The sequence below is a fragment of the Bacillus rossius genome, chromosome 1, assembly GCF_032445375.1.
Source record: "Bacillus rossius redtenbacheri isolate Brsri chromosome 1, Brsri_v3, whole genome shotgun sequence".
Taxonomy (NCBI): Eukaryota; Metazoa; Arthropoda; class Insecta; order Phasmatodea; family Bacillidae; genus Bacillus; species Bacillus rossius.
In genome coordinates this window covers 31,220,608-31,508,965 of record NC_086330.1, presented here as the reverse complement: position 1 = coordinate 31,508,965, position 288,358 = coordinate 31,220,608, and the positions used below count along the sequence as shown (strand labels likewise).

The 288,358-nt window shown below is 38.6% G+C and overlaps 5 protein-coding genes and 1 long non-coding RNA gene across 18 annotated transcripts; 3 read left to right on the top strand and 3 right to left on the bottom strand.

Annotated features, from left to right (window-relative positions):
* The first annotated feature begins 24,105 nt into the window (after positions 1 to 24,105).
* LOC134533906 (proteasome subunit beta type-2-like) lies at positions 24,106 to 56,821 on the top strand. Its single transcript, XM_063371698.1, has 4 exons — positions 24,106 to 24,275; positions 26,800 to 26,993; positions 32,875 to 33,037; positions 56,537 to 56,821. The coding sequence occupies exons 1-4, from the start codon at positions 24,185 to 24,187 to the stop codon at positions 56,710 to 56,712; spliced, it is 624 nt and encodes a 207-aa protein (XP_063227768.1). The 5' UTR covers positions 24,106 to 24,184; the 3' UTR covers positions 56,713 to 56,821.
* A 1,193-nt stretch (positions 56,822 to 58,014) lies between these two features.
* LOC134533916 (uncharacterized) lies at positions 58,015 to 60,929 on the bottom strand. The gene is made up of 2 exons (XR_010075407.1): positions 60,075 to 60,929; positions 58,015 to 59,352 (listed from the first exon to the last, which is right to left on the bottom strand). It is a non-coding gene; the product is annotated as an uncharacterized LOC134533916 (long non-coding RNA).
* A 20,742-nt stretch (positions 60,930 to 81,671) lies between these two features.
* LOC134533899 (E3 ubiquitin-protein ligase AMFR-like) lies at positions 81,672 to 126,162 on the bottom strand. Its single transcript, XM_063371686.1, has 9 exons — positions 125,703 to 126,162; positions 104,535 to 104,792; positions 101,917 to 102,069; positions 98,785 to 99,107; positions 97,768 to 97,878; positions 92,184 to 92,362; positions 90,225 to 90,343; positions 86,036 to 86,259; positions 81,672 to 82,710 (listed from the first exon to the last, which is right to left on the bottom strand). Exons 1-9 carry the CDS (start codon positions 125,997 to 125,999, stop codon positions 82,506 to 82,508), a joined length of 1,869 nt encoding a protein of 622 aa, XP_063227756.1. The 5' UTR covers positions 126,000 to 126,162; the 3' UTR covers positions 81,672 to 82,505.
* A 12,190-nt stretch (positions 126,163 to 138,352) lies between these two features.
* On the top strand, positions 138,353 to 241,763 carry LOC134533857 (hepatocyte nuclear factor 4-gamma). 13 transcript variants are annotated; one of them, XM_063371604.1, is made up of 9 exons: positions 138,353 to 138,486; positions 224,617 to 224,806; positions 226,797 to 226,891; positions 229,083 to 229,198; positions 231,898 to 232,047; positions 233,219 to 233,342; positions 235,489 to 235,626; positions 237,909 to 238,145; positions 239,600 to 241,763. In XM_063371604.1, the coding sequence occupies exons 1-9, from the start codon at positions 138,381 to 138,383 to the stop codon at positions 239,884 to 239,886; spliced, it is 1,443 nt and encodes a 480-aa protein (XP_063227674.1). In that variant the 5' UTR covers positions 138,353 to 138,380; the 3' UTR covers positions 239,887 to 241,763. The 13 variants fall into 13 exon arrangements, with proteins under 13 accessions (XP_063227674.1, XP_063227656.1, XP_063227665.1 ...); XM_063371586.1 differs by having other exon boundaries at positions 231,895 to 232,047; XM_063371595.1 differs by having other exon boundaries at positions 229,083 to 229,216; positions 235,507 to 235,626.
* A 16,072-nt stretch (positions 241,764 to 257,835) lies between these two features.
* Positions 257,836 to 268,748, bottom strand: LOC134533849 (DNA replication complex GINS protein PSF3). The gene is made up of 4 exons (XM_063371547.1): positions 268,502 to 268,748; positions 268,276 to 268,429; positions 260,859 to 260,988; positions 257,836 to 258,431 (listed from the first exon to the last, which is right to left on the bottom strand). The coding sequence occupies exons 1-4, from the start codon at positions 268,605 to 268,607 to the stop codon at positions 258,204 to 258,206; spliced, it is 618 nt and encodes a 205-aa protein (XP_063227617.1). The 5' UTR covers positions 268,608 to 268,748; the 3' UTR covers positions 257,836 to 258,203.
* Positions 268,749 to 268,983: 235 nt separating this feature from the next.
* On the top strand, positions 268,984 to 286,431 carry LOC134533839 (uncharacterized). Its single transcript, XM_063371536.1, has 6 exons — positions 268,984 to 269,267; positions 276,170 to 276,306; positions 276,875 to 276,996; positions 281,162 to 281,286; positions 284,044 to 284,120; positions 285,099 to 286,431. Coding segments are annotated over exons 1-6 (606 nt in total). The 5' UTR covers positions 268,984 to 269,265; the 3' UTR covers positions 285,242 to 286,431.
* The last annotated feature ends 1,927 nt before the right edge of the window (positions 286,432 to 288,358 follow it).

Below are 288,358 nucleotides of genomic sequence, written 5' to 3'. Positions count from 1 at the left end.
AGTCACACGCCTGGCAGGCGTGGCTATTTGCCGGCAATCCAGCTGACACGGAGAGCAAGGTCAGGTGTGTGAGGACGCGCATTGTGATTTGATTTCAGTGTGCAAGAGGATCTTCACCTGCCGTTGTGTAAAGCCCGTGTGGACTTCCCGCTTCACTTGTCTGCACTAAGAGTATCCGCACTTCTTGGCACGTGTTTCGCCTACTCACTCCAGCAAACAGAGAGAATGGCTGCTGTTGCTTTTGTTTTCTAGACTGTCTTTAGAATATGTTGCCGCAGTTGCTTTGTGTCTACGAATGGTCCGCCATCAAGCTGATAATGAGGAACTCAAGATTGCTGTTGTCAACTGGTTTAATTTGCACACAACAAACTTCTACACAGAGGGGTTAAATAAACTGGTAAAATGTTACAAAAAGTGCTTAGAACTGAATGGCAATTATAAGAAAAAAATAAAGTACTTACATATGTAGTAAACTATCACTGTCAAAAAAAAAATTTTTTAGTTTATTTTCTTTAATGACCAAACAGACTTTACTTTTTCAATATTCCTCGTATATGTACTATGAAATCTAACCTAACCAATAGTTATAATAGTAAACTACTTTAAGTATCACAACCCTCTCTTAGAAAATGATTGTAAAATATGCCAGGATATAAAAAAAATAACTTTGGAAATTAAAATGTTTCATTTTAAAGACAAGGGCTCTTCTTCAGAATTAACACAGTTGCAATCACAAAAACACCTATTTGATAAAGTACAATACTATGTTCATTATTAATAAAATACCTACTTACTTTCCTGTCCCCAAATAACTACAAAATACAGTCAACTAAAATTAAAATGATTTGAAAATTATTTTATTTTGAAAGTTACTAAAGTAAACTTTTCCAGAATTCCAAGTAAAATAAATAGCTTTCTCAAAAATTCCAACATTCCTCAACACCCTATTAAAATACGACTATTAGAAACCCATATATTTATGGAATATTTAACTAAAATTATAAATACTCTCAAATGATTTTCCTAAAATGTGTATATATATTCAGCATATTCACGTATTCTAAAATTACCGGTCTTTAGAATTGATTCTTATGTTTATATTTGAAATAATATTATTAAACTGACATCAAAAATTAGCCTACAAATTATTTTAATAGAACTATCTATAAAAACATTTGCATGAGGAATATCTACATGCAATTAAAATATTATTGTTTGAACTAACTTAAATTGTTAAAAATGTGCACATCAAAAATTATCTAAATGACATGAAACACATGGAAACCATAACTGTGCAATGCATACCTATATTCATATTTGTCATCGAAATATTTATCCGAATAGTAAATATTCTTCGCCGACATGTTGATTGTTAAACAACTACTAGTAAACACAAATCCCACGTAGAAATCTTTAAGTAAACTTTTATTATAACCACTTATTCACGTTTCATATAATGCCACAACAAAACCTTCCTCACTTCAAACATCAACAAAGAAAATACCGGTTGGCGCTAAAATTTCCATTAGTAACAACTGTAGATTAATATTCTCTCAAATGCTACCAATACTCTACAACAAAAGTACGTGAACTTTTCTAAATTAATATCTATATAAGTACAAATCAAGGTACGAATGAAAATTTTTGTTCGTTTAAATATTTAATATCCGAAAGTTCTTCACAGATTGATTTAAAATTTTCACAAATTCGAATTCGCGCGTGTTTTTATATACCTATGTAACACCTGTGAAAAGTAAAAAGGTAGATAAAATATAGATATGTAAAAAAATTGATTCATAATATTTTCATTGCCGTTGAGACATTTATAGAGATAAATATATATTGGTATATAGAGGAGAGAGAGACATTTATAGAGGGAGATAGAGATTAGTGATGGGTCGTTCGTTAACGATTCGTTCAAAAAGAACGAATCTTTGAGAGAACGAAATCTTGCGATTCGTTCGCGATGTAAAGAACCGGCTCTTTGAGAGCCGGTACCTTGAAAGATTCGGTAGAACGAAAATGCGGAGAGAACGAGAGAACCAACCGGCTCTTTGAGAGCCGGTACCTTGAAAGATTCGGAAGAACGAAAACGCGGAGAGAACGAGAGAACGAGATGAGAGAACCGGCCACGCGCCCGGTCTGATCGTTCGTGAAATGATTCATGACGTCAGGAGTCTGAAGAATTAGTAATCACAGCGTGAGCATGTTCATAAGAGCAAACGATAACTGATCAAATAAAATAGGGTAACATGAAAAGTATCTATACCTGAAAATGTCAACTGTTAAGTAGTGGTTTAAAATTGCGTTTTCACATTCACATACACAAATTTGGGGGAAAAAAAACATGAATTAAAAATAACAGGGAAAGTAACTACAAATGTTCACACTTACCATTTAGGTGTTAATTAATGTACCTACTTCATTTTTCTCTCTTCATACTGAATCGCAGTAGTAGTATTCAATTTTTGTCTTTTTTTCTCTAAATGTGTTGGTCTACATGTAAACACTTTACTCTCTCTAGAGTGTAAATAGCCTGTATATTAATATTTGTAACTTAAAAAGTAATACAATATAAATAATCTTGTTTCATATACGCAACTGTGATTCACTGGCTACGAAAAGCAATGTTCAAGTACTAGCTATAATAGTGCGATTACAAATTAAAGTTAAGAAAGATCACTTTCGTACCTAACATTCTTAGATTTAATGCTCCCGTATTATATAGAATCACTGCATGAAGCATTTGCAGCGATCAACAGTCAATAATTTTATAACAGTCAGTATACAACTAGACGTTTGAAATTTCATTTACCCATGCAGAGTAGATAAAGATAACCACCCACGCGATCCAGCCTCCTCTCGTTATCGGGTCACGCGATAACGAGGGGAGGCTGGAAGCAAACACGTAGCCAATACTCTAAAGGATGAACGAGTTACGACACCTGATAAAAGAGCCAGATCCTATTCACAGAAAAGAACGAAATGACCGAGATGAACGAATCGTTCTGAACGAATCTTTCACGGAACTGATCCGAAAGTACCGGTTCGGTCAAAAGAACCGTTCTGCCCATCACTAATAGAGATACATTGATATACAGAGATGTATATAGGGATATAGAAGATACTGATAGGGGGTGAATGTATGGTGAAGGGGGTTGCGATGCATGCTGGACATTAGATAATAGATAATAAATGAATAATATCTTGTTTTAAACAATATATATTGGAAGTAAAACCAAACAAAGAAAAAAATGGTTCCTTATAAAATGGTGACCCTAAAATCTTCTCAAAGATTTCTTATAGACAACAGCTAAATCTGTCTCTCTCTATCACACTCTCTCTCTCTCTTTCTCTCTCTCTCTCTCTCTCTCTCTCTCTCTCTCGCTTTATTTATCCGGTTAGCCAAAAAGAAATTTCTATTCTCGTTGCTACCAAAACACTATTTCATATTTTTTTTTTTTTTAATTTTATAAGACCATGATTTTAATTACGGTTTTATGTACGGGTTTATCTGTGTTGTGATGGCTGTGTTTATTGCCTATGTAATTTCGTTCCCTGCACTGAAGCCTAAGACTAGCAGAGAGATTTTTCAAAATTATTTGTTTTGTCGTCACTTCCCACATTGCACACAGAACTAGCATCCCTGGAGCACTTGATCCAGTCCAGCTTGGGCTATTGTCGGGACTAACCTAGTCCTGGAAAGCTCCAACATTTATTTTGTATTCAATGATCGTTAGTCTCAATAGTTGATTATTCTTTGTGAAACAGTTTATTTTCGATCTCCACGAGTTACCTGACCTATTATAGCTGGGGTGTTAGTTCCCCATCTTGTGCTAAAGCTTTGTGCTACATGGCACATGGCTTTGTGGGTAATGTAGAGTACCGGCTGACTTTTGACATTCTTTTTGTATTATAACAATTTTGTGCATTACCAAGTGTTTTTTTTTTACGATTTAAGTAAAATGCCAGTTAAAGATTTCCATAATTATCACTGTCTTTGTGGGCAGTCATGTAGCACACGCATTACACTATGACAGTAAAAAAAAATCAATAATTCTACCATCAGAAATGCGAGTAGTCCTTTACATTGAATCATTTCCTGGTACTGGGTTGGAGGGAAAAAACACAGTGTTCTACAGATGTAGTGCTCACGGTTCCGAACACATGAGAAAAATCGAGACAAGCTTTTCGTTTTGTCACCTACTTAATGGCAAGGAGTTAGAAAGGGAGGAGACATATGAGGGTATGGTAGATGGAAAGGAGGAGGATGAAGTAAACACAGGAACAGTGAGATACTTGAAGGTATGAAGAGGATCATGCAAAGGCATGAGATAGTACGTAACATTAGGGGAAAGTGGTAAAAACCAGCTGGAGGGAAGTGCAGGAATGCCTCAAGAAAATCTGAAACGGGAAAATAGTGGAGGGAGGAGAGGAAATATGCCTGGAGTAGAGCAGATGGAAAGGAGCAGTTAAAAGGGAACTAGCTGGGAGAGAGAAAAATCTGGAAGGACTAATAAACGGCAACAGAAGGGAAGTGGGCTCTTTAATGGAGGGGAGGCAAAAGAAGGAGGAGAAAAAAGATGAAGAAATAAGGAAGATAGACAAATGGTAAAATCTTTGGAGGGAAATGTGGCTGACATCCAGAAACAAGTGTGGGGTGACATCAAAGTAGAGAAACCAGATAAACAGAGGGAGGAGTGTAACAGAGCACTAGCTGCAGTGATGGGTGAGCTTGCCATCACCCGGCCTCTAGGAAAGGCACGGGAAGTACCGGACGGGCGCTGCGGCCGTCGCGGTGCTGCAGTTGTTCGGGGGGTGCCAGACTAGTGAGACACTAGGCCGTTGATGGTGGGTCGTGGGTACTCTGCCCCCGCATGCCCCGCCAGGTACGCAGCTTGAGGTCTACCCTCCTGAGGCCTCTCGGCCTTGTGGAAGACGGGGTGGCGCGAAATAATTGTACGCGGCACCAGTTATGTTGATTTACGTTTATGCTAATGCGCTATGCGGTGTCTGAGCCGTTGTACAGTTACATGAACATACGTTACTTACAGAACAACACACGACACTAATCTCATACAATGAACTCGCCGCGGCAGTCTCGCGGGACGCGGTTAGGAGACGGCCAGTACCGAAAGTCATAGGGTGGCTCAGTGAGCATGACCTTAAATTTCACTTACTTGTGGTTGCAGCCAGCAGGCGTATGCACGGCGGTTTATGAAAAGTGTGTTGGCTGGAGTCGGCCATTGCCGTATGTAGCGTGGTCCGCGACGCGGTGCGGAACCACTAACGAAGGCGGTCGGGATAAGCCCAGGCCCGCAAAATACACGCCGAGTCGACGTGAGCAGCGATGAAATAAAAGAAAAGGTTTAGATATTAAAAATTACTGCAGAATGACCGGTCGGTGAAATAAAGAGAAAGGCTGCTCACGGACACACGTCTTGACCCGGCGTGGAGTGGTTGGAGACTGCCGAACATGGCCGCCTCGCAAGGGAGAGAAACATTTCCTTCTTCGTGAGTCGGCGCCAAAAAACTTATATTAACTTAATTTACTCTATTATAAGTTAAAACACGTTCCAGGTGCCCAATTAAAAGGTGTAGCACCTGGTATTTGGGTGCTTAAGGCTTAACAATGGTTTTAATGTGTTTAATTATTTAAATTGTGACATCAAGTTGGCAACTGTAAATTTACTAACATCTTGTCCCACTGTGAATTGTTTTAGAGGGATTTCTCCTAGTCTGACTCGATCATAGTCAAGGGCACTTTAATTAAAACCTGTGGCCACAGTGAATGTTAATAAGGTTTATTGTCTGCTCCGTGCGTGCGGTACTCGCACGGAGTGGCTACGATACACTTGTTTCATGTCGGGTAATTAATTAGTAATGTTGTCCTTATAGCCCGATAAAAATTCTCTTATGGTTTTATTTCAATTTTTGCATTTTTTAACCGACTCCAGCTTCTTGACTGTTTGAAGTAAGAAACTAATATAACTCAGAAATTTAAGGGAAGCCTAAGATTTGACATCGTACGGCCGAAGGCCACCCCAAAGCCCGACCTGCACCCGCCAGTACTCGGCTCCGCTAACGGAAAGCACCCCTAGCCATGGCCCACCCGAGTCAAGTGAGCGGACTGCAGCCCAAGGTAGAGAATAGCGAACCATTTTAATTATGCATGCAATGCACTCCCCGTGCCTACAAAATTCCCCACACAATAATAACGTAATCAAAAACAAGCAAAAGCCCCTAATTAATAAAGTGCGACGTAGGAGTGCCCGGGTCACTCACGTGTAGTTTTCTACTAAAACAGCTGTGAGTGCAACCCTTGCGGCCTTCAGCCTAAATTCAGTAGTGAAACGGGTGACGTAATTCAAACCACCCCAAAATTAGCATTATCGTTCGCCACTGGAGTAGTTTTCAAGAAACAGACAGTCTCCAGCTTGACTCTAATATTCAAACTTATTTTAGACAAACTTATTAAATGTCAATTCTAAAACATATATAGAGATTAAGTTAATCATTAAGTTTTATTATGTGAATTTAGAGCCACTTAAAATAAGTTAATTATGTAGATTTTTACGAATAACGGAACTTTAGAAACTCTGGCGCGACCGGGAGCTCACCCCTCCCCTCGCGCCAGGGCTGCACGCCAGTACAGCGCGACTCGCGGACCGGGACGGACGCACGTCCCACGGGGAGCCAGCATCTCTTTGTTTCACCGAACGTCCATCTGGTAATTATAGTCACAACCAAAACCTTTTTTTAATACTCCCCATGTGCGCCCGGTCCTTTTCCGGTGTAAGGCCTAACCCAGCCGCATCAATTTAACACGCCCCACACAAAGCATTACGTGGGGCCGTGCAGTATACGGTATGGGCCGTCTCCCGCCACCCCAGAACTTTATTTAATCGCCCAGTGCACAGGCACAGGCTACATTCAAGCTCAAACGTGTTTTTAATTTAGTAGCGAGCCGCGGTCCGCACTGATGGGCCCGCGCATCGCAAGTTACAGATCACGAGATTAGCCGATGCTAATCGAACGCTCTCCCTCGACTGCAACTGGCGTGAGGATTTAAGTAAACGCACGTAGAGGCACGCAGGTGTCCCTCTCAGATAACGTGTGCAGTGTAATCGTGTACGTAAAAGCACCACAGAGTGCCGTTTTATCAAGTGTAATTGTAATAATAGTGTAATCAAAACTTCTACGTGTTCCGACGCCTCATTGGCAGTCATGTACCGCCGAGTAAACCTCGCGCCCAATGTAATGAACCAGTGTCAATCGTGAACAATAAAAAGTCCACCCCGCACCCCCCGTGCGCGACGTGCGACCCGTAGAACAACCAGAACAGTGTATGTAAATTAACCTAAACAACCCAACCTAATCAGGAAACAAATTCCATCACCGCCGACGGTTCTAGCGGACCACGCTGGGGCAACGAACCTACGACCATCACACGGTTAGACACCGAGCTAGCCTGGCGCCCTCCCGGAACAGAAATCTCTAAGAAGAAAGCCAGCCACCCCGCTAGGACCTGCGCCCGATCTCGAACACGAGACCGCGGCGGACGGCAGATTTACATCAAGTTTGTCCCTGCACGAACACACCTGAATATTCACCTTCGGCCAACCTCAGGTGTATTATATATTTTTATATTTCTCTGTTTATTTTAATTTAGCTATACCAACCTAACTAACCGACCACTTTTTATATTTGAATCCATTTTTCCTGCGCAAAATTAAAACAAATCCCGAGGTTGGTCGAAGGTGAATATTCGGGCGTGTTAGGGCAGGGACAGACCTTGATGTTAATCTTAGGCTTCTCGAAATTTAGTGTACATATCGTAGAATAAAGAATCAACACGAACAGCCCACACTTTTTATACAATATCTTAGCTTGAAATTAAGAAATTTCCAAAAATCCAGTTTTCAAGTTATAAAATGAACGTGTTAACGGCGAGATAATAATATGAAATTGATAGGATTAGGTTTTAATTTTTTGACGTGACATCTAATAAACCTATGAACGCCGGCTGCACGCACGAAAAAGTGTCCCACTACGGATGTCCCACTACGGATGTGTCCTGTTTGCTCATTGTACGCATGCGTGGCATCTCTCTTCATGGTCATTGTACGCATCCACTTGATTGGAACAACCATCGATTTGACTTTTCAATCATATTTTCGACGTTTGAATTATTAATAATATGTAATTTAACGATCGTCCACCGATTTTCAGCACAATCGGTACGGTTATTTAAAAGTAATATTGAATTTTCATATACATTTTTAACCAACAATGGTGTTTTACAGTTACACATAATAATTCAAATTACATCCGGGATCTTTTGCACAATATTTTAAAAAATATTGTAACACATTATAAATAAGTTTGGTGTATTTGGGATGCGTATTTGTTATTAAATCGTGTTAATATTATACCCCTACCGTGAACAAAATTTATATAAACTTATATATAACATCTGAAACTAGATTATTTTAGTATGGCCTTGTGGGCGTGTGGTTAGCGTACCTAACGCTTGAACTAAAGGTTGTCTGTTCGAAACCCGGCTGCTGCGTAATGTTTTTTGTACTTGTAAAAATAAATACGGCGCACGCAACATTTCAAAAGTAATAAATATATTTGAATTAATGAATGCAAATAAAAGTAAATTTATTAATTCAATTGCACATTTCATTTCACTCCTTCTTTGTATCCATACAAAATGGCGATAATTAAAAAAAATGATTCAGTTTTATTCATAAAAGTATGCAGAGGTAGGGTTTATCATAAAAAAGATAGAAAAATTTAAAAAAAAAAATTATTCCTCAAAGAATATAATATTTTTAGTCCCTAAATGGTTTGGTTGCAAAAACCTATTACGGCTCAGTCTAAGGCCGAATATGATATCTCCTTTTCTTCTGGATCAATCATTTAATCAAAAAAATTTTATGACGTCACGTTAAACTATCGTCCGTAAACCAACTTTACAGACAACCAATTTTTTTGAATATTTTTTGGTAGTTTCAAATGTTGTAAATATTAATGTATGCAAGTTGAATACTACTATAAGGATCGTTACCACAACAACGAAATACCATAATGCCGAATGTCTAAATTGACCACAAAATCGAAAGCTAGAAAACTGCTGTGTACTACAACACCGAATTACCACAACGCCGATATAACAACTGCATGTATTTGTGTGTGCTTCTTAAATGTACTGACGTCGTCCGACCGACGACCATCCCTAAGCCCGACCTGCAACCGCCAGTATACTCTCCCGCTAACGGAACGCACCCCTGGCCGTGGCCCACCCGAGTCGAGCGAGCCACCGAGCCGAACGGCCAAACCAGACATTATTATTATAAAGCACACTAAATCCGAGTGGACTAGAGACGAACCACACCCATTCCCCCTCAAACAATTAATTACGAATTTTGCGAACTTAAAGTCTCTTCCAGACGCAGTCATTTAGTTTTTAACGTAATGAGGTCAAGCTTGGCGCGGCAGCGGCCGACGCGCCACCGGACGCCATGCCAGTTCCGCAGTTCAACTCGACTCGCGGACCGGGACGGACCTACGTCCCACGGAGAGAACACACCCATTGTCTTCATCGCAAGTAACGTCCGGTAAATATAGTCATTTAGCATAAACCAAACCTTTTTCTATTCACCTCTCCGTGCGTGCCCAGTCCATTTTTTACGGTTCAGGACCTAATCCGACCGCGTAAACGTAAAGACGTCCCGCACCACACCTGGTGCGCAAGGTCGCTCTTCAGCATACGGCACGGGCCGTCTCCCGCAAACCACAGAACTTTTCTTAAGGCCACGCGCCTTCGCGCTGACCACAAACCCGCAAGGAAAACTTCGCCAAGTTTAGTGGCGGTGCGTGTACCACCCCAGTGGGCACGGCACCAGCGTAGAAACAATCGCTTACGGGACTGGCCGACTCCAGTCACCCACAAACTCTGTGTGCCACGTCAATTGTGCGCGCCTAATTTTCATTAAGTGTACTTTGTTAACGTAACTTTGCGCCACGTCATTTGTGCGCGCCTAATTTTCATTAAGTGTACTTTGTTAACGTAACTTTGCGCCACGTCATTTGTACGCGCCTAATTTTCATTAAGTGTACTTTGTTAATGTAACTTTGCGCCACGTCATCTGTGCGCGCCTCTCTTGCATCAAGTGTACTTGGCCTGCATACTGTTACCCGAGAAACCAGTGCCACGAAACATTGAACATATACCGGCCTGCACCCCGCAACGGACAAGTAGCCCTCAGGGGCATGTCTGTACTCAGTAATTGTATGGTGTGACGTCAACCCCTTGAATAAAGGCACGTCGCTACTACGGCAATCCCACGCATTCTTCTTTAACGTAAATTCCCAGGCAAGACCGCCGACGGTTCTAGCGGACCACGCTGGGGCAACGAACCACGAACCCTCATTGGTTAGACACCGAGCTAGCCTGGTGCCCTCCCGGAACATAAAACGTTAATCAGACCAGCCACCCCGCTAGAACTCGCGCCCGGACTCGAACACGAGACCGCGGACGACGGCAGTACCTTAATGCCGAAATACCACAATCAAACTTAACCTAACATAACCTAACCTAATCTAGCGTAATATAACCTAACCTGAAGCCGATTGGACTACAACTGACATAGACAAAAGCAGGGGGGAGGGGGGTTTACATTAAAACCTAACGACAGTGGGAAGTTGGTGAAAAGCAAAACTATAAAGCTTTAGAAAATACCATTACAATTTTATTCATAATAAAATGCCTCTGGAGCGAAAATGGAACATGATAAATAATTGCAGTTTATAAATCAGTTTATAATTATCATTGTGGCAAATCCAAATGCGCTCCCGTGGGAAGCGAAATAAATACAATCATTCACACAAATAATACAAGGTAAGCAAGAGTAAAGCGGACATGGTGGTGAAGCACTGTAAAGTAGCAGAACAAGTAATATGGGCCGCTAGGCGAAAAAACTGAAGGCAAAATCAAAAGGGAACTTATAATGCGGCTTGACAAGAAGTGTCCAATGCCATCATGGCATGCCCATATACAGCAGCAGAAATATTACAACATACTACGGGCAGTACTCGGCGTGAGCAAAAGAAACTCAAATCAAAATGACCTGAAGGGTCCAAACATTGGTGGCAATTACATTTAACAAAGCAGTAATAAAGAATGAAGGCGCGGCCACAACGTGCAAGCAAGAACAAAACTAAATACAGACAATAAGTTTCACAGCCGAGTACATACTGGAACGCAGAGCCACCGCCGCAGTGACAGCCTTCGAGTCCAAGACCGAACGACTGCAAGGAATATGCTAGGGGCCGGGCAATATATAGGCCGGGAAGTTGGAGAGGGAGGGGAAAGGTGGAGAAGGGAGGGGAAAGGAAGGGAGGGAATGCTGTACAGTGCCGAAAAACGGAGCAACTACTTCAACCCCCCTCCCTAAAGTGTCCCTGCCCTGAGAGCCAGAAGATCCACACAATGAAGAAAGCTCATCACGTTGAATTCGGAGACTGGTGACAGCATCGATCAGCAAGCTTCAGGATCGCCACGGCCATCAACAAGATGGCTTCGAACGTAGTCAGAAGCTACACAGGTCGAAGGACGCTAAAGAACAAGTCTTCAGTACAGCGGTAGATGACAGCCAGCTGCTGATACTAAGTAAGAGGTCCAGAGATGAATTCGGTGATCAGCCCAGAACAAGGGCTCGGAGCAGGATGGCCCCGCGAGTCCCAACCACCCAGGCATGGGAGGGGACTCCAGCAGGGAGCACCAAGTTGCAGTGCCTTAGCAGGCTAACGAAGGGGTCAGCTACGATGTCCAAGACCCGCCAAGCAAGGGGTAGGGGCAGCCATGGACTCACGGCGGTGCGAGAGGCACTCAGCCGGAGTCAACATGGTCGCTCTCCAAGACCCAGAAGCGGCGAAACAGCATCGAGCCTCCACACAAGCAGAAAGACGCCAGGCAAGCTCATTATAGCACGATGGGCTCTCATAGGCAGGTACCACCAGTAGGGAGGAGGCGACGAACGGAAAGCCCCACAGAGATGTCTCTCGGCGAGGTGAAGCTGAAGATCGCTGGCAGAAGTCGGGCACAGCATGCAAGGGTAACAGGGAAGAAGGATGGTGCGCCAAACTAAAAAAAGGGGAGGGGGGGCCGCAACACCGCGCAGAAACCCAACAAAACACAGGCTTCAAACACAACTTCCTAGGAACACAAACACTTAACAACAGGCCAATAGGCTAATCTCATATGAAAGGTACAATAACAAAGATATACTGAAAAAAGCTAACAACAAACCCATAAAAATCTATTTAACGAAAGGTTTCACCTGGGTTACGTGAGCCTTTCGGAATTTAAACTTGCGCCTACAGCACCTTAACAAAAGGGTGTTGACACCCAATAACTTGTCGACACAATAAGGTCCCTCATAAGGATGAAGTAATTTCACATTTAACTGATCAGCCAACTTAGGCAATTTAAACGCCCTGCATAGGACTAAATCCCCAATCTTAAAACCATGAGGAGCTGTAGCTTTATTATAATTGTCATAAACGGCCTTACGGGCCTTATGAATATTACAGGAAACCGTGTCGAGTACACGTTCCAATGCCTGGGCGTCCAGGCTGGTGTCGAGGGACGGCAAACTCCACTTGGATCAGTAAAGGAACATTAAGCTCACGGCCTAGGAACGGGATCGAGGGTGGAAAACCGGTAGCAGAATGAAGAGCAGAATTAAGTCCGACATTGATATACTCAATTTCTGAATCCCAAAGAGTCTGATCAAACTGGTAGAAAGAAATCAGAATGGCTTTGAGAACCTTAATCTGCCGCTCTACCATGTTGCCCTGCGGAAAATAAGCTGAACTATAGATAGGCTTAACGGCCTATTCAAATAGAAATTTTTTATAGATAGTAGACTGAAAAAGCGGGGCATTGTCAGAAACAATCATACATGGAGGACCAAACAACTTGAAAACCTGTTCCTTAAGCACCTTAACGATAGTAGCAGCCTCCATGTTTCTAAGAGGTAATAAAATGACAAATTTGTAAAAATATCCAAAACAACATGAAACATACATTACCCTTCTTAGAACGTGTAAGAGGTCCAAAAATATCAATATGTAAGACATGCCAGGGGGCTACAGGAGGATCAGCAGCATACAGACACGCCTTAGAATTATGAGGCGGCTTAGAAATCTGGCAATCGAGACAAGATCGAACAAACCTCCGAACATCAGCACGAAGCTCGGGCCTAAACAGGTGCGCTGAAATTATGAGAAAATTTTTATCTATTCCTAGATGACCACCTAAGAGAGATGCAAGAAAATAGGTTAACACCATAGGCCTCAAGATAGCTGGAACAACAGCCTTTCGGGCTCTGCCAGAAGTTCCTGTAAATCACAGCATACCACTCTCCTCAACATAGGGAACAGCCTTCTTATCATGAAGATTTCTAAGTACCTGTTAGCAGAGGGGATCCTGAGTCTGACATTCCTTGATATTAAAGTATGATTCAGGAAAAAATTTAAAAGCAGTAATAAATTTAGTAGCATCAGATGAGCGGGGTTCCAAGGGATCAAATTCATCGGTGCAAAACATGCGCGAATGAGAGTCAGCAATAACATTATCTTTACCTGGAATATGATGGATGAAAAACTGAAATCGTGATAACCTCAAAATCCAACGACCCAGCTTACCCAGCTGATGAGGATGATTAAAGAGCCAACTAAGGGCTTGGTTATCGGTAAATAAGTCAAACTCCCGAGCATCGAGATAATTTTCGAATTTTTATAGGCTGAATAGGCAAGCCAAGGCCTCCTTCTCGTAGACACCTAATCGCTGCTCAGTTTCTGATAGCGAGTGACTAGCATAGGCAATGGGCCTAATCCGGCCTTCCTCTAGGTGTCCTAGGATGGCTCCAAGTGCAATGTGCGAGGCATCAACCTGAACGGCAAACCATTTACTAAAATCGGGTAGAATGAGAACTGGGGGTGAAGTAATACAAGACTTCAGCGCCTTAAAAGATTTCTCTTTTTCGGGGCCCCACTCAAAAACGTAATCCTTCTTACGTAAAACATTTAAGGACACAGATAAAGCGGCAAAATTATTAATGAACCTGTAGAAATAACCTAACATACCCAAAACAACGCTGGACTCCCTTAAAATTTACAGCCCTAAGAAACTGGTTAATAGGGGCAATCTTGTCAGGATCCATAAGAAGGGTACCCTGTGAAATAACATAACCCAAGAATTTAACAGACGGTTTTCCTAATGTAACCTTCTTGGGGTTAACAGTGAGTTTAGCCCCTCGTAAACGAGAAAGGAGTTCAGTCAGGTGAATAATGTGATCCACAAAGGTTTTGCTATAAACAATGATGTCATCGATATAATTAAACACATAATCATACTTGAGATCAGATAAGACATGATCGAGGATCTGGCTCATTGCTTGACTGCCAAAACTAACACCAATAGGCACGCGATTAAATTCAAAATGGTCAAAAGGAGTTGAAAATGTGGTATATTTCCGGCAACTAGTATCTAAAAGGCACTGGTGAAAACTTTGATTTAAGTCAATAACCGAAAAATTTCTGGCCTTACCTAGATATTGAAGGGCACACTCAACAGTGGGGAGCGGATAAACATCGTCCTTAGTAATTTTATGGTTCAAAGGAATGTAGTAATGTACCATGCCGTCGTCCGGGGTCTCGGGCTCGAGTCCCGGTGCGGCTCCTAGCGGGAATGGCTGTTGTCGATGTAGTGTTTCCGGGTGGGCGCCAGACTAGCTCTGTTTCTAGTCGATAGGTGGATCGTGGGGTCGGTTGCCCTGCGTGGCCTACTAGGACCGTCGGCGGTGTTGCGTGGGATATGAGGAATTCCCTACTTGGCGGTGGTTAGGAGTCGTATGGTTAATTGATAAGGCGCTGAAGTAGTGCAACAAATGACGTGCGTCGTTTATTCATGCGACTGTGAGTTTGGTGTAATACCGTTGATTACACACCACGTCGTACAGAGGGTGACGTCACACAATACAGAAGTTACACAATTACACAAAGTTAGTCTGAAAAGTTACGGAATAAGACGTGGAACAAGTTTACAAAAAATGTTACGTGATGGTGCGTTGCACTAGTTTACTGAATGTTACGTGGTGACGCGTCGCACAAGTTTACTAAAAAACGTTCCAGATTCAAGGTGTCGCACAAAATTACTAAATATTACGTATTAGCGTGGCACTAGGCGGTTCTGAGCCTGGTTACTCAAAAGAGGGGTGAGGGCGATTGGAGGCGGCCAATCCCGTATATCAATGTCTCGAGGCGGTGTTCGCGTCCACTGTAGTGGAGCGCGGACCGCAGCTAAATTCGTCCAAGTTCCCTTACGGGGTGGTGTCAGCGCCGGGGCGACTAATTTTAGTTCAAGGTCTGTGGTTCGGGAGGCGGCCCGTGCCGTATACTGAAACTACCTCGCAGACCAAGTGTGGTGCAGGGGTTTTTAAAAGTTATGCGGCTGGATTAAGTCCTGGACCGAAAATGGGACTGGGTATGCACGGAGAGATTAGTAAAAAGAGGTTTCGAGGAAGTGACTATAATTACCAGAAGTGAGTTCAATGCAGACAATGGATGATGTCTCTCCATGGGACGTGCGTCCGCCCCGGTCCACGAGTCACGCTGTACTGGCGTGATGTCATGGCGTCCGGCCGAGGCTCGGTGTCCCTCGCGCCAGGGTTGACCTCATTACGTTATTTTCTAATGTGACACGTTAATAAGAGATTTTAAGGGCGCTAAATTCCTACATTAATTATTAAGGCTAAATTAACATCACTCGTCCCTTCTACCATTTAGAGTTAGTATGTTTACGAATTATGTCCTTTAAATTATACGTCACACCAGCGACTGTTCGTCTCTTGCCGGACTGCTCTGGTGGGGATAATAACGAAACACAAGGGGTTAATAATTATATCACATGGTTTAATTAACTAATCTAGGCAGAAGGCCGCCAGGGGGACACTCACACACGTATCGACGTATTTACACACGTGAGTACCCGGGCACTCCTACGTCGCACTTTCGTTAATCAACTTTTAATTTATACGTAATATTGTTTAATATTCTGTGTTTGTTTTTGCAACGTGGTCGGCTGTAATGTCGGTCTGTTTATTAGGGGGCCGGGTTCTACCTTGGTTGCTGGTGGCTCGCCTGACTCGGGTGGGCCATGGCTAGGGGCGCGTTCCGTTAGCGGGGTTGAATACTGGCGGTTGCAGGTCGGGCTTTAGGTGGCCTTCGGTCGGACGACGTCAACCATACGCTAGCTCGCAAGCAAGAACAATACTAAATACAGACGTTAAGTTTCACAGCCGAGTACATACCGGAACGCAGAGCCACCGCCGCAGTGACAGCCTTCGAGTCCAGAGACCGAACGACTGCAAGGAATATGCTAGAGGCCGAGCAATATATAGGCCGGGTAAACACTCGACAGAGAGCGCTGGTGAGGCGGTGGGAAAGAAAGGAAGAGGGAGTTAGGAAGGGGAAGTTGGAGAGGGAGGGGAAAGGTGGAGTGGGGAGGGGAAAGGAGGGGAAGGAATGCTGTGCAGTGCCGAAAAATGGAACAAATGCTTCAAACCTAACCTAACCTAGCCTATCCTAGTCTTGCCTAACCTAACCTAGTCTACCTAACCTAGCCTAACCTAACCTAGTCTAACCTAACCTAGTCTAACCTAACCTTTGTGGCAGTCCTGCAATGACATTTTTCGGTGTTAGTGTATTTCGGTGCTGTGGTAATTCGGCGTTGTGGTACAAAGCAGTTTTCTAGCTGTCGGCGCTGTGGTCAATTTGGCATTTCGGCGTTGTGTTATTTTGGCATTGTGGTCAATTTGGCATTTAGGCATTGTGGTATTTCGGTGTTGTGGTGCGCCCCCCTACTATAATACTCGTGTTCGGCGGTATCTTCTTTTGTATGCCTAGGCGAACAAAATGTAAAAGCACCAATTAATTATACTTTTACATTTTTATTTGTCTTATTTCAGCTATTACTATTGCTAGGTACTTCTTAAATTTGCTACTGCTGTTGTTTAAGGCTCACAATCTTTAAATATGGGTAGTGGTCCAGGTATTTGCGGTGTTCAGTTGAAAATATTCTTTAATGTATTTTTTTTACGATGCTGAGCATCCACTGATAAATAAGACTATTCCTGGTAGGACTTGGGGACTGTAACTATCTGTTGTCTCACCAGGGGACAAGGACAAAAGTTCTCAAGGGATATATGACCTGGGAAAGACAGTGTGTGCAGGGAGGGAGGAGTAGTAGGGGACCAGAAGCGGAGTAGACAGTTAGTGAGACGGAAGTGGGGGTTAGGGATTCTGGAGAGGCAGAATGGTGGTGGAGTGAGAGCAGGAGGTCAGAAGTAGATGAGAGAAGTAGTGGTGGATTGGAAGCAGTGAGAAAGGGAAACAGAGGAACATACAGATAGGCGAGAGTTGATCGTTGGGCAGAGGTGGTGGGAGGTGTAATGTATTAGTAGATGAAGAGAGGAGGAGTAGTGGAAATTCTAATAAAGGGAGCAGGGAGGAGGGAAAAGCAGTTGGATAAAGGGAAACTACAGTAGGGAAGATAAAATAAATAAGAGGAAAAATTCATCATTATAGGAAACCCTATGATGAGGGAAATCGTGATGAAGGGAGCAGGGGATCAAGTGTACTGCATCCACAAAAGTTGCAGGAGGATGGGGGACTTGACCGATGACATAAGAACCATGAGGAAGGAGGAACGAGTGAGAGCTGTAATCATCCAGGGGGACAAATTATTTAATGTACAGGGAGGGGTTAAAATTAATGGAAGAAGAAATGGGAAAACTATTAAAAAAAAAATGGAAATACATGGTGAGCAGGGGAAAGACATTATAATAAATGAATTTGTTACAAGGGAAGGAGTCTCCATGAGGTGAGTAGAAGAAACTAACAGGGTGATGTGGATAGGATGTGGTAATAAGGTTGTTAGATACGTCCACATCAGGAGGTTGTGGATTATGATGTCAGTAAAAATGGGATACACTTAAACCTTACAGGGCATGAGAAGATGTCAAGGTTTCTAAAGAAGGAAGTCGTCTAAGGATGTAGGGTGGAAGAAGGTAGAGAATACAATTCGGGAAATGGAGGCGTGGGGTACAGGAAGTGGACAGATAGATGGAGGGGAGGATGTGGTGGAGTTGGACAAGGAAATAGGGGACAAAGGGAGAAGTAGAAATGGAAGATCGAAAGTGCGTAGAGGCAGTGAAAATATGAGAGTGGTAGTTAAAAACTGTAGAAGTGTGGAGTATAGTTGAGGTATATGGAGCAGATATTGTTATAGCAGTTGAGACATGTTGGATGAGGAAGTTAGGACTAGAAAACTAAGAATGGCTAACTATGAGGTATTTATAAGGGACAAGAATAGAAAGGGAGAAGGGGGGCGTGGTTGTATGCTTGCGAGAGGGACTTAATGGTAGAGTTTGACGCCGTCCCTGCTGCCTGTTTTAAAATTAATGAATTTAAGTTGTGAAAACTAGGATTTTGACTCGAGGGCAGGGTTCTTTGCCTCGTGGCTGCCGGCAGGGACGCGTCGACAAGGACTCCCCGGGCTGTTTAGGCCTCCCAGGATGCCGTAACGATTAAAATAGCATGTAAATATAACTTGATTTATTAACAAGTCACACGGTACATTACATCATCTGATACAGAACGCTGTCACGTAACTGGCCGTATCATCATCTACCTTCTCATGTCCGCAGACACAGCACTCGAATGGCGGTACTAATTCACGGTTTGCGGAATTCCCTAGAAATACCCCATCGAGGGTTGCAGGCTACCCTGAGTGTAGTAGTAGAGTCGATGAAGGCGCGTGACGCGTCTGGAGATTGAGGATAATGAAACTCCGGACGGTGAGACAAAGAAATACTCCAATTAATTAATTATTAAATGACCTAGGTGAAACACTGGAATAGCACCACTATACGTAGTTGATGGCTGAAACCAATGCTAACATTGATAACGGGGGATAGAGTCTGACATGGAAACGTCCCGTAGGTCGGGATGAATCTGATACAGGTACTGCTCAGATTAAATTGACATAGTTACCGAGAGTACATCCTCATGGTGGCGTGGGGCCACGTAATGCTGGGCGCGGACGCGGCGATACTGGGGCACGGAAACTCAATCGCGACCGCGGCACGTCCCAGGAACTGAAACGTTAGCAAATCACTGTTCGCGTTCACCACCCCACGTGGGCAAAGTTCAATTCTCCTGATGGAGGGATTATAGCGTGAAGCGTGGGCACATCGGCGTGCTGCCCAAAACAAACCCCGCTTAGACGTACGTTCTTATGTGCGGCTCTTCGCATAATCATTTAAATCCCAACAGGGATATTTCGGCATTTTACGTAAATTTCACGTTCTAGGCACTCGGACAGCGGACTCGAGCCTTACGCATTTTTCCAGGCTTCAATGCCAGTTAATCGTTATTTGATTAGGGTTTTTTGGCAAGCTCTGAGTGTCATGGTGTACTAACATGTCTTCGATTTAGCTAGACGTGTCTTCGATTTAACTAATTTTGACTGTGTAATATATGTATTTGCAATCTAAACACGTAACAACATTGTCAACCTTTAAGAAGCTACTGTGACTCTCGTATGTTTTTCATCTAGCCGGGCTTACGCACAATACGAAACATTCGCATGGTAGTGGGGTTAGATTGCAATCACCTTTAAGAACGTTTGATTATATACTGCTGTCATTGTATCGTATGTTTTTCATTTACCATACAAACAGTTGCAATTTATCAGCTCTACCATAATTTGCCACCGCCTTCGTGTTGTTAGTAACGGTCACAGGATATAACATTATTAACAAGTTTGCAGCCTATCCTGTTCGCGCGCAACATCAATGTGTTGAACCAATCGTGAAGCGACAGTCTGACAACAGACTCGGCCAGGCGTTGGACAAGCAAGTGTATCAGTCTTAATAAAGTGCAGTATCTTTTCAGTCGTTTTCCCTTTTATTTCAAGGTGTCCTGGGTGGCATGAACAGACCAGGTAGTTTAAAATCAGGACGCGCTCCTGCCTGCAGCCACGAGGTCGAACCCCCCTTTTTTCCTCCTGAGATCATTTTCAATTTAATATTTATTCAAAACTTAATCAGGCAGCAGGAGTGATGTCAATAATTCTGTAGCCAGTTGTGAGGCTTCGAGGCCCAAGAAATTCTGTAGTTTCTTGCATGTTCCAAAGTGTTCCATTTTCCGCAAATTTTGCCGGGTGAATTGGGTGCAGGCGACTACCCTCCAAATAGAGCATATGAGTAGCCCATTTCCAAACACCACTATGTCCAAAAAAAATTTAAAAAAATGGGATAACGCTGCGATCTACTCGTGCAGGTTCAAATCCTCATTCTGACAAGAAAATACTGCGTCGAAATACACATATTCTCCATGTGTAATAAATGACATAAATATGACACTATTTCCAAAAACCTCTTTGTCCTCTCGAGTCCATTTCCAAACACCATTTTGTTCAACATAAAATGTCTTTCCAAACAACACTTTGTCCAATACAACACCATAGACAATCAACACAGAGTATTCCAAAACTAGCTTTGTCCATTCTCGTGCACGAGAATGCAGAGTTATAGCAGTAATTTGTGTTGCAGCGGGATATTTATTTCGAAACGTATTTGTTTCCATGTTGTTGTCATTTATAAATATTTTCAAACATTGGTATGAGGACATCGACATCGAAACAAGATAAAAGTAACACTTTCATATACACCTGGCTCGAAAATGAGGCTGCAAAGGGGTCAAATCAGATTGCATCAGCTGTCTATCATAGATTACAAAACACTGCCATGTAAGGGATCACCACAGTTCGCCTCTTTGCTGACGGCTGTGGTGGTCATAATAAGAACTCCTTCCTTGTTGGAATGGTTTGTAAGTGGCTTACATTGGCTGTACCTCACGTTAAAAAGGTTATCATAACCTTCCCAGTTCCTGGTCATTCGTATATACCTCCAGACAGGATTTTTGGTCGTATCGAGAAATATGTAAGAAAGATTGAGACTATTGTTGGGGCTGAAGAGTATGTAGAGATATTCTAAAAGCATGGTACAGTGATCAAACCTGGGAATTCATACGGATTCTCTTTCTACAACTGGAAAGAATCTGTGTGGCATGGCATTTTTAGTTTGCCAAATGCAAAAGATTTATAGTCACACGTTCATGTATGCATCGTTGTAACATATCAGTGAGAGGTGAACCATTCTATAAGACAGTCGTTGGAAATGCCCGTGGGATATGTAAAAGAGGTATGAGAGCAGAAAATATAGTACCTGAACTTCTGGTTGATTATGTCAAAATTAAGTCTTGCAAATTAAGTGACATTGACAAACTCCTCCCAAAACACCATTGAAAAGGCTGGAAAAACAATGCTGAGCTGGATTTTTTTGCACGCTTGTTTGACAATGGTGCTGTTGTGGACAGCGACACAATTGAAGGTAATAGCGATGATAACACAGATAATGAAACAATGGATTTTGATGAAAGACTGAGAATATAAAATGCATTTTTGTGTCTATAAATCAGTGTACATATATTTTTTTCAGTGTGAAATGGTGAAATTGTGTATGTTTTTGCAGTATTTGAACTTATCTGCATGTAATTTTAATTGCCACATTTTGTTTACTTATTATTTACAATTTAAAAAAAAATTATATCACTATATCATAGTTCATTTCTAAACAGAGCTTTGTCCAAGTACTATAGTTCCATAACTCATTTTGTCCTACAATGATTTCCAAAAGTAGCATTGTCCAAACTTTGGCCCTTAATAACTTATAAACTATTGGGTTTCAACTTATATTCTTTCATTTGATCCACCTGAAGGGCGACATGAACATCTGAGATAATTTATGGCATTCACAAACCATTAGTTTTGTGTGACAGTGTTTTTGCTCTTTATCTCAAAATGTGTTCTGATGGACATAGTGGTGTTTGGTAATGGGCTACTCATATGCCCTAAGAACTCCAATTGTATCTCTGTCCAATGTGGCACTATTGGGTGGTGCAGGTCAGTTGGTGCATTTAAAGCCTCTCTGGGACCAGAGAGAGGTAAGGTAAATAGTCCTTCCAGATCTCAGAGTACACTATCACATCATCGAGGTAAGCTGTCATGAACTGTCCGATGTACTCTTCCAGTACATGGCCCATTATGGTTTGAATTGTGGCCAGCACACACTGACGTCGTACCTCCTCTTTATTAAATAAAAAACCCGGGTCACAGTCCTGTCCGCGGCGCAACACTGCAGCCATGGCCCTGGTAGTGCCACCACTCGCCACCAGATGGCAGTGTAAATATAAAGAGACAATGTATCATAGTTAATTTATAGATGTTATTATTGTAAATATTTAGGTAGATTATTAAGTGTATGCTGGAAGTATGTTTTGTAGATGTGGAAATAATATTGTAAAATGCAAAAGATCATCATCAGGCAAAAGAGATAGAAATATGTAAAACTTTAACACAGATGGTTCTAGAAGAAACTTGTATAAATTGTGCGGGCTAACAATCCCAGCCAATCTAGGATAATAAATATTACCTCAGTCAACTGGGTAACATTGACTTGACTTCTTCATCTTCCTTTCGTCAGCTAGCGACTCTTCGTGAGACCGCGGGCATTCCTCTGCTAGCGACTCTTAGTGAGACCGCGGGCATCCCTCTCTCCAACTTCCATCCTTTCCGCTAGCGACTCTTCGTGAGACCGCGGGCATCCTCTCTTCTACACCCAATCTTCCTGCTAGCTACTCCTTGTCCGCACGTCCTCGGTCAGCTGCACTGGGCCGAACGGTCCACTCCCGCCTCAGAGTGTGAGGCTGCTCTACCCAAGAGCTGGCGCCGGGCAAACAACACAACAACTGAACGACCGAGCGACGTCCACCCCGTCTCCACATCATCACCAGAGACGAGGCCGCGACACACATGAGCTAAAATGGCATGGCACAGAACTGAAAGCATCTACCATAGGGCTCCATGAACACTTTTTTCTCTCTGTCACCTGAGTGGATTGGCACCTGCCAGTTTCCAGAATGTAAGTCGAGGTTTGTAAACACCTGGACTTTGCCTAGGCCCACCAAGGCCTCATCGACACTGATCTACAGTAGTGAACTATCTATGATACTATTCAGTGCGCAGAGGTTCGCACAGTAATGCAGGTTCAATATTTCTTGGCAACTAGAATTATGCACGAGTTATATGTGCTGTTGGAGGGCTCGATGACACTATCTCACAAATTTTCGTGTACCTGGTCACATATCACTCATTTCTTTCGGAAACCATTTCCTTCTGTGCTTTATACACCCGTAAGTCATGTTTGGTAGGTATGAGGTGTTCTGTGATTGTGCGCCTGAGTGGGTCGGCTGTGGCAAAGACACTGTGAATTAACCTCAACATCAAAGCAAACTGTTTCACTAAGAATAATTATTAACCGTTGAGACTAACGATCAGTGAATACAAAATAAATGTCATAGCTCCCCGGATATGGTTAATCCCAACAGTGGCCCGAGCTCGACTTAAGCAGGTGTTCCAGTGTATTACTTCCGTGTGCAAGGTGGGAAGTGACGACACACGCAACAACAAATTTAAATATCTATCTGCCAGTTTGTCTTGAATAACAGAACATCTTTACTTATGTCATCAATATTCCTACACCAAATAAACCAAACAAAGAAACACCTATTTACATCATAAAAATTTAACGAGTGACGGCGGTGTTGCGGGAAGGCACCTTCCGCTAGCATGGAACGTGGTGGATAATACTGGGACCAGGCTTTGTTACTGCTTAGGGCAGAACGACGTCAGTTTTAAAACGAATTGTTTGGAAATTTAATTAATGATTTTTTATTTAACATATTTAATGAAATAATTATATTCTTAAATAGTTATAATTAATTTTAGAATTTGTTTAGGGTATTTTATAATTTAATTGAATCACTGAGAATAGAAAATTAATTTTAAGATTTATATTCTCTTTAAACTAAAACAAAGTAACATTTTCAGCTTTAAGGGTTGGTAGTAGTAATAATTGTTTTCCGATCGGCCAAATGAATGAATTGACAAATTTGTTTTTATTGTATGTTGTTGAACTAGTTTGAAATGGAGTGCTTATTAGGGATATCTTTTAAAGATTTTGTGATTGTTGCTGCAGACAGGACGATAGCACAAAGTGTTTTGGTAATGAAGAGTGGTATGTATTTTTATTAGGCTGTTTTTTATGTCTGGTGTCAATTGCAAACGGGTAATTGTTTTGTATCATGTATTTGGAATTTCTTATCTCCGCCGCTTTTAATGAAAAGAGGAAGTTGAAGAGCATATAATAAAGGCATTTTCGGATTTTTAACATTTTTTTTTCGCAAATACCGCTCAACTACATATGATGAAATTTTAAAATTCGATATCTCCTAAAGTATTTGGAATTTCTTACCTCCGCCGCTTTTAATGAAAAGAGGAAGTTGAAGAGCATACAATTAAGGTATTTTCGGATTTTTAACATTTTTTTTTCTCAAATACCGCCCAACTACATATTTACCCGCAATCGTCGATCTCTTTGTTTTGCACAAATGTAGTCAACCATGGAGAATTAAAAATAATCTAATCCTTGCGTTTCATATATTTAAGTTTATCCCAGGATCCTGAAGACTTGATTCTGATGGCATGATCCTATTTGCTTGATCCTGTGGTACATGATGCTTGCTGTTTTAATTCAATACCTCGGAAGATCATGTACATAAAAAAATATTGTCAAATAATAATAAATTATGATTGTAAGTCGAATAAAAATGATTTTTTTTTTCAACCTACAATCATAATACTTTCTTATTTCACAATTTATTTTATGTACAGGATCTTTCGACATACTGAACTAAAACAGCAAGCATCATGTACCACAGGATCATGCCAACAGGATCATGTCATCAGGATCTTTCAACTACTGAATTAAAACAGCAAGCATCAAGTACCACAGAATCAAGGCGACAGTATCATGCCATCAGGATCAAGCCTTCAGGATCAAGGGTTAAACTGGGATACATGAAACACCAGTCATATCAAACACAGAATATATGATGGCTGTAATCAAAGAATTCCTTGGAAAGACAGCTAAATTCATGTGTCAGCTAGTTCAGCGCACAGCACGTATTTCTCACAGAAAATGAACTATGTTAATGATTCAGTTCAAACTTTAGTTCGTTACAAGGTGACTCAAAATAGTATGTACTTTAAATGCATTGTAGCAAAACAAACATTTCGTAATACAATTACTTATTCTAATAAAACAACAAACATGAAATACAAGCATTAAAAATTTCTTACAACTGTAATACAGTCATTATTTAAACATATTTTTTTTTTACAGCAACACCTTCATTTACTTAAGTTCTCCAAAAAAAATTTTAAAAAGAAACCCATACAGTAAACGTAATCAATGAATCTCAGCGTTTGCTTGAATACATTAGTAATGTAAACTGTAAACTGTTATTTTTTCACAAACCAGTAGGAATTTACTTGCCTGGTTAATTCAGGAATGTCTCTAGTACATGGAAAACATATACATATTCCTATTTATTGCGGGTAAATAATGAATGGCGGCGGCAGCATTAAATTACAGGAATTGTAATTTAAGATATAAAATTTTAATGTTTTTTCAAACTAGTAGGAATTACGAAACCATCCCTTGGGACGTGCATAGTGTGTGAAAATCATGTTTTCCGATTTTTTCTTTCCGTTCTAAAAAGCCGCGACGTCCAATAATTACTGTTACATCACAATTTTTGTTGTATCCAGGATCTATTGATGTATTAAATTAAATTCATAAGCATCATGTACCGCATGATCAATGTATTTAGGACCATGCCATCAGGATCGGGTGAAAGAATAATTTGAATAATTTGGATGAGATACCTATGTTTGAGCGACGAATTCAGAAGACAGTTCTGGAGGCTGATGAAGGAAAAGTACAGATAATTGCTCGCACCAGGTGTCTCCCCAACAGCAGCAGCTTCCGAGGGTCTTCTTTTATGAACTGCAGAGGTGGACATGACTGCGAACCCCAGGGACTTGCCGCTTTATTCAACTGATCACATAATTCTGCCAACTATAAATTGTTTTGTAAATCTTTCATCGTTTTGTCAGCTTGTCAAGCCAGCAAGCTATGACCGTAATTCAAGATTTTATTTAATCACCAACCATGAAGTACTGCTTTACCTGAGAGTGTGATATGATTCAAACATCACCTCGGCTGGTTACGTGGAAGGAGGCAGTTTTTAACAGTGTTAGATGACAAGGCAATATAATAACCTAGCTACCTTTAAGCACAGGCTGAAGAAGAAACTCTGGAACATCAACTTGGCATGATCACTCTGTAGCTTCTCATGAACATTACCTACATTTTGCAGTAAATTGAATAATAGCACCTCTGCAGCTAAAAAAAATGAGATTTGGTTTAAGGTTTTGAAAAATAACTGGAATTTTCTCATCTGGCACTTGCGTGAAGTCCTGTAATGGAGTAGGAATCAAGCAGTGTTTCTGTGCCCATTAAATCATCGCATAGAGTTGGCCGCCCTAATGTATTTTACTTTAACTCTCTTGGCAAGGACCGTATCACTATAATCATATTATTATTAATATATTTCATATCATGATAAGTTGCTGTGTTAGAAGGCTGTAATTTTGAATATGGTGCTCACATCTAGACGTGCGACATGTGTTTGCAGATGAAGACAAACTGTACAAGATCTCAAAAAAACTGGTGATGGCAATATCGGGCGAGTCTGGGGACACAACGCAGTTTGCGGAGTACATTGCCAAGAACATCCAGCTGTACAAGATGAGGAATGGGTATGAGCTCTCTCCGAGCGCAGCTGCAAACTTCACCCGTCGCAATCTGGCCGACTACCTCAGGAGCCGGGTATGCCACACCATTTGCACCAATGTCTGTTTTTAATCAAGGCTTACATGTCACCCTTCAGTTTTACAAGTCACCAACAATGCCAAAGTTTCACACTTGCATTGGTACTCTTTTTTAATTTTTATGAATATACTAGCTGAAGTACCTGGCTATGCCCAGGCTGAACCGCCCTTGGGAACCGATTTTTCGGAAAACCTCACTCTCAGTTGAAGGCTATGTAATATAAAGAACATCACTGCAGAGTTTCAACTCAGTAGGAAATTAATATACTTAAAAAACCGGAAATTTAGATTTTTAAAGCCCATAAAAACATTTGTAGAACTTATTGTAAAAAAAAAGAAGTGAAATTTCTATTTTTAATGCCCCTATAACTTGCCTTGGAAGCTAATTTTCAGAAATCACATCCTTTGTTAATGCCTATTGTTACATTCCAATTTAATGTGGCAAAAAAAAAACTTAATTGTTGTAGGTAGTTACTTAAAGATTGTTTTTAAGTTATGTATTTTAACCAAAGTGAGTTATTTGGTAAAGTTTTTTATTTTGAAAAATAAAAGCTTTTTCAAACTTACTTTGTTTATTAACTTCTTAAAAAAAAAAAAATACAACTTGAACTTACACACAGTACCATCCACAGTTCAGTCCTCTGACAAAAATTTGTTATTTGGAATAGTTTTTACACTAGTCGAATTACTTTCTGTTAAAAAAATAATTTACCATACATATCAACACAGTTCCAGTTGGACTTAACAGCTTCCTATCACTCAATATTTTAAAAAAAATTAAAGTCCCTGGGTTAAGTTCACTCAACCAGGTATGAGACTTAGTACATTCTCTTAATGATTTCATGAGTTCCTGACGACGCTACCACATGCGATGACCATCGAGCGACAACTGCCTTGCACCATGCAGTTACCTTCCTGTACAAAGTTAGAAACAAAGGGAGGCAACCCAGTGGGCCAACTGTCAGTACCTGATCGTATAGGGAAATTGTGCTTACAAATTTTATTCCATGGAAATCTGGAAAGGCACATCACACTACCGCATGGCTCGCCCTGATTGGCTGGTGAGGCAGCGCCCAGAGAATGTTCCAGTCTATTGATGCGCAGTCATGTGTCCACGTGCTGAGTTTTTCCAACAACGCACCAACTTGAGGCGTGAAAAATAGCTTGATGGTGACAGTGTCAAATGCCAAATTTCAAGTCTTTAGGTCTGATAGCAAATATTGTAAGAAAAATAATATGGGCAACTCTGGCCAGTTAGCATTGGCGAAGTGCGAAACAATTTACTGCATTGCTCTTCTAGCTATTTTCTACTCCACGTCACTAGATGCCACTACTGTAACTAGTCTCACGCACTTTAAACACATATCAAACCAAATCATAGGTCACTCCACACCGCCAGGTTCGCAGATTTCACTTGTCTCGCGTATTTCTTATGAGTTTCCCATATTGTGCCTAATACAAAATTTGCTTATAGTTTTGGAGTATTTGTGATGAATCGAATGAGTCATTGCAGAAAATTAACCAATGAAATCATGAAGATTAACTTCCATAACCTGAATATGTATTAGGTTTATAGTTATAACTAGAAACAACCTTCTATGGATATTGGTTCATATTTTTACTGCATGACAATAGGCATATTCTACTTAAATGAATATAGGCACAAACATAAAAAATGTGTGCAATAAGTTCGTGCGCAACGAAAGTGAAACTTTTTGCTTATATTATTAGGTTAAGGAAACCTAATTCTCTTTGGCTGAGGTCGCAGATCAAAGAGAAATATTTGCAAGTATGTGAGCACTGAGCACTAAATTACGATATTGCACAATTATGCAAGAGTGAAAGTATACAACCGTTCACTTTAGCGTGAGTAATGTGTATTACTTTTTTTTTTTTAACGTAGATTATTTTTGTATAGAGTACATTTTGCGCTAAACCGAATAGGTTTCGAAATACACTAAAACCTCGATAATCCGAGCTGAATGGGACCGGGGCCAACTAGGATTATCAGAACCTCGGATTATTGGAAATACAAATAAAAACACGCAAAATCGATTTCTAATACATATGTCGATGTTTTAATAAAAAGAAAATACAAACATATTAAAAGGCAGAATAGAAATGTATACATAATTATTATTTTTTAAAATAATCTATTATTGTTATTTTGTTTTTTAATGCTCCTTGCTTCTCAGCTCCTCGTGTGCTCCACTTCTTAAAAAAACATTACGTCATTTGGCGTGACGTCATCTTGCTGCTCCACGTATTTGAGTGCCTTTTCTAAGCGTAGAAACCCATCTGCATGGCTAATTTTTTTGTTGGTTTCTTCTTCCTCTTGTTCGTCTTTTTCGGTTGCCTCATCCAGGTTGTTGACCATTTCAATAATTTTCTCATCTGTCAATTCTTCAATTTCATTACTGTCTAACCACTTCTTAACCTCTTCAGCACTGGATTCCATTTCGCAGCCAAGGATTGCCACCATTAAACTCAATAGAGTCATATTATCACAGTCATCTTCAACTGTTTCTTCTTCTTCACTTTGTGTCAGAAGCATGCGTCTGTACTTTTTCTTTATTGTCGCAATGACGCCTTGGTCAATAGGTTGAATGAGGCTAGTCACATTTGGGGGCAGGAAAACAGTTTTAATTTCATCACTTGACAGCTCTTCTACGTTTGGATGGGATGGAGCATTGTCAATAACCAACAGTGCTTTTCTCTGTAATTGTCGTTCTTTTAAAAAAGTTTCTACTGAAGGAACAAATTCCTCGAAAAACCAATTTTTAAAATTGGTCGTATTCATCCACGAGTTCTTTTGATTTTTTTATGCGATGGGTAGTGCATTCATATCTACATTTTTAAAAGCTCTAGGTTTTTTTGACTTTCCTATCACCAAGGGACGAAGCTTAAGTGTCCCAGAGGCATTGGAACATGGCAGAACAGTAATTCGTTCCTTGCTCTTTTTATGCCCAGGAGCGGAAATTTCGTCTTTGGATGCTAGACTCTTGTCAGGTAGCATTTTAAAATTTAACCCAGTCTCGTCACAGTTATATAATTGATCATGTGTGTAGCCCCCTTCTTCGATCATGCCTTGAAATTTTAGAACGTAACCTAGTTTTCAGCACCAGCAGCATCAGCTGAAAGCTTTTCTTACGTGATATGCAATTGCCGCACACCGTATCTTTTTTTCCATTTATCCAGCCATCCTTTACTGGCATTAAAATTGCTTTCACCTTGTAATTTATTACGAAAATACTGCGCTTTTTCTTGTAATATAGGCCCAGAAAGAGGGACACCTTTTTGCCGCTGTGCTAAAAACCATGAAAACAAAGCTTCACTTGTTTTTTCGTACTCACTTTTTTTCATACGAGTTCTGGATGTTGTAGCCTGAGAAAAATTTTTTTGAATATGCCATAACTCCAATTTCTGTCTGTTGCGCCTCCAGTCACCCACGGTAACAGCGCTCACTCCTAACTCACGCGCAATTGTTTTTAGCGGCTCACCTTTATCAACCTGTGTCAGCGCTTCTAATGTATCACTTAATGATATTTCAGTATGTTTTCTTTTACTCATACTGGTTCGTAATAGAACTGGGACGTAACTACATAGATGTTCTCACGGCGAAGAACTTATTAGGAACTAAAAATTGCCCTCTGGAGGGAACGCGGGGAAGTGACGAGGGGGCGGAGGGTCTAGGCAGACGGAGGAAAGGGTTTCCCCCCAATGTTCTAAAAATAGATTCTTGTGACTTCTGACAGGGGTGGGCCGCTACCTGCTATGTACAGTCACTTACCCAACTCACCCCATTGGGCTTTCCTCCTCAACGTAGCCCTGGCCGTCCCTACGTGTATGTGTGCTTGCAAAATTCATATTTTTTTCTTTCTCATAACCCCCGAAACTGACTCGGATTATTGGGAACTCGGATTATCGGAGCTCGGATTATCAAGACCCTACTGTATTTGCGAAAAACTGTGAAAAACTACAATTTCACCCTCTTCCCTCCCCCCTCCTTCCGTAACCCGACGCTCAAATTAGTGTAACTTTTTATTACATACTAAGGGGAGTCGATAGAACAATTTGACTTTGGAGGGAAACTTTTTTTTGGATGTTGAGGTTTACATCTAATTGCACCGTACTAAAATGTGCAGTTATGCAATTGTGTATTAAAATTTGATTATCGTTTGGCTGGGAATTAAGATAAATAACCAATGAAGACACTGATTTTTTGGGTTCAACTTTTTCTACATGTTTAACAAGCCCTTCGCATTGCCTCAATTTTCAAGCCAAAAAGTGATCAGTTTTAATTAGTTCCAAAATGACAAATAAGAGCAATCATCTACACAGTTTTTACTGTCAGCAGCTGAAATCACGGACAAATGTTTCTTTATATTATTATAAAAGGGTGGAATAACAATTTAATTCAATTTAAAATTGATGTTAATAATAATTAATGTAATTTAAATTTTCTGTAGTAATTACATAAGTTTTGTTTGATTTAATGTTCCTAACTTTATAAAGCTTTATATGTAATTTTTACTGTATAACTAAATTTTATAACAACATGCACCTAGAGTTAAAGGTTTTTGTTCTCAAAATCATATGTCAAACCTCATTTTGTATATTAATGTGGCTTTCATACTATAAAGTAGGGCCCTGCCCAGACTACTCGAAGGTCTGTGCGCTCATGATTTTTGTCTGCGTATTTCACAGTAGCAACCATTGTGCTTCCATAATTGGTATGTAGGTATTTTTAATAAATCACACACATACCTTGTTATGACAATTTGTTATGTGTTTTTTGTTTACTTTAGCATAAAATTCTCTTTTTATATATAGAAATTAAGCTATGAGGCACATTATTAAAAGCTGCACTCACATTTGAGAGAGTGCGGATTTGGATCCCAGATAATCCTGATTTTCGTTGTTCATGGTTTCCGGAATCTTCCCAGGAAAATGCCGGAGTGGTTCCATTCAATAGACCAGTCACGGGGTAGCCTGCACCTTCGTTTTTCACGGCCCGCTTGACCTTTTCAGTCACACGTCATTTCCTAGGATATCAGATTAGTTTTATTATTTTAACTAAACTGGTTTTTAAATTTTTTATTTTATCTAGTAATAATCTTAAGCTCTAATTATAATACATAATAATATATCAGTTTTATATTATAACATAACTTGATATCACATTTATTTTTATAGCCCTTAAGAATGATGTTGATTAGAATATAGGCTACACCATGACCCACACATGCATCAATAAAATATAAATTGTCCACTTCATTCAATGAATAGACTGAAAGGATTAAACAATGTTAACAAAAAAAATATATTAACTGTCTTGTCTTAGTTATATGTGTTTGCATGTGTGTAGAATTCATTGACAGCATAGACAGTTACAAAGCCATAATATTTTCACAGAAATATTGAAAAATATATTATTTATATCATTGCAATCCACACACTGTTTAATGGCATGTATTTTAAGATTTTACATTTTATTTTTTGTAAATGCTTTTTCTTAAAAGAATTATTTTTATCTCTTATTGAGATGTCACTTATTGGATTTATTGATTGTCATACAGAATAATGCACCATTCATGTTAACTCATATTGTCTGGCCCTCGTATTACCTAGTTACAAAAACGATATCTGGGCCTTGGAAAGAGTGCCAATTACTTCCTTAAGTTTCCATTGCATGCATCGGACTCCACTGGCCACATTGTCTGTGAAATGTTAAACAGATAATTAAGATAATAAAAATGTATTTATAAACGTTTTCTATATTTTTTAAACAGAAAGAAAAAACCTTCCAATTTCGTATTAATTTATAAATGGTCTCAATGCAAACACTGTTGCAATGAACTGTACCGATGCTGACGCAGAGTCCGTACTTCGTCAACCTGCTACTGGCTGGCTATGATGATGAGACGGGGCCAGAGCTGTACTTCATGGACTACCTGGCGTCCATGGTGAAGGTGCCATTCGGAGTGCATGGCTACGGAGGTTTCTTCTCGCTCGGCATTATGGACAGATACCACAACGCAGGTAATTTACTCCTAATTACAGTGAAAGGTCTGTGATCTGGCTGTTCCAGGACCACTGCCATGTCGGATCAGCGATTTTGCTGGATTATCATACAGGTTAAGCCACGTGAAGTGGTCAAACTATAAACTTGTTAGTTGCTAGATTATTTTTAAATAGTTAATATTTTTACTGTAAATAGCTCAAAACAGTTGATTTTTTTTTTATTTTTTTTTTTTTTAGTTAACCATTATCATATAGTGGGGCCTTTTTTGTTATGTGGTGGATTCTATTTCTCCATTTGCAGACATTTATGATTTACGGTAAACATAATAGGTACCTTGAGAACATTTTGACATGGGAATTTCAAACAATAACAATTATTTTCTTTGATTCCACTTTATAAAGGAATCCAATAATAGGAAGTGTGATATTTCATCTAACATGTGAAAAATCCATGAACTTTAGTATCCTGATCACATAAAATCCACTTATCACCTTTTTGTAATTCATTACAAAACATACCAATAGAAAAATACTCTATTTTAGACAAAATAATATAACTGAACACAAATTGTGTTAAGTTGTTAGTTTTCTATCACAGAAAGGTGTCAAACACACTAAACTAGTAGAGGAAAATCAGAATTGCTTGTTTAAATGTCTACAGTCCTGTGGAAACCGGGAAGTTCACGGGGATGAGAGCTACACCTGAAAATTTCTGAAGTTAGTTGAGCACTTTTGAAAAAAACACCATATTGTTAGGATTTATATATTTTATGGTCATGGAGTATTTTAAATAATGCTAATCTAACCAACCCTTCATTTTAGTTATGATACCCTAACCTTAAGCCCTCATCCCTCTGGGAAAAAAATAATGATCTATTTTTACACTGACCACACCTAACCTAACCTTTTACTTCGGTAAAATTCGGAACTGTTCGATTTGTGGTTTTTCTGTCATCCCAGTGAACTGTAGGCTATCAGTGGAAACTGGCAAGAAAGTCACAGATGCACTAATCGTTAAAACTTGTTAAGAAACACAGAACCATATACAGTAAACTCTCGCCAGTCCGTGGCTCGAGAATCCGAAGTTCTCAGAAATCCGGGGTATTTCCGAAGTGACATGATCGTTACTGTTTAGATGTATGTATCACTATTCTCAGTGCTGCATGGCCGCGCATAGCTGCTGCTTGGCCGCGCATAGCTGCTGCTTCTGTATTTGTGCTGCGCTGCACTGCGCTGCCAGAGTGGCAGCTATCTAACGGTACTAGCCCAGCACTTTCAAGGTCAACGTGACTAAACAATCGGTGCGGCGCCCAGCCTCTTCCTTTCAGTGTAGCAAGAATGGCGCCTGTGAAAAGGAAGCACGTGACGTTAACATTAAAACAAAAGGTGGAAATTTGCAAAAAGTTGGAACGTGGTGTAAAGGTGGCTGTAATCAGGGATGAATATGGCATCGGCGAGACTACGGTTTACGATATTAAAAAAAGTAGTGCTAAGCTTAAAATGTTTATGTTAAACAGCGAGTCGGAAAAAGGTTTTGATAATCGCAAAACACTCCACACAGCTAAACTGCAGGACTTGGACAGTGCATTGTACAAGTGGTTTTCTTTAAAACGATCGGAAGGTGCTGCCTTATCAGGACCTATGTTGATAGAAAAAGGGAAAGAGTTCTACGAAAAAATGAAGCTCACCGAACCGTGTACATTTTCAGAGGGCTGGCTAACTAGATTCAAGGATCGGCACGGAATTAGGAAGTTGGATGTGTCTGGCGAGCAGAAGTCGGCTGATGAAGATGCTGCGAAAGAATTTCGTACCAGTTTTGCGAAGCTAGTAAGTGAAAACTGCCTAACCTCCGAGCAAGTGTACAATGCGGACGAAAGTGGTCTGCTGTGGAAATGTCTGCCAAAAACAACATTAGCTGGCGGTAACGAAACTTCCGCGCCTGGATTCTAGCAAAATAAAGAACGTGTGACAGTACTCGTATGCGCAAATGCGGCAGGTACACACAGAGTAAAACTCACAGTCATCGGAAAGTATGCAAAGCCAAGGTGTTTAAAAAACGTCACTCACTTGCCTGTTGATTACAGAGCTCAAAGTAATGCTTGGATGACTGCTGAAATTTTTCTTGCTTGGTTCAATAATGTTTTCGTGCCGAGTGTAAAGGAAAACTTGAGAGAGAAAGGACTGCCAGAAGATAGCAAGGTCGTGTTATTGTTGGACAATTGCCGTGCTCATCCACTTGCACAAGAACTTAAGAAAGGCAACATATTGGCAATGTTCCTGCCCCCAAATGTGACAAGCTTGATTCAGCCTATGGATCAGGGTGTCATTCAAAATCTGAAAATGCTCTACAGACGTAATTTCATGAGGCAGTTGACAAACTATGATGGCAAAATAATTGAATTTCAAAAGAAATACAACTTAAAAGATACTATTTTTAATGTATCTTGTGCATGGAGTACTGTGAAAAATGAAACACTACACAAAGCTTGGCGGAAAATATGGCCTACAACAACAGTCTTAGATGTGACAGACGAAGAGGACAACGAGGAAGACTTCCTAGGGTTCGGAGGTGGAGACGTGTCAGGGCACACAGACAACACATACACGGAAATTGTACAAATGGTTGAATGTGCTGGCAAGGCAAATCCCTTAAACACACTGTCCATGACAGACCTAAATGGGTGGCTACAGGTGGACAAAGACATTCCTGTTGCCATGTCACAACAGAAGAGATAATAGATGCGATGAAAAACCCCTCCAACGAACCTGAAAGTAGTGGGGATGAAAGTGATGAATGTAGTGATAACACAGACGTCACTTGGAATGAGGCTGCAGCTGCATGGGACACTGTTATAAAGTTTTCTGAGAGCAAGAAAAACTGTTTTTCAATATCAGAAGTAATGCAGTGCCATATCCTTGAAGTGTTTTCAGAATTTTCCCTTTTTTTCTGTTATTTTTCAGACAGCTCCAAAGATGAGCGACCAAAATTTCAAAAGGGTGTACCACCGTTGGGTGATCAAAATTTCTATAAGTATTTTCAGAATTACTCTATAGAGTATATTTCCTAAAATGCCAATATCTATAATGTAAAATGTGGTCTAGTTGGGCGCCGTGAAAACTCTATAAAGTACTAGTGCCGTGATTGTGTATGTAGCACAACTACTAACCTCTACAGAATATTAACTAAAATATGTCTTGTTATGTTGATAGTGAAAATAAATTATTCTCAAGTTGTATGTACTGGTGTAGTTTGACTCAGTGTGAATACCAAACAATAAAATGTCGTATAATTCCTTAGCAGTATGTCTCCTTCTCTTTGGTGTAAGTATTCTGACCTTAAAATCAACAAATATAAGTAGTGTGTTTAAAAGCATTAACTTCTCTATGACTGCTGATCTCAGTGTAATAAAAACTAATTATTCTTTCAAGACAATCCAAGCTAAATATTTCTGTCTATCTGGTTTAACATACACATGATATGTAAGTATGGTTATCAATCGGAAAAATAAAATATAATGAAAATTTAACTTTTTACTAGGGTCAAAATCATGGTTGTATGGGTGACAATACTCTTTTGCAACATATCCAACTGTAACATGAAAAGTGACAGAGTCAATGATTAGCAAGCAACATACAAATACCTTTGAGACAATTATTCATGTTTAAAAAGGTTTTTCATTAAACAAAATTTCAATATACGTTATACTTAAATGTCTTTCAGAACTAATTACGTTTTACGTAATTGTATCACTGAATAATAGTTTGGTTATCAGTCAATATTTTAAATATTATTGAAACACATTTTAACTGGCAAATTAGTCTTTTCTTTGTTTTTACTAGCTCAGTCTCTTTCGGTAGATCAAACTGTCTCAAGACTTCTGGACCTGGGACTATTCTTTAAACATTCAAGACAATTAATGACTTTAACAGATTTTAACTTTGATATCGTACATATTACTGATCAATGTCAGTTAACCAGGTCCAGTATGTACAAGCTACAAGTCTTTACGTAGTTAAGTAGTATTAAGTTGTTTTAGCGAGTTTCAAATTAGGTCTTGATCGTAAACATCATAGTTTAAGATATCTTGCCATTAAAATAGGACAGGTAACTTCTCGCTGTTCTTGTTAATTCGGGGATGGGGCAAACAAACCTCGTCGCGTCGTTACAATACCAAGAGGCTGTGGAAAACCTCTCCGAACCCCTGTCTCTCCTCCGATGTTGCTGGTTAGATATCACTCTCCTCCGATGTCGCTGGTTGGGTCTCCGTCTCGATGCACCTCCTCTCGTGCTGCTGGTACTCCAGCAGGACTGGCGTCGGTCACCTGGAGTCGTCTAGAAGGATGATGTCCTCCGGTACACCGTCTACGATGCCGTCTACCGCTGTCGAACTCCTTCCATCTCGAAGATTGATAGTCCTTTTCTTCTTTTCTTCTTAATTCGTCGTTGATCCAGTTATATTTATGCTGTTAGTCAAAACTTATCGTCGTCGTAGATTCTTTAGTAGAGCTTCGAAACATCGGTAACTACCTCTTCTTCATTGTGTAGTTCCGGTATTTATTATAAAATCATCAATTTCACGTAGATTCTAGCTATTCAGTCGTCGTACCAATGTTTTACGTGATATTCTTACATTCATTTATGACTAAATCACGGAGCTCTTTCTCTCTAATCCTTCTCCCATGATAGTAGAACAGAAACTCCCGTTCCAATTTGTTTCAAACAGTCAAAGCTTTCTCTATTGAACACTCTCCGAAATCACACTGGAAATACTAAATTCTTTAAATAAAATATATGCGCAGTCGAGCGTCCAATCACATATACTCTTTCCTCAGTAATGACCCAAAAACAATATTAAAAGGTGTAAGCTCATTTCCTATTCGTCGCCGTTTAACAAATGTTTGCAAAGACATTTCATAAAATTATTACTTAGATAAAACATGAAAATACTTAAAGAGTAAAACCAAATTGACCTGACCATAGAGATACAATACTGGTAAATATAATTCATAACAGGACTAAGACAAAGTCATAGAGGTAAGAAGTAAAATAATAAACATAAAATTCATTTCTATTGAGGGCTTCTCAAATACCTCTATAGAATAGTCCCCTTCAGAAATGTGACTAACGAACTATACTCTGATATAGGTCTTAGGACCATTTCTCATCATACAAACATCTCATCTATATTCTAATTATTTGCAGAAAATTTACATTTCATATTATTGACCTTATTTACATACTTACTTGCAAACATAGAGTATTGTCACCGATATATGTCTTCAAACGGACATATGTGTAACAGTGTATACTATTCTACAGGAGTGTAATATTTCCTCAACTGCGTTATATTATATTGTCCTATTACTTGTTTCGTTTTAATGTCAGACAGTTCGTAACAGTTACTTCTAATAATCTTCGTGATCATATATGGTCCATCGAAGAGTAGAAATAGCTTCTTAGTAACGTACTTCCAAAATTGGCTTACTGGATTCGTTCTCTTGAGTACTAAATCTCCACAATTAAAACTCATCTTGCTGGAATCTTTCTGGTATTTTCTCCGAAGATCCGCCGTGGATGTCAACTTGGCTGCGACCAACTCTTCAGTTTCCTTCTGTATCTCGACTAATTCTTTATCTTCTGCGGCCAGAGCTTCATCGTGATGTCTCGGTAGTAACGATGACGGTATTATCAATGATCTTTTTCCTGTTAACGCTTCATATGGAGTAACACTGGTAGAACTGTGTACAGTATTATTCAAAATGCATTTTTCCGAAACTTCCCAATTTTCAGTAGTTTTCGTATTTTCTGTGTCATCCATAGCAGTTACCATCCAACTTGCAAAATTCAAAATTATTTTATGGCTAGTTAGAAAGTCTACCCCGAAAATTACTGGTTTAGCCAATCCTTTTACGATTAATACATTAATGTACTTGGTGCTACCTAAACCTTCTACTTCCAATAAGGTCTGACGATTAATGATGGGACTAGCCCTTGATGTAACTCCTAGAATCTTTAAACTCGGTACTGGCATTCTCGGTAATGATATTCCGGTGCTCTCTATCATGGCTACGCAGTCTTCGCTGATGCAGGATATCTCTGCGCCGCTGTCTAATAGTACAGGCACTTTAACTCCGTTTAAAGTTAACGATATCTCCGGACATAGTGCTTGTTTCGCTTGAACTTCGGTTGCTGTGGGCTCGCTGAGTAAAAATTCACGCTCGTTTTCTTTGAACATAATGGTGTGTATGCTTCGACAATTATTCTTGTCATTTGCGTCGGGATCCAATTTTATACTAGCCCCGTCTAACTTACAATTAGGGACTGACGTGCGGAGCGGGTTTTCGCCATCCCTAATTAGTTTACCGCACTGTCCTTAAATCCTCTAATTTGCTCTTGTGACAAATTAGCAAATCCATTATTTGCATTCGGTGAAATCAAAAATGTGTTATTACCTCCTTGGTTTGTATCTGAGCTTCTGCTAGATTGCATGCGCGGCCATTCCGTGTTGCTTTGCTCGTGACTTGGCGCTATAGAATATGAATTTCTTTCTCCTTGTCGCGCGTCGTGAATGGTGGTGCTAAAGCTGTTCCCTTTTTCAGACGGTACAAACGTTTGTGCATTTATGCTGTACTGACCTCCGGAATGATTATTGTAATTTGCCGATCGTTCTTTCGTTGTTCGATTTTCGCCTGAATTCTCTCTGAAATTAACTGTCCCCTCCTGACGTTTATTCTCCCACTGTGATTCATTTTCGCGTCTGTCTTGTCGCTTCTCGTTTCTACGACGATAGTACTGTGGTTTATAAAATCCGTTACCATATCGCTGACCTCGATATCTATTGTGATACCAATTACTTCCGCAGTTTTCAACGTTCAGTGTGTGAATTTGAGGTTGTTTGTGTCCGCTGTTCTGCCCTTCATTTCGATTGCGCCAGTTATTGTATAACGGTGTCTGTTGGTTCGTGTTCTTGCGCTCGTTAGTTTCTTTGTGCGTTACCGTTTTATCGAGCTTAACGAGTCGTTCATACGTTAACAGTTGTTCCTTGAAATCTACAATATTACTGTATTGCCGTCCACTAAGTTGTAATTGATAATTGAGTGGTAATTGCGAAATTATCATGGCAATAAACTCTTCGTCTTCCATACGGCAATCAAGATAACGAGTTCTCTCGTACATATCGCTGATATGCGCCTCTAAATTTTGAAATTTACGATTTTCGAATTTTTCAGAATGCAACTGTATTCGCAAATTGCTTTGGATACGAGTATTCCAAAATTGGGATATGAAAGCTTTCTGAAACGATTCGTATGCATGTACCGAATCTTTCGCCAACTCCCACCAATAATATGCCGTGTTTTTCAAGCAGTGGCTAACGCATTTCAATTTTTCTGCGTCTGTTAACTTAAATGTGTGGCAATATTCTCCAAACTGATTTAAGAATCTTCGAGGGTTTTCATTACTTTTCCCTGAATATGTTGGAACGTCATCCAACCATTTCTTAGAAGGGTGGTGTAGTGTAAGTACCGGATCTGCTGACATAATTGCAGTACTAATATTCGCGGGATTTCGCTCGGATTCTATCATTATCGATTTGTTTACCGGCGTGTCTTCCTTGTCGGTATTACATTCGCTAGTGTGGTGAGTCGTTAGTTGGGGCGAGAATGTTGCGATGTGTCTGGATTCTCTTTCTATTTCCCCTATTTTCGCCTCTACCATATCTAACCTTCCTGTTAGACGCTCGCTTAAGTGTACTACTTTATCGTCAGTGCGTTTACTGAATATTTCTACACCTTCAATACGAGTGTGTACACTGGAAAACTTCTGTTGCATCTCGTGCTGTGTTTCAGTTAAGTCATGCCTGATTTCTGCTGTTTCATCTGCAATCCTGCCTAAAGTGTTATTTAAGACTTGCACTAAATTGTCTAGTCTTTCGGCGTTTTCTCGCTCCTTTTGTTCCCTTTCTAACTTCTCCTCCTGTTCTATACGCTCCCGTTCTTGTTTCTCCCGTTCCCGTTCTAGTTTCTCCTCCTGTTCTTTACGCTCCCGTTCTTGTTTCTCCCGTTCCCGTTCTAGTTTCTCCTCCTGTTCTTTACGCTCCCGTTCTTGTTTCTCCCGTTCCCGTTCTAGTTTCTCCTCCTGTTCTTTACGCTCCCGTTCTAATTTCTCCTTATTCATGAACTGGAACAGTGCATCTAGGGTAACAGTTGGTGTCGGCGGCGAATGACCCAACTCCATTTCCTGCTGTGACTCCATACCAGTAGTCTCGATGTGCTGTTCTGGTACTACTTCTCTAGGTTCTCGTTCAGGACTAGAGTCAGAAGTGTCATTGCTACCTCTCAAAAAATATGACTTCCTACCTGTGTCTGTCATCTTGACAAAATAAAATTATTGTCTGTATTTTTCAAAGTGTCTTGAGTTGTTCAAAAAAAAATCATAAAATAGTCCCTAACGTTGGCTTACACGTTGTGCGCCAAAAATTCTGAAGTGTTTTCAGAATTTTCCCTTTTTTTCTGTTATTTTTCAGACAGCTCCAAAGATGAGCGACCAAAATTTCAAAAGGGTGTACCACCGTTGGGTGATCAAAATTTCTATAAGTATTTTCAGAATTACTCTATAGAGTATATTTCCTAAAATGCCAATATCTATAATGTAAAATGTGGTCTAGTTGGGCGCTGTGAAAACTCTATAAAGTACTAGTGCCGTGATTGTGTATGTAGCACAACTACTAACCTCTACAGAATATTAACTAAAATATGTCTTGTTATGTTGATAGTGAAAATAAATTATTCTCAAGTTGTATGTACTGGTGTAGTTTGACTCAGTGTGAATACCAAACAATAAAATGTCGTATAATTCCTTAGCAGTATGTCTCCTTCTCTTTGGTGTAAGTATTCTGACCTTAAAATCAACAAATATAAGTAGTGTGTTTAAAAGCATTAACTTCTCTATGACTGCTGATCTCAGTGTAATAAAAACTAATTATTCTTTCAAGACAATCCAAGCTAAATATTTCTGTCTATCTGGTTTAACATACACATGATATGTAAGTATGGTTATCAATCGGAAAAATAAAATATAATGAAAATTTAACTTTTTACTAGGGTCAAAATCATGGTTGTATGGGTGACAATACTCTTTTGCAACATATCCAACTGTAACATGAAAAGTGACAGAGTCAATGATTAGCAAGCAACATACAAATACCTTTGAGACAATTATTCATGTTTAAAAAGGTTTTTCATTAAACAAAATTTCAATATACGTTATACTTAAATGTCTTTCAGAACTAATTACGTTTTACGTAATTGTATCACTGAATAATAGTTTGGTTATCAGTCAATATTTTAAATATTATTGAAACACATTTTAACTGGCAAATTAGTCTTTTCTTTGTTTTTACTAGCTCAGTCTCTTTCGGTAGATCAAACTGTCTCAAGACTTCTGGACCTGGGACTATTCTTTAAACATTCAAGACAATTAATGACTTTAACAGATTTTAACTTTGATATCGTACATATTACTGATCAATGTCAGTTAACCAGGTCCAGTATGTACAAGCTACAAGTCTTTACGTAGTTAAGTAGTATTAAGTTGTTTTAGCGAGTTTCAAATTAGGTCTTGATCGTAAACATCATAGTTTAAGATATCTTGCCATTAAAATAGGACAGGTAACTTCTCGCTGTTCTTGTTAATTCGGGGATGGGGCAAACAAACCTCGTCGCGTCGTTACAATACTAAGAGGCTGTGGAAAACCTCTCCGAACCCCTGTCTCTCCTCCGATGTTGCTGGTTAGATATCACTCTCCTCCGATGTCGCTGGTTGGGTCTCCGTCTCGATGCACCTCCTCTCGTGCTGCTGGTACTCCAGCAGGACTGGCGTCGGTCACCTGGAGTCGTCTAGAAGGATGATGTCCTCCGGTACACCGTCTACGATGCCGTCTACCGCTGTCGAACTCCTTCCATCTCGAAGATTGATAGTCCTTTTCTTCTTTTCTTCTTAATTCGTCGTTGATCCAGTTATATTTATGCTGTTAGTCAAAACTTATCGTCGTCGTAGATTCTTTAGTAGAGCTTCGAAACATCGGTAACTACCTCTTCTTCATTGTGTAGTTCCGGTATTTATTATAAAATCATCAATTTCACGTAGATTCTAGCTATTCAGTCGTCGTACCAATGTTTTACGTGATATTCTTACATTCATTTATGACTAAATCACGGAGCTCTTTCTCTCTAATCCTTCTCCCATGATAGTAGAACAGAAACTCCCGTTCCAATTTGTTTCAAATAGTCAAAGCTTTCTCTATTGAACACTCTCCGAAATCACACTGGAAATACTAAATTCTTTAAATAAAATATATGCGCAGTCGAGCGTCCAATCACATATACTCTTTCCTCAGTAATGACCCAAAAACAATATTAAAAGGTGTAAGCTCATTTCCTATTCGTCGCCGTTTAACAAATGTTTGCAAAGACATTTCATAAAATTATTACTTAGATAAAACATGAAAATACTTAAAGAGTAAAACCAAATTGACCTGACCATAGAGATACAATACTGGTAAATATAATTCATAACAGGACTAAGACAAAGTCATAGAGGTAAGAAGTAAAATAATAAACATAAAATTCATTTCTATTGAGGGCTTCTCAAATACCTCTATATCCTGCATTCCACTTTTCTTCACAAAAGAAGACAGGCCATTAGACAGTCCGACATTCGAGCGCACATGGTGATGCAAGAAACACAGAATCAGAGTCAGTCATCTGCTTCAACTTCTGGGACTGTTCATGTGTGTGCGAAAATCAATAATTAAAATAACGCTTTGGGTGCAGTTATACATATGTACATTGTTTATGAAAAAAAGAGATTTGACAATTTGTATGTTTTGAATCCAAAACTTGTATGTGTGTGCGGTTTATACTACTTAAGGGCTTCAGAAAATCGGGGGTTGGCCATTTTGACCCCCCGTCCCCCAACAAAAGAAAAAAGATTGGTTAACTCTTTGTATTAAATGTTTATAGTATTGTTCGTGTGTATTTGGCCATAAAAATAAAATACCATTAAATATTATTACTATTAACTTAACAAAAAGAAAACCTCCGACAACAGCGTGTAAACATGGAATGTACGCTGACCCGCCTCGCCATCCGGCCGCCGGCGCCACGCAGACGGGTGATAGACAGCTCACTCACTCGCCTGCCCGCAGCATGTCTTCCCCCTCCCTTCGTAGCGCTCGTCTACCGTCTGTCGCAAAGCAAACATTAAAGATTATCTAATGTACCTACGTTACAGGATACCACGTTATTTAAACCTGCCCGCCTTATACAAACTGTTATTTGTACGATTGCGTGAATAGTCACATCTTCCAGTTGTGAACTGTGAATAGCAACAGAAGCTTGATAGTCAAGACATGCCAGGGGCCTGGTTGATAAGCTAGAAGAATTTCTTGACTTGCATTTCTACGTGCCTTCTCTTATCAGTTTTAAAGTTTAAGGGCGCCGTCAGGTCAGCATGTGTGTTAGTGAAGCGGGATGATAAGAGCGACGCTCACTGATATTTATAGCGCGGTAAAAGGCTCTGAACTGGCGCGCAGTCATCTCGTTCCCGTCAGATAACTGTGAAATTTGAGCGGTGACCGTAACATTATATGGCGGGAAAATAAAGATAAAGGTGTAATGCCTTTTCCTCTGGTGCTTTCAAGAAATGTTTTAACGGTTTTTTACACCTAAAACTTCAAAACCATGCCTTTTAGCCATTTTAATTCCTCTTAATCCGATATAAAAAAAACAGTTGGGCATTAGCAAATTCTTAAATGCTTTTCGAAAAAAGACTCCAGTCGGATATTTAGAGTAGGTTGGAAATCGCGTAGGTTTTCCTGAAGCTCTGGGCACCGTGTGTCAGTGTGTGAAACATGTTGCCAGTGACAAGTTTCCTAGCTGTGCGCGGCACACGACTGTAGTTGTCATGCGTCACACGCCGGGAATGCTGGCCGGAGGGAAGGTGAGTATAGTTCATTTGCGGTAAAAATAAATACTCTAACCGCCCTGCTAAATTTTTCCATTAAAGAAATTTTGAAGTTTCAGAGATTTTCCAGCAGAAATAATGTTCTGTAACTAACAAACAAATTGTATCAAAAAATTAACGGTAAATGGCTGCCGTGGGGGGCCTTAAAAAAATGTTCATTTTACCGGGAATGGACTATACAACCTGGCTTTCGTCGCATGCAGTGTGGAGTAGGGGAGGAAGGATGTTGACAGTTTCACACGCAGAAAATGGCTAGAGGGCTGGAGAGAGGGAGAGAGATGGTTTGTTGTCTGGGAGGGAGAGGTAAGCCGTATGACGTCATGCATCCGCTGCCTTTGCAGCCGCCAGCCTGTCTAGACGAGATTCTCGCACTCCCACTTACGTCGCACAAGCTACTGCTGCCGTGTTTTTAAACGGACTGTCCAATTTTTTTTCTCTTCTTATACGAACATTATTAGTAAGTGCACTATAAACCAACACAAAATATATGCTGCATGTTAAATACATAATAGCTTTGTATAAGCTTTTATTGTGAGTTTTACCATTTTTTCCCCGATTATTTTTGTTTTGTGCCAAAATTTCAGATTTTTTGATGGTTCTAGTGTACAATTAACTAATGATTTTTTTTTATTTCTCCCGTTTCTCTTTAGTTTAACTGGACTGGCCGTGTGTCTGTGAGGGAGTGGCCTTGAGTCTCTTGCCAGCTACGTATCGCTTCTCTCTCCCGCCCCTCCTAAATTCACTTCCCCTTATCAAGGGGCTTCCCGTTTCAGCGCACGCCACATTGCTACGCCTAGCTCTTTCACATCAAAGTGCGACTTCGGGTGCCATTAATTTAATTTAAGATGACTTTAAATTACTTTTTACACAATTTACTACCAACTTGAACAAATGGGTGTGTTAAATTTAATCAGGCCAGGCTGTAAATTTTCAGAAAAAAAAATTTCTCGGGTGCTTCATTTACTATGAATGGACTATACTGGTATTGCTTACGTACCATTCTGTTAACTTCTCAAGTGTCTTGTTTATTATGACGTCCTGTGGTAGTATTACATGTTCATTGACTACCATCTTATCTTTTAGAATTTTTTTTTGTATTTTAATGAAAATTTTTCAAAAATCCGAAGTTTTCAAAAATCCGAAGGTCATAAATCCCCGACACCCACGGATTTGCGAGAGTTTACTGTATCAAGGAAGTAACGGATAGTGCTTAAGGGGCCCGCCTACATGCAGTGCAAAGTGAGCTGCAGAGGTTTAACAATTAGTTGTTTTTATCGAAACTATTTGACATGCGATTACCGATTTCGGATATAAAAGAGATTAAGGTACCGGGCATGATCCTAAAGTTGTTTAAGATGTCTCAGACATATAGTCGATTAGTAAATGCATGCTAAATAAGCCTAATTAGCGTATTTTCAGAGGCACGCCAAGCTCACAGTTTTCATTACTATTGCGTAAAACCACTTTTGGATCGTGCACCAATCCTTTCTCTTTCGCTGCGTATATAATTTGCACTAGGTCACAACGGAAAATTTTGAGAAAAACCGTGATTTCTACGACGTGTGCTGCGCGAATGTTCTTCCCGGTATGTGGCGCCGCCACGGCCGCTTGACCTTGGATGACGAGGCAGGATGAAGGGGGGTCTCCGCGCTGCCTTTCTTCCTGTCCTCTTTCAGTTGTGCTTCGCTTGCCCGGACTGAATACTCACCCCGGCTAGGGCGGGCCTGTGGACACCAGACCGGGCTGAGTACACGCGTATTCCACAGTTAGTTGTGTTGAGGCCGAACGACATTAGAATTCAGCGTGACTGCAGGCGGGGTCATAAGGCAAGGTTACGACAGAATGCACCTCGGAAGAAGAACAAAACCATTAAAGGAAGTAAACGCCAAATCGTTGGGCATAAGTAATATTTCATTATACAAGTGATATATTCAAATCGATTTTATATGGCTTTGTTAGTTACGTATTTATTAATTTTATTTTATATGTGGCCATTAATATTTTTAATGGTATAAATTTATATGCAATCAACACTTTTAACCAAAATATGCATTTAACCATTTTAAAAACGCCAAGTTGAAATAAAGAATTTCACGTAACATTTAAAAAAGTATTTTTTTTTAACTTCAATTGTGAATGAACGTAAGAATAAGAAGAGCCTTTTTTTTTGGAGGGGGGGGGTTCTTATTTGGTAAGCAGAATTTGGTGCCCAAAGCAATTAGCTACAAACTGTTCGGTGTGTGCAAACATGCATAAATATTGCAGTATTTCAGACAGTGTAAGTTTAATTTGGACATAGAAGCTTGTCATTATAGTCACAATTAAAACAAATAGTATTTTGCCGGCTGTCCATGGCTGACTGTGATAGTTTGTAGTGGGAACACCTCTACACATTTGAAAATTTTTATACAGAAAACAAGAATAATAAGTCATAAATAGCATTTGTTGCATGTTATTAATGGCCGTACGATTAGTACACACTTCTATGTTTTTTTCCGGTGATTCAAACCATAAACGTCGGAGTCTAGCAACATACGTGCGGTTCTGGAAGTTGGAAGTGTATGCGTTCGGAGACGTACATGTGTCAATCTCGCTAAGCTCAGACTCACAGTTGACAAACGGAACTCCGTGAGAGCGGTTCAAAAAAAGTATCATATTGCATTATCGCCGCTGCTAATTGTAAAACCTTGACGAATTCCACAGGTTACTAAGAGACGTGTAATGTGTAGCCGCCGCTAAAATAAGAAAAAAACGACGCTGTGTTTATACTAATATCTCGTGTCACTTAAACCTCTCTGTGCGCTGGCGTGTTACGCATTGCGGAAAAAAGTTATCGTCTGTGCACATACCGTTCCACTCGTCTCACGTCACATTCTCATCAAGCACCCGAGCCCGGCAGTCGGACTGCATGCCTGACATTATAGCCCGCAGAATAAAACCATTTGGATATAAATGTTCAATTTTTAGTTTCTTTTGCTTACGAAGAGGCGACGCCGGACGTTTCGGCATCTAGGACCTTATTCACAATGCGCAGTCCGCAGTTTGACAACTTGCAACCGGCAGGCGGCAGTCGGAGATAAACTGTTCCACAGACAGCAGTCCAGCAGTCGCCAGTCGAGCAGTGGGATATCATCTAACTTCATTTCGGACTGCCAGACCGTCCCGGAGCAGTGGCATACAAGAGATCCCACGCGGAATGACTGAAGAGTTTTAACATCAGCCGTCGTGTTTAAAATCTGCATGGATGCAACTGACAAAGTATTTTATAAAATTGACAAAGCTATATTCTGGCTGCAGGCACGGCGGCTCAAACAGAATGGATAAGTTGTTTCTGGTTGAGGCAAACGAATGGTGTTTAACCATTCAAAAACATGGCATATGAACATCCGAGGCCAAACATCCTGATGCCATTAAGACCAGGTGACATCAGGATGAAAGAAGAAAAGTTAGTGCTCCTGGAATACCCTAACGGGTTCAGTCCTAGGAGGTGGAGGTGGTGAGGCTAGGCCGGGCTTCGGCCCGAAACAACTTGCCAGACCGCCAGCTGCCAAAATATTTTCACCTATCAGAAAATCTTTCGCGATGATGTGGTTTAATCAAATACTCCCTTGGTCATGTTATGTAATTTTGACTGGCGACTCCGGACTGCTGACTATGAACTACGTGTTGCCTACCGATGCTACGCTAACTGCAATCCTAAATTTTGCTTTGGAATTATACAAAAAAACATTTACCACCTAAAACCCTGCAATGAAAATATTTAGCAAATATCTCAAATTTTAAAATTGATTTTTTTATGTTACCTTCTTTAATATCGATATTAATGATAATACCAATTTTAAAGCTTTAATAAAACCGGCCCGTTGTCGTATATCAGGTTTTTTCTATTTACGATATTCATGAACACTGTCGTTTTTACATGTTTTATGTATAACGTATTCTATATAACTAATATTAAACAATCGAATGATTATCAGCATTTGTTGTGAAACTTTCCTATAATGTAATAATAACACGTGTAGGGCCTATTGACGAAACAATCGTTCGTTAATTTTTTGTAATACGTATATATGTAAATTTGAGGCAACATTCCTTTTAAACTTGCTGTGCTTATTCAAAGGAAACGTGCAATTAAAAATAATGCATCACTAGAAATGAAATTATTTTAGGAATGTGTATCTGATGAAAGACGATCCAAGGATGAATCTTTCGCACATACTGTATGCTGATGTAGAATGTAACGCCGACCCTAGTTGTTTCATGGTACGGAAAACTTAAAATTTTGTAATGAAAATTTTTGAACTGTAAATGGACCTTTCTTTTCCATCTACAACGACGCGTCTTCACACAAAAAAAAAATATTTTTGTCAAAAATATTTAGTTAATATTTTTTCCTTAAAATATTCTCATCAATACTAATATTATAAATGCGAAAGTAACTCTGTCTGTCTGTCTGTCTGTTTGTTAGTTACCTTTTCCCGGCTGAACGGCTGAACGGATCGTAATGAAATTTGGCAAGGAGATAGATTATATCCTGGGGATGGACATAGGCTTCACATTTATTTCCTTTATTTTTTTATTTTGATTTGATACAATATGATTTCACTAAAAATCTATTTCTACCCCTTCCTATTTTCATTTCCACATTACGAAGTTTCACTTCTTCCGCGCGGAGGGACTCCACGCAATATTTTTGCATGCAATTAAAAACTATTTTTTAATGATGCCAAAGAAGTATAACTTCTCATGCGCGTACCTAAGTACACGCACCCATTTATTAAATTTAATTTCTTCTATATTTTTTCTCCCTACCTAGGGCACTCATAATTCTTTTAAATTTCACGTGTATGTTTTCAATGTCATTCGAGTTGTACAATTTTTTTTGTCAAATTGGTCATTATTTATACTTTGTTTTATTTTGGAAACATACGTATTTTAGGTATTATGACAAATAAAAAAAATTAATTACACTAATATTCTTAGGTTTTTATTGTGTGGATAGGTTGAAGTTTAATATTAAGTAGGTATATAAATTCGTAAACTTATAAATTTCTTCGAAATTTATTCATAGGTTGGTAGGGCCTACTAATATTTATATTTGTATAGTTTGAAGTTTAATATTATGTATGTACGTAAATTCTTAAACATAGAGTTATTTATTAATTTATTTAGAAAATTATTAATAGGTAGGTAATAAGTTTTTCTATTTGTCAATATTGTTATTATGGTAGATAGGAGTACAGTAAATGCCTACATTCTTATATTCCTTTATATCTCTTTCGTTTTGGAGTGTTCCCGAGCCATTCGGGGTCCTCAACATCACCCCCTTCCCCCCCCCAGGTGGCTAAAGCCCCAAAATTTCGAAAGTTTAAATTTTTTAAAAAATCTTTTTTTTTTTAGATTTTAAGTGTTTTCGAGTCATTCAGGGTCCTCGAACACCCCGCCCCCCCTCTAGGAAAAAGCCCCAAAATTTCGATAATTTTAGGAATTTCAAATATCTATTCTTTCGAGATGGAGTGCTTCGAAACATTCGAGGTCTTGAACCTCCACCCCCCCCCCCCCCCCCCCCCCCCTCTCCCTTCCACAAAAGTGAAAGCCACAAAATTTCGAAAAATTGGAGGAAATTGTATTAAAATTAAGTCATTACGAACTAAAGTGTCCGGGGCATGGTGGAACTTTTACCCAAAGTCGACTTCCCACCCAATTTTGAGGGAGGGGGGGGGGATGCAAAACCCCAAAATTTCGAAATATTTCTTAAATTTAAGAATACTTTTTTACTATTTGGAGTGTTTCCAAGCCATTCGGGGTCCTCAAACTACCCTCCCCCCACAAGGAGTCAAAGACCCAATAATTAAAAAATTTCGGAAAATTTCCAAAAGCCTATTCTCTTTCGATTTGGAGTGTTTACGAGCCATTCGTGGTCCTCAACAACACACCCACCCCCCTCAGGGGTCAAAACCCCAAAATTTAAAAAAATTCAAATATCATTCTCTTTCGATTTTTATTGTTACTCAGCCATTCAGGGTCCTCAAAATCACCACTCCCCCTCTGGGGACAAAGCCACAAAATTTCGAAAATTTCAGGAATGTCAAATATCATTTCTTTCGAGATGGAGTGTTCCAAACCATTCGAGGTCCTGAACATCCACTTTCCGCAAAAGTGAAAGCCCTAAAATTTCGAAATATAAGAATATATATAATTGGATGTTGGCATGTATGACGTCGATAAACTCTTACACCGTTTGACCGATCGCCATGAAATTTGGCACATCGAAGTGTTTTTATCATGAAGAAGGTTTTTATGCTATCCATTTTTTTTGTAACTCGCCGCTAGATGGCGCTGTAGCGCATCAACTTCTAAACCTTTCAACCGATCGCCATGGGTAAACAGAAAATCATAGGTCACAGATACACAAACAGTAATTATGTATCATTTCTTAATGTCCAACACACTGGACATATCGCTATCCATTTTGCTGTAACTCGCGGACAATATATCACCCGGTGTTCAGCGCGGGCAAAGCCGGGTACTGCAGCTAGTAAATATATAACCCTTATAATATCGTCGAATTGCATTCTTATTTCCATTATTTTTTTCACTTATTGTGACATAGTAGGCTATTCAAAAAATATGACGAAGTTGCATACAAATATATCGGGGCTCCTTGCGCTGCCTAATGTTTCAAAATGCTCTCGCTGAAAATAATATAATGACTTCATCTAACTTAAGAGCATTTATTCAACTTCTAAAAATCGTAAAAATCGTACTTTATTCATAAGAAAATAAACATTAATGTTTATATTTAAAAAAATGTATTTCACTGGGTGCTTCATTCTGTATATTATTTTTGTTTTTATCTTCTGCCAGCCATTTTACAAAACAGATAATGCGCGTTAGATATTTTGACCTTGAGTGCTTTGCCCTGTGTCGTGCATCTCTGCGCCCGGCGAGCCGAGCCAGTCGCTCGGGGAGAGTGTTTATTAGGCTAACGCTATGTCACGTAAGTTAATACTGTGAAATGTTTTGTAATTTAGATTCTGAATTATTATTTTATTGTTTCCAAGTAAATCTGTCTGTATGCCAAGTTTGATGTGCTCTTAATAATTAGGTACAGGCTGAGAATCTCGAACTATGCTATCTTACACCTCTGTCGTGAGGCACCTCTATCAAGAAGTGTGTGACTGAGTGGTATGTTTTGTGATCGAGTTGTAATTTTTGATGTTTAACATCTTGGCTCTCTGTATAAATGGATTGTCCGCAACCGAAATTGCTTTACATATTGTTACAGTAAAAAACTATGCCTGTAAGTACCATGAAGAAATTCAGTCAGTGTATGTTGGAGGATTGCGTAAGCAAGTAACTTTGCATACAGCAATATTGAACTACTTTAATTCTGAATAGGAAAAGCTTGAGTAAGTTTTAATATGACAGTGACACACAAGTTCCTTTCCTTTTGATTCGGGCTAAAGCATACGAAATAATTACAATTTATCTAGCGTAACCACATATTATATTTGTCGTTGTAGCAGTTAGAACCATACAGAAATGGGACCTGTAGAGTGTCAAATATGTAGTAAACAACAAAACAATACTGCCACATACATTATGAAACATAAATTTGGGCAAAGCATGAATCATAAAAATGAGATATGCCATGACTGATTTCCTACTGTTTATGACGTAAATTAGAGGTGTAGTAAATCTAAGTGAGTGATACTTTGGTCTAAATTTGGTAGATTTAAATTTAATTTGAATTATTGTACTGTAAGGTCCCTTGTTTAAAATCACTGGTTTTTAACCAACTCCACAGTTGTACAATACATGTGAAAAAAAAATTAACAATAAGAAATCTAGTTTTATATGCACACACATATATGTATATATGTATATGTATATATGTAAATGCATACACATATTTACATATCAAATGTATATATATACATTTATGATTGCGACCACTACGATGCCCATTCCCTTAGCAGTTTCCATAAAAATTTTCTGTTAGCGCGCCTGCTCCCGTGTGGGTAGCATTTCAGCAACCTTTCAAGGGGTTTGTAACTGGGAATAAAGGTTTTCATACCAAAAATATTAGCTAAAACCGTACTAGAACGTGTTCGATTTTTTCTGCTTTACCCACGAGCCAATGTTGCCAAGATGATTGACCCGCGTGTAAGAACATAAACCTGTATATATTAACTTATGCAAACATTAGGAAACGTATTAGTTTCCCAAATTAAATTTTATGGTATTGGAGTATTCTGAAATATATTTGGTAAACTAAAATAGTTACAGCATTGCTCTACTGATAATACATAATCTCCTACAAAAGTTCCCATTGACTTTGTTGTGCGTCTATAAAGCGCGCTATTTTTCAACTTAGGTAATGGAATATAATTTTTTTTCGATAAAATATTACTGATTCAAAAAATATGCTTACAGCAAATACCTACTAAAACATTTTATTTGTTTATCCTATTGTTATAATAACATTAAATTTATAGCTTAGTCATTTGGTTTGATTGTTTAATACAAGTAGTTTTAACAAATAATTAATTATCTAAATTTATTAGGAAATTATTCTCCATATATTATTACTGAATAAACTTAGCAAATCATAGAAACCCCACACCTGTTAGTCTAAACGAAAATGCGATGGTTTTCCTTCACTTCAGATTTCAGTTTACTATGCGAACTACTACATTAAACTGAGCGTGTTTATTTGTCTCACTTGTTAACGAAAATTGTTAATTACAATTTCTTTTAAGTAGTAGAATAAGTTAGTAACCCATCAGTATGTACGTACGTATAAAATATGTGAATCGGGACCATTTGGAATTAGTACAATACAAATAGCACATTTAATATTGTGAATTAGTTGAATGAGCTGTCTTATTTATGTTATCTTATGAATATATAATAAATAAACTACATTTGAGCAAACTTCATTAATTTTACAATTGCTCGGTTTTTTTTAATACCGCACAAATTTGTTTTATTTTTTGCAAGTGAAGTCAGGAAGATTAAATACCAAGTTCATCCACCAGGTTACATTATTTTTAAATACACCGTGAGATTTTTTATATATTTTCAGTAATTGGTTGAATGGACAATAACATGTCTATCCTAGCCCAAAAAGCATGATTTGTCGGCAAATGCGTTGTTAGGTTTTCTGTTAGTATTCTAGGTATCGTGTGAATGGAGTAACTAATTATTTCTTCTCTTCTGCTAGATAAACTTTTGCTCATTTTTATCCCCATGGGTATAATTGAAGGTATAGCATAAATTTGGCAGCTGTGTAATGGGCTTAATTTAAATGAAGAATATGCGGTCCTAACCTTCACAAACAATAACTGGAGGATTAAATTCTGAAGTGTAAGAAGTTGAAACGCCAACGTACGAAACATATGTTCCAGATTAGGTTATCAACTAAATTTAAAAAAAAAAATGCTTTCTTCAAAGTCATTTAAAAACCAATTCCAAAAATTCTTTTTCATCAGAAATTATGTTTACCTTTTTTACTTGCACATACTCCCCTTTAGAACAAGGTTTTTTTTTAAACCGATATAAGTTAAATCTACGCTAAAGTTTAATGACAGGAAAATGTATTAAACTGGGCATGTTTATTGGTTCAAGCAGAGCTAGAAAATTTTATCATTCAGTTACCAGTAATTTAATAGGTCTGTACTTTTAGGTAATATTATATCGATCTTAAAAATTGCAAGACTTGTGTTTCTATAATAAGCAGATAGAGCATTATAATTTGGGAAACTGTTGGCGTAATATAGGCTTATACTGTGCGTCTTGTACGGGATAGCCTAGCGTGTGGATTATTCAGGACACAAATATGCATTGCTGTGGACAGGGACGCGAGCGGTCGCCAGCTACACGTTCCTTATCACCACGGCCTGCTATCATTCTCTCATTCTCTGCGTCTGTCTTTTCCCCTCCTCCCGCGTTGCGTTCAAGGTCGCGTCAAGGAAGAAGGGAAGAGGAAGGTGGCCGGAGCTGTGTCCCCCCCACTCCCCAGCTGCCCTCCTCCCTGCTCAGTGTTTCTTCGACTCGCCACCCTGCTTGGAGGAAAAACTACAACTCTTGAGCCCGAGCGGTGAAAAAATCGGCCACGAGGCGGGCCCCTTAAGGTCCTAAAAGGGAGGTAAGAAATCAGTCAACTTGGTTAGTTGCTAGAAAACAGGAAACACTGGACTGAATTGAAAACCTACGGTAACGGTAAACTCCAAGCAAACTAAAAAAAAATTGTGAGTGCAGTAATGCGCCTCGGCGCCCAGGTGAACAGCCGGAATACATCCGAAAAATCTGTACGTATATGAATGGCTCAATTGATGCCGGCTTACAGAATGTGCTGAATCATAGAATATCCAATTAAAGACCTTTACTTTATATTCTTACTGTGAGAGAAACATTTTTTTTATTTTCTAAAGTATTAACTAAAAATTATTTGTCATTGTGATGTGATTATTGGGCCAAATTGTTTATCAAGAAATAATAATGGAGAAAGAATGGTTCAATATATATGTATTAAAAAAAATTTTACTTCTTAATATTCTGAGATTATTTTGAGGTATTGTTACAAACTGTGGGGAGCAGGGTTCGAAAAGATAGCTCTATTATCTGATGAAAATTTATAAGTTATACTAAAATTTACACAAATTATAACATATAACTAAAACATATCTTTTCATTTGTGTCTGCTCACCGTTCCCACTAGTTACTTGCAAGCATACATGGCTAACTCCGCCTTACCTATGTCACCTCAGGTCTTTCTTTTTTTGCGCAGGAGAATTAACCTGCTCATCATTGCCAACCAAAACTTGTGGTATCACTACCAACAACTCTCAGTTTTGATATTGCTCTAAGGACTCGCTGGTATCACTACCAAACTCTACTCTCCCCTCCCCTCTCCATACTCTACTCTCCCCTCCCCTCTCCATACTCTACTCTCCCCTCCCCTCTCCATACTCTACTCTCCCCTCACTTGGATTCTCTCTCATCACATGGACTCATCAGCCAGGACCTTATATACTTACCCTGGGAGTTTCTCACAGCCCTCCGATTGTTTTGCGTAACCATGGCCCCATTTCTATTCCTGGAGTACTGCTAGGAGTTCTGGAAGAGTTGCAGCATATTCAGTGACCAAAGAGGCATCCTTACATAGTGATGCCTGGTGGGGAAAGGGAGAGGGTTGACAGGTAGCGGCCAGATTATGTGCACCTACATTCCAAGGCCAAGCACTTGCATTGTGTGGTGTCGCTCTGTACGCATGTTTTGGGGGGAGGGGATCCACACCAACAGGCCAGGCATATCCAGGCAGACTGTCCTCAACAAAACCTATGTAGTGATTTCAGAGATGTAATATAATTTACTATTTAATATTTATCATTAAAAAACCATTACATAAATAGCTTTGCCTACTCTGTAAAGTGTTAATCCGACAAGTCACTGTGCTGATACAGAATATTGTTTTGTGCTTACAGATATCAATGAGGAGGAGGCCTATGAGGTGGTGAAGAAGTGTGTGGCAGAGGTTCACAAGAGATTAATTGTCAACCTCCCAAACTTCAAGGTGCAGATTGTTGACAAGAATGGTGTCCGTGATCTACCAGACATCACCATCAAATCCCTGAATGCCGAGACCACACAGTCACTTTGATATTAATGATTTTATAAAAAAAAAAAAAGTTTTGACAGCTCATTTTCTTTTTATAGTTTATCTTTCAATGTCCATATTCTGATGAAAATAAAAATGGTAATGTACCCTACTTTTTTTTGAATATTTCAATGTGTTGGCAGAGTATGACAGGAGTTTTGGTGAACTCACTGGTTATAAATTTCATAGTGAGTTTTGCTTCTTTGACCACATTTTAAATTAGCTTGCACATTCACTTAAACAAGGAAGCCACAATTCTTCCATAATAGTTTGTCATTAAAATTTTTTGAATTTCAGCTTTGTCATTGCTATTTTATCTCTAAAAACTAAACAAATTGTATAAATAATGGCATCTCCAAGCAAGGTTGAAATTGAATATAGGTAATCAATCATTGCATGACTGGTTAATCACTAAGTTACAAATCCGTGGTCATCTACATTTTAAATACTATGTTTTCTTTAATCTAAAATTGATTCTGTCTACATATAATGCATCCCTCTATTGATCAAATAAATATAAGATGTGGAATTGTCTTACAATAATGTCCCAAAACCCGCCATTTTATGATAAGGCCAAAACTTTTGCTATTTATTTTTGCCCCGAAGTGGAGTTCCTGCCAAACTAACAGACCTATTGCCTTATAGCAAGAGTGAGACTTGACTTCAAAACGTCCTGAAGTGCCTCCGTCTGTAAAATCTGATTAAATTTGATCAGCCAAAATTTCTGTCAAGTCAGATTTCCTCCTGAAAAAAGCCTATTTCGGCCAAACAAAGTGACACATCAGGTTTGTGCCAAGGCTGTACTGGTTGATGTATAATTTATTTGGCTCCTTCAGCTGTAAATGAGAAGTTGTTCTTTGATAAGCATTTTAAGTGTTAGGTTTCTTTCTGAAATAAACCAGAGTCTTGCTTATGTAGTGGTGTGCCTGAGATCGTGATTATTTTATCTTAATGTGAAATGTGACACATCATTCCTGTGTATTGTGTCACATCCTAAATTAATGTGTTACTAAATAACATTATGATACGGGGCCTTTGATCTTTAATAAAGCGGGGTTTTCGGTGAATGCTCGGAATGTAAGGGCGCCACCGTGCAACGGGCACGGACCGATGAGAGCCTCTTTACCAGGGTCGTGACGTCGCCCATGTGAGACGTGATTTTAATTTCCTCCTGAAGCCAGCCTAGTATTAATACCTGCCCGCTCTCAGCGTCGGGCATGCTATTCCCTACGCCGTGGGCTCTTAGGCGTCCCACACGCCGTCACACTCGAGATGGTCACAAATATTTAAAAAAAATAATAGACATTTAAATTTATACTCCCTTATTTATTTGGCCAACTTCGATTACACACGCACACAATTTAGACTGTAACAAACGCCCGTGGCACAAATCGGTTTAAGTGCAGTGACCAACCACGTGGTCACACATCGACTTACGTATAATGCTTAGGAAAAAGACAGATAATGGTCACAATGTAATTATTAAAACAGTCCCCCGACCGAGAAAAGCTCCGAGGACTAAGCGAAAAAGATTTAATGAGAATTAAAGACGAACAGAATTACTATGCAGAGTTGAACAAGCGGTGAGGTCCCCGGAGTGCTGAAGCGTCTGCTCTTGGTCATTGATGGCAGAAGACTGGGAGGAGCTCTCAGCTACAAGGACCCACAATGGCGTCCTCCCGCCGAAACAATTGCCATTAAAGGTATTTTCGATTCCGTGCCACGGGGAACTAAAGTAACATAAAAAAGGTTCTTAAAAATTTACGTGACATTTCCTGAATATTAAAAAATGATAATAAAAATTACAAGTATTAAGGAATATATTTAAATAGTGTCTGGCTTCGGTTTGCTTCGTGAATGTCCGGAAAGTCCTTATATTTAAATACATCAATTCTAAATAAAAGTACATAAAACCCTCCCGGCCGATCTGCCGTCACGTCACACTCGGGGAAAAAATGAAAACAATTTACAAAGATGCATATAATAATTTAATTATATTTAGGGGTGCGGCGCACTGGCTCTACAGTGCCCTCTTGCCGGGCGACCAACACACGCACACACACACACACGCACGTGTAAGCGGGAGGTTTGAATGGAGGATGGTGTTTGGTCGGTGGCATATCGGACTCAAGAGGGGCCGCAGGCCCGGACGATGTCAATTTCAATTTATATATTTTGTTTTTTACAAATGTACGAGTTTGTCAGCAAGGATAGGAAGTTGTTTTAAAAGCAGTTCATTTTAAAATCTCTACAATAAATAAATGAGTCTTATAATCAAATAAATTAAGTTATTGTGTGATGTACGCACCGTATTTTCTTAGCAATAATGTCACATGAAAGCATCTTAGAATCAAATGTAGCTAATGTTATGTATAATTTCCTTAGAAATATAAGTATTACTTTTAATATAATTAGAACACCACCAGTTGCTGCTGATGACACTGCACTTGCTAAAGTCTCCTCTAGTGCTGTCAGTGACGATGGTACACCTTCAGTTGAGATCTCTGGAGACGTCAGCCTCTTTTCAGTCTGCAGCTGTTAGCATCATTGTCATCAGGACAGTCGCTGCCATCAGGATCTCCAATGACGATAAAGTTGACATTACTGTTGTTTTAGGTGATAGGTCAGGCTGGGCCAAAGAACCTTCAATTGAATTGGTTATTTTAGAAACAACAAAGTTACTATTTTGGCTGTTTTGAGTTAAGCATGAATTCAATTTCTGTTCATCATGTTTGTAACATAAGACACATCAGTGAATGGAGTTTTAAATGGTCATGAAAACAATAATTTTTTGCAGATGCAACATAAGTAAAAGAGTTATTTTAGTTTTCTCTAAACTGTTTAAAATTACCTGCACATATCATGGTAATTTTTGAGTGACATTAACTATGCTAAAGAAACTCTGTAAAGATTTAAAAAAAATATATATATATTTTAAGTTTTTTCAATTATCTTTAAGTTATTTATCATGCAATCATTCATACTTATCCAACATACATAGAATTAAGGTTATTGATTTCAATGTATTGTATGTTTTAATTTCATTGCAAATAAATATAGTTGAAGTAGTTTGTTAGGAAAATGTGTACACTTCAGAAACCACATACCTAAGTAAATAGCTTTTATCAATTAAAAATGTAAACCTAAAATTGTTATTTGTGTCTAACACAAACACAGTTAAAATTCAATGTTACTGAAGAATACATAAAAATTTATAAAACTTTTCATGCAACCATTATGGGTGGAATTTGGTAGTATAATAATGTTTTATTATCTATTGCTGACAAGTACTGTTTGAACATACCCAGTGGTCTATGCTCTACAGGACTGATTTTAGTTAAGAATTGATAACTTACTAATTTTACCTTTCATTTTAATGTGTGACTTTAATTGTACGAAATACTTTAAATTACACTCAAATATTTAACATTTGATAGTGAAAACAGCTCACTCAAGTGTTAATAGAAGTGTTTGATGCTTGAAGTTGATAGTCATATTAATATCACCACCAACGACCTAGATATATATAGACTGCTAGTGGGAGGCCATCTTTGATTCCATTTGAATTTGACAGAATGGTGGGCAAACAGTGCCTTGTTAGCAGACGACGTATGTTGACAGCAGAAAAGTGGCAGTATACTAGTTAATTATGTAATTGCATTGAAAATGAAATAATAACAGTAAAGACACAACTAAAACTCGTAATGAACGAATACGACTACAATAATAACAAACCCACACAAATCATTTAAAAGTGGTCATTATTCCATTGCAGTCGATTATTTTTAATTAATAGTACTTAGTGATGAGATAAATTCCATGTAGTACTGTATCAAATTACATACACGAAAACATATATAATAGGTTCAATAACTGATCACAAACATTGGGTCGAAGAAGGGTTAGCTATTTTCTAGCGCATTTAATGTCGTACCTACACATCACATTACAATGAAACTGTATTTAAAATTATATTTCACTCGTTCCATCTTTACGTATTACCCGCAAAAACTGTAAAATTGCGAAAAACCTACATTTTTTGGGAATTTACTAGCAACTTGCATCTTTCTCCCATAAGAACCAATGCTTTTACAGCTATGTTTGGCCCACCATTCTGTCTAATCAGCTCTCTGTCTCTCTCGCTCGGATTGTAGTTCCCCAGTATGCCGTCGAAAGCAGCAATTGGCGCTGAAAGCAGTGTGATAAGCAGTCTATATATCTCTAGGTCGTTGATCACCACTAAAATTTCTAGGAAAAAGTACAAAAATCCCAGAGTACAGCAAACAAGAAGGGAACAAATTAAAAAAAAAGACCCGAAATAACTGAAACATGGAGGGTCGGAAAGAAAAATTAAAAATCAGGTCGCCATCTTGCTTTCAGATGGGAAAAGTAAGTGGTCACTGAGTGAGCCAAATTAGTGGCACGAAAAGGTAACGAAATATAACAAGAAAAACAAGAAGAATAATTAAAACCAAGGACCAGGAAGCCCACAACAACAGGTAAGTAATACCATAAAGGTAAGGAAAAAAAGGTAAGTAGAAGGTAAATATACAATAGATAAGAATTAGTCCGAAGTTACTTACATGCTAGAGAGTACATAATAACAATAAACACAAAGTAAAAGAAAACACAAAGAGGGAGAGGCACCCAATTTGAGGCCGCTAGTGGGAGGAACAAGAAACAAGGCATTTTATGCAAAACATATACAACAAGGCACTTAATAAGCACAAGGCAAGAACAAAAACACACTGTAGCAGTACGTAGACAAAAGCAATGCACGGGCATGATACATAGCACAAACCATGCACGAGCATGGAACACTGCACAAACAATGCACGGGCATGGAACACAGCACAAGAAGGTCCACTACACTAAGGGGGATCTCGAAGCGCAAAGGATGGACTCAAGAGATTGCTCCAGACACGACTATTAATACAAGCCTATAACTATATTCCTTGTACTACTAGAGCCTTTAGTTCGCAGGCCACCGTAAGTTTCAATAAGTTTGACGTCGACCCAGAGGCCACCCTAGCTCCTACAGGCCGTTATGGCGCGTCACCGCCTTCTTCTGTGCGCGGGCGTGTGCGGGAGCCAGTGGTGCCACCTTCAATAAATCAGTGTCCCTCCGACGTAGTTTTTTTTATGTATATTTTCTTTTCTTTCAGCAGGACATAATTTTTATTGTAAAAACTATAATATCATCCATCATGTATAATTTAAATTAGAAGGGTAAATAACATGTATTTTAATATGCACGGGGTGAACAAGTCGCGGGTTCCCGTCCACGAGGACGTCAGATGCTGCACGAGACGCGCGCGGGGAGGGGGTCGGCGCGAGCAGAGGAGGCAGTCGCGTCTGGAGAACCGCGGAGGAGTGACGTGTCGGCCGCGAGCTCTCGCCAAGACGAGTGAAACGGGTGAGCATAGAGGCCTCCGGGCTTAACGTCAGTGACGCGGGGAATAGATCAGCAACAGTCTTCGAGTCGTGTCAGGCAGTTCGAAACTTTGGAGATTAGTATGTAAACTATTGCCAAGGGGTCGCCTTATTGTAAATAGTTTAGTTTTCTTTTTATTAGTGTTTCATAATTTTTTCCTTTCCTCTCGTATGTATGTATATATATATATCTTTATTCGCTTGTATAGTCATGCATTGCCTAGGATAAAATAGTACCATTGTGTCATGGACGAGACCTCGCCATTTTAATGGGACATTTCAGAAACTGTGTCCGCAGGTAGTGCTTGCCTGAATTCGCTATAGGACAGGAAATCAAAGCCCTGCCGGTTTGGGACAAACGCCATCGGTTAGCGCCGCGACGCCGGCGCCTACTACTTCCCATAGGCGGCCGTGTAAGGGGAAATTCTCGTGTAGTCAGGCCTCACCTAAGAACGGTCGTAGGCGGGAACTGCGATAGCCCCGTGCCAGTGCAAATAGTGGCCAATAAAAAGAGTGAGTGCCACGAAACCCTATGTAGTTTCATTATTAGCAGGCTAGATCCTCTTAACTGCCACGCGGCCCGAAACCCACCCCCAACTGAGCTAGCCCAAGAACCTACACAACCAATAAGGGGATCAGCCCGCTCGACGACAAGTGGCCCCCAACTAGGTGGCAACGCATTCTCAAACTTTCAAATTTTCAAAACTTTCAATTTTTTTTAAAAACTTTCAAACTTTCGAAATTTTGTCTCAAAGGGCGTAATTTGGCAAAGTGCGGGTTGCCAAGAACACGGACAAAGTGGGCGGAAAGGACATCACGGACATTATATGGACTGGAGTAGCGTGCGACGTAGCGCGAGTTGCGTCACGCGAACGGCGCGGGAGCTGCCTGGCGCGGCGGAGCGGCGGAAGCAGGCGGAAGGAGCGGCGCGGGAAAGAGATAAGGAGACGCATCCACGCCGGGATCAGGTTCACGCGGGAGAGAGATAAGGCGGCGCGACCCACGCCGGGCTCGAATTCGCGCGGTATCGCGCTGCGGCTTATCGCGCGCCGAGAGGCGAGTTCGCCGACCGAGCCGAGAAGGATCGGATAACCAAGTGAAGCCGGGTGACGACCGGAAAAATGGAGGGACCGGATGAGACAAAGGCGAGGGTGATGGACACGTGTGTGGGGTGTGGACTTCCGTTCAGGGGGAGACACGGACAGGACCTTTCGTGCGAATGCCCATGGGGACTAGCGGACGTGAAGAGTAGCGGGGAGAGTAATGACAGACAATCGGGGAGTCATTTACCGGGTCACCGCGACGAGGGCGTTAGAGAGCCCATAGGTCATGGTCATCCGAGTATAGTGATGCGAGTGGTCGAGGTGGCTAGCCCATTACCGGAGTTTGCGGGAGAACCGCACGAAGATCCGAGTGCGTTTGTAGCCGCGTGTGTGGACAGGCTTAGGGGAGTGCCACGAAGGGACTGGGTGACGAGAGTGTGTGGCCAGTTACGGGGCCGGGCGGCGAAATGGTGGACGGACACGGGGGACTATCTATCCGAGTGGGGAGAATTCGAGCGAGCACTAGAGAGGCGGTTCAACGGACCACTGGCACGAGCCGAGTGTCAGCGACAACTTTACAGTGTACCACAGGCCGCAGGGGAGAGCGCCGAATCATTTATCTATAGGAAGGTGCGGTTGCACCGGCGAGTGGGGCCGGAGAGAACAGTGAGCGAGGTCATGCCCGTAATATGCGAACAGTTGTTGCCGTCGCTACGCCCTTTTCTGCGACGGGCCGTGGACCTAGAGGTATCCGAGTTCGTGGAGCTGGCCCGGGAGACTGAAATGGACTTGGCAGCAAGTAGGAGGGAACTCTGGGCAAGAGAGTCACGACGGGAGCCTAGGATGACACCAGTGATGTCACAAGAGACTGTGACACCCGAGGACGCAATGACATTGGTCCGATACAGGGGCGGGGCCACACCACAAGGGCAGAGGACGACAGGGGGACCCACACGGGAGACCAGAACACGGTCAGAGGAGCGGAGTACGAATCAGCGGACGAGTGACAACCGTCCACCCAGGTGTCAGTATTGCCGCAGCCCGGAGTATCACTGGCACGCGGAGTGTCCAACCAAGGCGGAGTTGTGGAGGAAGATGGAAAGGGAAGGACGCCATCCGGGAAACGGACAATAGGGGGCAGGGACAGAGTCGGCCACTGCCTCCTAGATACGAACCCGGACAACATGACAGAAAAGACCTCACCGAGCCCGAGAACGAGTCAGCCCAACGACGCCCGCCATGACACCAGCCACAGGGACGAGAGGAACACAGGGACGTCGCCCGCCAAAAGTGACAGCCCCACTGGGCAGCTCGGAAGAGACACGAGGGACCACGGGAACCGCAGCATGGACGCCACAGCAGACGGGGGAGCCAGTAGCAGTCCAACAGCAGGGGACAGGTCACCACCAGAGGAGCAGGGGGCTCCTCCAGCACAGCTGGGACAGCTGGGCACGGACCAGGCGGCGCTGCTCCGGGTGCCAGTGCTCCTGAACGGCCGTCCCGTCCACGCGTTGGTGGACACGGCGGCGACCCACTCTTTTGTCTCCGCCCACCTGGTGCCGGACGAGGACTTGGAGCCACACGAGGACGAGGTGCAACTGGCAACGGAGGGGACAAGCGCGTCCACGTCTGGACGCGCACAGGTAACCATCGGTGTTCGTGACTTATTCAGTCGGACTAGCGCCCTGGTGATGCGTGGACTGCGGGAGGAGTTGATCCTGGGCCTGCCTTGGCTGGTCCAGGAGGACGCCGCCATTGACATCAAGGACAGTAAGTTGCACGTGGGCCGTCAGGGGCGCCGAACGCTGTACGGCGTGGGCCGGGCGGGCCCTGTTCCTCCCTCACCACAGATCCAGCTGGCAGACCTCACTCATGACGTGCCACCAAATTACACAGGGTTGTTCGAGGGCGTGTTGTCGCAGCAACCGTTAGTGTTCGCGGCCACAGACATGCTGCGGCGGACAACGGTGACGGAACATGCCATCCCTACAAAGCCACACAGTCCCATATACGTAAAGCCGCGGGAGTTTGGACTCAAAGACCGTCAGGTAGTGCAGGAACAGATAACCGAAATGCTCCAGAACGGAGTAATAGAAGCTAGTGAATCTCCGTACAATAGCCAAATCGTCATGGCTAAGAAGAAGGACGGGACCTTGAGGTTCTGTGTGAACTTCAAACCCGTGAACTCTGTCACCATACCCGCCCCACCACCACTGATAAACATTGCAGACGCGTTGGCAGGCTTGGGGGACGCCCGTATATTTACGTCACTTGATCTAAGGTCCGGGTATTGGCAAGTCCCCGTCAGGCAGGAAGACCGTCCTAAGACCGCGTTTACGGCCCCGGACGGACGCAGGTTTCAGTTCCGAGCCATGCCGTTCGGGCTGATGGACGCCCCCTCGACATTCCAGGCCATGATGGTCCGCGTCCTGGATGGGTTCGTGGGCGACTTCGTCACGGCCTATCTGGACGACGTGATCGTCTGGTCACGGACGTGGGAGGACCATGCGCATCACCTGGCATTGGTCCTCGAACGGCTGGCCAGACACGGGCTGACCTGCGCCCCGCACAAGTGCCATATCGGGGCAACGGAGATCAGATTCCTGGGGCATGTCGTCAGTGAGAAGGGGTGCCGCCCTCTCCCGGAGCACCTGGACCTGATCGCGTCCAAGGCGGCTCCACAGACGAGAAAACAGCTGCAAAGACTCATGGGGCTCCTGAACTGGCTGCGGTCCTTCATACCGGACTTCGCAGCGGTGACGGCCCCCATGACGGACTTGCTATCCCCCAAAACAAAATACAGGTGGACCGCGGAGGCCGACCGCGCCCTGGCTACTGTCAAGCGCTTGTTCAAGGACAGTCACACCCTCGCACGGCTGGTGCCGGGCGAACCCCTGTACCTACAAACGGACGCGAGTCAAGTAGGTATGGGGGCCGTGTTGTACCAGGTCGGACCCAATGGCGAGCGACGCGTGATGGAGTATTCCAGTGCCAAATTCGGGCCGGCCGCCCGGAACTACGATGTGAATGAACAGGAGTGCTTGGCAGTGGTGTGGGCTGTCAAGCGGTACCAACACCATCTGGAAGGGCGGGAGTTTACTCTTAGGACGGACAATCAGTGTTTAAAATGGTTGAACTCGATGCAAGGGAGGAAGAGTAAATTTACCCGGTGGGCTGTGACCCTCCAAAACTTTGCATTCACAGTGGAACACGTGCCAGGGAGGACTAACCAACTTGCCGATGAATTGTCACGACATCCTAACCCAGAGGACATCTTTGAGGACGAGGGCACGTGGGACGATCTGCTTCCTCCGTCAGGGCGCGCACCCGTCACGGGAGACCAGATGGGGCCCGCGGCATTGTACGCGGTAACACAGGAGGAACCAGTCACTGAACCCGAGGCAGTGGACACTCTCTCCCAGCTGATTAGCGCCGTGCAGCGGGTTCAGCGGGGGGACGACGTCTCGAAGGCCGCCGTGGAGGCGTGCGGGAACCAGGTGGTACCGGATCAGCGCTGCGTGGACGGGGTCCTGCAGACGCGGGTGCCGGGAGGTGGGGATGCTTGGCGAACTCACGCCCCGAAGGGGGCCCGCGCGGCCATACTGGGTTATTTCCATGACCACCAGCTAGCAGGCCACCCCGGGGCCGAACAAACCGCGGAGGCAATCAGGGTCTCCTTCCACTGGCCCGGCATGGGACACGATGTCCGGGAATACGTCCGACGCTGCCACACTTGCCAGCAGCGCAAGGCCCGGAGGACAGACGGCGAGGAGCAACAGCGACCTCGCCGCCCGCAACACCCATTCCACACACTAGCTCTAGATATCATGGGGCCCTATCCCCGCAGCAGCAAAGGCAAGCGCTTCCTTGTAGTACTAACAGACCTGTTTACCAGATGGGTCGAGGCCTATCCGGTCTCCAACGTCCGGTCGGGAACGTTGATAGCGCTGATCGACGGAGAGGTAGCCCCTCGCTTCGGGTACCCAGCGGTGCTCCTATCGGACAACGGATGTCAGTTCACGGGAGCCCGCTGGAAACAGGCCTGCAGAAGGTGGGGGGTGAGCCACCACACGACGCCGACGTATCACCCGAGGGCCAACCCAACCGAGAGACGGAACCAAGAGATAAAGGCTCAGCTCCGTCTCCGGTTGGGAGAGGACCATTCAAAATGGGATACCCATTTGCCGAACCTCTTATACTGTCTGAGGCGTCGTACGAGTGCCGCCACGGGTTACTCGCCGGCAGAGCTGGTCATGGGGCGGAACCTGGCGCTGCCAGGAGAATGCCGGGTAGAGGCGGCAGCCACAGAAGCCGGATGGGGCGAATGTCTCAATACCGAGCTGACCAGAATGCAGGAGAGGGCTAGGCGGAGACAGGAGGCCTATCTACAGCAGACGACACCACAGTCCACTAGACCCCCCCCTACTCTGAACCCCGGGGACCAAGTGTACGTCCGACAGCATCCTCTGTCGTCAAGGGCAAAGAACTTTTGTGCAGGTCTAGCCCCGAAATGGGCGGGCCCCAGGACCGTTCTGCGACAGGCGGGGGCCACATCGTACTTAATACGTACACCAAGCGGGAGGCCCGCAAAAATTCACAGAGACCAACTGCGCCTAGCCGCGGGGGAGAGACAAGCTCCAAGGGACACGGACAGGGGAGAGGGGTCTGCCTCTACACCAGTCACCGACGCAAACCAAGCCAGCCGTGACATGGACGGAAGGTGGGACGAGGACATGGCGGGACAGAAAGAACAAGGAGACGTGACAGAGACGCGACCGGCAGCCGACACAGGGGCAGCCATGAAAGGAACGGAGACAGGAGGGGCAGAAGAGAGCGTAATGGAACCAGCCAGGACATTTGGGGAACCAGACGAAACGACCGCCGACACAAACGTGATCCAGTTCATCACGGAACCGGACACGGACGGGGAGGACGAGGAGGGGAAAGACCCAGACACCCCTCTCTGGCCCCTCAATACGAGTCTGGCGGACTCGTCGTTCATTATGACCGTCACCGAACCAGACTCAGATACAGAACGGGGGGACACAGAGGGGATGGAGGAAGAACTGATGGGGGTCCTGACAGGTGAACCAGGATCTTCGGGGTGGTCTGCCATCCCAACCACGAGGATGGGGGGAAAGGGCAGGACATTAGACCCCAACTGTTCGCTCAGCCCCTCAATTTCCAGAAGCGAATCTGGGGAAAACTCCCGACCTAGGAGGATACGGCGGGTACCCACCTACTTACGGGAATTTCAGTGCAATAACCTACCAAAGGCAAGCCACCACACTAACACAGGATCCCGACTCAGTGTCATGAGTTTACTGCCACCCTTCGCGAGACACCCGCACACGATACACACCAGAGGCCAAGACACTTCCTACCCTCTCGTTTCTACGATCAACGAGTGCAACGGCAGATGCGATTAAGAGACGTTGACGCGCATAATGGCCTTGTGGGAGGGGGGGGCATTTGACGTCGACCCAGAGGCCACCCTAGCTCCTACAGGCCGTTATGGCGCGTCACCGCCTTCTTCTGTGCGCGGGCGTGTGCGGGAGCCAGTGGTGCCACCTTCAATAAATCAGTGTCCCTCCGACGTAGTTTTTTTTATGTATATTTTCTTTTCTTTCAGCAGGACATAATTTTTATTGTAAAAACTATAATATCATCCATCATGTATAATTTAAATTAGAAGGGTAAATAACATGTATTTTAATATGCACGGGGTGAACAAGTCGCGGGTTCCCGTCCACGAGGACGTCAGATGCTGCACGAGACGCGCGCGGGGAGGGGGTCGGCGCGAGCAGAGGAGGCAGTCGCGTCTGGAGAACCGCGGAGGAGTGACGTGTCGGCCGCGAGCTCTCGCCAAGACGAGTGAAACGGGTGAGCATAGAGGCCTCCGGGCTTAACGTCAGTGACGCGGGGAATAGATCAGCAACAGTCTTCGAGTCGTGTCAGGCAGTTCGAAACTTTGGAGATTAGTATGTAAACTATTGCCAAGGGGTCGCCTTATTGTAAATAGTTTAGTTTTCTTTTTATTAGTGTTTCATAATTTTTTCCTTTCCTCTCGTATGTATGTATATATATATATATCTTTATTCGCTTGTATAGTCATGCATTGCCTAGGATAAAATAGTACCATTGTGTCATGGACGAGACCTCGCCATTTTAATGGGACATTTCAGAAACTGTGTCCGCAGGTAGTGCTTGCCTGAATTCGCTATAGGACAGGAAATCAAAGCCCTGCCGGTTTGGGACAAACGCCATCGGTTAGCGCCGCGACGCCGGCGCCTACTACTTCCCATAGGCGGCCGTGTAAGGGGAAATTCTCGTGTAGTCAGGCCTCACCTAAGAACGGTCGTAGGCGGGAACTGCGATAGCCCCGTGCCAGTGCAAATAGTGGCCAATAAAAAGAGTGAGTGCCACGAAACCCTATGTAGTTTCATTATTAGCAGGCTAGATCCTCTTAACTGCCACGCGGCCCGAAACCCACCCCCAACTGAGCTAGCCCAAGAACCTACACAACCAATAAGGGGATCAGCCCGCTCGACGACAAGTTGACTGAGAATAAAGGTAAGTTGCGTATCTCTATGACCATGGATTAGATTCACTTATATGCCCCTTAAATAGTTTCTCAACTGTTTTTGTAAACAAACTAGGTGAAGTTTAGACGATAAGGTAAACGCGTTGTGTTGTGCCACGTGTCGTGTTATTATTTTTAGTTATTTCGTTGAAAATGGCGAGCCTTGTTTCAGTTATTAGTAAATTTTACGGGGAGTATGTCAAAACTACCCCCAAAAAACTCAAAATTATTGACGCATATCTTTTGTACATTTTGTTGACCGGTGTCGTTCAATTTGTGTATTGCTGTCTTGTAGGAACATTTCCTTTTAATTCCTTTCTGAGTGGTTTCATATCATGTGTCAGCTGCTTTGTACTGACTGGTAAGTAGGTATTTGGTATACTTAAATTAATTGATTAATTATGTGTAGTATTTTACTGTCGCGGCTTCTGCCTAAGGCTCGTTTTATAATGTTACGGAAACTGAGACAGGGATAACGTAAACGGAGACTGATTTTGCGGAATATTTCACTATTGCTTCTACGTCCACAATGCACATAAACGTAACAAACGGCAACGAATGAGAGTGCATTTTACGAAATATTAATTTGGCTATTTTCGGCCGGAGCTGTTTTTTAGAACGGAAAAAAAAACTCGAGAAGCATGGTTTTAACACTACACACGTCCCTAAATTTACTCTAGAAGGATGGTTTCTTAATTCCTACCAGTTAGTGAAAAAATTAAAATTTTATGTCTTACATTACAATACCAATGCTTTTACATAGCCGCCGAAAATAATTGTTTTACCCGCGATAAATAAGAATAAATGTTTTACACATTCTAGAGACGTACCTGAATTAACCTTGAAATGAAGGTTTATTAATTCCTACTGGTTTGTGAAAAAATAACAGTTTACAGACATGAAAATTGAAAATGACATCTATCTGCTTCCCCCCATCTACTACTTCCACCGGATCCTCCAGCATCATTGCCATCTGTGTTTCACTTGAGAAACCTCTCCTGAATCCATGCTGACTATTGTCCATTCAACCTAGGTCAGGGGTCGGCAACCTTTTGAGTCGGAAGAGCCAAAAATTAAAATTTACAAAATTTCAATGTTTTTAAAGAGCCACAAAATTTTTTCTTGCCAACAATAAATAGTACCTACTTGCATAAATAAAGTTTTTTGATAAAAAAAACTAATCTATTTATTCATAAGAAAAATTTATTCATATATAAGCCTATCTGTTGGGTGGGCCCGTAAGTACTCGGGCGGATGGATAGCTTTAAATGGATAATTTAACTGCTTGATGACATTTTGTTTAGTAAAATATAACAAGCGTGGAAAAAAAACCAGACTTACTACTTGTTTGTAATAAAAAAAGTATTTTCTGTATAAATTACTTGGTGATGCATTATTTCTGGTACGGAACTAAAGAGCCGCAGCTTCACATCCAAAGAGCCGCATGTGGCTCGCGAGCCGCAGGTTGCCGACCCCTGACCTAGGTAATTCATTACTCCCATCATATAACTGCCTCTCCATTACTTTAACTACAAAGGACGTCAGGCTAACTGGTCTGTAGTTCGCCACATTAGTTTTATCCTTACCTCCTTGTAAATTGGTACCACGACGACTTTTGTCCATTTATTTGGCAACTTCCCCTCCTCAAGGAATTGTTTGAACATCACTGTAAATATCTACGTACCTTCTCACCCCCCAACTTACGGTGACTGTTCCCTATCCTGTCCGACACAGATGCCTTCCTCCCCTTCCAACTCCTGACCCCTTTTTGTACCTCTTCCATCCGTATCTTTAAACCTTTCTGTTCCACCGTGTTTACTAATTTCCGATACTCCCATACAAACACAGATAGGTACTGCTCCTTTAGCAAATTTGCTTTCTCCCTGTTCTCCGTACATTCCTACCCCTATCTTTCCCTGAGCACTGCTATTCCTTCCTCTCTCTTCACCCTTCTCACCTAGGTGTAAATGTTCACCCCATTTCCTTTCCCTCTTTCTCCCAAAAGCCTTTCCATGTACACATCCCTTGCCTCCCTTGCTTTCCTCCTCAGCTCCTTGCCCAACTCCTTCATCTCTGCCTTTATTTCTCCCCCTCCTTTCCTCCTGGTCCTTGTATGTAGCCTCCTATACTTTCTCTTTAAGGCCATTATCTCCTTCCCATAGTAGGTAGGATCACCCCCTTTCCCTACCCTCCTTCCAGGCACAAAACACTCCACCATCTGCTCTAGTAAGTCTCTCAACACGGCACATTTTTCATAGAGTCCCCTAATCTTTACCCATCTACAATATTTCCTCTTCAGAAATGCTTCTGCCACCACTTTATCTGCCCTACCCCATATTTTACGCACTTTCTCCCTCTTTTCCTTTATTTCTCGCTGCCCCATTTCAACCTGCACAACTCTGTGGTCACTGATCCCCTCATCACCATACTGCTTACAACCGCGACCTGTGATAACACAGGTTTGTAATGTGAGCTTTAAACCAGTAGGAATTAAGAAACCCATGTTTTCAGGGTAAATTTAGGGACGTCTCTAGTAGCTAGCCTACTTGTAAATTATATTTTCTTTCTTTATTTACTTTTCATTCCCAGAAGCTGCAACTTCCGATGCTGTTATAGTAATGTAAGCTATAAACTATTATTTTTCACAAACTAGTTGGAATTAAGAAACCATTCCTTCAGGGTAAATTTAGGGACGTGTGTAGTGTGCGAAAACCATGTTTCCTGATTTTTTTTCTTTCCGTTCTAAACAGCAGCGATGCCCGATAATTGCCTAAATGACAAAGAAAGTACTATAACTGCACTACATATTTTTAGTTTTCCCATGTGGGTCTCTGTGTGTATATGATTTGGAGAACTTAAATCATTCAAAATTTGTGGATGGTTGATGGGTTAGTATAGCCACATTAAAAATACTGTGAAATAATTTTAACGGTTGCTTAGGAATTACCAATTTAAGATGTAGCTAGCTATCCTGACATAACTAACTGTTCACATGATTTCACAGTATTTTTTATGTAGCTAACCTAACATAATCAACCATTTTCACAATTTAACTAAAGTTCTACTAATCATACACACACATAGACCCACATGGGAAAATAAAAAATAATTGTGTCAGTGCACAGGTATTGTAGTGTAATCTAAATAACATTGATTTCTCAGAAACCAGTAGGAATATAGAAACACTGTTTTCAAGGTAAATATAGTAACGTTTCTAGTGTCCAAAGAAAGTGTTCAGTTATTAGTATTTTATTATAACTTCATGGTAAAGCCGCTCTGTAAGAATATTACTCAGTCTCTGTCTGCGTGCTATTGTAGAAACTCTTGTTAGGTGAGATCCGTCTCCGTTTAGATGTCATTGTAGAACGGGCCTTGAAGTAATAAATTCCTTTAAATGGTATTTTTGAGTTCATCTAATTAACCTCTATGATAAGTAAAGCCTTCTGTTTTGTCAGTTACTGCATTTACTACATTTATAATTTTAGTGAATTGGAGTAAGTTCTGCTGATCCCTTAAAGTAAAATCTGAAAATGGTGTTTGGAGTACCTACTACTGATGTTCTTTGATTTTCCCTCAAAAGTACGTATTGAAATTCATCCTGCAATCCGAAATACTTGTTAGTGCAAATGGTGATGAAATCCCTCAAAATTGTGCTGTAAAATCCATTAAACACCATTTTCAAATATTGTATTGAAAATTATAATAATCATTGTAACAAATTACAGTGAATTAAGTGGTTGTCCATCAATATTTACTTACCAACCCACCAGTTCCTGCAAACTTTATAACACTGTTCTCAAGTACATACAAAAATTTTGGAATCCAGTCAAAATATAAACAACATCATTTTCGAAAAAAATTTTGTTTCTTTCAATTTGTTGTATTGCCTCAACAAGTGCAATACTAACCTTGGAAAATTTAATTTGTTACCCAAAGTCTTAAAGTTAAATAAACACAAGAAACCTACACAAGAAACCTACAAAATAACCTCAGAATTGAAATTGAAATTCGGGAAGTATGAAATGGTAACTAAACTTGATGAAAATTTAACACAGCCTATGCTATGACAATAAAAAAAATTACATAGGCTAGTAAGCTAAAAAAAAATTTCCGTGCCACTGTTAAATCAATTGTAGTATTTGATAAAATAATTTTTCTTTTAACCATTCAAGGTGCAGAAAATTTTTTGAATGACTCCCCGCACAGCAGATTATCAGTGTTCACAAACCTACTAACAAACATTTAAAGAAGTATACCTAAATAATAATAAAACAATATTTTTTAAACATGTAAACATATTAAAAATGCATAATAATAAGGAAACACACTTTTTTTTTAAATTTAAATAAACTGTAACCAACTAAACTATTACAGCTGGTATACTTTCACTGGTAACTTACTCGCACCTGAATATGTTCATTGTACCAGAAAATAACATCTGTGTCAGCTAATAGAGTACTGCAAATATTGAGACAACCTTATTTGAATCATGTGAGATAATAAATTATAGATTATAATTATAATTTCATTTTTTTTTTTAGCAATTTTTAGCGAAAAACCAGACTTTTACTACCATATTTTTTTATATATATTATATTTTTTGAAGTAATACCAATCAAAATGATGGAACGAGTTTATGTGCTGCTTCAAATTCTGAAATTTCATTGGTCCATGTCATCACTCCATGTTGTACCACTACTATTAATATAGCCAACTTTTATTTGGGGCCAGCACACAAAATAAACTTCACTACGTTCTCACTTATCTATTGGTACTAATCATAAATACCTAAATATTTTTTACGTTTTCACCCTGACAAATCACGATTTTTGGGAAGAAATGGGACAACATTTTTTCAGTGTTGCGAAAACTAAACAGACTAGTTATACTTATTTGCAGTAAACATTTTGTGTGTTAAAATATGTGCCTTGGTGGGATCGGCATACTAGCACCAGTTCAACTGCATGCGTTTTTCAAGTTGATTACTTGTCAAGTAGTTCAGATTTAGCATTTGACACTTACGTTGGGCTACGCATTTTGCAAAAAGAGTGTACCTTTTTTTTGAGAACTTTAAACATTTTGAAAGTCTTTGTAAAAGTAAACAAATTTTTTCAGAAAGAAATTCAAACCATAATACGCAGTAGCCATTACATTTAACTCTTCTTATTGGTGGCTGCACACAATCATTAAAACTGAACTTTGGTAGCTAATCATGCAGTGTATGATATTTAAGACAGTCAAAAAGTCTTAAACAGTGTTTAAGGGGCCCGCCTACCTGGGCACACATACGGTGTGCAGAGCTTCAGGAAAAACAACGCGATTTCAAAACTAGGTACTCAAGATATCCGAGTGGGGCCTATTTACGAATAGCATTTAAGAGTTCGTTGAGGGCAGAAAAGTACTTTTAATTTTGGATTAAGTTTTTAAACTGTATTTTGAGAAGCGTTAAAATGCCTAAAACGCGTGTTTCCAGAGTAATTTTTAGGCACAAAACAACCAGTACAGATTCTTGAAAGCACTTAAGGGGCTTGCATAACACCTTTATCTTCATTTCTCCGCCATATAATGTTACGGTCACCGCTCAAATTTCACAGTTATCCTGTGACGTCGAGAAGACTGCGCTCCAGTTCAGAGCCTTGCGCTTAGAGGCTATACCGCGCTGGAAGCACCAGCGAGCGTCGCGGTCATCATCCCGCCTCACTAACACACATACACCCCTGACGAGGCGGGCCCCTTAACGTAAATTTTAAAATAATGACAGTGTAATAGTTATTGTGACAATAAATAAATTAGAGTATGTATGTGGTACATAGTAGTACTTGTAGAAGTGAGTGTTGGTAGAAATGAAAGCTCACTTTATATTGGTTGTATTGTTATATCGCCGGCTCCCATCACCGTAGCGAGATAAAATATGTAACAGCTTTTTAATTATAATTATAAACATTTCAACACATAAAGTTTAATCAAAATCGGTCCAGTAGTTTTGGCGTGATGTTCAAACAAACAAACAAATATTCTATTCAATAATAAATTTTTAATTCAACCTATTTTTCAACTCAATAATAAAAAATTATCTATGTAATTAAATGTTTTAATTGTGTGCGTGGTTTTTTCTATACAGGGATAAAAACATTTGAGTTCTTATTGTATTAACATATATGATGATTGTGTTATTTATATATTTTATTGTTGTATAGGACATTATACATAACTTATAAGCATTGCAATTTTAGATGGTAGGCTGTCGTGGCCAGGATCTTGTCCTACTCCTTGGCCTCTGAGTTGAAGCCTTGTTCTTGTGAATGATGTGTCGGACGTTTCGGCTTGTCTTGTGCAGCCATTATAAGGGCGACCAACCACAATCGCCCTTGATAATGGCTGTAATAAAGTACGCAGAAACCTCGGGTACGTCATCATTTACAAGAACCTGACCTCAACTCAGAAGGTATTGGGTATTGCAAATTTTTATCCCCTGTGGAGCTTACCTGCTGTTTGTAGAAGGTCACATAAATAGTCACAGAAAACATCTGGATGTTTGGATTGATTCCGTCGTGGTCTCGTACTGGAATTTCATTTTCGTGTTTTCACAGCTGATTAATGAATATAATTGAACTTCTGTAGTTGTATTTTGAAAACATTTCTTTAGCAAAAAGAATCAAAACATCCCAAAATTCTCTTTATGTGGTTCTAGTGCATCTTGGGAAGTCACAAGCTGATTAATAAAGGGATTTTTTTGTTTACCAATTTCTCACTAATTCAAAGGGAAGATTTTATATACAAGGCTTGATTAAAAAAAATAATGCCTCCATGACCATAATTTTTTTTGTTTGTTATCCGATTTCCCAAACTTTCAAACTGTAGAGAAGCTTTCAGGTACCTACTACAAGAATTGTGAAAATTGGTTAACAAATAAAAATGTAATGGCCAGAAAGGCATTACTTTTCAGTCAACCCTTATGTATAAAGAACATCTATGTGGTGCTACTTAGGGATGTGAGTGGGAAAAGTTTCTGGAAAAATTTATAACCACATTTTTTTTCTGGAAATTTTTTTTTTCTTTTTCTTTTTCCATTAGAAACATAGTTACATAATTTAAGATAGGTTAATATTCATACAATTTTCTGTAGATTGGTAGGTACTGTTTAAACCATTATTTTTTGTTTCTCTCAGTTGTTAAAAGGTAACATGGGTCCTACCTACCCTCCAGTTAACTGAATCGTTACATTGTGAAGAAAGACCAAATGTATGTTTTACTTGGTTCTATTTGTATAAAAAAAAGTTTATAAAATAAAATTGTTTGTCTCTGTGAAAGTATATTTTGTAGGAACATTTTCTAGTAAATTACCAGAAAAGTTTCTTAAAAATGCTTTTTCGGAAAACTAACAATTCTAGTGCTACTACTTAGTTTCATTTCATCGATCACCCATCATAATATTTTTTTTTTTTTATAGTGTGCCTACGACTGCAAGTGAACCCCCAAAACCGCAGCCAATTCTACGGAATCAGCCCTGAGAGAGGTTTTGCAGATTTCATCTTCGCCCACATCATTCTTCACATTGTGGTTATCAACTTCATAGGCTAAATGAAGGCTTTGTATTTCTGTGTACCACAAGCAAGAGAGTGTTCTTTGTGTGAATGGTAATGCATTTATGAAATATTAAAAAAATAAAAATTAAAAAAAACCTGTTCTAATGTGTAACTTAATGGAGGGAGTAACTGGGTGGGTAAAATCTTTATTCCTTTTACAGTGTGTGGAAAGAATGAACATTTCTTTAGCTGTAAAAAATTAAAATAGTGTTGTGATATGTCTTTTTGTGCAGTAAAATTTTTTATTTAAAATTTGACTTTGTATTGTGCAGCAATTGTCAGAAGTGGGCAAAAAATAAAGGAAATAAAAAAATTGCACAGAAAGTTATGAGAATGTTCTTTTTTAATTATTATTATTCTGTATATCACTGGCATAGATTTATTTATTTAAATTATTCTTGAGCTAGTTGGTGATGATCTTTGATACTGCAAGCTATTCTATTAAGAATTAGATCAGTATAATTGGAATTTTAAATTGCAAATTTCTATTCCTAAATGTTATGTACAATATTCACTTCGAAATGAAATGGTATGATGGATAATTTAAAATAAACGGTAATCCACTTAGTTTATGACTACAGGCCACAAGTCTTACAAGATGTTAGCATTAGCACAAGGGTAAAGAGCATGAAGGGTATTACTATAAGTATAAGGGTAGGGAAATGCAGTTGGAAGCTGAACTCTTCTTGTACTTTACCCGTTTAAAATATGTTGATTGTTAGTGTGTTGTGGGAATGAAGATGAGCCAGGTTAGGAAAAAGTACTGAAATAAACAGTAACTGTGCTAAAAGCCACAAAAGTTCAATTTCTGGCAAACTTTTGCTAACTCAACTAACTATGAACTCACTTCAGTTCATAGTTGCAGGTAAATTACTGGCTGTCTACTTAAAACATGTGAAAATTAGATATCTCTGAAACAGGTTTAGCTTCCCAACATAAAAAATTGCATGTTCCTGTGAATGGTGATTTAGTATCATGTTTAATTTTTATTAAAAATAAAAAAATTATCTCAGGTATGATAAAAAAAATTGTAAGAAATTTAGTTAAAAGGTCATGAAAAATTCCTGAAATTGGTTCATTTGTAAAAACCCACTGACCACAAACATAAGAAAAGCAAAAATATGAAGTTTTTTAAAAATAAAAAGAAGATAACATTCTGACCATGCAGAACAGACTGTATGTACAGTAAAACCCAGTTACGACCCTTCGCGGTTCCTGGGAATAAGGTTGTAATAGAGGGGGGAAGGCAGGCAATTAACATTTTGGACCCATCGACCTCCCTGACCCCTTTATGTCAAAATATGCCATTTTCTTGTATCAAGTAAGTGTTTGGTCAACTGGCACAAAATAGATGAGTTTTCAAAATTTAATATAAGTTATTTTTAAACAGCAAACTTCTTCAGAAAAACAAATTGGACCACCTATTACTGCCACCTTGTGGGAATGGGTGTGTGGTCGCAGGCTAGGCTGATTGGATATGAGAGCTTTTTGGAATGCTTTTGAATGAAGGAGGGGGGGGGGGGGGGAGTTAGTTTGTCACTGGGTTTCTTACACCTTACACTTCCTTCTGCTTATTTTCACTGTGACTGGTAGCGAATGCCTCCTTCTTTCTTCCTCCTAGGACACACTGTACATCACAGCATTCTTTGCTTTCTGATCTATGGCTTTTGAAATACAGCTATAAAACTCAATATTTCCTCTAATTGCCCACTTGCAGTTTAAAAAAAGGACTACTGTATATAAATCACTCTACTGATGAAAGTTGCACCACAGAAGCTCTAGTAAATGTAGTATAAATTTACTAACTAAAATAATTTTAACTTTTTTGTGTTTGACTTATTTTGATTCCCATTCTAAGTTTTTATTTCATAAACTCATAATCAAAATGTTTAGGGACACATTACTGTCAGTCACATTTTCTGGTAAATACAGTTTATATATATATATATATATATAAAAATTACAAAACTATATATATAAACTGAAATACATAGAGTAGTAATGTACAGAACGATATCTTTGTTAAATACTTACACATTTGTTTAGATAATGATGGATGATGGACAACAGAAACAGATAGTTAAATGAGTGACTGGTAAGTTTTATCTACTGTACTGTTACCAGAATTATTCTAAATCACCTTCAACAGCAATTTTCTATACACATTTGTTATTGTTTTATTACATATTGTTCTTAAACATAATGTGTTTTAATAAAGTTCTTGAAATTAATACATTGTAAATAAATATATCACCAACACAGTAAAGTTAGTTAGGAAACAAAACTTTATTTATTTTGAGCATGGCTGCCACTACAAACGGAAAATACCAACTGCTTGAACTACAAATAAATGTTCATAATAACGCGATGCAAACTTATTTAAAAAATTAACTTGTGAACTTTTTAAAATTGAATTTAAAAAAAAATGCAATATCAGGCTTTACATAATGTAATTTTACTGTTTCACGTGCAAGTGACCACATTAAATTCATTTACATTCAAATGTTTGGTATTGTAAATTTTGGCCGCTGCATGCATTAATTTGATATTAGAATTTCCATTCTTGAGTTGTAAACATGTTCAAAGTCTCGCAATCATGAATCAATTTATTTCATAGTTATCTATTATTTAATTATTTCATATAATTAGGATAATTACATATTGTTACGAGTATCTTATGGGAAGAGAGAGAACTGGATTTGTAAGGTACAGCCCAATTAATTGGTTCAGTTTTATTAGTAATGTCTACACCTTAAATTTAATTATTGCACTCAAGATCTCTGTCCACAACAATTAGTCTTACAGTGATCATTGAAACATTAACACACTTCACTGGAGCTTGGCTCGATAGAGGCTCGCTCTTCTGTTCGCTTCCTTCGCACACTCACCTACACCACGCCACAGTACAGTCCCCAACTATCGCTCGTCACACCCGACTGGCTCGCCTCCCGGTAGGTCTGGTTTGCTCACCAAGGGCCACTTGCCCTCTTCACCTCTCGCTGATCGCACGGGTATCGCCGGTATCACTCCCCGAAGAGAGTGTCTCCTCTGCTCCGCTCTTTGATCGGAACTGTCGCGGAGGCTAGTGTCGCTGATGTTATACTCTTGGCAGACTTTCTGGAACCGACTGGGGGGGTTGGAAGTGACCTGACACCCGGAAAGTCCAGAAAGGTGGTGTTTATTCGCACATCTACGCGCTTCGGCCTTGGGAAAACCGCAGAATTCCCAGGCCGCTAAAAGGATCATTGAAAATGGCCTGAGGCGGGACAGTACGATGGGAGTGGGAAAAGGAAAGGCGGGTAGCGAGGACCCTTGTAATCCGGCCAGGCACACGTGGCCGCCAGCCAGCTCCGAACCTGGCGCGAATCGCAGTCGACTGCGTTCGTAACAGCATTAATAATTAAATTTTCCAGCCTCTATTTGAAAATTCATTTTTCACCAAGCAACTAACAGGTTAGCAAGAAACAAATAAAAGCAAGCTAAAAATATTGAGTTAAAAAAAAGAGATATTATTTTACGTTTATAAACTGAAAACGAAGAATGGTTGTTTTGTGACTAGACTAAATACTACAATTATGCAGTTGCTGATATCAGTTTTACTTAAATCAATGCAAATAAGTAATTTATACTGCAAATATCCTGTGTACCTGCTACTAGTGTTACATCTGAGAGACTTTTCAGCACATGTGGAATTTTTTATGGTATAAGACATACTTTGAACTGTTAAAATTGTTTTCTTAATAAAAATGTATGAATTATGTAATTGGTGCTAGTTTAGTTAAATGTATTCTATATAATGGCTGTGTAAATTATGTTGAATTGTTTACTGTATGTACATTGCTGCTGGTTTAAAAAAAGAAATCCCATTCATTTAATCTTAGGTTATCTTTCTTTTTAATTAACATTTGCTTAAAGAAACTAAAATAAATGTGCATTTGTATTGCAAGCTTTTCTAAGAATAAGATATTTAGGATAATTCAGTAAATTTTTAAAAATGTTTTAACCCAAATTTATTTTCCTCTATATCGGTTTGGAATCTGTGAATTGGCGAATCAGCAACAGTTCAATCAGTGTATCAGCACAATATTGTGAATCCGTACAGCTCGATTGTGCCGTACCAATTATAGAAAGCAAAAATATCACTTAGACATAAAAAAATTTAGTAAATTTATTTCTTTTAAAATGTTATGTAAAATGATAACTATGGCACATATTATAATACACTTTCTGTTTTCATATTCTAACTGCAATTTCAACTTATGCTTTTCTCCACTAATAGCTTCATTAACATAAAATAAATAAATAAAAAGCAAAAAATAAAACTATCTATAAAGCTTTATTTGTCCAATTAATTCCAAATAATTTTAAAATACAGTTCACAAACACAGAGTTAAAAAAAAGTTTATGACTTTTAAAGTAAAATTAACAATTTAAAATAAAACAACAAAATGTGGAACAATAAACTTAAGTTATTTATATACAAATATGCTAAGCATGTAAATACGCTATCAAACAGGTGAACAATGGATGGAATATGAGTAGCTCACTACGGCAGGCATGCAGTACTCAAAATGTTCATGAGCTTCTCATTGGGAACAGCATGGTAACAAATGTTAAGTACTTTCCCAACAACATCACTTGGAAACTATTTTATTTTATATGGAACATTTGTTTCTGCTATCACAATATTTAATTTTACTGATTAAGAATTATTTTAAAAGTGCCAGAGAACCAATTGAGTTTTACAATCATATTATTTACGACCAACGTTTACAACGCTGCAGCAGTTCAAATTATTAGAATTTTCTCTCTTAAGTGAAAGCTTCAACAATAGCAATATGAAATTTCAGTCTTCAAAAATCCTACTTTTCAAGCTAAGAATCATAAATATATTTACACATGAACATTGGGGGCACTGAAAATAAAGGCAATCTATCATCACGCACACACATACGCATACACATTTGAACTACCACACATTCCCCTAAAACAATTTATCGGCAAGCTACTTGAAATTCACACAAAATTTACAGGCTTAAAACAACAAATTTACATTTCTTCTTAGTGTTGACAGTGTGGAGATCAGAATATGAATGGTGTTCACGCATCATCTTCCACAGTTGGCAGATTTGTGGGAGGAGGACAGAGCACCTAGCTCGCCGGGTGTCTGTGTCGCGCGGACTGCGAGACATCATCCTCGCTGCTGGTGCTGCTCTCTGTGTCCGACCGCCGGTGGCGCTCCAAGTACCGGCGCCGGGCCGACATCAGCAGCTGTTCCTTGCGAAGCTGGAGGATTCGCTCCCGCTCACTCGAACTCTTGGAGAAGCGGCCACCAAGGTTCACAAGAGGTTCCACACTGTACAAAAACAAATCATCTAATTTATTTCAGAGAATTATAACACAATATAAGAGATCTTCTAAACAAACACCATAATTACTTGTTTCTAATTATTTCTCTATATGTTCAGGCATATCATAGTTTTATACGCTTATGATAAAATTACCAAATTTATTTTCCAGTGTATAAGATAATAATCATATGCCAGTTGCAATAGCTTAAAGCTATGCTCGTCTTATGTAGTGATACTTATGTTATTGCATAGTCTGCACAGCAAATGGTTTGGGACAAGATTTTAAGGTGAATTGTGAATAAAACCGAAATAACACTGAAATACCAGTTGATACACACTGTAACTCCAAAATGCTAGTAAGTCAGGAATTAAACAGATTTACTCAAATAATTGAAATTTTATTATTTACATACAAAATTCAATAAATGACATTGTTTTAGTATGTATGGTTTGTAACATAATATACAAACCAAGTGGATTGTGACAATTGTGTTTCCATATTGATATCTGCTACTGGTATCACGTTATTTTTCACATGTTTTTATTAGCTTCACTTGTAACTGTGATGTTAAATTTTGGAAGTCAATTTTAACCCACTTCAAAATATAGTACTGATTTGAAACTTTGCAAGTGTATGTAATCTGGATGACGAATCAATAATTCCATTACTATGATCCGAAGAAAGAAGGGGGGAGGGTCATAGGGGCAAATAAGCACTACTTTCGAGCTATATTCAATAACCATGCTCTTTGTGTATCCATGAGGCCGGGGCAAGGTGTAACATGTGCCCAGGGTTCGACTGCCCCTTCCCCTCGAGGGGAAATCATTTGCTCCCGATTTTTCAAATATAATTTGTTCTCCATTTCAGAGAGCACTACGAAGTCAGACTTCGATGGGTCAACTCACCCCCACCTGAGGAGGGATAGCTACAAGTTCTTTTCAATTAAATATTTTCTCCAAAATAGTGTATACTGGGTCACTAAGTCGAACATGTGCTTTCGTTCACCGGAGCACACAAAAATGTTTTCAGCTACTGTGTTGTATTGTCACACAAGGGCTTTACAAATGTCAGAGGAAAATACAGGGGGGACGGGGTCACTGGGTCATCAGCCAACATTATAATACTGACTATGGCAATAAATAAAAAAAAAAACACGGGTTAGGGCCGAGAACTAGGCATCTGTGAATATTTTTTTCCCTTTAAATTAAATATAAAATTATTCACTAATGCCAAATTTTTTAAAATCAAATTTAAAAAAAAAGTTACCTTTTATTTTTTAATCAGTGTCGAAAAAAATAATGCCAAATACATCAAAATTTAATTAAACTATAATAGTACGGAGTAAAATGCAAGGGAAAAAAAATGTGGCAAAGCATTTTTCTTTAACAAGCAAATATTAAGTTTAAAAATTGTATTGTTGATCCAAATAATTGCATAGATATGAAAAGTTTGTACCTATGTACTATTTGCAGAGAGTAGAAATCCAAATTTCTCAATGGGTCTTCTTAGGGCCGGTATTATGACCTCCGGCTAAATCTTAAGGTTAGCTAGCCCTCAGGTTAGGCTAGCCTCCGGTTAACAAACGAGAAGTGTATTATGACCCATACTTAGCCTGCGGTTGGCTAACCGGAACCTGACGAAGCGTGTGGTGTAATAATGGGTGTGTTGGTAATGAAATAAACCAGAATTTGGTAACTTTTGTTGCAAGACAGTTTTTTTTTCTGGTAGAATGTTAGTCAGCTGTTTGTTTGTATTGTGATTCAGAATGTTTACAGCTGCAGTAAATAAATATGCCGAAAACTTTATCTTGCAACAGATATAATTAAATTAACCAAAAACTACTTCAACGTCAAACCTGCTTTGTATTAAACCATAAAATTACAATTTACGATTCAAAACCGTGTGTTTTCAACTTTACTCTTGTATTGAAACTCATGATTTTGTTAGGTTATATATTAAGCCAAAACTAACGAAGTAATTCTATACAAACAAATAAATACGGATGATATTTTTGCTAGAGAACACTTATTTCTTTCATAAATTTATTTCATAATCAAATAATATAGACCCTGTTTCGGGAAAATACTTGTCGATTTTCATTTCACTGGTGTAGGTTTCATTTTTGTACTAATAGTTTCGTATCACGTATCCAAATTAATCCGATCCTGATGGAATTAGTTTGTGGTATAGGATGCTTGCTGTTTTAATTTAGTAGGTCGAGAGATCCTAGACATATTCACTGGGGAAATAATTATGATTGTAAAATGTATACGAAAGAAATACATTTTTTACAAGACCTGACATAATTTGTTTGTATCGTGATATGTTAGGTATTTTGAGTTATGTACAGGATTTTTCAACATTCTAAATTAAAACAGCAAATCTAATGTAAAACAAGACCAACATATAAAGGGTCATGTCGATAGGATCAACGGATAAACTTGGATACGGGAAACAGAATAATTCCAGTGCTGTTTTCGTTTTGCACTTGCGTGGCAGGTAGATAATAAGTAGCTAAAAGTTTGTAAGATAGGGAAGGGATAATTGGGTAACATTTATTTTCACATTCAATTGTATTCATTGAATTATAACCACGTCTGAAGTCGTATGAAGTGCATTTCATTCCCGGCATATGTCCACTGTATTAGGAATAAAAATTCACAGATACAACTTCCACGAAAACATTTAATATAACCCTCATTTTGCAATTTTAAAATGCACTAATTTACACATATTCTTAAGCAGGAACATTTAAGTTTATATACATTGCATACGTTTATGTACTTCGTGATCAATTAAAGTCAAATAATAATACACGACTCGATGAGAATAGAAAAGCGTGACTACACATTCATGTCATGTAATTTTTAATAAAACTTTGACGAATACGGCGAAGCATTTTATATTTAGTAATAAATTATTCCATCGCATCCTGCAAAAATCAAATAGAATTCCTCAAATAGTCATCATCACTATCAACAACTAACCTCGCCTGATACATCGCCATTTTATTTTCTGTTGCTTAGCCTCCGGTTAAGCAGCTAGCGGCCGGTTCATCCACTCGCTAGGTTAGCCGGGACTTAACTGGAAGGTAGACGTTAACAGGGAGTCATAAAACCGAAATAAGAGCTAGCCTGCGGTTAAATTTTAGCCGGAACTTTAGCCGGGGGTCATAAAACCGGCCCTTAGGTCCACAAACTTTACACTCTTTTTAATTAATTTTTTTTTTGTGAAAGATCCCACATTGGTACATTTATTAGTAACGAAAAATAAAAAAGAAATTGATTTGAAAGGTTGAATATGAAACAAGTTTGTAACACTGGCCAGACCTGTCGCCCACGGAGGAGGAGGTGGGCGCCGCGCAGAGCTCGCCCCAGTGCGCGGAGGGCGCCGGGGCGAGGGGTGGCCCTGGGTCCGGGCCGTGCTGGAACACGGGCGGGGGGGCCGTCACGTGGCCGTCCAGCACGTTCTCCACAGTCAGCTCCACGCTGCGGGTCGCCTGCAGGTCCTCCACTATGGTGGGCACGGGCAGGTGCGGGAACAGCTGCTGTACCTGCACCCATGCGCGGCTTCACAAGACTCTCTCTCTCCCGGGTCAACCGCCGCCACACACCGGGGAGGTCTACGCTTCCGCACATCCTGCAATGTTGCCACCCATCAAGATTTCTGCCTCTTCTTCTTGGTCCCCAGGTTGCATTACTGCGCTGCAAAGATTTTTTTAGTTTGCTCAGAGTTTGTCATCTTTTTTTCTAGCGTCTAGCTGGTTAAATTTCACATTTGGCAATCGCGATTACGAACTATCAGTAACATGAATGAATTAGCATTTGATATCTCGTCGACACTGACCATTGTTTTTTATTTATTTAATAGGAATAGGATTTAAGCCACTAGGAAGGTTATGTACAGAGTTTAAAAGTTTCAGGACCTCCAAGTTTATGGAGGATCCTGAACCACTCGGATAACAGGTCAATCTGTGTTCACAAATTTGAATCGTGTTCAGTGTAGGGATCACGCATAAAGAGTGACGACCACCGCGGACCACTTCAAAGTGAGGGACGAAGAGAAGTGAATAGAGCAGTAATGCTAGATCTGACACTGACAGCAATCAAAACCTGAATTACCTTAGTGTATGGTGAGCGATCTGATTACTGAATCACCATGTCCTCCTGATGAAGATTTGTTATAAAATAGTATGAATGCTAGGTAGATTAAGCTACCTTGGTAAATTTCAAGTTGGTACTTCATAATTCTACAGCATTTTAAATGTAGCTAACCAAACCTAACCAATCATTTTACAATATAACAACAGTATTTGTGATATATATCTCACACACACACACACACACAATCAGAGAGAAAGAGAGAGAGAGCGCCTATAAGCCTCTATCCAGACATACATCTTTAACAATTTACTGTTTATAACACTGAAAATATCATTTGTTTGTATTGTCCTGTCCTCAATGTCTTTATTGTATGCTTACAAAGAAATGCATTGGCATAGTGTTTCAGTCTTTAAAGAAGCTATCAAAGAAGCAAATTAAAATAGTTTTCAAGCTACAGCAAACACACCAACCTATTACAAATGTAATATGTATTAGTGAAAAATAATTCTAAATAATATAGAGAACACTTAATAAAACTTAAATTTACTATATTAATCTAGCAATCACCTCAAGAAATCTACATACACCCTCCTTTAAAACATATGAATAAAAAGAAAATTTTACAATAATGGAAATAAATTAAATGCTGGTGAACTTTCAAAGAAAAAAAAAAAAAAAAAAAAAATTAATCATGCGTACGTGGGATCTTCCTCAACGCTATTAACACTAAAAACAAAGACGTGCCACTTTGAAAGAAATCCCGTTTGCCTAAAAGAGAAAGTTTCTAGCCATTCCGCTAGATGGCTGCAGATGCAGTGAACTTACACTCCACAGCACTGCACAAAAAGCATAAAATTTTAGAATGCCGAAAATTTTTACAGAAATATTTAAATTCAATAATCAATTCTATTAAACAAATATAATATGGAATTTGCACTTCTAATTGTTCTTTATTTATACACCAGTCACCCATACTTACGTGTCAACGACTCAATTAGCTGCCTAATTACGCAAAATGTAAACACAGAAGAGAGGTTATTTCCGAATTATTTTTCACACTTTTATGGTCCAGGAAACTAAGTTTTTCTCCACTTGAAAAAAAGACTGCATATTTTTGTCTCATGTCAAATAATTGAAAGAAATAAAGAAGAAATAAAGTCATGTAAACACAGGTAGAAAATATAAAATTCTAAATCTCTTCTCTTTTACTCAAAGTCACCCCACTTTTAAAATAAATAACCAAAAATATAAAGATTCAAGATGTATAACTTAGTGTTGCGCACATAGCTCAAAGAGAATGAACAAAAATTGAAGTATTTTGGTTGAGACGTTCATAAATAATATTGATTGGTGCTGTAGTAGAAAAAAATTCTACGTTTGAGATACCAAAATACATTGCAATTCAAATTTGTTTTGCATGTTATAAATCTCTGACCTTTTTTTAGAAATAACATCGATCAACTCATGGAAACAGCTGTATTTTTGCACCATACTTCGTGATTCCACGAAAATATTATATATTTTTGCGAAAAAAACTTTTAAAACAGCCCAATTTCATAGTTTTTTCGCAAATTTCACGCTCAAGCCATTTTGGTGGTCCCTACCTATAGCCTTTGAATATATATACTGTATAGAAGTCACCAGCCCAGGTTAAAATTTCTAATACGGTTTTGAGGTAGTTGGTTAATTCACCGCCGCAATCGCCACCATCTCTAAGGCATCGACTTGTGGTGGTCCCTAGCGGACAAGTGTACAACTCTTCAAACACCCCTTCCCCCTCCCTTCGAATGACCTTTGAGCTGCAGTGAATGATAGGAGGGGGGGGGGGGGGGGGGAGAATGACAGCGGGCGACAGTGCTGCGCTCTAACGTGTAAATAACAACCTGAGACGATACAGGGCGTTACGGCAGCGCACTGCAGCGGTAAAGTTCCCAAGCTCCTCATCGTACGCTCCTGAAAAACGTAGAGTAAATCCTATCCGCTCGTGACTTCTATACAGTATATACAGTAGAATCTCGTTATAGCGAGCACGGTAATAGCGAGAACACGGCTATAACGAGGTATTTTTGAGGAATTTACGGCGTGATCGCTTGAAGCGCGCTTTTGTTATTTGTCTGCTTTATCTCCACCCCTCTCGCTCGCCACTAGACATCTTGCCGTTGACGCCTGTCACATTCTTCAGCCTTGCAGTCGCCACCTAAGTGCATGGCTTTAAAAATAGAATCCCATCCTTTCTTTCTTTTATCAAACTTCCGTTAGTTATCTGTGCCGTGTGTAGACAAAGTTTGAGATTGGAACAGAAACAACGTAAGAAAGTATTTTTTACAAATTAGAAATATGTATGTTTATGTTTTTATAATCGCGTATTTTCACATTTTTTTTGGTTATCTTAAAAGAGATAATATTAAAAAGCTGTTCTAATGAGATTTAATTGTTTTTTGGTTAACAAAAACTATTAACTATCAAATATTGTTAATTGTTTATATTCTATTTATTATTATTTACGCGACGTCATACTGTACGCGAACGCAATACGACTGGATTCGTTGCTGCAACATAACATAGCAGATTATGCGGTATCAGAAGTAACGTAACGATAGTAACGAGTACTAATTGTTATAGTAACGAATACATACGGGTACACATTTTTTCGTTACTTTTACACCTCTAGTAGGCACTACTGTATTTATTTCCGAATCGCTAGGACAGTTTTCTTGTAACTTTTGTTTCGGTCAGTTGTTGGGGTATCTGTCCGGGAAAGGGGTGGTGATGGTTTGAGTTTAATCCCAAAATTATTTTCTAAAAAAGCTTACAGGTTTCTTTAAATGAAAAAGGTATAGTTTTCCAGCGACTATTTCGTTTGAAGCGTAAGTGCGTTGCCGCAGCCGCACTCCTGCATTTTTGTAAGGAATTAAATCGTCGCGCTACACTAGCACCACCTGTTAGCTACATCCCGAACCAACATGGCCGCCAGCAGACAGCCTGCGTCGACAATAGATAGCAGGACAATGCTGCGTCGGCCGCAGGCTGAGATGCTATACTTATGTGGCGTGGTAGGGTATTCTGGTTATTTTGACGCAATCGGTGATCGCATCCGTACTTATGGGGTACCATTTTAAAGAGAATTTACACATCTGCTCACAGAAATTAAGATTTCGTTAATATAGCCTGTTATTTTCCAATTATACAGGTTTAAACACAATTGATATGCTATTTTCGGTTAATTTTTATTTTTTTGGGGCCAAAATTTGTCCAATTCGGTTATAGTGAGGACACGGTTATAGCGAGGATAAAACCCGGAACCGTGACACTTCGCTATAACGGGACTCTAGTGTATATTCAAAGCTACAGCTGTACTATAGCTGTAAAAAATGTCCATGGTTCTCGATGGGGAGCTGGGCGAGCTAGAACAGACCTGGCGGGCCATGGCGTCCAGCTGCGACGTCTGGGCGGGCTGCGGCTGGTCCGAGCGCAGCAGCTGCGTGTGGGTCACCTCCACAGAGAAGCTGGGCAGCCACGACACGTACCGCGACCCTGCACAGCCGGCCCCATCACCATCACCACACCAGATCCCAGCCACGGTTCACACACTCCAAGTACCGAAAAACCATCAAACCCCAACAACATAAACCTGAAGGAACCCATACTTTTGTCACTTTGTAAAGACGAGATTTTGCGTTAAATATACCATTACAAAATTCAATAACAATTTTTTTTTTATATTTTCTAAATCAAAATAAATCAATAATATATTTTCTCATTCTTTCAGTACGTGCTTAACACAATAATAATAATAATAATAATAAATTAACAGCACCAATGTTTTTTTTAGGGGTTGTCAAATAAGTACAATTTTTGGATGACTACTACATTTTTGGCTCAAAAAAAATAGTTTGTACTGTACTAATTTTTAAAGTATCCAAGCCAGAAGAACAAAGCAAAAAAAAAAAAAAATTAACTACTGCCTACAAAAATACACACATACCATCATTTTGGAAGATTATGTAATTTCAAATTTATTTAACCCATCTTACACTAAACCAAACCATGATAGACGTATTAAATTAGTTGAAACCTCATATCGTTTATTCACCTTATTATGGGATATTTGTATTAACTATCCTTTACTTGTATATGTAATATGTTTACCTTTGGAACAATAAAAACCTTGTATTACATAATAACCATATTTTTGTATTAAACAAATTATTTAGCACTATAATGCTTACATAATTTCTAGGGACCATGAAAATACTTTGTTTTAAAGAGTTTTGTATTAACAGGGTTTTTGTTTTTATTAATAAGATTTCACTGTCCCATATTTACTCAAATCCAAGAAATATTCCTCTCCTAGTTCTTAGTTGCATTTGTATGTTTTAGAATTGATTTAATTTAGAAAAATTGAGGATATCATTGATTGCAAAGATGCATTCTATCTCCATGAACCATGTGGCACAAAGATAAGTGTGTTTAAAAATGCAATGATTTAGCACATTTACATTTCAGTAGCTGATCTATGCAGAAAACTTATGTAGCAGAAGTAAAAATATTTTAACTGAAATTTGGCCAACTGCTTGCCATGTTGCTTATGCTTACTATTAGTACTATTACCAATTATTATTATGGGTCTGCCCAGGTTCTTGGTTTTGCCAGTTCTCAGCAAATTAACCGGCACCGAGAACCATAAATATAATGCCGCACTAGTATCGGTACCATGGAAAGCATAAGAAGTTAAACCTTTCCCGGTAAAAATACAATAGACTCCTGGTAAAACACTGCAGTATATCGCTGGCCACCAACACGTCATTTTTACTTCTCTTTAAACCCTATGTGACAAGTAAATGGTTGGTTAAATGGACTGGACAAAGGGGCAGTCTTTCCTTTCCTTCCATCACCGCTTCATGCTAGCCGCTAGTCTGCCCAGATGTAAATATGACGCCCGCAAGAAGTGTCCTAACATAAACAGAGTTCTTTATGCCAAGATACTGAACCTCTTTTGTCCCTATTTTCACTAGAAGACAGGGATGATCATTTCAACTAACAGTAGACACGTAGAAAAAAAAACACAAGCTAAACTTTCTTTAAAAATTGTAAAAAATAGAAAAATAAATAAACTACCATGATTTTAAGCTGTCTAATACTATCAACTGTAGGTATTACCTACGACGTTTGCAGCTTTACATCACTTATAACCAGAGACCGGGAAATATCGAGACTCATGAATTTGCAAAAAAAATCAAAAAACTGTATTAAACAGAAGGGAATGTTTTTTTAATGAAAGTTAAATATGATTTAAAAGGCATTTTGACAGATATCGTGCATTATAAAGAATGAGACACGCTATAGCAGGAGGCGAGTGACCGAGGAAACCCACCGTCGAAGTGGAAGAAGTGGTTGGGCTGGCGGCGCTGTGGCGGCTGGTTGTCCGCCTGAGCGTCCAGGGCGTGATCCGTGCGGCTGGCAGCGTCCATGCCGGCCGGACTCTGGATGTTCAGCATCATGCGGCACGTGGGGCAGGAGGAGTCCTGCTCCAGCCACGACTGGAGGCACGAGCTGCGACCAACAAAACAAACACAGTTAACACAGCTAGGATTTGTGGCATGGGACTGGACCTTCTCTGGATCACCGAAAGTCGTGATTAAACAGAACTCGCTTTAAAATGCACACAATACAAATATATAAATAGATGGGTTTTTTCCCCTTCATAAATACTATTTTTTATACAGCTTAATTTAATTTTTAATAATATTGTTACGATTTACCGCGGGTTCGTAAAGGATAGCCCAATTAAAGATTTTATTACACTACACAGTTTTATTTATTACCACTACTTGTCACTTACAAATAATCTTCTAAACTGGCAGATAATTAATTACACGTAAAAAAGGTCAATTCCCCAGTCACTCGTTTCACACACCTCGCTGGACCGCACTTCCGGCGCAACTCTCGCCGCAGCACCCCTCGTGGGTATCCGCCGCGGGACTTCGTAGCCGCCATCACACCCTTCGCAGAGATCCCACACGACGACTCACTCGCAACTTCGCCCGGGACTCCGCCGCGCCCGCGACTCTATCGCCCGGAACCTCCCAACTCCACTGAACTCACTCACTCCCTGCCCTGGAACCTTCGTCCAAGGACTTCGCCACTCTGCCGCACCCGCGGCACTATCGCCCGGAAACTCCGCTGCGGGAGAACTCCCCACTGAACTCCTGACTGACTCGAAGGTCGGCCCAACCTCCTTATATAGCCCTTGGGTTCCCGTCCAGAACAATCGGGCATGTCTCCGAGATATCGCGCGACCTTCGCCGTCGAAATGCCCAGAAACGCGTCGTGAGTCCTCGAAGGACGCGGCGGCTGCTCAAAGAACGCCGATAAACGCAACAAGCACCGGGTTCCCACAAAACGCGCCGATAAACATGTCTGAGTCCTTTTATTCCGCAGTGCGCCCTCTTTTAAGTAACTCGATCTGAGGCAGGTGCGCGCTGCGACGGTCAGGATGTCGCGCGATAGAACACGAGATACCAGGGAGAGGATGCAGGTGGAAGGGGGCGCAGACAGGCCGAACGAGCGCGGCGATGCCAAGCACTGCAGCCAAGCGCGATCGTAACATTATTGTATACTTAGACCTAAATTTTTAACCTAGGGAAAATTAGTATCTTGCTTCTTATTTAAATCCAGTCCGGATAAACAGGATGTTCGGACAAGCGAGGTCCCTATAAACTCCTGGAACAATTTAAGAACTTAATGTAGCCAACAAAACATCCTATATGTTCACCAATATTAAAAAAAAGATTTATCTAACATTTTCTCACATTCCATGCAAATATAGTTTAAATATTTTTAATATAATGCATTTAGCATTGAATATCTTTGATTTGATGCAGTTTTTTTTTGACATACACCACTGCAATTTTGCACTTTTTGTCATGAAAAAAAATTCTCAAATCAAAAAAATAAATAAAAAATATTAAGATAAAAAATTCACAGAATACAAGACTGAATCAGTTGATGTCGGACAAACAGAACAAATGATTAAACTAAACAAGTATTATGGACAACACAATGATGACAGCATGGACAAAAATGTTCAACCTCTAAATATCATACAGCACAAGAATTCTGTTGAAAGAACTTAGTCATTGAAAAAATAATATAACAACACTGATGAACACAGTGGGCTAACAATGACGAGACAGATTAAATGCAGGCAATGAAGCAAACATAGGGTATAACCACAACGATGAAAATAAACAAGTACTATGGACAACACAACAACGATAGAACTGACGAACACAGAAGGTTTCAAGTGACAACAGTTGCGATGTTTCAGGAACTGATATATGTTCCCGTCATCAGGCACAAACAGACTGATATTGGACACTGGAAAACCATGGGTTTATACATGTTAAGAGCTCCTCTCCTTGCACAGCCAATGACAGGCGAGGGCTATCCAGATTGGCAGCGCACAAAAGGGGGTGATATTATTGGCTGATGTTTTGCAGTGAGGGTTGTTGGTTTGCAACTGAGTTATGTAGTAAATTGGTTTCTGCTATTTTGAGTTGGCCAAAGCCATTAACACTGTTAACCACTCTTTAATACTCAAAAAGTTATCTTATTTTGGTTTATGTGATAACTTTATAATTTGGTTTTCCAGTTATTAGATAAATAGAAGTTGTTTTTTGTATCTCTAAATGATGATGATGATGATAATAATAATAATAATAATAATAATAATAATAATACCTCTCTCTTCAATGCTAGTTCTGCAGTTCCTCAGGGTGGCACTTTAATATCTTTTTAATATCTTTATTAATGATATCACGAGTATCTTAAGTTACTCCACTGGAGTCCCTTTTGCAGATGATTTGAAAATTTAAAGGAAAATTAGTACTCCTTAAATGACTGCTTATTATTACAACATGATATTAATAAAATCAATAATTGGTGCATAAACAATTTAGTTAGACTTAACAAGGATAAAATTAAGGTAATTTCTTTACGAGGAAATATTACCCAGTTAAGTAAGACTATAACTTGTTGGACTCTCAAATCATCAGAACTACATTAATAAAAGATCTTGGAATCTTCCTAGACACCCAAGTTATTTTTTCATAAGAATTTTAAATATCTGTATTCAAATACCCAAAGAACTTTGGCCCTTACAAAATTCATCACTTTTTATGCTACTAATTTTTCTTTAATTAGATCTAAACTAGAATGTTGCTCTGTCATTTGGAACAACATCAAGTTGACTGATAGCAATAAAACTGAAAGCATTCAAAATAAAATCATTAATTAATCTAAAGAGATTTCCTTATTCTATTCTTACACCTGTCTCAGTTCGTAGACAGTACAATGACACACTCTTTATTCAAAATTGCTAGAATTCTACAATTCAATGTAAGTTTATCCTTAAAAATTCTGATTTGAGAGTACCACAATTCAAGTCTTTAAAGATTTACTTTATGCACAATTAATAACAAAACAAAAGCTTATCTATAGACCGATTTTACAATAAATTAGATTCATAATTCTATCGGATGAATAAATTGAAATTTGTAATTTTGCATCTAGTTAATGTCTTTGTTAATAAATTAGTAAATAGTTATAACAGAGATTTTTCCTTCTCTTTTTTGTTTATTATTTTGTGTTGTATGTACTTAATAATGTTTACGGTGTTATTGTATTTGTAGTGGTGGTTGTGTTTGTTGTATGTGTTGTCATCGCTAATATACGGTACTCTTCCCTTTGTGTGTTGGCCATGTGCTGTTCTCACATGCTATGGTGCCGACGGGGGCGGGAGTCCATATAATTGCGGTGATAACCTTGTGTTTGTCTTGTATATTTGTTGTGCCCACCATCAAAGTCTAATGACTGTTGATGGGCACGTCACAATTTTAAATAATAAATAAAATATACAATTAATCTATTCAAATTCGAAAATTTTGAATACTCGCAGACCCCTACTTAGCATGCTTGTTAAAACAAAGTATGTGGCACATAATGTTTAGGCTTATTTTGGCAACACTGGGTAATCATATATGCACTTACAGGTTAAATAGTAGTATCTTTTTTTCGCAAGACAAAACCCTGCAAAATAAGAGTGATATTTATATTAAAAAAAGTATAATTTTTCATGCTATAGAACGTTAAATAAAGACTTTATACAAAAAATTAAATTTTTGAATTTAAGGGCCAGGGAAGGGTAAAAACAGATCCAAAATCCAATAATAACATCTTTACAATAACAACACTTTGGTCATGCGTAGAGCCCATGAAAAACGGTAAATAAAACTGCCTGATTTCGGTAAATAAATTATAGGATTTCGGTGGTATATTTCGGTAAAAAAAAAAATTTTTTTTTTGTTAAATGAGTGCATTTGTTCTACTAATTATTTAATTTCATGATACACACACAAAGCTGTACATGATACTTGATACCGCAATCACGAGATTCCTGCGTAAGCCTTAGAGAAGTGGAAATGTTATCTAGTACATAGATTATATACACATTACTTAAATATTACATCACAAATAGTGTCTAGAATTTTACAGTCTGTGTTTATGTATTTAAACATTTTGAGTATTAAATAGGCCTATGCTATGTTCCTGCACAAAACTTTATAGAATTAATTTTTTCCTGTCAGGAGAATTGGCCACTTTGGCCAAATAGTTTGGTAAACATGTAAGAAAGGGTTCCCTAAAAAATTAGTTAATTACAATGATTATAGTTCATGTAAAATTTCAGGCTCAAAGGTTTTTTTTTTTAATTTACTATAATTTTGTTTTACTACACATTTTCCGGCCTCTTTCCCATCAAATTGTGTTTATTAGGACGTTACAACCATAACTAACCTTTCAGGTATTCATTTAACCATTCCCTCATAGCTGGGTGATCTAGCTTCTCTAGGGGAATATTTGCAGAAACAAATGCACGCACTGTAGCGCTTGCAAATTTGAATCTAATTTCCTTTGCTCGTTTATGGAGAAAAATATTATCCTCGAGTGTCACTTACCTATTGACTCCACTACCTGATGGTGATGTTAGACCTTTTTTCTTCCCTAAATGAGATGCTTGCTGTTTGCAGTGTTTTTCACAAGTATCTTTCCTTTTCCATTTCCTTTCCCTACTTCATGCTCGTATTCTTTAGCTCCTTCAAACACTGATACGACCATAGGCATTGTGAAGTATCAAGTAAACCAAGTAAACTTCAAACAAAACAAACTGCAACTACCTGTTTTCGTTCACATTTAACTATTTACATGGAACGTAGGATCTTTTCAAACCTCATTTGGTCATTTCACATGACCGGCGTATTGCGACGTTAAAATCCCATAACCTCCGTTATTATTTACAAACAATACAACAACGGAACAGAGATAAGTATCTCTGCAACGGAAACAAATATGGCCAAACGGCTAACTTCATCCACATCCCACTAGGAACGCTGATAAATGGTTGCCGCTTTCAGGCTGAGTGTTTGGTATTTATTTTGCTTCAACTTATCTACGGCGCGTCTCATAATAAAGATGGCTTACGATGTTTTTGTTTACTAAACGAATACGTTTTGCGGCAAAAGTATTATTGTGAATCTTAATATTCATGTCATGTTAAAATTCTGACATTTCGCGGATATTTTGTGAAACAACAAGAAAATCGCGAATAGTAATGAATTTCTCGGCATCATCAGGTATTTTGTGAAAACGAAATGCTGTAAAATCAAAATAGGCGTTTGGAAACACATTTGTAAGTGCTTAGAATGAAGTTTCAAAATTGTTTGTAAAATTTCGCAATTTCGTCATTAACGAAATTCGAGTACCTCTAGTCATGCGAACTGTGTCGGGTTGATGAAGAATCGAGAGTTGACTGTATTTGTAAATAACTTTAGCTCACTGACTACATCAACATGTTGTGATCATGAGTTGTTGTCAATGAGAGGTACCAACAACTTTCTTACTTGTGAAACAGGTGGGAACAGGGCAGCTTGCGGGCAGACTCCATCTTCTCCCAGCAGATGGCACAGTTGTCCGATACCTCTGCAAGCTCCTCTGCAGAAGCCATGGGATAGCTGCAGCACACCACCCACAACCATGGCACTGCTTCACGAGTTTTCAACCCAGCAAAAACAAGTGAACACGGGGAACAGAAGGGTGAACTGTGGCCAGGAAATAATTAACAAAATGACACACATGAACCATGTGCACAAAAAGTCATAGTGAAGATGCCATTATGATAAAAACTGCAGTTTTCTATCACTCGTTAAAAATTCCAATGAAAATTTTAGACATGTAAAGCAAAAATAAAGTAAATGCATCTACTAGCAAATATTTATTTTACTAAATAATCATTGTTAATTAGATACTTAATTTTTGACAGTTATTAATAGGGATGAGGCAATCAAACCCTCAATACCATAAAATCCTTAGTATATGAAGGATTTAATATTCGAGGAAAAAGATTCAAAGAAAAATGTAAGGGGGGAATAAAGTAAATTAAAAAATTTCAACACTGATAACCTTTTGAGTTTACTAGTTCCGTTTTTTCTTCTTCATACCTATCTCGTTACCATTCCCCAAAATAGAGTAACATGCAATTATAAAAGTAAAATTACAACATGCATTGATTCTGGAAACGTAAGTTTGTGAAACAAACATATAAAAAAGAGTTTAATGTTTCAACACTACAATTAATATTTTTCAATTCCTTGAACATTATTTAATTTTCGACCCCTTGAGCCCTAGATTTGGATTTGAGGGGTTTATTCGAGATACGAATTCGAGATTCGGATTCAGAAAAATTGGGATTTGACTCATCACTAGCTATTACTTATTAGAAAAAATAAGACAATTCGAATGTCACCCAACATTAAGATGTATTGATTTACTATTTGCAATCGTTCAAAGACCACGTATGTTCCAAACGCACGGTAGGACAGAAAAGGCCTGAATGCAACAGGTTGGGTTTCGGCACGCACTTCTGCTCCATGTGGTTGAGCACCCACAGGTAGTTGCGGTGGTGCTTGACGCGGCGCTGCAGCTCATGGCAGAGGTAGCGCAGCTGCATGCAGATGACGAGGGACGCCATGGACAGGAAGATGTTGCTCCACAGCAGCATGTGCAGGTGGTGCACCAGGTCGATGGCGAGCGCCGCCAGCTCGAACACCAGCTCGGCGTAGTAGGCGGCGGGCCCGCGCTTCTCCCACAGGCGGCCCGCGCCCCCCCCGCCCTGCCGCACGTCGTACAGGTGGAGCGCGTAGCGGAACATCACCTGCAGCGTCTGCACGCTCAGCTGCACGCACTGCGCAAACCCCCGCGTCTCTCAGCTCAAGCGTTCACCGTGACAGACAGACAGAGACAGACAGAGACAGACAGACAGCCACACACACACACACACACACACACCCCTACACAGTGGACAGCAGTTTTAAATGAAACACACACAAAATAAATAAATATACAGTACCAGGTACTATATTTATAAGCATTTTGTAAATAAGCTGCTCTGCAGAAATAATAAAAAAAAACAGACAAATGTGTCAATGTTTAAAATATAAATAATATCCTCTGATTATCACGTTCTGCTGTGATACAGATCTCTTCCCTGAAAAATCATTATGGGAATGTAGCCTGCTGGAAAACAACAGGAAACAAAGTACTGAAATAAAAACATACAGTAACAATAAACTCTTGAATAAACTAGACATGCCAGCAGCGAAGTAATATGACCTAGTGACCAAGATCAACAGCCAGAATCCATCTAAAAAAGTGAGCGAGTCTTTTCAGTACTCGCCAGTGACGTCTATCCAACCTATTGTATCAAAAATTATTTATTAACACAACACTTATAAAATTATTGAATTTAAATTCTATATTATAAATTATTATTTCACAATGTATGTATAACACATTAGAAAAGCCACATGGCAATGCATTGCACTGTTCAAGACTGCAGTTAGCGGAATGAACGGTAAACAGCTGTGTCTCTTCTTCCTCCCTTTTCTCTCTCTTTGCAAACGCCATGGAAATGTTTGCGCTCGCTGACAGCACAAGCTCCAACTGTAGGGTGCACCAACAAATGGAATGGCGTGCGCTTCTCCCACCTTGCTGTTACACATTCCAATCGCATTCACCAAATTACCCTGTGCACAGAGAGCTAAGATGTTATTCATTAAATAAAAACCCCTAACACTACTATTAAAACACCAAGGACGCTTTAATAATCTAAACATACAAAGTCGAGCTCCTTACTTGGGCACAGGCTAAAAATGGTCCTTATTTTGGGGTGTTAAATCCTTAAGTTGATAAATATACATATATAATATATATACTATTCACACATAGTTTTCTATACAAAAACATCTACATTTATATAACACTATTAATGTGCCTAGCTGTATATATAACTCAAACATATGCCAAACCCCACCAAAACCTTCAAGTGCTCTAATCTTCTAAAGTACTTGTTTTATGGAAAACTCTATATTTCTTTTTAACGTGATGGGACTATTGGTTATTAAAAATAAGTACTTACTAGTTCACCCATCCAAATATTTCACACAGTATCACAATCAAACACCAAATAGTAATAGATTAATGTGTAAATAAATAAATGCTAGTATTTATTAATGAAAAAATTTGATTTTGATGAGAAATAATAAATATCAATCTTTTTGTAAAAAGTCATTATCTATGTATAAAATATGGTCAGCCACAATGTTATTTAAGTTAGAAGTACTTAACCGGATTTAATAAGTTAATTTAATTCAGTTAATTACATTTATTTATGTTGGATAATAAATAACAGTTAATAAATATTTATACTTTATGTTCATTTAATTTGATTGATTTGCATGACAGATTACACTTGCATATAGAATGTAAACAATCTAAGAGTTGTATGTTAGTTAAACAGATTGTTAATAGATTGGCGCCTCCTAGATGTTAGTTGAAAATATGTTCATTAGGAATGTCCCCAACAGATGGCATTCCTAATGAAAATTCCTTTTTAGAACAAGTTTCTAAATTTGTTTTTTAAGAAAAACATTAATTTAAAACCATTTGTCTATTTTTTGTCAATAGCAAGGAACATAAATTTTAAAATGATGTTTAAATAATTAATTTTGATGAATAATTAAGGGAGATATGGCATTGACACAAAAAACACCTATGAGAAATAATACATATGACATCAATTTTGCATTAGTGATTCCTGGGTACATCGATATTCTTGAATGTACCAATACCATTTATGCTTTATCAGTCTTATCGTTAAAAAATATGGTAATGGGTATGGGTGGAGTAACCAGTATTGACAAAATATGGACCATCAATAAAAGCTGAGTGAACCAACTACATTTGACATTGTACAATTTGGAAATATAATGTGTAAATAATTGTAAGGTTTTAATATATTTAAAAAAAATAATATTTTAAATATTTTATAGTTTAAGGATTGGTTTCATGATGTTCATTTAAAGTAGTGGTTAATTAAAACAAATGATAAATTTAACCACTACTTGTACCTCTTTGGGAGTTTCTCATCTTGTTTCTATCGTTTTACTAGCCAATGGTTAGTTAACCAAAAATAATGGTAAACATGGTAACAGTGCAGTGACTTTTCATGTTGTGATTGGCTATTGGCTGTGTTATTATTACGTTTCGGTTAATTGTAGTAAACAATTCGGGCACGGTGTACTGACTAGCAATCTGGAAAACACATGGACGTAAACAATAAGAGGTCGCACTCAGGGTATTTTATTAATTCAGAAACAGAATTGTTAGTTAGGCTAACTAGTCTGCAAGTATAGATGGTTCTCTGGAAAGTTTTGTAGAGTGCTGATCATTTTCATTTCATGGAAGTTTTGGTAATCTGTAGAGTTCAAATTTCTGTGGAAGATTTCCAAGTCTTCTTAAGTTATCAACTGTGATGAAAATTGTAAATGCTCACCCAGTTTTGATTGAAATGTATTTTACATTTTATTGTTATTTTGGCTTTATCGCAATTTAACATTAAATCAATTGCCATTTAACATTAAGTTTTGTCATTAGACAGTCGCAATGTACTCAATAATAATATGCCAAAGTGTTTTCGATCTTGTCAAGCTCACCTCCGCTACCATGAAGGCAAACGTGTTGAGTCCACCAAAGAAGCCTACAGCGACACATATCAGGAACATGAAGCCAGATAAAAGCAATATGGATGCTAATAAACCAAGCAACCGAACATGGCTCCATCCAGGGGTTGTAGGTGAAAAAGAAAGCTAAAACAAACACAACTCAATTAATACTTCACACTTTAAAATAATAAAGTATTATCCTACAATATTTATGCATTCTCTAATATTTTTTAATCCACGATTCTAAAGAACAAATACATGTTTTGTTTACTTATATTATTGTTAACAGATTTCTCACACAAGAGCATACTTTAATATTATCTTTGAAATACATTAGTAAAAGTGTGCAAGTAGAATGAAAAGCAAGATATGAAAAACATCTACACGTACAACTGGGTTCTGGCATTCTGAAGGTAAACAACATGGAAGTTATAACATACGAGTGGATGTCTGTTTTTAAGCTATAAGTATGATAACTTGTATTGTGAGAACATATGTTGTAAAATATTAATTAAGTAGAATATCAAAAAAGATATTACAGTTTGAAAGAGAAATTATGCCTAATTTCAAGCTAGAGACTAATATAATTTTTATACTGTGCAGTATATCTGAAAGCTTGGCAGCCAATGAAATTATCATATAAGAAGGGCAAGATGATATCTTTTCCTTAAACCTTAAGGCTTGGTCCACACACATTATGTTAATTATTTCATTATTATTACTTTCATTGGGTGTTATTTCTGAACATTGTATAGTCTCACCCATTAAAGTATCGTTGAATCCCTAAAAGTGAGAAGTAGCTGTGTAAGTAAACTATGTTTCCGATTAAGATATGGTGATATCAGCTAAACACACAGAAAAATGTTAATCTCGTCAGTGATTGAAAGCAATAGTCACGTTAACGGAAATTGGGTGAAATTGCAGACCCTTGAAAAAATTTAATATTAACAAAATTACTTTATGATTTTCTATCTCAATCTGTACAGAACTTGACATTATTGAATGCAAAAGAAAATTTAGTTATAAATTACTTATTTAAAATATGGCATTATGTACTAGTTAAATATAGCTAACATTCAAATACCATACTGTTGTAGTAGTGCAATTGATGAGACAGTTACCAATACAAGAGTGATGAAATATTTACGTTAAATATCAGTTAGTTCATTTCCCCACTTATATTCTTGCACATACACAAAATATATCTTCCAGCAACACAATGCTTAATTATAATTACTGTCATTTCATAGACAGCTTTTTAATAGTTCCACTGAATATATTGTAGTAGTGAAGCTCATTCAAGATAAAATGCTTCCGCTTATGTCAAACGCTAAAGCAAGACCCTCTGTTCCAAACAAAATTTTTGTCCATTTTTTTTATAATGCTAATAATTCCTAACATAACAATGCTCATAGAGCAATACATTACACTACCAAAAATTATCATTTTGCAAAGACTTAATGCCTTACGAGAAAAGTATTTACATCCTATGGTTGTAGTTAAATAAAACATCTAAATTTATAATTTTTCTGTGTAGGTATTTCTCCACAATATTTATCACCACAGCTCTCTTTCATTTTATGTTTAGTCTTAAATTTTCTCACAGATGTTTCCAAAATACTATCTTAAAGCAGTGTTCATAATAATGATCGTTTACGTGACCTTTTACAATTCCAAAACTTGAAAAAATATGTGACCCAGCAATGAATGCAAGAAAGCTATTGGAATAAATTCATATGAAAACCTGTTAACTAATACTAACTATAAAAACTTAGTAGTTAAAAGTTAAAAAATGTCAGCTATCCTGCACAGAATGTAAGCTGGTCACTAATTTACCTGTTTTGCAATTTTAGAAAAATAAAATTAAGAAAACCCAGCCTCCACTATCCCCATAGCTGGCCTGGTTCTCTATCCACTTTCATTTCAAACATAACCTGACATACAACATTAAATTGTGTGTGTATAACTATGCGCTTAAATGCTATCTGAAAAATAAAAAAAATGCCTTCATAGCATAGGCGACGGCAGACTGGAGCACAAAATTTTCCTCCTCAAATTACAATCACTGAGGAACTTTCATTAATTTTCCCGGATCCCGAGAAGATTTCCTCACATTCTCTGACCAATTCCAACTTTCCTGACTTTTTTTCCCCCCTGATTTTCCAGAGTGTTGACACCCTGCCTACACGCAGTTTGGTTTCAGCCTCGAAGGCAAGGTGCTGCTAACGTGACATTACATCGAAGGAGATCTTTGAGAACACGGCTGTGGACATAGTACGTTATCTAAATTCAACACAGTTATCGCACCCTGAGCACAAGACCATCGTAACTCAAAAATCAGTTCAATACTATCAAAACCCAGATGCCATAGTCTTGCACATATTCTTATATAATGTTATCCAGAGTGCAACACTACATTATTTGCCACAAGTCCCGTAAAAGTAAATATAATATTGCGATAGTCTTGCAGTGCCTAGATAATGATATTTTCCTACTTATGGAAAAAATATCTGAAAAAATTATTTTTTGAGTTACGATAATCTTGTACTCAGGGTGCATTACGTGAAGCTCCACATTTCTTGGATGCACATCCAGAGCGAGGGACTCACGTATTCGAAGCGGTCCTTGCAGAGCTGGGCCAGCAGGTGCAGGAAGCCCAGCACGGAGAACCACGAGCACCACAGCACCACCTCGTCCATGTACTGCACGTTCACCACGCCGAACACGAAGATGAACTTGTAGAACACAAAGTTCCAGAACTTGTCCTTGATGTGCTGCTGCTCCGACACGCGCAGCTCCCCAAAAACCAGCTGCTGCACCGACTTGCCCAGCAGGATCAGGCAGCAGTACGCCATGTTGATAAGCGTCTGCGGCACACCACCACCCTCTGTTCTCCTCAGTAACACAGACCTTAAGGGGCCCGCCTCGACAGGGGTGTATATGTGTTAGTGAGGCGGGATGATGACCGCGACGCTCGCTGGTGCTTCTAGCGCGGTATAGCCTCTAAGCGCAAGGCTCTGAACTGGCGCGCAGTCTTCTCGTCGTCACAGGATAACTGTGAAATTTGAGGGGTGACCGTAACATTATATGGCGGAGAAATAAAGATACAGGTGTAATGCAAGTCCCTTAAATGCTTTCGAGAATCTGTACCGGTAGTTTTAAGCATAAAAATTACTCTGAAAACATGCGTTTTAGCCATTTTGACTGTTCTAAAAATACCGTTAAAAACTTAATCCAAAATCAAAAGTACTTTACGGCCCTCAGATAACTCTTAAATGCTTTTCATAAGTAGATCCCACTCGGATATCTTGAGAAGTCTTGAAATCGAGTTGTTTTCCCTGAAGCTCTGCACACCGTGTGTGTGCCCGGGTAGGCGGAGCTCTTAAGGGATCAGAATCTGAAACTCTGTAATAATGAAACTTAGGTAATCACATAATTTAGAGTACAGTCTCGATTACCAGAGTGAACGTGAACCACGGAAACCTCAGGTAAGAAAAATCCAAGATAAAACGAATATATAATTGAAAACTGTCATGGTTTTCAGTTGGCCCAGTGGTCTCATTTTTCGGGGTAACATTTTCCCATCTTCTTCTTCAATGTAAATTTCTTTCACGTCATTTCATGATTTGTTTCTCCAGTAAACTGCATCATTATTGAGACTAATGGTTAGATCATTTTCTAGGTCCTCAAGAAAATTTTTGAACAGTCTTTGCCGGGAATGACACTTTAGATCAGCTGTGATAAAATGGAACCTTCAGTTAATCAAAAGCTTGGTTTATCAAGATACTACTATATTTGCTTAAGTTACGAATATTTTATTATTATTACATGCTCAACACTCCTAAAAAATAATATGTTCTCTATGAAAACTAAAACTTAGTTTTATAAAGTACAAAAAGTTTTTCTAAGGGATAGTAAAATACTATGTCAGACTAGGTATACCCGTGGTTCAAGAATTTTTTTACAACAGCAGAATGCACAAAAGCCTCACAAATTACCTACAAGGAGACATACTATAAATTTTTATGAATATCCACAAAGTTATAAGCTATTTTCCCCAGACCACACAGAACCTAGGAGATGGCAAAAGTGATATTTTAGTTGAAACTTCATAATTTTATGACGTTTATATTAATCATACTTCAATTTATATGTTTCACTAATGGAAAAATATGACTGTTTTACATAATTAAAATATTTTGAACTAAACAAACCTCTTAGCAAAATAACTCCTATATAATTTCCAGGGAATGTGAAAACACTTTACATTACATTAACAAGTGAGTTTCGAATTAACTACGTTTTAAATAATATTTAATAATCACTATACTATCATCACTGAGCAAAAGTGAAACACTAGACTCACATTCAGGATTCCAGTAGAGCCATCTTGATTTCAACTTTACAAAAATTACTCCAAGTAAATATTAGGCTGGTTCCTTACTACTGGCATGGCTAATCCATTCCTCCATTTCTCTGTGTTAATTTTGTTGCATGTAAGGTTAGTGAATATTGATTTAGTCTAAATTAATTTATTGAATTTGTTGGTAGTCTTTAAACAAAAAAAAAAATTCAACTATTGATTTCAATTCTCCAACAATAAGCATCATATCCATCCAGCAATATACTATGACCTCAAATATAAAATTATGTTTATGTTTCATTCCTGTCTCATGAATTCTTAATTATTTAATTTTGGATGTAAGAGAATTATAAATGTCAATCCTATTTAACTTGTAATTTCAAAATTAAGTATTTAAAGGTTTACTAAGTAGCAAATATTGTGTATATTTTATTTGTGTTATATTAATTTTTTTTTTTTAACATTTAAATACATTTTGTTTAAGAATACCAGTATTTCTCACCCTACTGTCTATGTTTCTGTGTCTCTTAAAGTTTGCTGTTGACAAATAAATATAACAAAGTTGTAAGAATAATTTTTGCTGGAAATATTTTAATCTTTACCAATTATTATACTAAAAAAAAATGTTAGCAGGGTACAAAAATATATTAAATTTGCTATAAAAAAAATTAAATTTTTGTATAAACAATTTTATTCTTACAAACAGAGAATTTATAGGATCATTTTTCATAAGGTGACGGATGAGAGATTTGTTTTTCCAACTTGAGAAAATACCAAAACCTGAAGAAAAGAAGCAGTATAAAACATTGGATGGTAAATTTTGGAGATTTTTTTTAAATAACTGATTTATACATGCCATTCACTGTAACATCTACAGCACACATATATTTACTGGGGATTATGTGGCTGGTTTCCGTAACACTTGTAAAAATTCAGTCAGTGTATTGAAGCAAGGTTAAAAAATCAGTCTTTTACCATGTAGTTTTTAATTAAAGAAATTTATCAAACAACAGAAAGACTTCCCAATAGAAGTGCTTATCATGTATATTAAATATCTAAAGTGGAAGTCTAAGTTGTCTGATAAATTCATTTAGTTAAAAACTGCAAGATAAAAGATTGAGCTGCTAACTCTGCCTCAATACACTTTATCTTTTACACATGAATATGCCAAAATTTGCTTCAAAACATCAAATGCAATGCTTAAAAAGTGGAACATCAGTACAAATTGTCCTGGATAAACTATAGTGACACGGAGACGCAATTATCTCAACACGGTGGTTTCGCAGAATCTTAATTACCTGGTTACACAGCTATTACGCCTTGTCTGCTAATACTCGTCTCTCCTGCTTACAACAGAGACCTCCCCAAGTAAGGATGGATCCAGCTTAGAATTTTGGGTGGGGCAATTTGGGTTGAGAAGTGGAAGGGAGGAAGCAGATAGATGACCAGAGGGTTTTGGGTGGTTGGTTTATAAATACTGCCCAGTAAAATGAGGGGTCAGTAGTTTTTGCAATTGAAGGCTATGTTACGCTTTTCTGAGATATTTAAAGGTCTTTTTTTATTATCTCTACATGATTTTAGCTATGGTGGTATTGAGAAAAACGTAGGGGATCGCCGCCATAGCCCTCCCATAGGACCGACAATCCTCTACGTATCTCAGAAAACACAAGACATGATTTTGGCCACTGCCAGTGCAAGCCCATTGTGAAGAGCACAGAAAAACAAAATCTTGGGTCCTACATATCATCCCATAGAGCACCAATCGGTTTGTTAAAGAGACGTATTTAGCATAGTTCAAAACACAAGGGCTTTTAACCAAAAATTAAAATGGTGGCTGACCACTTCAGTGGGTTAGCTTTTCTTATAAACGTGTTGGCAGCATTAAAACATAATATTTCAGACTTCAATTCTTGTAATTTTCTGCAACATCACTATTTAATTTTATACTTTTTTTTTTTTTTAATTTACTTTGGTATTACATCTCGTCTGGGCAGCTGTTTAGTGAAGGTATATACTAACCCCAACTAGCGGGAGAACTTTCAACTACGTCTATGAACTGCAGCACACTCTCAATCTGGTTTTTTTTTGGGTCCCCTCTTGTACAAATTAAAATTACATATGTGCTTTGAAATTTTTTATTTCAGTGACTGATATGAATACTGGTCCAAATCATTAAAATTATTTATTTATTTTGCATATTAGAGATATAAATTATTTTTATAAACCTTTTTAAGTGTATTTATATAAGTGAGGTTATGTTCCCATATTTACAATTTATGTGCATTATAAATTAATACATTATTATTTAAAAATAATTAAATTTAATTAGAATAAAAAATAATATTTATTTTATTTTATTATAAATTCTATATTGATTTTTTATCAAATTAAATAATTTATTTTATACACATGTTTATATTAATATTGAATACTGAGTATTTATTTAATTTTTTGAATTTTATTGATTTTATACTTTATCAACTATACTTATAATATAACTTTAGTCCTTTCATTTTTTAATTTATATTAATTATTTGCATGCAAAATTAAAGTTGGATTTTTAATGCCAAGTAAGTATAACTTCAAACGCATGTAGGTACATAAGTACACACACCCTTTTTTTTTAAAAGTTTTTTTTAGCTAGTGTTCATACATGTCATGTGTTGTGTGCAAGGCCATCGAGAGTGATGGTTAGAGAGGGGGGAAGATTCCCGGGGTTCGGGCACCAGAGGCAGCCCCACTGAGTTTCGAGATATATTTTTATCCTGACAGAATCAGAATTACAAGTCTTTATAAATACTCGTGGAAAACCTTACAACTAATGCAATATGCATAGATTGTAATTAAAGTTAGGGCCACAGTAATGATAACAGTGTCTAGATTTATTTCTTAGACCCCCTGGCCCTTGGTTCCTCTCCACGCTGGTTGTGTGCAGTGACATTGAGATGCACTTTGAGGGCGGCCAACAAACTGAATGGAAATAGTTTGTTTGTTAGCCGTCGGGCAGTCAGCTGCAACGTCTAAAGATAGCTTAGCAGAGTACCAGCAATGCCAAGCCACACTCCTATAAATACTATGTATAATGTATACAGTGCACGAATTCAGGATGGCATTGATTCGCATCCATGCCACAAAATATTTTTGCAGTCATTTGGAAAAACATTGGGCCTACACAAAAAAATAAATAGCCTTCCTAACTTTTTCGAACCTATTTTAACTTATTTTGGATCTGATAAATATTATTGCACTAAGTAACAGTTAACATTTACAGCCTGGAGGAATGAATGCTATAAGCTTCACTTAACTTAAAAAAGTGTTTTGTTCTTAAAAATAATTTTCTTGCATTTCATATGTCTTTACTTATTTGATACACTCAATCCATCAGCAGTGAGACTGGTTTAACTTGCATGTAAGCTGGGACTGTTGTTTTAACACATTAGTTTGAATGAGATTATATTCTTTCATTTAAAACTTTGCTAATATCTCAGTGGGCTGAAGCAAGAGGTAAGGGCAGGTAACATGCAGTAACTGACTACTCCAGCCATGCTAAAAAAAGGCTGCCTGCCAAACCACAAAATATATAATAGCATTGGGGTGACCAGAGCAACACTGCCCCATGCATCACATGCCTCTGCACGCTAAGCACCAAACTGACTTGCTGTCTTCGATACGGTAACACGTCTCTATGGAACTTTAAGTGGTCATTCTAAGAATTTTTAGAGAATATTAAGATAAAGGTTTCCTGCATATCCTGGGCTCTACTAATTCTGCACACCAAGTGGTCATGATGCCTAACATATCCTTGATGGTGACTAACTTCTGCCAAGATACCAAGATATAACTACAGTAGTTTTGAAAACATCAGAAAATTTTGTTGTTACACAATCTTGTTGAACAGGAATTACTGTGGTCAGGAAAAGGGACGGTACTTAAACAAGAATGCATTTATTTTATCTGTGGTATGCAACACAACATGAACTCCATGATGGACTCACCGCGCATACAGCACTCACACACCCCCAATGCAGCACCAATGCTTGGCAATATGTTATATTTATAACTAGACAACAGTGCAACTTAAAAAAAAGTATTTTTTTTTTATTACTGGTTCTTAGATTTTGTCTCCCAACTATTAAACTTTCCAAGATTTTGTAGAGGCTTGTTCATATCCTATACTACTTAACAATATTAAGTATAAAAAAGTTTTCATGCTTGAAATGTCTGTAAAAATGATCATTCTCTGCCTTTTTTGCTGTCCAATAAATACATTTAAACATGAAACCATGAAACAAAACTTGAATGGGCAGTTGTCATGGCTCTTGAATGCTATTTGTAATTGGAAATCATTAACAATGTTTAACAAATATTCAGTTATTTGTAAATGGCTCATCAACACCTAAAATTCCACAGCTATTTGATGGCCCTGCCAACCTTAAAGGAAAAAATTATATAGTTTTTTCCTAAATTTGTTATGTGACTTTTTTTTAATGCAGCTAATTACTTAATCTACAATGGAAATAAAAATACTTTATGTGTAACCTGGATAAAATTTGAATAAAATGCCATCTTCCCACACTTTACATGTACAAAAGTTATAGTATATTTTGGGAAGCAAATCTAAAATTTATAGCATTGTATCTATTATTTGCATATATTCACATATATGTGTCATTTTTATGTTACATGTGGATCTGTAATTTGTGGCATATGGGATTTTAAATTTTTTGCATATCACAATTTATTAGAGTGCTTTAGCAACTCATCTTAAATGAATCAACACTAGTTCTGATAAAACCCATACAATGACTAGTTTTGTGCTGACTAACACAATCCTCATTTGCTCACCAACTAAGTGTTCTGTAATCTTCTTTACAATCTTCTTTTATCTGCACCATAATTATTCACTTAATGAGATTTGTGTATATTCCTAAACTAACAAGTTCATATTCTTGATGCATTATAAGTATTTTACTCATAAAGAGCCATAAAAAAAATTACAGCCAAATATAATTCAAATTTTAGCAATTTCAGAAATACTGAGCGGCAGACTAGATTAAGCATGTATGTATCATTATCTTTTGTTCAGTCAGAATTTTTCCGAATATTTTTTGAGGCACATGTCAAAATATATATATATATTTTTTTTATCTTGAACGGTGTGTTCTAAAGTATTCACCGGATAGTACATATCTATTTCCTATAGCCTATAGCAAAAACAATTCATGCTAATTGTAGTTTAGTATTTTTTCTTCACAGTTCCAAGAATTGCTGCTCAAATCTCACACAAAAGACAAGAAGATACAATGAATTGATAAATGATTTAAAGATGCTATATAAAATTAAAGTAGAAATTTTTGGAATATATATAAGCCCAAATATTATTTTGTTTCAAATTCTTTTCCCATTTTTTTATGTCTTACTTTTAATCATCTTTTTTAAGCTACCTATGTAATTTTCTTTTCTGTATTTTGTTAATGATTGTACACAAAACTGACTTGTTTCATGGCCTTATTAGTTTCTACCATTTTAAAGGATCAACAGAATGTATAAAATAAGACATTAAAAAATAAAACGAATAACCCAGCATGTAAAAAGTGTGCTAATAAGAGAGACACATCAAAATTATTAATTAACTTTGTGGTAACGAAGCATGGACAGTATATATTTTTTATATTGCATTAGAATGAATATGAAATGCTATCACGAAGGATGTGTCGGTGGAGAAGGAGAGAGAGCAACGGTTGCTACAGCACCTTGCAGCTCAGTGGGTCAAGGCTGACCAGCCGCCCATTCCAGTTCCCGCTAGCAGTGAGGCAGTGCGGTGCGGCGGACCTTGAAGCCATTACGTCACGGTGGACTGGCACGGTTGGCAAGCCGTCTACCGCAAACCAGCACTGCCTCAACTGTGCCTGCTTTACCACTTACAGCGCAATACGTGCATTAGCAAAAATGTGCACAGTTGTCGAGAAAAATAAATCAAAACCCATGACAAAATTACTAAGCAACCAATTGAAATTTTTTATGTATTTTTATACAAAGTCTTACAAGAAGCATGTGCTAGTGACTTACAGTATTACAGTCGAATGTTAATAAACTTACTACATATTATATTATCTATGTTAATACATATCAAAATCCAATCAAACTATAATGAAAATCAATCTCCAAACCAATTGTAAAAGTTATAAATTAAGAAAAACCTAAAAGAATATGAAAACCATTTCATATTAAAGTACTGAATGCATACTCTTACCACCCCCATAATTTATAATATTTACATCAACTAAAATAATTCAAGGAAAACATTTACAAGATAATAAGCTATTAAAAACCATGATTTTATAATGTGAAAACATTTCAAAGCATATATTACCCAGGTAATACAAACTTTGTTAACAGTATTATGAAGCATTTTTACTATCTAAAAAAAAACCTTAGGTTTAAAGTAGCATTAGATACAGAGTAGGTAGCTAATCATCCAAGACTTAGCAGTGAAGTAGCACAGAGACTGGGCCAAACCGAACTCAAGTCAAGCATTCCATCTGCTTTGTTGATTAGCGAACCTGCCTTCAGGACTTGTGGGTTTGAGTCCCACCAGGGTCTTCGGTGAGTTCAGAAATAATAGTTGCTCATTTGTTCCCCAATAAACTCCCGCACCGAAGTGGAAGAAGTGTTGCAGGATGCATATCAAAATCCACAAACAATTTCCCCCGACTTTTGTCAGGATTCACCATGTCCTCAAAAAGTTTCAATGACCTGTTATATTGCCCACGAAAACAACCACTTTAAAATTTATATGCTATTTATTAATACTGCCCTAGTCACAATGTAAGTACTTCCAAACACTTCAATGTTATGACAAAAACGTTTACACTGGGAAAAAATCCTGGAAACTATTAACAAAGTGATGTTTCTTAAATTTCACTCCAAGGCACTGTCCAAGATGGAATTCAACTCTATCACCTGTCCATCTGTCAGTCCATGAACACCCAGAGCGATTCACAACTATCCTCACATCCATCATAATATTTTTCCATATGAATACTGCCAACTGACTAGAAGGCTCAATTTTTCGAGAAATAATATTTGGACTTACATATAGGCCTATAACAAAAAATAAACCAGTTCGAAATATTTTTAATTTTATTTTATGTAGCACCTTTCAATCATTTATCTTTTCATGATAGATATCATATAGCATTTTTTTTCAATGAAAAACTAATTTTATAGTCATGTTTCATTGTATTTTGTATTTAGTGTGAGCTTTGAGCAGCAATTCTGGGAACTGTGAAGCAAAACTACTAAATTACATAAAACATGTACTATTATGCCTTATAGAAAATAAATATGTATACTATCTCATGAATACTTTAGAAAACACTGTTCCAAAAACATTGTTGACATATGCCTCAAAAAAAAAATTCAGACTTAAAACGACGTAAATTCCTATAAAATTAACAGAAGATAATGATACATATATGTTAAAACTAGTCTGCCATTCAATAATTTTGTCATTGCTAAACTTTAAATCAGACTTTGCTCTAAGCTTTTTTTAAAATGACTTTTATTGTACTTTACGTGTAAAATATTTAAAATGCATCAAGAATATGAACTTGTAAGTTTAGGAATATATGTCAATCTCATTAAGTGAATAATTATGGTGCAGATAAAAGAATACTGTAAAGAAGATAACAGAACACTTAGTTGTTGAACAAATGAGGAGTGTATTAGTCAGCACAAAACTAATCATTGTGTGGGTTTTATCAGAACTAGTGTTGATTCATTTAAGATGAGTTGCTAAAGCACTAATAAATTGTGATATGAAAAAAAATTTAAAATCCCATATTTAGATATCCTTCCCAAAATATACTATAATATTATTGTACATGTAAAGTGTGGGAAGATGGCATGTTACTCAAAATTTATCCAGGTTACACATAAAGAATTTTTATTTCCATTGTAGATTAAGTAATTAGCTGCATTAAAAAAGTCACACAACAAATTTTGGAAAAAACTAATTTTTTCCTAGGTTGGCAGGGCCATCAAATAACTGTGGAATTTTAGGTGTTTATGAGCCATTTACAAATAGCTGAAAATTTGTTAAACATACATTGTTAATGATTTCCAATTACAAATAGCATTCAAGAGCCATGACAACTACCTATTCAAGTTTCATTTTAAAATGTATTTATTGGACAGCAAAAAAAAAAGGCAGAGAATGATCATTTTTACAGACATTTTAAGCATGAAAACTCTTTAATACTTAATATTGTTAAGTAGTATAGGATATGAACAAGCCTCTAGATAATCTTGGAAAGTTTAATAGTTGGAAACAAAATCTAAGAACCAGTAATTAAAGAAATGCTTTTTTTTTTTTTTTAAGTTGCACTGTTGTCTAGTTATAAATATACAATATTGCCAAGCATTGGTGAGTCCGTCATGGGGGATACGGTTGATTGATCTATACAAAGTACTTTTTTTTCTAAGATTTCATGTTGTGCTGCATACCACAGATAAAATAATCACACTCTTGTTTAAGTACCATCCCATTTCATGACCACAGTAATTCCTGTTCAACAAGATTGTGTAACAACAAAATTTGCTGATGTTTTCAAAACTACTGTAGTTATATCTTAGTATCTAGGCATCTTGGCAGAAGTTAGTCGCCATCAAGGATACGTTAGGCATCATGACCACCTGGAGTACAGAATTAGTAGAGCCCTGGATATGTAGAATACCTTTATCTTAATATTCCATCTAAAAAAATTTAGAATGACCAAGTTTCATAGACGTGTTGCCGACTCAAAGACGGTAAGTCAGTTTGGTGCTTAGCATGTGGAGGCAAGTGATGCATGAGGCAGTGTTGCTCTACTCTGGTCACCCCGATGCTATTATTTCTCGTGTGGTTTGCCAGGCAGCTCTTTTTTTTACATAAAAAGTATTAAAATATGAAAATTCATATATTACTTGCTTACTTTTTCTAATAATTATCTAAATAATCATCATGTTATTTTACTATCTGAAAGAATTATTTTCTAGTAACATGGTCATAGAGGATACGATTGACACCATGTGGAATATTTAAAAAAGATTATATTTTGTTGTAAGCAGTTTTAGGTCATTGTGATGGAGAGTTAGTGTTACTTTGTATGTAATAGTATTTTATTGTTTTATTTAATACATGTTTTTAAAGTAAATTTATCAGGGTAATGTTGCAGTTTTTAGGTTTTTGAATGAGAATACTATTCCCAAAATGCCCTTTTTTCTCTCTTCCTGACATGTTTTCGAATACACCTATCCCTCACTTAGCACGACTAATGAGTTCCTAAAAATGCTCGTTTTATTCGAAATTGCGTATTCTGAAGCATTAGTTTCCATAAATAGCAAGGCTAATTTATTTAATCTGTTTTAAAATTGTGTAGGAAAATATACTTTACGTAATATAAATGCGTAGAATAACACTCAATGATAAATATGTCACACCATTAATCTTTATGTACCTCCCATTGCACTTAGTATGACAAATATGACACCGCGTAACGGGTGATACGTGGTTATATAATTTGTCGGCTGGCTGACTTGTCCGCCCGGGCATGACCTTGAACTCACATCACGTACCTTTCTAAACCATTCTTTACTGACAGTGAAACCCATATTACTGTCCAGATAATTACATTTCAATTTTTCAAAAATTAAAGTGCTTATCCGCATATCACCACCTGGTTTACATCTATCCTGTCAGGCCAATGATTATTTTTTTCATTGCAACACTCATTTAACAACCTTTTACATGTGACTTATCTGTTCATTTCTGTTCCGGTATCTAATTAAAAATATATTCCCACTATTACAACCAAGAACATCAGACATATAAACTTTTGATAGAGTCCTTATTTCGTACGATTGTGCGCACAGTAGACTTGCTTAAAACTAAAGTGTGACCAACATTAGTGTGGCCTTCATGACAATCTGCACGCAGTAATGCTTCTAAGTTTTGTCTCAAATACTTGAACATGATACATTATGCTCTCACTTGGAAGCCATTATTCCACTATGATTCCAACTGCAGGTGATTACGCATGTACAGTTACCGGCAGATGAATGGGTAGACGTTGCTTTTGTTTGAGTGAATTCCCTGCCACTGGCTAGACTGAGTTCACGGCCTGGTCTGTGGTTAGGCGATAACAGTACGGTACGGCGTCATACGGGCAGATGTAAAACATTTTTTCCTTTACACTCCATAGCCGCAACTTAACTTGCTATATCTGATGTTTGTACAACAGCGTAGCCAGACCTGCGCGCGCATCTCTTCCCCCCTTGTCAGGCTAACTGTATCCCACGGCACATCTGTTGTTTACAGAAGTTGAAACAGACTTTGTGGTGTCACCAAGTTTTTTTTTTCCTGCGGAGATTTCACGTTAACTGAAATTTACAGATGTGCTATTCAAGACCGGGGCAGTAAAATTAACATTGCACTAAATGAATTCGTGCTAAGTGAGGGATAGGTTTAATTCTCAAATAGGACACTCTTATACCCCAAGAATTTTACCAATAGTTTAATGTTTAAATAACTTGTTTAGTTAGATTTTCATATTATAAATACTATGATACCATGAGAATGGTTATGTTAGCTATCGCTACAAATATTATAAATGCAAAGTGTATGTCTGTTTGTCCTTTGACGCAGCAATGATTTTTGCATACAGAAAGTTTATGGACCGGAGAGTGACAGACTACACATAATTATGAAATTCCATTCCAAAGGGAGTGAAAAAGAGGTAAATACAGTTTTATAATAGAAAATCATAAATGGTAAGTCATAGACACACATCAAGTGAGTTTGCGTCATATCTCTGTGTCTGCCACACTGTCATATAGTAAGGCCTGGCAACTTCCTATCTTCCTACTTGGTGAAACCCATCCGCTTAGTGAAGCTTGCAGCAACTTGTAATGTGCTATCGTTTGGTGTGTCCGTCGCATCTTGCATAGGGGTTACCTGCCTTCCTACAAAATTAAGCTGAATATAGGTGTCCCAGTTTTGCTGATATGTAGCCTTGAAGCACCAAGAATGTGCAATCAATGGACATCTAAAATCAAAATTTTTCGTTTTTCAAGTGTATGTCCTACAGACTTGAAACTTGGTAGCGATGTTCTAATATTATGATATTTTTTGTCCAGACAACACCAGGCACTTCAGCTAGTATTTAAAATACTTTAAAAATGTGTGGCTACTTAAAAAATATGTACTGTAAAATCATTTTAAGGGTTGGTTAGAAATTACGTAGCTAACTTAACCTAACAAACTATTTTTACTATTTTGTGGAATTTAAAATTTAGCTATCTTTACACAACCAACTATTCACACGTTTTTACAGTATTTTTAATGTAGCTAACATAACATAACCAAATGATCTCCAATTTTATGTGCTTTTTTTAATGTACGCAACCTAACCTTACTAATTGTTAAAATGGTTAACTATTTTACCTCTCACAATGCCCTCTTAAAATGGTTGGATAACATGTCTGAAAGTGAAACTAAAAATAAAATTTAAAAAAACATTTAGGAACTTTCATTTTTTTTTGTTTGCAAAAACCTCACAACTGTAGTTTTACCAATTTCTACAAGTGTTGCTTATTCTTTAAAAAAATTAGTTTGTATAGGTCAGCTAAATTAATAAAACATATTTGATATGTGATGAATACGTAATTAATGTAGTTGACCTAACCTAACAAACATTCACATTAATCTAGCTGATTAATCTACCTGACCCACAGGAAAGGCGATTGTCGCTCTAGGTGTCGGAGCTTTTGCCGGATCTAGTTAATCCGAGACATGATCAAACAGGTTCATGGAATGGGTGCATTGAAGCAAATACACAGCCTCTCCGCACCAATGGCAATCCTCTGCCTCCTCGTAGCACCAAGGAAACTCCGAGGCCCTCCAGCTCCTTGGCATAAAACCTACAAAACCTCTCTCTCACATTCACTCTATGTACTGATTGCGAAATTCCACGAATGATACAATTAACTTAGAGATGACCCCCCCACCGATGCATTGTAAAGTCAGCTACATTCCACTTTTGAGAGGAAAACGGGTGCAACTCGAGAAAACTCGCAGGCCCACAGCAACGTCCGCCACATACACACAGAACTAACCAATCGTTCCCACCGGAGGGACACGAACCCCGAGCAAAAGCAAAAACCTCCGCTTAAACCCAATAACACGTGACCTATATGTAGAACAATAGTGATAACGCAAGTAAATACAGAATGTCCATAAAAGACTGTCCTAGCTTCAATGGTATGTTATATCCGTTATATTTATTATTTATATTATTTACAACAAGTCATACATCAATTGAAAGTCAACTAATTTAGTTTTTTCTCACAAATATTCAATATGTGCACCTTAAGTTATACGGCACACATCAAACCTAAAGTATTATTCTCCCCACACATTGGTTAAAAAATTTCAGAGTAATGGAAGTAATAAGCTCTTCAATTGTGTGTCTCAAATCTGGAAAATCATTACGTAGTGGCGAAATTTTACATCTTTTATAAAGGACCCTAAAGAGGTAAAAAAAATCTCAAAGCAAATGAAAACAAAACATAGAATTTGTCGGTCGATGGTAGTGAAATAATGTGAGAGATAAAACATTTAAATACCTAATGTTTAATGAAATATATTCATTTTTACTATAAAATGACTCCGCTTATAACCATATGTTTTTTTAATAATAATTTAACAAATTAACATAATATATATTTAAATTAATTAAAAAATTTTAATTCTAAATTTTTAAAATAAAATTATATCCTTTGGTGTTTTGCAACCAGTTTAACAAATTAACATTTAGTTTTAAATTAAATAAAAAATAATTTTAGACTAAATTCTTAAAAAATTTTTTTCCCTGAGTTTCTCGGAAAAATTACTCCACCTTTAACCGTAAGTTTTAAATAATAGTTCAACAAATTAATATACAGATTTTAATTAATTAAAAAATAATTTTAATACTAAATTCTTAAAACAATTATTATCCTTTAAGGTTTTTTTGCGGAACCCATGGCCAGGACAGAAGACCGCGACTAAACCCCTTTGGAACTTGTTCCTCAGGGAGCTGGAGCTGCGATCCATCGGACATTTCTTTGTGTGCTAAGAGGAACCTTTTGCCTTATTAAAACGACAGGACACACGTTCCCCAACCACTTCGCGTCCCATCGAATCGCCGCACAGGAGCTCGTTACCCGAAAAAGGTAGAGCGTTGGCTCGCGGCAAGTGCTGTGAGGGCGGGCCGATATTTTTTTCATTTTTCCAATCTATCGGTCGCCAAACCACACCATAGATCACGCCCATGGTAGAATTTATGCAGCCTAGCATGACTCATTTAGCTACCATTACACTTATCCAAAATTTCAAAAATCTCTAAGGGGTTATTTCCAGCCACTGCTTTCGTGATTATCGTCAAGAGGAGTCTCGGCACATCCGGGCTTTAATCGGCTGTAAGCCCGCCAGGCCAAGGTATGGTGGGTCGGAGGATCATTCGAGGAGACGAGGTCGATCCAGTGGAGTGACTTCGATACACGGCTGGTCAGCTAGCTGTTGGCGAACAGTCTATGCCAAATATAGACACTGAAGTCTGTAGTAGTACGGAAAGGATCCGTGAAAGGATCCCCGTTAAGGTTTCCTCTAAGGCTCAGGATCTGATTTGGTAGGACTCGTACTTGGTGGTAGTTCTCTGATCGCTTGGAGCAGGCTCCAAGGATTCCCTGGCTCTGTGGAGAGCTGACACAGTGAGAGGGGACATAGTGAGAGGGGACACAGTGAGAGGGAACACAGCTCCGGTACGAGCCTGGACAGTCAGAAGAGGTTGGATAGGTCTACACTGAACCACGGGTTCACTGGGTGATTGAGGGGTCCCAAAGTAATGTGGTCGATTGGGGTAGGCACCAGCAGTGCTGATTAGGTCTAAGGGCTACGGACACAGCCAACTGTCTGGTTAGTTGAATGAAGCAGGGGGCCGAGGTGATAATTATGCTGGGATAGGTAGCCTCAGCCTCTGGTCATACCCATAGCTTATTAACACCTTTCCTGATTGCGTATACAAACTATTCCATGGAGGCCCCAATAAATGGAGAACCAATAATAATTCCTGTTAACTATAAGAAATATTGTGAAGCTGTTTTTACAGAATGGTCATAAAATATTCCAAGAAATAAAAAACAATCATTTTTTAATTCTTTTCTTGCTACATAATTGCAGGCTATAAAGTTTTCGCATGTTTCCGTTATTATAATTAAATTGTTTGCTTTAAATTGACAAATCATACATTTTAAGATATTAGGAGGGGTAGTTTTTAGGGAGAACCACTTTTCCATAAAAATCATAATAAAAATTCCAAAATTCTTTTTTTCTACTTTCTGACATGTTTTCCAATCATCTAGCCAATTATGTAAGAGTGTGTTGTGATACTTCCAATTAGTTTACCAGGAATGGACCTTTTTAAAGAATGGTTATGTTAAGTACATTAATAATAATGTAAAATCATACGGATAGTTGGTTAGGTTAGATACATTAAAATAGTTTATAGCCTAGTAATGAGGATGACTTGTTAGATTAAAATTGTGTGATTAGTTGGTTAGGTTAGATTACCTACCTTGGATATACTTTTGGTAATACTCAGATATCGTAGCTTTTAGAACAAAAGAAAAATATCGGAAAACATGTTTTTCACACACTATACCCGTTCCTAAATTTATCCTGAAAGGATGGTCTCTTAATTCCTACTGGTTCATGAAAAATAACAGTTTAAAGCTTATAATATAATATCCATGTTTTCACATTGCAGTCACCATTAATTGTTTACCAGAGATCGTGTATCTCTTTGTTTAGCACAACATTACCAACTATGGAGAGTTAAAAATATGCTAATTCTTCAGTTTCATATATTAAAGTTTATCCCTGGATCATGAAAGCTTTATCCTGATGGCATGATCCTGATGGATTGATCCTGTGGTGTACATGATGCTTGCTTTTTTAATTCAGCAGGTAGGTCAGAAGATCCTTACATTAGAAAAATAGGTGTCATATAATACTGAATTATTTTTGCAAGTCGAATAATAAGGTTTTTTTTCAACCTACAATAATAATTCTTTCATATTTCGCAATTTGTCATGTTCAGGATTTTCCAATGTAGGTACTGAACTAAAACAGCAAGCATCATGCACCACAGGATCAAGCGAACAGGGTCAAGCCTTCAGGATCCAGAGTTAAACTGGGATACATGAAACACCAGTCATATCAAACACAGAACATACAACAGTTGCAATCAAAGCATTCATTGGAAAGACTGCAAAATTCAAAGTACGCTGCAGTGCACAGCATGTATTCTTCACAGAAAAGGAATGATGTTAACAATTCTATTCAAATTTTTGCCTCCCATTAAAAAATTAAATATAAGCATTAAAAATTCCTTACAATTGCAATACAGTTACTATTGAAAAGAATTTCATTATTAAAACATCTATATTGACTAAGGTTCTCAGGGGGTAGAAGGGGGGGGGGGGGGGGGGTTAAACACACGGGTGCACAATGAATGTTGATGATTACATGTAAGCATGAGAATACATAGGTATTACAATATAAGCTGTAAACTCTTATTTTTTCACAAACCAGTAGGAATCGAGAAACTTTCCTTTCTAGGTTAATTCAGGAACGTCAGTTATATTGAAAACATATATTCCTATTTTCTGCGGATAACAATGATTGGCCGCAGCAGCATAAAAGCACAGGTATTGTAATGTAAGAAATAAAAATTTAATTTTATACGAACTAGTAGGAATTACGAAACCATCCCTTCAGAGTAAATTTAGGAACGTGTGTTGTGTGTGAAAAACATGTTTTCGTATTTTTCTTTCTGTTCTAAAAAGCAGCTATATCCTAGTATTACCATACTTTCAAATTGTATGAATGACTGGTAAGCTACATTAAAAAAGTAATTTTCTTGCGTTGCTGCTTTTCAGTAAATGATAATAAAATTCGGAAAATACCATACTCAAATACTAAAGATATTTGTGTATTTACCCTGTGAATAGAGTTTTTGACGTGACAACATCTAATAAATCGATGAACGCCGGCTGCACGCACAAAAAAGTGTCCCGTATCGCACATTGTCCCTTTATGCTGTGTCCCGTTACGCTAATTGTATGCTTGCGTCGCAACTACCTCTCTTCCACTCGATTGGAACAACCATCGATTTGACTTTTTCGAGGCACATTAAACTTGAAACACTCACATTCGTTTCCTACTTTTCCTATCATCGTCCTATCTTTAACAGAATAACATAGATTGGAAGAAGTTAAATAGCAAACATGTATAAAAGTTATAGTTAAAATAATCTCTTCGTTAAAGTAATAAACATATTTGAATTAATGAGTGCAAATAAGAGTAAATTTATCAATTAAATTGTAGATTTCATTTCACTCCTTCTTTGTATCCATACAAAATACCTAGTGATAATTCAATAAAGATGATTCAATTTTATTCACAAAAGTATGCAATCATTTCATCAATGTTTTGTTATGGCGTTGTCACGTTAAACTATCGTCCGTAAACAGACTTACAATCAATTTTTTTTTTAAATTTATACTGGTTTCTAAAAAATTACCGTTTGTAAGTTACACTAGATAACCTATGCAGTAAAGCGACAGTTGTCATGTTGTGCTCTAATTGTGTTGCTGATCCTGTGGTTTTCCATACATAAGAACATGTATATTTTTGATTTTGATATTTTAACGCAATGTAAAGTAAATAAAACTTTAACGTACAACATGTGACAGCTGTTTCACTGAATAGGCTATCTAATGTGAATTACAAATGGTAATTTCTCAGAAACCAGTACAAATTAAGAAATGCTGTTTACACTTCTATGGTGTTTGAGCCACGACGCAAGAATACTAGACCATTAAAAATAATATAAAATAGTAAGAAGTGATGGGTGAGGTAGCTACATTTTATACCAGTAATTCCTAAGCCATTGTTAAAATGATTTTACAGTATTTTAATGTAACTAACCTAATCAACCATCTGTACTATTATAATACAATTTAATGTAGCTAACCTAACCTATATGACCTATGGCCTATCTCAAAATATCACAGTATGGTAATTCTTCACTATCACATATCCAAGTTTACCCCTTGTTCCTTATGGCATGATCCAATAAATCTTGATATAGTGGTACATGATGTTTGCGGTTTTAATTTAGTACTACGAAAAGATTCTGCACAAAAGAAAAAAACTTGTGATATAACAATCAATTATGATCTTACGTTAAATAAAAAGTAAAATGTTTTGTCTTCAACTTACCATTAATTAATTGTTAGGTCACATATTTTTATTTGTTATATTTAGGATATTAAATTCCATTCTAAATTTTAAAAAAGATGTAACGCAGGATAAAATTGGGTAAATATTTACTTGGGCGGTATTTCCGAAAAAAAATGTTAAAAATCCGAAAATACCTTTATTTAATGCTCTTCAACTTCCTCTTTTCATTAAAAGCGGCGGAGATTAGAAATTCCAAATACTTTAGGAGATATCGAATTTTTAAATTTCTTCATATGTAGTTGAGCGGTATTTGCGAAAAAAAAATTTAAAAATCAGAAAATACCTTTATTATATGCTCTTCAACTTCCTCTTTTCATTAAAAGCGGCGGAGATAAGAAATTCCAAATACTTTAGGAGATATCGAATTTTTTAATTTTGCACTAAAAGACCTGTGGAACCATTCGAGCGGCACCATTTTTGTTATTTTGCCGTGTGTTCGTGAATACATGAATCGTGAATGCGTAATTAATAAAATGGTTGATTAGGTCAGGTCAGTTACATTATTAATACTTTCAAACTAAGCCGACATTAAAAATTATTTTGTGAATTAATTTTAATGGCTGTTTAGTTTTAAAATATTTATAATGTAACTGACCTGACAAAACAAACCCGGACAGAGGGTGAACAGTAAACTAAAATGGTCGATTAGGTCAGGTCAGTTACATTATAAATACTTTCAAACTAAGGTGATATTAAAAATAATGTGAATTAATTTTAATTATTCTTTAGTTTTAAATTATTTATAATGTAACTTACCTTACCTAACAAACCCGTAACAAAGGATGTACAGTAACAACTCACGTAAATTTTTTGTTACTTATTACTTGGGCAACAATATCAAAATAACAAATAAGACTTTAAAATTAGAAACGTTAAAAACTCACCTAAGTTGGAGGCGGTAATTAAACACCGTTTTAAACAATAATTGAACCAAATAATCACGTATTAGTTCATTTGAATTCTGGCCTATCACGAACAATCACGTGACATCATTATCCAATAAAAAAATAGATACTCGTGCGTAAACAAGAAACAATGGTGCACGCACGCCACAGGAATGTGCTGGTTTTGTGCTGAAATTTAAAAATTCAATATCTCCTAAAGTATTTGGAATTTCTAATCTCCGCCGCTTTTAATGAAAAGAGGAAGTTGAAGAGCATATGATAAAGGTATTTTCGGATTTTTAACATTTTTTTTGCAAATACCGCTCAACTACATATGATGAAATTTAAAAATTCGATATCTCCTAAAGTATTTGGAATTTCTTACCTCCGCCACTTTTAATGAAAAGAGTAAGTTGAAGAGCATAAAATAAAGGTATTTTCGGATTTTTAACATTTTTTTTCGGAAATACCGCCCAAGTAAATATTTACCTAAAATTGTACAGGATCATGCCATCATGATCAAAAGATAAACTCCGTTACATGATTACCTAAGTATCACACATCCTCTTAGATGATAATTGTAAAACATGCCAAGAAATTAAAAAAAAATTTAATTCCCCCCAAAATCTGACTCTTCTTCAAAATTACCCTTAGAGATTCTTAGTATAACAAAATCTAAATAACAAGTTAGCTACAACTAGTTTTCACTACTCTTATCCAAGGTCAGTTACAACTATCTACAAAGTTATCCTATACATGGCTGCATGAGGCCCAGCTTGATTCTAGTTATTCCATGTAATTATTTAATTGTCAGAGGTTATCAAGAGGCAAACAAACCACCTAGGGTGGCATCATTTCTAGGTGTTCTGTCTTATAGGCAATGAATAGGTTCATGTATGACCCAAGCATATATACATTTTCAACAGTACCTAATTATAAGTGAAATATTCGAGAATGAGGTCCCTGGTTTGATATCATGGTAGCTCGTTAAAATGATGAATGTGTTGGGTATACATATTGGGAAGGAAAAAGGCACTTCTAAAATTAGACACATAATAAAATGTTATAAAATATTTAAAAACAATGTATTCTTAAGTAACTTCATTAGATTTATGTCTAGTATTCAAAATTCATCATTACTTACCCAAATACAAAGCGGTTCCTGTATCATAAACGTTACTAGCTGCTTGATTTTAACAGCAAGTGGTACATAATTTATGGAACGTACATTCTCAGCCGTTGTGTTTTCATTATCGTTCACATCTAAACTTCCCGCTTGCCAAGTAGAGTTGACCTTCCAGTTAGTCTCTCTTGAGACTTCGAATGCGTAATACACCGAAAATGACAGTAAAACGACGCTTAAAATTGTATACGCCCGCAAACTCGGTAGTGGAAGTCTATCTAAAAGTATAACAGGCATTTTAGAATAAATATTAAGCATAAGAATTAAAATTATACTATCACATGCCGAATAAAATCAGGAAGACACGCCTTCATTTGGCTACACGCATCACACAGAATATAATTTCTGACATTAGAATTCCGCAGAACCAACAAAACAGAGATTCAACTAAACAACTACTGTACAAAAATACATCGAACACAACAAAAAGTGGGGTCTACGTTCCAAAACTTTATATAGTAAAACTAGACTAAATAACGAGTATTATTGAACGAGTAAAAAAATTAAAGTTAAATGGTCGTTTCTATGGCGGTAAATGTATTAAACCCAAAAAAATTAGACTTTTCTCTTTACGAAGCTTCTCGAAGTAGCATTTACATTCTTCTGATTTTTTATGAGCAATTGTATGCCGTTTAAGTGCAACGAAGCGAGTTTTTTTGCAAGGACAATGCAACGGAACCATAGTTGGCAGGGCATATTAAGAAAGGTTGTCTATACTCTTTAAATATCAGGAAAGGGATCTTTACTCTCCGACCCTCAAGCAAAGGTTATTGAAGTATGTTTGTATTTATGTATTTCCACCAGCAAAGAGGCCTTCCTCTAATGTAATTCTTCTGGTTAATGCCCCAGCAGATAGTACACCAACATTGAGCGAGCAATGGCACGCATACAGGATCTGATGCCATACCGTAGTCATTTCAATTATAAAATCATATTTTTTTTCTAAAGTTTTATTTTTAAAAATTGAATAAGTTTTAGAACATCACTTTAAAATAAAGTTGAGACGTGAAACAATACTGTAAACATTGTACATTGACGCCGACCGCCAATGCTCCTCTATGTCGCATAGACCGCTATGCCTCATCAACGTCTCCTAGAAGCGTGTGCACCGAACGCGCCCGTGCGCGCAGCTAAGTGTAGTGCGTGCGTCGAGGCGATCGCCGTGCAACGAGTGCTGCGCCGGCGGAAGGATCCGGCCGGGTGTGGTATATCCTTCCGCCGCACTACAACAAATTATTATAATTATGTTTTTCCACAGGATTTTATTAAACATTATTTTTCATTAATTAATAATTCAGTCTTTGCAAAACCATGTTTCACCGTGCGATTTGTCCCGAACCTGGCCGGTTCAGTTTCCCGCGAAATTCACACGTTTCCGCGGGAGGGCTGGCGGGGGAGGGGGGTCGCGCGCGGCGACACCGTCAGTGTCCTTCGAGAGCTCAACCAGGCCGGCAGCCTGCGCGCAACGCGGAACCTTCAACCTTTGCATTCACCGACATGTAGTATTCAATAGTGTAATTTCTCTTCAACCTTTTACATACAATTCCGCGGTCGGCCTAAATTTACCATGAGGTACTTAACTTAATTCAATCAGTGCTCAAGATGAGTGTTCTACGTCATACGTAAGTACTGTGGGGAGATTATGTGGTTTTACGTCGGCGCTTCACGTCCAACCTAGCCTACCGGCTACTTAGTTTTGGCCCGCACGGGGCAGCCAGCAGGCGACACGTGCTATCAGACTTAATAACGATTCAGTCCCTGGGACATACCTAGACACCACGTAGAGTCGCCGGAGACACGGGCCTACGTGCTGCTAGCCCAGTTTATGTAGAGTTAGGTATAGTGTAGTGTATTGTGCGTCAAAATATCGTGTGCCATGTCAGAGTGTCTTTTGTAACTTTCGCGTCACGTATACGAGTCTGCCCCTCACGCGCATAAGAATCGTGAGCCGCCACTGAGGAAGTGAGCTGCGCGTGTGACGAGTCGCATCGGGCAAACCGTTACGGCCAGAACGGGCAGCACCATGTATTGGGCTGTGCTGTATTAAATTCACCAACTATCTGAAGAAGTTCTGTGTTATTATTCAGGCGTCCCGAGTGGCCTCAACAGCTCGGGGGGCCCTACTGCGTTGACCCCTACCTCTAGCCACAAGGCCGAACCTTCCCTGAGATCACGAACTGAACAAAATCACGTCTAAATACTCAGAGGTAGCGGGGACGGCATCAACATATTAAATGTTAATTACACAATTTTTTTCCTAGCCTAAGTTATTCTAAGTGTGTAAGGGGAGGGTCCAGGTTAGGGGAGGACCTAAGTGTGTCTCAGGCCGAAGTCTTTAACACTCTACCATGCGGGATATTAACCATGCAGTACAAGGGCGCCTGTATCATCTGCTAATTGGAGTTTATTGGCCAGCCATAGCTTCAATTAACGCTATGGCTGACGTCTAGCCTAAAAGCTAACTAAAGTGACTTAGGTAAAACCTGTATAGACTCAGGGAAAACCCTGGGCTGGGTCATGCGAGGATCAAATAAACATGCATAAAGCAAGTAAGAAAACTACTGGACAAGGAGTAAAACGGTCCAGGTAAGAAAAGTTGGGCGGGGCAGAAAAATCAACCATGCAGGGGTTGGACGTTTGGGCCTTGCGGCCCGCATTGTTAGAGTTGGGCACGCCTGGGTTATTATTAACCAGGGGTGAGCAACTTCACTTGTCAGCCCAGCTCAGCTGCCCAGGCAGCCACCTGTAAAAAAGAATGGGGCTGTTGTAAATATTCCCTTCCCTTAGTGCCGGAGCAGCGGCTAGGCCCGCGGGACAGCCTCGGTTTTGGCAATATTTACAGCAGCGAAGGCGGCAGAGGAAGCTCTGCAAGCAGGTAAACCCACTGATTCGTCGGCAGCTAGGCTTGCCACGATGACAGAGCACAAGTGCTCTCGACGGTGGGCAGACGAGCAAGTAAGCCGGCTCGAACTGCGGGCACATGGGGTGCCAGGCAGCCTGGCGTTGAGCCATCTTCATCTTCCGTCTTCCAGTCAACAGCCGATGACCTTTCAAGCCAGAGTGGGGGTAAGTCTTCCGGGCGAATGAAGTATCTTGCCATTTCGGACCCTCCTGTCCTCCAAAATCCCCCAGGATGGTTAACGGTCGCACCGCCCAGGGCTACCACTGGCTCCAACAGGGCACCAGCTTGAAGGCACCGCCATCTCTTCCTTCGGAGTTTTGATGCTGTTCTTTTCCGTTGCGCGCACAGCAGCCACAGCTCCGCAAGTTCCAGCTCGTAGTTCGTCTACACTTCGCATTTTTTCAGCACATCGAGCTCCCCTGCGGTGCCTTCGTCGAGGAAGCACACTAATTAACACAAGCTTTATATGCTAACAGAAAACAATTTAACCAAAAATTTTAAGCCCATTTTGTTACTTATCATCACTAAAAAAATATTAAATTAATAAACTATAAAAACAAAAGTTTGAAGTAATAGGTACACACATTTATATTATATAGGATATACATGTAAATGTCATCCACTTAACATGTGGCTTCAATAAAAATACAAAAATTTATCAACTTGACGACAGTCGTCGTGCCCTCCTAGGCTTAGAGGCCGTTTCTGCCCATCGCAGAGTACCTGAAGGGGGCACACTCTTTTTACACCCCCCCTCCCCAACAATGCAGTGCAGTGCAGTGCTACGTACTAGGAACGCACCTGCGTGCGCCGTAACGTCTCTTATAAGGACCGCTCAAAGACGGACATTTTCTGTATAAATTGTAAATATTTCTTAAATAATAATTATATGTTCAATAGGGTTTATGTGTAGTTATGTAGGGGCAGTACCTGGCTCGCAGCGAACACGCTGTCTCTCCGCACCGACTTTCCCCATCCTCCTCTCTCCCCTCGTGTGGCGCAGGGCGCGCGCGAGGCGGGAGGGGTGTCAGTCGCCACTTGGCTGTCGAGCAGTACGGACCTACTACTCCGCGCTCCGCGAGTTCCGGAGCCCGCAACCACACACACACTTACGTGTCCGTATCATAGTTTTCGTCAATCTTTAGTACTCGTCCATCTTCGTCGACGAATGGGAGTATCGGAGTAAGATTTATTTCGCGGTGCAGCAGGAAGCGTGTGTTTCCATTGCTACGGGACAGGTGCGGTCAGGGCTAAGGCGGACTAGCCGCCAAATAAATCAGTGTGCGAACAATTAGCGGACGTTTCCTAATTTTCTACCCGGCATCCACCTCCTACCAGTCCATCAAAATCCTGTTTCCCTATCTCCCGGTCCCGGCAACAGTAGGCCTGAACCCCAACGCTCTCGCTGGATTAGTCGGGCAAATCAGTTATAATAAAAATTTAAGATGTAAATCGGGGACCGGAAAGGGGCTAAGGGCCCTGTGGACGTCATATGGCACCAAACTAGAGTGGCCACTTGACATTACGAACAGGACGCGGGACGCCTGGCACGGACCTACATGCAGCAACAGGGGGTTGGGGTTCGCCACGGCAGCGCGACATGAAGTAGCTGCATCTGTGCATCGTGGGAACGACGCGAACCGGAGACGGTGGCACATCGGGATCCGTCTGCGCGCGATAACGCTGCGAGTCGAACGTGGGTTGTGTTACCGATCGGCGAGAAACAGTAGCGCTACCGATAACCATGATGGGAAGAAGAGTAATGCGAGATACAGACGATCTGATAATGTCTGACACAATGCAATACGCCGCGTAGGATATGATAACAAGTGACGTTGGCGACAAGGTGAAACACGCCATGCGGGATACGATAAAGAATGACATTGGGGTCACGATAAAGAGTAACATTGGCGACACAGTGAAATACGCCATGTGGGACATGATAACGAGTGATGTTGGCGATGCAGTGAAACACGCCATGCGGGACACGATAAAGAGTGACGTTGGTGACAGGGCAATTTGCCGTGCAGGACACGATAACGAGTGACTTTGGCGACACAGTGACATATGCCATGCAGGGCACAATGAAGGATGACGGTGATGGCACGGAGAACAGTGATGTGGAAAACACGTGGAAGGGAGCGGGCGGCTCCTCAGGACGCGATCACATGGGGGGCCCCAACGGGACACTGCCATGAGTGTGGCCGCGGTGACAGGCGCATCGACGGCGAGGTGACAGTAATTCAGTACATGAGTGCGCTACTCACGTTGCCGACATTTTCGGGTCACGATAATGAGGATCCAAGGGAGTTTGTGCGGGAGTGCGAACATCTCCTAGAACTATACAAGGTGCGGCCGGCCGAATGGGCCTCGCGGGCAAGCAGGCAGCTCTGTGAGGACGCGAGGGACTGTTGGTCCATGGCGGGGAGTTTAAGCACAGGATGGGGTGATTTTGTACGTCAGATCGAGGCCCGTGGGCTAGGGTCTAAATACAGGCTACTAACTGAAAGTGGGGGAAGGGAGTTGTGCGCATGCACGGGAATGGCACCAAAAGGAACAGTAAGATGTGGCAGAAGAGTAGTGAGCAAATGGCAGCTGCCCTTGACCCACGTCGTTGGTCGCGAATTGTTTTGTCAGAAAACCTACTTTTGAGGAACTCAAAACTTTTCTAGGTAGGTGAAATTAAATTTCTCTCTTTCTTAGTTATTCAGTTAAGTATATGACTTCAACCTCACTTCAAAGTAGATGAATTGAGCTTCTTGTAGAGCTACTGTTGTAATTGATTTGTTTGTTTTTCAATGGCTGCTGGAAATGCCAACTTGAAGTACTGGATGGTCTAAAAACGGGCTACCATTGATGATCTAAAATCAGGCTAGCCCGTTTTTGGACCATGCAGTCATCGCAAAGTTTTAAATTAATTCGAAGGAAAAAAAATTATTGACTGGAATTAATTTAAAAATATTAATTTCGATTCTGAGCAAATATAGACGAATTAGTGTTTAAAAAAAATGGTGTTCGTAACAAAAAAAATTATAGCACAAAGTAAGAGGATGAAGGTTTTTTTTTTATTTTTTCTTCTTCTAAATCTGTTTAGAATGCCCAGAACGAAGGACAAATATGAAAAAAAGAAGGCGAGGTTGAAATGGGACGCACACAACACGGAGGAAGCCATCATAGCAGTTCGTGAACGCAAGATGGGAACTTTAAAAATCAAGTAAAACTTTCAATGTTCCTAGAACTACTCTCCAAACTTTGAGTAAAAAAAAAAAAAAAAAATGTTGAGCCCACACAAGCTGCTCAAGTCAAGCTGGGAAGGAAACCTTTCTTAGGGAAAGAGTTGGAACTTGAGATTGTGGATTACCTGCTTGACATGGAGAAAACTTTTTTTGGATGCACTCTTAAGGATTTGAGGCGTTTGGCTTCAGAATTAGCCATTCGGAATGGCCTGGAAACACCCTGGAAAGATTCTGAGGAAGCTGATAGGGCATGACTGGATTTGTTCATGAAACGACACAGAAATCGTTTGTCTCTACGAAAACCGTGTGGAACCTCTTGTGCTAGAGCCCTTGGCTTCAACAAAGAAAATGTTGAAGCCTTCTTCAATATTTTGGAAGAGCTCTATGACAAATTCAAGTTTCCCCCAGACAGAGTTTTCAATGTTGATGAAACTGGTTTGACAATAGTTCAGAGTAAAATTCCTTCAGTCATTTCAAGGAAAGGTAAAAAATAAGTGGCTGCTTTGACATCTGCTGAAAGAGGTAGCACTATCACAGTTATTGCATGCATGAGTGCTTCCGGGATATTCATTCCTCCTTATGTGATTTTCCCAAGGGTGAACATGGCCACAACACTTATGAAAGGTGCTCCTCCTGGAACTATTGGAAGGGCCCACCCATCTGGCTGGGTACAAACTCATTTGTTCACCGAATGACTGTCTTTATTTATTTAACACACTAAACCAACTGAACAGTCCCCTGTACTTCATATATTGGATGGGCATTACAGCCATGTGCGAAATATTGAAGTAATTGACTTGGGAAGGGCTAACTTTGTGACCATTGTGTGCCTCCCTCCTCACTCAACCCATAAACTCCAGCCACTGGACAAGAGTTTCATGGGTCTATTGAAGGCTCACTACAGTGAGGAAATTAGAAAATGGTTAAGACATTCTAACCGCCCTGTCACACCAAATGACACAATGGAGCTCTTTGGCAAAGCCTATTTGAAAGTTCAGACTGGAGAAATTGATGAACATATTTTCTCAGAAAGTGATTTTTTGGCTGCTACACAGGAAGCTGATAAAACTTGCAGCCCACCACTTTCTGCAGCAACTTCTGTCAATTTTCCTGACCCTTCTACTACACACAAAATGGATCAACCATTAACAAATCAACATCAAGATTTTGCCGTCAGCCGCGGTCTCGTGTTCGAGATCGGGCGCAGGTCCTAGCGGGTTGGCTGGCTTTTTTAGCGTTTTCTGCTCCGGGAGGGCGCCAGGCTAGCTCGGTGTCTAACCGTGTGATGGTCGTGGGTTCGTTGCCCCAGCGTGGTCCGCTAGAACCGTCGGCGGTGGTGAATTTTGTTTCCTGATTGGGTTGTTTAAGTTAATTGACATACACTGTTTGGTTTTTCTACGGGTCGCACGTCGCGCACGGGGGGTGCGGGGTGGACTTTTTATTGTTCACGATTGACACTGGTTCATTACATTGGGCGCGAGGTTTACTCGGCGGTACATGACTGCCAATGGGGCGTCGGAACACGTAGAAGTTTTGATTACACTATGATTACAATTACACTTGATAAAATGGCACTCTGTGGTGCTTTTAAGTACACGGTTACACTGCACACGTTATTTGAGCGGGGCACCTGCGTGCCTCTACGTGCGTTTACTTAGGTCCTCACGCCAGTTGCAGTCGAGGGAGAGCGTTCAATTAGCATCGGCTAATTTCGTAATCTGTAATTGGCGACGCGCGGGCCCACCTGTGCGGACCGCGGCTCGCTATTAAATTAAAACACGTTTAATCTTGAAGGTAGCCTGTGCCTGTGCACTAGGCGATTAAATAAAGTTCTGGGGTGGCGGGAGACGGCCCGTACCGTATACTGCACGGCCCCACGTAATGCTTTGTGTGGGGCGTGTTAAATTGATGCGGCTGGGTTAGGCCCTACACCGTAAAAGGACCGGGCGCACACGGGGAGTATTAAAAAGAGGTTTTGGTTGTGACTATAATTACCAGATGGACGTTCGGTGAAACAAAGAGATGCTGGCTCCCCGTGGGATGTGCGTCCGTCCCGGTCCGCGAGTCGCGCTGTACTGACGTGCAGCCCTGGAGCAAGGGGAGGGGTAAGCTCCCTGTCGCGCCAGAGTTTCTGAAGTTCCGTTATTCGTAAAAATCTATATAATTAACTAATTTTAAGTGGCTTTAAATTCACATAATAAAACATAATGATTAATCTAATAACTATATATGTTATAGAGATGACATTTAATAAGTTTGTCTAAAATAATGACTTGTCCCAGGCAGAGAGGAGGAGCGGGAGCGGTCCCCGAACAGGGGTCGCTGCCCTAGAGCAGGGGAAGATCGGGCAGAGGTGAGGAGCGGGAGCGGTCCCCAAGTTGGGGTCGCTGCCCAAGAGCAGGGAGAGATCAGGCAGAGGGGGGGAGAGAGTGGGAGCGGTCCCCGAGTAGAGGTCGCTGCCCAAGCACAGGGAGAGGTAGGAGCAGTCCCCCAGAAAAGTCGCTGCCTACCAGAGGAGGAGGGAAGGAGGAGGAGCAGTCCTGCAGAGAGGTTGCTGCCTACCAGAGAAGGAAGGAAGGAGGAGGAGCGGTCCTGCAGAGAGGTCGCTGCCTACCAGAGGAGGAAAGGGGGAGGAGCGGTCCTCCAGAGAGGTCGCTGCCTAAAACAATACTGCTCAAGTATTCAGTCACTTTTATTAGCCCAGAATTACTGGGAAGAGCTTAGCTCAGCCAGGGTAAATATACAATGTATGTACATATTCAGTAGGGAGGGCACATCTGTATCCTTCCTGTGCATACATATTCGAATTACAATACTCTTTACATTCACTTGTATCATTAACAGGTTTCTTGTCACAACACTATATATTTACATATTTGTCCTGAATTAGGCTGGGCAGATAGACAAAGTTACCTTAATTCACATTCCCCTTTGTCTGCCATCTAGGGGCGGGTAGCGAACTAACGTTCGCCACCATAGATTGTGTAGGAGGGGTGGCGCACTTGGGGCTTGTGCTATCATAACAGCCGAGGCCAAACTGGTGGACATGACAATAAGTTTGAATATTAGAGTCAAGCTGGAGACTGTCCGTTTCTTGAAAACTACTCCAGTGGCGAACGATAATGCTAATTTGGGGGTGGTTTGAATTACGTCACACGTTTCCCTACTGAAATTAGGCTGAAGGCCGCAAGGGTTGCACTCACAGCTGTTTTAGCGGAAAACCACACGTGAGTGAGCCGGGCACTCCTACGTCGCACTTTATTAATTAGGGGTTTTTGTTTGTTTTTGATTACGTTATTATTGCGTGGGGAATTTTGTAGGCACGGTGAGTGCATTGCATGCGTAATTAGAAATGGTTCGCTATTCTCTACCTTGGGGCTGCGGTCCGCTCACTTGACTCGGGTGGGCCATGGCTAGGGGCGCTTTCCGTTAGCGGAGCCGAGTACTGGCGGGTGCAGGTCGGGCTTTGGGGTGGCCTTCGGCCGTACGATGTCAATTTCAGCACCCCGGATAAAAGACCAACCCCTCAAGCTTCAACATCCAAACTAGTTAGTCCGTAAGAAGTAGCTCCGATCACCATCGTTGCAAAGAAAAAGAGCAATCGAGGTCGTAAGAGTGCCAAGTCTTGCATCATAACTGGATCTCCTTACAAAGAAGAACTGAAGGAAAGTATGGAGGGTACAGCCTTGAACTACAGTCGAAAAATCGTGAGCGTGGAATCAGGCACTCAAGCAAAGAGAAAGAAGCCAAAAGTGCCAAGCCAACCCAAAAGACCAAGGATGAAAGCTCAGCGAGAGGATTCCGACTCGGTAGAAGACCTTAGGGACCCTCCTATTGATGACAACAGTGACGGTGACTAGTTAGCAGTTCCTCTGGGGGATAAACCTGGTGACGACAATGCAATATGCATTTTCTGTGATTGACTATTTTCAGATGATGTTAGAGGGGAAATATGGATTCAGTGCTACAAGTGTGAAGGATGGGCACATTCCGAATGTGCTGGAATGGAAAAAGAGGTATACATCTGTGATTTTTATAAGTAAAATCTGGTTAAATATTTTTTAAATGTAAATTCATAAGACAGTTGTTAATAAAGTGATTGAACAAATCTGTTGTATTATTATATATTAATTATTAATATATTAATTCGTTTTTTTTTAAGTAGCCAATACTTGGACCACCATTCGAAAACATACATATTTACACTTTTTTTTATAAACATGGTTTTGATAAACTAAAACTTTTTTTTTGCATTTGGAACCTTAATTTCCTTTTCAGGAAAGTTTTTAGAAGTAAGTGACATCAAAATTATCCATTTTGAGTGAACAGATCAATCAGTAATTACCAAAATGAAAGTGGTAGCCTGTTTTTGGATCTTCTCCTCTATACTAATTAATGTTTAATATTTCAAAAAATTCATTGGTTGGCATGTTCCACCATTGAAAGCTACTGCTCTGGTCGATGCTGGGCTTCCAGTCCTGCCAGGAGGTACAACAACCTCACTCAGATGGGAGACACTTTCAGTTCGTTACTTTTGTATTCAGACTGATGGATGCTCTCATCAATTTACTGTTTTTCATCGTGCGTATGCTGGATGAGTATATTTGGCAGTTTGTCAAGGCCTGCATTGACAAGTAGGGTGGCTACCGCACACCACCTGCCCATCGTACCTGATTGCCTAGTCACTCATGACCATACAGCCAACCCTGAGAAGAGCCACATCGACCCTCCGATCTGGAGTTTATCGGGCACATTGTGCATGTTCAGGGCAGCTGGCCATGTCTTTACCAGATCGATATAATACAGTAAATATAACCCCTATGACCCATAAATTCTTAGTGTTATTAAATTGGCTGTGCTCATAAATCTACAATTTCACCAGCACCATTTAACTAATGACAGATCTGATGTCACCAAATCCCCTGTACTACTGAAAGTAGTTGGCACTGGCATCATTAGAATGCACAAAACAGATGTTCAGACATACTTGAAGTAGGAATATCCTAATTATTTGTAAAAAAATTTTCATCTAGAATGTAGGAGCTTAACTGAACTATGTCAATAACTCTGATGAGCAGCTCATTAATGATGGATTTTAAATGGTTGCCTGCAGAGTTGTCCAATGGGTGTGAATATATCTCGCACACTCATGCATCATCTACATTGTACCCATCGATTGTTAATTTCATGCATTCATCAGACTTTGCTAATCACTCTGTTTTGGGGGGGGGGGGGGGTGATAGACTTTTGGGACTTCATACAATTGTTTCATTGGCTAACCTGTGTGCATGAAATCCATGTTATCTTAGGTTTTGCAGACAATTCCAGAAGCACAAAGAACAGCATTTTCACACGGTAGCACTGGACTTGATGAGGTTGTACACAAAAACCTCCAGATACAAGAGGTTCATCATCTTGAAAAAAAAATTGATCATTTGGTAAGTGAAAGCCATCCCATTCAAAAACATTCGAGTGAGTTCAGTTGCTAAAATGGTCAACACCGAGGTGTTCCCGAAATTCGGTTCCTCCAAGTGATAGGGAGGGACCTAGGTGCGTCTCAGGGCGAAGTATATACCCTAGTCATGCTGGTATTAGCCATGAAGGGATGGGTCACATGCATCATGCATTAGGATGAGATTGCCCAGCCATGGCAGCGATTTATGCCATGACTAACTCCCTTTAATCTTAAATCTAGACTATAACTAGATTGGTGGAGCCCAGGTTAAAACCTGTGTAGGTTTCAGGGAAAATCCTGCGCACAGCCATGCGGGCTGTAAATTTGCAAGCATTAGGCATAGGATAATATAGGAGACAGGGGATATAGTCTGGATGAAGAGTTGGTCAGAGTAGAAAAGAGTCTACCACTTGGACTGGGCACTTGGACACAAGATACACTTTCTTTGTTTTATTCCGAGATTGGAATTTGAAAACCAGGAACGCCTAACTGCTTATCACTAAATAAAACATTTTCATACCTTGAAGTTTTCAAGCATAATGCATCCAAATTTTAAATTTTTTTAAATTGCATAATTCGCTATGCAGATTCGTTAGAAAACTTTCAATTTATCCTTTTTTTTGTTTTCACTCATTTATCTGCCTGTCTTATGTCAGAGGTGGCATTGCAGCTATGAAAGAGCATCAAGTATGCAGCAGTTAATGTGAATGTGACATATATACAAAAATTATATGAAAAATTACGTTTAATTTTGACTTCAAAAATGGCTTGTTTCCAGCTGTTGTTTGGTCGTGGATGTTGAACCATGGCTCAGTTGTGTTTCAGGCTTCTGGCTGTCAGTGCGCGATGCTCCGTGGTTGCCGCGGTGCTGATTAGATCGGGGGAGGGGCGGGTCACTGATAAGGAGCCCTGCGATGCTACTGGTTGCCATCTCCCTGGGGAGGGGAAGCCCCCCTAGCGGAGAGGAGGGAGAGGGTGGTGGGGGGTGTCTGCAGCGCGGGCGCCCCAAAGAGGACTCTCACCTTTGTCCCTCGGCCCGCGCCGCGATGGACGGCTCCCTGGAGGCGGCGGTGCTGCCGGCGGGCGTGGTGGTGGGGGCGTCGGCCGCCTCGGTCATAGTGCAGAACGCTGCGGTCAGCGTCGTCCTGCCCGGTGAGTAGTACCCCGCCCCGCCGCCTCCTTGTTCTGTTCACACCTGTGCGCAATGCTGCTGGCACCTCCTTGGACGGGACTCTGCCGAGCGCTGTCTCCCTCGTCAGAGGAGGTGATTGGTGGCGGTGTTTCAGAGACATTTCACAGCTTCAACTTCACCTTAGCGCTACTCTGATGTCACGAAGAAGTGTCCGGACTTTCTGTGCTCTACGAAAAGTTATTAATGATTTGTTAGCGCCCGAGGGCGTAGCCATCACAAAATGAAGAGAAAAAAAAGGAGATATATATATTTATTTACTTTGATCAAGCTAAACTCATGAGATGTCCTAAGATTGGGGTTCTTATAACTGCTCAAAGATGATGCAATATCACAATTCAAAGTTTTGAAACACAAACACCCGTCAGTATGTTTATGTGTCATTATATCACCCCACTGCCCCCTCTGGACTCGACCTCGGTCAGCTCTCTTTCCTTCCCCCTGGCCGAGCAGCTGACTAGACATAGCGTAATTATTGTTTTTAATGTGGAACCAAGGCGCACAATGTAGCCTACGTAGTTATCAGTTCCCCCACATCCAAGCGATGCTCGCACCACGCAACAGCCTATCAGCAAGTGCCACGACAGACACACGTGATCGCGGACTCACTTATCAGTTTTCTCCAACGTTGTTCAGGGCCACGTGAATTTTAGTGAACAAAACGGAGAGCACGCACGTGTTACACCACACAGTGTTTGCGTTTAATTATTATGGAAGATTTTCATAAAAAAAAAAATTAAATAAACTGATTACTGCAATGTCTTCGACAGTGGAACCTTCGACAACAAACGAATACATGTACGTATGTGTGCACTTGAAGACAATATTTCTTATATCGCTCTGAGAAGAATATATTATTATCATTTGAAATAGATTGACATCTGCGTGTGTGTCGTTTAGCAATTTTTGAAATGGTTGTCCAATAAATAAATAGCGGATTAACAATTTTCCAGATGTTTGGGGTCAAGACGTTTTGCCTCTGAACAATTTTGCTGCAACGCGATCAGTGTGAGAAAATTTTGAAGTCCTTTCCTTGTTTGAAAATGTTTGCCCGTTCGGTGGATGCGCAAGACGGATGACTTGTGTTTGTGGCGTCCTCCAAGTAAAACAAAAGTTATGTTTTACTTATGGAAAAGAAATATATTCGCTGGCCTTATTTTACTTCTGTATCAATGATTTTGTGCAAGCGATTTAAAACTTGTTTAGTAAAATGAACTAGTTTTTTTAAATCATAAGTTCTATTATTATAATACGCTCTTCCAGCAGCTAATATTTTTAACTTCATTTTTTTCTTCCTAATGATTTAGCTCTCAAACAGTTGTTTTGAATTGTACCTAATTAATATATATATATTTTCAAAAGCAATTTATTAAGAAGACAGCCACATAATAGGTTCTAAATGAAAGTATGTGAATAACACGCGTCCCTTAGTCATCGCATTAATATTACGTTAAGTCGCGGTTTTACACACCAAATTGAATGTTTTTAATAGATTGGTAATTTTTCTAAGAAACATTACACAAATATTACAGAAGCACTTTACCACTAAAATTTTAAGAAATGAGTGGATTTAAGATGATAAAGTTTTGTTTTTTCGCTTTTGGTAGAAATTATATACTCATTTAAACAACTATTAAAATTTTAGGTAAAAGATTATTAAATAACTAAATAATTCATAATTGTAGCCATTTTCGCTAAACAAAAAAAAAATAATTCTGGAATGTATAAGTCGATTCCTTTTTTTTTTTTTTAAGGTTTTCACAATAATGTAGCGTGTATGATTTTTTTTATATTTGGACAAATGTGTAACAAGTAAAAAAATACCTTTCGTAAGGATATGGTATTTGTTATAAAAAAAGGTCACTTGTAAAGAAAGTTACGTTAACGAAAGTTCCGAGAAAAAATTCCTAACCATTTTATTTGGCTTATTATAAAATATGCTCACTGGGCCTCAAAAGTAATTAAATAGCATTTTTTAGTATTTAAAAGATGTATTGCAATTACGAAGCAATTTCAACCATAAACCAATATTATTATATTAAATTTTCTAATGGTCTTTGGTGGCACCTGAGTGTATGTTAATCAGTGTGGAAAACCCAGAAAATGAACCTTACTGAGTGACCCGGGATGCAATGAGTCAGGCAAAAGTTAAATTATGAATCTTTTTCTGACTTTATACAAATCACAAATAAGATCCAGCACAAATCTAACAATCAAATTGTAAAAAAAAAAAAAAAAAAAAACACACACACACAAAATGTAATGCTGGTAAGATTAGAAAGAATTTCCACAGATGTAAAAAAAAAATGTAATGAAAAAAAATACAGTGAAACAAAATAGAGTAGAACGGAATAGCTGAAAAGGCAGTCATGAGGACTTTTGACAGAAGTGAAAACTTAAAACTTTGTTTTTAAATGTGTAATATGACATCATTTCTACGTCAAATGTAGGTAAGAAAATGATTTTTGTATTATATACTAGCTAGCATGTCGGTGACGCGAGCCCATGCGTTTTGCCCCTACCAATAGTAACTTTAAAATTAGAAGAAATGAAGTTTTATTATTGAAAAAAATATATATGTGAGTTTAAAACACAAAAAATCAACATTCCCTATCATAAATCAACAACCTGACATTTGAAGAAATTCACTACGTAAATAAATAAACAAAGAATATCGCTCAACGCGGTCACTTTAACTTCACGTACTGCTACTACACCATGTCGGTGAAGCGAACTCACAAGATTTTACCAATGTACACAGGCCGCTGCGCGTCGCCAGTCTGGCGCAACTCGTCACTAGCATGTCGGTGACGCGAACCCATAAGTTTTGCCCCTACCAAAAATCGCTCAACGCGGCTAAAGTTCTCACTAAATAATAATAATAAAAGAGTTGTCTGTAAAGTCGGTTTACGGACGATAGTTTAACGTGACGTCATAACAAAACATCGATGAAATGATTGCATACTTTTATGAATAAAATTGAATATTTTTTATTGAATTATCACTATTTTGTATGAATACAAAGAAGGAGTGAAATGAAATATACAATTTAATTGATAAATTTACTTTTATTTGCACTCATTAATTCAAATATGTTTATTACTTTAACGAAGATATTATTTTAACTATAACTTTTATACATGTTTGCTATTTAACCTCTTCCAATTTGTGTTATTCTGTTAAGGATAGGACGATGATAGGAAAAGTAGGAAACGAATGGGAGTGTTTCAAGTTTAATGTGCCTCGAAAAAGTCAAATCGATGGTTGTTCTAATCGAATGGAAGTGAGATAGATGCGGCGCAAGCGTACAATGAGCGTAACGGGACAAAGTGCGTAACGGGACAATGAGTCATCCTTTTTAGTGCGTGCAGCAGGCGTTCATCGATTTATTAGACGTTGTCACGTCAAAAATAGTAACTTAACAAGACGTCTAATGCCAAGCATTTGCCTAAGAACAAATATGCAAGGACGTGAAAATGTTTGTGGCGACATACCATTTGTGCCTGGTTATCGATTCAGATGGCGGGGATGAATCAGTTTTCACCCCAGTCGTGCATGGTAAGCAGGCAGAGACCCCTGTGACTCCGCTGCCAAAGGCGCGACCTGTCTGGTGCGCCAAACAACGTGCTGAGCTTCAGGTGTTTACTCGCCATTTACAAACCGCTCGAGACGTGTTACAAGCGCCTGACTGCGAACAGCGTTTAAGAACCATCGCGCTGGTCCATACAAGTTCCGTTCCATGTTTCGTATTTAACACACGCATTTTTTTTTTTGGAGCTCGAAACACTATAGAAGGGCGTTTTCGCCGACGTTTTGGGGTAAACGAATAATCATAAACACAGTATTGTAAGTAGTACATAGAAATGCCGGGAAACTTTATCTTTACAATCCAACTTTGAATTATACGCTATTTGTTTTCTAAATGGAACAGAAATATTAATGTAAAATTAAATATATTGTTAAATTTGTACATTTTAACATGAAAACAACTGTATTACTACAACACTAGGTTCGTATTCTTACCCGGGCATTTATGCTTTGTGTTGTTCCAGTACCGCCAATAATTTAAGTTATTTGTAAACCGTTCTCTGAATAGCTTTCCAGTATTAACTGGGCTCATTAATAAGCATAATAAAACAAAATAATGTCCCATTATTGAATATTGGATTAACTTTTCCATGGTGTAAAAAATAATGAAAAATCAATTAAAATATAAAATTATGGGCCAATTTTCGTAAGAAATACTTAGTGTTATCTCGAAAAACGTATTTCGTACATGGAAAAATAACCATAGCATGTGTTGTACAAAGTTACAATATATTTCTTGTAGTATTACAAACTATTTGTTGGCAACTGATTTACAAAGGAATCTTTTGTAAAAGTACTGAAAAATATTTTTTGACGTGACAACGTCTAATAAATCGACGAACGCCGGCTGCACGCACGAAAAAGTTTCCCGTTACGCACATTGTCCCGTTACGCTGTGTCCCTTTACGCTCATTGTACGCTAGCGCCGCATCTATCTCTCTTCCACTCGATTGCAACAACCATCGATTTGACTTTTTCGAGGCACATTAAACTTGAAACACTCCCATTCGTTTCCTACTTTTCCTATCATCGTCCTATCCTTAACAGAATAACACAGATTGGATGAAGTTAAATAGCAAACATGTATAAAAGTTATAGTTAAAATATTCTCTTCGTTAAAGTAATAAACATATTTGAATTAATGAGTGCAAATAAAAGTAAATTTATCAATTAAATTGTATATTTCATTTCACTCCTTCTTTGTAGCCATACAAAATAGTGATAATTCAATAAAAATGATTCAATTTTATTCATAAAAGTATGCAATAATTTTATCAATGTTTTGTTATGACGTTGTCACGTTAAACTATCGTCCGTAAACCGACTTTACAGACAACCAATTTTTTTTCTGTGCCAGTTGAGTGCCTGTCGCGTAGAGGCGAAGAGGTGTGTGATGCGCGAGCCAGTGTCGCCCTTAGCGCCTCCCGTGCTTTTAGAGCTCGTGCGACCAACCAGGCGGCCACCTTAACAATCCATTGTGGTTCTTTTGAACTAGTTCTGAGTTTGACAAATCTCTCTCTCTCTCTCTCTCTCTCTCTATGATCGCAAAGACGTTACACTCATTGTTTGGCGAGGCTAACGATATCGTTCGGGTCAAACTTCTGGCATGATTCACGTTAGGGAACAAGTTCTCTTTGTCAACATAGGAATCGTTCGCTTACAAGTCATTGTTTTCGCTCCAGAGCAAATATTTTATCCCCTGGGAATTTCTCGTCGTAGTAATGTTGCTCTTTAGATATCGCTAATTTGATCACAACATATGGTTACTTTTAAAATCATTGGTTGGGCTAGCCTTTAAATTTTGTGAGTGTATAAATGCTTTAAATTAGATACAATGTCAGTAAAGTGTATCACAGAATAATAATAACACATACATATGATTTCTCCAATTATATTATAGAAAAAATTTTACTCTTTAGTCTCGCATTAGAAGTATGGATTAATTCACTTAGTTTTAAATAAGAAAAACAAAAAAATAAGCACAGTAGTATGTGAATGGGGCTCCAGCGCCAGGGTCCAGGGGGTGGATTGAAGATTGTCGACCGCCATATTAAATTGTGACGTCACGGCGGCCATCTTGGATAGATGTGACCTTGAACAATGACCTTGACCTTGAATTTTATCCTCAAAACTTGTCAAAACTTATCAAAATTGGGCAAAATTTGCCCAAACTTCCTCAAAATTCGCCAAAATTTACATTTTTGTGGAAAAGAATCCCGCCAAAATATCTCAAAAATTTTGATAAACTAAAATTTTTCTCTTTTCGAGGGGAAAATTCCCGTTTCGAGGGAAAATTTCCTGTTTTTAGTCCTTAAAAGTCCCAGCGGCTAGAAATGTCCATATAGAGGCTTAAGCATCCATGTCTACAGCATCCGATAAGCCTCTGACGTCATCATGTAATATGTCATTTTGGATTATGACGTCACCGTTGCAATTTCCGTTACGTCCGCCATCTTTAAAATCTTTATTTATTATCCGATTTTAATGAAAAAAAATTTAAAATTTATAAAAAAAATTCAATCAATAAAATTTTAATAAAAACTATTTTAAAAACTTACACTTTCGACATGGAGCTCGGAGTCCCCGGTTTGAACCCGGTGAGGGCAAAAAAATGGCGACCGATCGTTTCCTCACAGTGGACGCTGGCAGACTGACCCCCACCACTTATGTCAAAGTATATATCATCAGGTAACATGACGTCACGTCCGCCATCTAGTCTTCGTTTGCGGGAAGCCATCATCATGTTATCGTCGGCTAGAGTGCGCTGACGCCCATGTTAGTTTAATTCTTACCCGCTAGAGTGCAGAATCATTTATTACTGTGACACCCGCCATTTTGTCATTTGGGCACCATCTTGGAAATCCGTAATTTTTATGCTAGAAATGCGGAAAAAATTTCAAAATTCATTAAATAAATTGGCAATAAATATACTGATTGATTCGATCGAATCCCGTCCTTGGTTCGATCCCTAGAGGATGCAAAACATTTAATTTTATGTAAAAATAATAATTTCAATAAACCATGTTCATCATTCTTAAAGAGACTTTAAATCCTCTAATACCGTCATCCTATCAGACATCAATACCACCATCTTGAAAATCCGTAATTTTAAAGCTATAGGTTCGAGAAAAATTCCAAAATTCATTAAATAAAAATGTAAACAATATACTGATTAATTAGATCGACTAAGGTCCTTGGCACGATCCTGGCCGAAACTAAAATAAATTTAATTTAAATACCAGAAAAGTGTAAGGTTAGAGAAATAAAACACCACAAGTTCTTTTACAAACATAATATTTATTACATAATTTCTATTCTACTACAGGATCAGTTGCGAAAGCCAGCAATCTTATAATCATTAGTTCCGCATCGGTGTGAAATGACCAAAGCTTAGTTTCAATCGGTTTATACTAGACAGATACCAACCAGATCCTTTACTGACATAGTCCTCCTCTTCTTGGCAGTGTTTCTGGATACCGTGTTTAACAGATTGCTTCACATCGTCAGAACTGTAAAATTATAACGGTCGATGACTTGAGAGGACTTCTTCTCTAGGTCCTCGAACGGAAAAGATTTGCCATATAAACAGTCAAGCCACAAGTTATAATTTAAAGGTCCGTACGTTGTTACTTCATCAGTAAGATGATTGATTATGTTGTACCTGATATCCTCAAAGAAAAAAAATTCTTTAGCTCCAAATGCTCCAACAGCTCCAAATGCTCCAAAAGCCTCCAAATGCTCCAAAAGGCTCCAAAACCTCCAAAAGGCTTCAAATGGCTCCAACAGCTCCAGCTGCTCCAACACCTCCAAAAGCCTCCAAATGCTCCAAAAGGCTCCAAATGCTCCAAAAGGCTTCAAATGGCTCTAAAAGAATCAAATGGCTCCAACAGCTCCAAAAACTCCAACAGCTTCAAATGCTCCAAATGCTCCAAAAGGCTCCAAATGCTCCAAAAGGTAATAATTTTTTGCAACAGCTCCAACAGCTCCAAAAACTCCAAATGCTCCAAAACGCTCCAAAACCTCCAAAACCTCCAAAAGGCTTCAAAAGGCTCCAACGGCTCCAGATGCACAACACCTCCAAAAGTCTCCAAATTCTCCAAAAGGATCCAAATGCTCCAATAGGCTTCAAATGGCTCTAAAAGGCTCCAAAAGGCTCCAAATGGCTCCAACACCTCCAAAAGCTCCCACAGCTCCAAAGGCTCTAAATGATCAATCGGCTCCAAAGGCTCCAACAGATTTCAATTAATTTTTTTTATCGAACTTGGCTTGATTACTTACACGTCTTTATTAATATACATTTTGACTGGCAGTGGTGACGTTTTTTACGCCTTTAAGTTATAAGTTTTATTTAGAAATCAGATTTCGAGAAGTGGTAGATACCATCTTGAAAAAATATATATTAATTTATCTTCACGTTTATACACATAAATTTAATTTAAGCCATTATTGTATGTAGCCAGCTTCCCTCAGTTCTTTGAGTATGAAGGATATTTCTTTAATGTTCGAATAGTTTCCTGCACAAAGCAAACCTTGTAGTAGTCTTAGCCTGTCAACCAATATGTTAGGATCTTCCCATGAAGTATAATCAATCTCTTCTGCTACGTTCATCATCCTTGCATGTTTATAATAAATATCTCTGGTGTCTTTCGTTTAAACACCAACCACAAGGTCACTTTCGTCATCGTTCCAGTGATTATCACAAGTTTGATCAGGATAATTTATTTTATTACGACGTTTCCATCGTTTTGGCCTCAAGCCACCATCACAGTCTCTGCTCTGGCATGCTTTTGGTACTTCAGCACAGTACTCAATCATGTCCGCCTTAGATGTGTCAGCACAGTCTTCAATCATGTCAGCATCACAAGCTTGATCAGGATAATTTATTTTATTACGTCGTTTCCATCGTTTTGGTCTCAGACCACCATCACAGTCTTCGATCTTGCCTGCTTTAGGTGCTTCAGTACAGTACTCGATCATGTCAGCCTTATATGTGTTAGCACAGTCATCGATTATGTCAGCCTCAGATGTGTCACCACAATCTTCAATCATGCCAGCTTCAGATGATTCATCAAAGTCTTCGGCCTTGTAAGCTTCGTTCACATTATCATGGAGACGACTAGATATTGGAGTAAATATCTTTTCATTTCTAATGTGGTTGCAACTTTCTTCGTTTGTTTTCAATTTTAAATTATTATCTTGATCTAGATCAGTATTTTTAGCATTAGCTTGTTCGCCTTCGTTCCTCTTCCGCGATGTTGTAGCCCAGTCTTCGTTATCTTTATTCATCTTAATTGTACAGGTCTTGCAATGTCTATCCAAGTAATATCTTCTACCAAAGGATTTCTGACACTGTCTGCAATGAAATGATTTTTGACAAGGACCCAAATTACACTCGCTTCTCTCATGTCGTTTTGCATTCTTTCTCAAGGTAAACACCTTGCTACAGTATCTACAGCGATGACGTTTTGATACAGCTACAAATCCCGAATCAGGATTCATATAAGTTACTGAAACTAATGCCAGATGCAAACTAAGAGTTTTAAATTAGATCTATTACTTAAATATAATTTTTTAATTATTTCATCAGCGAGAATTAATTTATCTCATGCAAAGCTACTGTTGCAAGTAGTTCTGCTTTTCAACAACAGATGACGCCACATGTTACTTGCAGGTAAATAATATTTAGTTCTTTTATGTGGGATGCGGGATGCTCACTAACGATCGCAAAAGAAGGATGGCTTCGCTAGACTCCAAGGAGAAGGAAGTCTGTTCTTCCAGTTAGAGTTTCTCAAATGTCTCATGGTATATTATCATTTGACTGAGTAATGGTTGTTTATTTTTTAATTCCACCTGATAAAAAAATATCGCAAGTGCTGATTTAGTAGCAGCAATTCTCAAATTAAATGTAACTCCAAATAAAATGTCATGTCTCATTGGTAAAAATTCCTTCATGGAGAGATCAAGTGATCATCTGTAACCAGAAGCACTCGGAGAAAATCGTCAGATTTCTAGCCAGGAATAATCGGAACTATTTGGAGAAAACCATCAAATATTGTCAAGTATAATCAGGAGCACACGGAGAAAACCACCACAATATTGTCAAGAATAAACGGAACTACTTGGAGAAAACCAACATAATATTGACAAGAATATTCAGGAGCACACTGAGAAAACCACCATATTATTGGCAAGAATAATCGGAAGCACACGGAGAAAACCGCCAAATGATTTCTTTGATATCACAAAATTACAGAAAAAAATTAACAAAAAATTTAAAATAAAAAAAGGAAAAATACAAAAACAGATTCTGGCTTGTACTAGAACTCTAACTTTGATCAACAACGAGAAGTTCACAAGCTAGCAGAATATGTTTTTGTATTTTTCCTTTTTTTATATTTAATTTTTTATTAATTTTTTTCTGTAATTTTGTGATAAAAAGAAATCATTTGGCGGTTTTCTCCGTGTGCTTCCGATTATTCTTGTCAATAATATGGTGGTTTTCTCAGTGTGCTCCTGAATATTCTTGTCAATATTATGTTGGTTTTCTCCAAGTAGTTCCGTTTATTCTTGACAATATTGTGGTGGTTTTCTCCGTGTGCTCCTGATTATACTTGACAATATTTTGATGGTTTTCTCCAAATAGTTCCGATTATTCCTGGCTAGAAATCTGACGATTTTCTCCGAGTGCTTCTGGTTACAGATGATCACTTGATCTCTCCATGAAGTAATTTTTACCAAATGAGACATTACATTTTATTTGGAGTTACATTTAATTTGAGAATTGCTGCTACTAAATCAGCACTTGCGATATTTTTTTATCAGGTGGAATTAAAAAATAAACAACCATTACTCAGTCAAATGATAATATACCATGAGACATTTGAGAAACTCTAACTGGAAGAACAGACTTCCTTCTCCTTGGAGTCTAGCGAAGCCATCCTTCTTTTGCGATCGTTAGTGAGCATCCCGCATCCCACATAAAAGAACTAAATATTATTTACCTGCAAGTAACACGTGGCGACATCTGTTGTTGAAAAGCAGAACTACTTGCAACAGTAGCTTTGCATGAGATAAATTAATTCTCGCTGATGAAAAAAATTAAAAAATTCTATTTAAGTAATAGATCTAATTTAAAACTCTTAGTTTGCATCTGGCATTAGTTTCAGTAACTTATATGAATCCTGATTCGGGATTTGTAGCTGTATCAAAACGTCATCGCTGTAGATACTGTAGCAAGGTGTTTACCTTGAGAAAGAATGCAAAACGACATGAGAGAAGCGAGTGTAATTTGGGTCCTTGTCAAAAATCATTTCATTGCAGACAGTGTCAGAAATCCTTTGGTAGAAGATATTACTTGGATAGACATTGCAAGACCTGTACAATTAAGATGAATAAAGATAACGAAGACTGGGCTACAACATCGCGGAAGAGGAACGAAGGCGAACAAGCTAATGCTAAAAATACTGATCTAGATCAAGATAATAATTTAAAATTGAAAACAAACGAAGAAAGTTGCAACCACATTAGAAATGAAAAGATATTTACTCCAATATCTAGTCGTCTCCATGATAATGTGAACGAAGCTTACAAGGCCGAAGACTTTGATGAAACATCTGAAGCTGGCATGATTGAAGATTGTGGTGACACATCTGAGGCTGACATAATCGATGACTGTGCTAACACATATAAGGCTGACATGATCGAGTACTGTAATGAAGCACCTAAAGCAGGCAAGATCGAAGACTGTGATGGTGGTCTGAAACCAAAACGATGGAAACGACGTAATAAAATAAATTATCCTGATCAAGCTTGTGATGCTGACATGATTGAAGACTGTGCTGACACATCTAAGGCGGACATGATTGATTACTGTGCTGAAGTACCAAAAGCATGCCAGAGCGGAGACTGTGATGGTGGCTTGAGGCCAAAACGTTGGAAACGTCGTAATAAAATAAATTATCCTGATCAAACTTGTGATAATCACTGGAACGATGACGAAAGTGACCTTGTGGTTGGTGTTCAAACGAAAGACACCAGAGATATTTATTATAAACATGCAAGGATGATGAATGTAGCAGAAGAGATTGATTATACTTCATGGGAAGATCCTAACATATTGGTTGACAGGCTAAGACTACTACATGGTTTGCTTTGTGCAGGAAACTATTCGAACATTAAAGAAATATCCTTCATACTCAAAGAACTGAGGGAAGCTGGCTACATACAATAATGGCTTAAATTTAATTTATGTGTATAAACTTAAAGATAAATTAATATATATTTTTTCCAGATGGTATCTACCACTTATCGAAATCTGATTTCTAAATAAAACTTATAACTTAAAGGCGTAAAAAAACGTCACCACTGCCAGTCAAAATGTATATTAATAAAGACGTGTAAGTAATCAAGCCAAGTTCGATAAAAAAAAGTAATTGAAATCAGTTGGAGCCAAATGAAGCGGGATCTATTGGAGCCTTTGGAGCCGATTGATCATTTAGAGCCTTTTGGAGCTGTTGGAGCATTTGGAGCCTTTTCGAGCATTTGGAGCCTTTTGGAAGTGTTGGAGCATCTGGAGCCGTTGGAGCCTTTTGAAGCCTTTTGGAGGTTTTGGAGCCTTTTGGAGCATTTGGAGCTAAAGAATATTTTTTTCCTTGAGGATATCAGGTAGAACATTATCAATTAGCTTAATGATGAAGTAACAACGTACGGACCTTTAAATTATAACTTGTGACTTGACTGTTTATATGGCAAATCTTTTCCGTTCGAGGACCTAGAGAAGAAGTCCTCTCAAGACATTGACGTTTATAATTTTACAGTTCTGACGATGTGAAGAAATCTGTTAAACACGGTATCCAGAAACTCTGCCAAGAAGAGGAGGACTATGGCAGTAAAGGATCTGGTTGGTATCTGTCTAGTATAAACCGATTGGAGCTAAGAATTAGTCATTTCACACCGATGCGGAACTAATGATTATAAGATTGCTGGCTTTCGCATCTGATCCTGTAGTAGAATAGAAATTATGTAATAATTATTATGTTTGTAAAAGAACTTGTGGTGTTTTATTTCTCGAACCTTACACTTTTCTGGTATTTAAATTAAATTTATTTTATCTTCGGCCAGGATCGTGCCAAGGACCTTAGTCGATCTAATTAATCAGTATATTGTTTACATTATTATTTAATGAATTTTGGAATTTTTCTCGAATCTATAGCTTTAAAATTACGGATTTTCAAGATGGTGGTCTTGATGTCTGATAGGATGATGGTATTAGAGGATTTAAAGTCTCTTTAAGAATGATGAACATGGTTTAGAGAAATTATTATTTTTACATAAAATTAAATGTTTTGCATCCTCTGGGGATTAAACCAAGGACGGGATTCGATCGAATCAATCAGTATATTTATTGCCAATTTATTTAATGAATTTTGAAATTTTTTCCGCATTTCTAGCATAATAATTACGGTTTTCCAAGATGGTGCCCAAATGACAAAATGGCGGGTGTCACAGTAATAAATGATTACTGCACTGGAGCGGGTAAGAATTAAACTAACATGGGCGTCAGCGCACTCTAGCCGACGATAACATGATGATGGCTTCCCGCAAACGAAGACTAGATGGCGGACGTGACGTCATGTTACCTGATGATATTATATACTTTGACATAAGTGGTGGGGGTCAGTCTGCCAGCGTTCACTGTGAGGAAACGATCGGTCGCCATTTTTTTGCCCTCACCGGGTTCAAACCGGGGACTCCGAGCTCCATGTCGAAAGTGTAAGTTTTTAAAATAGTTTTTATTAAAATTTTATTGATTGAATTTTTTTTATAAATTTTAAATTTTTTTTCATTAAAATCGGATAATAAATAAAGATTTTAAAGATGGCGGACGTAACGGAAATTGCAACGGTGACGTCATAATCCAAAATGACATATTGCATGATGACGTCAGAGGCTTATCGGAGGCTGTAGAGATTGATGCTTAAGCCTCTATATGGACATTTCTAGCCGCTGGGATTTTGAAGGACTAAAAACGGGAAATTTTCCGTTGAAACGGAAATTTTTCCCTCGAAAAGAGAAATTTTTAGTTTATCAAAATTTTTGAGATATTTTGGCAGGATTTTGTTCCACAAAAATTTAAATTTTGGCGAATTTTGAGGAATTGTGGGCAAATTTTGCCCAATTTTGATAGGTTTTGGCAAGTTTTGAGGATGAAATTCAAGTTCAAGGTCATTGTTCAAGGTTACATCCATCCAATATGGCCGCCGTGACGTCACAATCAAATATGGCGGTCGACAATCTTCAATCCACCCCCTGGACCCTGGCGCCGGAGCCCCATTCACATACTACTAAGCACAGATTCAGTTAAAAACTGATTAAAAAAACTGAATGGCTTGAAGAATCTGTCGTCTGAAATATTCATACGCATTATCATGTGACATATTTACTTCATATATGCTTATGTATGGTCTGTCTGCTGTCTTATGCCCGTTTGTTAGTAACTGGAATATGACGTCTAGGATTGCTCAAAATTAAATATAAACACCAAACATTTAGAGATTTGCATCGCAATCACGAAGACAAGGCCTTTGAAAGTATATCCACAAAATCAACCCACTACTATAAAATAAAAATAAATTAAAGATTTCTAAAGAGTTGAGAGGCGTTTAGCAACAAATCAACTTTTTTTACACATAAAATAACTGAGATCAGTTTGTATGTAAAAATACCCTGGATCATCATTAGTGATATTAAAACAGCTCGCCTCACATATTATATATATGTACATACACACACATACACACACACGTACAGAGTGAGTCCGAATTCGACCGAAAAATTCGGCTGCTAGTTCTCAATATAAAATAGTTTAAAACATGTATATGAATTATGGCTAGAGACCGGAAAAATTCGCGAGTTCATTTCGCGATAGGCTAAAATACGAATAGTTATACCTCAATGCTGCCTCTGCTATTGGCTCACAACTCACCTGGATGACTCTGGGCCAATAAGAAACACCCAACCAAAGCTTCATCGAATCAAAGGCTGCTACGTCGGGACGTCTCACAAGACAGCAACCAATGAGTGGGTGGCATTTGACCGAGTGTACGTATAACTATAGAATTCATCCTACAGGTCATTAAACCCGCGAATTTTTTCGGTCCCTATTGATGGCCTAAAGTGCTTCCCAAGCCTGGTATACGTCTTTGAAGTTGGAGCTGAACAACATTTTTATTGTAGATAATAGAGAAAGTATTTAAGATTGAACACAGCGTTTAGATTTTATTAACTGATTGAAGTTCTACAACCTCTGCGAATTTTTTCGGTGTAGCAAAATTAAGTGTTAAGTGCTGGCGGGTCATTGCCCAAACTTTGGTGTACCGAAAATGCACCAAACACGACCTGTGCGAAACTGGTTCACAATTAAATTCTTATGAATAGTATATATTGGTTCCTCCTGGTACATGAGTAGGAGTGTGGGATGGGCCACCATCTTGAAGTGTGACGTCACAGTGGCCATCTTGGATGATCTTGACCCTGGACCTTGACCTTAGACCTAGACATTGATCTTTGACCTTGCATTTGATCTCGTTCACCATCTCGAAACCTGCCATCTGGAAATCGAGTGCCCCACTCTCGATCGTTGCACTTTTCATTAGGTTAGAACTTTCCGTATTATTTTCGTCTGATGGAGGTCGCTATCTTAAATTCTGACATCACAGCCGCCATCTTGTTTTCGTCTGCTGGAGGTCACCATCTTGGATTATTACATCACAGCCGCCATCTTGTTTTCGTTTTCTGAAGCTTACCATCTTGGATGAGTAATGTACGCCATTTTTGTTTCCACGGTTTGTTCCTAGAGTGCACCAACATTGTTCTGTCTCATGTACACAAGTCGATGTTCTATTACCTACCAGTGTTATGACCCTTATCGGCATGTTGATTTAAATTTTTTGAAGAAAATACATTAGAAGCGGGGTGATTGTAACCATGATAGCTCGGACCTCTGGGTTAGAAAACATACGCCATTGACCACACGGTCATCGAGACATTTACCAGATCGATAATTAAATAAGATATATAAAAAGCACACATTTTCTAAGTCTTAATTTTTTAATAGGAAGGAATAATAGCATCACATGTTGAAGGCCAAGCAGCCATCTTTATTTCCAGTACCTGCTACTAGGAGCGCTAGTGGACACACAGACTGCTCGAGGGTGCTGTCGCCATCTTGTTTTCAATACTGAATACTAGGAGTGATAGTGTCACGTAGTACACTCAATGTGTACTAGAGTGCGCTGCCGCAATATTAGTTCAATTTTATCCGCCAGAGCACAGTAGTATTTACTACCATGATAAATGCCATCTTATCGGCCATATTAACTGTCATATTGAAAATATGTAATTACTAAGCTAGAAATTCGGAAAAAAATTCCAAAAAATCATAAAAAAGTAACTTATTAATAGAATGTTCGATTAGTTTCATTTCAGTCCTTGGTTCGAACATTGGTCCATGCAAGAGTAATTTATGCTCTCAAATATTTATTTAATTAATCATCTTCACTGCAAACAGTAATGCCAGCCTGGCTGAATAAATATGCTACTCGATATCACTATGTCTACAATAGAGGTCGTACTCGGTGTACCTCGGTGCATTTTTTTAATGCTAGAGTGCTTACTATATGCATTTAGGCTAAGTTTCTCCGAACCATTAGGACTTATTTTTCAATACTTGTCATATCTTTCAAACAATTATGATTGATTTCAAGCCGGCAAACAAGAGTCTCTGAACTGTTAGACATATCGTATATGGATATACTATATTACAAGAAAATAGGCCAACTAACTAAGAATGTTTTAAGCAAACCGAGAATTCCTGAAAAACATGCCCAAGAGGTTTTGAACCATTAAATATTCTGTCCTGACTACAGACTTGACTACTTACATTTGTACAAACATTTAATTCGATAGGATACGATCCCATCAGTAGGATCCGATCGCAGGATACGATAGGATAGTATCCAGCTCCATCTGTTACAGGGGCTCCATCTGCATTTGGCTCCAAATGATTTCAAATACATTTTGCAGAAATGGCTGGCCTAGTCGCTTAAATCGATTTATTATTAGTCTCCATTTTATTAGTCACTGTTGACGACTTTTGCATCTTTAAGTTGGAAGTTCTATGATGAGTACTCGTCTTAGAAAACAGATTCCAAGGAATAAAACAATTTTTTAAATCCAAAATATAATTTATTTTTCAGTTGTATACACATGTAGGTAAAACGAGTCATAATTGTATGTAGTCAGCTTCTCTCAGTTCTTCAAGTATGGAGACTTCTTCGTTGATGTTGATGTGCGAATAGTTTCATGCCATAAGCGAAGCCAGTAGCAGTCCCAAACGAGCGACCCATTTGTTAGAGTCTTCCCATGTCGTGTAAGAAATCTCTTGTGCTGCTGTCATCATTCTTGCACGTTGATTATTAATAGTTTTAAGATATCCGAAGTCTCCCGTTTTAACACCAGACCCAAAGTCACTACCGTCATCGTCCCAGTGATCATCACAAGCTTAAACATAATAATTTATTTTTAACACGTCGTTTCCATGGTTTTAGTCTCAGCGCTTCATCACAATCTTCTGTCTTGGTAGCTTCGAATTCTTCTCTAATGTTCTCATTTTATGCAAAGCTGTCCTTGTTGTCGTGGTTTCCAATATCATTTAATGTTTCTACTTTCGTAACAGACAATCCATCAGAGAATTCTGTAGGAAGGTCATAACGTTCAACACTCATCTTAGGATACTTGTCATAATTATTTTCCTGTAGTTATCTTGTTTCCGTTTCTTCGACGCTGGAATCTCGTTAGCTTTCAATTCAGACGATGCAAATGTCCAATTGTGATGATTTATACCAGTTCCGTTTACATTCGGTCCAAAACTGACTTTTTCTCAGTAATCGAAGGAAAAAAAAATTGTATTTCGCAGGTCTTGATGTGTTTTTTTTTTAATATCAGTTCGCCCAAACTGAAAGCTTTACTTGCCACGACTTGGCATTTTCTGCAAAGGGTTTTTTGCCTTTCTCATGACGTCGGGCATTTTTGATTTTAGGAATGAAAGCCCACAGTACCGACACATGTCAGGCAACGTTGACGTTACTACTTTTGTAACCGCGCCGACTTTTCTTGATGTATCATCAAAATCTTCTTACATATTTCAAACCGAAAAGTGATATCTAAATTAATGTAAGGTCCCAACGATTTTATTTTTTCATCCGGATTTCATTACCAGTTTTATTTAACTGTTACTGTGTCAAAATGTTTGCAAATATAATTAAAGAACAACTGGATTATGATTTAAAAAAATTATGTTCACTTAATGTACATACAGAATGTCCCAAAACTCAACGCAAAGTAGAGAACAGACAATTAAAAAAGTGTCGCGTATTTGACCTATAAGAATAAATTTCTCAAAGGTTTTCAAATTCTTAACCTGCATAGCATTTTTAGATACTGTGACTACAAATATTTGTCACGCAATCTCGAATAACCCTACCATTTATAACAATTCATAATAAAATCAAACATGCTAAAATTTTGGAAAAAAAATTTCTTTGCATTGCTTATACGGCGAAAATTTTAAATAGGGTTGATTTGACTATTCATGATATAAAAAAATACCATGCTAATATAGCAAGTGATTTGCTTACAAGAGCAAAGTTTTCAAACCTAATTAATTGTTCTGTGAACTGTTCTCGGCTTGACGTTGAATTCTGGGGTACTCTTTTGTGTGTTTATGTGTGAATGTATATACATGTGTGTATCTGTGTGTATATACTTTGGTTGTTTTTCTCTATTTTTAGTAAGAGCTGTTTCTATTGTTTTTATATCTCACAGAAGTATGAATTTTCAAAAATAAAGCATGTACTATGCCCATTTACAATAATTTATCTTGATATCAATGAAATTTTTTTAAAAACCTATCCAGTAGTTTTTGGGTTTACTTCTGACAAACAAACAAACTCACATAAACTCTCTCTCTCTCTCTCTCTCTCTCTCTCTCTCGCTTTCTTTATAATAGAAGTAAATATAATGGATATTAATTTTACATCCATAACCATCGCCATTTTCTAGTTCAAATCTTAACAAAAACAGATTTCAATTGAAACTCAGTCAACGTTTCACGTCGTTATACTCAATAAAAAAAAATATTCACATGCTAATTTAAGGAGCTTCTAAAAACAATATATGTCATGCGAACAATTTTTAGGTAAATGTGAGAAGTAACATCATAAAGTGATGCACAATAAAACTAAAGTCTCAAACGCCGTGTTGACTACCTAATTTTTTGGTCATTACGATTCTTTTAGTTGCTATTCCTGTAACTCTATCACGGCATCTCTTTCGCTCTTGTTGTTTGGTCGCCAATTACGCCACCACATGTTTGTTTTATTACTAAACTTATTTGCGAGCTGGTAATGTTATGCAAGTGATTGCAGTTAATTATGAACCGTTTCATGATTATTTTGCCGCGATAAGATAACACTTAGTAATTATCTGCAGAGTATTTTTTTTTGTAAATGGAACAGAAATATTCATGTAAAATAACTGATATTTTTACATTGGTACATTTATATTAAAACAACTGTATCACTAAAAATAGGGCCCGCAGAAATACTGGGTTCGGATTTTTACCTGGGTATTTATTCTTTGTGCTGTCCCAGTTCCTCCAAAAATTGCAGATGATTGTAAACAAATCCCTGAATAGCTTTTCAGTATTAACTGTGAACATAATAAGTATGACAACAAAGTAAAGTCAAATTCTTGAGATTTCGATTATCTTTTACATGGTTTTAAAAAGTATGCTTGAATGAGGGGCGACTGAATTGTTGCCCATTGGAAAGGCAGCCCTTCAGGATTTTTTGACAGTGGTTTATTTGTACAGAGACTGGAAGGGCAGCCCATCCAATTTTGAAAACACGCTCCTTTAAGAGTTTAAATAATCCTGAAAACTTGCCCCTTGGATGGGCAGCCCATCAGGATCTTTCTAACAGTAGTGTTTTTGAAAGGTTGTCTGAATTGTTGCCCCTTGGAAGGGCAGCCCATCAGGATTTTTCTGACAATAGTGGTTTTGAAAGGTTGTCTGAATTGTTGCCCATTGGATGGGCAGCCCATCAGGATTATTCTGACAGTGGTGTTTTTGAAAGGTTGTCTGAATTGTTGCCCGTTGGATGGGCAGCCATTCAGGATTTTTCTGACAGTGGTTAGTTTCTAAAGTGACCTAACCTAACCTAACCTAACCTACCCTAACCTAACCTAACCTAACCTAAACTAACATAACCTAAACTAACCTAACCTAACCAAACCTAAACTAACCACTGCCAGAAAAATCCTGAAGGGCTGCCCATCCAAGGGGCAACAATTCAGACAACCTTTCAAAAACACCACTGTCAGAAAAATCCTGATGGGCTGCCCATCCAATGGGCAACAATTCAGACAACCTTTCAAAAACACCACTGTCAGAAAAATCCTGATGGGCTGCCCATCCAAGGGGCAACAATTCAGACAACCTTTCAAAAACACTACTGTAAGAAAAATACTGATGGGCTGCCCTTCCAAGGGGCAAGTTTTCAGGATTATTTAAACACTAAAAGAAACATGTTTTCAGAAATTGGATGGGCTGCCCTTCCAGTCGCTGTACAAACAAACCATTGCCAGAAAAATCCTGAAGGGCTGCCCATCCAACGGGCAACAATTCAGCTCCGCCTTGAATGAAACATCAATCAAAATACAACATTATGCGCCAATTTTCGTAAGAAGTATTCTGTTTTATTTTGAAAAACATATTTCTTACATGAAAAAATAACCATATCCTTTTCTTGGCAACTGACCGGGCAAGGTCTTATTTGAGGTGATCTGTCCAAATTAATTTGCTGGAGAAAATTGGAAGCCATTTTCCGTCCAATACTACCCCTCCAACTCCATTGTCAAATATTGTTGGGGCATTGTTGGTTAATTTTTTTAAAAAGTGAAACTTCATTGATGAGAGTACTAAAGAAAGCACTGTTGCTATCTACGTTGCTGGACTCACTGTCATTCTCCTCTTTGTGCGATGATACGTCCCCCTGCAAAAAAAAAAAAAAAAAAAAAAAATCCGAGAGAGATAGATATATGAACGAAAGAATAAGACAGAAAGTGTGCGCATGCGCTTGTTTCAGAAAATATATATAGGTATCCTACACAGTCAGCTGCGAATGCCTTAAATTTTTATTTTTTTCTACAAGCGCGTTCGCGCTCCTTCTTGTTCAACCAGCAGCGTAGAGAGCGTTTTTGAGGAGTCAGTCCCAGCACTTCCCGCATATATAGATAGCACTACCTTCTATGAAATTCATTTTTCGTTCATAGATTTGGCGTGTCCCAAATGGCAGAATTGTTTGAAGAAACAGTAACCCGCACAGTTTTTCTTCGTGGTGTAAGTATTTCAACAGTGAGTAATATTTATTGTTCATTAATCATTATTAGAAATTTGTCTTCTATCTCTCTGCCGTTTTACCCGTTTTAACCCTTACAATATACTTACGAGTCGTGATTGAAATTTCCAAAAAAGATTCGCTTATATCACGTGTAGTAAGGTTCACGCGCTCTTTTTTTTTTTTTTTTTTTTTTTACATAAATGGTAATTGTCTCTAGTTGACCACATGGACTGTTACTGTTTGCAGACATGACACACACACACTTCCCTTGGCCTCCTCCAGTTTTCGATTCGAACCACGTGTACCAGGAATTGCAAACCACCACGCTCATATAGCACCCTTCTCCCCCATGAAAGAAGTGCAATTCCGAAAAAGGGTTGTTACCACAACGCCGAAATACCACAACGCCGAACGTACAATAACGCGAATACCATTACGCCGAATGTCAAAATTGACCACAACGCCGACAGCTAGAAAACTGCTGTGTACCACAACGCCGAATTACCACAACGCCGAAATAACTACTGAATGAATTTGTGTGTGTTTCTTAAATGTACCTTAACGCCGAAATACCACAATCAAACCTAACCTTACCTAACCTATCGTATTATAACCTAACCTAACTTAACCTAGCCTATCCTATCCTAGTCTAACCTAACCTAGTCTAACCTAACCTAGTCTAACCTAACCTAACCTAACCTTTGTGGCAGTCCTGCAATGACATTTTTCGGCGTTAGTGTATTTCGGCGTTGTGGTACACAGCAGTTTTCTAGCTGTCGGCGTTGTGGTCAATTTTGACATTCGGCGTTATGGTATTCGGCGTTATGGTATTCGGCGTTATTGTACGTTCGGCGTTGTGGTATTTCGGTGTTGTGGTGCGTCCCCCCGAAAAATAGCACCCCTTCTTCCTCTACACAACCCGTTTAGGCTGGATACGCGCAGGGACGGATCTTTAGGGTTTCTTTCTCCCGCGGCAGACATTGTGATTAGCTCTCTTCCCTCCTCCCTCCTTTTCTCCTCAAGACAGCGGTAAACGTAATATATATATATATATATATATATAATTTTTGCTTTCGTGCAAAATTTTAATTTAAACAAATTAAAATTTTTTTTTCACAACTGTGTACTTACTAATTTTTTGAAGTGTATGTTTATTTCATGTACTGCATTTAATGAAGACAAGTTTTCAAGATTCAATTACCACGCAAAATATTACAAAAATAAACAAATACATGCATCGTGTTACTTTTTAAAAAGTTAAAAATCGAAAAATCATTTGAAAAAAATACAGAAACTAAACATACTTTCACTGTTATATTACCTTGGAAAAGTACAGAAACTAAACTTACTTTCACTGTTATATTACCCAGATCCTACCGGGGATGTAGCCCGGAGGGGGGGGGGGGGGTGTTTGTGTTTGTCCGTGGGGAACGGACCCCCCCTTTTTCCCCCCACGATTTCAAAAGGAAAAAAAAAGTGAAGTCATAATAAGAAAATTACAGCAACTTCGCTACACAGAGATTATTTTGGAAGCATTATTGTAATCCTTAAGGGGCCCGCCTCGTCAGGGGTGAATGTGTTTTAGTGAGGCGGGATGATAAGCGCGACGCTAGCTGGTGCTTCCAGCGCGGTATAGCCTCTAAGCGCAAGGCTCTGAACTGGCGCGCATTCGTCTCGTCGTCACAGGATAACTGTGAAATTTGAGCGGTAACCGTAACATTATATGGAAGAGAAATGAAGATAAAGGTGTTATGCAAGCCCCTTAAGTGATTTAAAGAATCTGTACTGATTGTTTTATGCCTAAAAATTACTCTGAAAACACGCGTTTTAGGCATTTTAATGCTTCTAAAAATACAGTTTAAAAACTTAATCCGAAATTAAAAGTACTTTTCGGTCCTCAGCGAACTCTTAAATGCTATTCGTAAATAGGCCCCACTCGGATATCTTGAGTAGTTTTGAAATCGCGTTGTTTTTCCTGAAGCTCTGCACACCGTATGTGTGCCCAGGTAGGCGGACCCCTTAAAGGGCTATAACAGTGTTTCATCCCCATTATACAGGTGGCCAGACATGCCTCAGACACGGAAGAGGTAAGAACTGTGTTTCCAAGTAGTCTATATTTAGTGCAGGTTTGCACATGTGTTACTGTAAATAAGTATTTTATACAAACTTGAAATCAAGCAATTACTTAAGAACAAATCTAAAAAAATAATGAAATAAACATATAAATATAAAACATTCAGTTTATTTTTCTGGAACAATATTATTACTTAAATTTATACGTATTAACATTTTAATCCTAAAAGTATACTATTCTTTTGATATAGTTGAGTGTAAAATCATTTTTCTTTTAAAATAAAAATATAAATAAAACTCATAAAAATGTTATTATGCTTATAGTAGACCACATTCTTCACAAAATCCTGGCTACGACACTGATCCTACACGTATTCAAAGTCCGATATAAAGAAATTATAAGAATACATACATATGAAATTAAGTAATCAGGACATATACACTGTGCCGTTTTCATTCACTTAGTAGATATAATATAATCATTTTATATTCGCCTTATATTTCACACTTTCTGTAGTCTACAAATAAATTGTTGGCCCATCGTGCGCACCCTGTAGTCCGGCGGCCGGGGCAGGCTGCCCCTCCCCCCTCCCCCCTAATAACCCATCCATGAATATGCTCGTAGTGCGTGACTGGAGAGGCAGCAAGGGCGTACGCAAAGGTGGAATTTAAGGGGGGGGGGAGGGGAGGTGGTTAAATATACTTCCTAAAATCTTTAAAAAAAATTATCATTACAATTGATAAACGGAGAGAATTTGAAAGCAAACATATATATTCAATATATATTCAAAGATGGAAGTAGCGGCGGTCCTAGTCTTTGCTGCGCCCTGGGCCATTTACCTTTTCAGGGCCCTAACATTTTACCGGCAGGCCTGGGGGTACAGAAAAGCTCCCTAATAAGGACAGGAAAATTTTGAAGAAAAAAAAAAGGGGGTTGTCTGTTAAGTCGGTTTACGGACGATAATTTTACGTGATAACGTCGTAAGAAAACATTGATGAAAAATTGCATTTTTTTTTTAATTTTCAAATATTATTTACAGTTTTTGCAAATTTAATTTAAATAATTTTTTAAAATATAATCACGAACAATTAGTTATAGATATAAACTGAAAACAAATAAATGTCAATAAATTGTTAATTTGAAATGACGAAATCGGACAAATAAATCAAATTTTTTAAATTGCTGCTTTTAAAAAGCCCGCCTTAACCTGTTTGATATTATAGAAGATTTTCCCTCACGGTGGTTGGCCGGTTCAACTTGTCATTTTAAACACATTGTTATGACATGTGTGAGGTTAAACATTATTTTTAATCTTACATTAATAGCTAAGCACGATCATATTTTTCATTGAATACTAAAAAAGCAGTTGACTTTTTATACGATCGTTTATATGAGATAATAATTTTTTAGTCAAAAATGTAACATAATCTATTATTACTCCACTCGACGACCGATGCTACTTTTTTTAATAATCAAAGAACAAATATATGAGATTATATCGCTAATCAAATTCTTAAAATGCAACAATTAATTACCTTTTTTGCAGCAAATGTTGTTGTAATAAACAATGGAAACCACAATAACTTTTCACTTCACTTTATAAACAGTTGACAAAACAGTTCACGTGTAGGTTGTGTGCTGCCACTGTCTCTCTTCTACTCGGACGCATCGGCCGATGGAGTGGAAGAGAGATAGATGCGTCACGAGCCGAACGCTTAGGCCGATCGTGCCTCTCTATCGCTTGTTCCGCGCTCTCGCTTGCACGCTCGGCTCAGGCTTTTTCGTGCGTGCAGCCGGCGTTCATCGATTTATAAGACCTTATCACGTTAAAAAATAAACTCTTGAAAACAATGTTTTATCTAAAAAAAACAACTTTTTTTGACATCATTATTATTAATGCTAACGCATTAATCCGGTGAAATCGCGACGTTACATGAGATTCTTTATTATATTTAATCATAAAAACTCGATTTTAGTCGATCCTTACTTTAAACTAGATGCGATTAAAAAACACATACTGTATATATATTTTTTTCCTTTTCCCGCAAATGTCGTTATTGGTCACAGAAAAACTAGAGGAAAAGGGCCACGGGTGAGGCTGGAAGACCGGAAGAGCACGCGCTCGGCTGTCGAGGGGGTAAGAGGAGAGAAGGAACTAGGGTCAAGGAGGAAAGGAGGGGGGGACACAGGGGCCAACGGCACCGCCTGCAGTGTCGTGTTGTCGGAGCGCCGCGCCGCCCGTGCAGTGTAAGCCATCTTATCACGTATCTCGGCCGCGACCCCCCCCCCCCCCTCCCCCTTCCCGTCGCTCTGGAGGTCGCGACTCCGCTGTCACAGCCGCGCGCACGCGGTTCGCACGACCCTCGCAAGTTGCTGACGCTTTGCCGCGGCACCGCCTCGCCGTCAGGATGTGGCGCACAGAGGGGGGAGCGTTCCTTTCTGGTGCCCGAGCTCGTCCTGACAAGCCTATTGCTAGTACAATTTACAGGAAAGCTTACCACAGGGCCGGCGCGTCCATATAGGCGAACTAGGCAACCGCCTAGGGCGCCAAGTAGCTGAGGGCGGCGCAGCACCACACATAACAGCTCATACAATATGTTTAACGATTATTGAAACTAGATGAAAATGGATTTTTGTAACAGTTTGGAATGTTTATATTGATGTAAGTAATTATTTAAAGTCCACGGTGACCTGTTTATGATTTGTAATAAGTAAAAAAGTTAAAAAAAAAAACACAAGCCAGCTTACATTTGATTGTTGAAAAAATCTTAGGCTTACGTGATGTATTTTGAGACAAGGAAAAAATTTTTTTGGGGTGTCCGGAGGAGAGGGGGGGGGGGGGGGCTAGAAGGTTTTTCGCCTAGGGCGCCAATTTACCTTGCACCGGCCCTGGCTTACCAGTTATGGTCACGGTAACGTCTACAATCTTTGGGCTTTGGAAAAGACGCACATCAATCAATGGGGAGAGGACCCTGACCCTAGTTGCAACTTTCGGTTGGACCTGCGTTGGCTGCTCCGCTAAAACATCGCATAAAACCATGGAGTGGGTGTCCGTTCTAAAACTGAAGCTACTCTGGTTGAGGCCCTGTCACGCTGTCGAACACTAGCCTCCAGTACATTTGACAATATAGCTGGAGGGGTAGTATTGCTTAGAAAATGGCTTCCATATTTTCCTATCAAATAAATTTGTACAGATAACTTCAAATGTGTTTTAAAACATCTCACACCACACTAGCAAGATTATTTTTTTTTTTGTCAGAGCTATCTCGAACTTTTCCATTTTAATCTCAATCTTGAAATTAAATAATGGATCACAGTGCTGGATGGAATTTTTGAACTTTGAATTTTTTAATTTTAAAATTTTTTATAAACATGTGAAAATTTAATTCACAAAAACGTTCCTTACATATTACATTAAGTTATAGAAATGTAATTTCCTTTATACACATACATATTTTTCGCGTAAGATACTTATATTTAGGGGCCATTCATTAATTACGTAAGAACTAGTTCACCTATTTTGACACCCCCTCTTCCATGTAAGAACACATGAGATTTCTCGGATCACCCCTCTCCTTCTTACATAATATTTTGCTTAATTTCCCTAGAAGTGTTAAATATGTAAATGCCGTTATAAAAATGTTTAGTTACATTTAAAAAACTATATTATTTGTAATAAATAAAATTATTATTTTTTAATAATTATTTAGTCTTTGGAAAATGCGTATTATAATATTAAAGGTAAGATTTGAAACAATCTTAAAGGAAGAAAATAAATCAGTAAAAAATTACAAAAATGAATACTTTACGTACCGTAATGAACGACTAGATCTGAAACAGTCAAAAAGTAAAAAGCCGGTCAAGTTCAGATCATCAATCTTCGTCCGGGCTGAACGGGTTGCGTTCGAAGCGTGCTTCTCACGCGGAAGAAACGTGTACTGCTCGCTGCAGTACTGGCCAGTGGAGAGAGGCGCATGGGCCAAGCGCTTGGAGATCTCTCATGACCGACCCAGGGTCGCGCCTACCATCTTCCAGCTCCGACACTGCAACACTGCAGCGATCAGTGCAACACAGCAAAACATTCAGTTTCGAGCGACGCACTGTTATGCTGTGATTGTTCCATGCATCATGGCGCTTCTTGGGATATTGGTGCCTTGAACTTTTGCGTCACCAAAATTTATTCCGTGCAGGCGAATTTCGACTCGTAGTAAAATATTACGTAATAATAGCTCTTCACCTCCCCCCCCCTCCCCCAACTGAATCAAGGCCATGAAGAGATTTTTAAACCCCTCCCCCTCTCCTTCCTTCGCGACACTTACGTAATTAATGAACGGTTCCTTAACATTAATTTTTTTTTGTTATTTCACTTTTATAAGCTCTTTTATCGCCCATGCGTTATTCACCATTTTAAATAATCGTCGTGACCTTAAAGGCTCTGTCACGCTGTCAAATGTTTTGCTTTCAACGCCTTCCAATATGTTGTCTCAGATAATGTTGGATGGTTATGATGTCACTAGCGCAACCATGTTTTCTTGACAGGTTGGAAGACCTGATTTTCCATCAAATATTTTGCAAATGGGACGGCTTCTAAAATATGTCGGATTCAATAAGCAAATAAAAATCGTGCCTGTCGAAAACGGAAATGACATCCTTTTCCGTCACGACGAGTCTTTTAGCTGGCGAATAAAAACATTGGTGATTAAAGAGGTTATGAAAGTAAAATAACTAAAATAATGATAATATGAATGTCGTTTGCGAGATATAATTGTGTGTAAAAAGTAAATTATATTTCTATAACTTTAAAATATAGCTTAACTTTTATTTTTATTATGTAACGCATATTATTGAGAGTTAAATTTTTATATGTTTAAAATTTTTTTAAATGCCAAATAGCAAAACAAGATTCCATCCAGCACTGTGCAGCGATATTTAATTTTAAAATGGGATTAATTTGACAGGTTTGAGATAACTCAAACCTAAAATAAACTTTGATAGTGTGCCATGATTTAAATCATACGTATTTGAGGGTATCATTCCAAATTTATTTGATGGCGAAAATTGGAAGCCATTTTCCGTCCAATACTATCCTTTAACTCTGTTGTCAGATATAATTGGAGAAAAATATTTGACAGTGTGACAAAGCCTTAAGCAAATTTCAAACGGCAACGTTGATTTTTATAAACGAATTGAAAGCCAGCATGTAGCCAAGCGGATAGCCTGCAGTTCACAGCGATGAAAGCCACAACCACAACCCGAACGAAGTAAAAGGTTATGTTCGGTCAGTGTAATAAATAAAAGTTCTTTAATTTTTTCCCGTTAGGGGTGGTTAGGTTATCGTAACTAAAATGAAAGTTTGGATTGATTACGTAAGTATTATTTAAATTACTCTGTGACCGTAAGATGTATAAATCCTTGCAGCATGTTTTTTTTTCCACGAACGATCGTCAAACTTCGGAGAACTTGGGAACTTTTCGTGCGTGGCTCGTATATATTAAAGTTTTCTGCTTGTTGTATGTACTGAAAAAAAGTAATCTTTTTTAACTAGAGGCTTGCCGTAGCCAAGCCGCCCAACAATACGCCAGTAGTTGTGCTAACCGCTAACGCATGTTGCTATACCAGGGAACCTGAACGCTGTACTGTTCGTTCACACCAGTCAGCTTCTCCTCTGCACTGACGTTTCTACAAGAGCTGTTCTGCTCGAGACCGCAACATGAAACGGAGCGAGTTGACGCGGTGGCAAGCCCCGTTCTGCAATGACACGGAAACGGAGACGGATCACGTAAGCGGAGACGGATCTCACGGAACAGAGCTTCTGCAACAGCACGCAGACGGAAGACGGACCCGTACGGATCAGCTCGGCAATGCTGAGCTATTCCGTTTACGTCGCGACCAACAAAGCCGAGTTTTTTTGGTTGCGGTGGTAGCCATGTTTTGTTTATGTTCTGAATACGTTAAAAAAATTGTTTCAAACACAAGAATATCTAGTGTTCTATTATTACTTTTGTCGTTAATTTTTTATTATTTATGTAAAATTCTGCCAGTGCTATAATTTCGGATCAATTTTTGACGTGATAACGTCTTACAAATCGATGAACGCCGGCTGCACGCACGAAAAATTGTCACGTTCCGCCTGAGCCGAGCATGCAAGAACCGGCCAACTACCGTGCGAGAAAATTTTCTATAATATCAAACAGGTTAAGGCGGGCTTTTTAACTAATTGTTCGTGATTAAATTTAAGCAAATTATTTAAATAAAACTTGCAAAAACTGTAAATAATATTTGAAAATTAAAAAGTATGCAATTTTTCATCAATGTTTTCTTATGAAGTTATCACGTAAAATTATCGTCCGTAAACCGACTTTACAGACAACCCCATTTTTTTAATATTCTGAAGCCCTTCAAATCCGAGCCCTACACAGAAAAAAAAATGTTCTTTTACAAAAGATTACTTTGGAAACCAGTTGAAACGAAATAGTTTGCAATACTATAAGAAATATAATTAACTTTGGTTATTTCGCACGTATAAAAACTTTTTTTCGAGATAATACTGAGTATTTCTTACGACAGTTAGCTTATAAGTTTATATTTTAATTGATAATTTTTTTCAAGCACAATTATTTTTAAACTACGGAAAATATAATAGAATATTCAATAACTGAACGTTATTTTGTTTTATTATTCTTATCTTATTAATGTTGGCAGTTAATACTGAAAAACTATTCAGGGAACGGTTGACAAACAACTTTAACTATTGGAGGTACTGGGACAACACAAAACATAATTGCCCAGGTAATGCTCAGTATTAATGCGAACACTATTTTGTAATGATACAGTGTTTTTTCTTTTAAATGTACAGATTTACGAATATATGTAACTTTACATTAATGTTTCTGTTCCATTCACAAAAAAGTACAGAGTACATAATCTGACCGAACACCAGACCTTCAGTTGTTAGTTGTCCTTGAAGATGGCTGCTACGAGGCACGCCGAAACTTCGAACAAACCATCGCTTTCATGGACATGGTCTTATCCCAAAAGCCTAGTTGATATTTATAACTTTGGCTGCGAAAACATACGATAAAAATTACTACTTATGCTGTGTTCGTGAGTACAAAGTATAATGAGGTGTTATGTACCAAATGTGTACGTCCAGACGGCACGGCGTTTATTTGAGACAGTTTTGTTGGAAATTAAGACGTTCAGTTTTAGAGCCACAAATGTGTTACTGCGAACTGCAATGGCGTAACCAGCTTAGAATTTGATTTTGTAATATGGGTAGGAAAATGAGGGGGGGGGGGGGAGGGAGGTATTGAACGATTTTGGTTTTGGGTGGTATTAAAAACCTTCAAGTTAAACGAAGATTTCGAATTTAAAAAAATCACACATTCTATGATTTAAAAGACACCGTTAAAACCTGTACGATGGTTCGCACTTTAATTTTAAATTTAACAATAGAAAATATAAATGTGTTAAGAAAGCTTCTTACCTGCTTTATTGGAGAAAGTTCTTAAAGTGAATTGAAAAAAAGGGGTTGTCTGTAAAGTCGGTTTACGGACGATAATTTTACGTGATAACGTCATAAGAAAACATTTATGAAAAATTGCATACTTTTTAATTTTCAAATATTATTTACAGTTTTTGCAAATTTAATTTAAATAATTTGTTTAAATATAATCACGAACAATTAGTTGAAAATCCCGCCTTAACCTGTTTGTTAATATAGAAGATTTTCTCGCACGGTGGTTGGCCGGTTCTTACACGCTCGGCACAGGTGACAATGAGTCATGCTTTTTCGTGCGTGCAGCCGGCATTCATCGATTTATAAGACGTTATCACGTAAAAAAAAGCTCCTAAAAAATTATTCTAACGCAGTTCGGACGTCTTGAAAAGTCATTATCAAAACTATGATGTACTTAGGAGAAGGGGTTATAGGGATGACAGCCATCGACTCACTCACCCCTCCCACACGATCACCAAAGCCTGCCAGCTTGCTCTCTGGCCCATAATCAGTAGCCCATAAAGGATGAGGATGAATTAGACCGACCAACTTATGGTCTAAATTGCTTTTCAAAGTTGGTATCGCCTTTGAGCTGTACATCTTGTACAAAATTGTGGATGGTTGGTTATGTTAATTTAGTATAGCTACATTAAAAATACTGTCAAATCATTTTAATGCCGACGTTGCCCGAAGGCAGATATTCGGGCTTGATCGGGTCTGTGCAATACAGAATGTACATCGTAGGCTTCCCGTACATCTTTTAGGTATATTGAAATACATAGAGAAAGTTTGTAAGATGGAACACTAAGCGTCTGGATGACGTTTATTTGAACATATTCCTACAACCACCGCAAAACTAGTCACTGTTGTAAAGTTTGATTTAAAAAAAAGAGGTATAACAACATTGTCTGAATCATTTTACGACGTCAATTGCCTAACTTCGATTACACACTATCCAGAAAGCTCAATGTTTCATCTTAAATTCTCTCCCACTATATTATTTCCAATTAAGAAATTGTTTAGCTCCAAATCTAAAGGCGTATTCCAGCCCTTGGGAAGAACTGTAGTCAATAAGTCATGTAAGTAAGTTACAGTTCTTTTTTCGTGATGAACGTGCAGCTGAAATTTGTTTGTAGATGTCACTCACTCTGTACGCACCGCTCATCCCGAGTGCTGCAGGAGTTGGATGAAGAGACGAACAGAGGAGTTGCAATGTTTTTGGGGGTTGTTGAGGAGGAGGGTGTTATTTACCAGAGGGGGGAAAACACACCAACGGCTTATCTCAGCGTCCGCTGTTTTCCATCGGCGGGAGAAACCAATTAAAATCCGCCAAGACATCGACCGCGTCGCTTTTGGGGACAGACGACCTCACCGTTAGTCATGTTATCTTTAGCTTCCGGACGTAGATAAGCGAGTCTTTCAAGATTTGTTTCTTATAACTCTTTTTTTAAAACTGCAAATAAGTAGAATTAAAACAAAACTAGTTTAAATAAACATTAATACATAGTTCCTCTCTTCAGGTCCACTCATTGCATTATATATATGTATATAAGGATGAAATTTAAAAAAAATATATTACGTGCTTGTAGATTTTATGCGGGTTATTCCAAATTACGTTATTGAACATCCAACTATGATGATATGGAATGTATTTTTCAGTCACTTCTTTTGGCATAGTCATTGACGTAGTAATAATTTTTTTTAACTTCACTGAAATAAAGAAAATCTTGGAAAAAGTTATATGAGGTTTCATGCTAGATTTTTAAGAACGAACTTTCTTTTTTTCTTCGACACACCTGCTATTATTATTTGTAAAGTGGGATTTTTTTCGCAATAAAGTATCTTCAGCGGGAGGTAACTTATCTTTAGCAGTATGTAGTCTGCAATAAGAAAAAAAAATTCTTCATAAAATAATCCAGTCTGATTAAATTATTTTTTTATTGAGAAGAAAGATCATTGTTTTCAGTTCGAGTGGCTAAAGTAGTAGTAAATATTGTATCAGGAACAAAAATTGGAAACTGGTAAGAAATACGCTAGACAAGAGATGTCAGCGAACCTGGAGTGCACCTACTGTTTTTTTTTTTTTTTTTTTTTTAACAATACGTGTTTAAAGTGCGTGAGACCAGTCACAGTAGTGGCATCTAGCGGCGTGGAGTGGAAAATAGCTAGACAGCTTCGCCAAACGATAATAGGCCAGAGTTTCCCCACATTGTCCCGTTACGATATTCGGCGGTAGCAAAGGCATCATCTCGGCGCACGGGCGCACCTGCAGCGCGACTGTCGCCTGGCGCGGTAGGCTGACCCGCCGCGCTCACCTGTCGCGCCGTGTTGCAGCGCGCCTTGGACGGGAGAAGCAGCAGTGATATTCAACCCGCGGCCCGCCAGGTGACTCTTCCTTTTATGCGCAACATCCTTTGGCAGCAGTAAATTCCTGAATTTGTGACCACGGAGCTGCCATCTGTGGTGGGTGGCGTGAACCAAAGTTCACAAAGCCAAAGGGAAACTTTGTATAATTAAACGTTTAATGGATTTCAACCAGATGGGCAGTATTTTAATAAAATTCCCGATCGGAAATCAGGTCAAGTAGTATTTTTTCCAAGTCTTTTTCGCTTTTATTGGAGCCTTTGCATTATATAGTTTTAAATGTTGATTGTTCAAATCGAAATATTCAATAGTTGACGTAGTTGCTCCGGCAGCGAACTCCATTGGCGGGTGCGGAAAATAAGTTTTATTCGCGTCAATAAATGTAGTTGGAAACACAAATTTCTTATATGTATCAGGCTCGGTATTTTATTTTAAAGAATTCTGCGTTGAATTTCGTGTCCGAGTTTCGTATTTTACGTACATTTGCAACAAGAGAACACACGAATTTTCTCGTTACCGAGGTTAGATGTTATGCATCTCTGGAGAGTACTGAAGGAATAGCTCATCATTTTTTTTTTGCGGCTCGCGGACTCTGCATTTAGGGTGAAATTGTCAGTAAGCAACGGAAATGCAATGAAGTGCGCGCGCACCTCGGACGGAAGTTAGGCATGATGAAGTCTAATGCGCATGCGCGTTTCTTCTGCACACACGAGCCGAAGTCGTCCAGACAGTCGACCGCATGTGGCGACCTAAACCTGTACGTAGTCTCTTTCGTGAACATCGAGGGACGTATCAAGCCAATACGTGAGCCAAACAGATCTTCGTGATAGCGAAACTATCCTGGAATACATTTTATATTGACTTTTGACGTGACAACGTCTAATAAATCGATGAACGCCGGCTGCACGCACGAAAAAGGATGACTCATTGTCCCGTTACGCTCATTGTACGCTTGCGCCGCATCTATCTCTCTTCCACTCGATTGGAACAACCATCGATTTGACTTTTTCGAGGCACATTAAACTTGAAACACTCCCATTCGTTTCCTACTTTTCCTATCATCGTCCTATCCTTAACAGAATAACACAGATTGGAAGAAGTTAAATAGCAAACATGTGTAAAAGTTATAATTAAAATAATCTCTTCGTTAAAGTAATAAACATATTTGAATTGATGAGTGCAAATAAAAGTAAATGTATCAATTAAATTGTAGATTTCATTTCACTCCTTCTTTGTATCCATACAAAATAGTGATAATTCAATAAAAATGATTCAATTTTATTCATAAAAGTATGCAACAATTTCATCAATGTTTTGTTATGACGTTGTCACGTTAAACTATCGTCCGTAAACCGACTTTACAGACAACCAATTTTTTTTATCATTCGCGCATGCACCGAATATTTCCTAACAATTTTTATTAGCAGAAATGTTGCAAATCGTGGGTTGACTTATATTAACAAACCAAGAAATCCACGGATTGTTTTTTTTACTTTAAGCTAGGTCTCACTCAACGTGATGATTTAATATTCTTGTTATTTATATTAATTAAGGCTTATTACTGTAAAGATGCCACTATAGCTCACTTGAATTTTATGTTTCTTCTGAAGTTAGGTTACCCGATGTTTATTAAACAATACCTTTGAGCTGTAGAATGTCACACAAGTGATGATAATTATTAGAAAATGCTTAGTAAATTTTTGTTGAAAAAATATTTGTGAATGAACATAAAAATATAATAGAGTTATCGCGCAAAACTGACAATGATAGTTATGCCAAGAAAATGAAATAGCCTATTTTGGCGTGTAAGACCTGTCTCACGTATGGCGGTATCGTCGTTCTATCTTCCATAGATATTACTAACAATTTCGTACTTTGATAATTTAATTATGTATTAATATTTTAGACGTAAAAATTAAAAAAAATATATTTCTAGGTTCACGCTATAATGAGATATCAATGACTTTGTTTTTTTTTAAATAATAATGAACTACATTATTCTAAGCTCTTCCGTTTTGACAGATTCTCCAACAAAGAAATTCATGGAATGTTGGAACCAGACAAATAGGGCATGTATTATTGGTTGGATATTGTATCGATCAGCTGGGAGGCACCCTAGCTCGGATGTAATCGCGAAATAAGGGTACACGAACACACGAAGCTACTGTACTTAGATACTCTTGGTGACATCGCAAAATGTTGCTCTTTAAAACAGACGAGGAAAATGACATGCTAACATAAAGATTGTGATTCTCGTTATAAACAGCAACAGATCACAAAGAGCTAGTGGATGTGCTGAGATGATTCAAGGCAGAACTAAATTGGCTGCGATTACGTTAAGACGTGGAGTATGATAAACCTTCACGAGATAAAGAGCAGATAAAAAATACCCGCAAAAACACTTGCTGTGCAGATAAGGATTTGCAGATAATATTCCAGCCAACAATGCATTACATCCAAGGATGTAACCAGGCAAATTAAAACTGACTAACACGTGTTAAAAATTACATTTTCCCCCCTAATCACCATATAAAGCTTGAGTATGTTCAGTATCTCTGTTTTAACCCACGTCGTCTTGAAAAAAAAGTTAGTAGTTTTACGGCTCGTTTTCAAGCGCTATGTAAAAATAATTCATTTTAAGTTATTATTTTTGTTTTATTTAAATTCCTGCGTATGTTTACTATATAAGCTTTACAAATTACGTTTTGTAGTTAAATTTTGAGCTAGATATATTCTGTTGAAAAATACATACAACTTTACCTTTATAGACCCATTTCCGAAATATTTCTCCATAGAAATATGGAATCAGCAAAAAAATACAATTAGTTTGATGACGGTGGTCATAAATGGCGCACGAGCTCTTAAAGCGCGAGGACTTTAAGGGCGGTAATAGCTCGCGCATCAGGCGCCTCTTCGCCTCTACGCGCTAGGCACTGAGCAGATGTGCAGTCTTCACATCGACAATGCACTTCTACGAGACTTTAAGCGGTGACCATATAATTTCAAGGCGGAATTTCCTGTCCTGATCACAAGTCCGTAAAACCACACGATTATCCAATTTTTCAAAGTTTGTTAAAATGCTATTCGCAGTCAGACAGCTTTACGAAATCTTAAGCTGTTTGTAAATGTCAAGGCAGTGTAAACATTCAACGATATCCAAACAGTAAGATATAACACCGACGGAAAGAGCATTCGAATAGAAAACTTTACCGAAGCTCGCTGAAGAAGTTCTTTTGGAAGTTCTGAGAACGAAAAATCAAGCAGGGAAGACTTCAATTCGCAGTTGGCGGTAACTCGAACCATGTCGTCCCACAACACAGACCGTGGTCTGGCGGCAGGCAAACAGTTCGTTGCGTCTGTCGACACTCCCGCGATAACGGTATTTTTCAATTATAAAAAGTTTATAGTTAAATGACGATGAATCCTCACTGCTAAGATCCTGGGTGTGGTGATCCAACAGAGGTAAGATCAACGCAGGGTGGGGGATAGGGTTATAACCCCCCCCCCAACCCGAAGTTATGGAAAATTTTGCAGAATATAAGTAAAGACGGTGTTATGATACTGTGTGAGAAGCCACGTCGCCTATGGCTACTACTGTAGTCCCATATGTCAGTGTGTTAGTGACAATAGTAATTTTTTTTAATCCACGTGTTAATTTTTTTTCAATTTTGTTTATCAAACTCCTCCCTCCCCTTCCGAAAGAGTATCTGTATCCACCACTGGGTAAGGTGTTAGGGATTGTTTGTTTGCAATATTTGCCATGTAAGTAAATAAACTAAAGTCAAAATGAGTACCACACTCCCCACCCTACATCTTCAACCCTATTTACAATATGGATAACCTCCCCACTACAGTAAGTTTTGTTGACACCTGTCAATGGGACAAGAGCGTGGGGACCTAGGCCTTGTTTAAGAAATAAAATCCACATTATCGAGTTACGGATCCAAAGAATCACCTTACCTTGCAGTTAAAAGAATAATCTCTAATTAGTGCTTTACAACGCCTAGCTACAAAAACAATATCCCACGATGTTTTAATTACAGGGAATGAGGGATGTCATACATAGCAAAACAACCCGAATTTTTTTTTTTTTTTTTTTTTTTTTTTTTTTTTTTTTTTTTTTTTTTTTTTTTTTTTTTAGCCAAACGTGGATGCTAGCTTGAACTAGCTTTTGGTTTTAATCAAATTTAACGCTCATTTATTGCTGATGAGTTGCTTCATTATGGCATTTTAAAGATTCGTCTTAAGGCGAGTTCTTTTCAAAATACTGAACAATCAGCTAGATTTAGCCTCTATTGAGCTACGGTTTGTTTTGCTAACTAATAAATTGCAAGAGTAACTTCGACTGTACAACATACCCCCACTCCATGGACTAACTCCTCCCTCCCAGGTACCACCGCGGCGGTAGACGGATACTGCATGACAGGGTGACTCTCCGTTGGGGTTTGCCATATTCGTCCGTGGAATGTAGGCTGTAGCTGAGATAGCTATTACCTCTTTAAAGAATTGTATGAGAATGTTGGTGAAGATGCATTAATGGAGATTAGTCACAAAAAGTTACTTATTGCTAACGGAGTTGCACTCTATATATGTATATATAATGTACATATGTAGATATTCCAATGCTATTGCCAGCCTGGGATCAGCTTAGAGCCAAAACTGACCTGAATAAGGTGGTGTAAGACCCATATGATATCAATAGCTTAAAAAAAAGACTGAAAGCAGTGGAAGCTAAGTCTGCCCATGACGGTATAATACTAACAGAGTGAGTAAAGCTGGCATCACTGACGTAGAGTTATAATTGTTTGTTTGTATTTTTGCCTCGAGTCACGACTGCTTGAGCCAGTCTTAGTTTTTAACATGGGAAGAAAAAATAATTCTCGAAATGAAAACGTGTTCTTCTAGCTCTTCAAGTTCACAAACTAGGAGCCTTTACCGTTAGAACAAATATCTGGACTTTGAAGCTGGACACGGACTCAACGATATATATATATATATATATATATATATATATATGTATATGTATATATACATACACACACACACACACACACACACACACACACACACACCTGACGCTACGTGAAAATCTCAAAGTCAACTAAATGAGGTTATCCTTCACAGATCTACATTAGTGTTTGGTTTTGTATTTATTCGGTGTTTTTTTGTTGTGTTGATTGGTGTTTTTGTATTGGGTTAGTGTATTGTCAGATTATTGTTTTTGTATTGTGTTTAATTTATGTTTTTGTCTCGTGCCTACTATTTAAGGCTTCTCAGATGTTGGTAGCCGTGTGACAGATTCAAATAACAAATGAATAAACTGTGTATGTGTGGAAATGTACCGAGCGACTTGTAACCTCACTGGACTTCTGTTCCCCGCGCTCGGCACTCGAAGCTTTGTCATCGCCTTTGGTAAATACTTCTTACGCCACAGTTTGTCGGAAATATCTTATCGCAGCCTTCGATTATCTACAGCCTGATTTAAACTGCTTTTGTCAAGAGGCAAGTCCGTCTGTAACGGATAAATGGGGAATTGACTATCATCTTCAAATCCTGGTTCGTGCTTTGTGGAAATAGCTTCCTTCGCATTAGCATAGAAACTACGAAAATAATAAGAAAAAAATTATCTGCAGGCAGTTAACTTCACAAGCATGAACACAATTAAAATGTTTTTTTTTTTTTATGTATTCTTTTGGTAGTCTGTGTACACAAATACATACATTAAAGTGACCCCCCCCCCCCCCCAGAAATCAAACGTACTCTAACAAGCTCATAAAGTGTAGTTTAAAAACTACAATATGCTAACGAAAGTTACGGTGGAATTAGATGCCTGTACGGAAGAAAAAAAAAATTGCTTTGGCACAAAAGTAGTGCATCACACGATGTTCATTACAACATGAAAATGTTTGAAATTTGGTTCAACGTGTCAGTATGTTAGTTGAAAGAGTGACTGTCAACCAAATGTATGTACTGGAAGGGTTCAGATGGAGCATGAGCTAGCGAATGTGAGGCCAAAACAAACCAGGCTTTTACCTGGCTACAGCGATAGGACAATGTTTCTTCCCCAATATGATGGTGGTCATAATATATTTGCAAATACAAAAAAAAAACAAAAAAAAAACAAAACAAGAATAACGGGTTTCAAATATGGCGCGGTCAACTGAATGCCCTTCTCGGCTTGTCTTTCATCGTCCAATAACCCGGCTTTTAGCATATCCCCCACGGTGTTAACCTACGAACAGTTGTTCCAATCACCATGCATCAGCGCACATCCAGTCATGTTACGTTCAGGTGGATCTCGCCCGTGGTCTGTGGAGGACGAACACTTCCTGCGCCGACGTCGCACGGCACGAGTCGTGGACTTTTGGTAAATCTTGAGTGGTTTGTAAATGGGGCGTTAACACGTGGAGCTCTGCAAGCAGTTCGCGGCGGCCACGCGTGCGATACAGCATGGACCCCGCGCGGAGCCGCTTTCTGTCCGACTGCGTGCGCCGTGGAAACTGTTTTATATAGCAATAGTGTTCTGTGGAAATGATCGGGTCATTACCACAACGCCGAACGTACAATAACGCCGAATGCCAAATTGACCGCAACGCCGACAGCTAGAAAACTGCTGTGTACCACAACGCCGAAATACAGTAACGCCGAAAAATGTTGCTGCGGAGAGGATGGGGGGGGGGGGGGGGGGGGGGGTCGCACAGGAGCAAAATGAAAAACAACTAAATGAATTTGTGTGCTAACATTACCTAACCTAACCTTTGTAACAGTCCTGCAAGGACATTTTTCGGCGTTAATGTATTTCAGCGTTGTGGTACACAGCAGTTTTCTAGCTGTCGGCGTTGAAGTTAATTTGGCATTCGGCGTTATGGTTTTCGGCGTTGTGGTTTTCGGCGTTATTGTACGTTCGGCGTTCTGGTATTTCGGCGTTGTGGTGCGTCCCCGAAATGATCGATGCTCGACGACGCGAATCGTTATTCACGCTTATTAACCATCATCAGGGGTGTACCGTGTGTTGCAAGGCGCCGATGGCGGGGCAGGAAGCGACTTGAACCCCGCACGTCGCAGCGCGCCGTCTCCTGGCGGATCCTAACTCCACGGCACCACTGCCCTTGTGCTTGTTCCGAGAAACGTCAAACCCGAGACGAGTCGTTACCTGACGCAGAACCCGGCCTTCAGTTAGTTCGTGTTGCGTCCCCGGGAGGGAGGGGGTGGGGTGGGGTGTCCACCGCGTGGCGACGCGTCGCATCCAGCCCACCCCTTCCCTCCCCGCCGCCGGGCCCGCGGCGCAGATAACCCCTGGTTGGCCGGCGGTAGTCCTCGCCCCGCCGCCGCCCGGGGAGCAGCCTCGCGTGACGTCACCCTCCCGCTCCCGGTGCTCAGCTGTCGCTCGCGCCGGCCATGAAGCTCCACGAGAACTACTACCAGTTCTTCTGCGCCGGCGGTGAGTGGTTTCTCCGCCGGCGGCGTGCAGTGGCGTAGCCAGGATTTGTGTATGGGGGGTGTTAAGAAGCATGGACTCCCCCCCCCCCCCCCCCGTATTGAAGCGGGTGGTCCGGGGGTCCTCCCCCGGGAAAAATTGGATTTTAAGGTGTAAAATAGTGCTAGTTTAGCAGTTTTTGGTACTTAAATTTAAATATTGTAATGGTAAAAATTTTATTAATTTTAATATGAAATTTGTTTGAGTTATGAATAAGAAATTAATTAAAGATTTGATGCTAAGGGGGGGGGGGGTTTGAACCCCTAAAACCCCCCCTAGCTACGCCCCTGGTGGCGTGTCGTCAAGAACAAAATGAGGCGTGAAAGGAAAAGTAGGATTAATCTAAAGTCAAATCTACGTTTAGGCCTCGCGCCTCTTTACGCGAAAGAAAATTCGTAAATAAGTCATACAAATACTAAACTGACACTTTGTAAACCGATGCACTATTCGTTATTGTGTTGTTGTTAATGTTATAGGTAATGCAGTAAAAAAAAATGGAACTTAAATTATAGGAAGTTATGAAAGGAGAGATAGGCCCGCCATAGTTCTGCATATTATATTGGCATTATGAGATAGCTAGTCTCAGCCCTTGGGATTGGTGGAGGAGTCATGTGAGCCTTAAGCCAAGAAGTTTGGAGACCCTGGAAAAGAGTCGTGTGTCCAAAACTATATTTATTCAGAATATGTCTCTTCGTCCAATGCAAAACTAACTTGAATTGTTTGTTTTTTACTGTTGTTTAATCGCGGCAGTGATCCAGATATTATACAATTTGACTGTTAATGTGGGGTACTGTTAAAATCTGGTGGCATATCATCCATTTGTGACGTGAGTGGCAAAAATGTTGCTACGTTGGATTATTATTATTATTATTATTATTTTGTTGAATCGCGCACGAAACGTATTTTGGAATTTGTGTTTGTTTGTTTTTTTGCGCTTTATTGTTATGTAGTCATTTGTTTTGTTAGTTGGAAGTCAACTAGAAAAAAAATTGGCGGCTTTGAATTCTAATCTGAGGTTCGAATCTAACTTCTCCCGTCTCCTATCGACGTTTTTTTGGATCTGCCTCCGGTTGCCACGTGTGTGCGACAAACTGCGGCCACGCGCTTGTTTGGAAACACCGGTGTTCCATTTGTTCCGTGTTTGCTGAGTTTGCTCTGCGTTTTGTCACGAGAAAATCTCTAGCTTCAAAAAGTATATTTAAATTATGAGTTAAAAAATTTAGCTGTAATGATGAATTAGTAAGTAAATATTGCTCAAATTATTCGTTTCGGAGAAATATCATATATAAACCATTTTTTTTTCATTAGCCATTTTTATAAACATGATTACATCCAATGATCTAGAAACGTTATGATTTATTTCTGTCGCCCTTATGCTACATAGTCAGCCCAGTTGACTAATCCTTTGTCTAAAATCACCATTAGTCATGTCAGTTCGAGGTGCATTTCACGCAGATTTCCATTACTTAATGGATGGTTGCATTCAAGTATTATTTTAGTAAAAAAAAAAAAAACAATTTTAGACTGGGTAATTGTAACTGTACTATTTTAAATGGAAATTATTTTCAAAACCAGTTAAATTACCTTTAAAAAATTGACTTAATGGCAACTAACTGTATGCGTGTATAAGCACACTGTTAAAATCCGACTCATGAAGGTAAAGTTTAAGTGGTGAGGTTCATACGGTTTTGAATTTTCGGTAATAGCGATATCTGTACCTACATATGTATTTAAAATTTTGTTAAGTGTTCTGTAGTGAAGTTTAATTTTACTATTAATATTATCTTATTTATGTTATTACAACTTTCTTTCTTGAAGGAGAGGGGGATGGATTCTTAATATTTTCCCTACTTTTGACCTATATAGGTAAAACTACCTATTTTCAGTTCCAGGAAAATCTCTGAAAAGCTCTGTCAATCAGTCCAGGGGTCTAAAAATGAATTTTTAAACTGAAAAATCACTTTTAACATCATTAATTAAAAAAAAACACATTGCTTTGTTTGAAGTTTCAATATATTTTGAAAGTTTTTATTTTTTATTTTGAAATGCATTTTTAGTTTACAAATTTTCAGGTAGTGCAAATGTTCTATAACTCAAGTGCAAACATTACATTGTTACAGTAAATTTTGACAGTTTTGTAACATAACTCTTGACAGCTCTAAGAAAGAGGGCTTTAGTTTTAGCAGACAGGGGGTGTAACGTGAGATTGAAGGGAAACAGCGCTCATAGAGCTCTTGCCAAGTATATCTACCGAGCATGCACATCAATTTGGTATTTTTATTTACCTCTATATTTAAGTAATCTTTGCTTGCATGCCTACATCTGCTATTTGTGTTTAAAAAAAGATTTAAGAATTTACTGTTAAGCGGGAAAGAGGGAAGAGCAAAATAACTTATTTGTTTCGAAAGTGTTTGATGTAACAACAACGGGCCCATCAACTTGTATGCACACGCAGTTGACGTCAGTAGCGAACTATATCAAAGGTAAGGGTCTCGCCTTTCTGGCCACACACACGGTGTGCAGAGCTTCAGAATAAACCTCGCTATTTGAAAACTGCTCAAAAATATCTTAGCCATGTCTGTTTACGAAAACCATTTAAGACTACGCTGAGGGTGGATGAGTATTTCGGTTTCCGGATTTCGTTTCTAAACTGTATTTGTAGAAGGGTGAAATGGGCTAAAAACACGCGTTTTCAGATATGTTTATTTTAAGACATGAAACGCCCAGTACATATTCTTGAAAGTACCCAAGGGTCTCGCATTACACCTTCTTCATTTCTCCGCCATATAATGTTACGGTCACCGCTCAGATCTCATAGTCGCTCTTGTCAGGGCCGGCGCGTCCATACAGGCGAACTAGGCAACCGCCTAGGGCGCCAAGTAGCTGGGGGCGGCGCAGCACGACACATAACAGCTCATATAATATGTTTAACGATTATTGAAACTAGATGAAAATAGATTTTTGTAACATTTTGGAATGTTTATATTGATATAAGTAATTATATTTAAAGTCCACGGTGACCTGTTTATGATTTGTAATAAGTAAAAAAAGTAAAAAAAAAAAAAAAAAACACAAGCCTGCTTACATTTGATTGTTGACAAAATCTTAGGCTTACGTGATGTATTTTGAGACAAGGAAAATTTGTTTGGGGTGTCCGGTGGTGGGGGGGGGGGGGGGGGGGGGGGGGCAGGCGCACTAAGGTTTTTCGCCTAGGGCGCCAATTTACCTTGCACCGGCCCTGGCTCTTGTGCACGACGAGAAGACTGCGCTCCAGTTCAGAGCCTTGCGCTTGCAGGCGATACAGCGCTGGAAGCACCAGCGAGCGTCGCACTTATCGTCCAGGGGTGACGAAAGACTGCCATACTGGAAAACTACCATAATGACAGTATTCCACCTGGCCTCTTCGAAAAATGCGGAAAAGTACCATAACGGAAAACTGCCATAACGATAAGGAATTCTGCCATATTTTCTTATACTCCATGGAATGAGTACAGCAGCATTGCTCTCGAAGTAGTGTTTAGAATACTCGGTAGGTAGCGCTGTCAACCCTCTAACTGTGTCTCAGGTTAACTTTAAAGCATACAGATAACGCTTCTGGCGGTGATTTTCTGTAGTTCGTCATAAATCAACTCAACAGATCGCGCACTAGTAGAAACAAATATTTCCAAAAATGGGTTATAGGAAGCAGCACTGTATACTGATAAACACGATCTTAAAATAAAAAATGGTAGTTTTCCATTATGGCACTATTCCTCCTGTTTTGACGGGGGGCGACGCACAGTGGGACCAAATCCGAATTCCCTGGCCAAAAGTCAAAAGGGTTTGACAGTTGGCGCGATTTATCGTACTCGAGGGTTTTCGGGGTCGCTGAGTTCAAATCCATTGTTGTTACATCAAAATTCGAAATATTTACTTCGAAATTACTTCGAAAACGGCGAAAATGTGCCTTTGACGCATAAAACGGTGTATTTGCTGGGTTTCTGAGGTCCCTAATTGTACATCTTTAAATGTTACGTCCAAATTTAATAACATTACTTCGAATTTTAATCAAAATTACTTCGAAAATACCACAACATTGATAGTAGCGTTAAAAAAATTGTCCCTGGAATGATTTCGAGGTCGCTGAATTCAATTTGTTTGTTTTACATAAAATTCGAACTAGTTACTTCGAAACAACTTTGAAACAGCCAAAAAGAAGCGTTTGACGCAGAAAACGGGATTTGGTTGGGTTCCCAACAAAACTAATAGCAAATCTGTTAATGTTGCTTTCAAAATTCAAGATGACTTCTCCGCAATTTGTTCGGAATAACTTCGGAAGTGTCAAAACATTATTTGCACGTAAAAAGTAGAGCCTCGGGGTTTTTGAAGATGCGTAATTCAAATACCATAAAACTTATTTTAAGCTCGCAGTTTTTACCTTTAAATGTGAAGTGGTCATTTGGAAATTGATTTGAAATATTGAAAAGTATAAGACTGACGAACAAAAACCAGATGTGATTAGGCTGAAGGCAGTGATTGCAAATCGTTTGCTTAGGTTTGTATTTGACACGCACATCAAAAATAATTTTGTAAACTTTTTTAATACCATAAAAATTAAAAATTAAATCGAAGCTAACAAGTAGCTAAAATTAACTAAGAAATTATTTCTGCTTCCATATTTTTTAAAGATAAACAATCAACAAAAATATATTTACTAAACAAGTAAAACAGTCGAATGATAATGACATCTCTTTTGATGTGTAGCTGTCTTTGTAAATCTTGCATCAAGTGTACACATGTCGTGTGCTAACACAATTGTTAGAAAATACATGCTTAACACATTTAAATATATTGCAGATTAATGGTGATATGTTATAATGATTTATAACAATTATTGTTTTCAAATAGTCACCGTAAAAAATATTTATAAACGGTACATAACAAGTGACTATTTCTTACGCACGACTACTGTGCGTGGAGATCGGCAGCCACTCACAATGTTTGTTTACAGTCGGCTTTGTTTATTTCAGAACTCAGCTAAGAGTGAACAAAGAATAATAAAAAAACGATGATTCATCTTTGTTTACCACCTCCGAAACTTTCCAGTCAAAACACGAGAACCAACAAAAACACGCGTGGCTGTCACCGTCGCTCGCAGCCCAGTTGAGTTTCTGCAGCTGAATATACTCCACGGGCAAATTAAAAATTATGTATCTTTCAAACGAGCAAGTTTGAGCAAATGCCGTTTTCAGGGCTATTCAGGGTATATATTAGGGTACCTAAAAACACAAAAATCTGGTTTGGGGGAAATCGGGGGAAATTTTGTAGCTCAAAGAACAGTTAGGTTTACTTAAATTTTACCGTTATTTTATTAAAATACGTTAATTTGCAAGGTATTTGTAGCTTTCCCGATACGAAATATGTACCCTAAGAATCAGAAAAGAACGTAGATTAAGCTAGTACCTCTGAGAACTCTAAAATGTTGAACCAAAAGTGAGTGCATCAATCAATAAACGACGTTTTTATTACCTAATTTTTTTCTGAAAGTTGAGTTTTTTTCTCTTCTCTCAATTACTGTGCAAAAACTATTCGTCATAACGAAGTGATTTGTGCAATTCTTGATGCCCTGGACAATTATATTTCAAAATATAACTACATGATTCGCAAAAAAAAAATAATTTTAAGACTTTTCGCCAGGGAATTCGGATTTGGCCCCACTGTGCGACGGAAGACTACCATAATAGAAGAATACCGCCTGGGGGTGACGGAAAAGTGCCATAATGGAAAACTACCATAAGTAAAAACGCAACCATACAGTCCTAATACTCGAACGACATGAGTAAATTATGACTGTTATCTTAGAAATAATTTGTAGAAATAAGCAGCATACAAAGTCTTGTGATTCTAATTCATGTGTTAACTCCAGGTCACTAGTTGAAATGAAATGCAATCTTGTGACCGAAAATCACAATTCCCTGACAACCAAAGGTTAAGTAAAATATTGCATGATTTATATCATATGTTTAAAATGCCACGACAGATTGTCACCATCAGGTGTATAGCCATCTATAATACTGAGGTGGCATGGCAATTCAATTGATTTTATTTTGCGCCATGTTTATCAAAAGAACGATAAAATAAACTTAAGCATGAATGATTTCACAGAAAAATACGTTTACGTTACTACATTAATAATAATACCCACATTATGTTTCTGATGGGCTGTTGGTGTTCAATTTTTGTGGGCTGACTTCACTACGAACTTACTTAGTAATGGCTGTGGTGTTGTTTTTGTCGTGTCGGGGCTGTTACAGGATATTTTGATTCCAGCATTATGTTTTAGCATGTGCTGAGAAAACCACTGGAAGAGAATTTTAACATATAGATCTAAAGAAAAACAATTACCATTAAGAATAGAAAAAGAAGCAATCACAACATTTCCAACCTGAGAACTGTGAATACTGAATATTTGTTATACTTTACTTGAGAACGATTCACGTTTGCTGTTTAAGTTTTATTGATTAAGTAGTTGTGAAATTAGGCCTCTATTTTAACTGCGTCAATGACTACGAAATCATTTAGAAATACTCAAATGAGCTGGTTAAGTGAACACATTTCAGAATATTAATTTATGAAAGCCTTGAAATCATTTTTATGTATGTTTACTAAATGAATAGCCTATTTCCGATATTATATTTCTTCTTATTCTGAAATGCTTGCTTGTCCGTGAACAGATTAATAGCGAGGTCAATGCAGACGGCAAAACACAACGCCACAGTAGAGCGACAATGTGAAAGGAATTAGTCATGACCAACAGAGAGGAACCATTGTACCAAATTTCTAGAATTATTTCAGGAATCAGCAGAAAAATTGTTGGGGCTGTATCGGGACTCGCGGCCGTTGGTTTCGCGTGAATCGTCTATGTCAACGAGTCAGTTTTAGTGTAATGGTTTAAAATAAAAATAATAAAAACGAAACAGTGACTACGTACTAAAATTTTTAATTAAAAACAGATACTAAATGGTAGCTTACTATTCATTTAAATTAACATCCGACGAAAATTTTATGAGATATCGAAGGCATAATATCAACATTAATGTTTTTTTTTGTGAACGTACACTCTGTAGTGCCCAGTGTTGTCGGTTCTGTATACACAAACACACGAATCACCGCGCTATCACGTCTGAGCCGTGAGCTACATGGAACAGAATTTTTTTCCTAACCTAAATTAAAAACTAAGTGTACGTATATGGGAGGTCTAGGTAGGAAATACTCTTAAGTGCGTCTCTAGCCGAAGCCTATATAATTAGGAAAATATTAAAGCAAGATTATACAGACCTTTTTGTCTGTTCTGGTACCTATATGTTTCAATGTTAATTTTAAGACTTTAAGACGATATGACAATGGCCAGCCAGGATTTGAACCTGTGTTCTCTGGAATATGAAGTTAGTGTCTTACGATTCTGTCCATACACTTCGATAGTGTATCTTTTCTCATCTTCAGGTTGCCTTGTATTGATGCCCCATGCTACAGGCGTAAGTGTACGATCATTGCATAACAGTACAAATACATAGTTTCAGACTGAGTAATCAATGTTAAGGCCGGGCTTCAACCAAATTCACTCCGGCCGCGGGATAGGCATTTACAAGCAAAACAAATTCCCGCGCGATTTCCACAATTTTTGTGATAACGGCGTCAAACAAAAACCATGTTGTAGATTTTGAAGACCTTAACAGCGCTATAGCTTTAAAAGTTTTAATTTTTTATTTCAAGATGGTGATATCATGTGATATAATATTTAAAGTATCATAGTTTTCAGGCTATTCATTTAATCGCTTAAACAGCTGTATTGAAACTTTGACTGAGTTGAATTCTTTAAAAAAGTCAGCGGTGCTGATACTCTATCTCTAAAAACAAAGACACAGCATGGTGGTTTTTTAATGGAAACATTGAGGCCGCGAGGCCCAGCACGTGGTTGTGGACGAGGGGAGACAGGGGGAAGAGGATGACGCGCGGGTGGCGGAGACACGCTGCCATGTTGCCAGCTCCTTCCTGGAAGGTCACCCACCCCTCGCGACTGTGAGCCAGGGAGACGGACACGGACTAGTCATCTGTAACGCATTGCGCGTGAGGTACTGACATTTCTGCATTTACAACTTCAGTGGTTAATGTTTAACTCTTTACAGGACAGCAAATAAAACAAAAACTGATAGCATGATGGCATGTATTAAAAACAGTATAAATTGTGCTCACGCAGTTCGTCTTCACAAATTAAATTTGTTCATTATTTTAAATAGCTTTTTCTGTGGTCGTTTTTTCGTATATAATTTAGGAGGATTTTATGTCACACTGTTATGCACACCGACGCTTCATCAAAACAATCCTGTCTAAACCAAATGTTTATTAAAATTTTTAACTTCACATTTATTGTGACACAGATCTCAAATTCCTATCTGAATATCTACACATACTTGATAACATTTTATTTTAATAACGAGTTTAAAAAATAACATAGAATAGCTTTTGCTATCTTTAGGTTTAGGCTTCTCCTGAAAATGCAAATGTTTCTGAAGACGCACAAACTATTACATTATGATTGTTTGCTTCAAACTTTGATATTATTGGTAGAGCTGAGTAGATAAAAAAAAATCTAGCGACACTCACATTCTGTCAATTATAACTTTTTGTAATAAAAATGTTTTATGGCGTTGAGGCCCGTGGTTAGCTGCGCCCTCGGCTACCTTGCATGATGGGAAGGGATGGGGAAAGGTGTTTGGCGCCAGCGTCTCACCGAGGTCACTCATTCTCTCTTGTGTAGTATTAGTGTTCGGAACGCTCGACTACGTGTGACTTATTCCACTAAGTTTATCAAGTCTTGGTACGTAGTGTGCGATTATCGGCAGCACAAAATGTCTCAAGAAACGGCCACAAATGTCAAAGCGAAAGAAATCCGCTAAAAAAAGAAAATGCTTCTGGCACGTACTGCTAAAAATAAAAAGTATGTACATGTGTTATATATATTATTATTATACATACACGGATATAAAACATTTACTATATGTAACCTACTGTAAAACTTTTAAAATAATATTGAAAACTGACTCCTGGAAATTAATTTTTAACATTTGTAAGAGTTGATAAATATATTTGCTCTAAAAACATTTCAAACGTATTTAACGTTTCCTTTTATGTGTAAAATAAGCCTATAGTTTGAAAATTTATTAATGATACATTACACTGGTGTGCTAGTGACAATGTTAGCCGTAAAATTGCGGATGCATGCGGGACAATTTTGATTTTATATGCAGCTATAAATACCATTTTTATTAGGATGCAATTTCGTATATAATTTTTTGTAATATTTACTGTCAATTACACGTGCTGGCACTTATTGTCAGCGACAATAGATTATAAAACAGAAACTGAGAAATTAATCCGGAAATATTTCTGTAAAATATGCTTTATGTTATTTCATTTTTAAATTTTACCATGTATAAATTATTTAGACGTCTATGTAAAACAAAAATTTTATTAAAAATGTTAATTTAATATAAAAATCAATTTACGTTAAAAAGAGTACTAAATTAGAATTTCTGAGTTTCGGTGACGCTTTTGCCCACTCACCGATGGACTGCCATTGTGATTATACACACGTCTTAAATTTACTATAATGTGACTGAAAAACGTTATATAATTAACGTTTATTTTTTTTAATAGTAATGAATAGTATAAAAATGTATATTATTGTCATGTTATAATTGCATGTCTGACATCTAACAGGTGCACAAGTTAGTATATTTAGAAGTATTATTTCTGTGACAAAACAACTTACGTAATTAATGTTGATTACATTGCATCACTGCAAGTCACTTTTGGAGAAATAACTAATATCGTGGAACGAACAAAAATGCTAGCTGATTGTGAGCTAAGGCACAAAATGAGACGTGTGCGGTTAAAAGTCAGTAATTTCGGCATTGTTTGTCGCCGGAAAGAATCTGTGTCCTGTTCAAATCATGTTAAACAGTTACCTACTTTACACGCCTCCGTTTTCGACACTGGCAATGGAGTACCGTGGTCGCAATGAGCATATTGCCATTCAGAGGTTTCAAGCACAAACCGGATTAGTTGTACAGAAGTGTGGTTTATTTTTGGATCTCTAATACGCATATTTCAGTGCTAGCCCTGACGGAATTGTGGTCGAAGAAAATGCGATTGTTGAAATCAAGTGTGTGCCTTCTGCAGTTGACCAAGGGCTCCAAGAAACTGCAATAAGAAAAAGAAAGTTTTTTCTACGTGTGAATGAAACGGAAGTTTAATTCTTAAACGTTCACACCTTTATTTTTATCAGCTGCAAGGTACTTTAAACATACAGAGCGCGAATACTGTTACTTCATGGTAATGTCCGTTGTTCGTCAGAATTTACAAGTAGAAAGAGTAGAAAGAGATGAGCTCATGCGGGAAACAGAAATGTTGCCGAAACTGACTAGATTTTATCGTAGGTGTTTTCTGCCTGAGATAGTGGTGCAAAATCAAAGCATAGACAGAGCCATTAGAGAAGCAGGCTACATTTTGGAAGCCGAAAGAAGCTTGGCAGATAAACAGCAATCAAGACGTCAAAACTGACCCGGAAAAAGCAAGGGATAAATGAATGTAAATATAATTGAAGTAAGATTTTTTTTTTCTTTGAAACCTGGACGATTGCCATAAAATGTTCTGTTGTGTTCAAATTTGTTCTAACATCGAAAACATTAAGTTAAACGAGAGAAAAAAATTTTTTTTGGAAGTAACTGTCCATGAGTTTTATATAAGGTTATAATTTTATCTGAAGTTTACATTTTAATTCTGTGGAGACATACCTTTTAAAATATTGTTTATAATTAATTCCGAAGAACTGATTATAGTTGTTTATTTTTATTATAGTTAAGTATTTATTTGTTTAGTATGTTCCAGTAATATACGTGTATTTTGGTCTCTATGCTAATATAAAATGCGTTTCTACTATCAGTTATATGGTTTTTCTTCTCATTTTTTCTATTTTGTATGATATATTATACTGAATGAGTTAATGTCACTATTATTTTTAATTCTTTGTAAAATATGAAATATAAAAAAAAATTTCAAACCTAATGTATTTTCTTTAACTGTGGTTCACATTTCGCAGCAACTTAAGAAGTGGTCATTCTACGTAATAACTATTTGTAGTACCGGCAAATGTAATAATTAATACACGGTTACCAATAGTTGTACAATCATTAGCATTAAACATTATGGCAGAGGGTAAATACATTTTTTAAAGAAAAGTAAATCTAATAGTGTGTTAATTCTGATTTAGACACATTTTTCACAATACCAATTTTTTGAGCATTGTCATAGCCACATCATCTGATAAGATCCTTCATAAAGATTAACTCATATCGCTGCATTTACTGATCAATAAAGAAAAATATTTGTAAAATTTACAGCTTTGAAACGTATGGAACCGTATTTATGTTTCACAAATACATAAAACATTTCTTGTAATTATTTTGACACACTCTCAGCTGCTATTAATTGCCTGAAAATAATTTTTAAAAATCAATGCAAACAACTTCAATTATTATGTAATACTTTAGCTGTGAAGTTATATGTGGATGAAAATTATTCAAATTCTGGCAGGTTTTATTAAAGTTTTATTATTATGAGATTTGTTTCTTGCAGCAATTGAATATTAAAAACGTAAATCGGTTTCAGCTAAGAATGCTCTACACTTAACTGAAATTAATGATAAAAACATATAACTACGTTAATGTGTAGTTCTTACTAACTTATAACAAAGTTCTTTATCTTGGAGAGATCTCAGTTTCGCAATAAAATCGTTTTCAAAGTAAATTTATATTTCAATGACACACACAAAGACACACACATATACATACATATATATGTATATACGTATATATATAATTATTTTTCATGCATTAAGCACAATTTTACTCTACTGAAAATCTCTGTGTGTATTAATAAATGCTGATTTATCATTATTTCCTTGGTAATGGGAAACTGAAAGGAAATATATATTTTTAATGAGGTTTGGATGGCCACTTCTAGAAAATTGATAAAATGACTAAGTGAATACGAACCTTCGTACAAACGTACTGATTTCACGTTACTTCTATGTAGGGACTCGAAAATTTCGTGAATTAACCTGGAATCAGGATAGAATTAAATGTCTTACATGTGCTCAACCCATGTTTGCTTTTCCTTTGGCTGATTTCCTATCCTAGTTGATCAGCACTACCTGATTTGCTTTTTTTTCTCCTAGTTGGGCATCGCAGAGGGGTAGCCAAATAACTGTCGCCCAAAAATGAACTCAGTGGAACAGTATAAATGTTTTCATACTAGCTTTCGACAAATTGAATGCAAGAAATTTACCTATCTCTATTTATAGGCCTATCCAGGCTGATAATACTGGCTGTGATTCGATTCGCCAGTAGTATAGGGATGTATGTCCGGGCACAGGCGCCAGGCGCTGGTGCCGGTGCCGGGTCAGTGACCGACCGACCTCTGACGTCACGGCGGCCATATTGGACTCAAAAATTCCCGTCTCGAGGGAAAACTTACCGTTTTTAGATCTTAAAAATACCAGCGGCTAGAAATATCCATATTGAGGCTTTATCATCCATGTCTACAGCTTCCGATAAGCCTCTGACGTCATAATTGAATATGTCATCATGTAATATGACGTCACAGTTGCAATTTCCGTTACAGCAGCCAGCTTGAAATCATTATTTATTATCCGATTTTAATGAAAAAAATTAAAAATTTATAAAAAGTTATATTTATAAAAAAATATATATTTTTTTCATTATAATCGGATAACAAATAATGATTTTCAAGATGGCTGCCGTAACGGAAATTGCAACGGTGGCGTCATATTACATGATGACATATTCAATGATGTCAGAGGCATAAGGCCCGTCTACAATAGCAATGTCCTAAACTGTGTCCGAAGGACACTCGTCGCTGATTGGTCCATGTGACCCTCTGACGTCATGCGTCAAGTGGGCGAAGGTCTGAACCTACCTGGTCCGAAGACATTCGTCAATTTGAACTTTTTGACCAAACCTGTGTACTGCGGACACAGAAAAAGAACAGAACACTCACGATATTTGAATTTCCGGTTCCCGTTTGAAATGTGATATGAGTTCATTTTTTAGCTTTTACATTTGCCACTTTTCCTTACTGAATAAATATATAATATTGAACTCCCACAACTTTCATAAGTTCAATCTCAAACTACAAAGCATCAAAACAATAAAGAAAAACATTTGGTTTGGCACATTTACTGCGCTCTGGTGACAACTTTAGAAATCAATACATTCGGACATCGGACATCGCAATTGTGGACAGGACAGTTTTCGGTGAGACAATGTGACGTCACTCACATTCGGATAAGGACACGGACCACGCACAGGTTCGGACTATTGTAGACGGGCTCTTATCGGAAGCTGTAGACATGGATGCTTAAGTCTCAATATGGATATTTATAGCCGCTGATATTTTTAAGGTCTAAAAACGGTAAATTTTCCCTCAAGACGGGAATTTTTCCATAAAAAACGGGAAATTTGTAGAAATTTTGAGTCATTTTTGAGGAATGTTGAGTCATTTTGAGGAATTCTTGAGTCCAAGATGGCCGCCGTGACATCAGAGGTCAGTCGGTCACATTCCTATACTTCTTTTTCCTCTTTTTACTTTTCCGTCCCTGTTTCAGGTAAAAGGTCTAACAGATTTGGTAACCAACCTTGTTTTGTCTAATATGGTCATTTTTCAGTCCGCATTTGCTTGTAGGTCTTGTCCGCACTGGCTTGTAGATCATAAAAGACAAACTATAAAAATTTCCATGTTCACATATTATATACTTCGTTAGGAACGCTGCATCTGCAAAGTTGACAGCTCGTCAATCATATTAACTTTACCGTGGTTACAGCCAATATATGACTGAAACACTGTTGATTCTTATACAGGAAAGCTTAGACAGTACTCTGTAATTTTTTTTCAATCAAACTGAAATATTCATGCAAACAAAATTACAAATATTTGTAAATCTGTACATTTGCATGAAAGCAAATCGCTGCAAATGTGGGATTGTATTATTGCCCGGGCATTTATGCTTTGGGTTGTCCCAGTACCTGAATTAGTTAAAGTTATTTGTAAACTTTTCCCTGTATAGCTTTCCACGACTAAATACGCACATACAAAAGCACAATAAACAATTATGAAGTCCAATTGCTAAATATTATTATATTTTCCAAGGGTTCAAAAATGTCTTCTTGTACAAAAAAGTCGATTTTTCATATTATATTGCAATATTCGTAAGCGCGACAGTAAATATCCAGCTTTGTTTCGAAAAACGCAAATCATAAATTCAATAATAACCATAACAATGTTTTGTAGAAATTTACTATATTTTCTCTTTTAATATTACGAAATATTTCTTGGCAACCGATTTCTAAAGGAATTTTGTGTAAATGTCCAAAAACATTTTTTTTCTGTGTAAGGAATACGATATTTAATTATAATAAATTATTTTTATACTACTAATTAACAGATTACTTCAGTTTACAAGTATGCAAGCTAAGAACACATATCCATGAACGATACGGAGTACTTGATTTGCCTATTGTACTTGCACTTGGCAATTCTTTTATAAACTTAAGTTTTAATACATCCTTGTATTAGGTCCTCATTTTTTACATTTCGTTACATTGCCAATGTGTAGCAAGTGTATGTATGTATGTACATTGTGTTTTATTTCTTACGAAATATTTGTGTCTTGAAATAAATAAATATATAAAAATAAAAAAATAATATATTTATTTATTTCAAGAAGCGCATCTCGACTACTGTAATTTTTTTAAATAAATGACAAATTGTTTAATATTATGAAAATAGTCCTGCCCTATAACTCATATATATAAATGTATATATATATATAATATAAACGTAATTCAAACATTTGGTCACAAGTGTAATATTCGCATACATTATGTGGATAAGTTAAAATATTTTAAATTAAAAAAAAGGTTTGTTCATAAAATTAAATGTGTGTGTAGGCAAACCCGCCATGACGGGGCTTATGTTACGGGACGTGTAAGTGCACGTCATCCTTGAACGTGACATGCGCTAGATTTCAGTTTAACTGACCATTGGTTGTAGGATTATAATTTAAAAAAAAAAAGTTATCAATGTCGTATTATCTGAATTCATCTCCAAAAAAATCCTGCTCTATACGATGGCCAATGAAGATTCCGGCTGTCCCGGGCTTCTAGTGCTGAAGCTCTGCTGAGTGGGTGTCGCTCGCCTAACGGTCCACCCCTAGCCAGGCACGCGCCTGTGCTCCTCAGTGGGACACAGAGTTGGCAACACCGGATGAACACGTGATCCCGCTGGCGCACCCCTTCCACCCTTAGGCCCACTCGCTGCCACGGTCATATCTCTGTCTGCGATCTCTCGCTCTCAGCTCCACCCCAGCACTATCTGGTGACCGTGATTCACAACCGCGACCTTGAAGCTTGCCCTTAAGCTATCATCACATGTCTTGAAAAATTATTGACATTTAATTTTATAAATAAAAATACTATTTTTTCACAAGTTAGAGTCACCAAAATTTTAATTCACGTGTTTTGAGTATATCGTGTACCAGTGCGTGTAACTACATGTGATTTTGTTTACACATTTACCATGTGTGTAGCCAGTATTTGTGGAAGGGGAGGGCAGATAATACATTTTTTAGGCTAGTTGACGATCCCTTAAGTGCTTTTTGAAATTCCTACCATTGTAATTTTTGTAAAATAATATTCTTCGTCTAAATAAATCTGGCAATCCTACTTCCCCCCCCCCCACCTTTTTTTTTTACTGCGCTCTTGACACTTACCTATTGTTACAGAAATATGTTCCTCTTCTGAGAAGGCTTCTCTGCACCAATACCCGTGCCTTGTTAAGAGAAGTGTAAACAAATATACACATAAAACAAACAAAACACTAATCTGTTTAAAGAAAGTCAGTAGGCTATCTATGTGAATTTAAAAAAAAATTCACCGTAGTTCATTAAATAAAATTTCAACTTGCAAACAACATTTAAATAATAGGTAAATTAATTCTAGATGCAGTTTCGGACACACGCCATTACTCATTAAACTGTATGGCATGACAAACCTAAGTCTTTTTGGGCCTTAAGAAGGGAATAGATCTCTTTCCCGAAACGTCGCAACTGTTCTCTTAGGAATCATATATGTACTGTGTTAGTCTGAGCTATCATCGTTGTGATATTCAAAATATCTGTTTTTTTTTCGCTCAACTGTTGCTTACGATGTTCGTCTGTGCTGTCGTCACTGTTTATACACATCGCTGGGTTCACCTGTGCGTCTCTGTATAACCGTTGTTTATTTTTTTCTTCAATTTTTATCTGTTAAGTTTCACCGTTGAGTTATTCTGTTTGCCGTTGCGCACTGTAAATTTGCTTTGTAAATTCACTTCGAAGGAGGAGAAGTTGTTTTACTTAGACAACAATTTATACTATTCCAAGATGGTTCTTTGTGAGCAAATGTCGAAACGACACTAACTCAAGTGTCCACAAATTTACGAAGATCCCTGGACAGTTTTTAACCAGTGTTCTTCGTCAATCTAATGTGCAAATCGTTGGTAACAGCGTACCCGAGGGAAAACGGTGACACCGTGTCTAGCTTGCGAACGGAACCTCGGCGAAGGACCTGCCTTGACCTTGACGACGCATTGGCTGACCTTCGGGATCCAACTGCACGGAAAACTTTTTTTTTTTTTTGTAATTTTACAAAAGTTTTTTTCGTGTTCTTTGTTTCAACGAATATCTTCCGGAGCACCATAAATATAATAAAGAGTCTGATTTAGTGAATACATCTATGACAACGAAACGATAGCCATATACAAATCAAACGACCAGTATGCACGCGGTCCGCCATCTTTCCGAACTGTTTATACGACACGCACTCACTTCACACAACAAGGACATAAGTCACAAAGTCCGAACACTTCGGAAACAAAAATTTTCTTTGTAAAAAAATACTGAATATTTCTTGTCGCGCTTTCGAAAAATTGTTACGTAATTTTAAATTTTGATGGTTGTTTCATACAAACATAATTTTTAAACCATGGAAAAGATAACTGACTGTTTAACAATTTAAAATTATTTTGTTTTATTATGCTTGGTAACGTGCACAATTAACTCTGCAAAGCTGGTCAGGGAACAGTTTACAAATAACTTTAACCATTAGAGGTACTGGGACAATACAACGTATAAATTCCCGGGCAAGAATCCGAACCCAGTATTACTGCGAAAATATTTTTTTTGTAACGATCCAGTTGCTCTCATTTAATTAAAAAAAATCACAGATATCTGTAGATTTTACATGGTTAATTCAGTTCCATTTACAATGCATTTTTACAGAGCAGTGGAAAACCCCGTCGGAGGCGAGCTGTGGCACTGTACGCGCCCAAGACGTGTGCTTCCGGAACATCAGGGAACGCGATTGCTTGTAGGGAACAAGTTAGAGTTTGTGCAAGCCGCTCACGGCGTGGATTCCCAAACATCCATCGCGTCCGTCCGCCATCCGTCCGTCCGTCCGTCCGTCCATAATCGTTCAGTCCGCGGGGATCTCTAGGCGCGGGAACCTCTAGGCGCGGATCATGCTAGGCGCGGACCCTGCTAGGCGCGGGGTGACTTCTGGGCAAGGATACTTCTAGGCTCGGGGACTGCTAGGCGCGGACCCTTCTAGGCGCGAACCCTGCTAGGCGCGGGGGGACTTCTGGGCGCGGATACTTTTAGGCGCGGGGACTCCTGGGCGTGGGAACCCTTAGGCGCGGGTACCTCTAAGGCTAGGCGAGGGGGGACTTATGGGCAAGGATACTTCTAGACGCGGGGACTGCTAGGTGAGGGGTTTGAGCGGTCGGCCTGCTTGCCCAGCCCTGAAGCTGCTCCTGTTAGAAACGGCGCTTCTCAGGCAGCTGAAAGACGCGTGGTTTGGCACATTATTTTATAAACCTCTAATAAAACATCAAATAACCAAATTATCAGGAGCCAAAATTTTTTTGCGCAATTACATGGTGCCATGCCCTGTTATTTTGATGAATGTTTGTATTGAGCTAGACTGTATGTGGTTTATATGAAATCCAAATAAATTGTATGAGATATATCTTCCCGTCATTTTGTACTTAGCTTCTTCTATAGTCTAACTATAATTTATACATTTCCGAATCTTGCTAACATTGAATAACTGATTATGAAATGTTTTTATAAAACTAGTACAGCGTTGTCATGTACATTGCTGTAAAATAAATTCCGTAAAAAGAATAACCATTGTTATTTCAACAGAAAGATGATTCACATAAATGGGATCGGAATGTGGCTGGTTTTGGGCGTAGTTCAAAAATATTATGATGCCGGTTTACATCACAGATAAATATACTGAATGTTCCTTACCATAAGTAATTGCCTAAACAACTGTCTGCAGTAAGGAACCATCTTGGGGAATTTACTTCGGGAAATCATTGACAACAATTAAGTATTTTTAGTGAGGTTTACGCTTTATAGCCTAATTTGTACCGAACCAAAACTGAATCGTCACATAAATTAATATGACATTAAATCATATTCCAGTGTTTCTGCTAATCTTTTAAAAGCAGGCATATTCTATGAATGCTGATGTTTCAGTTTAGTTTTGCTAACGTTGATTTTTAAATCTAAAGCTGAAGGTTTTTACTGGTGCAAAAAAAAGCGGTTAACAAAGAAAAGAAGAAAACAGACAAGCAAACCAGGGTTTCCTCGCCGTCTGTTTTCAACTCGTACACACTCCTGATTTTAAACTGTTTCAGCGTCTCTGACGGTATTGTCTGCGTCATGTAAGTTGTCTCGAATTTTGACAGTTCTTAGGAAAAAGTGCAAACGAAGCCAATGTTTTGTCAACAGTGATTTTCAGTGGCCGTTCAACAAACGTGACGCGTTGCTTTGCAAGAGACGTTTGGGAAACGGGTGCCACTGGTGCTACTTCAGTGTGGCCAGCCATTGCACACACAATTTGCGTACACTCACCTGTACTTTCGGGTACAAGAAGTTCTCGGTTCGGGGTGTCATTCAGGTACAAACACAAAAAAAGTTTGAAAACGAAAAATATGGTTGTATTCTTCAATACAAATATCATAAACACTGGCCGTTTAAATCTCATAATATCATGACAACATAAAATTTTATAGTTTAAATGCAATATTGGCTCTACAGCTTATACCCGGGCTTAGGATTTTAAAATGCGTCAATTGGTTAAAGGTTGGTGTAAAATTATTGTTAGCTTTAACCGTAATGTAAATAAAGCTACGTAAAATATTGTGTTGTCCTTTAATAGTGTAGACGAAACTGTTTTCAATGAGAGATATTCCTGATCCTGATGTTGCCGCCGTATTGTTTACTAGATACTACCTGCAAATTGATCATGTGGTTCTCCAGAAATCCTTACGAAATTAGCGTAGCCGAGGCTGTTTTTAAAATGCAGTGATGTTAAATGTCAGTACCTTACTGCCAAGAGCAGAGAATATTTTTAGTCCCTAACCGGTTTTATATTCCAAGTTAATATTGTTAAAATTGTTTGACTATTAATGTGTCCCATTTTAATCGGGTACATTTGCGTACCCGAGTGGGTATGTGCATTAGCGGATCCAGAGGGGGGGGGGGGGGGGAAAGGGGCTCCAGCCCCCTCCAAAAGCATCTGGGTCTACTATTGTTTTAGTGTTTGCCTTGATAAAGCCTAGCCTCAGCTGGGTCAAGCCCCTCCCAAACCAAAATCTTGGATCCGCCACTGGGCATGTGTACCGGAATTCGGGTACGACTGGCAACGCTGACGACACACTTCACGAGAACTGTCAAACATTGAGGCAGATTACCGTGACGCAGACCAGTAAGATCGCGCGTGGTTGGTTCCTGCGGCGTCTTGTCCGGACAGGGTGGGCCTCCGTGACTCAAGGTCACGTCGCGTCGCAATACGTGACGCGCCGTGTGCGTGTGTGGCGGCGCAGCGTCGCGAAGGAGGGGACAAAGCGAGCAGCACACTCCTCCCCCCTCCCCCTTCAAACAGTGTCCGTCACAGCAGTGCAGGTGGTGCCCGGGCTTGTCCGGTCCCCCTCGTACATTTGCGTTGACTCATATCTGCCCGTCGTCCCCGCGCCCTGATTCACGACCGCGTGACCCTCATGACGAGCTGCAGCTTTTGTTTCACCCGAGCTCTCTCGTTCATCTACTTAACTGCAGAAGAATCCAGCGTCGGGCAACGTAACCTCACTCCGCGCGTTCCATTTTAGGCCCTGTTCTACGATGACGCGGAGACAAAAATCTCACGGAGCAGAGTTTCTACAAAAGCACGCCACGTTTGTTTATGTTGTACGGGCGGTATTCCAAGAGATTCGTTTAAGGTAGCGAATAATCACTACTTTTTTTTTTTTTTTTGATACAACTGGTACCTAAAGCTGGGTTTACGATTGATTTCCTTAAGAATTATAACTTAACATCGAGCACACGATTAAGTCAAAACTACATTTTCCAGTTTATGATTGACATAGAAGTCGTTAATTCTAACCAATCACAGCACAAAACACATGGTCGGCGATTGTTCGAAACGGAGAAGCGGGTTTGAAATAGGTTATTGACAAATGGGATATCTATTTTTCGAAATGGATGATGATTACAAATGACAAATACCTATACGAATTCTAACCCAAAATACTGCCTCACTCGGTCCAATAATAAGACATAAACTTCCGGTTGAAAGGTTCCGGTTTGTTGTGATTGGTCGCTTCCCTTAAGTCTTAACGAAAAATATAAAATATAACCATTTCTGTTGTCTTAAGTCATCATATGGTTCGCACACGACCCGTCAAAATTCACACACGACAATCATAAACCATTCCACTAGTTTACATAGTCATATGGTAAGTACACGACTAAGTCTTAAGTCTTAATTCTTAATTTTCAATCGTAAACTCACCTTAACTCACAGACCATATTCCAGAACGTGTCCAAACCCAGTACCTGTTAGGTAACGAAAAAGCAACTGTTATAATGAACTGTGCCCTGCACGAGGCTATAAATTGATTTCAATGTATTCTAGCGGACGTTTGGCAACCAACAATACATTTGCTACGCAAAATATCCTACAGATAGCAGCACTGTCGCGCGAATTAAACTGTAAAATTTTAATTTTCTAAAGTACTTTTAAAGTTGAGATTATTTGTTTTTGTGACTATTAAGGCCCGTCTACAATAGCAATGCCCTAAATTGTGTCCGAAGGACATTCGTCGCTGATTGGTCCACGTGACCCTCTGACGTCATGCGTCAAGTGGGCGAAGGTCCGAACCTACCTGGTCCGAAGACATTCGTCGATTTGAACTTTTTGTCCCAACCTGTGTACTTCGGACACAGAAAAAGAACAGAACACTCACGATATTTGAATTTCCGGTTCCCGTTTGAAAACGTGGTGTTTGTTTTTGTTATTGAAGGAAATGGAAGGTGTTGTAAGTCACTTATAACTTACATAACTTTCATAAGTTCAATCTCAAACTACAAAGCATCAAAACAGTAAACAAAAACATTTGGTTTGGCACATTTACTGCGCTCTGGTGACAACTTAAGAAATCAATATATTCGGACATCGGACATCGCAATTGTGGACAGGGCAGTTTTCGGTGAGACAATGTGACGTCACTCACATTCGGATAAGGACACGGACCACGCACAGATTCGGACTACTGTAGACGGGATCTTAAAGTGTACTAAATGCATTCCAGAATAGTTTCGCTATCATAAAAATAAATTTGGCACACCAAAATGCTTGGTACGTCCCCCGATGATCATAAAAAATGACTATATACGAATTAATGGCGCCAGATTCGATTCAGCATCTGGACGAAATCAACGAAAAAGTAACCTCTGCGCATGAGTGTAATTTCGGCAACAGAATGGCAACAGATTAAAATAAGGGACTGGCTGTGTCCTAACGAGCATTAGGAATATTATTAGGATACAGGTGTAGCATATTCAACACCTAAACTCTTATTTCTATCTCTTGAAATACCGGCCTAAATATGTTAAAAATTGTTTCAAGTACAAGAAAATCTAGTTTTCTATTATTACTTTGTTGTTTATTTTTATTACATGTGTAAATTCTGCCCTTGCTATAAACTCGGAGCACATATATATTTTAAATTAATATTTCGTAACCTTAAAATGCAATATCGTTGTTTGTCATTTGTTACGTTTCCGTGCATTGCGAATGCAGCAGAGACGCAATAGTGAAATGTTCCGGAAGATCAATCTCCTTGTATGTGACCCGTCTCTTGTTTCCGTGCCATTGTAGAACGGGCATTACGGGGGTAGTATCCTAAATTATTTTGCTTTTAATGTTTCGTGTTTATGCGCACGATTTCAAATGAATTCATACTATAACTATATTTAAATTTATTAAAAGTTTATTTTCTACGGAACAACTCCTTATTTAATGTTTTTTTATGAACTTACAAGGTTTTTTTTTTGTCAGCATAAAATTATGAGGCATGCAGTTTTGGAATAACAGCTCGTACGTATCCTTCGTCTTAAAACACTGTATTGTTAGTATATCATTATCAAATTAATAAAAAAAAATTACTCCCCCCCCCCCCCCCGAAACCATAGAATCCTGAGTGTTCTAGGGTTTTGGGAAACTCTTATTTTTATTGTTTAATGGATGATATACTAAAAAAACAAGTTTCAAGACGAAGTTTTTTCCCAGAACGACATTGTAAAGGGGAAGGGGGGGGGGGAGGGTTTATCTTCTCTGGGCAACCCCCCACCCCCCACCCCACCGCCATCAAGGATCCACCTTTGATGGAAAAGCCAGTCAGTACAACTGATGGTTCTTTCCGACGGGTATTTCCTGATCCACGTGAGCATCACAACACTCGTTCGCACGGGTGTCTCCCCAGTTCATTGCCAGCGAGACCGTCGGGGATTGAAAAACGAACAACGCGGTCGAAGAGAACTAGGTAGGGGGGGGGGGGGGGGCGAAGATTTGGGGAACAGCGGGGAGAAAAAGAAAACCCGCTGGCCGAAATGCAGGAGGGTCATTTGCCAAGCTACTGTGTAGTAATAGCTAGATCCCAATACCATTGTTTTTGCTTTTGAGCGACAACAGCATAACTTAAAGATTTTTCGTTTTAGGCTGATGGCTATACCTACATTTATGATTAGTATATTATATAAACATAATTTTCACATTTTATTTCCCATCGGGGGTAAAATTTCGAAATACGTATAGCCTATGTATACGTTTAGTTGTAAATACTTTGTTGGGTATAAAAACATCCAAACTCACCAAGTTTCACTGTTATACGTTAGTAGGCTAACAATAAAGAAAGCTTGTATTGTTCGTTCTTTTTTTATATTTTTAAACTGGGTTCAGTGGCAGATAAAGCTCTTATTAAACTAAAAATAAAATTATGGGTTACCTACCTCATATAAATAAGTATTATTATACGAACGAAATTTGAATATGCAAATTTAAAAAAACTGAAATACAAGTTTTAAATTTTTTAAAAATATAATCACACGCCAATAAATATTAGTAAGGAACTTGGCTTTTTCATCTGAGATCCTGACAACACTATCAAAGTTACTAAAATTAAATAATACTGTCACGCCCAAACTAATTTTCACAAAAAATTGGTAACAACTTAATTGCGGGTTTATTAAAAAATTTCTTTGAATTATATTCAAAATTAAATTTCTTGAAAGGAATTTTATTTTTTTGCTTGATTCCGGTCGGAATGAACATGGAAAATAATTATCCTTCAATGCGACACTTCTCTCGTTTGTAATTATGGTTTGAATTCGGGCCATTTTAAAATTATAATTCTAGAGAAAAACGTATGCCTAATATGACTTTTAAAATTATCACATAATATAATCTTATAAAAATGTATGTGTTTATCATGATAGGATCTAATAATAATTCAAAGCCAATTTAGAGCTATTTATTTATCAATTGAAATGTTTTAAGTAATTAAATTTTTCTTTTCAAACTTCTGTTACATGCATTTTTGACAATTAGAATGAAACATTTTTAACATTGTATGTGAGACATTTGTATTACCACACCTTTTTCAACAAGTTAAGGCTCAAGCTTTGACTAACAAGTTGTTGCAGTATTTTGTGTTTTTTATTGTTTCAATTGGAGAAAAGCTACAGTTCCATATGTTTACTATTACACATACCTATTTGTGCAGTTCATAATATCGTTTTAATTTAATGTCGAGTGTATCAAAACGGTTGTGACATTTATCATGACACATGTTAGATTAGATTAGTAATTGCATTCTACTCCTAAAGATAAAATTAAAATAAGCAGCCTTGTAGAGACACTAACTGTCTTAAATCGTGTTATAAGCGATACGCTATTTAGATTAGACTCTTGAATAATCGAACCTATTTCAGTTTTATTGTAGGGCAAACTCGATCGTTATTCATCCATTAAAACCCTGGACGAAAAACAGTAACAAAACCTAGGCTTAATTTTATATCTGTAAACTTTATAAATGTTGCATGATTTACACATGTTATGTTAAAAGTTATAATAAACAGAGTTTATTAAAAATATTGTACTTATTTTTGGAAGTTATTGATAATAATATAAGTTAAAATTCATATCAAACAAATAAAGGATATAGCTAAATTATTTGTAAGCATAAAAAATGTAAGCTATGTAATTTTTTTTACCATTAAGCTATAGTATAATTTTGATGCTATAAAATATAGAGATTGCATTTAGAAAATAAGAAACTGACAATAAACTTTGGTAGTCAGCCCACGGTTGCAAGAAACGGTGATAATGAAAATTATGTGGAATTAATGCGTAGTGAGCTAACGTCAATACCAACTAATGAAATGCCAGAGAAAAATAAAAATAAATGTGAGCAAATCTTTCAGAATTCACGAGATGTGTATCTAACATCGGTAACGAGCAAATTCTTGTGTTCTCATGTTGCAAATACACTTAAGCCTATAATACGGTACTCAAACACGAAATTGAATGTAGATTTCTTTTAAAAAATTCCGAGCGTGATAAATATACGCAAATGGTGTTTTCAACTGCATTTATAGACGCGTATCACACAGAGTTTCCGCACCCATCACTAGAATTCGTTGACGCAGCAGCTACGTCAACTATTGAATCATGTTATTAGTAGAGCGAAATTTTAAGCTATGTAATGAGATGGCTCCAATAAAAACAAAAAAAAAAACCTTGAAACAATACTAAACCCCGGATTGGGACCTATTTTCGAACAAATACTGCCCATCTTGTTAAAATTAATTAAAAAGTGTTAATGCTATAAAGTTTTCTTTTGGCATTGTGAACTTTGATTCGTGCCATCCGCCACATACGGCAGCACCGAGGTTACACATTTACGTTTCATGCGACTTCGTTCCATTCAGGAAATTACTCCTACCAAATGCCGTATACCGAGAGCTAAGATGTTACACATCAAAATTACGTAAGCTGTCGCTAGTCACTGGACATTCAAGGATGCCGTGAGCCATAAACAAGAAATGCGTGACATGTTTTTTGTTAAGAGTGATTTATGGTAAGGTGGTTCATTATGAAGCACTTCACTCTTATTTGCGAATCCTGCGCGTATACTTCTACTCGTGGCGTTCATGGGTGTTTGTCGTCTACACACATCATTGTGCTGTTGAGGTTAGGTAACCCCAGAGAAACACCACGCGCCATTGTTGGAGGATTTGGTTATTTGAAATGGCTGCCCCAGCTGTTTGCCGCTCGCCAACACACGAACGGGAAAACAAAAGAACTTCGCGAGAGGCCCTCGTGACATGTCTTCTGCTGGTATCATTCTCTCGAGCTTCTGGGCATCCTTGACATCGCCGCCGTAGACTGGGCATAAATGTAGACCACACACGCCACATAAAAAGGCTTATTTGCTTTGACAATAGAAATGTCAACAACTATGTGTCATGGCAGACGGAATTGGCGCGTTATTGAGGTTATGTTTATCTTTGTCAGTTTGTTTGTCCGCATTTCATTACTACGGGCATGTATTTAACGCGAAATATGTGATCGCTCATTAGACTGCAATATGGTATGCCCATGCTAGCGATAGTTTTCTTGTAATTGGCGGCCGTCTACAAGATAAGTCATTGCTCTATTTGGCCGGGCCATTCTGGACGCGTTTGCTTCCGCAACCCAGCCTGCCACGAAACACAATGCTACAGAGTTTTAACACACACTTGGTCTGGAATTATTTTCACAAAACTACATGGCTCTTGTCATTTCTCTTAATAAAGTGATTTTCCTGTACATGTAATCCTATAACTGCCGTGCGTTTTTTTTGGATCACACATTCTCACAGCATATTTACTGAAAGTTATTTTCGAGCTTTAAAATATCACTCAGGTGATCATAATTATGAAAAATTGCGTGATTTTTAGTATCATTAGATATTATTTAGCAAATGTCATGATGTGTCATTTGAGATGAAACAGCGCTATCGAGATACATTTTCAGGAAATCTCCTCAAATAAAAGCTATGACAAGGAAAATACATAGTCAACATGGCGTGTGAGACAAACACTCTGCATGCATCTGTTGCTTGGCTTTGGTTCAAACCAGCATTTCGTGATTCAAAGGTAGGACTTAGCTGCTTTGAGGTTTTGTTTCGCTTTTTACTCGCCATGTCAGATTTGTAGATTTTTTTTTTTGTAATTCCTGATGTTAATGGTTCAAACTAATCTGCATCCTCTCTTTACAAAAAAAATATAATAAAAGACTGCAGGGTGCTCTGCAAAAACAAATAATTAAACGTTAGTTAGGATAATACATTTATATTTTACACGAAAAGATTTAATTCCTTGATAAGATCCAACTGCATTAAAAAACCTAAATGCATTATGCTGCACGTGCACATTAATACCGTTATACAGCATTTATTAACACTCAAATAAATACCAAAAACGTGTTTCAATAGAAAATATAATTTGAAAACTTTAAGAACGTCAGTTTATTATTGAAAAGCTTTATAATTTCGAGTGAAAATATTTTTTATTGCTGAGATCCTTTTATATAGTATATGTGAGGAATAGTAAATTTTTTTAATCGTAGAAATAATTAGAATTGAACAGTATTTTCAGTTAAGTTTATGATTTAACTGTTCTCTAGTGGTCAAATTATACGTACTAAAGCTTCAAAGATACCGTTCACCTACTTCAAATAGTTATGTATCGAACCATTTGAAGCGAACAGATATTGAATCAAACTGCAGTTCAAACAAATTAAACTGACAGAATATTTAATAACATAACAAGGCCTTCAGCTAAACACGCTCGCGTTCTTACGTTATAAAACATAAAGAGCATTTGTGTGCAATGCACAGTACATAATGCACCCACAAAATCATTCGTACGTTAACAAGAAGAATGTCATTCTTGTTACGTTCTAGTAAAAAAAAAAGGTACATTATTTTATTTTATTTAAGACTCGATCTCACATTCCATATTGATTATTTTCACTTTCTCGTGATTACTATTATTAAGGATATTTCTGTGAATTTTTAAACCATACTTCTTGTGCATTTGTTGTATTCACAAATATTTTCAACATTGTATTAAATAAGTGTAATATAATTGGTGTAAAAGGGCGTGTAAAATTTCGCGAATTATTACAATTATATCTGATGTTCGCATATCGCGGGGCATAAATTACTGAATGGCAGGGAATGCCAAAAAAAAGTAACTTTTGTTTTAGGAGCATACGTCCGCTGACGAAACCCTGCAATATTGCAGTCGCGAACAGTAGCGTGTGAATTTGAATTTGGCGGGCTTCAGGGGACTTCTCCATTGGCCGAGAGGCCGCGCGATCGTAGCGCGGTGGCGCCTAAACTCCCCGCGAGACGGATGGAGACCAGGGTGTCCACAGTTAGTACTTTCGTACTAGATCTAGTACTTTTATAACTTTTTTAGTGGTCTAGTGCATTTACGCTCAGATCTAGTACATTTTTCGTTAATATATTAATATTATAGTAACTCCAATATATTTTATTATTAAGCGTAATTATTTTTAAAAACTATGGAATGTATGTGTGTGTGGTGTGATATTTAAGTTCGAGCATTGCAATGTCATAATAACTTCCTAAATTGTTAAAAACAATAACAAATTATAATTTAGTACTTGTTTTTTTTCTTAAATCTAGTACTTTCTTCTCGCCTAAGTTGGTACGAATTTTTTTTTTCCTTGTGGACACACTGACGGAGACGTTTAGAGCCAGCCAAGTGCACGAGCAACCAGCAGCCTGGCGTACAGCTCAGCGGATGTATGATGTGAGGCTCTGTTAAAAATTTTTATCTTCAATTTACGAATAACACTGGTTACAAATTATCCGGGGATCTTCGTAAATATACGGTCATCTTCGTAAATGCTTTGAATATATAGGCTATATACTATATATTCAAAGGTAAATGTATGGACACTAAGATTCCTTTCTTTGAACGTGAATCCAAAGGAATATTCTTGGTATATTAACAAACATTTCGAAAACGTGTTTAAAAAGTCTTTAAGTCCACGTGTTAGTTGGAACGAAAATTACAAATCGGAAATCAAAATACGGCGTAGTTTCCAATAAGATTCAGTTATTTTACATTACGAAGAACTCTTCGTTTATTTCATTCAGGTTAGTTCTTCATTGAAAATTCCATTAATTTACTATAATTTCTAAATACTACAATTTTTAAATATGGGCGATAATCCCAGAGTTGACTGTTAGTGAGTACGATGCTGCTAATTCAGATTTGACTAACAGAAAAAGCACGGCGGACTTATCATTCGCAGAGGTTTCCGATGTGTTAATCATGTACGGGCAGGAAAAAAAAAAAAAAAAAGGAGGAAATGTGCAGTTCGGGTCTGCGCCGTAGATTTTTCGTGAAAGCGTCGGAATAAAATCATACGTGTTTCGTATTAATATGTAATTTAATTATCAGTCGTAACAATCACGCATGTGCCTACACTGGTGCGATAACGTCTCAGTAAAATCAAATACTGCACGACAAACAGGTGCAGTCATGGTATATCCGTTGTGGGCACAACCATTGTGGACGCATTATTAGTCTCGTAGTTATTAGCGATTCAAATCTGACGTTATTTTGTTACACAAGAAAGTTGGACCGACTATCGCTGTAACGAGCGAATAGATGTTTTCACGTAAAAAACTGCAGCTGGAGCAGTGAGTATTTGCGAAGGGTACTTTTCGCAACAGACGTGTACCAAATGAGAATACCTTTATAACTCTTAAACAGTGATTGCCTGAAACTGGGAGTTTCAGACCAAACTCTAAACGCTTGCGCACGGCTTATCGCCTGCTTCCCGCGAGTTTGGACGCCACCGCGCTGCGATTGCGCGGCCTCTCAGCCAATGGGGAAGCCCCCTGAAGCCCGCCAAATTCAAATTCACACGCTACTGTTCGCGCCTGCAACAATGCAGGGTTTCGATTCCAGATATACGTACCTTAACAAAAGTTAACTTGTTTTGGCATTCCCCGTTACCCAATAAATACCCTTAATTCACGAACATGCTGTATTACACATACGGAATATATATTGAAAACATTTGCGACTAAATAAAAAATGTTAGAAAGGTACATATCGAGTTAAGGTTTTTGGAAATAGCCCTTAAATAAACGCAATGACGAGAAATTAATTTAAAAAAAATTGTGAGCGTGTCTTTTAGTAATTGCCAGCGATGTATAAACATCTAACCTCGGTAACGAACAAATTCATGTTGTTATCATGCAGAAAATAAACTTATAATATGAAACTGGAGCTCAAAATTTAACGTACAATGCTGTAAAATAATGTCGAGCGTGATAAATATAAGATAATTGTGTTTTCAACTACATTTATTGACGCGAATCACACTTAGTTTCGACATCCTCTGCTAAAATTCGCTGCCGAAGCTGCTACGTTGACTATCGAACCATTCGGTTAGTAGACGAAATTTTTTTAACTATTATGAAAAGCGAAAAATACTCGAAAAAATACTAAATCGAAGCTTTGGACTCGATTTATGACAAGGGATTTTTTAAAATACTACCCATCTTGTTAAAATTCATTTAACAGTTAATACTATAGTGTTTACCTCTGGATTTGTCAACTTTGGGTCGCGCCAACTGCCACAGATGGTGGTATTTACACATTTCGGTTCTTTGACTTCCTTCGCATTCACGAAATTACTCCCACCCAATGCCGTACGCCGTGAGCTAAGATGTTCACGCGTCAAAAAGGTTGATGATAATATGGTGCCTTTCGGTGCCTTCTTTCGCCCTTAAAGCAGTGGCAACCTCCCGTATTCTTCCCTACGTTCCGCTGTCCGAGACCCCTGGGGCTCGCGATCCGCAGCACACTGCATTCGCCCGGAAACAGAAGCTTCGACGCACAACTAGCTATCGGAATCATTTTATCGTTGCTCAAACACGCTGCTGTGGGCACGCGTCCATTTCAGCAGGACTGGTCACTGTCGCCAGGCTTCTGTGCAAACAGTGACGCGACTATTGTCAAGTCATAGCTGCGTGATGATTGTGGAGAGGCTTGTTTACCCCATGCCTGCCAACAAACAGACAACTAATCTAGAGTCAATATCAGATAGAGTGGTTATCTCGAAAGCCGTGTCTAGAATATGTTGTGATGGCTACTCCAGCCGGCGATACATAACTAAGCTATACCCATTAAGCCCGTTCTAAAATGGCACGGAAACGGAGACGTTTCACTGTCGCGTCTCTGCTGCTTCCTCAGTGCACGGAAACGTACACTTAACTTGTGTCAAAACAAACTAATATCATTATCTTAAGAGTCATTTAGATTTTAACTCTAAATGAGCAGTACCTAACGAATTTATTCACTTTTATGTATTTCGTTTAAAAAGCGCAATGTCCCAAGTGAGTGGGACTTGCGTAAAAAATTAACAAAAACGTATAAAAGAAAAGAACCGCACGAAAGAAGTCTTACTGTGTAGTCGAAGCCATGACACTTGCACCACAAGGTTACGTGTCAATCACGTCGACCAACTTTGCCACGTAGCTATTCGCTAAATCTTACTTCCATAGACAATGACACACACACGGATTTTGTTATTGGGAAGTAAACGAAGCATTGCCCACGACGAAACCTAACGATGTATTGAATAGCTAATAACATAGCAAATAAATTTCCGAAACAGCCAAATATGGCCGGGGGTGGGGATATTATTTGTAAGTTTTAAGGAGCCATAAAGGCTTGCTAGAGAAAACACGACAGCTATACAACTAAAAAAAAAAAAATTCAACTATGATACTTTACTCTCTACAAAGTGTGAAAGAGGGGGCGGGGGCTGGAAAACGTTAAGCATCAAAAGGGTTAGGTTTGCAGAAATTGTTTTAACAATGTCTTAGAAACATGAGTTATGTCAAGACAATTATTTAAATTAGACTGATGGAACAAAATTAAATGTAACAAATACAGTGACTACCAGTTAGAAGTCTGAAAAGTTCTAAAAACATCCTAAGTTTGCCGCTTGCTCGTTTCTCTTCGTAGTCGGAATTTAAAAATTTGTGAGATTCAGTTAAGTTTTTGATTAAAATATTTTTTAATGTAGTCGACCTGACGAAACCAGCCCTTCATTTTATTTGAGACCATATAGACGTGCGAAAACCTACGTCCCTTCAGAGAAAAAAGTAATACCTAAAAACCTAACTTTTGAAAGAATTTATATGTAACTGGCCAAAATATAAATAACCTAATCTGAGGTTTCTTGTCTTGTGGGTTTTTAGCCGCGTCAAAAGTGAAGAGAATTCACCAAACATTTCTGCTATCATTGCAGTCGCCATCATCGGGGTAGTAGCCTCATACTGAGTCCTGTAGTCCTCTCAGACGAAATTATTTTAAGGCAAGACTGCCGAGAATCTCAGTTGGAGACTGGAATGTCGCCCGTAAAGTTTTTTACCTCTTCACTTCTGATGCGGATAAAACCCACAAGCCAATAAAAAAGTAAACAAATGACGGCAAAAGCCTGTGTTCATTACAATCGAAAACTAACACAACTTTGTAATTTAAGTTTACAATAGAAATAAAAATTCGGAAGATACACGAACGCGGAATATTTTGGCGCCTGACTTGGGCTCAATGAATATTAGGGTTAGACGAAGCTTGAGAAACATACAAAGGGGGGTGGGGGGGTGGGTGAACCTACAGTTCATAGGGATGAAAGCCACAATCACAACCCGAGCAGTTCCGAAGTTTACCGAAGTGAAAGTGTAATAAATAGTAGTTCTTTATTTTTTTTTCGGGAGGGTAGTTTAGGTTAGGTTAGGTTATCGTAACTAAAATTAAAGGTTTGTTAGGTTAGGTAAGCGTTATTTAAAATATTCTATGACCCGTAAAATATATAAATCTTTGCAATACGGTGTTTTTCACGGGAGATCGGCAAACTTAACAACTGTTCGGGTGTGAACGTGTGAACTGTAGGCTCCCAGTGGCTGGGGGCCATCCGCTCGTCACGTGACTGCACCGCCGCCTCTTGCGCAAGCCGCTGGCCTCCGTAGGTCAAGATGGCGGGCCGAGGGAACAGGCTGCACGCTCCTGGAAGCGATCTGTGCCGGTCATTCCTCCCGCCCCCACACAACCGTCTCGGAGACGTTTCTTCCTGTGTGTGCCACGTTACATCACTGAAACACTGAATCATGCATGTGTTGAATTTTCCCGCTGTTATTTAAAGTACATAGTGCCAGTGTAGTGCCGGCACAGGGAGAGGTGAAGGGGATATAAATCTCTCTCCCCCATTATATATATAATTGCCAACTATCAACGATAGTGTGCAACAAGCCATGTCGAGTACGGCCACTTATGTAGGTTTATATGCCAGTGTGTTTATGTTAATAGTAATGTAAGTTTTTTGAATATAGCTTAGTGTTCGAATTTAAAATTTGCAGAGGTGTAAAAGTAACGAAAAAAAGCGTACCCGTATGTATTCGTTACTATAACAATTAGTTCTCGTTACTATCGTATCGTTACGTTACTCGTTACTTCTGATACCGCATAACATGCTATTTTATGTTGCAGGAACGAATCGAGTCGTATTGCGTACGCGTACAGTATGACGTCGCGTAAATAATAACAAATAGAATATAAACAATTAACAATATTTGATAATTAACAGTTTTTGTTAACCAAGCAAAAATTAAATCTCATTAGAGCGGCTTTTTATATTATCTCTTTTAAGATAAGAACAAAAAAGCGTGAAAATACGCGATGATAAAAAACATACATATTTCTAATTTGTAAAAAATCCTTTCTTATGTTGTTTCTGTTCCAATCTCAAACTTTGTCTACACACACAATACCTTTAATAAACAGTCAAAAACTTGGACGACGAATTTCCAAATTATACTTTACTTAATAAACAAACATCGTTCTTTGTAACGTAAATTCATCGAATATGCGCGCGCATGCGTAAAACATACGAAAAATGCGAGTAACGAAATGCAGCCGTGTGTAAAGTTTCGTTACTCGTTACTAGATGGCGCACCCGTTACTAAGTAACGAATACATACGGTTTGCTACAGCTCTACAAATTTGTTTCCCATTTTTAGATTTCTTCATTTGTTACTGTTCCAGTGGTACCTGGTTCCAAACTTTCACTCGCAAAGCAACGCGTTATGTTTGTTTACAAACACTGTGGACAGTATAACAGTGTATGATGTAGAACCGTTGGAACTACTTTCCAGTGTAGTCAGATCTGAAACATATTACCTGACACGAACTAGAATTGTAATCAGAGTTGACAGTCTTGTTCACTTTTAATGTTATCTTTAGAGCTGAAGACGTGGGTTTAAGTATGCAGGAGTCGGAGCAAGGCCGTAGCCCGGATTTTGTAAAGTACAACCATTATATGATTCTGTTTTATAATTTTTCTCTATCACTGACTTTTAAAAGAAAATTTATGTCACACTTAGATAAAATCTCAGGGAATAGCAAACTTTTAGAACTCCAGCTTTTACAAGTACAAATTTAAACAAATATTTGGCTAAACATTTCATATTTGTTTTTTTTTATTTAATTTATTTTAATACATTGACCTTAAGTAAACTATTTGATGATTTCTTTAAAACAAGTCATAAATTCACGTATACTTATGTTATCAAATACATGAAACATACATGTCCAGTTTGTATGAAAGACATGCTTACAGTAACACGCGTGCAAACCGGATTTCAATATAGACTACTTGGAAAAAAAAATTCCTGCCGCTTAAGTGTATGAGATATGTCGGGCTATCACGGGAACGAAATACTTTATTGTAACACACCAAGTATTACAATATTCCTAATAAAATCATATATAAGTGGCTAATTTGCTACGATTTTCTTATTTTGTCTTCACTTGTTTATTTTTGTAATCCTGCAAGGGAGGGGGTTCGGGTCCCAACGACCTCCCCCCCTGGCTACGTGCCTGGTCGGAGGGGTGGGCTTTGGGTTCGCCCGCAGAATCTGCGCGTGGGGTTAACCGCGATGCAAGTCATCTCACTAGGCGCAGGCAGTCTAGACCTATATGTATGTGCGGAAAAAATTATAATATTTAAAAAAACGTTTTTCCTTAATAAATAGTGTTTATGTTAGTAAGTTTACGTCACCGTTTCACAGTTACAATCGCCTCCCCACTTCATTAATTTTTTTCCCAGACTGGGAGGGGCTTTTTAATTATTTTTTTTGGTGTGTGTGTGTGTGTGTGTGTGTGGGTTGGGGGGGGGGGGGGGGAGAGAGAGAGAGAGAGGGCGTATCTACGCCCACGGATGGAAATAAATAGGCACTCGGAGAGAGAAACCCGTTGAGGAGGAGTGGGTTCGCGGTTCGATTCCCGGAACCGTTCGGGTGTCACGATCCGCAGTGTTTTCCCCCAGACGTTTGTTTACTTCGTGGTCTTGCTAGCGATAACCTAGGTGCTCATTGCCGCATGCTGCTGACAACACAACACAAACAAACAAACAGCAGCTTATTGACGTACTTGAACATAAAGGAAACTTCATCAAAACATTCCTATTCTCCGATACTGTTTGGACGTCCGTGTTTTCCATAAAATTTCACGTTAGCCATGGTGAGACACGAATACTTATACAAGGAAACAAATCCCTACGCGTATCCGCGCAGAATTCTCACAACTATTCAACAATTGTTATTCGACAGAGCGAGGTAGAGCAGCGGAATGACCCTAAACTCGCATTACAGAGGTTCCCAGATACCACTTCAGGAATATACCGGGAATTTATTTTCTTTTACAAACATCCCTGTTCTGCGTAGTTGTCTGTTACCGTCTCTGATGACTGCGCTGTTGACAAGACGCCAGGCCCACATACGAAGTGTGATCAGAAAATACGGCCAATGATCTTTATGGCAGCAACTGCAGACGCTACATCTATTCGAAGTTAATAGGCCCGATGGCGTGATCCATTAATTAGTCGGTGAGGTCGTGTTCGCCGTATCTGTCGTGCGTCATTGATAGAGACCCGGAAATTTCGTGGATTTGTCTGGTCTCCAAGCGAGGCTCCAGAAGGGGGGCGGTGGAGGCGATAGCCCCTCCCGAGACCAATTTTATTGATTAGTGTATATTTATGTTTACTTAAATATTTAATTTTATATGTTAAACTTTTATCTCATCAAAAGTTGCATGGAGCTACTAAGGTTCTATATTTGAAACTAGTAATTTGTAAATAATATTCCAAGGCCAATATCTGACCACTTTCATTTTTTGCAAACTACGACCTTTCTTTGTGCGATAGCCCCTCCCGAAAAGTCATCCTGAAGCCACCATTGCTGGTCTCAGGGCAGAATTCAAAGTCATAGGTGTGCACTACCCATGTTTGCTTTCCGGCTTGCTTATCTCCTAGCTGGACATCGTTGGCTCACGGGTCATAAAAGGGCGTGTCGAATTAACTGCGGTCCAATCATGAACACAGTGCGAGAATGTGAAGGTTTGCATTCTAACTTGCGACTTAATGGGTGCGCGAAATTTCTGCATCTGCAATCATGGATTTCGAACGACGCGTTTGTGAAATGGAGACCAGAAAAATGGCCTCCTCCTCCTCCTTTACGACAATGCGCCGTGCTACACCTCGCTTCTGATCCCCGATTGTTTGGATGAACAATAAGCTGCTGTCTGTCCACATCCAGAAATGCTTCCAATCATTAGAGACCTGCAAATTTCGCGGATTCATTCGGTGATAGGCTAGAATTCAAACACATATACCTCTTAGATAATTTTGCTATTGGCTTACTGTTCATCTCGGGGACGAATCTCAACCAGTTATAAACCCTCAACCAAAGAAGGATCGAATCACAGACAAACCAGCTGAGACGACTTACAAGTCGGCAGCCAATGAACTTGCGTTATTTGCCCGAGTGTAAAGGGGTATGTGCAGTATATCCTGAAGGCCATCGAAACAGCGAATTTTGCAGGTCTCTACCAATCATGGAATCAATATTGAGATAAGTGCGCATCGCTAGATAATGAGGGTTATTTTGGAGGAGATTAGTTTATATTTGATGTAATCTTATTACTTTGTTCGTAATAAAATTATTCACCGTATTTTTTTATCACTCCTCTTAAATACATAGGCCTAAAGTTATAGATGAGACGAGCCTCGCAGACAAAGCGAACCTTTCCCGACCCCCCAGGGTCTCCACTATGCAAAAATATTTCCTACTAACTTTGGCAGGAGAAATGCACTAGCTCTGGAGAAAAAGCACTAGATTATTTTATACTCATTTACACTATTTAGTCAATTTTGCAATGTTTGTTTTTTATAAACGAATTCAAAATGTAAAAAGTCACTGAACTAACAACAAATATTAAAAGGAAAAGAAGAGCCCAACTCTACTTAGGTGTTGTGAACGTCTCCGCCTGTAGTCTCGAACACAACTACTGTCAGAATTGTAGTTCTTACACTTGACACATTTATTTATTTACTGTGTAATGTTTAGTATTTAAAATAATACGTGTATAGGAATTAAAATAATTATACACTAAAATGTAGATTATTTACTAGCTTTCTTCTAACTCACGAGAGAAAAAAACACACAAAGTAGTCGTTAATTTTAGCATGAGTTAACTAAACAAGCGCGGCTCCAGACAAGGGTGGATGGAGCGATAGCACCTCCTGAGCCCAAATTTTTTTTATATTCTTTAGAATATATTTTTATGTTTAGTTAAAAATTTAATTCCTTGTGAAACTTTCCTCTTATTTTCTTTCATCAAAAGTTGTATGTAGAAATGTGAGAGGGAAAAACCTGAGCATCCTGCATCCCACATGAAAAATAAATAATATTTACCGCCACACAACGTCTAGAGACATCTGTTGTTGAAAAGCAAAACTACTTGACCATGAGTGTTTCAAAATTGTAAATTAACTCTCGCTGATGTTTTAAAAAAAAATTCTAGTGTAAATGTTCCAATTTTAAAAAATCTCAGTTTGCATCTGAAATTTGTCGCACAAGCTAACATGGATCCTGGTTCCTTGCCTGCAGCCGTATCAAAGGGACGCCGCTGCAATGCAGCAATGCTGCAGCAATGAGTTGGTTCTGAGAACGAATGCTGGACAACACGAGAATAATGACTGTGTTAAAAACCCACTAGGCAAAATGATAAGTTGTTTTCAGTGTAGCAAGTCGTTTACGCGATTGAGAGCTTAAAAAAGACACGGTAGAACTTGTAAAGTCGAGCCTATTTACAAGATAAAGGACAACTATGGGGCTACTTACTATTCAAAAGAAGAATGTGCTGCATGACGACAGTAATTTTCCTTATCTTGAACGTGATTATGTTCATAGCTCTCCTGATCTCGACAAAGAACTTAAATTGAAGGGTGATGGCGGTTTAAGAAAGCAATGGAAGTATCATCACCGTGAGATGATGGACCCTTAAAAAAGAAGCTTTTCGACGATGAAGCTTCGACGTCATCGAATTCGAATTCTTAACAGTAATCCAGGTGAAGATGCTGACTTCTACGATGATGGCGACAGTGACTCTGAAGCTGGTGACAAGACCAAACACTGTGATGAAGCACCAAAACTAATGAAAAAAAAAATACGTTACCCCTTTTATTTTTTAAAGCCATTATTTATATAACTTATAACAAATATTATATCATATAAAGTCGCTAAACACTGATGCGAACTGTGGGTATATTATTCTTTTTGAAAGCAAGGTTGTCCCTGAATTAACTGGTACCGCCTCTCCGAGGAAGGTTTTTTGTTGAGGGTTTGCGGAGAGAAGAGAAGTGGAGGGGAGCAAAAATAAAAAAAACTGCACGAAGAATTCATCAACGTAGGCCAGACCTATAAATCCATCTCTGTAAGAAATTCAGATAGCAACCGGATTGCGTAGTTGGATTCTCCACTGTAGGCCTAAGTCTGTCACCTGTGCTCTTCTTACAACTTCGCGCGCTTGGTTTTTGCATACCCCAACACAGCCTTTCGTTTCGAAGTTGTATCCTCGCTACCAGCCGGAAACTCATTTCACGTCGTTACGTAATGCACGGACCGTTGTTCGATAGTAATCGATACTAATATCATTAACAAAAGTGTGAGTTTGTTTATTTCCATCGGGTGAGCTCGTAAACTAATGGGTGGATTTCAAAAACTATTTTCACTGCTATAAAGCTACACTATTTCAAATGAACTTAAGCTATGTTTCATTAAATATATTTCAGTAAGATATAGCGATATTTGTATAGCTGAAACAGAAGAAAAACGGCAAAACTTACTTTCTTTCTTGACTTACAGGGATGAAACCCGTTATAGATACAACATTTCGCGCCGGCACTGCCGCGCGAGCAGTCACGTGGTGCACACGCGGGATTCGAAATGTAACAGACATCTTGTTATGTTCAAAATCTTTATTTATGTACCTACTCTTGTAGAGCGTGGTACCACAGTTGATAATCGATAAAAACACACTCCTTTAAAAAATGCTATAGTTCGTTTTATTGCTGGATTAAAGAGCTAAGAATGGAATAACATATAGGCAATATTACAGCAAATATATGCTGCCAAAGTGTTAGCTCTCAGCGAACAACATATCAAAACACGCCTCGTTGTGGCACAGCAACGATAATATTGTGAAGTAGTTTTTACTTCTTACATAAGAAACGAGATAAGCACCGGCACGAGCCTGTTATCAAGGTTGTCAAGTTTAGTAACTTATATTTTTGCACAGTAAACCTGCATCTTATTCCTAGAAATTCGTTTTTATTTGCAGTTGTTTTAAATTGATAGCTCGCTAAATTAGTTAAATACAGAAGTATGTGACAAAACAGTCAGAAACGAGCTAATTCATCAATTAAAAAAAGTATCTCATGATAGCGTGTTTTTTTTGATCACCAAGTGAAGGCATTGCGGTTTTTGTTTGAAGGAAATGGCTGAAACACGCTCATTAATATTTAACGTCTTGAAACCCCGCACTAGAGCATGACTGACTCGGCACAGGCAGGGAAGTAAACCTGGAAACCGTTATAACGTGGTATGTTATAAAAATGGTTACTCTGTCGCTTATTTCGATCGCGTAACGCTTTTTCCTTGAACTGTGGCGGTAGAACTTCTGGCGCGCCAGCATGTCAGGGTTTTACCAACGGCAGACGCGCCGGAAGCAGCCAAGCACGACTTCTGCACGTCCTGATACTCGGCGGGGCCGCAACGGGAAGCCTACAACTCACGAAGTTTCGGTTACCTGCAAGAATTTCCGAAGATTTCCGAAGTTTTGCGTTTTGGTATTAACGCCACTTCAGCCGCTAAATCAGAAGTTCAGCATGTTGTGACTGACCTAACCTAACCTAACCTAACCTAACCCTTAGATTTTTTTAAATTTCAATTTTTGAGATAAATCCGAAGTTTTATTTTTTTTTTCCTAGCCTAAATTAAATCTAAGTGTGTTGGGGAGGGTTCCGGGTTAGGGAGGGAGACTAAGTGCGTCTCAGGCCGAAGCCCATACGCTCTAATCATGCAGGGTATTAGCCATGCGGGAGGGGTGGCATGCATCATGTGCTAGGAGGGGATTGGCCAGCCATGGCAGCGATTGGCGCCATGGCTAACTCCCCTCACTGACTATACTAGACTAAAACTAGATAAGTTGGGCCCAGGTAAAACCTGCATAGACACAGGGAAAACCCTGGGCTCTGACATGCGGGATCCAAAATTTCATGCATTAATATCAAGCAGGAGGCTTACGGGAAAACAGAAGGATGGCTCTGGAAGAAGAGTTGGACAGAGTAGAAAAGAGTCTACCATGCGGGGGGGGGGGGGGGGGGGGGGGGGGGTTGGGGGCTTGGACAATCCGAAGTTGCACGAACGTGGTAGGGAACCGAAACTATGTGAGTTGTAGGCTACCGGGGCCGCAACACGGATTGTGCACTGGTGAGGGGGGGGGGGGGGGGGGGGGGGGTGGCGGAAGTTGACGTCGGCCCGTGAGCCGCTGCTGCGTCTCAACCGCCACGTCCTTTTCCGACCTCGCTGTCGATATGCGTCGAGTCTAAATTCACTCAACACACACCCGGCGCAGTGGTGACCCTAGGCCATTTTATTTTACGGAGGAATAATATTGTGAGGACTTTCCAGGAGGCATGGAGGGCAGGGAATGACCCTTAGACTTTCGCCCGGAAAATTAATTCTTTCAATAAACTTTTGAATCAAATATGGAACTTTAATTTCGACGATGGCTTTGGCTAATTTATTTCAAGAAAGTTTGATAGTCTTTATTGATGAATTATTCTCTCCAGTTAGCTTTATAAATCCTTGATATCTGTGAAATAGGTAGTTAAAATTGCATGCTAATAACAATTTCATCTTCTTTTCCCCCCCTTAATGTCGACATTTTTAACGGAACACTAGACTAAGAGGGAAAATAAAAATGAAATAGGCTACAGCGGGCACGCGACTTGGAAAATGGTTCTCGGTGCTTGTGCTTCCCCTTGCACTGCCGACCCGCAAGCGCGTACACGTGAAGCATGACGGCCTTCTCTTGATTCGCGTGCGCATCCATCTCGTTGGTGATTCCACGCCACGAGAACTGCGTGTTTATATCTAGTGCTTCACTGCTCGAGTTCCGAGATGTCTATTGTGTGGTGAGTTGTGCTTGTCTATAGTTGCGTAGGTACTATCCCCCCCCCCCTCTCTTACGTATACACCACGGATTTGTAAACACTCTGTATGCTTACACTACAGCTGAATGTAACGAACTTAGCACGGAATAATAAATAAGTCGCTCTCCAGCGTGTGAAGCCAAACAAACTGGACGATTGTCAGACAGCGACCGGACATTTTCTCTTTCTAATATGGCCGTCTAAAGATCCATTTTCTTGAAGACAAACATTATATATATATTTTTTCCAATATGGCGCAAAAGCTCCTGGTTTCACAAATCCGGCTGTGTGCTCCCCACGTGGACAATCCATGATTAAAAAAAAGTGAGCGAGTCTTTCAGTACTCACCAATGATATTGTTACGAAACGTGAGCAGGACCGCGGCGCGCGCGGGTTCGGAGCTGGCTGGCGGCCCCGCACGGCCACTGACGTCACGTGGCCGCCGCAACGTGAGACGTGCCGCGCGCGCCTGGTGGATTACAAGTGTTGCCGCTTCCCCTCCCTCCCTGCCCGCCGCGCCCCGCGCAACGCTCTGCTTCGGCGCCGTTAACCTGACACCTGGCAGCTGTGGGAATTCCGCCTGCGGTCACGCGAGCTCCCGACACCTTTCTCGATAAATCTGGCGTCGGGTCGGCGCGGGATGACGCGACTGGCCCCAGCCGCGCTTATCACTTCTAGAAGTGGCGCCTGGGCCTATATAAGCCCGGGACGCCAGCCTCCGGGGGAGTTTACCCGCGGCGGTAATGCCGCGGGAGCGGCGGAGTTCCGGGGCGATAGTCCAGGCGAGAGAGTCTGCGTGATAGTGTCGCGGGTGCGGCTGAGTTCCTCAGTTCTTCATTTCCGGGGCGATAGTCCAGGCGATAGTGCCGCGGGTGCGGCGAGAGTCCCGAGCGAAGCGTCTAGTGGATCCTCGGCGAAGGCCAGTTCGACGGCGGCGACGGAGTTCCGCGAGGGGTGCTGCGGCGAGAGTTGCGCCAGAGGTGCGGCCCCGCGATGTGTGCGGTGTGTAAAAACCGAGTGACTGGGGAATAAACTTTTTAAAGTGTAATTGATTATTTGTTAGTGATGTAAATATTGACAATCAATAAATCTGTGTAGTAAAATCTTTAATTGGGCTATCCATTTACGAACCCAGTAGTTTTCCCAAGATGGCGATGTATTGTTTTTAATAAATCGTAACAATATGTAACATTTAACCTCGGTAACGAGAAAATTAATGTGTTCTCATGTTGCAAATACACTTAAAATCCGAAAAGCGAATATTAAATTTAACGTAGAATTCTTTAAAATAATGCCGATCGTGGTAAATATATCTACGCAAATTGTGTTTTCAATTACATTTCTGCACGTGAATCACACGCAGCTTTCGCACCCGTCGCCGCTACGTCGACTATCGATACATTTGATTAGCAGACAAATTTTAAACTATATAATGAAATGGCTCCGACAAAAGCGTAAAACGCTTGAAAAAATACTAAATACATCCCGGGGTTTGGACCTGATTTTCGACAAGGAATTTTATTAAAATACTGCCCATCTTGATAAAATTCATTAAACAGTTAATGCTATGAAGTTTCCCTTTGGCTTTGTGAACTTTAGTTCGCGCCGCCCGCCACAGATGGCAGCACCGTGGTTTCACTTTTCCGTTCCGTGAGACTACCGCGTTCCGTTCCCGAAATCACTCCCACCAAATGCCGTACACCGAGAGCTAAGATGCTAACATGGCGGTAACCGTCGTGAAGCCGCTGAAACAAAGGAGTGCGGCCGTCCGTACTGCAACACGGCTGGCGCAGGACGTGACTGCAGCGCCGGCCCGTGTCGTGACCTCCCCCCTTCCCCCCCCCCGGACAGATTGCTTATCGGGGCCGCATGACCCGGACACAGCCCCAGCGCCGCCAGATAGCGCTGCCCCCTGCCCGGGGGATGTCTGCGCGTCTGCCGCGCAAGACGGCGGTCGGCGATGCCAACCCAAGTGGAATTCCCCCGCTCACACTTTGTTCAACGGAAATTATTTCTTCTTACGTTTCTTTACAAAAGTACTTATGTTTAGTTACATCAGTGACGTAGCCAGGGGGAGGTCCTGGGGGTCGGACCCCTCCTTTCCGGAATTAAAAAGGAAAAAAAAAAAAAATGAAGCTGTGTAGGGTCACAAAGATATTTTGGAAATATTTTTGTAATGCTTAGTGGGCAACATTAGTGTATTTCCTTAATATTACAGCCCTCATACACAGAAACAGCAGGAATTGTGTTTCCAAGTACAGTCGATATTTTAAGTATGTCTTTCATAAAAACTTGACATGTGTGTTTGATGTATTTAATAACACACACACACACACACACACACACACACACACACACACACACACACACACACACACACACACACACACACACACACACACACACACACACATATATATATATATATATATATATATATATATATATATATATATGACTTCTCTCAAAACTTGATTTTAAGAACAAACTGTTATAACGATTAAATAAAAATAAACTAAACATTAAATGTCCAGTCTTCTTTTCTCGATGAAAATCATTACTAAAAAATTCTATATGTAAATGTTGGAGTACTAAAAGTCTACTATTCCCTGAGATTTTAGTGTGAGAATCAATTTTTTTTTAATTTTTTTTTCCATTATAAGGTATGCTTACTTGTAAAAAATGATATAATGGTTTATACTTGACACCCTCTTTCACAGAATCATGGCTAGGGCCCTGGTTACATGCACTGTAAAGGAAATTTTTCTTTACTCGAATTATTTATTAAGTTTGTGGCAGATTTAATATTTATTCACAGTTTGTTCGATTGCTAATTTGATATAGCTATCACTTAAAATATTTTTTTTTAGCTTCAAATGAGAATTTTTTTATTAATATATAGACAGAAAAACAATTTTTCAGCACTGTAGACGTTTTAGTGGAGGTTAGTAGGATTTTGTAAACACAATTAGTGGATTTTACAATTTACGACTTTGCAACACTGATGGCAGCACATTCTCTGTGTCATGTCAGCAAGTGATAGCGGCCGTCACTCATTAGAGCTCGTCAAGGATTTGCAAATTTTGTCTTTACATTTAATGCAGTTGAATCATTTCAATTGCATAATCCAATTCTGATATCAATCCCAACTATAACTCATCTGATTCGATGCACCAGTCAAAATAACATTCTGCCATCATGGAATTTAGAAAATTAAATTGCCATCTGTTTATGATCGCATACAAAAGAATGGAGACATATGAATTGAGTCAATTGATACATCAAAATACATTGATTCTGTTACTTAAACTAATCTGAACAACTAAATTGATTGAGCAACTAATTACATTGGAAATGGACATCTCTAGCTCGAGCCTGCACCTTCATTTGCGATTGTTTGGGGGGGAGGGGGGGGGAAGGGAAGAAACAACCACAAGTTGAAATTTAATGAAATCATACTCAGTTCTTGGTATACTCATACTGCAGTTATATTACAAGTTAAAAAACATTGTTTCTGTGTCTGAACGCTTTATCAAGAAGTAAATTATTGATTTGGTGGCTACCTAAAATGATTGTTTTTTGTTTATATTAAATTAGAATACATCTTGGCGCAGCTATTTCATAGTTTCACGTGAAACAACAAGTGCCTACAAGCTGGAGTTAGTTGCAGAGGAAGGATAAACTCTGAACTGAAATATTTCAGGCAGGAACCAATTATTGCAGAGAATTTTCGTTGTGATGAGAAGACGGGCCAGGAACAACACACTAATCTGAATCTGCATTTGTATCAACAAATCATTCTTTGTTCAATTTGCGTATAAAGAAACCTGTATTTGTAATTTTTTCAGTTTTTTTTTTTGTTTTAATGTAATCAGCTTGTGGTATGAATAATGCTGATTTAAATTTAAAATAAAATGTCACATTAACTTTACAACAGAGATCAGGGAAAAAATCTTATCAACTACAGAGCAAGTGGCACTACGTTAGGCAGTGAACTCTCATTCAGTCCCAAAATCACTTGCGGCAAATGCCGAGATGATATATAGTTTCTTACAACAGCACATGGTCAATTTCTTCCCCCCCCCCCTTTTTTTTTAGTATAGTGTTTGTTTTGTCTCTAATGAACACGTCTTTGATGCAACGGAAAAAAAAAATAATGGGTACGTGGCCGTCACCCTCGTTACAAGTGGAACATAGAGGTTTTTCGAATGTTCAAGAATATGAATAAACTATTACGCATGTTGGTAAGCATACAAGTATGTCATTGCAGAAGTATACAAGTGCGCATCTATGCAAAAATGCCCAAGAGCATCCAAATCCTGATCGCCACACTTTCGTTACGCTCTGATATACCCCACGGGCTGTGAAATTGTTTTCTCGGAAAACGGGTGCGAACTGAGGAGTGCTGTTCCAGATGGCGAGCTGCAGATGCCGAACAGCTCGCTGCAGGCGAGCCTCCAGTCCGGGCCGGGCGCCGTGCTGTCCCAGCTGTGCGCCATCTGCGGGGACCGCGCCACGGGCAAGCACTACGGCGCCCTGTCCTGCGACGGCTGCAAGGGCTTCTTCCGCCGGTCCGTGCGCAAGTGCCACTCCTACACCTGCAGGTGCGACAGCCGTCCGCCCGTCCGCCCGTCCCGAGTGCCCGCTTCACCGTCCACGCGGGTCTTTCAGCGGAGGTGGATCCTGAGGAGGGGACGAAGGAGGAACAGGGACGCCTGCCCCCCCCCCCCCCCCCCCCCAGAACGATTAAAGACACAACGGATAAAAAATGCTTCTGAAGTATTTTCGGTCATTTTTACATTCCATACTTATTATTAAAAAAATTAGAATAGATCTAATATCTTCACTGCCCGCCATGAAGGGCGCAAGTCAACTTGGTTTCCGTAAGATTTGTGCCCTTATTACGGGCACTAAGAGACATACCGACTCGGATATTGGTATCAAGATATTAAGTCTCGTTCCCCCTTCCGATGCCCCTCCCAGAAGCCAATCCTGTATCTGCCGCTATATTTTTGCAATGCCAGTGGATTATCAACTACATATATGGGTTGCATATAACTTTATATTCTTAAATTTTGTGCCAAATATATTTTAAAAGTTAACAGATAAGTAACAAATGTCAGGCAAATATTCACAATAAAAAAAATTCTTGCCTGACTTACTGCAACATGATCACTCAACATTAGTTCATTTTGTGTTTTTTTTTTTTTTTTCACATTTGGGTAATGCATACCACATTTCTTTTAAAGTCACGTATTTGAAATATTTTTTCAATAAATATTTCAATAAGATGATGACGAAAACAATGTCTGGTGAAGCCAAGCCTTAAGAAGCATTTTTCACAGCTCAGTGCATTGTTGTCATATAGACAGTTCACTCTGTGCTTACTCATAACGCAAAATGCCAGACCAGTAGCGTATTTAGAACCAACTCAAGAGAAAGGCAACTAAATTTGTACAGCGGCTATTTACTTTTTAATTTTTATTGATCTATTAAAAATAATAATTCACAATTCTGTACTAGGATGCTGGGGGGGGGGGGGGGGGGGGGGATAAAATTCCTGGGATATCAGCTCCAGGGGGCCCCAGTTGAGTTTCAAGATTGTTAGTAGAATTCATTGGAAATCTTAAAAATTATTTAGACACTAGCAGATAAAATTTATATTTTATTTTTCAAAAATTGTTGATTTTGAAAAGATGTACATTAAATAATGGGGTAGGGGTCCTGAAAAAGTTATTCGACCCCGGGCTCTTAAGTTTCTCTCGACGACCCTGAAATTTCTCATTGTTTGCAGATTATTAGGCTATTGTTAGTTCTTTACACAACATTTTAAATCTTGAAGAAAATAAAACTGTTGTAATACAGCTTTTTTTACTTGAATTGATTTGATGTGGTCAACATGAATTTAATATTTTATATGGGACACATGCCCTTAAATACACCATTATCCCAGAGCAATAGCAGGAGGGGAAGAGGATATTCTTTTTGAACCTGCTTTTCAGTGCACAGGGGCAGATCCAGAATGGAGAGGGGGTGCACTGGGGCACATGTTCCCCCCTCTCCGTGCACTGGATAATATGACTTCTGAAGTAATAAACAGGTATTATACTAAGTACAGACTACTGGTGGATCCCCGGATGGATCTAAATGAGCAGAGTACTTAACATTATGCATAATTCAAAGAGGAGTAGGGGGTTGGCTATGCCTCCGCACAGTCCTAACTTCTATTGAGATAAAAAATACAGTTCCCAGCTGCTTGTTTATCTTCCAAATTCCCATGGCAAATATATCACATCTTTGGTGTATGCTGCACCAGCCACTAAAAGAAATTTAAAAAATGATCTACGGTCATTCATCTGTGCTTAAAGTAATCCATACACACCTGTGTCAATATTTTCTCTTGAAATCACAAAATAAATCACTGGTACAACAGCCAAACTATTCAACAAGTTGCCACAGTTCCTGTAGCTAATAAGATGTTTTATCTATATATCTTGACAAGGTCTATTATTTATGGGGAAAAGTGTAAAAAAAAAAAAAATCCCACATGGAAAAATAATTTCAGATAATACTAATGTTGGTGTGTGTGTATAGGTTTCACAGAAGCTGTACCATAGACAAGGACAAAAGGAACCAGTGCAGATATTGCAGACTTCGGAAATGTTTCAAGGCAGGCATGAGAAAGGAAGGTAGGTCACATTCTACGCGAGTTATACTGCACCACTAATACAACTATTTGTAAACACCAGAATAACTATGTGTTACAGATAAATCTCATTGCAACATAACTGAAGAAAACCAAAGTTTTGGTACTTAATAATGAACTTCATACTGAGCTGTTAACAAATGTAAAACATCTTGTAGGGACCTGAAACTATGATGTCGAAAGTGAAATATCCTTAAATAATAAAGCCATCAGCCTTGGAAGTAAAGTGAGTTAAAGCTGATCTGAATACTGTTAATTTTCTGCTAAGTATTTTCTTATAATCAAGCAGGTGTATGTATTGAACTACTGAACTAAAACGTTACAATATGTTATCAGTTGGAATAGGTGTAAGGCAAGGTATGCTTATTTTGAATTTTGAGCAGTTTTCGACTGTCAAGTAAATTTGAAAATGTACTGATTACTTAGAATGCACTATGGCTCTGCCTAACTGCAAGGTACATAAATGACAGTACCACTTATTCAGGCATATTGAGAATGTGGCCGGTAACATAGCCTAAACAGAGATTGCACAGCCAGTGGCGTTGCAATGGAAAGAGAAGGGAATACAGAGGTACAATATATACCTCTCCTCCACCAATAGGTACCCATCCAGAAAACAAACTTTTTACATTTAAAGCATACAATGTAACTCCACATGAGGTACTATACAAATGTCCCATAACTCAACGTAAAGCTAAGAAGAGTTGATGGCCAGTTAGTTAATCACGGTTCTGAATAACCAAAATTACATAAGTGTCATAGTATTTGAGTTACAGGCATTTTTTTTCCCAAAAGTTTTTAAATCCCCAACATGCATCAAATTATTTGATACAGTGACTAAACATTTTTGCAACACAATCATAAATTACTATTGATAAAAATTTCAAATTAAAATCAAACATGCTATAAATTTTGGGAAAAAAAAAATTGTTTTCACAATTTAGTGGCAACAATTTTTAATTGGGATTACTCTTACTATTCACTCTGAAAAAAATAATAATTTTCTTACTTTGCAAATTATTTGCTTTACTTATCCATCTTTTTAAATAACTTGCTCAGTTAGCGAAGTAATTATCTTTACAGTATGACAAATCAAATTTACCCAATTAAAAGTATTTTCCTGCATAAGTCTTCCAAGTAATTTTTTCACTAAAAGTATAGCATGTTTGATTTTATTTTTAATTGTTATCAGTAGGTACGTAGTAGGGTTGTTTATGATTGCGTAGCTAAGATATTTAGTCACAGTATCTAATACTTGATTCTCGAATTTTCTTTACCAAGCCAAAAATATTTCTTCAAATTCGTTGGGCTATAGGCTTCTATTTTATTTGTCTTTCAAGACACACTGCCACATTCATGCAAAATTGTCTTACGACTTGTGATGTTTAGTGTGCAATTACCTACATTCAATTTCTCCACAACGTAAACATGTATTTTTGGGGATTTCTACCAACAGATTAAATTAAACTCTATCAGCAATAGAAAATGCATTTTTTTTTGCTTTTGCGGAATAGTTGGCAAACTGAAAACACACCAGAATGACACGGAAAAGAAGGATTTTTTTTCCTCCCAAGACAAGGGTGCTAAAAGACACGTAACATTTTGTACCTTTGATTTATTGAATACACAGCATTGGCCAGCACTTAACGTGCAGTGCTAGAACTCTGACACACTTACATTTTGTTTTTGCATACTATCCCATTTGAACAATCTACATCTAAATGATTGTAAACAAAAACATAAGTATATTGTAAAGTAAAAAAGTTTAACATGTTAAACTTCACAGACTGGATGAGTGTTGGAATAGTTATGTTAGGTATTTAAAAACCTTTTTTTTTGTTCACATTTGTTGAATTTAAAAAAAGGAAATTTATAAGCAGGGAATGAACCATTCATGAAATGTTGTAAATAGGAAATAAATACATTATTTTCTTATGGGGGAAATGATGGGACTTGAAAAATATGATGTTAAAAGCAGAATCATCATAACATGGTTCTACTGTACTGACTTGCGTGCACGGGGCGTGTGTGCTCGCAGCCATGCAGAACGAGAGGGACAGGATCAGCTCCCGCTACATTGTTCTCATGGGGGAAATGTTGGGACTTGAAAAATAAGATGTTAAAAGCAGGAACATCATAACATGGTTCTACTGTGCTGACTTACGTGCTCGCAGCCGTGCAGAACGAGAGGGACAGGATCAGCTCCCGCCGGCCCAGCTACGACGACCAGGCCCCGGGAAACGGCCTGTCCGTGATGTCTCTGCTCAACGCAGAGATGCTGGCTCGACAGGTCTGTGCCGCACTTGAGGTAAACTTAACAGCGGAATCAGGGCATTGTGCACGTGCCGTTCTGCGGACGAGCGGGCATCGTTAACGCAAACCACTGAAAATAAAAATAAAAATATCATTTAATGCTCGGTGTTTCATGCGACGTAGTTCATTTAATTTTCTTGTGTCATTACTATCATCAGAGGGCTAATTTTGAAAAATTTAACTCTCTCTAATTAATGGTTTTGGTCACAAAATTTGATAACAGATACATCCTGAACATTAATTGCCAGCTTCAAAATGTCAGGCAAGTGACAATAACTATGAACACTTGCATGGATGTTTACCACTGTCGGATAACTTAGCAAATATGTTGAGTCAAAAAATAAAATGCAAACAGCTATCTTACAGGAACAGCACGTAATTATTAGTAATAAAATATCCAACATGGTGTGTAAACATTTTGGACCTAAAGAAACAAAAAAAAAAAAATTGATATTGTGGCTCTTGCGCAAACAGTAATTTAAAAAGTGTCCTGTACATAGTAATAATTTTTATTAAATTAAATAACAAGATCTTAGTATTTAAAAAGGCAAAAAATTTTGGCAGTGATTTACAGATGTGATGGAACACTAATTCAATGCTGAAAACTGCATCATAGAACAACACACATGACATGATGTGGCACTTAGATCAGCTGTCAGCTTCGATGCTTATAATGTTATAACTTAGGCATGCAGAATAGCTGCCTCGCACATCTGCAGTCCATTCATTTGTGGGATCTCTCCAGTATTTCTGCGAGCGAAGTTGCAGGAGAAGGCAGACCAAATTCGTCTGTAATCACAAAACATAACTCTCCAAGGGCTTGTTGCCAAAAAACCTCTACTCAGGGCCAGGGGCGGCTCCACTCCAGGGCAGGACATACCAGGCAATCACCAAGGGCCTTGCCCCAGCCCTTTTATTACAGACGCACCAACAAAGTGTAAAATGCTTGTACAAAATTGCATAATTATTCTCATTATATCATGTAATCATAATTTATTTGGATTTTAATGATGTCAAATTTATCGTTATCATTGTTAATTTTTGTGCTGTTAAGATATAAATAATCTAGCAAATTCCCTGCATGCGTTGCAATGCCTCAAATCAATTTTTTTTTTGTAATTTCGTCTGAAGAAGGTACACATATACAGAGCATCTCTATCCATCTATCGATGAATATCTCTCTCTCTATCTATCTCTCTCTCCTCATATACTTATATCTATATATATCTATATGTCACACTATAGCAATGATAATATTAAAAATCTATGTTTTTACCTATCTATATTTTTATCGATCTTTTTACCTGCCACAGGTGAGACATATGTATATAAAATTATGCACATATTAAATTGCAAAATATGTCAATATTTCAAAGTAATCAGTGAAGAACTTCAGGAGATTTACTTTTTTTTATTTATATAGAAGATTAGCAAAACCATCGTCGAAATTCAAGTTCCTGGTTGGTTCAAAAATGTTGATTTATAGAGTTTTATTTTTCAAATGTTTTCCGCAGTCATTTTCACTGGGAGCTATTTATTATAAACCAGAAGGGCCCCACCCCCTTCTGAAAATCCACTCTTCAGAATATTAGGGCCCCACACAAGTAAATGGCCTAAGGCCCCGCAAAGTCCCGGGCCACCACTGCTCAGGGTCATCGAGAGAAACTTAAGGCCGGGGTTCGTATCATTTTGTTGGGCCCGCTCGCCATCAATTAAAAAAAATGATCGAAAGACTGCATTCATGTGCATCACCATAACTGCGGATGAGATCTGTGCTATTGCGTAGCTTCTAAAGTTTCCTTTGATTTATGTTTGCAATAGACTAATTTCATCCTTCTATCAAGGTAAACCTATGTATGGAAAAAAAAATGTCGAAACGCAACCTGCCCTGTTCACCAGGCACAAGGAATTTTGCCCTGTTCACCAGGCACAAGGAATTTTGCCCCGTCCCCTCTCTAGCTCGTCCCAGCTTGTGTTGTGATCAATAAATGATCGAGTGAAACACTAATCAGCATTCTCAATAAAGTTGAGGACATAGACTTTCTACGAAAGCTGTTGTGTTGTACACAGCCTACCTCAACCTTTGACTTCTATCTGGCAGAAGAGTTGACAAGCTGGCTGTGTATTATGGGCTTGACAAGTTAATTTTGCTCTCTCAGACATAAATTCCAAAACTCATACCAGTAAAAAAAATTATTTTGGCCTTCACGATTTTTATAACTACACAAGTGCTTGCTTTATACTTAAAGTAAAATAAAAATTTCATAAAAATTCACACACATTTTTTTGTCAAGAGTCCAGAAAAGATGAAGCAAAATGTTTGAAAGTGAAATTGTACAAGAATTAAATAAAATTATATGGTGGTGTGAACTACAGAAAAATTAAATAAAGGAGAGTTAAGATGTATGAGAAAAATAAAGTTAAAGTGAATAAAAGCTTTAGACAAAAACCACAAAGTTAAATTAAATTTCATACAGTTTAGAGACAAAAGCAACGCTGGTGTAGTAATTTTCGGCATTCAGAAACTCTGTGTCAAGTTATGCAATGTTGGGGTCATGTAGAGATTGTCATTTAATTCTGTGATCATTGATCAAGTCATCACAATATATATTTTTTCTCTTGTCATATGTTTATGTTAATATTTAACATTATATTCATTAATTTTCTTTGCAGCAGATGAACTTACCTGAAGCTGACTACGACCTGTCAAACAAGCAAATAGCGAACATCAATGACGTGTGCGAATCGATGAAACAGCAGCTTCTTATTCTGGTTGAATGGGCAAAATACATCCCTGCGTTTACAGAGCTGTCCTTGGACGACCAGGTATATAAATTGGTGTTCAGTATGCAGTTGTATAATGTTGATTAGCAATATATATGTAGCTACCCCACTTGAAAACAGCACTGGAACACATCAGCAGAAGCATCCAGATATTTTAACGTATGTCATTACTATCATCAGGGCCACAGTGGTTGGATCATTTACTTCCCACCTGAAATGGAAACAAATTAGGGTGGAAAACAGTTAAGAGTGAAAAACAGTCTTGGCCCTGGCCATAATGTACTGACATTAAAAATCCCTGTCTTTTTTAAAACAGCCTCGACTTTTCTTTATTCATAAGGATCAATGGACAACCACAGGATTAAACTGCAGCTAGCTAGTATCAAGTAAACAGCATATTGGCGAAAATAATGAGGTCGATCTCTCGTGGAAATCAGTCTTGGCTATGCTATTAAAGCACACTGGCAGCAGCCTACCTGATGTAACCAGCAAAGGTAATTCAAAAACAAGTAGGAATTTTGAAATGCTGTTTTCAGAGTAAATACAGGAATGTTTGTGTTCAAAAACATATCATTTGGAATTTGATAATTTTTTTTTATGGAAAAGCGGCGACCCTTACAATTTACCGGCTTAGTGCTGGATTACAAAATATACTGAACTATAGAATGCCAGACTAAGAGTCCTGCCTGTTTGGACACATATATGGTGTGTAGAGCTTCAGAAAACAAGCATTTCTAACTACTGGGAACAATAAAAATAAATCTGCAAGTAATTGTGTTTGAAAAATGTACCAATGCTGTAATGTAAAAATGAGTTACTATCAATTAAAAAATTGAACATAGTTAAAAAAAAATATTTATTACATCAGTTTGGTACAACCTTCATGCTAAATGTGTTACATTCCTCAAGTTAAAAAAAAGTTTTTGTGATTTGAGTTAAATATTTTATTAAAAATTAAGATTATATTGTGATTTCAGTTGTATTATGTTGCTTTATGGTATACTAACTTGTTTTTCAATGTCATATGGTGTACGTATTGACATGCTTCGTGGCGTTATTTCCGCTTTATCGCAATTCACCCTATAATCTCTTGACCCCAGTAATGCAGCTTCGGCGAGAACAATATTCCCAGTTTGGATTCGACTTTGCGTAAAAAAAAGAAAGCCAGTGTTGGCGGCCGTCAGTGCACGCGGTGCGGCCCTGCTGTTGCCAGGTGGCGCTGCTGCGGGCCCACGCGGGGGAACACCTGCTCTTGGGGCTGGCGCGCCGCTCCATGCACCTCAAGGACGTTCTGCTGCTGGGCAACAGCTGCATCATCCCTCGGCAGACCAGCCCGAGTGAGTTTCCCCTCCAGCGCCCTGGCACTCCCACCCCGCCCCTCACCTTATACACTACAGTGGAGCACCCCTCAACCGTAATTCCCACAAACGGAACTCCCGATATCATTAACCAATTTTCCAAAAAAAAATTAAAACATTACAAAACGTCTCCAAAACATTTCCGCACTGGAACGAGGCGTTTTTTTTTCGCTTTCGCCTGACTGTACGTGTCTTGTAGGCGCTTGCACGCGCGCACGTCTGTCAGAGAGCTAATCATAGCCAGCCTTTCCCGCGCATTGCGTGAATACACCGCTGGTTTTCGCGTCGGACGTGAACTACTATAAAGTTGTTTTATGCTGTAAGTAGTTTTATTGTTTCGCCACGTCAAGTGAACGGAAAATTCCGGCTGGCCCGAGAGTATGTACACCGACTCCCACTGTACACGCTGACACACGTGATAGCGAGTAACATTTACTTCCAACATGTGATGCTTTCAGTTTGTAGACAATGATTTAGTGTGATTTACCTCCTGGACCTACACTTAGTTGAACAACTACACGCTCTGCCTGTAAATGCATCACTTACGTCACTTTGGTCTCAGGCTTCCCGAACTTCTGCACAGGCGTGGCAGCTGAGAGATGCTCAAATAAATATGTACAGGGATGAAAAGGGAGTCCCTGCGAGCATGCTCGCCCTTGAAGGTTCCGAAAATAAAAGCCAAGTAATGCACCTCAGGTATGGGAACCACCTGGACCTTGGGACAGTCTGTTAAGACGGTCATTCCTCGTCGTGCACGGCTGGGCCATCCCTCGGATCGACACGGGGAGCGGTCGCAAAAGCTACTGAAGTTAGTAGCACTCCCCCGTGTCATGCGTGTGCTGGCTCCTTAAAATTGTCTACTGGCAGTAATATGCAAATCATGCGAAGGGCATCATAACAGGAGCTTTGGAAATGCACCAAAAATTTGCAAAAAGTATATCATGAGAGCAGAGCACAGGTATGGCAGATGAGAGATGCAGGATGAAGGAGAGGGTGCAAATGGAGTTTGTCATTGCATTCTATCTGCTTCTTTTCACTGAGGCGTCTGGGGAAGGCACCCCCCCCCCCCCCCTCCCAGCGACTACCGTATATCACCTTATTCTTTGCTTTCTGAACAGTCACCACTTATGAACTACATACAGTCACAAAACACGACTGCAGTTTGGTGCTTCAAAAGAGACCGTAAATCACTCTACTTATGAAAGTGACACCAGAAAGGTTCTAGTTTATATGGAATAAATTTAATAATTTAAATAATTTTCAAGTGCTATGTACTTGAATTGTGATTTTTAATCCATACATTTGTTTTCATAACTCACAATCAAAAATGGGTTCATATTATATTCAGAGTCCCATTATTTTCTGTGGTAAATGTGGTACTATAAAATATAATATCGCTGCTGACAAAATAGAAGTAAAATAGATAAACTTTACAAGCAGTTAGATTATTCTTACTTTTGTAGAAAAATTAAAAAAATGAACTAACTTGAACAACAAATAAATTCAGTACCACTGGAGAAGGTCTGATGTTATTAATCCAATGGTTTTGTGGTCATTATTGTGTTCATAAATGCTTTCAACACATTATGATTTCAGAAAAAGGTAATACATTAATAATGAGAATATGATGTTATTAGATTTAATTGATTATTGACAGTACCAAAAAATAAAATTGGACTGGGATTTTATTTACTTATACTAATAGTTATTCAAATAAACTGTATTGTTTGTGAAAATGCTGGTATAAATCATAGAATGAAGTCACCAAGTAAACACATGCATAACAATTCAACAAGTTATGAAAAAAAAAAAAATTACAAAGAAAAAAATTGGAATTTAGATTAAGTTACCATTAACATTTTGAAGTAGTGTAGTAGAAATTAGGCTTATAGTTCTGAAAATAAATTTTATTAAAAATGCATTGTTTCTCTAAGCTGCATAAATAAAGCACACTTCATGTTCAGCCTAAGCCTTGCTTGAAACGAGCCAGTATTAGAATCATGAAATTGTTTTGTCCTCAAAAAAAAAAAATGTATGTATGTATGCCATGTGTGTTCTTAGTACGCTTCATGTGCCGTGCCCTAGTTGTGTTTGTAACTGTGGACGTGTTTATTTGCATTGCCAGAATCTGACACTGCTTCAGACCTGGACATCAGCAGAGTGGGCAGCCGTGTAATGGATGAACTTGTCAAGCCCTTCAGCGAAGTCCAGTTGGATGATACAGAGTTCGCGTGCCTCAAGGCCATTGTGTTTTTTGATCCAAGTAAGTACGACACTGCATTTCAACACTTGTTGAATGCACTTTTTTTTTTTAAATATGTCACATATTTAAATAGCAGGAAAAGGAGTGGTTGTAACCAGAATAAAAATGTCTTTAAAACATATGTCGGAAAGCCAAAAAAAAAAAGTTAAGACATGTACGCACAAGCAAACGTAGGTACGTACTTTGAACCACAATAAACAACAAATTTGTGCATGTTTGTTCCGAGTGACTTACGCATCAGAATTAGCACATCACAGAGGTAAACACAACCAATAACCCAAAAGTCACTGAACTGAAATGTTAAGACAGCCTACACCATTGACCCAAGTTGTTTCCCTTCTGTTTATGTTGTAAGTGTTACGATCAGTACGTTGCAAATAGCATCTCACAACCCTACGTTTTTATACATGTTCTCAGAATATTTTTTTTCACAGTTTCGACCTCTAATTTAAGTAATTTAATAGTACAAAATGCTTTACATATGTGTACATATGTTTAGTTAAAATCTATTATTGTGTGGCTTTTGCTTGTAGATTATTAAAATAGTATATATACCAGGCATGGCTCCAGAAGAGGTGAAAGGAGCAGGAAAAAGGGGGGGGGGGGGGGGGGGGCAATAGCCCCTCTTTAAACCAAATTTTATATTTATTTTGGAGGGTGTATTTATGGTAACTTACAAACTCAGATTCATGCATTGAACTTCTTTTCTTTCATCAAAAGTTGTATGAAAATACAAAACTTGAGCATTTGAGACCATAAATTTGAGAGTATTACAAGGCCAATTTCTGACTTATTTAATGCCATGTTTTGCAACTGCATCCTTCCTTTACGCCGACCCCTCCCGAGAAGTCTACCTGGACCGTCCCTGGTACTGTACACAGTTGTAAGCCAAGTAAGGCTGCAGGGTTAGTGACTACATAAGGTATCAATTCTGAGCAGGATTGAGCAGTGATCGAGCGGTTAGATCACTTGTCTCCCACCAAGAAGATTCTGGTTTGATTCCCAGCAAGGCCAAACCTGGAATTTTTGCATGTAGATTTTGTGTCCAACATTGGAGCAGTCCAGTGGGTTTTATCTGTGCACTCCTAATTTCCACCACCCATTCGTTGCATGCGAGCTCCATTCTAATCTGAAAACTCATCATCTCTAATGACACCCTAATGCAGACAAGATTTTAAAATTCTGTGTCTAATATCATTCATACAGTGATATTGATGTCTCACTGGAAAGAACTGGCACCGTGAGGATACGTACAGTCTATCTCATGCTTATATTGCAGTATAGAGTCTGCTGTTTCCAGAAAGATACTACCTGGTTTGTTAACATTATAATATTTTTTCACTATGCTATCAATAATTATAATGAGTTTTAGTATGTTTTTAATTTTACTATTTTTTATTCTTCTAAAACTACTAAATAATTTTTTTATAGTACCTATTGTTACAGTAGTAGAAAAAAAATATCATTTTAAAATTATTTAACAGGAGAAACTATTTGTAGCAGTTGAACATTATTAATAACATGACATTCCATTATCTGTAATGTTCAAACAAAGCAAACATTTTTAATAGTAAAATATTGTAAAAAAATTAGATTACAAAAAAGGCTGAAACCAAGATGATGTCTTTCAGTTATGTTTTCTGAGGAGTAAGAATTGAATATTATCATTGATGAAATACAAGAAGAAAATGTATTTCCAAAATTTTCATTTCAAATTTACCTTTAAAAATTATATATTTTTTTAAACATCTATACTTAATAAAACTCTTAACACTGACCGACAGACAATGAACAGCTTAAACAGGTGGGTCTAGAAGTATGAAATTTTGTATACATATCGGAGTTCCTCAAATAACATAGGTGAGAACTAAAATGGCGGACGCAACATCATTCAAGATGGTCAAAGGGGTGAAATAGGGGATGAAAGTTTGAGTTGAAGTTTGTAATTTTTGAAGTTAGAATTACGGAAATTGGTGTTTGGGCTTCTGTTCATGATTAAAAGTAAGTTTTTTTCCAGCATTTTTTTGCAATTCATCAAAACTGAGGATCACAACATTTCCCATTGCAGACACGGCTAGTTAAAAATAAAATTTCCTTACACTTTAAAGTGAGTGTGAATCATTTGTTCTCTTTGGGTGTATCTGACAATGGAGCAGACTGGAACGAGGACGGTGCTTGTAGCATTTGGAGAGAGAGAGAGAGAGAGAGAGTGGATGTCCATTAAACTGCACACTGCGAGCTGCGAGCTGTGAGCTGACCACTTGCCTGTCGGTGCCCGCCAGACGCGAAGGGCCTCAGCGACCCGGCGCGCATCAAGATGCTGCGCTACCAGATCCAGATGAACCTGGAGGACTATATCAGCGACCGGCAGTACGACTCGCGGGGGCGCTTCGGCGAGATCCTGCTGGCGCTGCCCGCCCTCCAGTCCATCACGTGGCAGATGATCGAGCAGATCCAGTTCGCCAAGCTGTTCGGCGTCGCCCGCATCGACAGCCTGCTGCAGGAGATGCTGCTCGGAGGTTGGTAACCATGACACTCCGGCCAGCTGTGCACTTCTCTGTACCTTGCTTCTCCCGTCTCGGTGGTAGCCCTCCGAGCGACAAGTCCACTGCATGCTTTGGTTATATTACCATGGATTCAAGTGACTGACGCTTAAGATATTTGATGAAACAAATAAAATATAGGATGCATAACATCGTCATAACATAAATCAGTTTCAACAGACTACAACATACTGCATGGTAAAACATTTTACTGCAGTTACTGTATTCCGGGCCATCTTCATGACAATGTTCATTTACTGTTATTTCAAGTATAGTTGATTAGAAAATAAGCACTCCAGTTTAATCTTGGTGCTGTAATATACTTAGTTTGTCAATGAAGACCTTTTTTGTGTATTAATTAAATACCAGGCAAAAAATTTTTTTTTCTCAGCCTGGGTGATGGCAGAGTGGATGGCATTACTGTCATTGAGGAATTTTCAAGACTTCCGAGTTTTAAAGCAATTTCCTTGACTTTCCCTGACTTTTCAGGATGTAGACAAACTGCATTTTAACATGGTTTGATAACAGTGAATTTGAAATACTTAATGGAAAAAAAAAAATTGTTTAAGAGGAACTCAAAGGGTGCCTCCCTGCTAATCACAGCAATACACCGTAGAGAAAAATAACTATTAACTATCTACCAATATTTATACATAATAGCTCAAAAAAAGTCTGTCAGAAAGCATGTCTAATGTTAGTTACTAACGATGTGTGGAAGAGACCTCTATGCAATTAACAGTCCTATATTTCAGGTGATAAACATCTAGTGAATGAATTTTGTGACATAGTCTCAACAATTTTTTTGTATCACAGGGTAATTTATAGATGTAAGTAAAATTGAACATAATAGATCTAATCTTCTCAGCAATGTGACAATTTTTTATGTAAGAAAGGTAAAATACTTTTCAGATGATTTGTGAACAATCTCCAAATATTTATACCTATTTAATGTGCGAGAGTAAACTGAAAAGAGGTTGGGGAGTGTGGGGAAAGAAAGCAAGTTTCCAAAAGGCTGCTGGACAAATAAGTGCTGTTCTTTCCAGCAGGGCTACTGTTTATTTAGGGATGTTTGAGACCAGTCCTATATGACTGTAACCAGGGGCGCAACAACTAAATTTCCAAAAGGGGGGGGGGAAGGGGTGCAATATAGCTTTTTATAAAGAATCATCGATCCCCCCTATTGAAGCGGGGGGTCTGGGGGTCCTCCCCCGGGAAAATTTGTATTTCAATGTGGAAAATGATGCTATTTAAGCAGTTTTATCATCTAAAAATTGATTACACAGCACTTTCTTTTCCCCTGTTTGCCCCCACTTCAAAGTTTCAGAGAGGGGGCAAAATACCCTTTTCATCCCCTGTTGTTGCGCCCCTGACTGTAACTTACCGAGGAACTTGATCCTGTCCGTCACTCGGGGGAGTGTGTTTCTGCCTAGCACCCGGGACAGGGCGAGACGCTGGAGACTGGTGGCGACTGCCCGCAGGTGCCACCGGGGACGCCTCGCAGACCGGCGTCGCCACGCCGGGCAGCTACCAGGCCACCAGCTCGGCTGGCTCGCCCGCCAGCCCCCTGACCCCTTCGGGGGCCTCGCACTGCGGCAGCCCCCCGCAGCCCTCCGTGGTGATCCTGCGCGAGATCCCGCAGCTGAGCGTCGAGCACGCCCACTCGTACCGTGTCGCCTTCAAGCAGGAGCCCAGCCTGGACGCCGAGCCCGGCTACTAGCCCTCTCTCCCGGGCCCTCTCCGCCTCGCCTCGCCTTGACGTGCCCGTTCCTGGTCGAGACACCTAGGGTTGTGCCAACGCAGCTGTGCTTTCAGAAAACTAAACCATAGTTAGGGAACACATGTGGAATTCAAATTAATTTTTTAAATATAATTTAACTTAAATATGCAAAATTATCTTCGTTGCAAACTCCTCGAACACTTGTGAAAAAAAAACCTCTGCATAAATTTGCAAACTCGATAGCATTGCTATTCATAATGCCACTTTTTAATTTGAGATCAAAAATCAGTAAAAAAGATTATTGAATTTCACAAGACTGAAATAAAACATTTACACTACAGCAAAATGTTTTAAAATCCCATTTTACAAAAATTTCTTGCATAATAAGTAGAAATATAAGCATTGTACCTATAAATACATAAAATTTTACCCTTTTAATAAGTCTGAACATATAAGTATATTGATAATTTTTTTGAAAGCGATTTAATGAATTTCATGCACGAGTGTGGTGACAAAAAAATTTTAAGGTCAGAGGTAATCGTACAGGTTGTCCTACAATCAAGCGGATTTATAATTTAAGTAATCCTATATGACTGGATGAATATGATATAATGTGAAGCATGCAAGGATTGAATCAATAGTTTAAATATTCACTCTTTCCGTAAAGAAGAGTGTAATCAACTTCCTACTATAACAATTGACTGAAAATTCTCTTTTTGAAATTGTGTAAAAATTTAAGGATTTATTTTCATTATTTATCGAGTTTCCAAACTTCTGAAGTTATGTTTATAAAACCGGTAGCTAACTAATCAAACTCACAAGGTATTTTAAATTTATTTTTAGCAAGAATGAAATGGACAAAAAATTATTATTTTTAATTTTCACACAAACTTCTGAGTTGGAAACTACAGTAAGCAAACATATCATAATCATTTATTGTATGTTTTTTATTTCTTAATTAACTATTGTTGTAAATCGAAGTGAACAGCCCTGTGATAATACAATTGTAATGGTGGATATTCGTGTGAAGGTAGTTAGATATGTGGGGACTCTTATTTGTTATTAACAGCTGATGTGATTATGAATTAGTTTTAAATGAACTGTAGTGTAAGAGATTGAAAACTGTTATAGACTAATGGTAGTATTTTTATAGTATAATAATGACAACAGAGAAAGTATTTTACTATCATTATCATATTCACATTGGTAAATTTTCACTTTCGTGTAGTGACTTAAGATGTTTATAGGTTTTTCAGGCAACTTCGGTAAGAGTTGCAATTGCCAGTTTAAAAGCACCAAAAATTGAATTTGTATAAAATATATTTATATTAATATTTAATGTAGGTACAACACTTGCCATTCTTAACTGAAATACTTAATTGTGTGGGAACAGTAAAATAGCATACAATTTTAGATCTCAAAATGAAATCCTAGAAAGATATGCATATCAAACAGTTTCCAAAACTTGCAATTATAAATGCATGGTATACTCACCATAGGCATAATTATTAAATAGTACGTATATGCTACTACACTATTGTAGGGCATTTAATAAATAGAACAGTTATTTCTCATTATTTCAATAAATTATTTTGTGGAAGGAGAAAGTGATAGTTTCTCAAAACTACACTAGAACCTCGATAATCCGAGCTGGATGGGACCGGGGCCAACTCGGATTATCAGAACCTCGGATTATTGGAAATACGAATAAAAACACGCAAAATCAATTTCTAATACATATGTCGATGTTTTAATAAAAATAAAATACAAACATATTGAAAGGCAGATTAGAAATATATACATAATTATTATTTTTTAAAATAATATATTATTGTTATTTTGTTTTTTAATGCTCCTTGCTTCTCAGCTGCTCGTGTGCTCCACTTCTTAAAAAACATTACGTCATTTGGCGTGACGTCATCTTGCTGCTCCACGTATTCGAGTGCCTTTTCTAAACGTAGAAACCCATCTGCATGGCTAATTTTTTTGTTGGTTTCTTCTTCCCCTTGTTCGTCTTTTTCGGTGTCCTCATCCCGGTTGTTGACCATTTCAATAATTTTCTCATCTGTCAATTCTTCAATTTCATCACTGTCTAACCACTTCTTAACCTCTTCAGCACTGGATTCCATTTCGCAGCCAGGGATTGCCACCATTAAATTCAATAGAGTCATATTATCACAGTCATCTTCAACTGTTTCTTCTTCTTCACTTTGTGAAACTCTCGGTTTTATAAGTTTTGACCAGGATTTCTGTATAGTTTCCTGTTTAATTTCTGACCACGCATCAACTAACCAATAGATAACGTCTTTTATATTAACTGTTTTTAGCATATCTACTAATGAAATTTCTTCTTCTTGCAAAATATATGTCAGAAGCATGCGTCTGTACTTTTTCTTTATTGTCGCAATGACGCCTTGGTCCATAGGTTGAATGAGGCTAGTCACATTTGGGGGCAGGAAAACAGTTTTAATTTCATCACTTGAAAGCTCTTCTACGTTTGGATGGGATGGAGCGTTGTCAATAACCAACAGTGCTTTTCTCAGTAATTGTCGTTCTTTTAAAAAAGTTTCTACTGAAGGAACAAATTCCTCGAAGAACCAATTTTTAAAAATGGTCGTATTCATCCACGAGTTCTTTTGATTTTTGTATGCGACGGGTAGTGCGTTCATATTTACATTTTTAAAAGCTCTAGGTTTTTTTGATTTTCCTATCACCAAGGGACGAAGCTTATGTGTCCCAGAGGCATTGGAACATGGCATAACAGTAATTCGTTCCTTGCTCTTTTTATGCCCAGGAGCGGAAATCTCGTCTTTGGATGCTAGACTCTTGTCAGGTAGCATTTTAAAATTTAACCCAGTCTCGTCACAGTTATATAATTGATCATGTGTGTAGCCCCCTTCTTCGATCATGCTTTGAAATTTTTGAACATAGTTTTCAGCACCAGCAGCATCAGCTGAAAGCTTTTCTCCTGTGATATGCAATTGCCGCACACCGTATCTTTTTTTCCATTTATCCAGCCATCCTTTACTGGCATTAAAATTGCTTTCACCTTCTTGTAATTTATTACGAAAATACTGCGCTTTTTCTTGTAATATAGGCCCAGAAAGAGGGACACCTTTTTGCCGCTGTGCTAAAAACCATGAAAACAAAGCTTCACTTGTTTTTTCGTACTCACTTGTTTTCATACGAGATCTGGATGTTGTAGCCTGAGAAAGATTTTTTTGAGTTTGCCATAACTCCAATTTCTGTCTGTTGCGCCTCCAGTCACCCACAGTAACAGCACTCACTCCTAAATCACGCGCAATTGTTTTTAGCGGCTCACTTTTATCAACCCGCGTCAGCGCTTCTAATTTATCACTTAATGATATTTCAGTATGTTTTCTTTTACTCATACTGGTTCGTAATAGAACTGGGACGTAACTACATAGATGTGCTCACGGCGAAGAACTTATGGGAACTAAAAATTGCCCTCTGGAGGGAACGCGGGGAAGTGACGAGGGGGCGGAGGATCTAGGCCGACGGAGAAAAGGGGTTTCCCCCAATGTTCTAAAAATAGATGCTTGCGACTTCTGCAGGGGTGGGCGGCTACCTGCTATGTACAGTCACTTACCCAACTCACCCCATCAGGCCTTCCTCCTCAACGTAGCCCTGGCCGTCCCTACGTGTATGTGTGTTTGCAAAATTCATATTTTTTTCTTTCTCATAACCCCCGAAACTGACTCGGATTATTGGGAACTCGGATTATCGGAGCTCGGATTATCGAGACCCTAGTGTATATGAAAGCACAAAACGAAGTAATTTTTTTTAAATCTATAAAAATATTTTTTGTCGTATCACTACTACATTAATGAATGAATTTAAATTAATAGTACAGCAGGCATTTAAAAAATTTTGTCATATGGTTATTAAATGTTAATATTAGGTACAATAAATCCCAGATCACCTTAAATAAAATGTCATATATACAAAACAACAAAAAATTCTGAACTAAACATTCCTCCATTTCATAAATAATAAATTGTGAACCAAGTTAAGACTAAATATTGATGTTTGTGTAAAAAGAAATTGTAAAATAATGTTGTCCATAACAACAACAAAACAAACACTGCACCCAGATGATTATAATTACTACAATTAGTTTTCAAATCCAGTATACTGGTTGAAAAAAAAAAAAAAACAACGATGTATTTAACCACTCAATAGACAACGTACAAAACAAGCCTTTATTTATTTGTTACACATCCTGCAAAAAGAAAAGGCAGATTATAACCTAGTAAGTGTAACACTTCCTACAATGTCTGTGATAATGTAATGTGGAGACACAAATGCCTAAACTGCGACTCTTTACTCAGGAAAGTACCTATAAAATACGTAGATGTGTGTGTACAATATTTTTACTGTTACTGAAAGGCAATTTTAAGTCCCAGTTTTTTTTTGCTTGCATATCATTTACCACTCATTAAAAAAAAATCAGTAAATAGAATTACTCACTGTAGAAAAAATGAGTGTTAATTATTTATAACTTTGTGCAATATGTAAATTAAAAAAAAAATGGTTGACATGGAGCAATACTCAATACTAAGAATTTTTTTGTACATAAATTGTTTACTCTGATTTGTTTGGGAGTAATGACTAATGAGGTAAAACTATACTTGAAGAGATTTTAAATTAACAACTTTGTTAACTGATTTCTAACTATGTCACAATATTACTTCAAATTAAAAAAAAAATACATACTGTGTTACATATGTATACAAAAACCATGTATGAAAACTGTGAAAAAATATCATGAGTTTGAAACTATAACAGTAATCAAATACTTCAAAATGTGAAAATAATTATTTTGATCTCAAATCTTTAGTGATGATAGTACACAAGTGAACAGACATTGTTCTAGCTAAATTTTTAAGTTTCAAACAAATTCTGTTCAATGTTGTATTTTGTAATACTTCCAAATTAAAAAAAAAAATACTGAAAAAATGAACAATAAACAGTGTATATTCTACATTACAGCTTGTGTAATGTTTTGTTTGTACACATTTATTTGATTCTGCACAACTCTGCATGCTTTACTACCCCTGCTGCACATACAATAATGAGAAAGCAACTCCTGAAGTCAACTGTACGTACATGTTGGGACAGTGGCAGAAAGCGAGAGTAGTTACATTGCGAGTATTCTAAAAATACTTGGCATTCATAAATAATTTGATATTCAATTTTACATTTCAAATCAATTTTTTTTTGTTACCAATAGATAAACCAAGTGGGACTCATTCACAAAAACTTTGGTGAGAAATTTTGATTTTTTTTTTTTTGCAACATAACACAAACACTTTTATATATGTAGCATATAATCTGAGAGTACAATAAAAAAATGAATATACTTTTGACGTGACAACGTCTAATAAATCGATGAACGCCGGCTGCACGCACGAAAAAGTGTCCCACTACGGATGTCCCACTACGGATGTGTCCTCTTTGCTCATTGTACGCATGCGTGGCATCTCTCTTCCACTCAATTGGAACAACCATCGATTTGACTTTTCAATCATATTTTCGTCGTTTGAATTATTAATATTATGTAATTTAACGATCGTCCACCGATTTTCAGCACAATCGGTACGGTTATTTAAAAGTAATGTTGAAAATTCAAATACGTTTTGAACCAACAATGGTGTTTTACAGTAACACATAATAATTCAAATTACACCCGGGATCTTTTGCAAAATGTTTTAAAAAATATTGTAACACATTATAAATAAGTTTGGTGTATTTGGGATGCGTATTTGTTATAAAATCGTGTTAATATTATACCCCTACTGTGAACAAAGTTTTTATAAACTTATATATAACATCTGAAACTACATTACTTTAGTATGTCCTCGTGGGCGTGTGGTTAGCGTACCTAACTGTTAAACTAAGGGTTGTCGGTTAGAACCCCGGCAACTGCGAAAATTTTTTTTTGTACTTGTAAAAATAAATATGGCGCACGCAACATTTCAAAAGTAATAAATATATTTGAATTAATGAATGCAAATAAAAGTAAATTTATTAATTCAATTGCACATTTCATTTCACTCCTTTGTATCCATACAAAATAGTGATAATTCAATAAAAAATATTCAATTTTATTCATAAAAGTATGCAGAGGTAGATTTTATGCAAAAGATAGAAAAATTAAAAAAAAATTCTTCCTCAAAGAATATAATATTTTTAATGCCTAAATGGTTTGGTTGCAAAAACCAATTACGGCTCAGTCTCAGGCCGAATATGATATTTCCTTTTCTTCTGGATTAATCATTTCATCAATGTTTTGTTATGATGTTATCACGTTAAACTCTTGTCCGTAAACCGACTTTACAGACAACCAATTTTTTTATGTAAATAATCATTTGGATCAACAAAAAAATTGTTCAAACTTAACTTGGTCAGAAAATGTATTGGCAGGTGTTTTATTTACATGCATTTTACACTACTCTATTATGATTTTATTTTACTGTATTTCACAACCAATTTTCTTGAACTCCTTTGAAGTATGAAAAAAAATAATTTCTACTACATGTTTAAATTTGATTAGAAAAATATTAAATTAATTTAAAAAAATTGGTTTTCTGTAAAGTCGGTTTACGGACGATAGTTTGTGACAACATTATAACAAAACATTGATGAAATGATTGATCCAGAAGAAAAGTAAATATCATATTCGGCCTGAGACTGAGCCGTAATAGGTTTTTGCAACCAAACCATTTAGGCATTTAATTTTTTTTTTGTTTAAGGAAGAATTTTTTTTAAATTTTTCTATCTTTTGCATGATAAAATCTACCTCTGCATACTTTTATGAATAAAATTGAATCATTTTTATTGAATTATCACTATTTTTTATGGAAACAAAGGAGTGAAATGAAATGTGCAATTGAATTAATAAATTTACTTTTATTTGCATTCATTAATTCAAATATATTTATTACTTTTGAAATGTTGCGTGCGCCGTATTTATTTTTACAAGTACAAAAAAATTTTTCGCAGCAGCCGGGTTTCGAACAGACAACCTTTAGTTCAAGCGTTAGGTACGCTAACCACACGCCCACAAGGCCATACTAAAATAATCTAGTTTCAGATGTTATATATAAGTTTATATAAATTTTGTTCACGGTAGGGGAATAATATTAACACGATTTTATAACAAATACGCATCCCAAATACACCAAACTTATTTATAATGTGTTACAATATTTTTTAAAACATTGTGCAAAAGATCCCGGGTGTAATTTGAATTATTATGTGTAACTGTAAAACACCATTGTTGGTTCAAAACGTATTTGAATTTTCAACATTACTTTTAAATAACCGTACCGATTGTGCTGAAAATCGGTGGACGATCGTTAAATTACATAATATTAATAATTCAAACGACAAAAATATGATTGAAAAGTCAAATTGATGGTTGTTCCAATCGAGTGGAAGAGAGATGCCACGCATACGTACAATGAGCATGAAGAGAGATGCCACGCATGCGTACAATGAACAAACAGGATACATCCGTAGTGGGACATCCGTAGTGGGACACTTTTTCGTGCGTGCAGCCGGCGTTCATCGATTTATTAGACGTTGTCACGTCAAAAAAAAAAAAAAAAATTAGCAGGAGCATACACTCCAAGCAAATATCGGGTTGTTTCCTAATAGAGGCCATAGCCAATTCCATCCCCAACTCTCTTCTCCCCCCCCCCCCCCCCAGACGATCCTATTGGTGAGGCTATCCTTCCCCTCCTGCCCCACAAATCCTGTAACTAAAAAAAATAAAAATTGAAGCTACAACAGAAATATTTTTACTCTAGACCATAACTGACTTTTGAAGCAACTTTAATTTTTTGTACAATAATTTGTACTACTGTACTGTGCAAAATTGTTTTAAAACTTTTTCAAGGCGTCAAAATGCAATTATTTTAAAATTTTGGACTTGACCAGGAAGTATTCCATACCACCCAAATCTCTTCAATCATTCGCCCTCCTTAAAATTCGAGGCTGGGTCTGCCACTGTGTGTGTGTGACCATTGCATCTCCAATGAGCTCGTAAAGATGTAAAACCATATCTTTGAGGTCATCTACCCTTCACTTTTTCTTTATGAACTTTGAGTTTCTACATCATGCTTCACAGCATTTCCTCCCAGCTCCTTCCATTATCTCAAGTACCTGCACTCTTATAATTTTTGTTATTCTTAGTTTAGAACACATTATTTTGTAGCTAACGCTAGCTTGCTACTTGCAAACTGTATTCTCTACACTCCCATTCTTCTCGTACCATAAATTCCACCTTTTTTTTTTCTCAATTATATAAATGTTCATTACATTCAATAAATTTATGATCTCTCTAGGCCCACTTCCCAATTTTAAGTCCCATAATCAAGAAATATATAAAAAACACAACACTCAGCTTGTACTAATGTTTATACAATTTGGAAGTACCGTATTTAATCGCATAATGTCCGCCATCGCATAATGTCTGCACATTTCTTTTTAAATACTTGAAATGGAATTTTTTAAAATCCGCATAAAGTCCGCACCAGACAAAGCAACCTTGGCCACCCCTGAAAGGCACAGTAACGGGATGGAAATTTACCGACGCTGTCAACAATGCCTTGAGTTCTTCATTTCTCTGGAGCGGTCGCTGAGAGGGTTTTGTAGCGTGGTGAAACCGTCCGGACTCAGAAACTCACACTCTACTGCGCAGCTGCCTGCGACGTCACGAGAGTTGCAAGGGGATAGGCTATATATAGCACAAGCCAGTACACGTCAACTCGCACTACGTCACAAAGTAGGGAAGGTAGCGGAGAAGTGGTGGGGGTACATGCGCACAGTTTTTTTATACACACAGTGGGCAATGGACAGGGAGGGAGGCTCGCCGGCGCCGGCTAATGCAGACATTAGACATCTGCCCCGTGCCATCAGTGGCCATCTCAATGAAAAATTAAAAAAAATATCTTTTCACGCAAAGCGTTTATTTTGTGTAGGCTGGCTGCGGCTTCTGAACGTAAGAGCGCTCACGCGAGTGAGAGAAGAAAAAAAAAATGAGTGGCATCTTCCACTAATCGCCGGCACCCAATTATCTCGACACCTGTCACATTTCTCATGTCCGCTGCGGAGGGTCGCCAATCACCAGCGCTCTGCTAATAAACTAATTATGAGAGAACAATTTTTTTTTACTCTACACAAAACGTATTTTTTTTTCTGACTTCACATCATGTCCGCACACCATTTTTTTGGTCAAAAATGTAGCCAAATTACTGCGGACATTATGCGAGTAAATACGGTATTAAAAGTTTACAACCCAGTAGTTTCATGCTCAATTTATAACCAACCGTTTGTGTCACACACCTGTTCAGTACAAGATGTAGTAGAATGAGATTCAACATCCAATGTAAATACAAACCATGAATGCATAAAGGCCAAAAGTTTTGCAAGCAGTCTATACGAGAATTAGAAGGAGGAGGGTGGCGAAGAAAGTATGTGATGAGTAACCAGGACAAAAGGAAAATTAGAAGGAAATTTGTATCAGTTGGTTGAAACACAATAATATACAGGTTAAAAACTTTTTTTGACTGTCTAGTCAATGGAGCTGAGTGTGAGCATAGGGGGAAAAATGTCTACAGAGTAGAATGTAGTGTAATCAGCTATGACATAGAAATAATGCGAGGAACTGTTCGTACAAAATCATAATGGTCCAATAAATTGCTTTCTTTCAAGGGGATTGTTAATGTTAATTTGGGGGTGAATACTACCATATTGAGATCAAGTTTCGGATGGCGGTATGAAGGGCACTTGGACCCGGCTATGTCTTTTAGTAATTACGATTGCAAATAAAAATACAGTGTTTTCTCGCATAATCGTCACACATTTTATTCTAAAATCAAGTTTGAAAAGTAGGGGTGCGACGATTATGCAGAAAAAGAAAAAATCTGTGACGCGAACACAAGCCACTTGAAAATGTTACGTGAACTAACGCGAAACTGTCGTAGTACACGCTTGCCACGAAATAATGCAGGCTGTCAAATGTAGTTAACTCGGCACCTGACAGAGAGCGCGCGTCGCATGCAATTGGCGAGATATCGATATTTGACTACGTGCGCGCGCTCTATACGGACAGCAACATAACCAAACACGAATGATGCCAACTAGCGCTTTCTACATTATTATTATTGTAAGTGGTACATCGCGACAACGCAAACAAACAGATAAAGTTAATAACTTTCAAAAAAGTATTTAAAAGAAAATTTACACGTCAGACAACTTCGTATTTCCGTTAATCAAATAAGTAGGTGGTAATTTCCGAATAAATATTAGATTTATATTTTAAAATACAACCTTTTATACGGAAAAGATACCTACACCGTACACCGCGGCGACGCAGACGATCAGATAATGGAAAAAAAGGTTTAAAAATTAAAAACGTCTTTATAAGAAAATTTACACGTCGGACAACTTCGTATTTCCGTTAATTAAATAAGAGGTAATGTCCGAACAAATATTAGATTTATACTTTAAAATACATTATTTTATACGGAACACAGCGCTCGGCATCTAATAGGGAGACCAAAAACATCATGCAACGTTTACGCAATAAGTTTTTTTATCCCAATTTTGACGGCCTAAAATATAGGTGCGACGATTATGCGAGTGCGACAATTATGCAATAAAAGAGGGTAGTAACAAGTGGTCTTTCCCGGCATCCCACATGCCTCAGACTCTCACTCGAACACGTGATCACTTGAAAGAATAACAATGGATTCTGGTAAGAGAGTTTTTATTGAGTGCGCCTCTTTGCAACAAATCTAATATAACAAACATTGAAATGGTTAAAAAGTGAAAGACACGTAATCAGTTTATGGAACAGATCCAGCCACCTCTTGTCCTGGTCTACAATTACAGGTAATCCAAAACAGTGTCAAAAATCCATAAAGGAATCAAAATAATTAGGTTAAGTGATCCACCTCTCCGAATGGGCCTCAAAACTGCGAAAAAAAAGTTTAGATATGGTAATATAGACGGCGGATGTTAAAGAATCAGTTTTACAAGTGGTGACAATTATTGCTTCCGGCTCCGAGAGGCAATGACAAGGGACTGATGGAGAGACGAGGTGTCATGGCTGCAAAGACCTATACCTTGCACACAGAAATTATGCGCACAGCACGGAGTAAAATTTTGAGTTTGATAACTTTCCGTACACCATTTGCATGCTGTTTTTCTGTGCGTGTGCTGTGCACTTGCTGTTGCGAATGTAACCTGGCCTTTGTAAGCATATTGTTGGTACCCGATTATTTTGTTACCCACTAATATCTTGGCGGTCATTTCACCTAAAATCTTAATCCTGACCCTACCTTCATGAAGGTGTATGATCCTGTGGCAGACATAGAGAAATGACACTCACTCACTCACTATTTGTATGTCTATGACCTATGATTTTTTCTGTTATAAAATGAAATTATCACTTTTTCACTCCTTTAGGGATGGAATTTCATATTAATATGTGGTCTATGTGTTAATCCAGGTAATGAGCTTGCTGTAGGCGGGGAAGGTTGATCAAGTGTTGATTGATCAGCTATCGACAGGTGTTGAGTCGCACAGAGTTGTTATTCAGTTGTTTGTTTTGAAAGACAAGTGGCCTTTGGCGTTAGGGTTTTGTTTTGTTTTGTTTTGTTTTTGAGTAGTTGTGATCTTGGGGAGAAATGGTGGCAGATGTATTTTGGTGCATTAAAACATGAAATTCAATAACGAGTTCTAATGTTACGTATTTATTTTAGCATTAAATGAGCGATTCCGACTTCTAACAGCTTACTTCATGGAACATTTATTGGTCCTCCGGGCCGGATTTGGGAAAGATCTGGCATTTGAAATTCTGTGAAGACTCGTTGAGAATCGGAAAACAATGGAGAAACTCTTGGCGAAGAAAAGGGTTATGAAATCAAACATTACTCGCGCAGAGAATGCAGTTGATAAACTTACGAGTGGCGACACGAGCGGAGCATTAGTACACCAAAAACGAGTTCAGTCAATGTTAGACGAAGTTGAAAAATTATTAGTGGATTTCAGCATTGCATTAAACCCAGAAGAGTATACAGCGCATGAAGACGATCTCGGAGAAGCACAAGATAGACTTACAACGTTACTTGTCAAGATCCATGAAGTCGGGTCAGAAAAGTGTGAAATTTCGTCGTCTAAAAGTGACATCGGAAGTGAGGTTAGATTGCCCAAGTTACAGTTGCCAGTGTTCGGGGGCAGCCTACAGGACTGGATACCCTTTAGGGACTTGTTTGAATCCGCTGTTCATAATAATAAGAACATTTCAGGAGCCCAGAAACTACAATATCTCAAGGGGTTATTGCAAGGTGATGCAGCTGTATTATTGAAGTCTATTCCTATCAGCAGTGCCAACTATCTTGAAGCCTGGAATATATTAACTACGAGGTATGAAAACAAGCGCGAATTGGTGGATGCAACCTTAAAACGTCTGTTTTCACAACCAACCATTCAGCAGGAGTCTGTAAGCATGCTGCGTCATATGTTGGACAGCGTTGTTGAATGCACAAGATTACTTAAAGTTCTGGGACAGCCAGTTGAGCACTGGGATGCTGTACTTGTGTTTGTTGTGACGGAAAAGTTAGATAGTGATTCCAGAAAAGATTGGCAACTATCGTTAACCAGTAATGAAGTGCCAACATTTGAAAAACTTGTGCAGTTTCTGGAACATAGAACCAGAGCATTATCTGCAGCAACTAGCTTGAAATCAAAAAGTGTTGTTGGCACAACCAATAGAATTCAGGCCAGTAGAAATATTTCAGTTTTGTATGGTTCCACACAAGAGCATACTTGTGTAAAATGTACTGGAATCCATGCACTGTACAAGTGTCCTGAGTTTTTGGCAGCCTCAGTTCAAGAGAGATATGCATTTGTTAAAAACAAATGGTTATGTTTCAACTGCCTGAGTTCTACTCACATGTCACGACAGTGTCACTCGTCAAAATGTAGGGTGTGTCAAGGACACCACAATACATTGCTACATGAAGAACCAGTATCAGAAGATGTTACCGAACTTACCCAAGGAGAGGTGTCATCACATCATTCAGTGCAGTCATTTCCTTCGAAGGTGTTGTTGTCAACAGCACTAGTCCAGGTTCAGGATTGTAGAGGTCATTTAATCACATGTAGAGCCTTACTGGACTCTGGTTCAGAAGCAAGCTTTATAACTGAGAACTGTGTGCAACTGCTTGGGTTAAAGAAGCAGCAGTTGAATGTTACAGTGTCAGGTTTAGCATCCAACAGCATTGGTAAAGTCTCTAGCCTTGTTCAACTGAATCTCCAGCCTAATGCTGGTGGTACATCACACCTCTGTGTAAATGCTCTTGTGATGTCAAAATTGACAACCTGCCTCCCAAGAGAGAGTATTGTTCCTAAGGCCTCTTGGTCCCACATCAAGGGACTGAGATTAGCAGACCCCACATACAATATTCCGAGGAAAGTGGACATTCTTCTTGGTGGGGATATTTTCCCACTTTTACTTAGATCAGGGCGATGCACAGGAGAAAAGGGTTCTCCAGTGGCCATTGAAACTGAACTTGGTTGGGTGCTCTCCGGTAGTATTCACAGTGACTCATTCCCATCGTCTTTGACTTCTCTGCATATTCATTGTGATGATGTGAACAGAGCTCTGCACAAGTTTTGGGAGTTAGAGGAAGTTCCCTTTACCTCCACACTCACTGAGGAAGAATCCTTATGTGAGAATCACTTTGATGCCAATCACAAACGCAGGGAAGATGGTAGGTATGTGGTGCGATTGCCATTTCGAGAAGGTAAGCTGGAGTTAGGAGAGTCGCGGTCAATGGCGGTGTCACGAATGTGCAGGATAGAGCATCAGCTACAGCAACAACCAACCAAGCATAAACAGTATGTAGAATTTATGGATGAGTACATTGCCTTAGGTCACATGGAGCCAATTCCACCAAACGAACTGCCGAAGCCGAATCATGACATGTGCTATATCCCTCACATTCCAGTGTATAAGGAGAGTAGCATGACTACCAAATTAAGAGTCGTGTTCGATGCTTCAACAAAGACTTCTTCAGGTGTTTCTTAAAATGATGGGATGATGGTTGGACCCAAACTCCAAGAAGATTTGTGGTTCCTGCTAATACGATTCAGAAAGCACATAGTTCCGCTTGTTGCCGACATAGCCAAAATGTATCGTCAAATCTGGGTACATACACAGGACACTGAATTCCAGAGAATTGTGTGGAGACCTTCCCGCACCGAACCTATCCAAGACTATCGCCTGCTGACAGTAACATATGGTGAAAACTGTGCACCTTATCTTGCCATTCGATGTTTGAAACAGTTAGCCAAGGATGAACAAGATAACTTTCCGCTGGCAGCGCCAGTACTGATGAGCGACTTCTACGTTGATGATCTACTGTCTGGGGCAGACAGCATCCCAGAAGCGTTAAAGTTGCAGGAACAACTCAGATCCCTCTTAAGTCGTGGTGGGTTTCAGCTGAGGCAGTGGGCATCAAGTGCACCAGAAATCATCGATGCTGTACCTGTTGAGCTACGGAATTCTGCAGTATCTTGGGATTTCAATGAAGATAGTTCGGTTAAGACTCTAGGGCTTGAGTGGCATCCTACTCAGGATCAATTTGCATTTTCATGTTCATCCAAACCTAAGGAGACCATCTCTAAACGTCTTATATTATCTGAGATTTCCATGTTGTTCGACCCATTAGGCTGGCTTTCACCTGTGACTGTTCGTGCCAAGATTTTGTTACAGTCTTTGTGGGGTCTCTCTCTGGATTGGGATGATCCTCTTCCTGAGAAACTGTGCGTAATCTGGAATCAGTTCATCAAAGAACTTCCTCTGTTGGACGTCTTCCGTATTGATAGGTGCCTCTTACTTCCTAACCCTAACAAATGTGAATTGATCGGGTTTTGTGATGCGTCAGAGATGGCTTACGCAGCTGTGGTGTATTTACGATCACATTACCAGGATGGCACAGTGTTAGTGCGACTAGTGACTGGCAAAACCAAGGTAGCACCACTCAAACAGATTTCCATCCCACGATTGGAACTTTGTGGGGCCTTGCTTCTGTCAAAGTTGTTAACTTCTGTGCAACATGCATTATCATTGGAAGAAATTCACATTCAAGCATGGACAGATTCCACTATCGTGCTGGCATGGTTGGCAAGTTCTCCAAGACACTGGAAAACATTTGTGGCGAACAGGGTAGCAATAATCCAAAGCCTTGTGCCCTCAGAACATTGGTTCCATGTAAGCGGCGATGACAATCCTGCAGATTGTGCCTCCCGTGGGTTGTTGCCGAGTGAACTTTCTTCACACCCATTATGGGGGTCAGGCCCATCATGGTTACAACACCCTGGTCCTTTGAGATCGAGTGAGAGAATTGAGCCTGATCAACCCCTAATGGAACAAGAGAGAAGAGTAACTGTGTTAAATGTGACCATCCACCCTGAAAATGCATTGCTGAATAGGTGGTCTTCCTTAAGTAAACTCCAACGGGTGACAGCGTGGTGTTTGAGATTTGTTAACAACTGCAGGAAGCCACAAAATGACAGACTACTTAAGTCCTTAACTGTGAGTGAGCTTCAAGTAGCATTATTTCGTTGGGTGATCATTGTGCAAAAGGAAAGTTTCAGTGATGACATTCACTGTCTCACAAATGCCAGACCTCTTAGTTCAAAGAGCCGCCTCGCCAGTCTTGTTTCCATTTCTGGATAAAAATGGTGTAGTCAGGGTGGGCGGTCGAATTCAGAAATCATGTGTTCCAGAAGAGCAAAAACATCCTGTTGTGCTACCAGCCCATGGACAGCTGACCAAATTAGTGGTAATGCACGAACATCTGGTAAATCTTCATGCAGGACCTCAGTTGGTGCAAGCAGCCTTGCAACAACGATTCTGGATTCTTCGTGCCAGAGATACTATCCGCCACATACTGAAGGCTTGTGTGACCTGTTGCTGTCAGCGGGCTACTACTGCTACCCAGATGATGGCTGACCTTCCAGCACCAAGAGTTCGGGTCTCACGTCCATTTTTCCATTGTGGGGTTGATTATGCAGGGCCATTCCAGCTTCGTAATAATTGTAAGGGGCGCAGTAAAACTAAATTTAAGGGTTATGTAGCCCTATTTGTATGTTTTTCCACCAAGGCCATACACATTGAACTGGTGAGTGACCTGACGACATCAGCATTCATGGCCGCTCTCAAGCGTTTCATTGCTCGGCGTGGAAGACCCCTAGAGATTTTCAGTGATTGCGGAACGAACTTTGTTGGAGCGGCACGGGAGCTTAAGGAACTCTTTGTGATGGTCCAGTCACAGAAACTCCAACAGACAGTAAGCAACTATCTTGCTGGACAGGGTATTTTTTGGAGGTTTAATCCTCCTGCGGCCCCTCACCAAGGAGGGCTTTGGGAAGCGGGGGTGAAGAGCATGAAACATCACTTGTATCGCGTTGTGGGAAGTGCCAGTCTCACCTTTGAAGAATTTTACACGGTCCTGACTATGATTGAGGCCTGCCTCAACTCTAGACCGCTTACAGCACTTTCCAGTGATCCTAGTGACCTTTCCGCACTCACTCCAGGCCACTTTCTGATCGGAGACTCACTACTGGCGCTGCCACATCTTGAGGAACCAGATGTAAAACTCAACAATGTGGCCCGATGGAAAATGGTGCAAAGAATAGTTCAACACTTTTGGAAACGCTGGTCTTCTGAATATCTGTCAAGACTTCAAAATCGACCAAAATGGTGGACGAAACAAGCCAACCTGCAGATTGGAGACATGGTTATTCTAAAGGAAGAGCACATGCCAGTCCATCTATGGAGGCTGGGTCGCATTACAAAGATCTTTCCTGGTTCGGATAATTGTGTGCGTACAGTAGCTGTGCAAACTGTCTCCGGAGAAGTCAAGCGACCAGTTGTCAAGATTGTGCCTTTGCCATTCTAGTGTCATAAAGTAACTTATAGGTGGTGTATCTTGGAAAGATGGTATGAGTGAAACAGTTACGTGATGTTTGGTTATTTTAAGTTGTCAATTGGAAATGACAAGGTGGGCGGAATGTTGAGTCGCACAGAGTTGTTATTCAGTTGTTTGTTTTGAAAGACAAGTGGCCTTTGGCGTTAGGGTTTTGTTTTGTTTTGTTTTGTTTTTGAGTAGTTGTGATCTTGGGGAGAAATGGTGGCAGATGTATTTTGGTGCATTAAAACATGAAATTCAATAACGAGTTCTAATGTTACGTATTTATTTTAGCATTAAATGAGCGATTCCGACTTCTAACAGCTTACTTCATGGAACAACAGGGGTTGAAAAATATAAAATTCTATTAAAAATTAGGGGTTGGTGATAGAAGGGTGAAAATTTAGGGTTGTATGTATTTTTTAATGCCACATTATAAAAAAATAAAATAAAAATTTTTGTCAAAAAATTAAAAAAAAAGTTTGAGGTGGACAACCCTTATCACTTAGGGGTATCAAAAAAAGATAGTAGCCGATTCTCAGTCCTACTGAATATGCATACAAAATTTGATAAGAATCGGTCAAGCCATTTCGGAGGAGTATAACTAACACTGTGACACTAGAATTTTATATATAAGATATATAAATATAAATATATAATCTTAGAAGTTGATAATGGTTTTAGGGTCTACGGACCAAGAAACGAAAAACTGTAAACATTTTCGGATAGTCGCACCATGGTAACGGCTACAATAGGTAGTAATTCTTTGAAATCTACCTAAAAGGAATCAAAAACAATAACTTTCTAACAACTACTTTTTTTTTACTTCCATACTTGTCGGGATAAAACTCTCAATGGTTTTTAAAGCATGCAGTTAACTAGTTCACTTAAGTAAACAAAAAGACTTAGTTCAAATTAGATAAATAAATCAACAATACACAATATAAAAAAGTTTTTAATGTAAAAGTCACTTCAAGAAACTAAAGTGAAAACATGACATCTTTTTAAAACAACACAACAGAAAAAAATATTTTTTCTGAAAATCATTGAGTGGCACATTTCCATCAGTTCAGAGGTGAACTGTTTAGACTTAAATTTTTTTTGTCTTTCTTTTCACCAGCTGCATGATGGGTTATAGAATTAAAATGTTCTGCGGTTTTAAAACACGGCAGTAGGTCAAGTATTAAGATGATAAGAAGAAAGCGTGCATCACACACTTCTGTCACAAGTCGGCAACACCACTCTCTCGCAAGTAACGGAGCTCCCGGATGGCACGGCAGCACGATGGAGGAGGAAAGGCCGGGATCAAATGCAGTCGAGGGCGGCCAGCTTGCGCTTCTTGTGGTTGACGACCATCTCGGCGGCGGTGATCTGCGACGCCCCGGAGTTGAGCCACGAGCTGAGCTGGGCCCGGGCCTGTCGCCCCTCGCGGTACAGCTGCTTCTCCAGGATGTCCAGCCGCTGGACGGTGAGTGGCTCGGAGCTCGAGTTCTGAGCCAAGTCCATCACCAGGCGGAAGCGGTCCTTGAACGTCTGCAACCACGTTCCAATGTGACTGCGTGAATCGCAGACGATGGGGCGAAGAGCCCAGGGGCCGGTTTGGATACCCAGTCATCACCGTGGGGAGACGACCACAGCGTTGCCCGTGCAGATTAGACAAGTGATTCTAAGGTGGTTTGCTATCACATTGGCAGGGTGTCATCAAAAATTAATAATAAAATTTCCCTGACTAATTTTCTTTATGAAAAAAAAAAAAAAGTGTGCGTTAAGTCCATGCATGACAGAAATGAAACTTCTGCTTATTAGGTATAGATTAAAGACAAATTATTAGTATTTTTTCTTTTAACTGAACAAGATAGAATAATTAAGAATAGTGAAAATGCGAGTATAATTTCAAATGAAAAAAATGCCTTTTTCTGGTCTAGTATTCTCGCATCCGTTCACTGGCATTTTTTGGTGCCTCTTTGATAATACCACTTATTTGCATAATCACACTATTGACATAAAATGAATGATACTTATTAAGTCAATTGCACAAATCAATAACCCTTTTCTACATAACTAAATTTTAGATACTTCAAAAAATATGAAAGAAATATGGTAGATTCAATACTGGGCATGTGGACCAGTCTATCCCTCATTATCTCAGTGCCATAACGTCGCCCGTGTGTGACTTGGCTTGCAAACCCCTATACTACTTGCAATCTAACCTGCAAGCCCGCTCTAAGCGGCGGGCACGCTATCTCACTCCACATGAATGATGGTTGCAAGTAGGTTCTTAGGGCGTCCCACACGCTCCGGTTCCTGCATAGTTGTTACACGTGGTCAGAGGATGAAAGATACTCTGCGCCTGGTAAAAGGCTTTATTGCTCATGCTTAATCAGAACAAGTACTTGAAAATTCTACACGCTAAGTTAAACTGAGAAAGTTGCCAACGGCATTAGGTGCGGGCCAGACACCAGGTGACCTGGCCTAGAAGGAAGTATCGTAGTGTTTTTAAAATGTCCTGTGGACTTGAAATATTTAGTTAAAGCAGTCTACCACCTGGAGTAGGCCTTGCAGAAGAAAGAAAAGGTTTTATAAAAATTACTATGTATGGCGGATGTTAAACAATCACTTAAGAAACACGGTGAGGTCAACAAGGTACAGAAGACGTGTCATGGCCTGGGTGGCTATTGAAAGCAACTGGGCTGTGGTCAGGGTGTCATGGCCGCAGGAAGCTTCGGATTTACCGTTAGGCAATGGGCAATGACGTGGAGGAACAAAGTAGCGAAGCATAGGTCTTACAGCTCTTAACACTGGTTTAAACATATTTTCCCTGAATTAATATTACATAAAAACGTTACTAATTTCTACTTAAGTTCAAAAAATAGTTTACCCGCATCGGGTAGTTCTAAAATCTGCCGCGCATGGCGCTGTTCAGTCCTTATGTCTAGCCTGTTTACATAAACGCACTAGGGAAGAGTAAAAAAAAAAAACATAAAGAATGAAAATTAATTATTTAAATGGTAATTAGGTTAGGGGTGCGTGGCACAGGCTCTATAAATGTGCCTCTTGCAGGGCCGACACACACACTCGTTGGCGGGTGGTTTGAATGGAGCGGGCAAGGCACATCGGACTTAAGGGAGGGTGTAGCCTTGGTCGAAGTCAATATATTTGTTTTATCAAACTTTCTGATATTTTAATTTTGAAATTAATATATCTCTTACATTCAATTATTGTGTTTTGGATTATTAATGGCTGAAGAATTTATGATTAAAATTCATATCATGTTTAAAACATTAAGATACATAGTATCCTATGTAAACTTGCTGATAGCTGGTACTGTTTTGCAACCAAGATTTTATCGATATCCATGTGTTCTAAAGGTTTTATTAGAAAACTTTTAAATTTCCAAGTTTTCCCTGATCTTCCCTGTCTGCTGGAACCCTCTAAGTGGAATCTGTATCATTTTTTACTATTCAGAACTAACGGTTACAATGTCATTTTGTGGCAAACCCACATTTTACTAAGTACATGAACTGCATCTCACCAGGTAGAAAACTAAAGCCAAACTGATAAGTTCGACTCGAGATTAGGAAAATTGCAAACTTTTTATATTTTAAATCTGAAGCTCATTTAAAGCGTACACCTTTTTGACGGATTCGCGGGAGACATTAACTGTTATCCTAGGGCTAAAAATTCCATCAAATAAAATAATGTAATGTGTTTAAACAACTAGTCTAGGCAACTGTTTACCAGTATTTTCCTTAGAATAAATGAAAAAAATATTTAGCAGTCAAATTAAAAAAAAATTTGTTCATAAGTTAGCTGTTGGAAAAAGAGAACTTGTTTGTGGGATAGACTATGTTACTGTACTTACTGAAGTCTGTTCTACATGACAAAGTAAAAATGTTTCTGATGAACTTGGCGGTCAGGTACAATACCTGATGCAGCCACTGCAAAACTGCACATGTTTACCTGCATGAGCACAGTTGCTATAACCTGGCAGTCCCTGTGGTCCAGCCCACACACATAGGAGCCAAAATGGTAGAAGAATATTTGCAACTTATGAAGATCCACCACGCATGGGTCTGCTTTCAAAATTTCTCTGAAACAAAATAATAAGATGGACCCTCATATTATTAGAATTTTTGGCTTTGTAAGAATTATGACGTACAATGCAACATCCGGTACAGCAAAAGCTCCTTGAGCAAGGTCTTGGAGATTCCTACCCTTCATGAAGGTAGGGTCAGCATTAAGATTTTAGGTGAAATGACCGCCAAGATATTAGTGGGTAACAAAATACTCTGGTACCAACAATATGCTTATGAAGGCCAGGTTACATTCGCAACAGCACGTGCACAGCATAGACGCACGGAAGCTGAATGCTCACCAGCAGATAGCAGCTGCTACATTGGAAAACCGCACACGCACACAGAAAAACAGCAAGCAAATGGTGTACAGAAAGTTATCAAACTCAAAATTTTACTCCGTGCTGTGCGCAGAATTTCTGTGTGCGACCAATCAGCGTAAAATACGTCATAGATAAACACCACGTCAGCGGTGTAGAGTAGCTAGTGATTTTTTTTTGATATGTGCATTTCAAAGATAACAAGTAAAACTAATTTAAACCATGGTTTTTTATTTGTGAGGCCAAGCATTGTAGTTGACCATTCATTGTCGTTCAAAACTAAATGGTGAAATAAATTGCTTGAATTTAGGTAATCAACTGTTTCATATAATAATATTACAAAATGCATACATTTGGAAATTAAAATTTCCACAAAAATAGAAGGAAAAAAAAAAATAAAAAACTGTAATTTGTGGTTGTTGTGTGCGAATCTAATTTTGAATTGTGTGCTGAGCATGTGCAACCATGCTATTTTCATGCTGTTACATGCTATCACGAATGTAGCATAGGCTCAAGCAGAGTTATACCAGGAGGGTTGGGATATCACCCACAAACAATACCAAATGAATGTGACATCAGCAAAAAACAACCACTCCCTTGGCTGCCAAGGAAGACATCAAATAACAAACAAAATGCAACCATGCAAGGTTTCTTTTATAAATACTCTAGTACAGTAAAGTGTATGAGCCCATTCATCATAAAAAATTGAAGGGTTACAGTTAAACATATTTTATTTATCTTAGGCTTAAGTGTTCCGTTATCTGAGTGCACATATGGTTCGCAGAGCTTCAGAAAAAACCACGTGATTTAAAAACTACTCAAGATATCTGAGGGGTGCCTGTTTACGCAAAGCATTTTAGAATACACTGAGGGCGGATGAGTAGTGTATGAGTTTGTGTATTACGTTACTAAAACTGCATTTTTTAAAAGAGTGAAAAAGGCTAAAAACGCATGTTTTCAGCATAGTTTTAAGGTATAAAACACCCAGACTTGCATTATACCAATTTATTCATTTCTCCGCCATTTAATGTCATGGTTACCACTCAAATCTCACAGTTGCCCTATGTACAAAGATAAGACTGCGTGCTGGTTCAGAGTCTTGTACTTAGAGGCGATACCGTATTAGAATCACCAGTGAGAGTCACATTTATCATCCCACCTCACTAACAGAGAGACACCCTGACTAGGCAGGCCTCTCAATGTCTCGTTGACAGCTAGGTTATTAGGGTGTCTACAAATAAAGACCTGGGAAATCAATTTGAGGACTTTTTTTTTTTGTAAAATTTTCTTATCTCCGCCGCTTTTAATGAAAAGAGGAAGTTGAAGAGCATCTAATAAAGGTATTTTTGGACTTTTAACATTTTTTTTTCGCAAATACCGCTCAACTACATATGATGAAATTTAAAAATTCGATATCTCCTAAAGTATTTGGAATTTCTTACCTCCGCCGCTTCTAATGAAAAGAGGAAGTTGAAGAGCATAGAATAAAAGTATTTTCGGATTTTTAACATTTTTTTCCGCAAATACCGCCCAACTACATATTATTTACCTGGATGTTTGATGCAAGTACGTTATGGCCTGGACCAAGATGTTTTCTGACATAATTTGGTTTCTATTTCAAATGAATACTGAAATGGAAAACAAACTAATGTGTAAAAAAGATTAGGGTGAAAAACAGTCTTGGCTCTGGCCATAACATACTAACATTAATCATTCCTGTATTTTTGAAAACAGCTTTGGCTATTCTATATTCCTAAGGATCTCTGGAGAAAAACAGGTTAAGTTGCAGCTAGAATCAAATAAACAGTAGGGCGGCGAAAACGCGATGAGATATCTCTCGTAGAAAACAGTCTCGGCTATACTATTAAGGTACAATACAAATTTAAGTCACTATATTTACATTACAGGTAATATTTACAATAATTTACACAAACCCTTAATCAAAATTACAATTTTTCACATGTGGCTAGAATAGTAGTATCCAATGTTTACCAGGACTCAAGCATGGCAGCATTCGAGTTACCACACAGGTGAAAGTAAAAATAGTTAATTACATGTTAAGTTCTTGAAAATATCTGAATGCACCTCGACAGAATCATTAGAAATAAAAAAAACTGAATAAATGCATTTTCGGGTGTTTCGGTTTTTTTTAGTGGCCCCCTGCAGTATACAATTACCTACGGTGGTATTTTATTATTATTATTATTATTACTTAACCTGCAATTGGGCTTTCACCCGGTGGCAAGAACTCCCACTCACTCCCCTCTCCCCCCCCCTCCATCAGCTTTCTCCTCAGCTCCCTCCCATCCCTGACCTCCACCATTTCCTCCCCCAGCCCATTCCACTCCCTCCCCGTCCTCACCAGGAAGGTGTTCCGCCCTCTCTCTGTCCGCCTCCACACCCTCTGGAGCTTACATCTGTGGTCTCTTCGTCCTCTGTACTCCCCTCTATGTACTTTGCTTCCCAATTGCCCCCATCCCCCTTCCCCCTTCAGCACCTTGAACATCCTGACCAACCTTTCCACTCTTCTTCTCCTCTGTAACGTTTCCCACCCCAACTCCTTAATCATTTCCGTTGGGCTATGCAGTTTCCCATCCTGCCCCTCCCTCCTTCTCCACATTCCCATCACCCACCTAGCCGCTCTGCGCTGCACCCCTTCCAGCTCCTTCACCTCAGTCACCAGGTAGGGGTCCCAGACCGCCGCCGCATACTCCAACATTGGCCTGACCAATGTGGAGTATGCCTTCTCCTTTGTCCTCCTCCCAGCTCCCTGCAGGGTCCTACCAAGCAACCCCAGCGCCTGCCTTCCCCTCCTGACCACCCCCTCTATGTGCTCCGCCCATCCTAGGTCATTTTTCAGTGTCACCCCCAGGTACTTATATCCTGCTGCCTCTCTTATCTCCTGCCCCTTCCAGTAATATACATTTCGTGTGACTTTCCTCCTCTTTGTAAATCTGACAACTTTTGTCTTACCAACATTCAAGGACATTCCATTTTTCTCCGTCCATTGCTCCAACCTTATCAAGTCCTCTGTTAAACATCCCCCTTCCCCCACAACCTCATACACTACACAGTCATCTGCAAATAGCCTCCATCTGGCTTTCATGCCCTCCCCCAGATCGTTTATCATAATTGTGAACAACAGAGGCCCCAGCACACTCCCCTGTGGCACCCCCGACGTCACTTCCCCCTCCTCGGAGCTTTCCTCACCCACTCTCACTCTTTGTCTTCTATTCCTCAGGAAATCACCCACCCAGTTTACCACCCTTCCATCCCTCACCAGCAACTCAACCTTTTCCATTAACCTCCTATGGGGGACCTTATCAAACGCCTTTTCAAAATCTATAAAGATTGCATCTATCTGCTTCCCCCCGTCCACCGCTTCCACCAGGTCTTCCAACAGCCCAGCCATCTGGGTCTCGCATGAGAACCCCATCCTGAATCCATGCTGCCTGTTATCCACCCACCCCAGATCTTCCATTTCCCCCTTTACGTACCTTCCTACCAACCTCTCCATCACTTTTCCTACACAGGACGTCAAACTGACCGGCCTGTAACTTCCTGGCTCCGCCTTATCATTTCCCCCCTTGTAGATGGGAACTACCACTGCCTCCTTCCATTCCATTGGTAGTTTCCCCTCCTCCAGAGACTGCTTGAAAACCTCCAACAGGTACTTCCCAATCTCCCTATCACCCAACTTCAAATGACTATTCCCTATACCATCTGGCCCAGCTGCCTTTCTCCCTTTCAACCTCCTGATCACCTTAATTACATCTGTCAGTCGCAGCTCAAAGGCCTTCCTGCCCATTAAACTGTCGTCCTCTTTACCCTCCCATGCCTCCCCCTTTGTAAATACTGCCAGATATTGCTCCTGCAGTAAGTCTGCCTTTTCCCTGTCCTCTGTATATTCCTGCCCCCCTCCTCCTCTGAGAACCCCTATTCCCTCCTCACCCTTCACTCTTCTTATGTATCTGTAGAGCTCCGCCCCATTTACCGTCCCCCCTTCCCCCATCAGCTGTTCCATGTAAGCATCCCTTGCTTCCCGCGATTTCCTCCCTAGTTCCTTCCCAAGCGCCTTCATTTCCGCCTCTATCTCCTCTCCCCCAAGCTTCCTTGCCCTCGCATGCAGCCTCCTACATTTCCTTTTCAACACTTTCAACTCCCTTCCATAGTAGGGAGGGTCACCTCCTTGGCCTACCCTCCTCTGAGGTACAAAACGTGTAGCCATCTGCAGCAGAATATTTCTTAAGGCAGCCCATCTACCTTCGAGGTCCTCTATATCTACCCATCTACTGTATTCCCCCTTCAGGAATGCCTCTGCCCCCACTCTATCAGCCTTACCCCAACAGTTTACCACGTTTCCCCTCCTTACCCTTTTCTCCCTCCAGCCCACGTCTAACTCCACTACTGGGATCCTGTGATCACTGATGCCCTCCATTACCACACTTCCCCTGACCGCCTCCATTGGTCTCACAAGTACCACATCCAACAGGTTCCCGTCATCCTGCTCTCCTCTCCTGGCACCTTTTCTGGTGCTTTCAGTCACCACCTGCTCCAGTCCTCTGTTTGCCAGTTGAGATGCCCATCTCTGTTCCCTTGACCCCATCCCCTCCGGCCCCTTTTCCCATGCCACCCCTGGCATGTTCAGATCCCCCGCCACTATCACCCACTTGCCTTCCCCTAGCATGTCCAACCTGTCCTGCACCTCCCGTATGGCTTCATCCCCTTGCCCTGGTGGCCGGTACACCGCAATCAGCCGTACATTTTTCTCTCCTACCTGGAACTGCATCTCCAATAACTCCGCTCTCCCCCCAACCCATACAACCCTACCACAGAGTCCCTCTCGCATGCACACCATTACCCCTCCTCCATTCCTGTTCCTGTCCCTTCTAAATATTTCAAAGTGTGCTCTCTTCAGTTCCCCATCTCTAATTTCCTCGTCCAACCATGTCTCCACCGCTACAATGATATCCGCCCCATAGGCTTCCACCCTGCCCCAGAACTCCTCCACCTTCTTATATATACTTCTACAGTTTATAACTGCGACTTTTACATATTGGCATTTTCCCCTTTGCGCCTCTGTCCCTTCCGCCCTGATACGAGTGCCCCTTCCCCTTAGAACCCCGATTTCCAGCACTCTTGCAGCCCTATCCAACTCCACCCCCCTCTTTCCTCCTTCCTCGCTCCCCGTCCAACCAATCTGAGTTTTGTTGACTTTAGCTGTCACCTCCTCCCTAGCATTGCTATCGGCTCTATATTCACAATCACCCCCCTTCTCTCCACCTTCCTCACTATCTAGTTGCTATCTTCTTCCCTGCTGCTCAAACCTTGCCCTTTCCAAATGGCCAGAAGTCTCCCTTCCTAGCAGGTCTCCTAGCATCCATTTTCCCCTCTCTGTTAGGTGAACCTGATCCCTGCCCACACAGTCCTGCCCCACCCATTTCCTGCTATCTACCAACATGGCTCCCAAGTCCCTACACACCCTCTCATACACCTCGCTGACCGCCGCAGCCTTGACATAGTTTATACCCCTCCTTACTAGTACCCCACTGACCACAACTCTGGCTACAGGGAACTTCTCCTTCACCTTGCCCACTAGCCCCCTCATATCCTCCTCTACTTCCCTCCCCACCACTCTACCAGCCACATCATTTCCCCCTACATGAACAACCACCACCTTAACTTTACTGCTTCCTTTCATGCAGCCTACCCTCTCCCCCAAGTTCCTAATCTTTGCACCCCCAAACGCAGCTTTATATATACTTCCTTTCCCCACCCCCTGCAATTCTACCCCCTTCACAATAGAGCTGCCCAGGAAAATCACTTCGGGCTCCTGTCTAACTATTGTACCCCTTTTCGTATCCCTGCCCTCTTCATGCCTGTTCACATCTACGTTGCTTGTACCCACAGCCTTACTGCCGGCCTCCTCCCGCACCCTCCTTGCTACCCCTTCATTCTGCAACCTGACACCTGTTTCCTGAACTTCCCCAGTACATGCCTCTGCATATGTGGCCTTAACAGCTTGAGTCCTTACTTTCTCCCTCCCTTCCAGCTCCTCCACCCTCCTGCGCAGCCTATCTACCTCCACATCTGCCTCCTTTCTCATCTGCCTTTCCTTCTCAACTTCCTCCTTTGTCCTCTTCAGCTCGCACTCCAGCCTTTCGACCCTTACTAACACACTTCTCAACCCATCCTCCCTTTTTACTTCTTCCTCTACCCTCTCTAATCTATGTTTTATTTCCATCTCCTTCCTGTACAACACCTCACCTAATCCTTCTTTCAAATCGACTTCCCTCCTTGTCCCACTCAGACCCTCAACAATCTTTCCTCCCAGAATATCACCAATGAAATTGAGTGCCCAGTCCTTACCCACATCTACATTCCCTCCTTCCCTCTGAGTTCCTGACACCCCACCTACCAGCTCCTGGCTACCACTGCTTCCTGCCATTGCCACTACACTTCCTGAACCCTTGTTATCCTTGTCACAATCCTTACACATCCACTCCTGCCCCAGACTACCCAGCTCCCCCTCCTCTAGTCCTGCACACTCCGTATGGACCCAGCCTTCGCATTTGTCACACCGTACACCACTCTCTCCATCTTTCCACACCTTTTTACAACCCACACATTTAAGCTTCGACTTACATTTCACCCTACCCATTTTGTCACAATTCACTATTCTACACTAACCTATTACCCAAATAATTTAAATAATATATAATCCTACTGTAATAACCAACAGATAATCCTACACCTTAGATCTTATTTCTACTCTAATTAACGGCCACGTGGCGACCGCAAATCAACACAACACTACTACCTCCTTATGCAAAAGATTAAACACTAAAACCCTTAATTCTTATCTACATTGATACAAAATATATAATGTTACGCTGCTATCTTAGTATACTCCCTTTTGTGTAAAACGGAAAGAGCATTCATTACTTTGTTGTTCATAATATTAGTAAATTACACCTCACTCACCTGTACGCTTCTTTATAAATCTTAGGAATGTCAACAGACACTAGAGTACCCATTTGTCTCCTTGACAAACATAAAGCACTTGCAAGCCAATAAGGAAGTTCAATAGTGGAGCCTTCTTTGATGTCTTCATTGTCCGACGATGGGTCTAAGAAACCTGAGAGACCATACATATTAATAGAAAATAATTTAAAAAGTTATTTGTAATATTTATACTACTTTTACGTACCCAAACGATGGACTGGCATAAGAAACTTGCATGGCAAGCGCTCTTGCGTAGCTAAAATATCTTCTACAGCGAAGTAATTTGGGCTGTAACTAAATTTTATTTCCATTACATGTAATTAGCAATGAGACGAAACCAAGGAGGATACAACGAGAAATTTTAAAGACGCCGCATTCTTAAAATTTAAGCTAAGAAATACCATAAAATTTATAGTACTAATAAAAGTTAGCCTGATAAAAACATAAAGCGCGCCAATCAAAATCTAAATATACTTCATTCGAACCACAGTATGTGAAACCAACAAACGTAATTTAACTTAAAATCTTAATTCCCAAGTTCGCTTTCTTAACTAATTGGTTTTATTTTAATGTTTATTATTTTAATATTTAAATTATTTAAAAAAAAAGCAAATACACTGTAAACAGAAAGGTGTAAGTCACTTTGTATTAAGCTTAAAAAAAGTGGTGAACTTTAAGAGGACTGGTACCATTGTGGTTTTAGGTGGTGTCTCTCTGCATGGCGGGAAGCAGAATAATAAAAGCGTAAACACAAATATTTTGAATGTATTGTCAAGGGCTGTCTGGAGTTAAGAGACAATTAGTGTTGTTTACTAATTTACGTAGCTTATAAGAGGTAAATGGCAGTGTGATTTTGAAAAAAAAAAGTGTTAGAAAAAACTTTTAATATTTGCAGCGTGCAGACTTTCCACCTATTGACTGGAATTGAACGTGTGCTTTGTTGAGTTCCAAACCGCAAATCTTCAAATCATGTAAGTTTTAATACTTTTTATCGTTTCTGGTGTTGTCAGACAGAAATTAATTTACTAACTGAAAATTTATCTCATAGCTAACAACAGTTATTGAGTTAAATTTATGTGAGAGTTATGTGTAACGATACGTAACAATATTGATGACCTCACCAACATGGTTACATTAGTATGGAACAAGCGCGGGAATATTCATATGTTTGTTTTGCATAAAATACGGTTCTTTAAGAAACTAACTTTCGGTTATTGTATTATATACCACAGCCCTACGTACTTTAGTATAGAAAGCAAAACCGAAGATATATTAAGTACTGTCCATACCCCAATGCCACATCCTCAAAAAGCATAGGTATATTGGTGCTAAATAAGCATCTTCTCCATCCAAAGCTTATTCAAATATGCTATAGAACACAATATCGAAGATCTATTACTTACCGTACCCTAGTGTTATTTCCTCAAGGAGCATGGTATATTGGTGTTAAATAAGAATGTAAATCTTCCCCATCCTATTCCAGTGATATTATCATAAGAACATATAGGTAGGTCGTAATTACTTCAGCGCTGTCTTGTTAACTACTTCATCAATATCCTGATGTCACCCGGCCTCTGTAGAAGGCCCAGGAAGTACCTGACGGGCGCTACGGGCGTCGCGGTGCTGCTGTTGTCCGGAGGGGCGCCAGGCTAGTGAGACACTAGGCCGTTGGTGATGAGTCGTGGGTACTCTGCCCCCGCGTGCCCCGCCAGGTACACGGCTGGAAATCTATCCTGAACTTCCCTACTTAGCTGTGAGGCCGCTCGGCTGTGTGGAGGACGAGGTGGTGCGAAATAATCGTAAGTGACACCGTTTATGTTAATTTGCGTTTAATTCACGGACTTCTCCGGTGGTAGGCATGGGTACACGGTACTCCCTATACATACTGTACGCAGTGGTAGAACCGCTACAAAAACTATGCGAATGCGCTATGCGGCGTCTGAGCCGTTGTACAGATACATTAACACACGCTGATTACAGAACAAAACACGACACTAACATAACACTGTGAATTTGCCGAAGCAGTCTCGCGGGGCGCTGTTAGTTACTAGTGTTCTGGAGACGGCCAGTACCGAAAATTAACTGTCTTAGGGGGGCTCAGTGAGCGTGATCCTAAATTACACTTTACACTTACTTGAGGTTGTAGCCGGCAGGCGTATGCGCGGCGATCTTAGCGAAAACGAGTTGGCTGGAGTCGGCCAGTGCCGTAAATTGCGTGTTCCGCGACGCGGTGTGGAACCACTAAGGAAAACGGTCGTGATAAGCCCGGGTCCGCGAAATACACGCCGAGTCGACGTGAGCAGCAATGAAGTAAAAAAGGTTTGGATATTAAAGCGAGTACAGAATGAGTAATCGGTGGAACAAAATTGAAGGCTGCTCATGGACACACGTCTCACCCGGCGCGGAGCGGTTGGAGACTGCCGAACATGGCCGCCTCGCAAGGGAGGGAAACTTTCACCTCCTTTGTGAATCGGCGCCAAAAACTTACATTAACATAATTTGCTCTATTGTAAGCTAAAAACACAATCCAGGTGCCCAATTAAAAGTTAGCACCTGGTAATTGGGTGCTTAAGGCTTAACAACAGTTTTAGAGTATTTAACTATTTGAATTGTGGCATCAAGTTGGCGACTGTAAATTTATTAACATATTGTCTCCCTGTGAACTGTATTAGTGGGATATCTCCTAATCCGACTTGATCATTGTCACGGGCACTTTAATTAAGGCCAGTGGCTGCGGTGACTATTAATGAGGTTCGTTGTCTGCTCCGTGCGCGCGGTGCTCGCACGGAGTGGCTACGACGCACTTGTTTAATGCCTTTGAATTAATAATTGTGTCCTAGTGTCTTGCCCCTTAATTGTTTTATGGGTTCGAGCCCCCGGGGTTCCGTGCCCTTAAGTTTCTTTGAGTCTAGTGGGGTCATGCCCGAGGCGCTCGCCTAACTCATTCCCGCTGGGCTAGGGGTGCGCTCCGAAAACGGGATCTGGTACTAGTGGTGCGGAGCACGGGCGTAGATGCCATGGTCGGGACGACGTCAATCCCTACCAAATTGCAATATAAACTTATAAAAAATTATTTAGCTGACGTACCTTCACCAAACTTTTGCATGTTGTTATCACTTTAACAAGTGTGAAACTAATCTATCCTAGGGATATTTGTCATTTTTAAATTACCTAATAAATTTTGTAATTCACCTAACCAAAGAAAACTAATATTTCACTTAACATTGCAGTAGATTAGGTACACACAACATACCTCTTACCTAACACAGCAAACAAAATAAATATGAAACTCTATGTACTACAAATCATTAAAACATTTAAAAACTATGAAAAAAACCACTTACCATTCTTGGGTTTATAGAAATAATTGTTTATTGCCAATATTAGTCATATATATATTAAACTGATGCCAAAAAATGTTGCCATTCTACCAATTAATTAATTCAATTTCGTGAAACATGAACCATGACATCTTTGGTCATTACTGCAGTCAGGATGACACATTTTTGACGTGATAACGTCTTATAAATCGATGAACGCCGGCTGCATGCACAAAAAAGCATGACTCTTGTAACATTCCGCCTGAGCAGAGCGTGCAAGAACCGGCCAACTACAGTGCGAGAAAATCTTCTATAATATCAAACAGGTTAAGGCGGGCTTTTTAAAAGCAGCAATTTAAAAAATTTGATTTATTTGTCCAATTTCGTCATTTCAAATTAACAATTTATTGGCATTGATTTGATTTCAGTTTATTTCTATAACTAATTGTTCGTGATTATATTTAAACAAATTTTTAATATTAAATTTGCAAAAACTGTTTATAATATTTAAAAATTAAAAATTATGCAATTTTTCTTCAATGTTTTCATATGACATTATCACGTAAAATTATCGTCAGTAAACCGACTTTACAGACAATCCCCTTTTTTCTGTGTACCATTAATTTAATACAATATAAAGAAACATGACTTTTTAACTCTCATAACTACTACACATTTCCAGTTAATTTCTTAGTACCTTCTACATACTTATTCTGTACTTATTTAATCACTGTTTGTTATCATTGGCCAACTTTCATGACATCATACATTTCCCACTACTTTTTTTCCACCCAATAAAAATTCTTCTGTAAGTAATTCTCAATATTGTCTTGTGAATTTAACCCATTTATTATTTCTAGTAAGCCTAATATTCCTTGACTCAAAGAACCAATTTCATTCAGTTCCTCACATTAAACAAAATTGAAATAATTCAGCTGCTTTTCTATATGTACTCAAAGTGGATCCAATAACTGCTGCTGTTTTTGACTAAGTGTTTTGAGACTGATACATAAAATTTAAAGGTGGAAAATCTCAGTAAAATTTGTTTATTGGGCAAAAAAGGAGCAAGGAAGTAGAAATAAAGATTTGTTTAAAAAATCAATATAATGTTAATAGTCTGATATTAAAAATATTGCAATCAGAGTTATTATATAGCAAGAGTAATATCAAAAATGTTTGTTGGAAGTTTTTTAACCATTAGCTAATTGGGTGTAAAAATTATGGGGTTGAAGGACAAAATATTATAACTCCCTTAGTAGACCCAGTATTTTTACGAGTGCGAGGAATTCTGATCAGAAAGGAGAGCCCAAATTAATAATTAATTAAGAGTTTATTACCTAATAATCACACTTGCAAGGATATCACTTGCATTGGAGGTGTGTGGAGATTGAGCTATGTCAGCTATCAAAATGTTTACACTAAAAGGTTAACATGACACAGAATTGGTAGATATCCTTTATAAAAATACATAGAGCACTAAGATTCAGTTACTTGCATTAGGGATCTTCATGGAAAATATAACATGAAAATTCTAAAAGAAAAACATGATTACAACATGAAAGTTAAAGTCTACTCTGGAAACTTTACTAGCAGTGTTACATGTTCGCAAACTTACACTAGACCATGAATGGAATTCAATGAGATTCAGATACAAAATCACAAGTTGGTTTCGAAAACTTTAAAGAAAACAGTCAAACTTTACAATTACGAATAATACTGTGCAAGATACAAAACACATGGGTATTTGATGATGTGATCACGCCTGTCCAGGGAAACATTCATAAAAATGGTAATACTAAGCAAACATAAAGCTAACAAAACAGAGAGTTAACCATTGACCTGGTTAAGAAAGGAAATCCTACGCAGAGCATAGGGCGAGGGCACCAGCTCAAAAAAGGGTTCTTTGTGAGTAACAATAATACGCTTAATAAAACGTGTACAGGCAAAACGCTTAACGAGTGACAGCAATGTTAATTATGGCAAAGCTCAAGGCAAGACAATAAGCACAAAAAGCACAAACACTAATAAAAATGCAACTAGAACAAGATTTAGGGCGGCTGCAGAAACAGAATTTAGATGATATTTAAAGCATATTGATATTTATCTACAACTACATGTTTTGGCCACCTCAAACCTAATAGTAAACAGAAACATGAATTTGAAGAGCTTGCCATGACTCACCTCTCGCCGACTTGCAGCAGCGATCAGGTATTATAAAGAGGAACAAAACCAAGGGTACAAGTAGGGACTCAAACCCTATATAAGCAAGTCAGGCATACAAGCCATGCCTTCACATACCTGAAGGCGACCCCCAGGCAGAGTAATCATTAGAAAAAGAGAGCACAATCCAAACACAAGGTAGGGGGTAAAGGAGGGGTAAGCCAAGGAGGACACTGATGTTCCTAGGACAGGGGTCGGCAGACCGCGGCCCGCGAGCCGTGTGCGGCTCTTTTCGTAGAATTTTACGGCTCTACAACTCACTCTGCTGCCGCAGCACAAAAAAAAAATGCAGAACAAAATCAAATGGCCCAATCACAAGTCATGTCCTGAACCTGCATGCTCGCACCTGCCATCGCACCACCCACCACCGCACTCGCCAGGCGCTGTTTTATTTTAAGAATTAATTATTTAAAATGATTAAGGTTTTCCTGTTTTATCAGTAGAGCTGTACTTATAACTATCAAATTTTTTTTTACATTTGCATGTTTTTATTTTTCAATGTAGCCTTTATTTTTAATACTTTATGTTGAATATTTGGATAAAATATTTTGATATTATCTAATTTTTTTCTATCGCCTTAAAATTCCAAGTAGATACTGAGAAAAAAATACATGTTGCAGCTCTCTAAAAAATTGGAGAATTTGTTTACTTAATATTTGGCTCATCTCACGCGAAAGTCTGCCAACCCCTGGCCTAGGAGATTGAAGCTAGATATCTTCTGGTCTTCATGCACCTGTTGCACACTATTTCTTGAGTTCACAACTTAATGACGCTTTCGTAAATAGACGATTTACTCTTCCCACTGGAGCTTGCCTCAGCAGTGGTTCTTTCTTCTTCATCTCTTGCTGCGCACGTTGGTCCAAAAACACTGCTTTCCACTACTCACTCGTCCGCCATGCTGCAACACAGTGCCCGATGCTCCGATCCTCGCACACAAACTAGACGCTTGTCGCCCACTGTCGCTCGCCAAGGGGTCACTCACCCTATTCACTTCACACCAAAACTCAAGAACACTTGCCACGGTTGCGCTGGGCAAGCTGCGACTGTGTCACTCCGAGGAGGTATCACCACCAGTCCAACCCCACGTCACAGGTCGGCGTCGCCTTTATATACATTAAATCCCCGTTAAGAAGTTTCTCAAGGTACTTAGAAGTTCACACTTATTAACAGGGAAGTTTTATTAAAAGGGTACAGTTGTATGAATTTATTGGTATAGTGTTAAATTTTTTTAAACTTACTTACTGTGCAGGAAATTTTTATTAGTGGTATTTTGTTAAAAGCATTTTACGTACCTTCCAAGATATATCCTGGAAAGGTCTCGTAGACCTTCAGAAGTGTTGCGTCAATAAAGTTTTCTTGTTTAACACTCGAAGCTGAGAGAACAATGGCGCCTTGTTACGCTACTTCACACAACGAGGCAGAACCCTCCAGAGACAGAGACATCCCTAACTTCTGGGCGGCAAGGGCGGAGGGAGTGCCCGGCTAATGGGAGGTCCATGTAGCGGTAGTAAAGGGATGGGTGTTACTTGTGTCATGCCCCTCCAGGGCGAGGAGGCATTTTATCTACGAATAAACCAGACCTACAAGCGGGTCTGGCTGGTTGTACCTCGTCTCTAGCGTCTCGTAACAGTATAACATTCATTCAAAGTTATTGTAAACTTTCTAAACATTAGACTATTTAAAATTTTTAGTCAATTAAATTTTTTATACAACCAATCTTTACTTCAGGAGGTGACCTAAATCTAATCACAGAACAAAATTTTCCTTACTCCTTTAGTAGACACAGTACTGAGCCCTTTACAAATTTTTGTAAATCTATTATTATTACCAAAATATTTTTTCCCTTAAAACATTTTTTGATAATGGAAATCCTTAGTGCATGTTCTTCAATTCTTAGCTTATGTGAGTACATGGGTATGTTATTGTAATGGAAGTTTTCATTAGCAGCACAGTTTAGAATCTAATTTCATACTGGTGCTGGGACAATGTCATTCTTATCAAGAATTCTGTATTTACTTTACGAAAATACTGAATGCATTGAACAGAAAAGGTTCCAATTATTTTGTCCGGGCAATTACGTTAGAATATGGAGTATTTGATAACATATAGGGTGCTGGTTAGTAAAATTTCCATACGTTTCCAGAATGTTCTGAATTAAATATGTTCTTCAAAATTGTTTGCACCTTTAGACCAGGATTTTTTATTCTTATAATTGGATTTACCTACTTTGAGCTCTGTCTTTAACTTATTTATCTAAGCTTATTTACTTAATCTCACCTTAAAATTATTAAAATTAATTACTTAAAATAAATATTATTTCGTTGATGTTTTAGGTTGGAAGCACTTCAGGAGTTGGAGACTATAAATTCTCAAAATGTTGATAGAGATATTGCTGACAAATTAATGCAATATAAAAATACAAAAGATTTGGTGAAGAAGAAAATAGATCAAACAGCTGCTGAAGCAGATGGTAAATATGAAGAATTTTCTCATTCTGACTTTTGACTAATTGGTTTTGTTTCAAATGAAATAATGTATAGTTGTGTATTGTTTGAATATGTAGTACTGGTTAATGTGAAAAATAAATCAGTCATTAGTTTGATGATTCTGAGTATTCTGTAGCTAGTTAAAACTATTGAAATTAAACTATCAATTTAACTTAAAGCTTATTGAAGATAACATTTTTGTTTCCTGCATTGCTTGATTTAATAATTTTTTTTTGGATTGATTGGGGGTTTGGGGTTTTGGAGATTGGCGTTGTGTTGAGATAGAGTTATGTCGGAAAGTGGGAATTCTTGTGTGTTTGGGGGGGGGGGGGGGGGGGCATAATTGGCTCATGGGTCATAGCATCATAGTAACAACGTTCATCACGTTTCCCACTTGCGAAAAATCAGTGGTTCAGTTTTTGACTCTGCTGGGAATCAAATTCAGACAGCCCTGATGGAAGTTGAGCATATGATCTGACCATTCTGGCACCGTGGCTGCTACTGTGTTATAGATTTGTTACTGTAACTTTAACTTTTGTGTAAATTTTGCAGATATTAAAGGGGAAATCAGTAACTACAAAGAAAAATTAAGCAACCTGCAGTCCGTTTTATCAACACTTAAGGATAAGCACGCTGCAGAAAGCAAAGCCTTGATGGAGGAATCAGAGAAATATGTGAGTAATGTGCATCTTCTACTGCATCCACTCTTCAGTTCAGTACTTTTACAATTTCAAAAGTATGAATTCTATTTATGAAACTACAATTAAAACCTTGCCCCCCTTAGCTGTGGAATTTTGAAGTAAAAGAGTACGTTACTTTACTTAGTAATTGTATTATTCATACCCAGTTTCAAACATTCCGCTTTAGTATGTTTGAAGATTTGAATGTTCTTAATCAAGTGAATTTTACTCTTTTCTCACCTCTTTAGTAATTTAATTTTGAAAAATTTGGAAGGGGGGGTGGTGAAACCTTATATTTGCTGTGAAGTTATAGATCCCACTTTAGTAGATTTGGAGACTTGAGTTCTCTTTATAAAGCTATATTTACACCTATTCATCCCAGTAGAGGTGAAATATCTATAAATACAAAAAATCCACTATATATCATTTAATGTATGTTTTTCATTTCTAACATCGTAAGTCCTGCTGTAATAGATTTGGATAAATTAAAAAAAAACATTCAATTACCCCCTTTTCATGTTTTATTTATTCATGTTATTCAGTCTACTTTATCTTTGAAGTTTATTACAAATACATACATATCTATGTACTGTATTAAAACTCTTCTTACCTCTTCATTCGCCATTTAGATGCATAGTTATAAAGAACAGTATGCAGTCACTTATTGGTGGCATTTTTGTATTTTAGTAACTCATGTGGCCATATTTTCATGAATACTTTAGGAATTAAAAATTGTGTTAAGACACTCAGACACTATAGGGCCTTTCCATGCGAAAGTGAGCCTTACCATGAAAATTTCAAAAATATTTGTATTGCTTCTTAGACTTGTTTTCAATGAATATAATAATTAAATTGTATGAATATGACAAACTACAGTTGATTTAATATAATTGGCAATAATTATTGTGTTACAAAGTTTACATAAGTATGTATTGGCATGAAAAGTAGTAAATATAACATTGTTTTGTTGGCAGGATTTACTATCCATCCATGTTGTTTTGCCCTTTTCTACAGGCATTTAAAAATGATCTAGAGTTTTGGCTTTTATATGCAGCAACAATATCCAGTACAAGGTAATCCAATTTCATTTTATAAGTATTTGTATTATTGTGTGTGTCAGTGTCACACCCGTAACATAAAACAAACAAATTTTTAGTCACAGATCAAAGTAAATAAAAAATTGTTAAATACCCATTCTAAAAGTAAGGTTAAGTATTGTCAAATCAAGTCTTTCAAGTTGGTGTACTAGAAAGTTATGTAATTTTAAATTTACCAATGGCCAAAAATTGGTCACACCCGTAACACTTATTGCATAGCCGGCCCTAGAGTTAATATAGGATGTCATAACCTTACAAAATTATGTTCATGTGAGTTGAAAGCACTCATTACATAATTAGTTTACATATATAACAAGGAAATAAGAAAATCACATTAAATATTAATTTTTTTAATGCACATTTATACAAACATGTACATAATTTTTCTAATGCAGAGGAAAGGAAGTAATGTTAAATATTTTCATGAATTATCACACACAATGATCAGAATATTATAGGTAATGCTAATAATGTGTTTGCAGGTTTGATATTTTAAAATAATCCTATGTATTAAATTCAGAGATGAAATCTCAATTGTGTTACCCGTACATAGATGCATTGTTATTTTAAATGTTTTGTGTGCATCAGAACTATGATTTTCCCAATGTTATCCAACATACATGATGTGAATTAATTAAAACTCTGGAGATCTAGCCGTTAATATAATTAGTTAATATACTGTTTATAGAATTTAGCATATATGATGAGTAGGCCTACCAAATATTGAGAGGACATTGAAATGGAATACATTTTTTTTCAGATAACATGGAACAAATCAAAAGTGTAACAAGGGTTCGCACGTGGAGACAGAAACTACGAGAAGATCCAGAAAAATTACATGCACATTTGTTAAGAGAAAGGGAAAGAGATAAGATTAGAAGGGAAAAACAAAAGGAAGCAACATCTGTGAGTAAAAGGAAGTTAAAATTGAAAAGACTGAAAGATGCAGAAAGGCAACGAAGCTGTAGACAAATGAGAAAAGAGAAACAAAAACATAATGATAGTGCAAGAAACTACAGATGATGGAGTTAAATGTGCAGAAGGCAGAATTTCAACACCTGTAAACACAAAAAATTTGAAACCGGGAACATATGTTTTAGTGCAGTTTGCAACACAGGGGAAAAACATTCCTATTAATCATCAGTACGTGGGTATCTGTCAAAGTAATGATGAACAAAGTGAGGTAAAAGTAATGTTTTTAAAGAAATGTGCTGGGGAAAACACTTTCAGAATGAATGAAGAAGACACCTCATATGTGTCTGTGCAGCAAATTATAGGCATTCTTCCAGATCCTTGCTTAAAAGCAGTGGGGAACAGAATTGTTTACATTTTCCCACCAGCAACGACCATTAGTGTGCAAGCATGGTTTATATATATATGTAAAAATGTATGTGAAATGTGTGTTTGTATATGTTTATCCTACACAAATGATAGGCTAAATCATAATATTAGAAAGTTTAATGCTTGCAGTGTCATGTAGAATGTAGGATTGCCAGAGCAGATGTTTATAAATATGTATTTTATAGTTAAAATTGTAAAAATTTAATGTCTTCATTTTGAAGAAAATCACCCGTTGTTAAACTCAGATACATACATGACTGTCTTATTAAATTAAAGCATAGTTGCCCTGTATATTTTTACAATAAAGATATGTATTTTTGTGAATTTTTTGTGGACTAGGTCACACCCGTAACAAACAGCGTCACACCCGTAACTAAGTTAGAAAATTTGTTTTTCAGGAACTGTGCTTCCTACCGTTATATTTTTTGGCTCTGTGTAAAGGGTTTCAAGTAAAGTACTTGCAATCAGAATTGTTTTTTGTTTACCTGGCACTAGTTCACAGAGATTTTATAGACAATTGCTTGCCACATATAACATGTCCGAAATTTGTCACACCCGTAACGCTTATTGACTGCACTACAACATCATAACCAAAAATTTTGTAAATAAAACTAATATAAAGTTCTTAGATAATCATGCAAATGTCACACCCGTGCGTATGGAAATGCCCTATATTCTAATCTTGATTTTTTTTTTTTTTTTTTTTTTGCAGTTTCGTGACTGCAATCCTAAATTTTTTTTTGACTCTGTGCTTGTGATGAGTTGCTGCAACTGTCATATGTGTAGTTAAAATTCTAGAAAAGTACTGTGTGTTTTGATGAGAGACCTCTATCTCCGTCTGCTTAGGGGTATTAAAACATCAATTGAGGTCGCATCTCAAATCATATTGACAGAGGGTCAACCAGGTTACGTGTCTGACGTATCCACAAGTAGTCCAGTTTTTGCACTGGCGACAGTGCTTCTTCTGGCCACCTGGATGTTGAAAATATGCAAAGATAACTTTATCCTTTGTACAGTTCGTATTTGTAACATGGCTGTTAGCAGTAGTGAACGGTATACAAATAGTAATGGCAAGTTAATTATCCAGCATATACAGTATCCTATGATACTCACGGGATCCATGGTGGAGTTGAATTGCTTTTAGAAACATTGTGTCCTTTCTTACAGAAAATGATAATTTTTTTTAAAAATTTCCTATTAAAATAAATAACTGTAACAAGGTATCCACATTCTGGAAAGTCAGGGAAAGTAAGGGAATTTACTTGAAATCCTGGATAAGTTATGGAAATTCTCCAGTAGTAGTAACTTTAGGGAAAAATATTCATGCTCCAATATGCCATCACCCATACAGCTAAAAATAATTTTCAGAGGCGGTTTTAACGCATTATCATTTAGACTATAAAATGGTGTATGCAGGATTCTGTTTTATTTTAATTTTTGTTTTATAATCTTAGTCCAGATATGGGAATGGCGGTGGATGTATTTCTAATTTAAAAAAAAAACACACATAATTGGTCAATTATTTTTAAAAATATAATCATGGGAAGTTATAATTTTGGTCATGAAAAGTTAGGCAAAGGCAGGGAATTTTATTGCGGATTTTTGTGAACGTCCTATGCTACCTACTCATGAACATTTTACTATAAACATTTATACGAGATCCCATTGTTATCATCTTGAGGTGTGATAAACACTGGTGTGGTGATTATTCCGTTCCACAGAAGATGAAGCAGTTCGACCTGTCCGTACAGGAGAATCTGTGCAAAGACCTGCAGAAGCAGCTGGACAAGTTTCAGTACAATCCCAAACTGTGCAACAGCGACAAGAACCAGCTTGCTGAGTGCCGGTGGGTATCGCAAGGATGTTGGCTCTGGAGTTGCAAACTTGTGGCTGTTTCTCCCATTGTGCAGGGTTCGCGCAAATGGTGAAAATATGGAAAATAGAAAACTTAGGGATCTGAAAGGTGTCTTTGCACTGAACTCTTATTAAATGTAAAACATCTTGTTGGGACCTGAAAATTAAGTTAGAAATCCTGCATACTGAGTTAAATTTATAGTGAGGTTTTATTGTGTAGTAATGTTATAGATTCATCCCATTGACAATTAATGTAGTTAATGTAATCACTTCTGGTTTTGATGTTTTTAGCTTTCAAATGTGTTTTTTTTTATTTCTATAACAAAGATAAGTAAAAAATAGTCGTGTCGTTTATTGGAAATGAATAAGAATAATTATTTTATTAAATTTCTACAACTGACCCATTTTTTGAGATAGTAATATTCCAAATTCTTCAATTAGTAGACCACTCAAGGGTTTTATGATACATTCAACATCATTTGCATCAGAGTTATAACAATAACTCACTTGCTTTGAGATGTAATGCTTGCAAAATGATTTTTCTGTCCCAGATATGATTTGTAAGTTGCAGTAACAAAGTTCCATTAAAATGTTCCATAGTATTTCTTTGCAATATACTTAATAGATAGAGCCAAGATTATATGGTTTTATTTTGAACCTGATTTCGTCATTTAAAACCACACATTTCGTCATTATTTCGTCTTTTAAAAAAATATGGTTTTTTTAAGCTATTCATGGTACTTACACAATATATTTCACGATTGTGACATAAAAAATAGCAGTTGGGCCTATTGTGTTGTTTAGAATCACATGTAATCAACATTTTAATGTTCTGTTTAAACAATTTCTCTTAAAAAGTACCATCGCTCATCAGGTCATCACAGTTCCAATTTTTTGGCTGACACATTAAAATAAGAAACTGTAGAAAGTTTTGCTATGCACACTTTTACACAAAAATTACGAAAATGCTACCATTGTTAAAAGTTCTGCATTTTCTGGCTTCAGACTTCAAGGTTCATCCCTCCCAGGCATACAAACCATCGAGTCAAGATTTTGTGGTGTTATTTTAAGACAAATTTCGGTGTAAAGAAATAAAGATTTCGGTGTTATATGGTTTTATTTTTTTGCTCAAAATACCCACGGCAAAATTTTCTTGCGTTTCTGTACTATATGCAAATTTATTAAAACAAATATTAATAAACACTAAAACCTCATGATCTAATTACAATTAAGTTCATTTGCAAATTCATAGATAATTAAGTTCATTTGCAAATTTTAAATAACTATTAAAAATTTCACGACTTAATTACAATCACATACACTACAAAATGACACAATTAAGCACTTCCAAAGTTACTATTAAGACGGTTTTATTGAAATGCTATCATAGTTAAATTTTCTGCATTTTCTGGAGTGAGACGTTGTCTTCTGTCACTAACTACCAGTGAGTACCTGGAAAATGAACGTTTTGCATCAACATTTGATGTTGGGAACCAGATTGCCCTTAAACTGGCGTGAGCAAATTCACTGTAGTTCCCTTTAAGGGAGCAAAGTACCTTTGCAACATCAATTTGGCTTGTTTCTGTCAATGAAAGTTCATCCTCAATTATTTTTTTGAAAGCAACATAGCCATGTATGAATGTATCAATGGGAAGATGGGAAACAGAAGGCAAGTTATGCAGAGACTTCTGTAGGTTTGCATCTTCTATGCTAACCCTACTCACATTTCTTGGGTTGAACCGCAAATTAATGGCATTAAAGACTCTTAGACAAGGATGTCGTTTAACAGATGAGTTTTGCCTCAAACGCTTATGTTTCTCACTCGCGACATGTTTCACAAGCGTATCGCGTCTCTCGTAGTCTAGCCTGCAGTTACAGAATTTGCACATTAAAATTTTATCACTGATATAAAATCCTTCACTGGAAAATTCTTTCGATCGGTCACTGGCAGAAACCTTAGTTTTAGGCATTATCAAAAAAATTTTAATCACATAGGAAGAATTTAACCTCTCAATACGCAAAAACTTGCCGTGCTGGAAAGATCAAAACAATGGAGAATAGATGCGAATACAAACGCATACCGAATACCAACATACGTACGTGAAAATTAATACCGACATAAACATGTACTATTTATTATTTACAATCGTTACGTTAAGCAAGGTTAATTTTATTTTCGTAGCCTACGTACTTTATTTTAAATAAACAGTAAAAGCAATGCACTTTAGTGTGTAATATTTTAATGATTAAAAACGTAATCTTAGAAAAACATATTTTGGACGTTTGTTATTTTTGTATTTACAGAAAGTGAACGGCGGCCATTGTATCATAGTTATCAACATCTTAAATTATTATGGTACACAAGATAACCGTTTAAAGAAAATATTACGTTAATTCCGAGACTTCATTTTAAAATCTATAATGAATCACCGTCGCATATAATATATATGGCTGCTAGTTACTGTAAGAAATATTTGATTGTGCTGAAGGTAGTGAATTGTCCTTACAGAATGGAAAAAAAAAACGTAAATAATCAGGATAGACGAACTTTCGTGACATATCGCGGATTTTGCACAATTTCGTTTTATTTCGTGTTTTCAAGCGGTTTTCGGTGTTATTTCGTTTTATCGCGCATTACCATATAATCGTGGCTCTATTAATAGACTTTGAACAAGAGAGAAAAAAAGTTGATGTCTTTGTGGGTAATGAGTGGTTGAAAACATTTTAAGGTTTTGTGTTACATTTGCAGGAGGAAGTTGAATCTCTACTACCAGACCACACGCATCAGGTGGGACTACAGCGCTCCAGAAAGCACGGTGAAGGGCTGTATCCTTGATAACAAAATATCTCAACTAATTTTCTTTGCTGATTTGTAATTTATCAGGGTGTTCCAGTTCTGGAAAGTCAGGAAAGTTAGAATTACTCAGAAAAAGTGAGTGAAATTACATACTTGAAAACGTGGAAAAGTAATGGAAATTTTCCAGTAATGTTAAGTAATTTGAGAGGAAAATATCATTAATATTGATTTCCTTAAATTGCCTTAAACAATGTCTTAATTAATAACTTAATAAATTTTGTACACTCATGTTTTGTATTTATAGTTTTATTTATAGTGTTTATTAAAATGGAATTGAATATAAAAACAAAGAAATTGGATAGAGAACTAAGCTAGGCATGGGAATGGTGGAGTCTAGATTATGTTTTTTTTTGTTATTATTATTATTATTATTTTTTAGAACATTGCAACCATAGGTCAGTTATGAAAAAAAATCCATGTAAGTTGAAATTTTGTTAATGGAAATTCTATGTAAAGTCAAGAAAAACGTATTACAGATTTGTGTGGGTACCCTGTTTGTGCTAGATTTATATCTAGTGAGTACTATGGCTTTGGTGTTGTTGGGTACGAAGGAAAACAGTTAGTAATAGATGTGTTTAACATTGTTTTTAAGAGCCTTGTTTGGACGTTACAAGCTGAGAACTTGGTGAAGGAAGCTGTTAGCCCATGTGTTTTCTCAAGGTGCTCTGCCCTCCTCACACTACTTTTTCTGGCTCATCTCACCCTGCATGCTGGCTGAGTATAACTGGCAGCATCACTCTGTTCCAGCTTTATGATGTCCTTGTAGAACCTGCCTCAGGTAGGAGCCAACACCTGGGTTTACTGTTTGGAGATGAGTAGTCACATCTTGAAGTGCTACCGTACGGGTTACATATTTTTCTTCCTTATATTGTATTCTAACATCAAGTTCTTATCACTTTTATTCTTTTTCTCAACTGTTCTGATGTGTCCTTAACTTCTTCAACTAGATGTGACCAACAAATCTAAAACGGAAGCGGTACCCTTCGAGTTTTCCACCGACGATGGCCCAGTGTGTGAAAAGCTGTGGGGTGTTTTGGAACAAGTGGTTGACACAGACTGGGAAGATTTGGAAGGCAGTAGTAAAGATTAGCACTATACATTGTGCGTGTTGGCAGATTACAAACCTAGCTGTTTCATCCTTGTATATTATGAGAGAAATAGTAATTGTAAATTTTTTGCAGTAGTTTCAAAATTTGTTCCAGTAAAGACAAAAAGAAGAAGTTTGCTGGACTTACATTTGGCTGCCAGCTCTGTTAAAAAGTAACTTGAATGTACATATACATAAATGATTTTTGTTTTGTAATAACAATCTTGTAAATATTAATTTCTTAAGCTGTTAGATGTTAGCAAAATTTTCGTGAGAATGCAATATTATGTGGTGATAAAAAAGGTTTTGTGAATGTGTGACTGCATGATATTGTCCTTGTCAATTGTGCCTGTTTTGATTCAGAGACCAAATTAGTTGGTATGGCATGTTTTGTTCTTCTATGTTTCTTTAGGTAGACATTCTGACTATCCCTATTGAAAATGTTATAGCACATGTTATTCTTTTATTTTGTACTTGTTTGGTGTTTTCAGTTGCTTCTGAAGTTATTTGTCAATATAAAACTATAATTATCTTTTGTAATGTAAACTAGGCATTATGTTCCATATTTTGCAACTTCAAAATGTTTGTTTTGATTTGGTTGTAAAAGATTGCAATGCTCTTTTAATTAAATATATTGTTTTTATGCAGTATTTTAGGATTTTTGTAAGTAACAAAGGTAGAAGATACCAAGCTGTGGATAGACAACAAAAAATCTTAATTGATGCAGGGGAACAAAACCAGCAATAATCAAACAACCTTGTTTTCTATCTGTATTATTATTTTATAAAAACAAAGACTTTTCTTTACAATTTTTACAAGGTTGTATAAACTATCTTCCTCTGAAGGGCGTATCGTTACCAAACAAAGACTTTTCTTTACAATTATTACAAGGTTGTATAAACTATCTTCCTCAGAAGGGCGTATCGTTACCGTTGACTTTGAATCTGTGAGCAAAATAAAGTATGTGCCATTAAACATTATGCATAACACAAATCTCTTTGAATAACATTTAAATGTCACTTTAATTACTGGTTGGATTAGCAATTATCTTTACAAGCTCGTCAAGACAAATTTACTGAATTCATTATTGGACTAACATTAAAAATTAATAACTTCCTGTTAACATGGGCTATTTATAAGTTAAGTTAAAAGTTAAAGATGTATCTTCAAATTAAACTTTTAATGAAACTGTACTTTATATGTACTTTTTCTTTAATGAGTGTACTCATTGACTCCAAGGCAAGCCCTCAGTAAACTTGAACATCAATTTACTTGTCACCGAAGGCTGTGAAGAAAGTCTCTACTCGCCTTCTGTAAAGCGTCGGTCGTCGTCGTCTTCTCCGGCAACCGCCACATTTCAGGTGCGCTGGGGTTGCTCTCCCCAACTCAGCTGAAACACTTGGACTCAGGACCTGCGACGACCCCTTGGCTGTCGGCCCTTTCACTCCAGCCCTCCTCGGTACTGCTCCTTTGGGACTCACGTCTTGGAACTCTGGCTGATGGACACCATTCGCAGGCAGTGACTGGTTCGGTGGCGTGCTCACACCTGCTGGATCTCGGAAGTTACTGCAAGTCGTTCCAGGTCCTCTCCAGCAGGGAAACTCGCCCAGGGAGTTCATGTGGAGATTGATCGCCCCTGGGCCGCACTAGTGACCAACAGTACAGGTTATGAATCCTTTCCACACTCGGCTCGATCAGCTGGTAAGTGGAGACAACCACAGCGAGTTGGGATCTAACTTCCCCTCGCTTGGCAAGTCTCGTACTCGGTAGCTGCACAAATGAATGCGTGACTCTAAGAGGACTGCACTGATGATTGTGTTTAACTGGGACTGCTGCTCACTTGGCCAGCGAGTGCCATATTCGTCGCCTTTGGCTCGTAACCAACAAGGCTGCAGCTTCAAACACAGGTTGTTTGCTGCATCTCGCTAAGCTCACTCGCTCAGCTACTCGTGGCCTTCTCTTGTCTATTCGTCATTGTCATTCGTGTAGTCTTGTGGTTGATTTCTGGCATCATCTGTAGACCAGCTTAGCAATGCCACCATGCTGCAACTGTGTAGACTGTCGACTGTACTGCACTGTCTCTCTGGTACTGTCTTGTCCGCTGTACTGTGTAGATTGTAGACCGTGTCGTTTCAGGCTGCCACGCCCCTATTTATACCTCTCCACCTGCTCGAGTCAATTCGTTCTAGAATGTTTTCTCTTCTCTGCCAATCTCAGTTTCCACCAACTTCATAGGCTCAGGTTCTGCTCACCTCCTTCCCCGCACGTCAATGGCTCTCCTTCTCAAGCGCGTGGCTCTAATAATCACTGATCTGAAGTCAGCGGGCGGTTACTTGTGCATGAAGGAGCATTACAGAATAACACCCCTTAACCGTTATTTGTATATTTTCCATTGTTAATTTTTTGCATGATTTTATAATAAACATTCAAACTTAATTAACTGAGTGTAGACAAAATCCATCTGCCCACTTGGTCTAGTGGCTAGCGAGTCTTGCTGGTGAGCCAAGCAGTCCGGATTTGATTCCCAGCCGGGAAGAGGATTTTTCAAACCCTCTCCCTGGGCTCAGGACTGGATGTTTATGGTGTCCCTTTCACCTTCTTCCCACGGAAGGCAATGGTAAACCATGAGGGAATCATCCTGCCTTGGCAAGCATAAGGACGTCACGGCTGTCACCACCATGGCGTTGTCTGTGCTCATAACACCTAGTAATGAGTAAAATGACTCATCAAACAAAATCCATGCATTAATAAACTTCTTCATTAGGAAATGGCAACCAGCAATTCATATTATTCATGTTTAAATAAGTTCATTTGAGTGAACAGGTTGCTATTAGAGAAGTGTTTTGCGGCATTTAAGATGAGAATTTCAAACAAGTTTGATAAAATTAAGGCTTATTCAAGCGATCTTAAGTGAATGTACTTAAGGCCTAGCATCAAGGTAACAATTTTGAACCATCTCCAGGTAGCACTGGAGGTGTGGAGGAGTACAAGAGATGACGGACCTAGATACGGCTGAGTTGTGGAGAATTCCAGGGAGCTGTTTCTTGGAAAAGGAGAGGGGGTATGTAAGTGCGGGCACTCCAATGTTTACAGCTTACCCGCTGAGTAATTGGCCAAGTC

Coding starts and splice junctions, on each gene's coding strand:
- LOC134533906 (XM_063371698.1), top strand. CDS start 24,185: ATGGAGTGCTTATTAGGGATATCTTTTAAAGATTTTGTGATTGTTGCT. Junction 24,276..26,799: donor TGTTTTGGTAATGAAGAGTG/GTATGTATTTTT, acceptor ATGTGTTTGCAG/ATGAAGACAAACTGTACAAG. Junction 33,038..56,536: donor GGACAGATACCACAACGCAG/GTAATTTACTCC, acceptor TTGTGCTTACAG/ATATCAATGAGGAGGAGGCC.
- LOC134533839 (XM_063371536.1), top strand. Junction 276,997..281,161: donor TGGAGGAATCAGAGAAATAT/GTGAGTAATGTG, acceptor TCCGTTCCACAG/AAGATGAAGCAGTTCGACCT. Junction 284,121..285,098: donor AGAAAGCACGGTGAAGGGCT/GTATCCTTGATA, acceptor TTCTTCAACTAG/ATGTGACCAACAAATCTAAA.
- LOC134533857 (XM_063371559.1), top strand. CDS start 138,381: ATGGACGGCTCCCTGGAGGCGGCGGTGCTGCCGGCGGGCGTGGTGGTG. Junction 138,487..224,616: donor GGTCAGCGTCGTCCTGCCCG/GTGAGTAGTACC, acceptor GTGCTGTTCCAG/ATGGCGAGCTGCAGATGCCG. Junction 233,343..235,488: donor CCCTCGGCAGACCAGCCCGA/GTGAGTTTCCCC, acceptor TTGCATTGCCAG/AATCTGACACTGCTTCAGAC.
- LOC134533849 (XM_063371547.1), bottom strand. CDS start 268,607: ATGGAAATAAAATTTAGTTACAGCCCAAATTACTTCGCTGTAGAAGAT. Junction 260,989..268,275: donor ATTTATAAAGAAGCGTACAG/GTGAGTGAGGTG, acceptor ATTTTGTTTCAG/AGAAATTTTGAAAGCAGACC. Junction 258,432..260,858: donor TAGCAACTGTGCTCATGCAG/GTAAACATGTGC, acceptor ACGTGGTTGCAG/ACGTTCAAGGACCGCTTCCG.
- LOC134533899 (XM_063371686.1), bottom strand. CDS start 125,999: ATGCTTAATATTTATTCTAAAATGCCTGTTATACTTTTAGATAGACTT. Junction 97,879..98,784: donor CTCAACCACATGGAGCAGAA/GTGCGTGCCGAA, acceptor GGTGTGCTGCAG/CTATCCCATGGCTTCTGCAG. Junction 92,363..97,767: donor TGTTCCCACCTGTTTCACAA/GTAAGAAAGTTG, acceptor TGTTGGTCGCAG/CTCGTGCCTCCAGTCGTGGC.